The sequence below is a fragment of the Meriones unguiculatus genome, chromosome 7 (genome assembly GCF_030254825.1).
Source record: "Meriones unguiculatus strain TT.TT164.6M chromosome 7, Bangor_MerUng_6.1, whole genome shotgun sequence".
NCBI classification, from domain to species: domain Eukaryota; kingdom Metazoa; phylum Chordata; class Mammalia; order Rodentia; family Muridae; genus Meriones; species Meriones unguiculatus.
Window position 1 is genome coordinate 106,970,031 of NC_083355.1, and position 228,097 is coordinate 107,198,127.

The 228,097-nt window shown below is 39.3% G+C and overlaps 2 protein-coding genes across 2 annotated transcripts; both read right to left on the reverse strand.

The window, feature by feature from the left end:
• Positions 1-6,844: 6,844 nt before the first annotated feature.
• On the reverse strand, positions 6,845-158,355 carry LOC110566760 (cation channel sperm-associated auxiliary subunit beta-like). Its single transcript, XM_060388355.1, has 27 exons — positions 158,119-158,355; positions 129,144-129,222; positions 128,077-128,165; positions 126,198-126,338; positions 121,984-122,044; positions 116,952-117,047; positions 109,876-110,025; positions 105,233-105,328; positions 104,988-105,106; positions 104,059-104,091; positions 100,473-100,539; positions 100,002-100,048; positions 99,231-99,368; positions 97,162-97,320; positions 94,878-95,022; positions 75,580-75,734; positions 72,208-72,362; positions 63,595-63,788; positions 37,001-37,327; positions 32,297-32,436; positions 16,786-16,983; positions 14,767-14,877; positions 12,423-12,533; positions 10,703-10,838; positions 7,987-8,087; positions 7,374-7,448; positions 6,845-7,105 (listed from the first exon to the last, which is right to left on the reverse strand). Exons 1-27 carry the CDS (start codon positions 158,353-158,355, stop codon positions 6,914-6,916), a joined length of 3,552 nt encoding a protein of 1,183 aa, XP_060244338.1. The 3' UTR covers positions 6,845-6,913.
• A 2,501-nt stretch (positions 158,356-160,856) lies between these two features.
• Positions 160,857-213,732, reverse strand: Tc2n (tandem C2 domains, nuclear). Its single transcript, XM_060388057.1, has 12 exons — positions 213,608-213,732; positions 203,311-203,426; positions 200,482-200,712; positions 193,758-193,925; positions 190,656-190,747; positions 189,074-189,149; positions 188,245-188,345; positions 185,674-185,790; positions 181,518-181,709; positions 175,227-175,341; positions 171,301-171,500; positions 160,857-161,749 (listed from the first exon to the last, which is right to left on the reverse strand). The coding sequence occupies exons 2-12, from the start codon at positions 203,375-203,377 to the stop codon at positions 161,639-161,641; spliced, it is 1,470 nt and encodes a 489-aa protein (XP_060244040.1). The 5' UTR covers positions 203,378-203,426; positions 213,608-213,732; the 3' UTR covers positions 160,857-161,638.
• Between the last annotated feature and the right edge of the window lie 14,365 nt (positions 213,733-228,097).

A 228,097-nucleotide genomic window follows, 5' to 3' on the forward strand; every position in this document is an offset into this window, starting at 1 on the left:
TATCCAGGAAGCCTAAGCCCCACCTCACAGTCCCAAGATGAATGTATGGTCCTACCCAGTACCTGATTCCTTGCCTTGTAAATCACATGGTATGGACCTTCCTCTCAGCTTTCTAAACAAACAAACAAACAAAAACACTCACATAAGCCAGCAATTTCCCTTAGTATGGGGGCGTCCGCTGAAGCTTCTTTCCCCCTCCTATCATCCCCAGGACATTGGTGGCTCTCTCGCCTCTTCTTGCCTTTTAACTGAACCTCCTCTACAGGGCTTTGAAGGGAATTCTCGGCCTTCCAGGCTGTGTAACACTGTCTCTGTTGGGATGTTATATCCTCCCTACTGCTCTAAGGACCAGTCAAGCCCTCCCCACATGCCATGAGTCTCTCTCTCCTATTAAAGCTCATTCTGAGGAATAACTGTTGAGGCTCTCCTCCTCCCCAGAACCAACAGACCTGCATTTCTTGGTTATAGAAAGATTGCATCAAACTAAGAGGCTTCTTTCTTCACAGAAAACAACTGATACTACAAGACAGATGGAAAACCAGCCCAGCCAACATATTTTTCCTGTTTTCAAGAGATCTCATCCATAGCCTGTGTTTTGAAATGTAGTTTCTGTTTTAAATCACCATTAAAAAGTAGGCTTACCGCTTAAGAGACAGAGTAATATAATTTGTTTTTCTCTTGGAAGTATTGTCAGCATTTAATTTAGAGATGACCTTCATCATAGAAATGGTTAGCAAACTGGTGACACTTGTTATTTAGTGAAAGACAATGTGCAGCTATTCTGAAAATTTGATAGTTACTTTTATTAGTGTAAGTTATGAACAGGGGTAGGTTTTATTGTGACACTCTCACACACGCATATAATGGACTTTCATTAGATTCGGCCCCAGTTTCTCTCTTTATACTTCCCACGTGGGTCCTTTTCTGTTTTCCTAATAGTTCCCCTTCTGCTTTCGTGTCCCCACCAAATCTTAGATTCTACGCATGAAAGAAAACATTCAATACTTGTCCTTTTGAGCCTATTTCACTTAACATTGTGACCTCCAGCTCCATCCATCTTGTTTTTACAAACATCATGAGCTTATAGTGTGTGTGTGTGTGTGTGTGTGTGTGATATGCATGCTGGGAATCAAACTCAAGTCCTCTGCAAGAGCAGCAAGGAGATGTAAAGGTGAGCAATATCTCCAGACGTCTAATGATTTCTTTTAATATCTCTGATTTGTAATGTAATATGTGTTAATTTCTTGGAATTAAATTGCCTTTGAATTCTAGCATTACTAGATTCGTATGTTGAACTGCTGGGTTTTACTTAATATTTGAAATTATCAGACTTATTTTCAAGAGTGAAAAGTACCTGTGAAAATTTGTTGAGATAAAATTTGACCTGGAATTTACTGTGCACCCCAATAGTCTTTGAGGTCATGGTGATTCTCTGGCCTCAACTTCTCCAGTGCTAAGATTATGGGCACTTCCATACTGGCCCAAGTTTGTTCTTAAACTTTAAATAGGGCTTACAAAAAGATCTAGAGGGAAGGTTGCCACCATTTATTGCATTTATTACATTAATTAAATAAAAGAGAAAGTGGGGAATAGCCTTGAACTGATTGTTACATAAGACAACTTTCTGAAAATAGCACAAGCAGCACTGGCACTAAGATCAACAATTAATAAATGGGACCTCATGAAACTGAAAAGCTTCTACAAGGCAGAAGACACTACTTTTGATTTAACCAAATTTTCTTTTCATTCTTTTTAAAAATTGTATTTATTTATTACAATATATTCACTTTGTATCCCTGCTATAGCTCCCTCCGTCATGTCCTCCCTGTCCCGCCTCTTCTCCCTCTATGTTCTTCCCTTAGTCCCCTGATAGGGGAGGGTCTCCTCCCTTCTATCTGACCCTAGCCTATTAGGTCTCATCAAGGCTGGCTACATCATCTTCCTCTGAGGCCTGGCAAGGCTGCACCTCCTCCAGGGGGAGGTGATCAAAGAGCCAGCCACTGAGTTCATGTCAGACAGCCCCTGCACCCCTTACTACGGAACCTACTTGGAATCTGAGCAGCCTATGGGCTTCCTCTGAGCAGCGGGTCTATGTCCTCTCCATGCATGGTCCTTGGTTGGAGTATCAGTCTCTTCAGGGCTCCTGAGAGAGGGCCTGTTTGGCTCTGTTATGTAGTTCCTTGTCACCTCCAGGTCTTTCTATCTCCCTCTTTTTCCATAAGGTTTTCAGCCCTCTGCCTAAAGTTTGGCTGTGAGTCTCAGTATCTCCTTCAATACCCTGGTGGGTAGAGTCTTTCAGAGGTCCCTGTGGAAGGCTCCTGTCCTATTCTTTGTCTTCTACTTCTGATATCTAACCTGTTTGCCCTTCTGAATGAGGATTAAGCATCTTCCCTAGGGTCCTCCTTCTTGCTTAGCTTCTTTAGGTGTACAGATTTTTAGAATGTTTATCCTATATTATATGTCTAATATCCACTTATAAGTGAGTATATACCATGTGTGTCTTTCTGCTTCTGGGTTACTTCATTCAAGATGATCTTTTCTAGTTCCCACCATTTGCCTGCAAAGTTCATGATTTCCTTGTTTTTAATTGCTGAGTAGTATTCCATTGTGTAAATGTACCACAATTTCTGTATCCATTCCTCCGTTGAGAGACATCTGGGTTGTTTCCAGATTCTGAATATTATGAATAAAGCTGCTACAAACATAATTGAGCAAATGTCTTTATTAAATGGTGGGGCATATTTGGATATATGGATAGGAGTAGTTTAGCTGGATCTTGAAATAGCACTATTCCCAATTTTCTGAGAAAGCGCCAAATTGATTTCCAAAGTGTTTGTACAAAGTTACAAACCAGCAATGGAGGAGGGCTCCCCTTTCTGCACAGCCTCTCCAGCATTTGTTGTCACTTGAGTTTTTGATCTTAACTATTCTGATGGATGTGAGGTGAAATCTCAGGGTTGTTTTGATTTGCATCTTCTTGATGACTAAGGACATTGAACATTTCTTAAAGTGTTTCTCTGCCATTTGATACTCCTCTGTTGAGAATTCTCTGTTTAGCTCTCTGTCCCATTTTTTAATTGTATTACTTGGCTTGTTGATGTTTAACATCTTCAGTTCTTTATATATTTTGGATATTAGCCCTCTGTCATATGTAGGGTTGGTGAAGATCCTTTCCCAGTCTGTAGGCTGTTGTTTTGTTCTGAGGACAGTGTCCTTTGCTTTACAGAAGCTTTTCAGTTTCATGAGGTACAATTTATTGATTGTTGAGACACTTTCAACTAGGCAAAATGTTTTTATTACTATTGCTCTATAGTACAGCTTGAGATCTAGGATGGAGATATCTCCAGAATATCTTTTATTGTACAGGATTGTTTTAGCTATTCTGGTTTTTTTTGTTATTCTATATGAAATTGAGAATTGTTCTTTAAAGGTCTCTAAAGAATTGTGTTGGTATTTTCATGGGAATTGCATTGAATCTGTAGATTGCTTTTGGTAGGATAGCTATTTCACTGTTAATCCTACTGATCCATGAGCATGGGAGATCTTTCCATCTTCTGACATGACTTCTTCAGAGAAATGAAGTTTTTTCAAACAGGTCTTTCACTTGCTTGGTTAGAGTTATGTCAAGGTACTTTATGTTATTTGTGGCTATTGTGAAGGGTGCTGTTTCCCTAATTTCTTTCTCAGTCTATTTGTCTTTGGTATATAGGAGGGCTACTGATTTTCTTGAGTTGATTTTGTATCCAGCCACTTTGCTGAAGGTGTTTATCAGCTGAAGGAATTTTCTGGTAGTATTTTTGGGGTCACTCATATACACTATCATATCATCTGTTAAGAGTGGTACTTTGACTTGTTCCTTTCTGATTTGTATCCCCTTGATCTCCTTTAGCTGTCTTATTGTTCTAGCTAAGACTTCAAGAACTGTGTTGAAGAGATAAGGAGAGAGTGGGCAGCCTTGCCTTATCCTTGATTTCAGTGAGATTGATTTAAGTTTCTCTCCATTTAGTTTGATGTTGACTATAGGCTTGCTGTACATTGCTTTTTCTGTGTTTAGGTATGTGCCTTGTATCCCCGATCTCTCCAAAACTTAAAACATGAATGGGTGTTGCATTTTGTCAAATGCTTTTTCAGCATCTAAAGAGATGATCATATGATTTTTTTTCTTTCAGTTTGTTTATATGGTGGATTACATTGATGGATTTTCATATGTTGGACTGCCCCTGCATGCCTGGGATGAAGAGTACTGATGACATTAAATTTTGAGAGTGTTCAATGACAGATACCAGATGAGTTAAGGAAAACTGGTTAAGAGAAAGGTTTAAAAACAACAAAACAGATTTTAGTATGTTTATCCTTTATGATATGTCTAATATCCATGTGCACACCTAAAGAAGCTAAGCAAGGAGGAAGACCCTGGGTAAGATGATCCATCCTCATTCAGAAAGGCAAATGGGATGGATATTAGAAGAGGGAGAATTGGACAGGGAATTGGACAGGAGCCTACCAGAGAGGGCCTCTGAAAGACCTAGCAGGGTATCGAAGCAAATGCGGAAAATCATAGTCAAACTTTGGGCAGAGTGCAGGGAATCTTATGAAAGAAGGGGGAAATAGAAAGACCTGGAGGGGACAGGAGCTCCACAAGGAGAGCAACAGCTGCTCAGGGGTCTTCTCTGAGATACTCCAGCCAAGGACCATGCATGGAGATAACCTAGAACCCCTGCTCAGATGTAGCCCATGGCAGCTCAGTATCCAAGTGGGTTCCCTAGTAAGGAAAACAGGGACTGTCTCTGACATGAACTCAGTGGCTGGCTCTTTGACCATCTCCCTCCAAGGAGGGAGCAGCCTTACCAGGACACAGAGGAAGACATTGCAGCCAGTTCTAATGAGACCTGATAGGCTAGGGTCAGATGCAAGGGGAAGAGGACCTCCCCTATCAGTGGACTGAGGGAGGGGCATGGGACAAGAGGAGGAAAGGAAGGTGGAATTGAGAGAGGATGAGAGAGGGGGCTACAGCTTGGCTACAAAGTGAATAAATTGTAATTAATAAAAAATAAATTAATTAAAAACCAAAACTTTTGTTTGTTTTGTTTGTTTTGAAACAATGTCTTACTGTGCATTTCAGGCTGTTACTGAATCCACCAACTTGTGGAAACCTTGCGGAGCTTGTGAAAAAATTTGGATACAGGGCACAGACAGTAGACACAGTATTAAGTCATAGGTAGGCATGCTTCTGATTGACGTTCTGCTATATGTCTGTCTGTTGATGTGACCAGCTGCTTTATTCGCTAACCACATGGATAGGACCTAATTTCACCACTTGTGTTTCCCGTATCATGCCAGACTACTCTAGGGAACTGTGAACCTCAGGAAGTTTTTCTTCCCTTTATTTGTTTATTGTCCCGACCCACGGGACTTCAAGGGGGTTCCTAAGGAGGAGATTGGAAGGAATGGGGGAGAAGGAATGAGAGACGCAGGAGTGAAGGCCAAGTCTGTTCGTCTGATCAAAGCCTCGTTTATTAAAAATTTTTACCCAACTTATATAGGGAGAAGGCAGGAAAGAGGGGAAGGCTAATGTACTGCTGCAGGAGATAGGAAGAGTGCTTTCATGGGTTAAATATTGCACCTGCAAGATACTGTAAGGATGTTTTCTTAAGATATCTCATGGATGCTCTAAAACTAACGGAGGGATGTCCTCACAATCTATCACCCATGATTTCGGGTCCTAGGTAACTCTTCAACTAAATAGCTTTAGGTCTCCACTAAATGACCTTTGCTCACTACCTGGCTTTGGCTTCAGTAAGTAGCTTTGTCTCCACTAAATAGCTTTGGCTCACTGTTTGACTTTGTCTTCAGTAAATAGCCTTGGCTCCCGGCAGTTTATGTCAGGTATTCAGTCACAGTGATGAGAAAAAAAAAAAGTTAAGAAAAGTACTGTGGGAAGACTCAGATGATTGTGAGCTATTGTATGTGCTGACATTCAAACCAAATTGTCTGCAAGAGCAAAAGTGCTCTCAGGCACTGAGCCATCACTCCAGCCCCAAGATTGCCTGAAGATTTTCTGCCTATTAAGGGCCCATGAATCTTGGGTCTCTGAGGAATATTTTCATTCAGGATAATCTTATCTTGGTTGGAAAGAGTTATGAAACAAGAAATCGTCCCTAATCTTAAAGTTTACAGTCACTGGTGGGCTAGCCCTTTTGAGTCATCTGCTCTGTTCCTTTTCCATGCCCACATGTCCTCACTCACTCAGTAACCTCCATGCATGCCAGCTCTGACACCTGTGAAGGTGGAGCCTTCACTTTCTGGATTTGGAGGGCAGGTTCACCAAAAGCACATAAAGACATATCTTTCGGAGTCTGTATGCTGCATGTTTGAAACCAACACCTGGACCATCACTATATTCTTACAGTAGTCCATGGTGGAGACACCTTCCCCTCTTATTAGGACCAGAGACTGGTTTGGCCTTTTTTTAAGAAAGCTAAATGACAAATTTTTTTTCATTTCCCTCAAGACTGTGAAAATATATCCACTGATGAGCCTCTTCTTGCCTGACTCCCATGGTGTAATGACGCCCTCATTGTTCTGCCATTTTATCCAGGATCTGGCACTAGAAAATGGACTCTAAGAGCTAAATAATGCAGAAATCCATTCCACACAGAATAGGTTATCATTTTATATTTTCCAAAACCATCTAAAAAATACTCGTAAGTGCTTAAATAAATTTCTATGTATTAAAAATAAAAAAATGGAATGTGGAACTATTGCCCAACAGCAACTAGAATTACAATATTTTATAGCTTTGTACCAAATGAGTATTTTAAAAATGTAACTATACTGTGTGGATGCGTTTGATGGAATCAGGAATTAGAGATAATTGATGATTATTGTTTGATCAGTATGTCCAGACTTTTGCTTATGAGCCAATGCTTGAAAATGATGACATTGCAAAATGTCCTCTGCTGTGTCTCCAGAATGCTCTCAATGGGTGGATGTTGCGCAGTTGGAATAAAAATGATATGAAAATCAATCCCCCTATCACTACGGATGTTCCAACAGCAATCAGTGTATGTCCTGGAAAAGGCAATGGTACTTCATCGACATAAATCTGAAAAGAAAAAGCAAAGTGCTTGTGTAAAACACTGGACATTGTATGATCCCCACAATGAACCACACAGCAAAATTCCACCTGGAGTTCTGTGGACACTCAGCATCTTCTACCACCCACTCTCTCACTCTCTGCCATGCCCCGTCCAAGCCTTCTCCAGCACACAAATTCTGTCCGTGTTTTTATCTTTATGCATAACTTGGATTGACAAACAATGTTTCATTTTCTCATTCATCACCCCATTTTATACTTTGTGCACTTATTGTACCTGAAATTCTTCAGCTAAGTCACAAAAGCTGACTCCAGGAACTACAGACACCCTGAAGTGAAACAGCTCAGAGCCCTGTGGAACAAACACAGATGGTCATTGTGTGTGTGTGTGTGTTCTTTAAATAAAGATACCCATGGGATCCACTTCCTTAGATGTCATCTATGAGGAGTGCCAAGGCTCTTGGGTATGTACATTGCATATAAAATTAAAAGTTATTGAAACAGGAATTCGTTGTCATAGTTTTACTTTCAGAATGAAACACTCTGGCTTTCCTGAACACTAAGTTAGCCCTCATCCCTGTGAGTTTAACATATCTCTGCATTTCCACTGGTTTTCACACTTACCAGGGCTTTATGTATCCTTTATGATCCCTATCTTTTAGAAACAAATTTCCTCCTTCCCTTTAGCCAATTGCTCCTAGAAAATAGTAAATTAATGTTCCATTCAACAATCAGATTCCTTTCAAAATAAGACATCAGGGAAATAAAGAAAAAGAAACATTTTTCTGTATACTCTAAAGCTGCTCTTCCTGCCATTTATCAATCTTACTTTAGCACACATGCTTTCCTTTAACCTCTACCTGGTAAAAATGAAAATGCTGTCAACTCACCCTTATACTGAGGTTGAGACCTAAAGGATTATACACTGGAGTTTTAAGCCTTGACTCTAAGTAAGTCTTCAACTTCTTAAGGTTCTCTGGCACAGTGTGCTCTGAAACACACAAAATACATTTTAAGCTCACGTTTTCACATTTTGCCTAGAGGTTGTTACACACAGCAAGGTACAATGAAAGATTCTGTTGTGTAAGGTGACTAAGGTAACTCATGCTCTTTGTTTGGTTTGATTTGTAAGTATCAAACCCAAGAGCTGAGTTTTACTAAAAATGTTATAATATACACTTAAGCAGAAGATCTAAGAGAGAAAAGGTGATACCTAGAAAAAAATATATACCCAGATTATGGGTATAGGCATCTCAAAAAGCTGCAGAAGATAAGACAGACCCAAGTGTGGGGATGGCCTCACAGAATAATTGTTCATTTTTATTTTCAAAAAGTGTCTGGTACTTAGGTGTGATGAGAAGGTTGAGTAGTTAAGAGCACTGGTTGCTCTTGTTCAGGGTTTGATTCCCAGGAGCCATGTGGCAGCTTACAACCATCATTCTGAGCTCCAGTTCTAGGGGATCTGATTGCCTCCTTTGAACTCTGAGGGTGCCTGGTACGCAAGCAATGCACAGACATGCAGGTAAAACACCCATATTCATAAAATGTAAAGGAGTTCTGGTTCTGGGGATTGAACCCCAGTACCTTGTTCACAGTAGACAAGCACTCTACCTCCAAACTATGTCCTCAGTTTTCTTGCGGTGTGTGTGTGTGTGTGTGTGTGTGTGTGTGTATTAGATTAACTGCTCACATTGCTTCAATACCCTCCTCAAGGAGAGGATTTTTGAAAGCCTTGCATCAGCTTGAGTTCTTTCTAGCCTCTTACTCATGAGAAACCAATCCTGACATGAATGTTTTGCTGTTGCAGGGTATTTGATCCCATTGTGAAGCCCCAAATTATGAACTGTAAAAGCCTGTTTCTTGTTTTGGTGTGGTTGAGGCCCTATCATACACCTTTATTTAATCCAAGAACTCTCTGTTTTTTGTAAACAGGTGAGTATGGTGTGGTTCAGTCATCCCTAGCACACACCTTTAATCCAAGAGCTTTCTGTACACAGAATTTAATAAAGTAAACCCTAGGTCAAGAGGCAACCAGCTATCCGGGATTACAGTGTAGGAGGGACTTTGAGTTGAGAGCATTTAAGACTGCAATACAAGGAGCTTTAGCTCTTTAGCTATTGAGCTCTTTGGCTCTAGCTAAAGAGTGCTTGAGTGCTAGCTCTCTGGCTTTGATGGCTTTTAGGGCTTTGAGGTAGTAAGCTTTTGGCCTTTGGTCTCTTGGCCTCTTTCTTCTGGGCTGTCAGCTGAGCTAGTGAGCCTTTCAGTCTTTTTCCATTTGGACCTGAGCTGAGAAGGAAGGTCAGCTGGGCGCTTTCTCTGTCTCTCTGAGTTAACAGGTTTTCACCCCAGCATCTGGCTCCTGAGTCTTTATTGGTAAAATAGAAGGGTTGGGATTTTCATTTTTTAAAACAACATTTTGTATTTTTCATAGTGGTGGGCAAATGATTTTCATAAGATGAGTCAGTTCATCTACCCTCCTCACCAGACCCAGCTGCCATCTTCATGCCTTTTTTTTTTTTTTTATATAAGAAAAACTCTGGAGATAGAACCTAAGGCTCTGAGAATTCAAGAATAGCATTCTACCACTGAGTTAGAACCCCAGCCCTTGTTTATCTATATGTGTATGTATGGATGTGTATTTGTATATGTGTGTGTAGGTATGGTATGTGTATGTATGCATATATGTATGTAAGTATGTATCTGGTCTATCATTTATTACCTGACAATATCAATGCATAAATAAACACAAAAAAGGCAACTGAAAGTTATATCTTTGGGATAAAACAATTTAAGTTAGTTTCCTTTGGTATTGTAAAATATGTCTGTCTCTTTTCAGCTTCTTTTGCTATAAAATCCCTATTCTTTCTTTCTTTTCTTCTTTTGGGACAAATTCTGATGTAGCCCAGGCTGGTCCTATCTCACTCTAAAACTGTAACTGGCCTTTAACTTTGATCCTCCTGCCTCTACCTACCAAGTTCTGGGATTACAACTGTGTCCTACCACATTTAACTAAAAAGTCTTCACAAAACTTTACTTGCATAATTAGAAGCATATCCTACAGAATGTCTGGAAGCACGGAAAACATTTAGGTAACTGCTGACACAGTGAATAATGAAGACACACAACTGGCACACAGCAAAAACTCCATCATTGTTGCTACTCATCTCCAACATGACTTTTAGGCTCATCTTTGTGCGTCACTTATTTGCTAAAGGTTTGTTTTTAGTTGTGTTTGCATGTGGGTATGTGTAGCACCCTACACGCAAAGGCATAGGACACTTTGCAGCTGGAGTTGCAGACATTGTGTGAGCTGCTTGACATGAGCCCTCTGCATGAGCAGTATGCTCTTAACTCCTGAGTGAATTCCTCAGTTCTACAGTTCAAATTAAAAACAAAACCAAACTGGCCTTATACCAATGAACCCAGGTTACCGGAAGGAACATAAAAGGAGATGACAAAGGTGAAAATGCCAATGATTCAACTCCTTTTCCCCAAAACTCCTGGCTATTTCTCCTGTGAACAGGCTTTGTGATCCACTAATTTTTTAAAAAAATCAGTAATAATAAAATGGCTTGTAAGATAAGCATAGAAGACAGAAAACCATACTTAGTTCCCAGTTTTTTCTCATATTGACTTCAGTCACAGTAACCAAATATGGGGGTTCCACAGAGAATTTTTCTCCTTCATTGAAAATCTCCAAAACAACTGGGTATTGGGTGACTGGAAACTTGTAACGATGAACCTAAAATACAAATTCCATGAATAAATATAAGTCTGGAAATTCAATAGTATCATTCTTGATCAAGAATTGAATGAGATTTTGACAGAACCGTGGCTGTTCTAAGTGGAGTGCTTCCTAAAACCTCTGCCTTTCAGACACAAAAAGAGTCTATCATAACAAAATCCATGCAAATTCCAAGGCAGAAAACATGGTAATGAGATGCATAACTTTTGAAGTTAGTATACAAAGTGATAGGTCTTATAATGGAGTTTTCTTACATATGTATTTTTATACACACACACACGTATACAATATATATTATATATAATTATCAGGAATTTTCTTCCAAAAATGTTGTACTCTGGGTTTTTATTTTGTACTTCTTTGCAGGTCTCCTTCTTCTCCCCAGACACACCCCCCTTCTGTTTTTATGTCACATAAATTCTCTTCTCTATCTAACCCATTTAAGATCTCTTCCTCTGCTTGCTTGGTCTCTTTTCTTCTTTCTACTCCCCCAATTCACACTTAAATGTAGAGTCTTCACATAAGGAATAACACAGGATTTTTCTTCTAGGCCTGACTTATTTCACTTAACACAATGACCTCCAGTACCAATTATGTTCCTGTAAATGTGATCTGATGTTTTTCATGTCACAAAAACACATTGTACAACATATTGTCTATCCATGTGCTGATGGACATTTTGGATGGTTTCCTTTCTTAGTCTTGTGAGCATTGCAGTAATAAACGTGTGTAATGCATCTCTGTGGTATAGTGACAAGGTCCTTTGGGTACGTCTCCAGGAGCAGTATCTGGGGCACATGGTAGCCTGAAAATTACATTACATTACATTAATTCATTGGGAGTAGGATTGTTAACTATGTGTATGATACATGTGGATACTTCTACCCATGAAATGGAGAGGGCAGAGTAAGCATTTTTATTTTCCTTCAGAGATAAGTTTAGTTAATTCCTCTGAGTGCAGAAGAAGATCAGGGGTTTCAGTCAGCCTGGACTACATAGAAGTTTGAGCTAGTGTGGACTATATAGCAAGACCTAGTTCAACAACTCAAAATAAACGAATGATAAAATTTCCATCTTAATTATTTCATATCAACTAGATATATTTCCTACTTAACTCCCCAGAAAATTATGGTGGGAAGAACCCCGGGAAGGTAAAGCTATACATGCAACAAAAAAATTCTTATGTTAATAAAGGGAATGGTTGTAGTAACAACTTTTAACTGGGTCATATTCGGTTCTAAGTCACAACAGACATTATTTCCACATGTGAGATTATTTTTAAGATGTTTTTATATATATGGCCTTTTGCCTGCATGTTTGTCTCCAAGCCACGTCAATACAGTGCCAGTAGAAGCCAGAAGAGGGCATCAGAGCCTCTAGAACTGGGGTTCCAGAAGGTTGTGAGCTGCATGTGGCTTCTGGGAATTGAACCTGGGTCTTCAGCAAAAGCAACAAATGCCTTTATGCACTCAGCCATGCCTCCAGCCTCCACGTCTGAGTTTTCATGTTTGACTAAAGGCACATTTGCAATCACAGGAATGGGAAATCATTGCATCATCAGGTAAATATGAATCGTCTTACCTTTTCTTTGCAGTCTGAGAAAGCGACAGCATGTGAACCCTTTTGATGTTCAGTGCAGTTGCACATTTCCCGACGGGTGGCATTGGCGCACTGTTTGTATTTGCCAGTTTCCTGCAGACAGAAGCAGCAGAGGTTGCCTTGTTTTCATGATTCAGAAATTTTCCAAAGTAAGTGCTTAGGGAATACTTATTCTCTGAATAATAAAATTTCAAGAAGTTAAAGAAGAAGATTCATCCAGGTTGTTTCCAGCTTCTGGCTATTAGATTTGATATTCCTCAATCGAGAATTCTCTGTTTAGCTCTGTTCCCCAACCCAGATGCCCCTCAACTGAAGAATGGATACAGAAATTGTGGTACATCTACACAATTGAATATTACTCAGCAATGAAAAACAAGGAAATCATGAAATTTGCAGGTACATGGTGGGAACTGGAAAGGATCATCCTGAGTGAGCTATCCCAGAAGCAGAAAAACACACACGGTATATACTCACTTGTATAGACATATAATATAGGACAAACCTACTAAAACCTGTACACCTAAAGAAGCTAATCAAGAGGGAGGACTCTGGTTAAAATGCTCAATCCCCATCCCAAAAGGCAAAGAGAATGGATATCAGAAGAAGAAGAAAACAGGAAACAAGTTAGGAGTTTCCCAAAGAGGGCCTTTGAAAGGCTTTGCCATGCAGACTATCAAAGCAGATGGTCAGACTTATGGCCAACTATTGGGCAGAGTGCATGGAATCTTCTGAAATAAGATCTGGAGAGGACAGGAGCGCCACAAAGAGAGCAAAAGAATCAAAAAATTTTAGCACAGGGGTCTTTCCTGAGACTCATACTCCAACCAAGTACCATGCGGGGAGATAACCTAGAACCCCTGCTCAGATGTAGCCCATGGTATTTCAGTGTCCAAGTGGGTTCCATAGTAATGGGAACAGAGAGTGCCTCTGACATGAACTGATTGGCCTGCTCTTTGATCACCTCCCCCTGAGGGGGGAGCAGCCTTATCAGGCCATAGAGGAAGACAATGCAGCCATTCCTGATGAGCCCTGATAGACTAGGATCAGAAGGAAGGAGAGGAGGACCTCCCCTATCAGTGGACTTAGGGAAGGGCATACATGCAGAAGGGGGAAGGAAGGTGGGATTGGGAGGGGAAGAGTGAGGGGCTATGGGGGATACAAAGTGAATAAAGTGTAATTAATAAAAATTATTTTTAAAAAGTTAAGGTGCTCCTAAAAAAAAAAAAAAAAAAGAAGAAGAACAAGAAGATTCATTCAGGATAAAATCAGAGACACTAGTGGTATGGATATGCAGAAAGCGCTTGCCCAGGAGATTATGAAGGGTGTAATGTAACAATATTTCTACACAGTTCTTTCAGGTTGCACGTGGACATTTTGTTCTGAAAAAGGTACATCTTCCTTTTCCTTTCACAGTGAAGTTTCTCTGACTAGTGTGAAAGCCCATGGAGATACCCTTTGTCATGTGCAGAGCTCTATCTTTAGAGAATGTTGACAAGTGTCTGGTAACACTGGAAGTACTGAAACGTGCAAGTGTCCCATACCCCAAATCCTGCACTCAAAACCCTCCCGGGGGTAGTTGTGGCAACACATGTCAGCAAACTCACCACCTTGAGTCAAGAAGATCAGGGGTTTCAGTCAGCCTGGACTACATAGAAGTTTGAGCTAGTGTGGACTATATAGCAAGACCTTGTTCAACAACTCAAAATAAACGAATGATAAAATTTCCATCTTAATTATTTCATATCAACTAGATATATTTCCTACTTAACTCCCCAGAAAATTATGGTGGGGAGAACCCCGGGAAGGTAAAGCTATACATGCAACAAAAAAATTCTTATGTTAATAAAGGGAATGGTTGTAGTAACAAAACAGATTTTATCTTTGGAGGAAACAGAGTTGGAGAGCTCAGGGTCTTAGTGCCTCACAGTTTAGAGCAGAATTTCTTGCCCAAACCCAAGACTCAGCAAGAAGTATGTTAACCTCTAAACAGTTTGTGTGTGTGAAAACATGCATACAATATGTACTATTAGTTTGTTCAACTCTCTCTCTTTTGAGACAGTATATCTCTCTCTTTGTGTGTGTGTGTGTGTGTGTTTAGTGTGTGTGTGTGTGTGTGTGTATTTGTGTGGTGCATGTCTTGAGGTGTGGGTCTGGGCCAGAGCAAACCAGCAGGGGTCTGTTCTTTATTTCTTCTCCATCCTAGAGGTCAGACTGAGTTCAGGCTTGATGGCCAGGGCCTTTGTCAGCTGACCTAGATCATGAGCACACTGATTTCTTAAATATAACTCAAAAACTGCATTAGTTCATTTATAGACACATTCTTTACCTTTGATTTCTGAAACAGATTTCTTGGGATGGGTTTGCTAGGGTCTGCATGATAAAAGTTATCAGTCAGTGGAATAGAAATTCCCATATTAGATGGAGGCCTGTAGTTTACCTGCAGATGATTAGGTAAAGAAAGAGGGCCACGGGTTATTATTCACCATAGCATAAACATTTTGGCCTTTTCAGAAAACTGTTTCATGCAAACAATTCACTTCTAGCTCCAGGCATTACAATGAATTTCTCCTCTTCAGTACCTCTACCCCTCAGGTTCTGTAATTTCAAAGACCTTACCCTGTGATGATGTCATTTGGACTTTGTAAAGAGGTGAAAATGACTTTTAGTTCTCATAGTAGCTGCCATGAAGTTACTTCAGGGCGTGTCCAAGCATTTTAGAGAAGAGGCTCAGTGATTCAGTCAGAACACAGCCTCAAGTTTGATTATTTGTTTTCTGTCACAAAACTAGAAGTAGTACTTTAGCTAATTTTTAGCTTTGAAATGGTCACAAGAATCCCCAAATAAGACAAGACACAACAAAATAAGTGGCCGAGCAGATGGCTCAGCTGGTAGTGTCTGCCACTCAAGGGGAAACTCAATTGTGCCAGCACTAACCCCTAACCCCAATACAGAGGGCAGAGACAGGCCTATCTGGAGAGCTTGTCTGCAGATCTAGGTGAAATGGTGACCTCTAGGCTCAACGAGAGATCTTCCTCAGAAATAAGGCAGATTTAGGAAGACACCTGAGGTTAACTGCTGGCCTCCACATAAGCCCATGTGGTCAAGCTTTCCTGCACACACATACCTGCACACACACTTGCAAGTGAAAGAATCAGACTAATTTTGTAACCTATGTTTCTTTTAATTGCCTTATAACTTATATTTTCAACTTTTAGGCCCATGTCAATTAAAGCCTCTTAGTGCTTCTCCAGAGAGCCAAGGAATGTAAAAGTTCCTGACATTAGAGATAAGGAAGAGAACAAGCAGAGATCTCTACTAGGTGGAGAGAAAATCACCAGCCGGTGCCTGTAAGATAAGATAAACTTTGTTTGGAAACTGGGCTAAATGGCTCCAATCCTTCTCCTGAATAGCTCCTGACCTTTGATCCAAAGCCTGAAACCCCCACTCCTCAGAACAGACACAGGATGAGTTAATCATTCTCCCACCTTTAACTGTGGCTATATCTCATATGGCAGGAAATTCCAAACTGACTTGCAGATCAGATGTTTACGACAGGGCTGACCAGACCTAAGGGTGCCCAGAACCAACCAATTATTTCAAAAGTTAAATACCTCATCCAATCCTGACTCGCCAATATTGCAACCCCTGGAATTTCCCGTGCTTAGTCTTTTAAAAACCTAAGGCTTTTGTCTCCCAGTGCCATTCCTTGCTGACCAGCAGGAGTGACCCTATTGCACAATGGTAAAAATAAACCTCTTGCGATTTTGCATCGATGATTAGTTTCCTGGGTTCTTTTCATAACTTTTTAAAATTAGGCTCATGCTGGGCCTAACACAAGCATGCATGATGGCCATTCCCATACACACGAGAACAAAATTAGAGGACTCACAGACACTAACAAAACAAAAGCAAAAGTTATTATACTGAAATGCGATTGTTCACAGGAGAACTGGAAGGTCAAGTTCAATATTTTGAGATTTTACTGAAGGGGGGAGAAAAACCTAAACCCAAAGAGAAATGGAATCGTTTAGATATATAAGCTTGAGACAAAATCATTATAAGACAATATGGTTGCATGTATCACAAAATCCCAAGATTATACCATCATTATATTAATAACATTAATGATGATGAGGGAAGTTAGTGACAAAAATAATTATTTCAGGAAGCATTAATGGGTTTGAAACGAATCATCACCATCACATTCTTGAAATGACCCACAGTTTGAAAAAGATGAAACTGCTAGAGGTCCTCAGAGCAGAACTGCTAACAGGGAATGGCCATGCAAGGCAGCAGGAGAAGCACATGCCTTGCCCTCTTAAAGGGGGCAGAGCCAGGATCTTACCGGCAGAGTCTTGATCATATTGAAGCCCAGACTGTCCTCATGAACTCCACTGACCCAGTCTTCAGGTGGGATGTCAGCGTCAGGGACGTGGTGCATGGTCCTGAGGTAACTGCAGCTGCTCTTCATGGTTGTCACCAGTGTAGTGACATAGCAATCGGTTGATGCGTCCCACAGAACCAGTGCCAGCGAAGTGGAGCCCTGGAGACATCCCAAAGCGGAAGATTACAATCCCGGAGACATCCAAAACACACTGTTTTTAATGATCCAGAAAATCATCTATGATAACTGTGTTCGGGGTTTTTTCGTTTGGTTGTTTGTTTGGTTTGTTTTTGTTTGCTTTTTTGTTTTGTTCTTTTGTTTGTTGGTTGGTTGTTTGGTTGATTTTCAGTTTTTTGTTTTTCAAGACCCAGTTTCTCTGTGTAGCCTTGTCCTGGACTTGCTTTGTAGACCAGGCCGGCCTCAAACTCACAGAGATCTTCTTGCCTCTGCCTCCCTGAGTGTTTTGGGTTTTGAGTGAATGAGTTCATTAAGAATATAGCAAGCTGGCCAAAGAAAAAGAATAAAAATCATGAAGTTAGAGAGTCAGAGAACAACCTCAAATCATTTATTCAAAACAGTTGACACATTTTGACTGAGATAGTCTCACTTTTTCCTTATATTTGTGTGTGTGTGTGTGTGTGTGTGTGTGTGTGTGCGTGTGTGTTTGTAGGTCAGAGGACAACCTGCCTGTGTTGGTTCCTTTCTGCTACCATGACTTTCCAAGTGCTGGGATTATAAATGTGCAGTAACATACCTGGCATATGTCCTGCTTGGATGTATCCCTGGGCTTCATGCATGTCAGACAAGTGCTTCCCCAACTGAGCCACAGTGGGTTGTTCTTGAAATTAGTTACTATTGTTTCTAATATTAGTATTTTAGCGATGTTTTTAGAAAGACATGCATTTTTAGCTCCTATCTCTTAAATTTGAATGTTCATATAATCTTCTCTTTTGGGGAAGTTTTCTTTTATAATTCCATTAAAAAATTTTACTATGCCCTTTAATTTTATCTCAGTTCTTTTTCCTTCCCTGCGGATACTTGAACTTGGTCTCATGACCAAGCTCTCCAGTCACAGAGTCCTTGAAAATATTTTGCATATGAAACTGTTTTTGTTTGTTTGTTTGCTTCCCTGCTGACGTTATTTCCCAGAGATTGAAGACAATCTCTGATGCTCCTTCTTCTGCTTTGTCAAGTCTACTGATAATGCTTTCCGCTGAGTTTTTATTTGCTCTATCTAAAATTTTTATCTGCAATATTCCTACTTGTTTTTTATTTTCAAGATCTCAAATTTCTTGTTTAGTCTTGACTAAACTTTTTTTTTTGAGCGCCGGAAATAACTTCTTTATTTTATTCATCTGCTTATTTGAATCCTTCAGGTTATTGTCATTTTTTTTTTTACTTCTTTTAAAAATTTATTTATTTATTCACTTTATTTTCTGATTTCAGTCATTCCTCCTCTCCTACCAGTCCTGCTGCTCGCAGACTCCCTTTCTCCCATTCTTCCCTCTCCTTCTCTTTAGATGATGGGGAGGTCCCACATGGGTACCAAGCCACTCTGGCACATTAGTCGCTTCAGAACTAGGCACATTCTTTTCCACTGAAGCCAGACAAGGCAGCCTTTTTAGGGGAATGGAATCCAAAGAGAGGCATCAGAGTCAGAGAGGGCCCATGAGCCTGGTGTCGGGGGTCCACAGGAAGGTCAAGCTGTGCATCAGTTATATAGGTGTAAGGGGGCCTAGAAAGAGTCCATGCGTGTTCTTTGGCTGGTTGTTCAGTCTCTGGGAGCCCCCATGGGCCCAGGTTAGTTGACTCTGTAGGTCTTCTTGTGGAATCCTTGACCCCTCCAGCTCCCTCAATTGTTCCCCCAATTCTTCCATAGGACTCCATCAGCTCTGTCTAATGTTTGGCTGTGGGTCTCAGCATCTGTTTCCATCAGCTGCTGGGTGAAGCCTCTCAGAGGAGTTGTGCTAGGCTTCTGTCTTCAAGCATAGCAGAGTAACATTAATAGTGTCAGAGATTGCTTCTGTCCCGTGGGGTGGGTCTCAAGTAGAGCCAGTACTGAGAACAATTGCATTCTGGATGGGCAAAAGCAAGCAAGTGAGCTTCCTGGAGGCAGCCCACTCATTTTTGCATGGCTGACGAATGGGTATATCCCTGGCTTAGGCAAGGCCCCAAGGATTTTGCCTCAAGACCGCTTATTATTTCAATATTGCCTTTCTATACTTGTCTCATATATCTGGAATGACAGAGACCTTCATTTCTCATTGCTTCACTATGTTGGACAGGTTTTCTGTAGGTTATTTTGAAGACATACATTCATGACACAGCGGTGTTTAAACAAATTTATGATTTCATAACCACTGATGATATTTTAAAGAATTTCTGACTTGATTTAAGTAATGTTAAAAATCCTTCTGCAGTATAGCTAAAACAGCTAGGAGCTCTGCTAACCTCCATATGTCAAGCACTTGATTTAAACCAAGGGTGTAAGCAAGGTTGAAACAAATTAATAATCAAGGAGATACATTCATTCTAGGTTTAGTCCAAGGATATGGCCCAGGTGTACACCATAATAAGAAAGACCATATGAATATAGAAACAAAGAATAAATGATTAGCTGTACAAGACAGACACCTGTTTCTTAGAAAAACTTTGTCATAAAAAACTTGCTTTGAACACATAATATATGTTTGAAATCAGAAAAAGATATAACGTCTGCTTTGAACTCGTAATGAGCATATAGATAAAACTACTGCTTTAAACTTCTAATAAACAAAGTATCTAGTTAAATATTAGGATCAGTAGTCCTATTGTAAGTCCCTTTTTATCTATTTTTGAATGAGGTAATTTTTTTTTCCATATGTAGTGTACCTTTTGTATTAGATTGTATAAAAACCCAAGACAGAATTAAACAGTTGTTGAGGTTTTATCATAAAACCCCGCCTCATCCAAAAATGTGTGTGTCTATCTATTTGTAGGTCTAATTTACTGTATGTATTGTCTGTATGTATGTCTATGTGTATATGTTTACATTTATATCTGTATGTTTATATACATGTGGATGAGCGGTGTCTTTGGGAGTGCCCCTGTTTTCTCTATTGATTGTGTGCACGAGTGTGTGAGGTTTGTAAATCTCTGCCTGCTTTGTCTGCCTAATATGTACATTTTTGCATGCTTCTAAGTTCAGTAAGTTCAATAAGTGATAAGCAATCTGGAGTGTTTTATTAGCCTTCTTAATTAGGACTCTAGCTTCCAGGAAGCTGCTGTTCATTGCTAAGCCATTGAATTAAAGGGAACTAAGGTTTTTCTGTTTATAATCCCCAGTATTTATAGCAGGAAAGAGTCAGGGCTGTAGCTTCTTGGACTTGTGTGTTACAAGAGCCACCTGGCCTGACTGATGAAGACCTGCTGTCAAACAATAAAAGTTTTTAGACAGTGAGCTGCTTTGGAGTCAGAGCTACCGGAAGGCCTGGATAGCTCAATTGATAAAGTTTCAGACCCTGAACCTGAAAGCTCAGGGTTCAATTCCTTGCTACCTCACTTTTCCTCTAGAGGTTCTCGTGACCAGTGGCCCCTGGGAGTTAAGCTGTATATGGAGTTAAATTGTACATCTAGAGTTAAACTGTAGATATAGAGAGCCCCAAATAGCACAGCTACCATGCTGAAAGATAGAGACACCAGCCACCACATGGTCATCATGGCCATCGCTGTTGCTGTGCCCGCATTGGCTTACCCTGTGTGCTGGCGCTGGTCTCTAGCATGCCAGTCTTGGTTGGTCATTCCCTCAGTCATTTCATCTTTGTCCCTGCAGATCTTGTGGACAGGTCAAGTTTTGGGTCCAGGGTTTTGCGGGTGGGTTGGTGCCCTTATTCCTCCACTGGCAGTCCTACCTCGCCACAGGCTCCATAAACCCCGCCACTGGGAGTCTCAGGGACCCCATTCGACTTCCTTGGACCACCCCATCCTAGGATTCTGGAAAATTCCAGAGATGGCCACCACATCTGATTTTTGTTCTCTCTCCGTGTCTCCTCTCCCCCAATCTCCCTTCTCCTAATCTCCATTGTTGTCCCTTCCCCATCCCCTCTCCTTTATAGTTCCCTCCATCCATCCACCTCCATTTCTGACTGAGATTCAAGCATCCTCCTTTGTGCCCTCCTTTTAACTTACCTTCTTTGGGTCTGTGGGTTATAGTGTGGTCATGCTGTATTTTATGGCTAATATCCACTTATAAGTGAGTACATATCATGCATGATTTTTGGGTTTCCATTACCTCACTCAGGATGCTTTTTTCTAGTTCCATCCATTTTCCAGCAAATATCAAGATGTCCTTGTTTTTTTTTTTTTGTTGTTGTTGTTGTTGTTTTCAATGCAGTTTATTCAGGAACCTTGTACAATCATCTGACCCTGGGGAAAGCCAGCCTACAGCTTAAATAGCCTCTGGGTAGCCAACCCCAGCGTGCCATGTGGGCAATGCAGATAGGTCCACATACATGGAAGCAAGCCAGATCTTCGGCCTTAGCCAAATGTGGAATTGTTCATGACAGAGAGCACTCACCATCGGGAAAGTGGAAGGCGGAAACCAGCTCCATCTTTAAGGCACAGCATTCCGCAGCTCTCTACAGTTCCCCCTTTTTGTTTTAGACGGATGTCCTTGTTTTTAATAGCTGAGTCGTTTTCCATTGTGCAAATGTACCATAGTTTCGGTTTCTTTATTTATTCTAATATTGAGGGACATCTGGATTGTCTCTAGTTTCGGGCTATTATGAATAAAGCTGCTATGGACATAGCTCAGTAAGTGTCCTTGATGTAAGGTGGGACATCTTTTGGGTATATGCTCAGGAGTGGTATAGCTGGATTTTGAAGTAGAACTATTCCCAATTTTCTTAGAAAATGCAGATTGGTTTCCAAAGTAGTTGTACACATTGGCATTCCCACCAGCAATGAAGAAGTGTTCCACTTTCTCCACAATCTGGCCAGCATGTGCTGTCACTTGATTTTTTGGTCATAGCCATGCTGACTGGTGTAAGATGAAATCTCGGGGTTGTTTTGATTTGCATTCCCCTGATAACTAAAGGATGGTGAACATTTCTTTACGTTTTTCTCTACCACTTGGAATTCCTCTGTTCAGAATTCTCTGTTTTGCTCTGTACCTCATTTTTTAAAATTTATTTTTTATTAATTAGTTTGTTTACTTTGTATCCTGACTGTAGTCCCCTTCCTCGTCCCCTCCCTATCCCACCCTCTCTCTGTCTTCTCCATCCAGTCCCTCAGTCCACTGATAGGGGTGCTCCTCCTTCCCTTCCATCTGATCCTAGTCTATCAGGTCCCATCAGGAGTGGCTGCATTGTCTTCCCCTGTAGCCTGGTAAGGCTGCTCCCCTCTCAGGGAAGGTGACCAAAGAGCCAGCCACTGCGTTCATGTCAGAGACAGTCCCTGTTCCATTACTAGGGAATCCACTTAGACACTGAGCTGCCATGGGCTACATCTGTGCAGGGGTTCTAGGTTATCTCCATGCATTGTCCTTGGTTTGAGAATCAGTCTCAGAAAAGACCCCTGGGCCCATTTTTTTTTCTTTCATTGTAAAGCTCCTATCCCTTCCAGGTCTTTATATCTCCCCCTTCTTTCATAAGATTCCTTGTATTCTGCCCAAAGTTTGGCCATAAGTCTCAGCCTCTGCTCTGATACCCTGCAGAGTAGAGTCTTCAGAGTCCCTCTGTGGTAGGCTCCTGTCCTGTTCCCTGTTTTCTCTCTCTTCCCAAGTCCGTCCTGTTTGCCTTTCTGAATGAGGATTGAGCATCTTATCCAGGATCCTCCTTCTTGCTTACCTTCTTTAGGTGTATAGATTTTAGAATGTTTATCCTATATTGTAGGTCTAATATCTACTTATAAGTGAGTATATACCATGTGTGTCTTTCTGCTTCTGGGATACCTCACTCAGGATGATCTTTTCTACTTCCCACCATTGCCTGCAAATTTCATGATTTCCTTGTTTTTAATTGCTGAGTAGTAGTATTACATTGTTTAAATGAACCACACTTTCTGTATCCATTCCTCCACTGAGGGACATCTGGGTTATTTCCAGCTTCTGGCTATTACAAATAAAGCTGTTACAAACATGGTTGAGCAAATGTTGTTGTTATATACTTTAGCATATTTTGGATTTTTGCCTAGGAGTGGTACAGCTGGATCTTAAGGAAGCACAATTCCTAGTTGTCTGAGAAAGCACCAGATTGATTTCTAAAGTGGTTGTACAAGTTTACATTCTCACCAGCAATGGAGGAGGGTTTCCCTTTCTCCACAACCTCTCCAGCATGTGTTGTCACTTGAGTTTTTGATCTTAGCTACTCTGATGGGTGTAATGTGAAATCTCAGGGTTGTTTTGATTTGTATTTCCCTGATGACTAAGGCCGTTGAGCATTTCTTCAAGTGTTTCTCTACCATTCATTATTCCTCTATTGAGAATTCTCTGTTTAGCTCTGTTTACTCCTCTTAGGTGTGTTTGCTTCTTCTTGATCTAGAGCTTTCAGGTGTGCTGTAAATTTGCTAGTAGATTACTTGGTTTGTTGGTGTTTAACTTATTTTTTTTATTTTTTTTTAATTTTATTTTTCTCATTAGTTACATTTTGTTAATTCTGTATCCCAGCTGTATCCCTCATTCCCTCCCTCATCTCCTCCCTGCCCCTTTCCAAGTCCACTGATAGGGGAGGACCTCCTCCCCTTTCATATGACTCCCTTTTGTCAGGTATTTTCAGGACTGGCTGCAAAGTCCTCCTCTGTGGCCTAACAGTACTGCTCCCCCCTTGGGAGGTGGGGAGGTCAAAGAGCCAGTCATTGAGTTCCTGTTAAAAATAGTCCTTGTTCCCCTTACTATGGGAAACCAATTGATTACTGAGCTATCACGGGTCACATCCAAGCAGAGGTTCTAGGTTTTATCCTCTCATGGTCTTTGGTTGAGTGTCCATCTCAGAAAAGACCCTGTGCCCAGATATGTTTGGTCCTTGTGGAGCTCCTATCCTTTCCACATCAAACTCCCCGTTTTTCATATGATTCCCTGCACTCTATTGAAGGTTTGGTTATGAGTCTTAGTATCTACTTTGGAACACTGCTAGGTAAAGTCTTTCAGATGCTTTCTGTGGTAGACTCCTGTCATACGTTCAATGCATATCCCATTTGTCTTTCTAAATGAGGATTGATCATCATACCCCGTGTCCACTTTCTTGATTATCTTCTTTAGGTGTATAGATTTCATTATGTTTATATCTTTTAGGTCTATATAAGCGAGTATATTCCATGTTTGTCTTTCTCCTTCTGGGATACTTCACTCAGAATGATCTTTTCTAGATCCCACCATTTGCCTGCAAATTTCATGATTTCCTCTTTTTTAATTGCTGAGTAGTATTCCATTGTGTAAAAAAAACCACAATTTCTGTACCCATTCTTCCGTTGATGGACATTTGGGTTGTTTCCAGGTTCTGGCTATTACAAATAAAGCTGCTACAAACATGGTTGAGCAAATGTCCTTATTGTGTACTTGAGCAAATTTTGGGTATATACCTAGCAGTGGTATAGCTGGGTCTTGAGGAAGCACTATTCCTAATTGTCTGAGAAATTGCCAGATTGACTTCCAAAGTGGTTGTACCAGTTTACATTCCCACCAGCAATGGAGGAGGGTTCCCCTTTCTCCACAACCTCTCCAGCATGTGTTGTCACTTGAGTTTTTCATCTTGGCCATTCTGATGGGTGTAAGGTGAAATCTCAGGGTCATTTTGATTTGCATTTCCCTAATGGCTAATGACGCTGAGCATTTCTTTAAGTGTTTCTCTGCCATTCTATATTCCTCTACAGAGAATTCTCTGTTTAGCTCTGTTCCCCATTTTTTAATTGGATTATTGGTTTGTTGCTTTTCAGCTTCTTTAGTTCTTTATATATACTGGATATTAGCCCTCTGTCAGATAAAGGGTTGGTGAAGATTCTTTCCCAATCTGTAGGCATTTGTTTTGTTTTGATGACGGTGTCCTTTGCTTTACAGAAGCTTTTCAGTTTCATGAGGTCCCATTTATTGATTGTTGCTCTTAAAGCCTGTGCTGTTGGAGTTCTGTTCAGGAAGTTATCTCCTCTGCCAATGAGTTCTAGGCTGTTCCCCACTTTTTCTTCTAAGAGATTTAGCGTATCTGGTTTTATGTTGAGGTCTTTGATCCACTTAGACTTTAGTTTTGTGCAGGGTGATAAATGTGGATCTATTTTCATTTTTCTGCATGTAGACATCCAATTAGACCAGCACCATCTGTTGAAGATGCTATCTTTTTTCCATTGAATGGTTTTGGCTGCTTTGTCAAAAATCGAGTATTCATAGGTACATGGGTTTATTTCTGGGTCTTCTATTCAGTTCCATTGATCCTCCTTTCTATTTCTATGCCAATACCATGCAGTTTTTATTACTATTGCTCTGTAGTACAGCTTGAGATCTGGGATGGAGATACCTCCAGATGATCTGTTGTTGTACAGGGTTGTTTTGGAGATTCTGGGTTTTTTGTTTCTCCATATGAAGCTGAGAATCTTTTTTTCAAGGTCCGAAAAGAATTGAGTTGGTATTTTGATGGGAATTGCATTGAATCTGTAGATTACTTTTGGCAGGATGGCCATTTTCACAATGTTAATCCTTCCAATCCATGAGCACGGGAAATCTTTCCATCTTCTGAGATCTTCTTCAATTTTTTTCTTCAGAGACTTGAAGTTTTTCCTCAAACAGGTCTTTCACTTGTTTGGTTAATGTCACCCCAAGGTACTTTATGTTATTAGTGGCTATTGTGAAGCGTGTTGTTTCCCTAATTTCTTTCTCAGCCCTTTTGTCTTTTGTGTACAGGAGGGCTTCTAATTTTTTTGAGTTGATTTTGTACCCTGTCACTTTGCTGAAGGTGTTTATCAGCTGAAGGAGTTCTCTGGTTGAATTTTTGGGGTCGCTCATGTATACTATCATATCATCTGCGAATAGTGACACTTTGACCTCTTTCTTTCCAATTTGTATCCCCTTGATCTCCTTTAGTTGTCTTATTGCTCTGGCTAGGACTTCAAGTACTATGTTGAAGAGATATGGAGAGAGTGGGCAGCCTTGTCTTGTCCCTGATTTCAGTGGAATTGATTTAAGTTTCTCTCCATTGAGTTTGATGTTGGCTGTAGGCTTGCTGTATATTGCCTTTACTATGTTTAAGTATATGCCTTGTATCCCTGATCTCTTCAAGACTTTAAACATGAATGGGTGTTGGACTTTGTCAAATGCTTTTTCGGCGTCCAAGGAGATGATCATGTGGTTTTTCTCTTTCAGTTTGTTTATGTGGTGGATTACATTGATGGATTTCAGTATGTTGAACCACCCTTGCATGCCTGGGATGAAGCCTACTTGGTCATAGTGGATGATATCTTTGATGTGTTCTTGGATTCGGTTTGCAAGTATTTTATTGAGTATTTTTGCATCAATATTCATAAGAGAGATAGGTCTGAAGTTCTCTTTTTTGTTGGGTCTTTGTGTGGTTTGGGTATCAGGGTGACTGTCACTTCATAGAATGAGTTTGGTAGTGTTCCTTCTGTTTCTATTTTGTGGAATAGTTTGAGGAGAATTGGTATTAGCACTTCTTTGAACGTCTGGTAGAATTCTGAGCTGAAACCATTGGGCCCAGGGCTTTTTTTGGAGGGGAGACTGACTGTTAATGACTGCTTCAATTTCCTTGGGGGATATAGGGCCATTCAGTCTTTCTATCTGATCTTGACTTAATGTTGGTAGATGGAATCTATCAAGAAAATTGTCCATTTCATTTAGATTTTCAAATTTTGTGGCATATAGGCTTTTATAGTATGTCTAATGATTGTTTGGATTTCTTCAGTGTCTGTAGTTATGTTCCCCTTTTCATTTCTGATTTTGCTGATTTGGATAGATTCTCTCTGCTTTTTAGTTAGCTTGGCTAAAGGTTTGTCTATCATGTTGATTTTTTCAAAGAACCAGCTTTTTGTTTCATTGATTCTTTGAATAGTTTTATTTGTTTCTAATTGATTGATTTCAGCCCCAAGTTTGATTATTTCCAGCCTGCTGCTCCTCTTGGGTGTATATGCTTCTTTTTTTTCTAGTGTTTTCAGTTGGGCCATTAAGTTACTTGTATGTGATGTTACAAATTTCTTCTTGAAGGCACTTAGTGCTATAAATTTTCCTCTGAGCACTGCTTTCAATGTGTCCCATAAATTTGGGTATGTTGTGCCTTCATTTTCAATGAGTTCTAGGAAGTCTTTAATTTCTTTCCTTATTTCTTCCTTAACCCAGCTGTCATTGAGTAACAAGTTGTTCAGTTTCCATGTGTGTGTAGGTTTTTGGTTATTTCCATTGTTGTTGATGTCCAGCTTTAGTCCATGGTGGTTCAATAGAATACAAGGGATTATCTCAATCTTTTTATATCTGTTGAGGCTTGCTTTGTGACCAACTATATGGTCTATTTTGGAGAAGGTTCCATGAGGTGCTGAAAAGAAGGTATACTCTTTTGAGTTTGGGTGGAAAGATCTATAGATGTCTATTAGGTCCATTTGATTTAGGGACTCTGTAAGTGCTTTTATTTCCCTATTTGGTTTCTGTCTAGTTGATCTTTCCCTTGGTGAGAGTGGGGTGTTGAAGTCACCCACTATTAGGGTATGTGATCAATGTGTGGTTTAAGCTTTAATAATGTTTCATTTATGAATGTAGGTGCTCTTGTATTTGGGGCATAGATGTTTAGAATTGTGATGTCTTCTTGGTGAATTTTTCCTTTGATGAAAATGTAGTGCCCCTCTATGTCTTTTTTTATTAGTTTTGGTTGAAAATCTATTTTATTAGATATTAGGATAGCTACTCCTGTTTGTTTTTTGGGTCCATTTGCTTGAAAACTGTTTTCCAGCCTTTTGCTCTGAGGTAATGTTTATCTTTGTTGCGTAGGTGTGTTTCTTGGATGCAGCAGAATGTTGGTTCCTGTTTCTGCACCCATTCTGTTAGTCTGTGTCTTTTTATTGGAGAGTTGAGTCCATTGATGTTGATAGATAATAATGACCATTGAATGTTATTTCCTATTATTGTGAAGTTGGCGATGTTACTGTGAATCATTGCTTGTTTGCTTTTGATTTTTGTTGGAAATTATCTTTAACCTGTTTTCTTGGGTGTATTTTTTTTTTCATTGGATTGGAATTTTCCTTCTAGTATCTTCTGTAGGGCTGGGTTGCTGTTCAAATATTGTTTAAATTTAGTTTTGTCGTGGAATATTTTATTTTCTCCATCTATGTTGATTGAAAGCTTTGCTGGGTAAAGTAGTCTAGGTTGGCATCTGTGGTCCCTTAGGGCCTGCATGATATCTCCCCAGGCCCTTCTGGCTTTCATAGTTTCTGATGAGAAGTCCGGTGTGATTCTGATAGGTTTGCCTTTATATGTTACTTGGCCTTTTTCCCTTGCTGCTTTTAGTATCTTTTCTTTGTTCTGTAGATTAAGTGTTTTGACTATGATGTGGCATGAGGAGTTTCTTCTCTGGTCTAGTCTATTTGGTGTTCTGTAGGCCTCTTGTATGTTTGTGGACATCTCTTTCTTTAGGTTGGGAAAATTTTCTTCTATGATTTTCTTGAAAATATTTTCTGGACCTGGTAGCCTGGACTCCTCTTCTTCTTCAATTCCTATTATTCTTAGATTTTGCCTTTTCATGGCGTCCTTGAGTTCTTGGATGGTTTGTGTTTGGGATTTTTCTGATTTTATTTTTGCTTTGAGAGAAGTATCAATTTCTGTGAGTGTATCTTCAGCACCCGAGAGTCTCTCTTCCATCTCTTGTATTCTATTAGTGATGCTTACCTTTGTGATTCCTTCTCTTTTCTCTAAGTTCTTCAGTTCCAGGGTTTTCTCCGTTTGTGTTTTCTTTATTGATTCTAATTCTGTTTTCATGTCTTGCATGAAAACATGTCTTTCCTTGCATGTCTTTCCTTCATCTGTTTGAGTGTGGATTCAACTTCTTAAGTTCTTTATATATTCTGGATAATAGCCCTCTGTCAGATGTAGGGTTGGTGAAGATCCTTTCCCAGTCTATAGGCTGTCATTTTGTTCTGATGACAGTGTCCTTTGCTTTATAGAAGCTTTTCAGTTTCATGAGGTCCCATTTATTAATTGTTGCTCTTAGAGCCTGTGCTGTTGGTGTTCTGTTCAGGAAGTTGTTTCCTGTGCCAATAAGTTCAAGGCTCTTCCCTACTTTTTCTTCTAACAGATTTAGTGTGTCTGGTTTTATGTTGAGGTCTTTGATCCACTTGGACTTTAACTTTGTGCATGGTGATAAATATGGATTTATTTGCATTTTTCTACATATGGACATCTACTTAGGCCAGCACCATTTGTTGAAGATGACGTCTTTTGTCCATTGTATGGTTTTGGCTTCTTTGTAAAAATGAAGTTTCTATAGGTGTGTGGGTTTATTTCTGGGTCTTCTATTCAACTCTTGTTCCACCATTCTGTTTCTATGCCAGGACCATGCAGTTTTTATTACTGTTGCTCTATAGTACAGCTTGAGATCTGGGATGGAGATACCTCCAGAAGATCTTTTATTGAACAGGATTGCTTTAGCTATTCTGGGTTTTTTGTTTTTCCGTATGAAATTAAGAATTGTTCATTCAATGAATACAGAAAGTGTGGTACCTTTACACAATGGAACACTACTCAGCAATTAGAAGCAAGGAAATCATGAACTTTTCGGGCAAGTGGTAGGAACTAGAAAAGATCATCCTGAGTGAGGTAATCCAGAAGCAGGAAGACACATATGATATATACTCACTTATAAGTAGATATTAGCCAGATAATATAGGACAAACATACTAAAATCTATGGTCCTAAGAAGCTAAACAATGGGGAAGACTTAGGGAAGATGCTTAATCCTCACTCAGAAGGGAAAACAGGATAGACAATCAGAAGTAGGAGAACACAAGGACCTCTGAAAGACTACCCACCAGGGTATCAAAGCAGATACTGAGACTCATAGCCAAACTTTGGCCAGAGTGCTGGAATCCTCATGGAAGAAGAGGGAGACAGAAAGACCTGGAGTGGACAGGAACTCCACAAGGAGAACAACAGAGCCAAATTACCTGGTCCTAGGGGAACCTGTAGAGACCGATACTCCAACCAAGGACCACACCTGGAGAGGACCTAGACCCCCTGCTCAGAGGAAGCCCATAGGCTGCTCAGTTTCCAAGTAGGTTCCCTAATAAGGGGTGTATGGACTGTCTCTGACAGGAACTCAGTGGCCAGATCTTTGATCACCTCCCCGCTGGGGGGTGCAGTCCTGCCAGCCCACAGAGGAAGATGATGCAGTCAGTCCTGAAGAGACCTAATAGGCTAGGGTCAGATAGAAGGGGAGGAGCCTCCCCTATCAGGGGACTAGAGAAAGGGCATAGGGGGAGATGTAGGAGGGTGGGTGGGACTGGAAGGAGACAAGAAGGGAGGTGCAGCAGGAATACAAAGTGAATAATTTGTAATAAATAAGTAAATACATAAAAATTTGGTGGTAGAAGAACTCTCCAATTTCATTAAGAAGGGACTTAGTATTATGAAGTTTCCTCTTAGCACTGCTTTTCTTGTGTCTGATAAGTTTGGGTATGTTGTGCCTTAATTTCCATTGAATTTTGGGAAGTCTTTAATTTACTTCTTTATTTCTTCCCTGACCCTTTTGTCACTTAGCAGATAGCTGTTCTGTTTCAATGAGGTTGTAGGGTTTCTGTTGTTTCTATTTTTGAAGTCTAGCTCTATTCCATGGTGATCTGATAAGATACAGGGATTACTTTCAATTTTCTTGGATCTGTTGAGGCTTACTTTGTGACCAACTATGTGGTCAATTTTAGAGAAGGTGCTGTGAGTTGCTGAGAAGAAGGTCTCATTATTTCTCTTTTTAATTTCTGTCTTGATAATCTGGTAAAGAGTGAGGTGTTGTAGTCTTCTACTATTAACGTGTAGGATTCAGTGTGTGACTTAAGCTTTAGTAATGCTTCTTTTACAAATGTGGGTTCAATTGCATTTGGGGTACAGATGTTCAGAATTGAGATGTACTATTGGTGGATTTTTTTCTGTGTGATGAGTATGACATGTCCTTCCCTATCTCATTTGATTAGCTTTGGTTGAATGGCTAAAGCAGCTTGTTTCTTGGGTCCATTTGCTTGGAAAAAATTTGTCCAATACTTTACTCTGAGAAAATGTTTATCTTTGTTGCTGAGGTTTGTTTCCTGTATACAGCAGAATGATGGATCCTGTTTTCATATCCATTCTCCTAACTTGTGTCTTTTTATTGGAAAATTGGCTCCTTTGATGTTGACAGATATTAATGACCAATGATTGTTAGTTTCTGTTATTTTAATGGCGGTGGAAGTGATGGGGTGTATGTGTCTCTCTGTGTGTTTCTTTTCTTTTGGTTTTACTTCAGTGGAGTTATTTATTTCCTGTGTTTTCTTGGATGTAGTTAACCTCCTTGGGTTGGATTTTCCTTCTAGTTTCTTTTGTAGGCCTGGGTTTGTGCATAGATATTATTTAGAGGTAATTTTTTCGTGGACTATCTTTTCTCCATTTATGGTGATTGAAAGTTTCCTGGCCTGATATCTGTGGTCTCTTAGGGCCTGCCAGATATCTGCTCAGGACTATCTGGCTTTTAGAATCTCTGTTGAGAAGTCAGGTCAGGTATAATTCTGATAGGCCTGCTTTTATCTATTAATTGGTCTTTTCCTCTTGCAGCTTGTAAAATTCTTTGTTCTGTGTTTTGAGTATTAGGTGACTGGAGGATTTTCTTTTCTGGTTTAATCTATTTGGTGTTTTCTAAGCTTCTTGTACTCCTATAAACATAACTCTTTCTTATGTTAGGAAAATTTTCTTCTATGATTTTTTTGAAAATATTTTCTTATCCATGGATCCGGGAATCTTCACTTTTCTCTCTTCTTATTATTTTGTGGTATTTTCATAGTGTTTCTGATTTCTTGGATGTTTTGTGTCAGGGCTTTTTAGATTTAACCTTTTATTTTACTGATGTATCCATTTCTTCAGTTGTATCTTCTGCACCTAAGATTCTTTCCTTCATTTCTTGTATTCTGTTAGTGATGCTTATGTCTGTAGCCCCTGTTCTCTTCCCTAGGTGTTCCATCTCCAAGATTCTCTCAGTTTGTGTTTTCTTTATTGTTTCTATTTCCATTTGCAGGTCCTGAACTGTTTTATTCATTTTCTTCACCTGTTTGATTGTGTTTTCCTATATTTCTTTAAGGGATTTATTTGTTTCCTCTTTCAAGGCCTCATAAAAATAGCTTTAATGTCCAGTGCTTGTTAGAGCAGTGTAGCTGGGTTCTGGAGGTTGAATGTGCTTCACTTATCCTTGAGGGAAGGATTTCATTTGTCTTTCTTAGCTAATAAATCTACACTTTCTAGAGCTAATAGATTGTTTCATAATAAGGAAAAACCTCTTACTCTGTGGAAAAATTTGCTAGCTATCTGAATCTTCATGTGGTAATCATCACTGATGTCGAAATGACCATTGGCCATAACTTCCAATAATGTTGGGTTTCCAATAATCACCGTCACTGGTGGGATCTGAAGTGGTATCATACCTGTGGGATCAGTGCCAAGAGTTAACATTACCTATGGGATCAGTGCCAACGTTAACATGACATAACAAAGCTGTAAAAACAACTTAGCAATGATTGGCAATCTTAACAGTTCTTAGAAAAAATTACCTTCCCAGATATTTTCGTCAGGAGATACATATTTTTTCCCTTTAAAGTTCTCATTTCTCATCCAGTTTCTGAAATGGCTGGGAAGGTCACTTGGGTACAACTGGTTATGTTTGCTCTAGGCAGGTACTTGTAGGTACAATTACCTACAACTATGGAGCAGAGGATGCTGATGGCCTTCAAGTGACATGTAATATCCCTGCAAAGTGTTATGTGTGCTGGGAACTGATCTCAGCTCTCTGCAAGAGCCACAGGAGTGGTCACCTCTCCAGGGCACCTTCAAAGATTTGTAGAGGTTTTTACTGGCTTAGGTTAACCTCCTCCAGGGAGACATAGGGAATCAGACAAAACAGCTCGGAATCTCTGGACTCACTTGTTTTAGGGAACCTAGGGTAAACTTTGCTCACTGTGATACTACACTTTCTGATCCTGGGCATTCCTTGCTGCCACCCACACTTCTGAACAATGCATGACCTTGAACTTGAACTGAGCTCAAGAATGCTTCCCTCTTACAACAGTCCTATGTGAGGTGTGTATAAGTTTTCTCAGTGAAAAAAAAAAGGGAAAAAAAGTGCTTTCTTTTTGTGGGGAAAGATTGTTTTGAACTTTATTCCAGTGTATTCTTGCTTGCTGGAAGAAGGAAGCTCTTTCTTCACTCTGGTATCTCCTGTCATTGTTTATTGGATTTATACCCACATAGAGACAAAACCTGAAGCATTTAGCAACAGCCAGTGGATAGAAGACGAAGAAACTCTGTGCCCCTTATCTCTTAAGAGTAAGTGTTACCTATGGAGATTAAAATATTATGAACTTTGGATTTCATGCATTAATATCTTTACCTCTGTATTTATGGAGGTAAGACCTCTGCCACGTTGGCAATAACATTTGTGCATGCTCCTTTTTAGAGCCTTAAAAGGTTTGCCTTTTAAAAAGAAGCATTGATTCTTCACTTGAACTTACAGACATCTGAGGAGTGACTCAAATGGGATAAAAAGTTTGACATCTCTGTCTTGGCATCCCATAATAAGCACCTAGAAACTGCTTTTGTTAAAAAGCAATGACGTTCACTAGAGTGCACCATGAAAAAAGACAGAGCCTGGAATTCCCAACCTTAAATCTAGATCTGTCTTTGACTTTAGGCCAGACACCTGCCTCTCTTTGCATGCACATATTAATCATTCAAAAACTGTCCACAAGCAAATTAGAAATTCTATACAGAATAAAATATGCTCCATTTTCGATACACAGGTGTCTTAGGGCTTCAGAGAAACATCAGATGTTGGTTCTCCAATCCCAAAGGCTGACAGCCTGCTATGTGACTAAGCACATGCATGAAGAGAGGCGAGGTGTGGGACATGAGCAAAGCTGATGCTGGCACAGTTCTATCACAGGGCAACTTTCACAAGAGTTGGGTGGTCTGCAAGACTGAAGGCCTGCAAAACAGGGTGTGGGGCTCCTGGAATGACAAGAGAAGAGTGGGACGTGAGCTATGGTGAAGGTGAGGTGTCAGATGGGAACAACTGTACCTTCTATGATATCCAACCAGTGGGGAAGAGGACAAGGGCCTTGCACTTGGGGCTATGGAATGAATGATTACACCCAGTGAGGCACCTGCCACTTTGTCTGTGGTGGCACATGACTTTTCAAGAGACACTAACTGAGTCTCCAGGGCTCACTGTTAGGAAGCAGGAGGCCTGGAACCCCACAGTTTCTAACCTACCTCAGGCCCTTTCAAAGCTGAAGGTACAAAGTGAGAGTAACCGAGGAATTTCCCTCCCAGCCTTGCCATGTTCTGTTCAGAACCGCATTCCCAATCATTGCCCTAAACCTCAAGTTACTGGGAATAATAACGGCTGTGCACACAAGCAGGCACAATCATCTCACAGAACCTGGTTTGTCTCTTCCAGCTTTGGGAACAGTGAGAACTTCAAACCAACATATAGGGCCAGAACTGAGAATGAGCAACTAGACCAAACCTTGACTGGAACTGCTTGATTACTTGTCCTGCTCCAACTCATCCTCTTCTGAAACCTAAAGCATGTCAGTACTCTAAAGACGGACTTAGGCCTCCCTATCTGGTTTCTCTTCCCAATTCGCCACATTGACTGCAGCCCTCTCCTCTGCTTTTCTCCAGTCCTCACCTCTTTCATGGTAGACATTTTTAGCCCTTCCTTCGTAGACTAGTAGGTGGCCAAAACCCATTACACTGTTCTAGAGAAGAGACAGAGGCTTCCTTACCAAGCCCTGTCCAGCCTGCACCTCACTGACTCCTCTGCCCACAAACTCTTGGTCCTGCCTTAGTTCTTTCATTGTTGTCATGGCAAACACCCTGACATGTAGAAGGGAGTGTTTGTTTTAGCTCACAGTTCGAGACACAGTCTCTCCTGGTGGGGAAATCTAGTTGAAGCAGTTGGGCATTTCATCCACGGCCAAGACACAGACAACAGTGCATGAATGCATGCCCAACCCCCTCACAAGCATGCGCAGAGGCCTTTTCCCCAGGTGGTTCTCATTTGTCAAGCTGCCATCAGGAACCATCCTGATGGCTCAACCAAGGTCTGAGCTTGGCTTGGCTTAACGTGCCCTTCCTTCTTCAGGATACATAGTAAAACTGCTTCCTACCTACCAACCCTTGTCTCCTGAACATTGGTTATTCTTCCACTATGATGACACGTGCGTATAGATTGAAACCGTAGCTAAATCATAATGGTCAGCAGCAGCTGTCACTCTGTGCTGCTTATGTATACAATTTCCATACTATTGGCTTTACCAGCAGAGGAGTATGGCAACCTCAAGCAACAAATACTTCTTGTTGATGCTCCGTCTTCCTCAAACTGCCCTCCAAGCTGTGAGTTCTCTCACTGCTCTCCTCTAGAACCTATGTTCTCCAATGCACAGAGATTATGCTTTCCTTTTTCCTGTTCCTGTCTTGCCACACTGATGGTAGCTGTTACCCGGACTTGGTTTTTGGTAGTAGTATCTTTTTTTTTTTAATCCCATTACTTCAGAGAAATGCTTTCCCTGGAAGTTTTGGTTTTACATATTTAAAGTTCTTAAAAGTTACTATATTATGATTATTTACTAAATCATTATTGTTTTATGTATGTGGGGTGTGTGTGTGTGTGTGTGTGTGTGTGTGTGTGTGTGTGTTCAGGTGTACATGGATACTATAGTGGGCATGTGAGAGTCACAATGCCACTTTTGGGAGTCGATTCTCTTTCCACTGTGGAATCTAGAGGCCAGACTCAGGTTGTATGAACTGCATGGCAACTAACTCTATCCAACGAGCCACCTCATTAGTTCACACGTGTTCTTCATTATTATTGTATTTTTATTTATTTTAAAACTTTACTTATTTAGTAATGTGTTTGCCTACATATGAATGTGTGTGTGCACGCGTGCGTGAAATGGTGCTCTTGGGAAGGTCCACAGAGACCTGCCTGTGGATTTGGCTCTATTTCTTTCCATCTACCATGTTGATCACGCTTCTCAGGCATCAGTCTGGGTGGAAAGTGTCCTACTTGCTAAGCCATCTTTTCATCCCAGCTTCATGTGTTTTTCCAATAAGTATGTGGAAATATAAGATGTAGTATAGTATTTTCATGTAAAATCCACTTTGGCTTGAGTTAAATAGCTGAAATAGGGGCTGGAGAGATGGCTCAGTGGTTAAGGGCTCTCAGTGTTCTTGTGGAGGAACTTGGCTTGATTCCCAGCATTCACATGCTAACTTACAACATGTGCCTCTGATTTCTGGGGGATCTGAAACCCTTTCCTGTTCTCCGTGGTGCAGATACATGCAAGCAAACACTCATAGACACAATAAAAATAAACATATTTTAAAAAATACTGAAGATAAACATTGCCATGTCAAAATAATTACAAGGATTCATTTGAAGGTCAACAAAAATCTATGCTAAAATATGATTTAAGCTTTGACTGTAAATTTACCTCCATTTCCTTATTTTAGAATTATTATCATCTAGACGTTTAGGGTGATTATAAATATCAAAAATGTCTACAAAACATTTGAAATGTGTTTCTCACATCAGTATACCCCAAGGTCGTTCATAGCTCCATTCCCAGGGCACTCAACAGCCTCCTCTGACTTCTGCAAGTACTGCATGCACAGCACACAGACATATATGAAGTACAACATGCATACACATTAGTCAAAAGACATAAATTTAAAACAAAATTTCAGCAGGGGAAAAAAAACCAAAAGGATCTTTTTTCTTTCTCTTCCCCTGTCTTTCTTTTCCCTTTGTTCTTTCTTTCTTTGTCAATACAGAGCTTAGAAGACAGTCATGAACCATAACTAGGACATCCCTTTGTTAGTGGTAGAATCCTAGTAATCATGGAAGCCAAAATGAATATCAAAGGGTATGTTTTATACTCAAGAAAAGAAATAATTCCTTTTTACTTTTTCAATAAAAAAAATTACCTCTTGTATTAGGAATAACCTGATATTTAAGCTCTTCTTTGTTTCCCATATCAGTGTATTTCACAGCATTCAAGGATCTTAAATCAGTTTGAACCCAGTAATTACATGGTTTTAAATGTATGGCCCAATTCCGTCCACTCTTTGAGCCAAAGTTGTATAAGAGCCAAGAGTGTGCTGCAAACGTCAAGTCTGAATCCACGGTATCAGGCATAGTAGCTATGGCAAAAGCAGTCCACTCATCAGTAATTTCGATGACCATGAAGCTGCTGTGGCCAGGTATCACCACAGTCTTTTCTACATCTGTATCTTTAAATACATTTGGGTAATCTGGAGATAAAGAAGATTTGGTAGAAAAGAAAACATTCACAAAGTCAGTGTCACTGAAATTAACAGATAAATGCTTTATCTGAGTGCTTAAAACTATGTTCATAGCCCCACAATAGTTTTCAAACCTCTAACCCTTACATTACTTTATAGAAAGTTCGTTTAGAAGATGCCCTATATAAAGCTATACTTTAATGTTTACTTTACGGTTATGCTATGAAATTCTCAGCAGACTGGCTGGAGAGATGGCTCAGTGGTTAAGAGCATTTGCTGCTCTTTCAGAGGACCCAGGTCTGGTTCCCAAAAGCTACCTGGTGGTTCACAACCATTTGCGGCTTTAGTTTCAGGGCCCTCAACAGCCTCCTCTGACTTGTGCAGATACTGCACGCATACTACGCATACGTATGTGCAAGCGAAACATGCATACACATCAGCTACAAGACATAAATCTAAAAAAATGCCAGCCTGAAATAAGCAGAATATTCCTTCTCTTCTTTTCCCCCTCTTTCTTAACCTGTCTTTACCTTCCTACCTTTCATTTTTTTTCTTTGTTCTTTGTCTGCAATGAATACTTACCCTTCAAATTTAAAAGAAAATAATTAGATGTATTATGTGTGCAATTGTTTTTGTTGCATTATGTAAGTGCACAACATACATGTTGGTGCTGGCAGAGACAGAAGCGGGTGGCAGATCCCCTGGCACTGGAGTTACAGGTGGTTGTGAGCACCATGTGGGTGCTAGGAATCAAACCTGGGCCCTCTGTAAGAGCAATAAATGCTTTTAACTGCTGAACTACCTCTCCAGCCCCTGGATTTAAATTAAAACCACCGTATCAAGCATGCAGCACCAAAAATAAAGGGATAGGACAGTGAAATATGGTTCTGAGGCTGACCTTGTTTATGCAATAAAAAAATATGAGAGAGGGGAGTAGAGAGGGATAAAGTTTGAGATACTGATATTTAATACAATTCAAATTAAAATCCTAAAAAATGGGGGCTGGAGAGATGGCTCAGTGGTAAAGACCACTGTCTGCTCTTCCAAAGGACCTGGGTTCGATTCCCAGCACCCATATGACAGCTCACAACTATCTGTAAAGCCAATTCTAAGGGATCTGACACTCTCACATTAATGCACATTAAAAAATTAAATAATTTAAAAATTAATTTTATTAACATTCAAAATTTAGCTGTAAATGTTACATGGACAGGCAAAAGATGATAATGGTTAATATAATGTTGAAAATAAATTTATAAAATTGATACTACCATATTCAGGAATTGCTATCTAGCTGCAGTCATTCACATTGTGTGATTTTAGAGAAAGACCAAGTTTTAAGGAAATTGAACAAAAAAAAGTCTAGAAATAAACTCACAAAATACTATCCCTAATCTCTCAGAAAGAACCAAAGGAAGCTGAAGTTGAGGAGAGAAAGCAGAGTCTTTTAAACACATTGCTGGAACACTGGGACATGTGTAAGCAAAGAAGTGACTTAAGGTTTCATAAAATTTAGCCAAAATGGATCATGACTCTAGATGTGGAAGGCCACAGTTAGATCTTCTCAAACATAACTCTTGAGAGCTTTGGTTGGCAATATGGTAACAGACAGCTACACCAGCGTCTATGAGCAAGATACTAAATTTCACTGGACTTAAGTTTTTGTTTCATGACATTGTTAATTGAATGAACAGGGAAGCCATAGAATAGGACAAATACTTGCAACACACATACCTGATAATAGACTCATATATCAGACATACAAAGAATTCTTTAAAAGGTTATTAGCTTGGGCATCTATGTGTCTCTGCTGCTCTGCTGCTCTGTGTGTATGGACATACATGTGCGTATAGGTGTCCACAGAGGATAGAAGAGGCATTAGTCACGTTGGATCTTGAGCTACAGGCAGTTGTGAGACAACTGACATGGGGGCCGGGATCTGAACTTTGGTCCTCATGATTGAACAGTAAGTGCTCTTTGCTGCTGAGCCATCTCTCCAGTACCATCAAATAGATGAAGGATTCTTGAGGCTCATAAGGAACTTTGTCCTCTTCAAACCCACAGCCTAGGTCCAGTCCTGCGGCATGTAAACCTTCTTTCTTTGTGAGTCACCTTTCCTGGGTGTTTCCTTGCTTACTTGCTTCTTCCCTTTGGCATCACTTCCCACAATTTGCTGTCATGTGGTAACCTACAAGCCTACATCCAGTCTTGTGGCATCTAAATCCCCCTTATTCAGGTATTCTAGTTGCATCTTCCTCTTACCTTCCTTCCCCAATTTACCACCATCTGTAAAACCCACAAGCCTAGTTCCAGAGCATGAACCTCTTTGTTCCTGAAACACTTTTGCTGGGGAAGATTCTTCTTTCCTTTCTACCCCCACATCTCCTTCCAATACCTTTCCCCAGCTTGTAGTCATTTTCACACCCGCAGGCTTAGCTCAAGGTCTGTGGCCTTTGAATCTTCTTTCTTTGATATCCATCTTTGCTTGGTAAGGCACTTCTTTTCTCTCACATTATTCTCTCTGCCTGTTTCCATCTCTGTACCATAGGCCTACTTCCAGACCCATAGTTTGGTACGCCATATTTCCTTGTCCAATTAAGCATCTCATCTATCAGTTTTACCTGGCTTAGCTCATGTCACACATCTCCTGAACTGGCTTAATCTAAAAAAGGTCAGATTAGTACATCATATATACAATCAAAAAAGAAGCTCACTGCTAGTCAAATTGCAAATCAAAACAAAATGAGGAGCCAAGACAGCATATCTCCTATCAAAAACCAAACCCTCACAAATACAGAAAAGTTATAAAAGTTGGCAAATCATCAAGAAATAATACTCCAGTAAATGTATAAATTCACGGAGATTAAACAGCTCATTACTGAGTGGTGAACAGACCAAACAAAAAGAATCAAGAAAAAAAAAAAAAAGAAAATATTTCTAGACTTAACTAAAAATAAAAACACAAAATCTCTGCATTTGGGCTGGAGAGATGGTTCATCAGAAGAACACTGGATGTTCTTCCAGAGAACATGGGCTTGGTTCCTCACATCTACGTGGCAGTCCACAAATGTCCATGACTCCAGTACCAGGGGATTCAATGGCTTATTCTGGTCTCTGCAGACGACAGGCATGTGCATATTAGACAGTCATATATGCTGGCAAAACATCACATAAACATAAATGATGAATGAATGAATGGGTAAAATGCTCACATAGTTTTATAATATATATTACTATACATTTATTTATATGAGGGTTTGTGCCTAGCCTTACTGTAACTTGCTATGCCATATTCAGTTGATATCTCTGGGCTGCCTGCTCTTTTCTGAAAGGAAACAGAAGAGGAGTGTATTTTAGGGAGAGGGGAGTTGGGTGGTCTAGGATGATTAGAAGGTAGGGAAACAGATATTGGAACATAATATATGAAAGAAAAATAAATTTTAAAAATCAAAAAGAGCAAAAATAAATGACTTGGTGATGCAGCTCAAAGATTTTGGGTGACAGGGAGGGGGCAAGCCTAAGCCCGGCAAATGGCAAGAAATAATAATAATCAAACTAAAAATTAATGAAATAGAAATAAACAAAAAAACAATACTAAGCATTCGTGAACATAAGAGTTGGTTTTGTTTTGTTTTGGGGTTTGGTTTAACTGTCCTGGGCAGGCTTTATAGTCTAGGCTGGCCTTGAACTCACAGAGATCCACCTGCCTCTGTCTCCCCAAATGCTGGGATTACAGGTGTGAGTTACAGAACCTGGCTCAAGGGTTTTTTTTTTTTGTTGTTGTTGTTTGTTTGTTTTGTCTATTTAGAAGACAAAATTAATAGCTCTTTGGTACAACTAAACAGAAGAAAGAAATGATCCAAATTCATAGATTCATGAATGAACAAGTAAAAATTACAACCTACATAAAAGAAGTGCAGAATACAAGAAAATACTTAAAAACACAAACAACTGTATTTCATTAAGTTAGAAAATTTTTTTTATAATGAATGAATCTGAATCCATACAACTACCAAGTTAAACTAAGGAGAGACCAACAACTCAAACAAACCCAAAACAAAGAAGGAGATGGAAACAGTAATAAAAACTTCCTGACTATAGAAAGTCTGGTTCCAGAAAGAGTTACAGTGGAATTCTACCAGACTTTCAAAGAGCTACAACTAATTCTTCTTAAACTCTTTAAAAAGGTAAAAACAGAGGTCACACTCCCAAACTTGTCCTCTGAAACTAATCTTACTTTAATATCAAACAAAGGTAAAGAAAGACATAACACAAATAAACCTACAGACTCATATCCCTGAACACAGATGTGAAAATCCTCAATAAAAACTAGCAAAATGAATAGATTCACATATCAAGAAGATCAGCTACCACAATTAAGCTGACTTTATACCAAAAATAGTTGGTTTAACATATATAAATCAGTAAGTATGATAAATTATGCAAATAGACTTGTTAGCAAAAAAAAAATCACATAATCACCTCAATAGAGGCTGAAAAACCCTCTGATAAGATCCAATATACTTTCATGAGAAAAGTCCTAGAAAGAGCAGGACTAGAGAGAACATACTTTTAGCATAATAAAGACTAAATATGGCAAACACAGCCAAAATTATCCTAAATGCACAATTATCCTAAATGCACACACACACACACACACAAAAAAAAAAAAAAACCCCAGGCTGTCCACTATCTCCATTCCTTTTCAATATAGTGCTGGAAGCAGGAGGCAGAGAAATAAGTCAAGAGAAGGAAATTAAAGGGATACAAATAGGGGGAAAATACACTCTAGCCCACCAACTCCCAAAAGCACACCCAACAGCAGTGAACAGACCCCATCCTTTGTGCCCTATTTCCCACCTCACAACTCTGCCTACTCTTCTAGAGGCATGCTTGCATCATGGAGACCAGGCCACATAGGTACCAGGGACCCCAGAGGCAACATTAGCACCCCAAACCCAGAGGTCATGTAGGCCACAAAAACCCCAGTGGAGAGACCTTTCTGGACATGAAGACTTGTTGGTCACCAGGCCATTCAAGTCAGAAGACGAGGAGGAGGAGGAGGAGGAGGAGGAGGAGGAGGAGGAGGAGGAGGAGGAGGAGGAGGAGGAGGAAGAAGAAGAAGAAGAAGAAGAAGAAGAAGAAGAAGAAGAAGAAAAAGAAGAAGAAGGAAGAAGAAGAAGAAGAAGAAGAAGAAGAAGAAGAAGAAGAAGAAGAAGAAGAAAAAGAAGAAGAAGGAAGAAGAAGAAGAAGAAGAAGAAGAAGAAGAAGAAGAAGAAGAAGAAGAAGAAGAAGAAGAAGAAGAAGAAGAAGAAGACCCAAAGGGGATAAAATATCCCAAAACTCAGAAATAAACTAAAAAAATCAGCACTTGAACCTATAATACCCACAAACCCCAGATGGACAGAGGCCAGTGTAAGAACACAATCAACTAAGGGCCAGGGCAATATGACACGACCAGATCCCAGCTATCCTATGACAACACAACTGAAGCACAAGATGATGACCCTAAGTCCAATCTTATGAAGATGATAGAGGCCTCTAAAGAGGAAATGAATAAATCCCTTAAAGAAATACAGGAAAGTACAATCAAACAGGTGAAGGAAATGAATAAAATGGTTCAAGACTTGAAAATGGAAATATAGTAAACACAAAATGAGGAAATCCTGGAGACAGAAAACAAGAATGACAGATGCAAACATCACCAACAGGAGAGACCGACAAGATGAGGGCGCCAGATGAGAACACTGTGTCTGAGGAGCAGGACAACATTTTCCGTACAGCGACCAAGAGACTGAACTTTGGGCCCTAAAACAACAGTGATTGTGTTTCCCAGGTGAGAGGAAATGCCCACGTCAAGGGAATCAATTGGGTCCACTCTCAGGTCACCTAGCCAGAACTTGGAAGAGATCCCTGGTGCGCAGGCACTAGGTCACTAGACCAGAGGCACAGGCCTGCGTGCCCTGATCACCTTCCCTGAATGGTGGGCACAAAAACACCAGAGACTGGGAGTCCCAGTCACGAGAAAAACCCACAGGGAAGGAAGGAAATGAGACTGGCCACAGGTCAGTCTTTCCCTGGAAAAGGTCTCGCAGAATGGCGAGTGTGCACCGCCATTAATGAACTGGGCTCCAGCTGCGAGCTCAGAGACTTGCCGTGCACCCACCCAACTCTCCTCTGCGTCACAGACAGAACTGTGCACACCAGGGCATCAGAGACTGGGAGTCCTGGTCGGGAGAAAACCCCACAGGGAAGGAAAAAAGCAGGGATGGACCTAGGCCACCCAGTATATCCCTGGAAAAGGTCCCACAGACCAGCCCAACCCAGGGACCTGCTGTGCACCAGCTAGCCTGCTGCTCACAGGAGTTCGGTACTCACCTGCCACAGATTACTGCTCGGGTACTGGGGCACAGAGCCCCAACCTCAGACCTACAGAAGCCTGGGATCTCTGAGATCAACCCCCAGATATTGTTCCAAGCGGCAACCAGTTATCCCTAACAAAACTGACCAAGCCACAGGACACCCAGATTACAGCAGCAGCTCACTAAATTTACAGCAAGAAACCCAGAAGCAGGGCAGCTGTCTCCAGGACTTCTCTGGGTGAGAGGAGAGCCCTCTCAGCTAACAAGGACCACAGTTACCACACAGGTCTGTATGCTTGAGGTGAGCTGTGGCAACTCATGAAAAACACCGGCCATACAGTGACCATACCCAAAAAGCTGAGGAGGCTTCCTTCAGGAAAACATCTTCCTGCCAAGGGGATTCTCTCCACCACAGGATTCCAGGAACCACCAGAAATTAACTCCAAACACCTACGATAGCCCAATGGGTAGAGGCCAGCATAAAAGCTCAACCGACAAAAGACAGAGCAATATAGCATCTCCAGAACCCAGTTATCCAGGGGCAAGTAGCCCTGGACACCCCAGCATAATTGAAATTCAAGATGACCTAACATCTATGCTCATGAAGAGGATAACAGAGGAAACAAATAAAATATGTAAAGAAGTAGAGGAAGATAAAGTTAAAAGATTATGGTCATCTGTAAAGAAATAGGGGAAGATAAAAACAAACAGATTATGGCCATCCATAAAGTAATAGAAGATAAAGAAAAACAGATTATGGCCATCCGTAAAGAAATACAGGAAGTTGCAGCCAAACAGTTTGTGGCCTTTAGAGAGGAAATACTTAAACCATTGAAATAAATAAAAGAAACAGAGGATTGCTCAAACCAACAGCTGAAGGAATTGAAGGAAAAACAGGACTGTCCAAGAAATTCAAGACAACATAAAAAGACAAAACCTAAGAATAATAGGAATAGAGGAAAAAAAGAAGATTCCTTCCTCCAAGGCCCAGAAAATATTTTCAACAAAATCATTGAAGAAAATTTCCCCAACTTAAAGAAGAGGCCAATAAGAATACAAGAGGCCTACAGAACACCCAATATATTAGACCAGAAAAGAAAATCCTCCTGCCACACAATAATCAAAGCAGTAAGTATACAGAACAAAGAAAAAATAATAAAAGCTGCAAGGAAAAAAAGGCCAAGTAACATACAATGGCAAAATCATCAGAATCATACCTGATTTCTCAACAGAGACTATGAAAGCCAGAGGGGCCTGAACAGATATCATGCAGGCCCTAAGAGAACACAGATGTCAGCTCAGGCTACTATATCCAACAAAACTCTCAGTCCTCATAGACGGAGAAAACAAGATATTCAATGACAAAAGCAAATTTCAACAATACCTACACACAATCCAGCATTACAGAAGACACTAGAAGGAAAAATACAACCCAAGAAAACTAGCTACTTTCAAGAAAACACAGGAAATAAGTAAACTCACTACAGTAAAACAAAAAGCAACCAAGCACACAAACTTATGACCACAGCCAACATCAAAAATCAAAGGATCTAACAGCCACTGGTCATTAATCTCTCTCAACATCAATGGGCTCAATTCTCCAATAAAAAGACACAGACTAACAGAATGGATGGGTAAACAAGACCCAGCAATCTCTTGCAAACAAGAAACACACCTAAGTCACAAAGATAGACATTACCTGAGGGTAAAGGGCTGGAAGATGGTTTTCCAAGCAAATGGACCCAAGAAGCAAGCAGGAGTAGCCATTCTAATATCTGATAAAATAGACTTTCAACCAAAATTAATCAAAAGAGATGGGGAAGGACACTTCATACTCATCAAGGGAAAATTCCACCAGGAAGACATCATAATCCTGAACATCTATGCCCCAAATACAAGGGCACCCACATTTGTGAAAGAAACATTGATAAAACTTAAACCACATATAGATCCCCACACATTAATAGTGGGAGACTTCAACACCCCACTCTCAACAAAGGACAGGTCAACCAAACAGAAATTAAACAAAGAAACAATGTCTCTAACAGAGGTCATGAATCAAATGGGTCTAACAGACATTTTCAGAACCTTACACCCAAACACAAAAGAATTTACCTTCTTCTCAGCACCTCATGGAACCTTCTCCAAAATAGACTGCATGGTTGGTCACAAAGTGAGCCTCAACAGATACAAGAAGATTGAAATAGTCCCTTGTATCCTATCTGATCACCATGGAATAAAGCTGGACCTCAACAAGAGCAGAAATAGCAAAAAGCCTACACACACATGGAAACTGAACAACTTACTACTAAATGACAGCTGAGTCAGGGAAGAAATAAAGAAAGAAATTAAAGTCTTCCTAGAATTCAATGAAAATGAAGGCACAACATATCCAAACTTGTGGGACACAATGAAAGCAATGCTAAGAGGAAAATTCATAGCACTAAGTGCCTTCAAGAAGAAATTCGAGACAGCTCATTCAAGCAACTTAATGGCTCACCTAAAAACCCTAGGAAAAAAAGAAGCAGACACACCAAAAATGAGTAGATGGTTGGAAATATTCAAACTCAGGGCTGAAATCAATAAATTAGAAACAAATAAAACAATTCAAAGAATCAATGAAACCAAGAGCTGCTTCTTTGAGAAAATCAACAAGATAGACAAACCCTTAGCCAAGCTAACTAAAAGTCAGAGAGACACCATCCAAATCAACAAAATGAGAAATGAAAAGGAGGACATAACTACAGATGCTGAGGAAAACCAAACAATCATTAGGACTTACTTCAAAAGTCTATATGCCACAAAATTTGAAAATCTAAATGAAATGGACAATTTCTTGATTGATTTGACTTACCAAAGCTGAATCAAGGACAGATAAATCAATTAAATAGTATCCCCCAAGGAAATAGAAGCTGTCATCAAAAGATTCCCATCCAAAAAAAGCCCAGGACCAGATGGTTTCAGTGCAGAATTCTACCAGATCTTCAAAGAGCTAACTCCAATTCTCTTCAAACTATTTCACAAAATAGAAACAGAAGGAACACTACCAAACTCTTTCTATAAAGCCACAGTCACCTTGGTACCTAAACCTCACAAAGACCCAAAAAAGAAAGAGAATTTCAGGCCAATCTCCCTTATGAACATTGATGCAAAAATACTCAACAAAATACTTGCAAACCGAATACAAGAACACATCAAAGATATCATCCACTGTGACCAAGTAGGCTGCATCCCAGGTATGCAGGGGTGGTTCAATATACGGAAATCCATCACTGTGATCCACTATATAAACAAACTGAAAGAAAAAAACCACATGAAATCTCCTAAGATGCTGAAAAAGCATTTGACAAAATCCAACATTCATTTATGTTTAAAGTGTTGGAGCGATCAGGGATACAAGGCACATATCTAAACATAGTAAAGGCAATATACAGCAAGCCTATAGCCAACATCAAACTAAATGGAGAGAAACTTAAATCAGTCCCACTGAAATCAGGGACAAGACATGGCTGCTCACTCTCTCTAAATCTCTTCAACATAGTTCTCCAAGTCCTTGCTAGAGCAATAATTAATTAAAAAAATAAAAAATAAAAAAGACTAGACATGCAAAAAAACAAAAACAAAAACAAAAACAAAAACAAAAAAACAAAACAAAACAAAAAACAGCCACAAATGACATAAAGTACCTTGGTGTAACTCTAACCAAGCAAGTCAAAGACTTGTATGAAAAAAATTTCCACTCTCCAGAGAAAGAATTAGAAGAAGATATCAGAAGATGAAAAGATCTCCCATGCTAATGGCTTACAGGATTAACATAGTGAAAATGGCCATCCTGCCAAAAGCAATCTACAAGTTCAATGCAATTCCCATCAAATTACCAACACAATTCTTACAGACCTTGAAAGAAATATTCTCAACTTCATATGGAATAACAAGAAAGCCAGAATTGCTAAAACGATCTTCTACAATAAAAGATCTTCTAGAGGTATCTCCATCCCTGATCTCAAGCTTTACTATAGAGCAACAGTTATAAAAACTGCATGTACTGGCATAGAAATAGACTGGTGGATCAATGGAACCGAATAGAAGACCCTGACATAAATCCACACACTTATGGACACCTAATTTTTGACAAAGATGCCAAATCCATTCAATGGAAAAAAGATAGCAACTTCAATAAATGGTGCTGGTCTAACTGGATATCTCTACATGTAGAAAAATGCAAATAGAGCCATACTTATCACCCTGCACAAAACTAAAGTCCAAGTGGATCAAAGACCTCAACATAAAATGAGACACACTAAACCTGTTAGAAGAAAAAGTGGGAAAGACCCTAGAACTCATTGGTACAGGAGAAAACTTCCTGAACAGAACGCCAATAGCACAGGCTCTAAGTTCAACAATCAATAAATGGGACCTCATGAAACGGAAAAGCTTCTGTAAAGCAAAGGACACCATCATCAAAAGAAAACGAATGCCTACAGATTGGGAAAGAATCTTCACCAACCCTTTATCTAACAGAGGGCTAATATCCAGTATATAAAAAGAACTAAAGAAGCTGAACAGCAACAAACCAAGTAATCCAATTTAAAAGTCTGGAACAGAGCTAAACAGAGAATTTTCAATAGAGGAGTATCGAATGGCAGAGAAACACTTGAAAAAATGCTCAACGTCATTAGCCATCAGGGAAATGCAAATCAAAACGACCCTGAGATTTCACCTTACATCCATCAGAATGGCCAAGATCAAAAACTCAAGTGACAACACATGCTGGAGAGGTTGTGGAGAAAGGGGAACCCTCCTCCATTGCTGGTGGGAATGTAAACTGGTACAACCACTCTGGAAAACAATCTGGCGCTTTCTCAGACAACTAGGAATAGCGCTTCCTCAAGATCCAGCCATACCACTCCTAGGCATATATCCAAAAGGGACTCAAGTACACAACAAGGACATTTGCTCAGCCATGTTTGTAGCTTTGTAGCTGTAGCAGCTTTATTTGTATTAGCCAGAAGCTGGAAACAACCCAGATGCCCCTCAACTGAAGAATGGATACAGAAATTTTGGTACATTACACAATGGAATATTACTCAGCAATGAAAAACAAGGAAATCATAAAATTTGCAGGTAAATGGTGGGAACTGGAAAGGATCATCCTGAGTGAGCTGTCCCAGAAGCAGAAAGACACACACGGTATATACTCACTCATATAGACATAGAATAAAATCTACTAAAATCTGTACACCTGAAGAAACTAATCAAGAAGGAGGACTCTGGCTAAAATGCTCAATCCCCATCCTGAAAGGCAAAGAGGTTGGACATCAGAAGAAGAAGAAAACAGGAAACAACTTAGGAGCTTCTCACAGAGGGCCTCTGAAAGGCTCTGCCCTGCAGACTATCAAAGCAGATGCTGAGACTTATGGCCAACTGTTGGGCAGAGTGCATGGAATCTTATGAAAGATGTGAAAAATAGTAAGATCTGGAGAGGACAGGAACTCCACAAGAAGAGTAACAGAATCAAAAAATTTGAACACAGGGATCTTTCCAGAGACTCATACTCCAACCAAGTACCATGCAGGGAGATAACCTAATACCCCTGCACAGATGTAGCCCCTGGCATTTCAGTGGGTTCCATAGTAATGGGAACAGGGACTGCCTCTGACAAAATCTGATTAGCCTGCTCTTTGATCACTTCCCCCTGAGGGGGAGCAGTCTTACCCAGGCCACAGAAGATGACAATGAAGCCAGTCCTGATAGACTAGGTTCAGAAAAAAGGAGAGCGGGACCTCCCCTATCAGGGGACTTGGGGAGGGGCATGTGTGGAGAAGGGAGAGGGAAGGTGGGGATGGGAGGGGATGAGGGAGGGGCTAATGGAGGGATACAAAGTGAATAAAGTGTAATTAATAAAAGTTAAAAAAAATAAATAAAACTACAAAGAATAAAGCAGTTGTCAAAAGCAGAAAAAAAAAAAACCATCACCAACAGAACACAAGAGATGGAAGAGAATCTCAGGTATAGAAGATGTGATGGAAGAAATTGATATGCTGGTCAAAGAAAATGTTAAATCTAAAAGTTCCTCAGAAAACATCCAAGAAACCTGAGACAGAATGAAAAGACCAAATCTAAGAATAATACGAACAAAAGAAGAAGAATTTCGGTAGAATTTACTGTGACAATGGCCACTCTCAGCTGCTCCATCGTAGTATCGAATTCTCCAGTCCAATTACCTAAAATATAGCTCAACAATTGTTTAGACAGATTTGCAGCGCAGGAGAAATTCTCATGTTGTATGCTAGTGACACAAAGTCCAGCATACTTTCATTGACAGCCAGGTTGAGCGATTTGCCATAGGGTATCAATTTGCTCCTGCAAGAGGTCAATCCTCTGATTGAACACCATCAAGCTTCCTTTTAGTTGAGCATTAATTCCTTTATGTAAAACTAAGGCATGAGCTACATTGGCTAAATGATTATTCAGGGTCTGAGCCGTCTGCCCAGTATGACTCATGGCTAAGGACTAGCCACAGGATTATCAACATGGATTGCTGCAGCCATGAATCATCTGAAGGAATGGGTGGGCATGGGAGTGTTAGCAGGCCTTCTGGTGTTGGTCTCCTTGGTTTGCCTGTGGTATATATGCAAGATTAGAGTCTCACAACAGTGTGATGCAGCCATGATCATTCAGGCCTTTACAGCCATTGAAGCAGGACATTCTCCCCAAGCATGGTTGGATACCATAAAAAGCTAAAATGATACGCTCAGGATGCGAGGCTAAGCACTGCACTCAGGGTCAGCCGCTTTGGACCCAGAGAAGAGCATGTCTGATTGCATGCGGGTTGATGCCCCAGGTCCCGCCTCTGAGAAAAAGGTATCGGACGGGTCTGATGCTCTTTGGGTGGATGACACCTAAATGAACATCTGTACAAAGTCCCAATTTATTTCTAATATCAGAGATCAGACCTCTACTCTTGCCTGATGCATCTAAAACAAAAAGGGGGAACTGTAGAGAGCTGCGGAATGCTATGCCTTAAAGATGGAGCTGGTTTCCGCCTTCCACCTTCCCGATGGTGAGTGCTCTCTGTCACGAACAACTCCACATTTGGCTAAGGCCGAGGATCTGGCTTGCTTCTATGTATGTGGACCTATCTGCATTGCCCCCATGGCACGCCTGGGTTGGCTACCCAGAGGCTATTTAAGCTGTGGGCTGGCTTTCCCCGGGGTCCGAGGATTGTTCAATGTTCCTGAATAAACTGCATTGAAAAAAAAAAAAAAAAATCATTTCCTAAACTCAGCAAAAAAAAAAAAAAAAAAAAAAAAGAAGAAGAATTTCAGTTTTAAGTCCTAGAAAAATATTTTCAACTAAATTGTAAAAGCAAACTTCCCCAACCTAAAGAAAGAGATGCCTGTAAACATACAAGAGGCTTATAGAACAAGAAATTGACTGGACCAGGAAAAACTCCTCCTGTCACATAATAATCAAAACACTGAATGTACAGAAAAAAGAAATAATATTAAAAGCAACAAGGGAAAAAGACCAAGTAACATATGCACATAAAAGTGAACCTATCAGAATCACACCCAACTTCTCACCACACACTCTAGAAGCCAGAAAGGCCTGAGAAGATATATTGCAGACTCTAAGAAACCAGAGGTGTCAGCCCAGACTACTATACCCAACAAAATGTTTAATCACCATTAATGGAGAAGACAAGATTTTCTGTGACAAAGCCAAATTTAAAAAGTACCTATTGACAAACAGTCCTACAGAAGATACGAGAAGTAAAACTACAAAAGAAAGACTTTAACTACACCCAAGTAACCATGGGAAATAAATAACCCCACAATAGCAAAAATAAAAAAGGGAACCCCCTACACATACACACACACACACACACAGAGAGAGAGAGAGAGAGAGAGAGAGAGAGAGAGAGAGAGACTACCACCACTAGCATCAAAATAACTGGAATTGCAAAGGACACTGCCATCAGAACAAAACGACAGCCTACAGACTTGTAAAGGATCTTCACCAACCCTCTATCTGACAGAGGGCCAATATCCAGAATATGTAAAGAACTCAAGAGGTTAAACAGTAACAAAATCAAGTAATCCAATTTAAAAAAATGGGGAACAGAGCTAAACAGAGAATTCTCAATAGAGGAATATTGAATGGCAGAGAAACACATAAAGATATGCTCAATGTCATTAGCCATCATGGAAATGCAAATCAAAACGACCCTGAGATTTTACCTCACACCCATCAGAATAGCTAAGATAAAAAAACTCAAGTGACAACACATGCTGGAGAGGCTGTGCAGAAAGGGGAACCCTCCTCCACTGCTGGTGGGAATGTAACCTTGTACACCTGCCGGGAGCCAAGGGCAGCTAGTGGAAAGTTACAGACAGCTGCAACAAGGTCATAGGTGAGAGATTTACGTTTTCGGAACCTATGAGACATCTGTGTGTCAGGCTAGACATTTTGAGATATCTTAGCTGACATTCTTGTAGTATCTCTTTTAGTAAACATTTTTGCAGTGTTCTGCATCATCATTAATCACCCTGTTATGTTTTGTAAACTATATTGCTGACACATTTTCTCTTCCTGCCTTCTCCCTATAAAGTTGTGTGAAATTTTTCAAATAAACGAGAGCGAGATCAGACTATAGACTTGCTCTCATTCTTTGTGTCTCTTGTAGCCCCCATTCTTTTCGCCCCTCCTTAGGAACCCATTGAACTCCCACTGGATGGAACATACAACCCCATTGGAAATCAATCTGGCATTTTCTCAGAAAATTAGGAATACTGCTATCTCAAGATCCAGCTATACCACTCCTAGGCAAATATCCAAAATATGCTCAAATATACAACAGGACATTTGCTCAACCATGTTCGTAGCAGCTTTATCCATAATACCCAGAAGCTGGAAAGAACCTAGATGTCCCTCAGTGGAGGAATGGATACGGAAATTGTGGTACATTTACACAATGTAATATTTCATGCAATTAAAAACAAGGAAATCATGGTAGGAACTAGAAAAAGATTACCCTGAATGAGGTATCCCAGAAACAGAAAGACACACATGGTATATACTCACTTATAAGTGGATATTAGACATATAATATAGGATAATCATACTAAATCTGGACACCTAAAGAAGCTAAGCAAGAAGGGGGATCCTGGGTAAGATGATCAATCCTCATTCAGAAAGGCAAAGGGGATGGATATCAGAAGAGGGAGAAAACAGGGAACAGGACAGGAGCCTACCACAGAGGGACTCTGAAAGACTCTACCCAGCAAGGTATCAAAGCAGATGCTGAGACTCATAGCCAAACTTTGGGCAGAGTGCAGGGAATCTTATAAAAGAAAGGGGAGATAGAAAGACCTGGAAGGAGAGGAGCTCCACAACAGAACCACCAAGAAATCTGGGCCCAGGAGTCTTTTCTGAGACTGATACTCCAACCAAGGACCATGCACGGAGATAACCTAGAACCCCTGCACAGTTATAGCCATGGCATTTCAGTCTCCAAGTGGGTTCCCTAGTAATGGCAACAGGCACTGCCTCTGACATAAACTCAATGGCTGGCTTTTTGATCACCTCCCTCTGAGTGGGGGCCAGCCTTGCCAGGCCACAGAAGACAATGCAGCCAGCCCTGATGAGACCTAATAGGTTAAGGTCAGATGGAAGGGGAGAAGGACCTCCCCTATCAGTGGACTTGGAGAGGGTCATGGGAGAAGAGGGAGGGAAAGTGGGATTGGGAGGAGCTGAGGGAGGGGGCTACAGCTGGGATACAAAGTGTATAAATTGCAAAAAATAATATATATATATATATATATATATATGTATTCCATCAATTAGGAAAATAAAAAAATAACTGGAATTAACAATCATTGGTCATTAATGTCTTTCAATATCAAAGGACTCAATTTCCCAATAAAATGACATGACAGAGTCTAACAGAATGAATGCAAAAACAGGATCCATCATTCTGCTGCATACATGAAACACACCTCCTCAACGAAGATAGCCATTACCTCAGAGCAAAGGGTTGGAAAAAGTTTTTGTTTGTTTGTTGGTTGGTTGGTCATTTTTATTTGTTCTATTGAGAACTCTGTTTAGATCCCTAGCCCATGTTTTCATTTCTTTTTTCTTTCTTTCTTTCTTTCTTTCTTTCTTTCTTTCTTTCTTTCTTTCTTTTCTTTTCTTTTCTTGCTATTTTGGTTTTTAAATTTTTGTAACGTCTGGATACTAATGCTCTATCAGATACATAGCTAAATAAGAATCTCATTCTTGAGTATCTACTTCACTTGATTTTTTCTTAGTTGTAAGGAAGCTTTCAGCTTTACGAGGTCCAACTTGTCATTTGATGGCCTTAGTAACTAGGGAAATGGGAAGTCCGATTCAGAAAGTCTTTCTCTCTACCTTTGTATTGTAGGGTATGGACTAAGTTTTGTTTTGTTTTCTAGCAGCTTTAGTGTTTCAAACTGAGATTGGGGTACATTTGGATGTAATTTCTGGGCAAGATGATAATGCAGGACTAATTTCATTATTCTGCATGTGGACGTCCAGTTTTCCCTGAACCATTTATTGAAGATGCTTTCTTTTATCCACTATGTGTGTTTTTCCCCTTTTGCAACCATCATATGGCTATTATGGTTACAAATACTCATGCTCCCTTATAAACACTGATGCAAAAACACTCAATAAAATACTCTCAAAGTAAATCCAAGAACAACAAAATAATCATCTACCATAAACAAGCATTCTTCATACCAGAGATGCAGGGATGGTTCCACATATGAAAATCCATCAATGTAATCTAATGTATAAACAAACTGAAAGAAAAAAAAAAAACATGATCATCTCATTAAATACTGAAAAAAACCTTTGACAAAATCCAACACCCCTACCTGATAAAAGTCTTGGATGCAAGGCACAAACATAAACACAATAAAATCAATATGCAGAAAGCCATAAGCCAAAATCAAATTAAATGGAGAGAAACTTAAAGGAAGTCCACTAATATCAGGGACAAAAGAAGGCTGTCCACTCTTTTTGTATCTATTCAATATAGTACTTGAAGTTTTATCTAGAGCAGTAAGTCAAGTAAGGGACATCAAGGGGATACAAATAAGAAAGAAAAAATCAAAGTATTGCTATTTGCAGATATATGATAGTATATATAAGTGACTCCAACTCCTTCCATTGATAAACACCTTCAGCAAAGTAGCTAGATAAAAAATTAACTAAAAAAAAAAATCAGTAGTCCTCCTATATACAAACAATAAATGGGATAAGAAAGAAATCAGGGAAACAATACCTTTCACAAAACCACAAATAATATAAAATATCTTGGTGTAACTCTAAATTAATAAGCTAATGCAAGGACACCATCAAAACTACAAAACAGCGGCCTACAGAATAGGAAAATATCTTCACCAAACCCATATCTGATAGAGGGCTGATATCCAAATTATGCAAAAAACTAAAACACTAGGCATCAGCAAGCAAAAGAATCCAATTTAAAATGAAGCACAAATCTAAACATAGAATTCTCAACAGAGGAATATCTAATGGCTGAGAAGCACTTAAAGAAATTCTCACTATCCTTAGTCACAAGAGAAATACAAATCAAAACAACTCTGAGATTCTGTCTTATAACCTTCAGAATGACTATGATCAAAACCTCAAGCTACAGCTCATGATGGTGAGGATGTGAAGCAAGAGGAACACTTCTCCATTGTTGTTGGGAATGCAAACTTCTACAGTCAGTTTCAAAATCAATTGGTAGTTTCTCAGAAAATTGGAAATACCTCAAGACCTAGATATACCACTCCTGGGCATAAACCCAAAAGACACTCCACATACCATAAGGATACTTGTTTAACTGGATGGGAGAGGGAAGTCAATCTAGAAAAAAAAAAAAAAGAAACGACAAGGGACCACTGAAGTTATCTGATAAAGCTTCAAGGAATGAAGAAGTTTTATATTTTATTATTTTATATTATTTATTCTTTAATAGATTAAAATATCATTTAATATATTATATTTACCTAAAAGCATATCTATTTTATATATATATAAAGCATATGTATGTATGTATGTGTGTGTGTGTGTGTACATGCATATTTAGATGTGGTATATATGGAAGAAGCTATGCCACTTGGGTTTACAATACTCTCCACAAGAACCATACCCTAACAAAATCCCCAGTACCAGGCATGAGAAGTCTCATTTCAAATGGTTTGTCAGGGTTGTTCGAGTGAGCCCCAAAGCAATATAGACTATCAATGTAGCCTTTACTTGCCTCTACTTCATTAGTTCCACTCATTTTGTAGGTGTTTTCATATTATTAATTATTATACATATGTTGATTTTTCTGCATGAGAGACACAAAAAGGCAAATACTTATACATACACAACATTTGTTTTTGTTTTGGGAGAGTCTGGATGTTTGTTTTTGAGACAGGTGTAGTCCTGGCTGACCTGGAACTCACTACAATGGACAAGGCTGGCCTCAAACTCAGAGCTCTGATTGAGTCTATGGGCAAAGTACACGAATTAATGCTATGATCCACTATGCCCGGTATACTGTACACAGACAGAAAGAGAGACACAGACACACACAAACACTCACTGGATCTGTGTCAGCTGCCAATCCTCAGAAACACTTTCTTTTTTCTTTTTTTTTTTTTAAATTTTGCAGATATCTTGCACACTATCTGTAATTTTTAATTAGAGTTGGCTATCCAACACAGCGCACCTTTCAAGTCTGCGTCTGAGCTTGAGAAAGGTTGCTAACAACTTTATAAAGTGAATGCGTGAAAGTACACAAGAATGGATTCAAGGTTCAATTCGCGGTCATACTCATATCTGAAATTATATCAGTAACAATTCACGAAGGGCTCTGTGCCCCATTTCCCCAGTGTGCTTCGCATCCCAGCTCCCAGACCCATGCCTTTTCCCACCCCCACCTGCGTCCTCGGATACCAGCACCCATCAAGGAGCAGCAGGTGAGACCCCTCCCCCAACCCCTGGCCTGCCAAAGCCTGCCAGTAGGCTGCCAAGTCTGCCCAGGGCCCCAGCTACTGGGCTTGTGCCATTTCCAGGGACCCACACCCAACTGCAACACCAGAGATCAGCACCCAGCAAGGAGCAGCAGGAGCCATCAGGGGGCAGGAGGGGTCTGCCCAGGGCCTTATGAGCACAGCCCAGCTCCTGGCCCCCACCTCCACTTGCAATACTGGAGTCCTGTAGCCATCAGGGAGCAGCAGGGAAGGATGCCCCCCCCACACACACACACAAGGACCATCAGAGACAAGCAGCCATCAAGGACTACCAGGTACCACCTCCACCGGTAGTGCCAGAGACTGGCAGCCATCACAGCTTACCAGTTATCCCTGTATACCGGACACCTACAGCCACCCAGAAAAACCAGAGGACTGCTGACATCTGGAACCACCAACTCTGCCTACAACTCTTATGTAGTACAGCTTGAGATCAAGGATGGTCTCCAGAAGTACTTTTATTGTACAGGATTGTTTTTGCTATCCTGGGTTTTGTTTGTTTGGGGTTTTTTTTTGTTTGTTTGTTTGTTTGTTTTTCATATGAAATTGAGAATTGCTCTTTCCAGTTCTGTAAGAATTGTGCTGGAACGTCTATGGGAATTGCACTGAATCTGTAGATTGCTTTTGGTAAGATGGCCATTTTTACTATGTTAGTACTACCAATCCATGAGCATGGGAGGTCTTTCCGTCTTCTAAAGTCCTCTTAGGTTCCTTGAAGTTTTTGTCATACAGGTCTTTGATTTTCTTAGTTGGAGTTACACCAAGATACTTTATCTTATTTGTGGGTATTGTGAAGGGTGTTGTTTCCCTAACTTCTTTCTAACATCCCCCACCCCCTTTTGAGGCAATTTTGTGTTACTTTGCTGAAGATGTTTATCAGATGTAGGAGTTCTCTGGTAGAATTTCATGGATCACATGTACTATCGTATCATCTGCAAATAGTAATACTTTGACTTTTTCATTTCGAATTTGTATTCCCTTGATCTCCTTTAGTTGTCTTATTGCTCTAGCTAGAACTTCAAGTACTTTATTGAATAGGTATGAAGAGAGTGGACATCTTTGTCTTGTCCCTGATGTTTTGGAATTTCTTTAAGTTTCTCTCAATTTAATTTGATGTTGGCAATTTGCTTGCTGCATATTGACTTTATTGTGTTTAGGTATGTGCCTTGTATCCCTGATCTCTCCAAGACTCTTAACATGAGGAGTCTTGAATTTTGTCAAAGGCTTTTTCAGTATCTACGGAGATGATCATGTGGACTTTTTTTTCTTTCAGTTTGTTTATTGGTTAGATTACATTAATGGATTTTCATAGGTGGTACCATCCCTGCATCTTCGATGATGTTTTTGATATGTTCTTGGATTTGTTTGGATTTGGTTTGTGAGTACTTTTTTTTATTTTTTTCCCTTTTATTTTTAAATTTTTCATCAATTACACTTTATTCATTCTGCATCCCCCCATAAGCCCCTCCCTCCTCCCCTCCCAATCCCACCCTCCCTCCTCCCTCTGCTTGCATGCCACTCCCCAAGTCCACTAATAGGGGAGGTTCTCCTCTCCTTTCTGATCTTAGTCTGTCAGTTCATATCAAAAGTGGCTGCATTGTCCTCTACTATGGCCTGGTAAGGCTGCTCCCCCCCAGAGGGAGGTGATCAAAGAGCAGGCCAATCAGATTATGTCAGAGGCAGTCCCTCTTCACATTACTATGTAACCCAATTGGACTCTGAACTGCCCTGGGCTACATCTGTGCAGGGGTTCTAGGTTATCTCCGTGAATAGTCCTTGGTTGGAGTATGAGTCTCTGGGAAGTTCCCTGTGTTCAAATTTTCTTGTTCTGTTGCTCTCCTTGTGGAGACCCTGTCCTCTCCAGCTCTTACTATTTCCCAGTTCTTACCTAAAATTCCATTCACTCTGCCCAACGCCCATCAGGCTCAGCATCTGCTTTGATAGTCTGAAGGGCAGAGGCTTTCAGAGGCCCTCTGTGGTAGGTTCCTAGGTTGTTTCCTGTTTTCTTCTTCTTCTGATGTCCATCCTCTTTGCCTTTCCGGATGGGGATTGGACATTTTAGTTAGGGTCCTCTCTCTTGCTTAGTTTCTTTAGATGCACAGATTTTAGTGGGTTTGTCCTATGTTGTATGTCTATATGAGTGAGTATATACCATGTGTGTCTTTTTGCTTCTGGGACAACTCACTCAGGATGATCCTTTCCAGATCCCACCATTTACCTGCGAATTTCATGATTTCCTTATTTTTCATTGCTGAGTAATATTCCATTGTGTAGATGTACCACAATTTCTGCATCCATTCTTCAGTTGAGGGGCATCTGGGTTGTTTCCAGCTTCTGGCTATTACAAATAAAGCTGCTACAAACATGGTTGAGCAAATGTCCTTTTTGTGTACTTGAGCCTCTTTTGGATATATGCCCAGTAGTGGTATGGCTGGATCTTTTTTTGAGACAGAGTTTCTCTGTGTAACCTTGGCTGTCTTGGACTCACTTTGTAGACCAGGTTGGCCTCAAATTCACGGAGATCCACCAGCCTCTGCCTCCTCTAGTGCTGGGATTATGGGCATGTGCCCCCCAGGAGTTTTGGAGTATTTCATTGAATATTTTTGCATCAATGTTCATGAGGGAAATTGGTTTGAAATTCTCTTTCTTGGTTGAGTCTTTGTGTGCTTTAGGTATCCAGGTGACTGTGGCCTCCTAAAATGACTTTGGCAATGTACTTTCTGTTTCTATTTTGTGGAATAATTTGAAAAGAATTGGTATTGGCTCTTCTTTGAAATACTGGTAAAATCCTGTGCTAAAACTATCTGACCCATATTTTTTTGTGGTTGGGAGATTTTTAATGACTGCTTCTATTTCTAAGGTATCTTTAGGTATCCTTAGGGGATATAATTTTATTCATATTGTTTATCTGGTCTTGATTTGATCTTGTTAAGTGTTATCTATCAAGAAAATAATCCATTTCATTTAGATTTTCCAATTTTGTGGAGTACAGGGCTTCCCCCCCAGTGGTCTAATAATTCTTTGGATTTCCTCAGTGTTTATTGTTATGTCCCCTTTTTATTTTTTATTTTGTTGATTTGGATACTGTCTCTCTGTCTTTTAGTTAGTTGACTAAAGGTTTGTCTATCTTGTTGATTTTCTCAAAGAAGCAGCTCTTGGTTTTGTTGATTCTTTATATTGCTTTCTATGTTTCTATTTTATATATTTCAGTACTAAGTTTGATTATTTCCTGGTGGGTGTGTTTGCTTCAATGAAATCAATGAATAGAAAGAAACAACAATAAAAACAAGACAAAAATCATGAAATAAAGAGTTTGTTCTTAGAGAAAATAGATTGACAAACCATTAGTCAAATTAACTACAAGATGGAGATACATGTTCCAAATGTATAGAATATATTGTTATGGAGAAACAAAGAGGAAACTGGAATAGGAGGATTAAATAGGAGTGAGGCTGCAAGAGAAGAGTGAAAGGAGGAAGCATGGGAGGAAAAATTAACATCAAATGTCGCTTAAAAACATACGGAAATTTACTACTGTTCCCAAAATGTATTCTTAAATAAAAGGAATCTAAATAGAGTCACCAAAGAATAAGGAAGACAATGTTCCAACTAGATAGCTCATGCCACCATGTAAAACTTCCAGTGCCAGGAATGGGTTAGAACTTGTTGCATTTTTGGTTAAAGGGGCCCACGGAAAGCCTCAAGCCACACAGGCTATTTTCAAGGGTACTGATTGCTCTTCACAAACTGATGGAAAGCCCTTTGACGAAGATAACAGTTAACATGTCTCCCTGAACACAGAAAAGTCAAGTTGGTACGGAACCAGAAGCTTCATGCCTACTGATTAGTACTCAGGGTACTAGAAGGTACTCGGCAAGCATGGTACCAGAGGAGAACGACCGCTTTCTCACTGAACTTAACGCCTGCTCTATGAGCTGGAACCCGTGCCTGATACTGCTAAAGTGGGGAAGAACCTGAGACCAGATAGGAAATGGGCCTACTATTATTCTGCTAAAGGAACATAGAAATAAAACTGCTTTAAATGACACTTCAATAACCACGTGTCAATGCCTCACTCAGCCCTCATCAGAGATACTTCTTGCAATAGAGATGGTAACATAGATACTCACAGAAGGACAATGAGCAGAGAGTGAGCAACTACACACACACACACACACACACACACACGCACACGCACACGCACACGCACACGCACACATGCATAATTCACTAAAATAAAACAAATTCAGTGATGTTTTGTAGACTTTTTTTTTTAACCTTATTTTGCTTTGTTTGGGCATTTTTTTTTTTTTTTTTACTGTCATTGGTCTTTTGTTTATACATCTTGGTTTCGGGGGAGGGTTGGGAGGAGAAGAGCATTGTGTGTTTATTGTGAGTTTTAAAGAAAAAGGGAGGGAGGGAAAGAAGGAGGGAGGAAGATGTATAAATTTGGGAGAACATAGTGTGTGGAGGATCTGGAAAGAACTGGGGCAGCGAAATGGTCAAAATATATGGGTTTTTTTTTTTTTTTCAATAAAGAAGAAAAACAGAACAGGTTCTTGGTATGTTGCTGAGAATAATCTCAAGTTCATGATTGTCCTGTCTCAGAGTCCCAAGTGAGTGAACTGCTTGTTGGCATTCAGGTATGCTGTCTTCATTCTTCCTCCCTTTTCGCTTCTCTCTTTGTGTTCTGGAGAGTGTACCCAGGGCCTTGGTATGCTTGGCAGGGGCAGGCTTAGCAAGTGGATAAATAATGGGAACCTAAAGTTTAACACAGTTTCCCACCTGATGACTTGCCTTAGCTGGTTTCTCTGCTTTCCCCTGCAGCCTGTTTAGATCATCTGCCAACTCACAAAAGATGAAGCGTTCTTGTTCAAAAGGAAGTCAGATCAGGTTGTTTTCTAACCTTCTAATGGCTTCTTGGTTACTCAGAGTAAAACCTAAATCCTTCGCTAAATTAAAAAATGAATTATGTGCAGTTGTGTGTGTTTATGTGTGTCAATATAGGTGCCCTCAGAGAGCAGAGGCGTCCAATCCCCTGGGTTTGGAGCTCCAGGCTCTATTGAGTGCCTGAGGTTGGTGCTAAGAATGAACTTGGGTCCTCCACAAAAGCAATATATACTTTTAATCACTGAACCACCTATCTACCCCAAAGCTGATTAACTTCTGCTGTATATCTATCAGATAATGATTAGAAATAGAAATATTCTGTTTATCATATCTTATAGGTCTAAACATAATGAAATCTATACAACTAAAGAAGATAAACAAGAAAGAGGACATGGGGTAAGATGATCAATCCTCACTTAGAAAGACAAATGGGATGTGCATTGGACATAGGAGAAAACAAGTAACAGGACAGGAGCCTACTGCAGAGGGCCTCTGAAAGACTCTACTTAGCAGTGTATCAAAGCAGATACTAAGACTCATAACCTTCGGCAGAGTGCAGGGAATCATATGAAAGAAGGGGGAGTTAGTATGATGTGGAAAGGATAGGAGCTCCACAAGGACAAAATATATCTGGACACAGGGGTCTTTTCTGAGACTGACACTCCACCAAGGACCATGTCTGGATATAACCTAGAACCTCTCCTCGGATGTAGCCCGTGGTAGCTCAGTAACCAATTGGTTTCCTATAGTAAGGGGAACAAGGACTATTTCTGACAGGAACTCAATGGCAGGCTCTTTAACCTCCCCACCTCCCAAGGGAGGAGCAGTCTTGCTAGGCCACAGAGGAGGACTTTGCAGCCAGTCCTGAAGATACCTGATAAAACAGGGTCAGATGAAAGGGGAGGAGGTCCTCCCCAAGCAGTGAACTTGGAAAGGGGCAGGGAGGAGATGAGGGAGGGAGGGTGGGATTGGGAGGGAATGAGGAAGGGGGATACAGCTGGGATACAGAATTAATAAAATGTAACTAATAATAAAAATTTAAAATAATTTAAAAAAGAAATAGAAATATTCTTTATGACAGAAATTCAAAATCTTTTTTGTTTTGTTTTGCTATTTTTTTTTTCAAGATGGGGTTTCTCTGTGTAACGTTGGCTGTCCTGGAACTCACTCTGTAGATCAGACTGACCTCAAACTCAGAGATCTGCCTGCTTCTGCCTCCCAAGTGCTGTGAGGAAAAGTGTGTGTCACCACTGCCCAGTTCAAATTAACTTTTTATATGGAGCAAAATTGTCATTCTTTGAAAATAATTTATACAAAGTCTCACTATATATTCTTGGCTAGCATAGAACTTTGATATCTATACTAGATTTGCCTGGAACTCATAAAGATCTGCCTGCCTGTGCCTTTGCCTCCTACATGATAGGATTAAAGGTATCATGATTACTGGCCTCTTTAAAAAAAGTTTTAAAGTGTTTCATTAAAATGTATTTTTGATTGACACAAAAATCCTATTTTCTCTTTTTCTGAGCACCATTTAAGATAAACTAAGTCTCACTATAATAAATAATAAACATTACTATTGAATATATATTAATAAGTTGTAGGTATATTTTGTTATATTATAAACAATTGATCTTGCAACCTAAGTACCTATAAACTTTGGTTGGATGTCACTTGGACTAGAATTTTAGATGAAGGATAGTACTGTGGAGAACTTGCCTTGAATATACAAGGACTTAGGGTTACTCCAGCACAGCACCACACACACACACACACACACACACACACACACACACATATACATATATACACACAAACACACTTACATACACACACATACATATACATACATACACACATACACACAAATTAAAACTATTATGTTATGAAGAAACATGAAATCTTCTTAAAAAATAACTTTTAATTATTTGAAATGAGCAGAGATAGATTATATTTTTATACTTACTTCGTGGTTCAAGAGATAGTTTGACCATGTTGGGTCCAATAATTGAAATGCTAAGATTACTATCTAAACAAGGGCTGTCATTTATTACTTCCATTCCAAAAGGTTCTATTATTTCTGCGAGAACTGAAGAATAAAATCCAACATTACCACTGGTATGTCGAAATATTTCTCTGATGTAAGCATTTCCAGTTTTACTAAAAACAAACCAACAAACATAAAAAGAATGGATATTCCAGTGGCTTAAATAAGCAGGGATATTAGCGCATAATTTACAAATAAAATATACCAGTGTTAAGGTTAGTGATAGTAATATACCAGTTAACAAATGACTATTTGGCCAACAGTTGTTCAAATTTTTTTAGCTGTCAAAATAATGACATTTATAACATAATTTTTCACAATTAATCTATCTATCTATCTATCTATCTATTATCTATCTATTTATCTATCACCTTTTTGGTGCTAGAGATCAAACCTAGAACTTGATGAATGTTAGGCAAACGGTCTATCTCAGACCCGAATCACCACCTACAAAAGTTTTTAAATGTCAGTATTGAATGGAATGTGTGTGTATTCACGACTGGTGTGATTGTCAATTCAGACAAGTTTCCCAGAAAGTGATTTGACACTTCACACTTGAATGAAAAAAATGTAAAAGAGGACGTGACTGCTCTTGGGTGTGGTGGAGTAAAAGTTTAGCGTGGAGAAGGTACTAGCCAGGGGCATCTGTAAGGGTTCAGACTGACCATGGCCATAAAAGGAGGGACTGTGGAGAGACAGAAGAGGGAGAAAACAAAGAAAGTAAGGTAAGGTAGAGAGGGCTTATAATCCCAGCACCTGGGAGATGGACTCAGGCAGACCCCCAGGTGTATGTGTGCATGTACACACACACACACACACACACACACACACACACACACACAGTAGATGGCAAATGAGCACAGAAAGTGCAATACACCATACCTTATCAGGGAACTGAGAATAGAAATAACAAAACTTCAACACTAACAATGATTAATGCTGGGAAGGAGATGAAAGAAACTGTAATTTACTGCTGGTGGTAATGTAAAAGAGTATAGGGAAATTCGGCAGTTTCTTTTCATCTCAAACACATTCTTATCATATTCAATATTTCTAGACATTTACCTATGTGAATTGAAAAGATCTGTCTATACCAAAATCTGCATGTAGATACTAATAGAAATTTGTTCACTGGGAGCATCTGGAACGTCTTTCAGCTGGTGAAGGTGTAGGGGCTCAGCGTTTAAAAAGCACTCTTCTAGAGGACCTGGTTTCATTCACTCAGCCACGTGGCAGCTCATGACCATCTGTAACCCCAGTTTCAGCGGATCCAGTGCTCCCTTCTGGCCTCCACGGGTGCTGCATGCACATGTCACACAGATGTACATGTAGGCAAAATACCCATGCATAAAATAATAAAAATAATTTAAAAATGGAAGAATAGTTACATAAAATGTGGTCCAAGCAGACAGAGAGTACCATTCCTCACTAAATAGTTACCAAGCCAGTAGAAGACAATAGGTATCTGTTTTAATTTTTGAAATTAAAATAGAATTAAATCACTTCACACTTTCTGTTCCTCCCTTTGACCCTTCCCATGTCTGCACCTCCCTCATCTCACTCCCTTTCAAATTCATGACCTCATTTTCTCTAGTTGTTGTATGGAACTAACCTGCTCAGTCAATTTAGTGTTATTTATATGTACATGATTTCTGACCTAACAGCTTGGTATTAGGGAACCAATTAAGAGGCTCACGCCTGGAGAAGGCTATTTTTCCAGGTCTCATCATTCCTTAGTTGCTTCTAGTTCTTTTTCTAGTGCCGGGGCCTCACAAAATTTTCTGCTTTTGCGTTAGCATGTCTAGCGATGTAGTAATTGTTCGGGTCTTGTTTAAGCATGATAATAGGAATCTTAAAGCAGAAGTAAACCTCAAAAGGTTGCATAACTCCAACTATGTGGCATTCTAGAACAGACAAGAAAAGAAAAGAGAGAGAGAGAGAGAGAGAGAGAGAGAGAGAGAGATAGCAACAAAAGAAACAAAGAAGTTGCCAGGAGCTGGGAAGGCCAGGACTACTAGGTGAAGCACAGAGAAATTTTAGTACAACAAGACTATTATATATGTACTATGATGAGTGCCAATTTTTATTTGTTCCAACCCATAGAATGGACATGGAGTGTGAAACCTAGTGTGGACATGTTGGCACATGCCTGTTCCTTTAGCGCTTATGCGGCTGAGGCAGCAGAACTGAAGGTTTGGACCACATAGTAATTTCCTATCTCAAAGAAGCGAACGCTGCCACAAATCATGAACGCTGGGTGAAGCTGGGCCTGTATAGGCTGTCAGTTGTAGCAAGCGTACAGCTCTGGGGCTCTGTGGACAGTGGGGGAAACAAGAGCGGTGGCGGGGTAAATGAGAACTTTCTGTTCTTTCTCCTTTATTTTGTTGTAAAGCTCTAAGTTTTAAAAACCCGCAGTTCATTAATGTTAAGAAGTAAGCTCTTTGTGTCTGAAGTCACTGGCCATGGCCAGAAGCCCACTCAGTTACCAAACCTGGCCCCCAACTCCTCCCAGTTGGAGTTTCAAAGTGTCAAGAATTGCTTTTAGGTGATCAGGTACTGTGTGGTGCTAGGAGAGGAAAGAAATAAACCTTAAAAGAAGAAAGAAGAGGACTAGGCTGACAAAGGACGGGCTTACATTTAGGGGTTTGTGTTCTGGAGGTAGAGAGGACTAACTGTTGAGTGGACAGACCCAGCATAAAGATGACTGCCAGCAATGAGCAGGGCAGCCCTGGAGGCTTCCATCCAGCAGCTGCTCCGACTCTGGCTCGCTCTATCCTCTCTGTCCCACACGAGTGAAGTCGCTTTCACCCAGGTCACTCTGCTCCAGAGTGCCTTCAAATCCAAAGTGGCCTCTCGGTCCTTATTTTAGCTTCTCTCCAAGCACTGGAGTGCTTTTGGAGGTACTCTCTGTTTTGGGTTTAGATGACTCCATCCTTCTAGGTTTTTGTACCCTTGACTGCTCATGTTCAAACTTCACTCCGGGGCCCAATCTCTGTTCCTATGCCTCTTCTCTCTTTACACAATCTCCTGCAGTAGAGTCACCCATACAAATGTCAACAACTGCCACATGCTGGACAATGAGTTCATACATCCAACTGTCCACGTCATGTTGTCTTCACATGGCCTTTTAAGTACCCAGCGGACATTTGGAACTGTACATTTCTAATGTGGAATTAAAGTTATTCTGCCAAATTCCCATGTTCTTCATTTCAGAAAATGACAACGATCACTTGAACTGCAAACCAAATACCTATTGGGTTCTTTTAAAAATGGATTCATGTCCATCCCATTTGCCTGTCTGAGTGAGGACTGAGCATCTTACCCAGGGTCCTCCTTCTTGCTTAGCTTCTTTAGGAAGGACCATTCATGGAGATAACCTAGAACCCCTGCACAGATGTAGCCCATGGCAGCTCAATGTCCAAGTAGGTTCCCTAGTAATGGGAACAGGGACTGTCTCTGACATGAACTCAGTGGCCTGCTCTTTGATCAGCTCCCCCAATAGGGGTGCAGCCTTACCAGGCCACAGAAGAAAACAGTGCAGCCAGTCCTGATGAGAACTGATAAGCTAGGATCAGAGGGAAAGTGAAGAGGACCTCCCCTATCAGTGGACTTGCGGAGAGGCATAGGAGGAGTTGTGGAAGGAAGAGCGGGATACAGAGGGGATTAGGGAGAGAGCTACAGCTCAGATACAAAGTGAATAAACTGTAATTAATAAAACAATAAATAAATTAAGATGGATTTATTATGCTGCTTAGTGTGTGTAAGGTGTTGTGACTATGGCCACCTGTGTGCAAAGCACAGAAGATGACTTTGGGGAGTGGGTCCTCTCCCTCCATTGGGGGCTACAGAGATCAAATGCAGTTCAATAGGCTTGTGCAGCTAGTTCTTTTACAGGCCAAGCCATCTTGTCAGCCACCTACATGATTCTTGACGACTCGTAACTCCACCATAATCCACCTAGTCCTCCCTCCCCTCGGACGTGCCTGCTTCAGCACCATCACCTCTCTCTCTTCATAGATGGAAGGGGTCTGGCACCTTTGCTCTTATCTTCTTTCATCCTTTTCACTACAGTCAGACTGAATTTTCATCAATACGAATTGTGTCATTCGCCAACGTAACATTCTGCAATGGTTTCTGCTGACATTCCTCATGCAGCCTGTACTACTCCGTATATACGGCCTTTACGTCCTCACTGACCTTTTGTCATGCCACCTCTACCTGCTTGCACAGACTGGCCTTCCTCCTGCTTATTAAACACTGCCCACATATTTCCTGGCCACTGTGTTCTCATCTTGAGTTTCCTTCACTTGGACAGATCTTCACTTGTCACCTTGTTCTTTGTTCTCGGCACTCAATCCTCACATTCCATGTCTCAGATTTACTTTCTTCATACTATATATGAGATCTAATTGGTTTTTCCTCATTTAATTGTATGCTTGTGGGTTTTCATTCGAATGTTGCTATAATATGCCTGTCCTTTGTCCTTTAAGGTTCATGTATTAAGAATTTGGTCCTGAAAGTAATGTTATGAATTAGGGCTCTGTGATAGTTATATTACCGATGTATATTTTAGTTAGTTTTTAACACACACATACTTGTTTATGTGTGCGAGTGGTTTCTCTGCATGTACATAGGGCACTGCATGTGTGCTTGAGACTAACATCTGTTGGAAAAAGCCATTCAGTCCCTTGGAGATACTAACTGTTGCAAGCCAAAGAGAGGGTGCTGAAAAGCAAAATGGTTCCTCTGGAAAAGCAACAAGTGCTCTTAGCCTCTTAGCTATCTCTCCAGCCTCCTGTGCTAGTTAGTTTTAATGGCTAAATTGGCACAGTCTGGAGTCATCTAAAAGGAAAGCCTCCTGTCACCCTGTCTGTGGGAGATTGCCTTGTTGTTAATTGATGTAGGAGGGCTCAGCCCACTGTAGGCTGCACCATTCTTTGGGCAGATAGATTTGAGTTGTATTTTTAAAAAGCTAGTTAAACGTGAGCCAGTGATCCTTATGAGGATTTCCATGCCATAAAAATCTTATGCTAAGTAAAATTGTGTGCTTTGCTTCAGTTTATGGTCACTTTAATTCTAGACCCAGATATCAAATATTCTTAAAATGGCAGCAGTAAAAATTTTCCTCTACCCAAATATATTCACAATAATTCACTGTATAAGTGGCTTTATTTTCAGGACATAAAATGTATCAATAAATTTCCAAAAGCAAAATTTCTAAGAGCATAGAAAATCATTATCTTAAGACTTTCCTAAAAACAGTACTTATTAGGTTTTATAATCTTGTTAACAGACCATAACATATTTAAAAAGCAAAGAATATATGTTAAAAATTGTAGACAAACTTCATTTTTTAACATAGATGCTAAAGTTCTATACATTAGCAGATTAAGTCCATAAGTACGTGGTATGACAAAATGACAAAGACAGAAACATTGAATCCACAATATAACTAACAGGATTCATCAAAATTAAAGGGTAAACTCTATGGATTAGCTTAACATTTAAAAAAATTAAAACCTAAATATCCAAACCTTTGGCAACTGTGAGCTGCATGCTTCATGACATGGAACTAGTAACTCAGCTTGGGCCCTTCTGCAAGAGCTGTGTGAGCTCAGCCTCATCTACCTTTTTTCTTGTGGCATGGTCTCTCAATGAAACTAGAGATAGCTAATGGAATGGAATGATTAGCCAGTGAGCCTCTGTGAGTCAATGCTTCTGCCTTCCAGAGCTGGGTCTCAGGCATACCATTGCATGCCTTCACATGAGCGCTGGGGAGCTGACCTCAGATACTCATATTGGTGCAGCAAGTACCTTACTCTCTCAGCCATCTCTCCAGCCACCAAATCACCAAATCATATAACAGGAAAGAAGGATATATTTTAAACTCTATTCATTTGTTTTCTTTTTTTTTTCTTTACACTTTACTCACTTTGTATCCCTGCCCCCGTGCTTCCCTTCCTCCTCCCGTCCCAATCCCTCCCTTCCTCCACCCTCTGCATGCATGCCCCTCCCCAAGTCCCCTGATAGGGGAGGTCTTCTTTTCCTTCCTTCTGATCCTAGTCAATTAGGTCTCATCAGGAGTGGCTGCACTGTCTTCTTCTGTGGCCTGGAAATGCTGCTTCCCCCTCAGGGGGAGGTAATTAAAGAGCAGGCCAATCAGTTCATGTCAGAGACAGTCCCTGTTCCTATTACAATGGAACCCACTTGGATACTGAACTGCCATGGGCTACATCTGTGCAGGGGTCTTAGGTTATCTCCATGTATAGTCCTTGGTTGGAATAGCAGTCTCAGGAAAGATCCCTGTGCTCAGATTTTTTGGTTCTGTTGTTCTCCTTGTGGAGTTCCTGTCCTCTCCAGATCTTGCTGTTTCCCATTTTTTCCTAAGATTCCCTGTACTCTGCCCAAAGGTTGCCCATAAGTCTCAGCATCTACATTGACAGTCTGCAGGGCAGAGCTTTTCAGAGGTCCTCTGTATCAGGCTCCTGACTTGTTCTCTCTTTTCTCCTACTTCAAAAACACTACCAAACTCATTCTATGAAGCCACAGTCACCTTGGTACCTAAACCTCACAAAGACCCAACAAAGAAAGAGAATTTCAGGCCAATCTCCCTCATGAACATTGATGCAAAAATACTCAACAAAATACTTGCAAACCAAATCCAAGAACACATCAAAGACATCATCCATTATGACCAAGTAGGCTTCATCCCAGGCATGCAGGGGTGGTTCAATATTCATTTATTTTTTATTTATTTTACATCCTGCTTGTAACCCCATCCCTCCTTGCCTCCCAGTCCCACTTTCTCTCACCCTCCCCCATTCCTCAGAAAAGAACATCCACCCCAGCTCATCAACTCTGGTCAGGACTGATCCTGTTCTTCTCTCTTATGGCCTGGCAAGGCAGTCCAAGGCAGGCAGGGGTAAGCGACCAAAAAGCTGGCAAGAGCGTCCCTGTGGGATGCAGTCTCCACTTCCCTTACTTGAGGACTCATATGAAACCTAAGCTGCCCATTGGCTATATTTTGTAAGGGTGTCTAGGTCAAGTCCATGCATGGTCCTTGGTTGGTGCTTCAGCCTTAGCAAGCTCCTCTGGGCCCCGGTTAGTTGCCTCTGTTGGTCTTCTTGTAGAATCCCTGTCACCTCAAGGTCCTTTTCTCTTTCTGTCCACTTTTCCACAAGACTCCCTACCCATCACCCAATCTTGGCTGTGAGTCTCAGCATCTTTTTTTTAGGGATTGATGGGTAGAGCTCATCAATCAGAGGACAACTCTAACAGGCTCCTGTCTTAAAACTTAACAAAGAATCGTTCATAGTGTCAGGGGTTGGCACGCTCCTATAGGGTGGGTCTTTGGTTGGGCCAAGCATTTGTTTGGCATTCCAGTGATCTCTGCTCTATATTTATTCCTGCAGAGCTTACAGATAGGACAAATTTTGGGTTGAAGATTTTGTAGGTGGATTAGTGTTCTCCTTCCTCTACTAAGAAACTTGTCTAGTTAGAAGGTGTCCTCTTCTATCTCTATGGCCTCTCCTACTAGGAGTCTCTGCTTGAGTCCCCCTCCTATCCTCCCAAGAGCCTACCCTGATTTAGGTCCCTCTCTTGTCACAGAGATACTCCCACCCACCCTCAGTTTCTCTTTTCTTTGCAGGCTTTCTGTATCTTGCCCCTGCTCTACCCAAGTCTGATCAATGGAATACTTCTCAGCTATTAAAAACAAAGAAGTCATGAAATTTGCAAGCAAATGAAAGGAACTAGAAAAGATCACCTGGAGTGAAGTAACCCATACCCAGAAAAACACATGGTATGTACTCATTTATAAGTGGATTTTAACCATATAGCACAGGATAAACATACTACAAGGCACAGACCCAATGAAGACAAATAACAAGGAGGATCCAAAGGTAGATGCATAAATCTCACTGGAAAGGGGAAATAGACTAGACAGAAATAGTGGTCAAGGAGACAGAACAAGGTAGGAGAAGGGCCGCAGAGAAATATGAGGGTGAAGAAGAATATTTTAATGTATTAAAATCAATTGAAAAGATCATATGTTGTGGTGAAATGTTCAAAATATTTTTTTTAAATATCATGAGCAACAAAGAAGGCAGATATCTTCTACATGAAATTTATCATTAGGCCTACACAGTGTAATAGGAAAAAGGTATAATATGCTAAGAAATGTTAGGAAAGAAATGTAAATTATTTGCAGGTGATATGATTATTTACATAGAAGTAGATCTATGTCTAATGAGAAAACCTAAAACAATACATAGAAAAAGCACAAAAATTATTAAAATAATTTAGTAAATGCAAGATTGCTTAAACAAAGGGAAAAATGAAACTTTCATATCAATTACAAGAAAATAAAAATATTAACTCATACTTTGAATATGATTTGAGCCCTCCAAGACTCATGTCAAGGCTTTATTCCTCCACGTAGCAATGCTGTGGGGTAGAGGCCAGTGGAGATATGATGGCTTTTCTTGGTTGCCAGCTTGACTACATTTGTAATTAACTACAACCAATAATTACCTGTGGCTTAGCACTTTCCCAACGTGAATATTTTCGAACTTCTTTTTGTACACATTTTTAACAGATTCATTCAGAGGTACAAATGCAAAGAAAAGCATCTCATTGGCCGAGACAAACTGTGGAGCCAGTGCAGTCTCAAATCCCAAATCAGGTGGCTGAAATTGGAGAAAAGGAAATATTACATGTTGAATGTCGTATGCTTCAATTATATGGCAATTCAAATAGCAAAATTGCTTTCCATTCATATCAAAATGATACTGCTTTACTTATCGATTAGATCTTGGGATACCTTTGATTATGTATATGTGTGAAAGAGAAAACTCAGTGCTCTGCAGTGGAGGAAGTCTGGTAATTAATCCCAAGTTTGAAGCTCCTGTACCTTTGTAGGAGGCTGTAGTGGTGTGTGTAAGGAGTTTGGAGTTATCTATGGTGGCACCATCCTGAACACAGCAGATCTGGTCATGACTGGGTCCTTATTTGGAGTTTTACTGAGGAGGGGTCCAGTAAAGTGCCTCTCCTTGAGCACTGCTGCTCTGCGTCTCATGCTCTGTGCCTTGAGCCTCCTGGTTCTGGTCTGTGCCAGAATATCCGTTCCTTGAACTTACAGAATGCACAGATTGTTGCTTAGGAACCATTAGCCTAGATTTCTGACAGCTAATTCTTTAATCATGAACTGACCGATTTTGGGAACTTTTAGTGGGGGAAAATAGAGATGAATATAGCTTCAAAATGGTTGTTGGAGTGGACCCTGCTGCTTAGTTGTTTGGGAGACCAACTGTGTGCGTGTGCATGTGTGTGTATGTGTGTGTGCAAGGGTGCAAGGGTGCAAGGGTGTAAATACTGCTCAATCTGTTTGGTTTGCGGCCAAAAGTTTGAGGCCATATTCATTAACGATTGCCTCCAACAAACATTTTCTGTCAGTTTCCTACCAGTGTTTGAATTTTTGAAAGAGATAGAAATTAGGGTGGAAAAAACAAAACAAAACCCAGACCCTGAGTCAATCGCCTCAGTGAAAAACCTGATTCTAACACCTCAACTGTTACACAATCTGGGTAATTATTTACTCTCTGTGTGCCTCCCTTACCTCATAAGTAAATGGGGTCAAATAGTGATGAGTTCTCAGCCGTGCCTGACACATAGTAAGAGCTAGTGATTACTTTTTTTCTAGAGAATTCATGTATTGTGGGGAGGAAGAAAAACTGTTGTTGAGTGAGAAGGATAGAAGGACCTGGAGAGAAAAGAATCTTCACAAGAAGACTAACAGAGCCAACTAACCTGGGCCCAGGGGGTGTTGAGGAGACTGAAGCAGTAACCAAGGACCATGTACAGACCGGGCCTAGGCCTCCTACACATATGTACCCGATGGGTATCCTGGTCTTCAGGTGGGTCCCCTAGTAGAAAGAACTGGGGCTGCCTCCGACAAGGACTCTGTTGCCTGCTTTTCAATCATTCCCCCTAGCACCGCTGCCTTGCCAGACCACTGGGAAAGAGGACGCACTCAGTCCTAATGCAACTTGATGTGCTGGGATGGTTGGGAGGGGGGCTCCCCTTTTCTGAGGGATAGGAGAAGGTGGGATATAGGGAAGAAAGAGGGAGGTTGGGACTGGGAGGAGAGGAAGGAAGGGGCTACCATTGGGATGTAAAGTGAATCAATCAACCAATCAATTAATTAATTAAAATAATGCTGTTGAGTCAGAGTTCTTCAAACTTGTTCTGAGCCTAAGAATCCCTATAGTTTCCAATCTTAACCATTTCAGCTTTCACTGAAGGAACTAAGCTACTTTCTGCAAAACCATGACATTAGTGAAATCCTGACATGGCTGCTTTTGTTGGTTATGTCTAGCAGACTGCTCACATCATCTGCTTTGTGCATTTGCAGAATCCAGACCCTAGGCTCGGAGAACACCGTGGCATCTCCCCCTCATGGAACTGCTCTCTCTACTTGGAGTGCATACCTCAGACAGAGGACGTTAATGCCCCTTCGTCTCTACCTATAGTCCCGGCCTGGTGTACGGATTGATCTTTTAACTAATATGTGTGCTAGTTTACTTTCTAGTGCTGACATAAGCAGCTTGGGAGGAAAATAAGTTATTTCAGATTATAAGTTAGAAATGAAAGGAAAAAAAAATTAGGGAAAGAACTTTATGTCAGGAACTTGGAGGTAGGAAATGAAGCAGAGGCCATGTAAGAATGACTACTCACATTAATCATTAATGAAGAAAATGCCTCAATGACCTGGCTCTCAGCCAGCTGATGTAGGCAATTCCTCAAGTGACATTCCTCTTCCCAGCCATAGCTAGGTCTGTGCCAAGGTGACAACACCAAAGCAGCATAGCCTGCATACATGTGCAACATATGTGTACCTGCTGCTTTCAGGGGAAACAAACAGCAACATATGTGTACCTGCTGCTTTCAGGGGAAACAAACAAGCGCTGGATATTCCGGAGCTGTAGCTAAGGATGGTTGTGAGTCACCATGTTGGTTCTGAGCACTAAATTCTGGTGCTCTAGAAGAATAGTTCAGAGTGACCTCTCCAAGCCTGGACTGATCTATAAAAGATACGTCCTTTTTCTCCTATTTTCTTTAAGACAAATGACAGTTTGACCAAACCCCCCATTGAAACACATTTTACTCTCCGCTGCTTTGTTGATCAGTATTCATTTTCACATCTATATGCCAGCAATAAGTTCCCTCCTCTCTCAATGTACACACACAAATAACATATTATGTATTATAATTACTAAAACATGTATCTTTTATCATCTGTGAAGGACAGGAAAACTGTGCTCTCTGACAGCATTAAACAAGGAATAAACTAGTGAGCAGAACCATTTAATATAGAAGGTGAAAGGTGAGTCAAAAATAGTACTTCTTCAAGGCTAACATTGGAAGGTAGAAAATAAGCTCCACCAGGAGCTGAGTTTCTTCTAAAAGGTCTGGTTTAGACGCGTTGTTTTTCTGCTGTGAAATCTTGTATGAGGATACCCAGGGAGCACCTGTGAAGCTTAGAGAAGGTTTCGAAGGTGTTCAATGTTTCCTGGAGCAAAGTGTTTGTCCTGATGGATCTAAAGACATAACTCAGCTGTTAACAGCACACACTTGCTTTGCACACACTTTGCAATGGACCTGAGTTTGGTTCTCGGGTACTGTGCTAAGTGGCTTGTAACTACCTCTAACTCCCAGCTTCAGGGTAGACCAGCACCTCTAGCCTCCATAAACACCCGCTCTTATATGCACGTACATACATACATATAATTTTAAAACATTAAAAGGGGTTGTATTAAGGAAAACACCCTCTGTATGACCTCCACATAGAATCTGGCATCTATTCTCTAAGCAAGGAAAACAGTTTAAACACGCCATATTACTGACCTCTCCGAAAATACTGCTAGTAGTCACATAGCCTGAAAGTGGTGCAGTAGTGTCAAAGCGGTCTGTGGTCAGTTTGTGTATGTATCCCAACTGATCGTAGTATAATGTGTAAACAGTATCATTAATTTCCCCCATTTTAGTGTATCTTGCAGATCCTGTTAGGAAATAAAGAGAACGTGTTTGATACTGATGTAACATAACTAGAGGAAATTTTATATCATACCTGTAAATTTTGCTTATTGAAATTAAGAGTTGGGGTAGGGCTCGGAGACTTCTAAATTAGTAACATATATGCTACTTTGTGGTACATCCTTGAAAAGTCTGTTGTAGTTCCACTTAATTATAGAACATGTTCACCAAAGCAGACAGGCGATAGTATGTTTGATTCAATTGTCTATAAAAGTATTTGGGGCATATAATATTGTCCTCTTGATGTCTTATTACTTCAATCAGTGGGAAGTGGCCATCTTCATCTTTTCTCAGATTGTTCGAAATCTGTTCTGCCAGATATTAGAACACCAACATGTGCTTATTTTCTAGGCCCATCTACATGAAGCACATTTTCTCATTCTTTTGTCCCATCTGTACTTTAAAGTGAGATGTGTTTTTGTTTGTTTGTTTGTTTGTCTTGTTTTGTTTTGTTTTAGAGGTACAATATAACTGGTATGTGCTTTCAGATTCAGGAACTGAAACCATTAATTCTTAGAACTATTATTGAAAGATGTGTATTGATTGTCATTGTTTATATTTTAATGTCTGTTTTTTATCTCTTTTGTCTTAATTAACTATTATTCTAGCATAGTTTATTCATTCCTCTGGTCCCATGGATGGATACGTCAATATAAAATATTAACATTAAGAACAATCACAGGCACTTGATATTACCACTATAAAAAATGTTGTATGAGATAATGAATAACTGTGACCCCTTTGACTTCTTTCAACAACTATTGAAAATAAATCCCCAAATATAGTAAGGAGTATAGTCAGATTTTTTGTTTGTTTGTTTGTTTGTTAACAGAATTAAAGAGGCTACTGCTCTAGTCCCAAACCCCTCAGTCTTACGGCCAGCTCTGCAGTAGAACATCTGTTTTGGTCTCCCTTTCATCTCTCATCCCATCATACCAGCCTCCAACACCAGCATACACCAGCTGAGCAGGTCAGAGATATAGGTAAGCTAACTGAAGACCTTTACCACTCTCTCCTCTCTTCCAAATCCAATCCCCGAGTCTCATCACTAGATCAACAGCAGAATACCTGCTGCAGCATCTCTCTGCCCACCTCTGGTGGATTCCACAGATCTCCCCTCCACACTTATTGCTTTAACTCAGCCTGCAACTCTAGCAGGTCCTCCCCCCCAACTCCCCAATAGCCCACAGGCCATTCCTGCCAGGGAAGCAATAGGATGACAGTAGATCATTCTCCCCTCTTTTGTTCCTCCCTACCCATTTCCCCAGTCTCATCCACAGCACTACAGCAGACTTTCTGGGGGGTGACTACTCTTCATTGTCTACCTCTATACCAAGAAAAGCAAATAAGCAGATCCTGGTTAAACACTCTGCTCTTCTTCCTTCTATGAAATCCTAAAGACCCTAAGCATATTTCCATTCCTAAGTGTCAGCTCCCAATACTGCTGAGCACATTTCACGCAGAACCCAAAGCCTATAAAGGTGCAAGAAGCATAAGGAACATCAAATAGATTGGACCGGAAGAGAAACTGTCCTTGGAACATAAAAATCAAACCACTAAATGGACAGAACATAGAAAGAATATTAAAATCTGCAAGGGAAGAAGATCAAGCAACATATAAAGGCAGATCAGTTAGAATTACACCTGCATACTCAATGGAGACTCTAAAAGCCAGGGAAACCTGCATATATGTTCTCCAGATGCTAATAAACCACAGATGCCACCCCCATCACAAAACACACACATGCGCACGCACATACACACACACACACACACAGAGACACACACACCATGGATTACACTAGATATCAATAACAACTGAAAAAAACAGAAAGCTTACAAACTCATGGAAACTGAAAAACCTTCTACCAAATGAAAAATGGATCCAGATAAAAATATAGAAATAAAAGACTTTATAGAACTCAATGAAAATGAATACACAGACCACCTAAACACATGGGACACAATAAAAGTGGTTATAAGAGGCGGCTCACAGTACTAAGTGCCCACATTAAGACAAAACAAAGCAAAAAATGATGAGACCTCATACTAGCAACTTAACAGCACATTTGAATACTCTAGAACAAAAAGGAGAAGCTTATCCAAGAGGAGTGGATGGCCAAAAATAATCACACTAAGGGCTGAAATCAATAAAATAGAAACAAAGAGAACAGGACAAAGAACCAATGAATCAAATAGAGGTTCTTTGAGAAAATAAGATAGACAAACCCTTATACAAACTATCTAAAAAGCAGAGAGAATATCCAAATTAATAAAATCAGAAACGAAATGGGGGATATCACAATAGACACTAATAGACAGAAAACCTTAAGGACACTCTTTAAAAACCTGTACTCCACCAAACTGGAAAATCAAAAAGAAATAGATAATATTCTCAATAGGTATTATTTACCAAAGTTAAATCAAGATCAAATAAGTAATTTACACAGACCTATAACCCCTAGTGAAATAGAAGAAGTCAGCAAAAGTCTCTCACCCCCCTCCAAAAAATGCCCAAGGCCAGATGATTTTAGTGCAAAAATTCTACCAGACTTTCAAGTGAACAGAGAGGAAACATTCCTCAATTCAATTTACAAGGCCACAGTTACCCTGGTACTCAAACCACAAAAAAGACCCAACAAAGAAAGAGAATTATAGACCAATTTTTTTTATGAACATACATGCAAATACACTCAATAAAATACTTGCAAACCAAATCCCATAATACATCAAAATATCATCCACCTTATGGTATCCTTCATCCCAGAGATGCGGGGATAGTTCGACATATGGAAATCAATAAATGTAACCCACCATATAAACAAACTGAAAGACAAAAACCACACGATCATCTCATTGGATGTAGAAAACACCTTTGACAAAAATCCAATATTTGTTCATAGTAAAAGCAATAGAGAAATGAAGGATACAAGGAACATATATATACACAATACAGGCAGTTTAAAGCAAGTCGATAGCCTACTTCAACCTAAATGGAAAGAAACTCAAAACAATTCTACTAAAATCAGGAACAAGACAAAGTTGTTCACCCTCTCCATATTTATTCAATATAGTACTTGAAGTCTTAGCTTGAGCAATAAGACAAATGCAATCAAAACTACTTTGAGATTCCATTTTACACCTGTCAGAATGCCTAAGATTCTGCAGGCAAATGGATGGAACTAAAAAAAAAAAAATCATCCAAAGTGGGGTAACCTAGACTAACAAATGACAGATACCATATGCATTCCCTTATATGTGGATATTGCCCTATTAAGTAAATAATATTCAGGCTACAACCATAGAGGTTAGGTAAAGAGGAAGGTCTAGTAGGGCGTATTTCCTTTGGGAGAAGGAAATAGAATAGCTTTTACAGGCAGGGTTGCAGAAGGTGGGGACATTAACAGTAGGATCAGATTAGAAACAGGGAGGGAGATATGGTAGAGGAGGAGAGTGCCAAGAGAGACATAGAACTGAGAGGCATTTGAGGAAATATATGAAACGTTGTGCAGTGGAAATTTCCTAAAATATGAAGGTGATCCTAATGAGGTTTCCTAATAACAGTGGACATGCAGTCTTACTGAACTTCTCTTGTCACCAAACAAGGTTTCTAAGTAGTGGGACTATGCTTCATTAAATGAGTTGAAGGCCAAGGAAGTCCCATGCAAACCTCAAACAACTCTGGCTGTTGCTGTAGCAAATGGTTGCTCTCTGCAAACTAATAGTAGAACCCCATTGCCAAGGACAATACCCACACAACTCATTAAACATGGAAAAGTTGAACTGGTGTCTACACGAATCCTTTACCTCTAAACTCTTGTCTTTTTGGTGTAGGAAGGTACTCTTCAGGCTACCAAAAGAGAAATGTAAATACAAATTCAGACACTAAACCTTTGACCTACAATCTGTCCTGCCTACAAAGTATTTTAGGGCAATGGTAGCACAAAATTGTGGGAGTAGCCAACCAATGTTTGATTTGACATAAGGCTCACTCCATGAGATGGAACTGATACCCAACACTGTTTGGGAATCCAAGAACCAGAAGGTGGATAGCCAAGAGAGCCAGGGTAAAACATAACACTACTGGAGTAAAAAAAAAAAAAAAAGTATCAATAAGTGATTCCTAGTGATATTCTGCTATCCTCATAGATCAGGGCCCTATCTAGTCATCAGCACAGAAGTTTTTTCTGGTAGAAGGTGAGAACAAATGCAAAGGTGCACAGCCAGGCATTACAGAAAGAAAGAGACAGAGACAGAGACAGACAGACAGAGACAGGGACAGAGACAGAGTCTAAATGAGATGTCTCCATCAAATCCCTCCCCCAGAGCTCAAAGAACCCTGCAAAGCAGTGTAAAGAGCCAAATGGGCTGGAAGACACCAGGAAGACAGGCCCTCTGAATCAACTATGTAAGTGCATATGAACTCACAGAGACTGAAACAGCAAGCACAGGGCCTACACAGTGCACCAGGTCCTCTGTGTGTATGTTATAGCTCTCAGCTTACATTTGTGGGACTCCTGAGTGTGAGAGTAAGTGGGCCTCTGACTTTTGTGCCTTCTCTTAGGGCTCTTTTCTTCCTGTTGGGTTGCCATGTCCAACTTTGCCATGTCCAATAAATGATAGTTTTTGCTTCATATTTGCATATTTTATTTTGTCGTGTTGGGTTAGTGTCTTTTAGAAGCCTGTTCATTCCCAATGAGAGACAGAAAAAGAATGGATCCAGTGGAGATGGGAGGTAGAAAGTTACTGGGATAGTTGACTGAGGGAAAACTATATTGTATGAGAAATTTTCCTATTTTCAATAAAAGGGAAAAAAATTGCAGGTAAATGGTGGGAACCAGAAAAGATCATCCTGAGTGAGTGAGATATATCAGAAGCAGAAAGACACACAGGGTATATACTCACTCATAAGTGGATATTAAACATATAATATAGGATAAACCTACTAAAATCTGTACACCTAAGGAAGCTAATCAGGAAGGAGGACTCTGGCTAAGATGCTCAATCCCCATTCAGAAAAGCAAAGAGGATGGACATCAGAGGAGAGAGAAAACAGGGAACAGGACAGGAGACTACCACAGAAGGCCTCTGAAATTCTCTACCCTGCAGAGTTTTGAGGCAGATGCTGAGACTCATAGCCAAACTTTGGGCAGAATGCAGGGAATCTTATGAAAGAAGTGGGAGATAGTAAGGCCTGGAGAGGACAGGAGCTCCACAAGGACAGCAACAGACCCAAAAAGTCTGGGCACAGGGGTCTTTTCTGAAACAGATACTCCAGCCAAGGACCACTCATGGAGATGGCCTGAAACCCCTGCATAGAGGTAGCCTATGGCAGTACAGTGTCCAAGTGGCCTCCATAGTAATGGGGACAGGGACTGTCTCTGACAGGAACTGATTGGCCTGCTCTTTGACCACCTCCCCCTGAGGGGGGAGCAGTCTTGCCAGGCCACAGAAGAAGACAATGCAGCCACACCTGATGAGACTTGCTAGACTAGGATCAGAGGGAAGGGAAGGAGGACCTCTCTTATCAGTGGAGTGGGAGAGGGACACCGGTGGGGAAGAGGGAGGGTGGAATTGGGAGGGAATGAGGAAGGGAGGTACAGGGGGATACAAAGTGAATAAACTGTAATTAATAAAAATGAAAATAATTAAATAAAAGACAAAAAACTAATCTCATATGCTGAGCTTCTAAAATGATTTAGATTTCTATTCATTACATTTTCTTCTATATTTGCGTTGTGTCCATTACTCTGACAAGAAAATAAAGAAAAGAAGATGTCAGCTTCATTTTATCAGCTCAAAATAAGAAAAGAGGCTGCAGTGATCCCTGTAGAAGGGATAAGAATGACGCTGATTTCACCTGACGTAGATGAAGAACCCATTCATGTCACTAAAGTTTTACATAACTCAATACTATACAATGATAGCACATGACATACCAGATGGCAAGAAAGGTTACTCTGCTCAGTGGAAATTGTTGCATATTAAACATAAATGCTATGATTAACAATGACATAAAAATCTATGTATGTTTTTAAATATTATAAAATTTCATCTTTAGGGAAAAGATTATTTATTTTGTCTCATCTTTACTCTTTCCAACTTAATTTTCTACTGAACTCACAGAACATTTTTCACTTCTGCATATAAGAATGTGTTAATTGTTCTTTAATAATTTTGATAATGATATTTTTGTTCAAGTTGTAAATTTTGAATAAAGTGAATCTGATTACCATAAAAAAAGCAGAAAAGAAAATTCCTACTACTGACCAAAAAAAAAAAAAATAATTCAAAACAGAAACTTACAAGTAGAATGAATTAAGCAGAAGATAGTACATCCGATCTTGAAGATAAAGCAGAGGATCTAGACCTGTAGGTCACAACCCCTTACTGGTCAAAAGATCCACCTAAGACCATCAGAAAACACAGATATTTACATTACGATCTATAACAATAGAAAATTATAGTTATGAAATAGTAATAAAAAAACTCAAATTCAAGTGAAACCTCAACATAAAACCAGATTCACTAAATCTAATAGAAGAGAAAGTGAGGAATAACCCTGAATGCATTGGCCCAGGAGACAACTTCCCGAAGAGAACACCAACCGCTCAGGCACTGACATCAACAATTAATAAATGGGACCTCCTGAAGCTGAAAAGCTTCTGTAAGGCAAAGGACACCATCAATAGGACAAAATAGCAGCCTATAGATTGGGGAAATATCTTCTCCAACCTTGTGTCTGACAGAGGGTTAATATTCAAAATATGTAGGTGGATATTAGACATATAACATAGGATAATCATACTAAAATCTGTACATCTAAAGAAGCTAAAATGTTCAATCTTCTCATTCAGAAAGACAAATGGGATAGACATTGGAAGAGGGAGAAAACATGGAACAGGACAGGAGTCTACCACAGAGGGCCTCTGAAAGACTCTATGCAGCAGTGTATCAAAGCAGATGCTGAGACTCATAACCAAACTTTTGGCAGAGTGCAGGAAATCTTATGAAAGAAGGGGGAGATAGAAATACTTGGAGGGCACAGGAGCTCCACAAGGAGACCAACAAAATGAAAAATAAAATCTGGGCTCAGGGGTCTTTTCTGAGACTGATACTCCAACCAAGGACCATGGATGAAGATAACCTAGAACCCTTGCACAGATGTAGCCCATGGCAGCTCAGTGTCCAAGTGGGTTCCCTAGCTGGGAATAGGGGCTGTCTCTGACATGAACTCAGTGGTTAGCACTTTGATCATCTTCCCCTGAGGGGGGAACAGCCTTACCAGGACACAGAGGAAGACAAAGCAGCCAGTCCTGATGAGACCTGATAGAATAGTATCAGATGGAAGGGGAGGAGGACCTCCCTTATCAGTGGACTTGGGGAGGGACATGGGAGAAGAGGAAGGGAGGGTGGAATTGGAAGGGGATAGGGGAGAGGGCTACAGCTGGCATACAAAGTAAATAAATTGTAATAAATAGAAAAATAAATTTAAGAAATTAGACACCAACAAACCAAACAATGCAATTTTTTAAAAAGTACAGAGCTAAACAGAGAATACTCAACAGAGAACTCCTGAATGGTCAAGAAACACTTAAAGAATTTTTCAATATCCTTAGTCATCAGGGAAATTCAAATCAAAACGACCCTGAGATTCCATCTTATACTCATCAGAATGGCTCAGATCAAAAACTCAAGTGACAGTACATGCTGCAGAGGACGTGGAGAAAGGTGAACTGGGAGTGCAAACTTATACAACCACTGTGAAAATCAATCTGTCAGTTTCTCAGAAAATTGTGAATAGTGCTACCTCAAGACTCAGCTATATCACTTCTGGGCATACATCTGAAAGATGCTCCACCATACAACAAGGACATTTGCTCAACTATGTTCATAACAATTTTATTTGTAATAGCCAGAACCTGGAAGCCAACTAGATGTCCCTCAACTGAAGAATAGATAAGGAAAATATAGGACATTTACACAATGGAATACTACTTGACATTTGCAGGAAACTTGTATTGTTTATTAAGTGCAGGGATACTTTAGGTAATTGTGTTAGCAGGGAGAGTATCTTTTGTAAAAGATACTGAAAGATACAGTAATATTCTTTCTTTATGGCTAATGTATTTGTAGTAAGATGATGGAATTCTCCTTAGATTTCCTTGATTCATTAAATAATTCACTAACATACAAAAACAAAACAAAACAAAACAAATTAACTAAAAAAATTAGTAGTGCTTTTATATACGGTGAATGGGCTGAGAAAGAAATCAAGGAAACAACACCCTTCACAAATAGCCACAAATAATATAAAATATCTTGGTATAACTCTAACCAAGCAAAGACCAGTAGTATTACAAGAATTTCAATTCTTGGTGGAAATATCTCCCATGCTCATGGATCAGTAGAATTAACCTAGTAAAAACAGTCATCTTACCAAAAAGCAATCTACAGATCCACTGCAATCCCCATCAAATTCATTCTAATCAAGGGAACAATTAACCAAAAACATACTACCAACCTAAGCATAGCTGTACCAAATTCAAGTGCACCCAATTTTATACAAAGTGTACTATGGAATTAAAGACACAGATTAGCATCAATAGTAGGCGATTTCAATGCCCACTTTGTCCAACAGACAGGTCCAAATGGCTGTAAAATAAGTAGAGAAACATCAGAATTAAATGGCAGCATATATCAAATGGACTTAAAAGATAACTATATAACATTCTTCCTAAACACTAAAGAATAAACGTGTTATCAGCAGTACATGAATGCTTTTCTAAAAAGATCACATCCTAGGACACAAAACACAAAACACAGAAAGGAAGGAAGGAAGAAAGGAAGGAAGGAGGGAGGGAGGGAGGGAAGGAGAGAGAGAGAGAGAGAGAGAGAGAGAGAGAGAGAGAGAGAGAGAAGGAAGGAAAGAAGGAAAAGAAAGAAAGAAAGAAAGAAAGAAAGAAAGAAAGAAAGAAAGAAAGAAAGAGAGAGAGAGAGAGAAAGAAGGGAAGAGGGGAGAGAAATGCAAGTGTGGGGAAAAAGATCCCTTTCATTCACTGTTGATGATATTGCAAACTGGTACAGCCACTCTGGAAATCAGATTAGAGAACACTGAAAATGTTTAAATAAATCTCTCAGATGACCCAACTATATCACTTCTTGGCAGATGGCCAAAGGGTTTTTGCTGGGAGCAATTGCATGGATAAATGTCAAAGTCCAGCTTTGGCAGAGCAGGAAAAAAAAATGAGGAGATATAAGCAGAGTTAGCCTTTTACATTACTCTGCAGACTTTTCTCTACAGGGAGAAAGACTTAATTAGCTGGGGCCTGCAGCTCTTTAACTCAGAAAGCAAGGCAATGATTTGGCAGCCTGCCAGGTCTGTGAGCTTAACTCTGAATTAGCGGGAAAAAGAAAAAGAGAAAAAATAACCACACACACATACACATTCATACAATGGAAGAAGCAAGGGCTTTGACATATGTTTATTTCTATTCTGGATTTTATACGCTGTAACACAAAGGTTCTCTCTGTAAGAAAAATTATCTCAATCAAGGAAACAATCAATACAGAAAAAGAGAGTTACAATAGAGCTATTGATTGTAAGTTCTTTCATCAGAACTATATCTAACTAGACATCTTTTGCTTGTTGTAAGTTTAAAGTAGTGGTTTCATCTATATGTTCATCATAAGGTCAAAGCAGAAGTTTTATCTTTTTCTTATTTCATATGTAAATTATGTGTTCAAAGGATAGTTTTTATGTCAAGGTTTTTGTAAGGAGTAGGTGTCTGTCTTGTCTTATATAGTTAACCATTTATTATTTGTTTCTATATGTGGTCTTTCTTATCAAGGTGTACACCTGGGCCTTATTCTTGAACTAAACCTAGAATGAATGTATCTCCTTGATTATTAATTTGTTTCCAACTTGTTTTCCTTCTTGAGGTCAATTAAGTGCCTCATGAAGCTTTTTAGCTAATTTGCAGAAGAATAGAAGTTACTTAAATCAAATCAGGAATTTTTTATGTATGTTTAAAAAGAGACCTGATTTCATTTTCGCCACCCAGGCAATGCACACAGAAACACTCATCTCCATTAGCCTTGGAGGATAAACCTCTTAGCTTTGATCTATAATTTTTAAAATTTATCTATTTTTATTAATTACAGTTTATTCACTTTGTATCCGAGCTGTAGCCCCCTCCCTAGTCCCCTCCCAAAACCATCTCTCTCCCTCATTCTCCCCTCATGCCCCTCACCCATTCCACTAATAGGGGAGGTCCTCCTCCCCTTCCCTCTGAACCTAGTATATCAGTTCTCATCAGGATTGGATGCACTGTATTCTTCTGTGGCCTGGTAAGGCTAAATCCTCCTCAGGGGAGGAGATCAAAGAGCAGGCCACTAAGTTCCTGTCAGAGACATTCCCTGTTCCCATTACTAGGGAACCCACTTGGACACTGAGCTGCCATCGGCTACATCTGTGCAGGGTTTCTAGGTTATCTCCATGCATGGTCCTAGGTTGGAGTATCAGTCTCAGAAAGGACCCCTGTGCTTAGATTTTTTTTTCTCTCTCCTTGTGGAGCTCCTGTCCCCTCCAGATCTATCTCAACCTTCTTTCATAAGATTCCCTGCACTCTGCTCAAAGCTTGGCTATGAGTCTCAGTTTCTGCTTTGACACCCTGCAAGATAGAGTCTCTCAGAGACCCTCTGTGGTAGGCTCCTGTCCTGTTCCCTGTTTTCTTCCTCTTTTGATGTCCATCCCATTGTCCTTGCTGAATGAGGATTGAACATCTTAACCTAGAGTCATCCTTCTTGCTTAGCTTCTTTAGGTGTACAGATTTTAGTATGTTTAGTACATTTAGAAATGATGATCATTTCTAGTTCTCACCATTTGCCTGCAAATTTCATTATTTCCTTGTTTTTAATTGCTGAGTAGTATTCCATTGTGTAAATGTACCACAATTTCTGTATCCATTCCTCTGTTGAGGGATATATGGGTTCTTTCCAGCTTCTGGCTATTACAAATGCAGCTACTATGAACACGGTTGAGCAAATGTCCTTGTATATTTGAGCATATTTTGGATATATGCCAAGGAATGTTACAGCTGGATCTTGAGGAAGCACTATTCCTAATTGTCTGAGAAAGTGCCAGATTGATTCACAAAGTGGTTGTACAAGTTTACATTCCCACCAGCAATGGAGGAGGGCTCCCCTTTCTCCACATCCTCTCCAGCATGTGTTGTCACTTGAGTTTTTGATCTTAGCCATTCTAATGGGTATAAGGTGATATCTCAGGGTCGTTTTGATTTGCATTTCCCTGATAGCTAAGGATATTGAGCATCTCTTTAAGTGTTTCCCTACCATTTGATATCCCTCTATGGAGAATTCTCTGTTTAGCTCTGTACTCTATTTTTATACCCCATTTTTAATTGGATTACTTGATTTGTTGTTGTTTAACTTCTTGGGTTCTTTATATATTCTTGATATTAGCCCTTTGTCAGATATAGGATTGGTGAAGATCCTTTTCTAATCTGTAGGCTGTCATTTTGTCTGACAACAGTGTCCTTTGCTTTACAGAATCTTTTCAGTTTCATGTGGTTCCATTTATTGATTGTTGAACTTAGAGCTTGTGCTTTTGGTGTTCTGTTCAGGAAGTTGTCTCCTGTGCCAATGTGTTCAAGGCTCTTCCCCACTTTTTCTTCTAACAAAGGGTTAGTGTGTCTGGTTTTATGTTGAGGTCTTTGATCTACTTGGACTTTAGTTTGGTGCAGGGTGATAGGTATGGATCTATTTGCATTTTTCTACATGTAGACATCCAGTTAGACCAGCACCATTTGTTGAAGATGCTATCTTTTTTCATTGTATAGTTTTGGCATCTTTGTCAAAAATCAGGTGTCCATAAGTGTGTAGGTTCATTTCTGGGTCTTCTATTCAATTCCATTGATCCACCATTCTGTTTCTATGCCAATGCCATGCAGTTTTTATTACTGTTGCTCTATAGTACAGCTTGAGATCAGGAATGGAGTTACTTCAAGAAGATCTTTTATTGTAGAGGATTGTTTTAGCAATTCTGGGTTTCTTGTTATTCCATGAAGTTGAGAATTTTTCTTTCAAGGTCTGTAAAGCATTGTGTTGGTAATTTGATGGGAATTGTCTTGAATCTGTAGATTGCTTTTGGCAGGATGGCCATTTTCACTATGTTAATCCTGCAAGCCATGAGCATGGGACCTCTTTTCATCTGATATCTTCTATTTCTTTCTTCAGATAATGAAAGTTTTTTTCATACAAGTTTTTGATGTGCTTGGTTAGAGTCACACCAAGGCACTTTATACTATTGTGAAGGGTGTTGTTTCCCTAATTTCTTTCTCAGCCCATTTGTCTTTTATACACAGGAGGGCTACTGATTTTTTTTAGTTAATTTTATATCCAGCCACTTTGCTGAACATGTTTATCAGCTGAAGGAGTTCCCTGGTAGAATTTTTGGTGTCATTCATGTATACTATCATATCGTCTGCAAATAGTGATACTTTGACTTCTTCCTTTCTGAACTGAATCCCATTGATCTCCTTTAATTGCCTTAATGCTCTAGCAAGGACTTCCAGAACTATGTTGAAGAGATATGGAGAGAGTAGGCAGCCTTGCCTTGTCCCTGATTTCAGTGGGATGATTTAAGTTCCTCTCCATTTAGTTTGATGTTGACTATAGGCTTGCTGTATATTGCCTTTAGTATGTTTAGGTAAGTTATATCCCTGATCTCTCTGAGACTTTAAACATAAATGAATGTTGGATTTTATCAAATGCTTTTCAGAATTTAAGGAGATTATCATGTTTTTTTTTTTTCTTTCAGTTTGTTTATATGGTGGATTACATTGATGGATTTCTATGTATTGAACCACCCCTGCATACCTGGGATGAAGGCTACTTGGTCATAGTGGATGATATCTTTGATGTGTTCCTGGATTCAGTTTGCAAGTATTTTGTTGAGTATTTTTGCATCAATGTCCATAGGGTGATTGGCCTGAAATTCTCTTTCTTTGTTGGGAATTTGTGAGGTTTAGGTACCAAGGTGACTGTGGCTTCATAGAATGAGTTTGGTAATGTTCCTTCTATTTCTGTTTTGTGGAATAATTTTTGAAGAGTATTGGTGTTAGCTCTTCTTTGAAGGTCTGGTAGAATTCTGCACTGGCCCTGGCCTTTTTTTTTTTTTTTTTTTTTTGGATGGGAGATTTTGATGATAACTTCTATTTCCTTAGAGGATACAGGACTACTTAATTGATTTACCTGGTCTTGATTCAGCTTTGGTAAGTGGAATCAATCAAAAAAATTATTCATTTCGTTTACATTTTCAAATTTTGTGGCATATAGGCTTTTGAAGCAAGACCTAATGATTGTTTGGATTTCCTCAGTGTCTGTTGTTATGTCCCCTTTTAATTTCTGTAAATCAGGAATTATAAAACCAACTGTATGGAATCTTCCCAACATGGTGAGTAGCACTGCCTAGGAGTGGTACAGCTGGATCTTAAGGAAGCACAATTCCTAATTGTCTGAGAAAGCACCAGATTGATTTCCAAAGTGGTTGTACAAGTTTACATTCCCACCAGCAATGGAGGATGGTTCCCCCTTTTCCACACCCTCTCCAGCATGTGTTGTCACTTGAGTTTTTTTATCTTAGCCATTCTGATGGGTGTAAGGTGAAATCTCAAGGTAGTTTTGATTTGCATCTCCCTCATGGCTAAGGACATTGAGTATTTCTTTAAGTGTTTCTCAATGGTGGGATCTAGAAAAGATCATCCTGAGTGAGGTATCCTAGAAGCAGAAAGACACACATGGTATATACTCACTTATAAGTGGATACTAGACCTATAAGATAAGATAAATATACTAAAATCTGTACACCTAAAGAAACTAAACAAGAAGGAGGATCCAGGGTAAGATGATCAATACTCATTTAGAAAGACAAATGGGATGGACATTGGAAGTAGGAGAAAACAAGTAACAGGACAGGAGCCTACCGCAGAGGGCCTAGAACCCCTGCTCAGATGGAGCCCATGGCAGCTCACTATCCAAGTGGATCCCCTAGTAAGGGAAACAAAGACTGTCTCTGACATCAACACAGTGGCTGACTCTTTGACATCCCCACCCTCTGAGGGAGGAGCAGCCTTGAGAGACCACAGAGGAGGACATTGCATCCAGTCCTGAAGAGACCTGATAAGCTAAGGTCAACTGGAAGGGGAGGAGGACCTGCCCTATCAGTGGACTTAGTGAGGGGCAGGGAGGAGATGAGGGAGTGAGGGTGAGATTGGGAGGGAATGAGAGAGGGGGGCTACCGCTGGTATACAAAACAAATAAACTGTAATTAATATAAAAAATTAAAAATTAATAAAAAGAAGAAAACTGGGAAATAAAGAAAAGACATATTGTGTGAGGTAACTTACATATAAAGATATTTTCATATTCTTTCTCATCTGTGATTCTTAACTCCAGATCTTCAGGTGTCAGTAGACTACCTGGAATAATTACTTGCAGAACAATGAAAGTAAAAAGAGACCATTGAATAGAAAGTAGAGAGAGGAGCAATAAGGTAGAAGTGATTAAAAGGGGAAAAACAGAAGTCCTTTGTTTAGGCAGGGTGATAGAGGTCAACACAGAAGGGGAAGGAGGAGAATATAATAACAATAAGGATGTCTGAAATTTTTATAAAGAATCATATTATTATCTTTTACCAAAAAATTGTATGTGAAAATATGTAAATTTTTATTTTTATTAATTACAGTTTATTCACTTTGTATCGCCCCTGTACCTCCCTCCCTCCCTCCTCTCTTCCCAATCCTACCCTCCCTCTTCCCCACCGGTGTCCCTCTCCCACTCCACTGATAAGAGAAGTCCTCCTCCCCGTCTCTCTGATCCTAGTCTAGCAAGTCTCATCAGGTGTGGCTGCATTGTCTTGTTTTGTGGCCTGGTAAGGCTGCTCCCTCAGGGGGAAGTGATCAAAGAGCAGGCCAATCAGTTCCTGTCAGAGACAGTCCCAGTCCCCATTACTAAGGAATCCACTTGGACACTGTACTGCCATGGGCTACCTCTATGCAGGGGTTTCAGGCCATCTCCATGAGTGATCCTTGGCTGGAGTATCTGTTTCAGAAAAGACCCCTGTGCCCAGACTTTTTGGGTCTGTTGCTGTCCTTGTGGAGCTCCTGTCCTCTCCAGGCCTTACTATCTCCCACTTCTTTCATAAGATTCCCTGCATTCTGCCTAAAGTTTGGCTATGAGTCTCAGCATCTGCCTCAAAACTCTGCAGGGTAGAGAATTTCAGAAGCCTTCTGTGGTAGTCTCCTATCCTGTTCCCTGTTTTCTCTCTCCTCTGATGTCCATCCTCTTTGCCTTTCTGAATGGGGATTGAGCATCTTAGCCAGAATCCTTCTTCCTGATTAGCTTCCTTAGGTGTACAGATTTTAGTATGTTTATCCTATATTATGTCTAAAATCCACTTATGAGTGAGTATATACCCTGTGTGTCTTTCTTAGATACCTCACTCAGGATGATCTTTTCTGGTTCCCACCATTTACCTGCAAATTTCATGATTTCCTTGGTTTTTATCGCTGAGTAATATTTCATTGTGTAGATATACCACAATTTCTGTATCCATTCCTCATATGAGGGGCATCTGGGATCTTTCCAGCTTCTGGCTATTACAAATAAAGCTGCTACAATCACGGTTGAGCAGGTGTCCTTGTTGTATACTTGAACATCTTTTGGATATATGCCTAGGAGTGGTATAGCTGGATCTTGAGGAATTAATTTTTAATGAAATTTTCTCACCTGGGCTGATAGTGCTCCAAGAGCCATAGACCATCTTAAAAAAAAAAAAAAAAAAAAAAAAAACCCTGAATACTATGAAGGAGAAACTCACTTTCAAGTTGTTGGTCTGTGTAAGTCCAAAAATTTTCCAAACATAGGCTATTGCTGTTGCCCTTGTGTAGAGGAATTTTAATCCAGCAATATGGCTGCTCTGGCAAGGAATCCCATCCAAAGACCTTCTAGGTCTGTGTGATCCAGCTGGCATGCAGACACTCCACACACCTTTAATACCTCTGACTGGAATACAGACATGCCCTCAGTATACACCTTTTATCCCAAACAATGGCATCTAATTGAGGGGCAGACAAAGGGATGAATCATAGAAAGATTTGACAGAATGAGTCAGAGATAAGATATGCCCAATTCTCAAAGAACAGCATAGGAAAGAGAAGTTACTTAAGAGAACAATTTAGGAAAGAGAAGCAACTTAAGAGAGCAGTGTAGAAGGGAGAGAGAGAGAGAGAGAGAGAGAGAAGGGAGTTTTACTGGGATAATTCTACAGATACATCTTGCAGGTGAAGACAAAAATGAGCCAAAGAATGAGAAGGAGCCAGAAGATTAGAACCGGTTGGCAGAGTTAGTTTGAATCCAAGCAGAGCAATTCAGACAGAAGTCCAAAGAAGCCAGTTTAAATCAGTAAGCTCAGAGAGGAGTTTGGGCCAGAACAGCTGAGTTGAACAGCCAGCCAGAGTTTAGAAGGAGCTAGAAAGGGTGAGTTTATTCAGCAGTAAGCCTCTGAGATGACAATTACATCTGGTGAATAAAAGTTACGTTTACACCATTGGTTGCCTCCCAGAGGTTGATGGCAAGTCCTGTTGCTGAGGTCACCAAGCACTTTGAGCAGAGGATCCATGTTGTATCTGACTTGAAAGCCCCCTTCCTTGAGAAGTGGCTTTTATGGTACCAGAAGGTATCATGCAAACTTCCAAGGGAGGAAATCAGCCTGTTAATTAATTCTACACAGCTGACAAACCTATGAACTACAACAATTACCAACATGACACAATAACCCTCATGGTGTGATAGTGGCATGCACATCTTGGCGATAACCAACAGCTCTTTTACTCATCTTCTCAAAAAGAGGAAAATAACTGCTGTAAGAAACCTAGCTACATACTCTGGATTTCTGAGGCCATTGGATCTTGGATGAAATTTTATAACCACGATTTGACTAAATCAGCATAATTCCTAACTGCATACTAAATATTTATCCTTATACCCAAATGTAAATATACCTTCTACCCCTCATCAAAGAAATTTCTCTGTCAATGGAAAACCATTACAGAAAAGCACAGCTTTTAATCAAAAGGCAGAGAACAAGTGATCATGTGTTGTCCAGCTGCAACTCTTGCACCTAAGGCTCAGATAACATTGTGGAATAGTGGGGGGTGGGGGAGAAGAGTGCAAGAACCAGAACAGGAATCAGGATATCTTCACTGTAGATCCACTAGAAATGTCAGGGAAACTGTACCTATGAAGTCTCACCAGTTTGACTTTCGAAGCAAGACTTGAACAACGGACCAACAGACCTGATAACATGAGAGGGAGAAATGTCACAGGCCCCAACCCTAGAAAAAGAACTACAAGCAAGTAATGAATTCTGAGAGCAGGAAAAATAGTCTCCCCCAGGGAAGAGTAGCCTGATAGGTTTGTCAATATCAAGTGGTCAGCACTAAAATAGTATTACAAACAGCTAACATTATATTATATATTGTTACATTGTATGTACATATAAAGAGTTTAAGTTAGCCTGGGCATAACTCTATTTTGAAATAAAGATACATCTTGACTGGGAGCTGAATTCAGGTACCAAGAAATATCACAGAATATACACTTGGAAGAAAACAAAGTTAACTCTCCTAGCAACAGCCTCCAGGAAATATCACAGAATAAATACTTCATGGAAAATAGAAACAATCTCCCTGGCAATAATCAATGAGAATTGGTTGGCAATTGGCTGGGAAAATTCTCCCCAATGTTTCATATATAGTTTAGAAGAATAGCAATTGTGATTATATGCCTTAGGAAATTGTGATTTTGTGCCTCAGAGGAGGTCACCTCGCCCCTCTAACTTTTACGTCAATGCATGAACCCCCATGCTTGCTGTCATGGAAACATGTGCTCCCCTGCTTGCTGTCATGGAAACCCCCTGCTTGCAATCTTTCCTTTTAAAAACCCTGCTCACTCAGGGCTTGAGGTCCCACTTCTTTACTGCTGTGTCAGTGAGACTTGGGTCCCGAGTTCGATCCCTCTCATAATTAACCTCTCTTGCTATTGCATTGAGTCCTCTCCTGGTGGTCTCTGAGGGTCCTATGATCCTGGCATTACATATATACACATATATATTATATACACTGAGCAGATTGCATGTCTGAGTGTGCATACTTCAAAACAATTAATGAAAGAAAGCCATGAATTTGAGAGAAAGATGAAATACATACTTGGGAGGGGCTGGAGGAAAGAAAGGGAAGGGGAAATCATATAATCATATTTAATGAAAAATGATTAACAAAATGGAAAAAATCAATACAAGAAGATTTCAAAAACATAATTATAGAATGACAAAATGGAAATTCAGGTCACAGCAATATAGAAATACGAGAAACATGCCCTTCATGACTCAGGTGCTGAGTCTGGTTGGCAGCATTCAAGCATACTGAAAAGGAGCAGGCAATTGTAGGTTAGGCCAGTCGCTACTAGCTTTTCTTTCATTGTGCAACAAACTGACAGTCTTGGGATCAAAGACTGTGTGAAGATGGAGACCAAAGTATCATTCTTATCGAGTCACCTCTTAAGTTTCTGTGACCTGAGCTGTATCTACTTTACCAGCAAACTCAAAGCAAAACCACCTTTTGTCACTGTGGTTGTATTAAATGATATGCTGTCTATATTTGCATCTCCATGGTGGCATCTTGGTTTGGGAATTACTTGGGATAATTATTTGGGATAAGGAAAAAGCACTGAGTACATAGCATGCTAATCCAGGATTCCTTTTTTTATGGCTGTTCATATAATTTGTCTCTGGAGATCCAACAAATCCTTTATCCACTATGTTTGAGGTTTTATTTTATGTTAATTTATTTTTTATTAATTACAAATTATTCATTTTATACCCCAGCTGTAGCCCTCTCCCTCATCTCCTCTCAACCTCACACTTTATTATTAATCGATTAATAGAACATGTTTTCAAACAGCTTACATTTCTGATCAACATGTAGAATGAACTAACAACCCCAAATTAAAAAAAAATATTTCCTTACCTGCCTTTGTCCTGTAAATCATTTTATTTTGTGTAATAAAAGAAATATCAGAAGTATAAAAACTATGAACAGTCTTCCTTACAAAGTTACTTAGAAAATCACACAGTAATTCAAAAGTATTGCCACCATCCACTGAAAGCCATACCTAAAGGAATAAAAAGATATCTCAGAACTGCCTCTAATACTCAAAATTGCCCATTAGCCTGATCTTCCTATGAGTACTATTTTCTTTGTATCTCTCTGTCCATCATGAACTCAGGCCCACACTGACTACTTTCCCACTCACCCACTTGATTTACCTTCCCAATGTTTTGTCTTGCCAGAAGTAATCAGGTCAACTAAGTGGCTGGGAGTGATAATTTATTGCATTCTCTCTCTCTATCTCTCTATCTCTCTCTCTCTCTCTCTCTCTCTCTCTTATTGCATTCTCTCTCTATGTCTCTCTCTCTCTCTCTCTCTCTCTCTCTGTGTGTGTGTGTGTGTGTGTGTGTGTGTGTGTATGATGCATGTGAGTACATGGGTGCATATATGGGGAGACTACAGAATGACATTGGGTGAGTTTCTATTGTGTTCTCTACCTTATTGATTCAGTTTTGCATTGAACAAGAAGTTGTTTTGGCCACACTGGCTGGTCAGTGAGCTCCCTGGATCTGCCTGTCTCTGCTCCCTAATTCAGGGTTACAGAGATGCACAGTCATGCTCAGCTTTTTACACTAGCTTTGGGGATCTGAACTCAGGTTCTCGTGCTTTCAGAGTAAGTGATTTCACCAGCTGAGCCACTTACCCAGCCCTACATAGCGCATTCTTGGTTTGTATTTTCCTGATACTTAGGGGCTGACTGTCTCTTCACATGTTTTTCTGTTTCTAGAGTTCAGTGATGTGCCTCTTTGTGTCATTTCTCTTTGTGCCCTATTAGTTTTTCATTTTGAAAGTGTTTTGTATGAATTCTTTCATTACTGTTATTTTTAATTCTTCCCTCCACTGTCAAGCTTATATCCTTGTATTCCTTAACTATTGTGGAGTCTGCATTGTGTCTTTCTCTCCAAGCTGGGAACATAGGTACAATTCTATAATACTAGCAGTTAGGAGGCTGGCCAGGTAATTTCAGTCCTAGATTGGGCTACAGTCAGGTCCAGGAGAGCCTGGCCAAAACAAACCAAACAAACAAAAACCCTGGAGAACTACAATCCCATATCTCAGCATCTTTTAGTCCCAACCTGAGTATCCTGAGGTTATGAAGTTAGCTCTTGTTTTACAGATTTACCTGACTCCGACATAGGAATTATTCTCACTTGTAGCCATTTTTTGTGCTGCCAACACTCTTAAAATCACATCAGTATTAGCAATTTGTTTCCACAAAAGTTATTTTTATTGTTTTGTCTCTTAATTCCTCAGCCCACCATGAGGATTGACACTCTCATTTTTAGACTAGTTCCTCATAAGCAAAAGATGGTCTGAGATAGTTATCAAGTGAACAGAAATTCGAAGATTAAACTGCCAACCTCAATAGAAATCTTATTTTGATGTTAATGACTGAGGAGCTTATGTCTTTGAAGTAAAACTGTAGCCTGTCATGTGATCTCAGAATCTCACAGAGAAACTCTGCTCTCTCTCTCTCTCTCTCTCTCTCTCTCTCTCTCTCTTTCTCTCTCAACTAAATTGCAGCCATTAAAATTTTGATTTTCAGGGGTGAAGTCTCACTGCGACAGCAAGCTGGGCACTTTCACTGGAAGTCAGCACAGTGCTCTCTTGGCACTGAATGTCTTCATGTTCCGTATTTCGTGCTCCTTACTTTTAACTTGGCTGATGACCACAGTGGTTTGCCAAGCTTCACAAAGGTTACTGATAACATAACTGTGTGACTGGAGGCCAGGAATAGAGAACACGAACAGAAAGAGCTCAGAGCCAGAAGAGGATGCTTCGACAAATTCAGACAAAGAAGGCAATGTCTAATGCCAGAAACACCAGCTAAAACATACTTGTCGTGGATTAATGGCAAAATCTAAGTCCTTCAACATTGTAATGAAATGGATTATACCTACAACATTCAGGACCACGGGGCCCCTTGCCTCATTTCCATCAGCCGGTGAACAAATGGAAAGGTTTAAATTGGCTACAGACCATTAAACTGACAACACACATTGATAAACATTTACTGTCTTCCTTCTACTTCTACCCCCTAGATCATCAGAATAAGCCTGGTCTTTATGTATATAATCACCCAGTCTACAAAACTTGGACTACTTACTCTTACTCCAGAAAAAGAAATTTTATAGCCACTTACCTGATCACCATAAACATACAGAAAGTGGCTTCGGGGATGAAACACCATTCCAACTGCATGAGAGAATGAGGCAGGAAATTTAAAATTTGGAAATTTTGGTCGAGGGCTTGGTTTCTCCTCCTTGAGCATTGATACAGAGACAGCAACATGCCGAGATCTCTAGATAAAGCAAAGGAAATCGTAAGATTTATGCTATTATTCTTGGTCCATATTGTGATTTCTAGCCTTTTTAATTATTTAAGTTTTAATTAAGACAGGGGCATACCCATCCTCACAGCAAGGAATTAAAAGATGAGAAGTCACTGATAGCTCTACTCCACTACCCTACCTGTCCACTTTATAGATGCTGAGATGTAGCATAGGAAACTAAGGGCTTTGTTCAGAGTTGTACAATAAATGGTATTAAGAGGTTTAGCATTATTGCTAAAATAGCTACATAGATTTCAGTGTCTGTACTCATGTCTTTCATGCTAAATATGGGTGACTGACAAAATCCAAATTCTATTGGCTCATAGTCTTGATCCTATGACCTCCCCAGAAATGCCATCTTGATATAAAGATAATGTTGAGGTGAGGGAGGGAAAGGATGTCTTAGTTCCCCCCTTATTTGACTAAAAGCAGCAAATTCTAGGAAATGAGACTGCCAACCATTTCATTTCATAGAAGACCTAGACTCAGAAAGAAAAAAAAAAAAGACAGCAAATAAGATCTATTTTTCTATCATAAATAATTTTCCAGGACAGTTTTATGGCTCAGATAGAAAGAGGTCCCTGCATGGACCAACTTCTCCTTGCCTCTTGTCCTCCTGATCAAAAAAGTAATTTTTTTTCTGGTAAAATATCAGTTTAAAATATGTGCAGCCTAGGCAGGCATGGTGGCACATGCTTTTAATTCCAGCACTCAGGGTCAGAGACAGGTATATCACTCAAGGATACGCAGTGTTACATAGTGAGACCCTGCCTTAAAAAAAAAAAAAAAGTTCAGCTGAAAAGCAGCTTATTTTGAAGTTACGTGGGCTCTTTGTAGGGTGTGTGTGTGTGTGTGTGTGTGTTCCACTTAAGGCTGAATGTTGCAAATCCACTTAGAGAACTTCTAATTTTCTAATTGTTATGATTTTGGAACAAAACCTGCTTTCCCCAGTCCCTACCTGCTGCCTGCATGGCTGGCAACTCTCTACTGACAACCCTCTACCCTAAATTTTTGAGGGCAGAGGCTTCCCTTACTCCTGACTTTGTAATCTGACTTTGTAATTTGTTGCTATAATTCTTCTCTCTCTCTTAACCCCTTGCATGACAACCAAGAGCTGCTTCCAATGAACCTAAATTTATATACTTTAACTTACCTTATAAAAAGCAGCCCAAATTCCTCATTTTTTAATTATAGAAAATGGGAGGAATGTTCAGATTTTGGAACAAAACCTGCTTCTGGGTTGCCTAGCAACTTATGATGTCATCATGTGTGGCCAGCCACACCTGGAAGGTGTGGTTACCATGCCCGTTAAAGGAACAACCGGACACATGGTCGCTGTCTTGCTCTCTCTTGGTCCTCTTTTCTCTTGCTCTCTTGGTTCCTTTCTCTATCGGGGTGCCACCCCCCTCTTTCTCCCTATCATGTCCTCCTCTCCCTTCCCTCCCTCTCTCCATATCCACCTAATAAACCTCTTGCATAGAAGATCTGTTGCGAGCCTCATCATATATTAATTGGTCCCAACACTAATGACTCTGAGAACAATTCTAATTAATAGCCAAAATTCAGGAAGTATGCAACAGAAAATGTACAACTGTGGCAATGGGTCCCCCCTCTGTTCATTTAGGAACTTCAGATTTATAGGTGAAATATTCAGCTGATAATTCCCCAGAGAATGAGTAAAGAACAATAAGTAAACAACTAGCAACATGACTTTCCTTTTCATCAACTTTAATGACAAATAAATAAATGTTCAGTACCAAACTAGTCTATGCGTCATACATAACTTTGTCAGTTTCTGTGCCAGAGACAAAGACAAACTGGAAATTATCAATTTGCAGTGCTTGGTGATAAAGCAAACCCCTGTGAGCTAGACAATTTACCTGATGACGGAGGAGATAAATTCCAGTTTTACTTTCTTGGTCAATGAGAAATGTTACCACAGTTGAACTTTCATAAGTAGAATCTAAGCAAGGCAACCATTCAAGAAATGGTTCTTTACTATAAAAACAAGAACTGGACTGGAAAATAGAAAGGAAGTGTTAATTCTGGTTCTGAAATATAAGTCCCAACTAGTTACTGTAGGAAAATAAGATAATGAACCTTTATGTTGTTCTGACATGCCATAAAAAAAAATCAATCTCTCTCTCTCTCCTCACCTCTCTTGCTTTCTTTCTCTTATGCACCCATGCACACATACACACTACCACACACTTGCACATGCACAAGCACACACACCAACATACAGAGGCTTTTTAGAACAGCTTCTTACTATGTGACCTAGGCTGGCCGAGAACTATGTAGCACATGTTCTTCTGCCTCCACCTACTGATTGCTGGAATTACATGTGTGTGCCACAACACCTGGCTCAGAAACCACAGTTTTAATTCTTTAGTATCTATTTTTTTTATTCTGGGTGGATTGGGTTTTTAGAAAACATTGCAAAGAAACTCTTCTCTGGTAAGGAGTATTTGGCTAGACACACTGGTCTAGCTTTACCAAAAGCAGGCACCTGCTGTTAAGTCTACACGGAGACACCGCTGCAAGTGGTTAAGATTTATCTGTGTGTTTAAGTACCACATTGCAGATTTACAACAATTCTTGAAATCATGTGTAATAAAATCTCCTACCTTTGAAATTTTTCTACATCATACCTCACTGAGGGTTCTGTTTCTGTTGAAAGTGATAGTAATATAATCAACTGTAAAATAGAAGAGTACAGGAATTATGAACAACATCTACACTTACCAACTTAGGAAGTGTTAGTGTTAATAAAGCTGCCTACATAAAAAGCAATGCCAGTTTTGTACCATCTATTAAAGTATCCTGGATACGGTTCTCTTGCATTTCTGTGGGAGTGTCACTCCCCTATATATTTAGAAAAGGTCTCTCAGTATGTAGCCCAGGAATCCCTAAGCCTGCAGTGTTTCCATTTCTGCCTCCTGAGGGTTAAAAGAATGACAAGTATACACCACTGCTGAGCCTGGCTTTCTCATTTATAGGCCATTAATTCATAGAAAGTAGTTATCGTCGCATTTTAATCAATTTTGTATTTAATGCATTCTATTTAATCTGTATATGTAATCTACACTGATAAAAGTCAGTCATTGGGCCTTAAAATGTACCTTCAAAACGTTCTGTGTTCGCGAAACATCTTTCAGTATACCACAGTTTTCCTTTGATATAGTCAACCTGTATAAATACACAAATGAAAATGTCAACTGGGTCGTATGTGAAGCTAGATTTTAAACACATAAACATTACTTTAAAGATTCTAAAGTTTTGATCATCTGTAAATGCCTTTTTTTTTACTGTGAAACTAATGAAGAGAGAAAACTGCACACACCACGAGGGGGTGCATACTGGAATTCACATTGTGAACAGTCTCCAAGAAAGCATGATAATGTTCTTGGCTATGAAGTATCTTTCTAAAGTGCCAGAAGCCTTTTCAGCTTTCACCACAGTTAGAGCATACATTAATTTTTTTTAATTCACATTTGTTGCATCAGGGCATTAGGAAACTGCACAGGAGCCTAATAATGTCAGGTGGCAGCGATATAAAGGCATTGCAAATTGGTCATAAGACAGAAGTGGTCAACAAGCAAAACTATTTTTGTTGAATATTAACCATAATAAGATGAGAAAGTTTGTTAGGGAAGATTGCAATTTTCCAGTTGGTTTTGAGACAAGGAAATTCTTATATTTCTATATGTGAGCCACTGAGATAATTATCATAACTTATTCATGAAAACCTTTAAAATTTGGTTTAAGTTCCTCAAATTGATTTTGGTGATGTTTACACAGCTCCAGAAGTACACAAAATATCATAGGGCTGAACATGTTAAAAAGGTGGAGTTTCTATCATGTGAATTTTACCTCACTATAACTGCTAAGCAAACAAAAAGGCCGTTTAAGAGTGAACATTCTGCTATTTTTGGAATTATGTAATATCATCATTCAAATTAAACTGTTAAAACTATTGAGTTCTCATAAAAGCCCTCAAGTTTGCAGAATACCATAATTATCATTATTAATCTGGGCAATTATAATATAGAACTTACTGAGCATTGAACTCTTCCTCTTCCTTTAGATTATTCCTGCATTTTTTTTCTATATGAATCTAAACTGGAACAGCCCAGTGATTATCCTATTTGCATTTTTCTACATGTGTACATTTAGACCAGCACCATTTGTTGAAGATGCTATCTTTTTTCCATTGTATGGTTTTGGCTTCTTTGTAAAAAATCAACATTCATAGATGTGTGGATTTATTTATTTATGTCTTCAGTTTGATTCCACTGACCCACCATTCTGTTTCTATGCCAGTACCATGCAGTTTTTATTACTGTTGCTCTGTAGTACAGCTTGAGACCAGGGATGGAGATAACTCCAGAATCTTTTTTATTGTACAGGTTTGTTTTAGCCATTCTGTTTTTTGTTTGTTTGTTTGTTTGTTTTTCCATATGAAGTTAAGAATTGTTCTTTCAAGGTCTGTAAATACTACTACTACTACTACTAATAATAATAATAATACACTTTTCAAATGAAGAAAATTGTGTTGGTATTTTAGTGGGAATTGTGTTGAATCTGTAGATTGCTTTTGGTAAGATGGACATTTTTACTACATTAATACTACCAATGAGCATGGGAAATCTATCCATCTTCTGATATCTTCTTCAATTTCTTTCTTCAGAGACTTGAAGTTTTGTTGTTGTTGTTGTTGTTGTTTTTTCATATAAGTCTTTTACTTGCTTGGTTATATTGTTCGTAGGTTATATTGTGAAGGGTGTTGTTTCTCTAATTTTTTTTTTCTCAGCTCATTTATCACTTGTATACAGGAGGGCTACTGATTTTTTTTTTTAGTCAGTTTTGTATCCAGCCACTTTGCTGAAGGTGTTTATCAGTCCTTGTTCAAAAGAGCAAACACAATAGACATCAAAAGCAGGAGAAGACAGGGAACAGGACAGGAGCCAACCACAGATGGCCTCTGAAAGACTCTACTGACAGAGGTATTGAAGCAGAGGCTGAGACTTATAGCCAAACTCTGGGCAGAGTGCAGGAAATTTTATGAAAGAAGGGGGAGATAGAAAGGCCTGGAGGCAACAGAAACTCCACAAGGAGAGCAACAGAACAAACAAACAAACAAACAAACAAAAAAAGCCAACCAAACAAACAAAAAACAAAACCAAACCCTGAGCCCTGGAGGTTCTGAAGAGAATGATACCCCAACCAAGGAAAAGGACCTAAAACCCTGGCTTACATGTAGCCCATAGATTCAGTCTCCAAGTGGGAGCACTAGTAAGGGGTCAGGGGCTGTCTCTGACATGAACTCAGTGGCAGGCTCTCTGATTACTTCCCCCTGGGGGGTGCAGCCTCTCTTATAGGGTTTCACTGGTATCCCAGACTAGCTCGGAGATATTTTGAAGGGGAGACTCAACAGTGCTTTCCAGAATGCATCAGGTCATGGCGATGCTCAAATGAGACAAGACATAGTTCTCACTACTCCTTTAAGTGGCTGTTTTCTCGCATTTGAATCTCACCATGGAAATCCTTCCTTTCCTGGAGGTGTCCTTCAGTTTGTCACCTCAGGCTCAGGGAAAACTCAGCTCTCCCTTCTAGAAGGCTTTTCTCTGGTCCTTCAAAGCCATCCTCCCATTGATGAAAAAAAAAATCACTTGATACTTCCTGGAGCTCTGAGGTGAGGGCAAGCTCTCTTTGCAGGATCCTCTGCTTGCCTTTCCTCTGCTGTCCTGTCTTCCCATGAGTCATGTTCTCATTATTTTGGTTCATATTTTACTTAATCAGAATATCTTGAGTCTGGGGAAATAATGTCCATGCTCTATTGCTTCCGCAGAACAAGTGTTTCCATACAGTGAATACGCTGATGTGGCTGGGTGTTGAGCCCAGAGTCTCAACTTGCAAGGCAAAGACTATCGTTGAGCTGTCTCTCCGGTGTGCTAACATTTTTGATCTGCATTTGGCTGAGTCTGAGCGTGTGACTATGAGGTAATAGATAACTATTTCCATTTGCTCTTTCCATTGCTTGTTTTCTCTACTGGTTTCCCAGTCCTCTCTCTGTCTCACTTTTCCTCCCACCATTACTTTGATATTAAAATTACTTCTATTGGGTTCCTGGGAAATTAGTGTAGATTCATCCAGGCAGTGACAGGACAGCATGGAAGGGGACATGCCAGGGCCTAAGAATAAACATTTACAATTTTCCTTACAGTTTCAGAACTAGCAACACATGCTTATGTGCTGTTCAGAATGTGTTGAATGTCGAATGTGACAGAGTGATTCTGTAAGAGAGAAGGAAACAAAGTAATAGAGGAAAAAGTGGCCTGAAATGACAGAAATAGAGCTGTGGGCAGCTCGCATGGCAGTTTATGTCCAACACGGAGGTGCCCCTTTTTCTGCATAGGTACAGAACAACCCTAGGGCAGGAAAATTGGGAAATAACATCTGCCAGATTCCAGCCCTCACCCTTTCCAACTGGGCTTCCTTGTGCAGAGCATGGCCTGAGCAATTTCCATAAGCCAAGAGAGAACACAGCAGCAGGAAAGTGTGACCACTGAAATGAGGAGGCCCTGATCGTTATGGAAATAACTTTTTACTTTAAACTGAGAATAATCTAAATTGTGAATTATTGCTTTGCAAGTCACCAAGTAAATATGTAATTTTAAAACCAATATTAGAAAATAAAACACATACCCTTTCAAATCCACAAAACTCAGCTCTTGAAAGCTGGAAGATGAAGAAGAAAAAAAGAAAGTTAAAATATTATTTGCTTTTCAGAAGGTGTAATAAACCTTGTGTTTTAAGTCGTACAACAAAAACTCTCTTAGTTTTCTAGCTGACAATTGCCAAACATTAGTGTAGTTTCTCCTTCAGTCTCCTGATGGAACCTTGTTGTATGCATATAGCTCCATCTAAATGTAAATATCTCTTCATCCCAGCATTATGCTATCTTTCATATTCTTTCTATGTCTTTCTGCCTGAGGAAACTTTCTAGTCTCTGTAGCTAGGCCTGGATTAGCAGTTCCAACTTTACTTTTCCTTGCTTCTTGGTAGAATAATTTTCAGTTGCCTTATTATAGAAATTTACAACAGCATTGAATCCGGTTATATGAAGAATTTTGGGGGTCTGCTTTATTTTAAATCAGCTTGTAATTTTATATATGTATGGGAACAACATGACATTATATATACTTACAGAGTATGTAAATATCAGGATAGTTGACATGTCCATCAACTTAGGCATCTATCATTTCTTTGACAACATTTATTTTCTATTACTTTTAATATGACACTTAGCTATATAAATTACCTTATATCATTTTGGAAACATATTAATACATATAAACATATAAATACACAAATATATGGATAGATTATATCTTTCCCATTGCATATAATTAAATTTTACTATAGATTGTACAGCAATAAATGTAGTACCAATTTCAACTCATATTTCAAATGTTATGAAGCAAAGGAAAAAGTTGCTGTATCATACATCACATTTTTAAATTTTTACAATTTTAGCTCTAAAACATACTATTCATAACTCAATTGAAAAATATTTCTTTTATATCACAGACAATATTAAGAGTTATCAATAGATTACACAGAAACTTTTATACCTGTATGTGTGAAGTGATTGGATAACGAAGATCAGGACTTATAAAAAGACCCAACGAGGTAAGGATGACTAAAAAATGATTTGTTAAAACCATATCTATCACTGTAAGTCCTTTGTGTTCTAAAGGAAGAAATCAAATCACACCATAGATTAGAAACTGTGGGCTCTTTAGTAAAGACATTTTAGAAATACTGAATGAGCTCTGATATAAATGAATGCTGAAGATGAAGACACCCAAAAAATTACCATCTTTAAGTTCTTCATAGATGATCTTTGTCATGTCATGCCATATGATGCCATCAACTTTCCAAAATCCAGAAATGGTTTTGCCTATGTAAACACCTACCATGAAAGAAAAGGAAATTAGAGATAGGCAACTTTGCAGAGCTCAATTCTGGAAACACAAACTTGCTGTATCTTCCAACCCAGGCCCCTCCATGCTGTGTTAGTCAAGGTTCTCTAGAAATGACAGAACGAATATCATCTCTCTATATATATATCTATCAGTCTGTCTGCTTATTTATCTATCTGTCTACCTATCATCTATCTATTTGAAATATACATTTAGTAATCACTCATCTAAATTTCCAAATGTAAACAAACACATATGTGTATAGGTTTTATACATATATATGTATATATATATGTATATATATATATACATATATATGTATAAAAGCACACACATATATGAGAAAGATTAATTAGAATGGAATACAGGATATATATATATATATGAGATTTATAAAAGTGGCTTCCAGGCTGTAGTCCAGCTAGTCTAACAATGGCTGTCTACCAACAAAGTCCGAGAACCTAGTAGTTGTTCACTCCACTAACCGGTTGAGTCAGCAATGTACACCAGAATCCTGAAGAAGTAGGGTCTAATGTCAGTGAAGGAATGAACTTGCCAATGACAGCAAAGACAAGCACGCAAAGAAAAAAGTTTCCTTTGTCCATATCTTTATAAAGGCTTTCCCCAGATTAAAGGTGGTTCTCCCTCCTCAAAGGATCTGGACTATAGGTGGGTCTAGCTACTTCTAATGACTTAATTTTAAAGAAATACCCATCTACTTGGGGTTTAGTTAATTGCATACTTAGTCAAGCTGACAATCAAGAATAGCCATCAAAGCACTTTGTCTTCTCTCCTCACTTTGAATCTCACTCTTACTTCCCAAGGCATGGAGGATAAAGGAGGTTTGGGTTATACCATAATACTTTATGAACCACCTCATTGACTCCAGAATATTTATCTATGGGTATACTACTTTCTTAGGATAAACCCTCTCACGGCATTTTTTATCCTAAAAATATAATTTAAGATATAATTTAGTAAGTATTCTGTTAATGGTGGAGAGGACCAGAATGTGTTATTATGGACTATGCAACTCTGGCTTAATGATTATTTTGAAGTAAAAGCAACAGAATCGAGAGATGCAGACTCATCTTCCTGAAGAATACTCCAGACACCAGAGAAAGACAGACCCAGTCTGAAGTACAGACTCCAGGAACAAACAGCAAAGGTTACAGATAAGCAGATGGCCAGAGGTCAGCATAAGAACACATCCAACAAAAATTAAGACATTATGGCTTCACCAGCAGTCCCCAAAATCAATGGATATTACAATTCATTGGAAATACAGAAAAATGATTTTAAAGCTATGCTTATCCAGTTATTAGAGGCACATAAAGAGGAAATGAACAAATCTCTCAAAGAAATAGTCACACAAATGGAGGCAAATAAAGATGAAATGAACAAAGTTCTCAAAGAAATACAGGCAAATATAGCCAAACAAATAGAGGCACAAGTAGAGACACAATTAGGGCATATAGAGAGGAAACAAACAAAAAATTAGAGGCCATCATGGAAAGTCCGGAATCCACATTCAAACAGATGAAGAAAATGGTGCAAGGCAGGAAAACAGAATTAGAATCAATAAAGAACACACAAATAGAGAAAACCCTAGAGCTGGAGAATTTAGAGAAAAGATCAGGAACCACAAAGGAAAGGATCACCAATAGAATACAAGAGATGAAAGAGATAGAATCTCAGGTGCTGAAGATACACTTGCAGAAACTGATAAGGATTAGAACTTTATCTCAGATATAAACAAAGTGCAAGATAGGTCGAGTGTATAGGGTCATAAGGACAAATAGGAAAATTAAAGCTGTGAGTGGCTAATATAGCCATGAATTTATGAGGACAACAATAGAAAACACAGATTGCTCCCAATCTCAGAAACAAAGTATAAAATAAAGAATGCTTCTCAGCGTAATACTAAAAGATATAAAGAACAGTCTCAGACTGTCCAGGTTGTCCATAAGCAGGATACAACATCAGAGAGACATTGGATAATAGAAAAAAATGAAAAACAAAACTGTTGAATTAAATCAGCCTGTAGATATTAAAAATGTAGTGACCTCAAAATGGAAACTAGGATATGTGTTATGTCAGGGAAGAAGTTTTGCCTTTTTTCCACAGGAGGAAAAATAGGAGCTTTGGATACAATAAAAATTAATAAAGATTAATGTTGGGAACCACTGTTCTACCAGCTGCTTTGATATTTAAATCTCAGCTGAAAGACTGCTTTTACCAGGCCTTCACTGGAGTCAAGGAAGAATTTCCAAGTCTATCTCCTTTTGTTTGAGACAGCAGGTGGGATACCTTGTCAAAATCACACCTCTTACTTCACCTCCTTGTGAATTTAACTCATTGTGCTGAGCTGCTTTTACTCTGGCTTAAAAGCAGTCTGAAATAAAGCAAGGCATCTAGTCTCTACTAGAGCCTCTCCTGTGTGTTGTGTCTAAGTTTATTAATTTTAATCCTCACTTCCAACTCAAGAACCGTTCAACTCTGCCGGCAGGTTCCCACAGATTCGATTCAAGCAGAACAGAAGGGGGTCTCAGATCTCAGAAAGGGCTAGAATGCTTTAGGGAGAGGCCCATGTGATTGGCTGGGGTGTGGAAGGGCTTTTCCATGGAGTGTTACAAGTTAGCTCTTTTAGAATGAGATTGCTGGTAATAGTGGAAACTCAGGTGTTCCAAAGCCTGTAGCAATACCGAAGTGTTACAGCTCTTTGTTAAGCGGCTATGCTAAGTACAGTAAAGGATATAGGCAAGCCCATATACTTGGTTGGCTTGTAGCTAAAACACAGGCCTGGTAAGGCGCCGGCCCAGAGGGTCAGAAGTCGGGTTCAGTGAGGAAAGGGCCTGACAGGCCTTCCAGGTACAGCAGGGGCCTTTGATGTTCGTGCTGCTTCTGGGAGTTCATCTGCAGATTTCGGGGTGGGAGTGGAGAAGCCCTCCCACCCCAAAATAAATGACAAGTCTCAGACAACCATGGTGGAAAGCTGATGGTATCAGGCAACACTCATGACCCAGTGCACAGCACACACCCAGCCAGCACATTTATTTGAAATCAGGGATTTATAAACCCTGGACAGTAGGAGGGGTTTCTAGGGTAAACATGTTTTATTCAACTGGGTCAGGGGTGCCAGGAATGCTTGATTTACATGTAGTGGTACAATGCCTCATTTTACCTACAGCAGCAGAGTCCTATCACAAGAAGAAGAACACAGTACTTAATTATCCTATGGGTGGGGGAATCTCCAAGTACAACTGAAGGTCACTGCTGAAAACTAAGATCTCTGTAGATGGGTGAGGCATTTCCAGGAATTCCCAGATGCTTGCTGGACTGGTTTTCTTATCAGGAAACTGTCCAGCCTATCATCTTCCCTGAGGGCTATGTGATACTTCTTACAAGATCTGCAGTTACCCAGATCAAATGGAGGGAAAACCCCACTAAGAAAAGGGAGACCCCTGTATTAAACCAAGTTTGAGGCTATCTGAAAATGTCAGACTTCAACCTTAAAAGTGAGGTTCTCCATCCCCGAGACTGTGAACTGTAATAACCTGTTTCTAATTGTGGTTCAGCTCAATCTTTGGTCCTAGAGCTTTCTAGAACCAAAGCTTTCTTGTGGTATGGCTCAGCCCTAGAACATACCTTTAATGCAAGAACTTTCTGTAAACAGAAATAAAGTTAACCCTACGACAAGAGGTGGAGCAAGTAACCAGCTGACAGTGATTAAACAGAAAGGAAAGACTTTGAGTTGAAGGGAATTTAGCACAGTGTAGAGAAGGAGAGAATCTTTCCTTCTGGGATATCAGCTCAGTAGGACCCAGAGCTTTTCCCTTCTTGGTCATAAACAGAGTAGGACTTTTTTGTTCTAGAACTCTAGATTAGTTAAAAGAGCTTTTCTCCACTCTGGAGTGTCAGCTGAGCGGAAAGGTCAGCTGGGTATTTCCTCAGCTCTGTGAACTAGTGGGCTTCCAACCCTGTACTGGGCTCCTGACCAGTGGAACTGAATGACTGGAATTTTGGGTTTTGTTTTTTGTTTGTTTAGATTGTTGCTTGTAGGTTTCTAGGTTTGGTTGGTTGGTTGGTTTGTTGTTGGTTGGTTTTTGAGACAGGGTTTCTCTGTGTAGCCTTGACTGTCCTGGACTCAATTTGTAGACCAGGCTGGCCTCAAACTCACAGAGATCTGACTGACTCTGCTTCCCCGAGTGCTGGGATTACAAGTGTGTACCACCACAATGAAGTGAAAAATTTTTAACACTGACCTTAAATTCAATTACTCTACCTCACACTACCAAGTAGCTGGGATAAAAGAATATGCCATCATGCCCAGATTTAAATCAATACTCACATGACAAAATGGCACAACAGAGGAATATCTCTCCTAACATATCACACTGGCAAGCAAAAGAGGGGGAGTGATGAATGATAAATTTTACTCTTTGTATGCATGTACTCTGTAAACTCCACTTAAAACCACCCTTAACCACTATAAAGCACTGGTTATTTCTAACATTCAACCAAACTGTAAACTTACCATTAGATGTTGCATCCAAAATAAGGCCAAGTAATGCCACATCATTGGCACAGGGGCACTTTGTCACTATGATATCTATCACATGTGGATATAATTGTTTGACCTGTGTTTTATTCATGGTAGGTCCAAGACTCCACTGAAGAATAGGCTCTGTAGAAGACAAATTTAGGCATGTAAATCATGGCATTGCTCTAGAAACTGGAATACCACTCCTTTCTTTTAAGGTTTAAGAAAAACTATATAAAGGAAATATTTGATTGTCCAAAGGGGGTAGGAAATATAGTAGAAGTTGGGGAGATGGTTCAGCAGTTACGAAGCTGACTGCTCTTTCAGAGGACCTGGGTTTGATTCCCAGCACGCACAGAGCCACTCAATATTGTCTGAAGCTCCAGTTCTAGCAGATCCAATGCTCTCCTGTGGCCTCCCAGGACACCAGGCACACACCTGATGCACAGACATGTATACAAGCTAAACACCAATAAACATGAAAATATTATACATGGGTATAATAAGACCTCATGCTTCATCAGTTAAAAATGAGTCAGTTTTATTATGCAAAAAAGAAAGAATAAAAATCTCATGATAATACTCTGGCAAGATCACACTGCTGAGGAACATTTAGGTTGGGAGACATTGCTTTAGCCATATAGGGCACACACATGGTCACATGGTCTGTGTTTTGAATTACAACAGCTGGAACACAGAATAAGAATATTTGTAATTTAGGGAACTGCTTCTGCTTCAAAAGCATACATTTCCTTTTGCTCCTTTTTGCAATCCCAACCAAACAGCAGAAGATAAGTGAAAAGGAGAAAACACCCAGAGTATAAGCAGAGAAAAGTATGTTATCATCAGTGAACAAGAGACTAAGGTCTCTAGGGAATTGGTAGACGTTGGGAGTGGATTAACAAAAAAAAAACAAAAAAAAAAAAGCAATTCAGTGTGAGACATTTTCACCTATCAAAGGTACATATCAGCACACATAGTCAGGGTCTTCCCTGTAGAAAAGTGTGTGCTCCAAGAGCTGGTGTTTTGTTTTGTTTTGTTTTGTTCTGTTCTGTTTTGTTTTGTTTTGTTTTAACTCCCCTGCTTGCTTTCATTTTGCTAAGCTCTCACTCATAAGTCTCTGCTTTTCACCATGTCTGTTCTTCCCTCCCTGAGAAGCATTACATGCAATGCTAGAATGGGTGGGGCTCTCCCTGGAATTTCAGCCTTGAGTGTCCCTGAAGCTGAAGAATCAAACTGTACCGAGTCACCAAGCGGGCATAGGTAATGGTCCTCTTTGCAAGACTTAATCAGGCAAATGCTGCAATTTTAACTCTAAGAAATTCTACCTGGGAAGCGTTGATATGGAGAGAGGTCCCCTTTTCAGGTGGAGGTCGAGGAGAGGAAAAGCAGAAGGAGGAAGATGGGGGAAGGAACTAGGAGGAGAGAGGCAGGGTACACCCTTGGAAAGTAAAATAAATAAACCTAAATAAAATACAAATTAAAAAAAAGAAATCATACACAGATATAAAAAAGGATGAAGCTACAGTCAAACTCTCATACAAAAAAACAGAATGTTATTCCTCATGGGGAAAAACAAACAAACAAATAAATAAATAACATCAAACCTTTCTTTCTTAAAATGTTCACAAGAAAAACATTTTTTCTTTTGGAAAAAAAAATTAAAAATAATGTACCAAACCCGCACATAAGTAATTCAAAGCAACTTGACAGAATACTGCTGTGTGATTTAAAAAAAAAAAAAACAGTCAAAGAACTTCTAACAACACAGACACCTAACAATCCCTCCTTAGTTGTTCATATTCTACAATGCAGTCCTATCGCCTCCAACTTTCAGAAAATGAACTGCATATCCAAATACCCTAGGGAGCGTCCCTCTTCCCCCTAATTGTGTAATGCAAAAACAGCAGTTTGATTTCTATCTGTCTGGGTATTATGCAGTCTAGATAGAGCCCGGAAGGGAAAGAAATAGTGTCAGCCTCAGTAACGGAGCAGCACCAAGTTGCTTAGGAGTTCTGAGCTTGGGGTGAGGAACTGACTTCATGGGACATAAAGTGTTTGCAAGCCATTCACATCTGACCTTAAAGAACAAGGAGGTTTGATTTAGCACCTCTGACCTTCCACTTCTGTCTGTTCTCCCAAAAGTTTTAAATATATACCTAAAGGATTTTCCCCATAACCTACTTAACTTTATCTTTTGCCTATATATATATATGTTTCAGTGTCCTGCCAGACACAGATGTTTCCTATAGTCACAACAGTGTCAAAGCAGCTACAAGGGTTCCAGTCTGACCTCACAGACTTCCAACAAGTTGGACCTGCACTTTCCCTCCCAGCCATGGATGTTCTTGCAAACCCTGGACAGCATCAAAGCAGCCTGTTCTTCCTGGACTTGTCCAGCATTTCAGGCCTTTGACCTTCCTACAGCGCCCCCAGTGTCAGCAGGAAGTAGCCAGAAGAGAATCTAGGCCCCTTATTCACTTAATAACAAAAGGCTGGAATGGTGTGCTTCAGGCCCAGGGCAAGCAGCTCCAGGTTCTCTCAGCGTTCCTCAGTCCCCACCTGCTGCCTTACATGGCTGGCAACTCTACTGATAACCCTCTACCCTGAATTTCCCAGGGCAGAGGCTTCCCTTCCCTTCCTCCTCTTTACCAAGTAATCTGGCCATTTTATTGCTATTGTTTCTTCTCTTTCTTAACCCCTTCCATGACAACCAAGAACTGCTTCCAGTTCCTATACTTTAACTTATGTACATGAGAAGCAGCCTCAGTTCCTCATTTCTTAATTATAGACAAAGGGAGGAATGTTAGGATTTTGGACCCAAACCTGCTTCTGGGTTGCCTAGCAACTTATGATGTGTCACTGGGCAGGTGGCCACACCTGGAAGGTGTGGTTACCTTGCCCCTTAAAGGGACTAGCCAGCCATGTGGTCCCTCTCTTGGTCCTTTCTCTCTTGGTCCCTCTTGCTCATGGCCTCTTGGCCTTCTCCCCTTTCTCTATGAGGGCACCCCCTCTCTCTTTTCCCTTCTCTCTCTTTCCCCTTCTCTCTCTTTCCCTCCATCATGTCCTGTTCTCCCTGCTCTCCCTTCTCTCTCTCTCCATATCCACCTAATAAACCACTTTCATATAGAAGGTCTGTTGTATGCCTAATCGTCTGTATTTAATTTGTCCCATAACATTGCAGTAACAAAAACAAAAAACTAGGGAGTGATTAAGTTTGACTGCTCTAAAGTAAAAGAGAACAATGTAACCAGTGTGAAGGCCACAGTTGACCTGTGATTAAAGCAGTTTCTGTGCAGGATGGCAGACTTTACTGCATGTCATAGGGTCTGTTACAGTCTGTAGTAGATAGGAAACAGTGCAGATAGGATTGTTAAGCCTCTCTCGTGAGCTCAGTGGTGAATAAAAGCTTAGAGCCACACCCTCACTTTTCTCTTTGGCTTTCTCCTTGGCTCTCACTTCCTGTGCTGCCCCTCAGATCTCTAACCTCCAGCAACTGGCACTGCTCTACTTGATTGCTCCATGAGAAGTGGAGTATTCACCCTAGGCATTCCTGCTCCCCTCAGCCCTGGCCACCAGGGATCCCAGCTGCTCTGCTGACAAAGTGTGCGCTTTGCGCTGCTACTGCTCAGCATCTGCACTGCGTGCGCCTCAGCCCGAGGATGACAGACCCTCTCGACTGTACCGATGCTGCAGTGCCAGTCATGGCCTTTATTGCTGCCATCCTTCCTTCCCAAGAGTCAGGTCTCTGGCTGACAAGCACCTACCACTGGGCTTCTTCTAAAGCACAAGTCAGAATGTATCCCCCTCCTGCTCAGGGTACTCAGTTGATGCGGTTTTCCTATAGCCAGTAAAAAGCCCACAATTTTCTCCACAATCCCTGCCAACCTTTACACACTCAGGACACACCAACCATGCCGTCATTGTCCGTGCTTCAGCAAGAAAGAGTCCTCTCAGCTCAAACAGACCAGTCCTGTTTCTGCAAACTGTCATCGTGCTTCTGTACTGTCTCAACAACGGTGAGCATGAAATGTTAACTCAGTATATCTCAATATGTGAGATTTCAGAGTTTCTAACATTTGAAGTGATTCTTAGATTGCTATTTTAATGCTATAAAGTAGCCAAGTATCAGAATCCTAAAGCCGGTACTGAAATTATCATTGAATTTGTCTATTCCTAAAGTTTAGAGAGCATGAAAGAAGTAAACAAGGTACAATATTTTGTCAGTTTACTTTTAGATATTTTTTCCCTTTTTTAAGGTCTGCATAAGCAAATCCAGGACTGAAAACATGCTAGGTAAGCCTTCAACCACTGAACTACACATGCTCATACATATATATGAGTATATATATATTTTTTCTTTTTTTGAGCTTTTTTCTTTTTATTATTGTCATTTATTACAATTTATTCAATTTGTATCCCAGATGTGGCCCCCCTTCCTCATCTTCTCCCAATCCCACCCTCCTCCCTTGTCTCCCCCAATGTACCTCTCCTAGTCCACTGAAAGGAGAGGTCCTCCTTCCTTTCCATCTGACCCTAGCTTACCAGGTCTCATCAGGACTGGTTGCATTGTCTTCCTCTGTGGCCTGGCAAGGCTTCATCCCCCAGGGGTAGGAGATCAGAGAGCCTGCCACTAAGTTTATGTCAGAGACAACCCCTGCTCCTCTTACTAGGGCACCCACATGGAGACTGAGTCTATGCATTACATCTGAGCAGAGATTTTAGGTCCTCTTCATGCACAGTCCTTGGTTGGGGTATCAGTCTCTGCAGGTCCCCAGAACCCAGATTTTTTGGCTCCGTTGGTCTCCTTTTGGAGCTCCTGTTAGCCTCCAGGCTTTCTATCTCCCCCTTCTTTCATAAAATTCCATGTGTTCTGCCCAAAATTTGGCTGTGAGTTCCAGCCTCTGCTTCGATACCTCGATCTAGTCTTTCAGAGGCCCTCCTGTTCTGTTGGCATATATTTTAATTTTTGTTAAGCAAATAAAAATAATCACATGGGGGCTCGAAGTTGATGCTGGATATTTTCTTTAATGGCTCCCCAATTCCTTATTGGGGCAAGATCTCTTACCAAACCTGGAGCTCAGGTCCTGGCTGTTCTAGCTAGCTAGCTTGCCCTTCGACTCCTTCAATACCCTCCATCTTTGCCTCCCAAGTTTAATTAATTAAGGGAAATTACCACATCTGCTCAGATTTCATGGGATTCTTGTGAATCTGAACTCCAGTCCTCAAACTTTTGTAGCAAGTGCTTTATAGACTGAACACTCTCCCAGATTCTTCCCCACTATACTTTGCATCTTGATTATTTCACTCAGCGTCTCCATCCAGTTCTCTGGTGTGTGTTTATTTCCTCACTTTAATGGCATCTACCTGTATGCTTTTGTTCCTCTCCTTATTTATAGACTCTGATGTTGTTTCCAGCTCATTCTTATCACAAACAATACTGCATTAAAAACGGCGAACAGGTCTCAGGCATAGTCATGACTCTCCTTCATCTAGAATCACTCTCAGTTCTCACTGGATCTCATAACAATGGTGGAAAATAGTTGCCAGGCTTATCTATAGAGACAGATTTCCATTTGTGTATAACATATAACGTTGGCTAGTGATAATTTGTTACTTTTTATAAGGCTACCCAAGCATTTCTTCCATAAAACGCAATTTTTATTTATTTTTAATCTGCATTCTACATACAATTATATTGGACTGGTATTAACAACAGGAAAAAAAGAAGGTAATTTTATAAAAGAGATAGAATTTGAGGAATTAATACTATCAGGGCCAGGCACAGTGACTAATCCCAGTAGTTTAGGGCAGAGGCAGGTGGATTCCTGTGAGTTGGAGACAAGACATCTCTACATGGCACATTCCAGGACAGCCAGAGATATACAGTGAGATCACATTTCAGAAAAATATTAAGTAATTAATTTCTTGCCCACCAATGGAAAAACAGAGCTTAAGCATTCACAACTAGTCATGAGCTTAAAGCAGCTAACTTTCTCAAAAGATTTATTATTCATTTATTTTATGTGTACTGGTATTCTGCCTGCATATATGTCTGCATGAGGGCATCAGGTCCCCTGGATCTAGGGTTACAGACAGCTCTGAGCTGCCATGTGGGTGCTGGGAATTGAACCTGGGTCCTCTGGAAGAACAGCCAGTGATCTTAACCACTGAGCTATCTCTCCAGCCCCTAAAACCGATAATCTTTGTTAATAGAAATCATTTGTTACACTGGTGGTGATGGCACCTGACACTTGGGAGGCTGAGGCAAGAGAGTTGTAAATTCATGTCAGGCTGAGCTCCATAATCTTGAGAAAATAAAGCAAGAAAAGCTCAACTATTCTGACTAAAACTGAATGATATGTTTTGCTGTTGGTCCTCATTTAAAAAGCAAAACAAAACAAAAAAACACCACAATGTGCAGGTGATATAGCTCAGTGCTAAAGCACTTGCTGGAAATGCTTAGGTCTTACAGGCCTAGGTTTAACCCTAAGTACTGCAAAACAAAACAAAACAAAACAAAACAAACCACCTAAAGGCACAAATGTATTTTTAAAAAATACTATGATGCAATGAACAGTACCTAAGATTCAGATCAAAGATGTGTGTGTATGTATGTACATATGTGTGTGTATGTATGTGTATGTACGTATGTATGTATGTGTGTGTATGTGTGTGTATATGTATCCAGGCTCAGTTCCCAGCAACTACATGGTGTCTCACAGCTATCTCTCACTCCAGCTCCAGGGGTTCCAATACCTTCTTCTGCAGTCTGTGAGCTCTCTACATGGTACACGTTCATAATGTGTACACAACATACTCACACACATAAAATAAAAAATACTAAAAATCAGATGTCACTAGCACAGTTAAAAGGTTATTCAAAGGGGATTCATCCCAGATATATGTGTGTATAAACATATATAAAAATTAGAACATATATTCAAATATAGCTTATTTATGTCTATTTATATATGCATTATTTCCTTGCTTGCACCGTGAGGCTGTGATCCTGGCCATCTGGGACAAAGAGCATGTGATTCCAATCTACGTTATAAACTGATATTTACCTCGGACAAGATCCAGTAGGGTACCTTCAGTATCATAAATGTTTAATCCTTCATGCATTGTAATCTTTATTATCCATTGTTCTACCGCTGCGATGTCTAAAATTAAAGGTAAATAACTTTTTATCTGTCATATTGGTGAAACTGGAAGCTATACTAACATTTCCAACAATGATGCCTTCACTTTTACAATCATTTTGACTACATCTATGTGTCAGATTTCATATATTTTTCTGCAAACATTTTTTTCTGATAAAATAATGGGAAATAATTATAAAATGGTTTTACTACCACAGCAATGTATCTTAATGCTAATGAGTTTAGATCATAATTTCCCTCTTACAACTATAGTAAGGAAAAAGAAAATCACAAACCTTTTGTGAGGCAAAATAATATTCTTTTAAAGTGCCTGTCAAAGAAAAGCACAGGACCTGTGGGGGTGACAATTCTGAGTTTGACCAGAGGCAAGGAAGAATTAACAGGGTTTCTCATGAAACTAGTCCCCATAAATGAGGCAGAAGGAATACTTCTAAACACCTCACACAAGCCAGTTTTACCCTGACACCAAACCATGAAACAGAAATCTCCAGCCAGCATTCCTGATGACCCTTAAGACAAAATATCCTCAGACAGAGACTAGCATAGTGGGAGCTGAAGAGATTGCTCAGTGGTCAAGAGCATCAGCTGCTCTTCTAGGGAAGATCCAGGTTCCCTTCCCAGCAGCAACATGGCCAGCACAGCCATCTGTAACTTCAGGGGTTCAAACATGCTGTGAGATCTGTACACACATAGTGTACATGCATATTTGTAGAAAAACGATGTACACAACTACAATAAAAATAAATAAATATTTTAAAACACTAGAAAAAATAAATCACGAGCACTGGAAAAAAATTATTCACCATGGGATTCATCCCAGAGGTCCAAACATAGTCCAGTAACAAGAGAGCAAAGAACACAGTTTAAAATGGGCAGTTCTGAAGAGAAGACAGCTGGTATACAAAGCACTAACATGAGTTACTACTCATCAGAGACATGTGATTCAAAAGCACGGCACACTATTCTTTTTATCCCTGTCATAGTGGCCATCATCAAAAAGACAAAAGATAATTAGTGATGGTAAGGATGGTGGGAGCCAGTAACCCTTAACACTGTTACAGGGATGTAAATGCAGCCATCATGGAAAACAGTTTGGAGACTTCTCAAAATAATAAAAATAATCCAGCAATCCTACTACTAGGTACGTAGTCAAAGGACACGAAATCAGTGCGTCAAGGAAATGTCTTTCTGCTTCCACCTTATTTTTGTAGTAGTAGTCACAATAATCAGAAGGCTCTTAATAAAAAATGTTCATTTTAATTGGAATAAATACTGAAAATGTAGTATCTATCCACACTCATATGTATAAATACTGTGGAATCTTGTTATTTGTGGCAACATGGATGAGTCTGGAGAATGTTATATTATGTGAAATAACCCAGACATAGAATGACAAATACTGGCATCATCTCATTTTCATGTAGAATGTAAAGGAGGTGATTTCATAGGGCAGAATAGAATGGTGGATCCCAGAGTCTTCAGTACTAAGGCACTGGGAAGAGATGGGAGGATATTAGTCATAAACACATAATTACACTTAGATAGGAGAACTAAGTGTAGGAAGATAGGAAGAATTCACAGCTAAGAATATTTGGGCAGCCCAAATATTCTTGAAGGTCTTGAAGGACTGAAAAACTGACACAAAATTAGGGTAGGTAGGAAAGAGGTGAGTTTGGGAAGAGTCGAGAGTATGAATATGATTAAAGCATGTTGTGTTTGATTCTCAAAGATTCTCAAAAAATAATAAAGAAATAAAACAGATCACAGACTGGGGAAATATTTTCAGCCATGTTAGAAAAAGATTTGTATCCAAAAATATGTAAGATTCTCATAATAACATTAGATGGATACTTTACTGAGGGGCAAATAAACACAAAAAGATGTTCAGCTGACCAGATGGCCCAGCAATTAATAGCATTTGTAGCTCTTGAAGAAGACCTAAGTTTAACATGGTGGTTAAAAACCTTCCGTAGCTCCAGTTAGTCAAACTATCCCAGTGTCCCACATGGGACAGTTTTATTGGATGACAGACTGTTCTAGATCTCAAATCTAGTAGTCTCTTAATTGTACAGATCTGTAAGAACTCCAAACTGGTCACTATGTAAGAGCAGAGTTATTAAATGTAAATGATCCCTTATTTCAAAATAAAAATAAAGTTGTTGTATAAACCAAGGGATGGTTATTTAGTCTTCAAAAAGTGTAAATAGGTCACACTGGAAATTATCATACCAAATACATTCAGCCAGTCTCAGAAGGATGGGTGCTACATTTTTCTGTCATCGTGGGCCCAAGATTTCTATAGAGAGACATAAAATCCTGTGTATCTGGAGGGCATGAAAGTAGAAGTAAGACTGCCTAAGGGAAAGGTGGGAGGAAGGGAAGCAAAAAGGGGGGCGTAGCTGTGTGTGGATAATATGCTCCAAATTATTATCTGCTTTCATCGAGGTGGCCTTAATAAGTAACACAGTAGAACAGAATTAAAAAGTAAAAATTGTTATATGCAGTTCAAATTCCAAACTCCTTTACTCCACTCTGTAGCATCGCTCAATCTCCGTATGACTTTCCTGGGACTCAGTTAACACATGGGGAAATGAATGACAGGGTATATAGAGTGCATTTCCTACAGTGAGGAATAAATGAGTTAATACAGAAAGGGATTTAGAACAATGTAAAGACATGAGAATCCCACCTGCCTGTTGTAATCATGATGACTCTTTACTAAGGTTTTACATATACAAATACCAGTCAGCTTAAGAAGATCCCACTTTTGGCTTTTATGCTTTATGGTAATGCAAATGTCATGTGCATTTCGTAGAAATACTTCGAATTCTGAATTTATTTCCTTTCCATAGTTATGATGGGTAAGATGAGCTCTTGTGAGGAAGGACAGTGAGCTATTAGCTACACAACAACAGAGACAATTGTGCTCCCAAGCTACGGATACACAAGAGAAGAAGTCATTGCCAATGTTGTGCCTAGAGTAACAATACAATTCAATCTGTCTAACAATGAAGAAAGAATTTAGAGGTCTAAATTATAAATATAAGCTCCCTTTGAAAACAATCACAAAAATAGGCTGTTTCTAAAAATAATCTCTGAGTGTGTGTGCACAGATATTTGTATGTAAGTGCATGTATGTATGTATGTATGTATGTGCTTTTTTATTGGTATATGAGATCATTTAATTATGACAAAGCCATAATTAGTGTAAAAAAAGCCAAAGTAGTGTAACAAACAGTGACTCATATATATCAGTATACCTATCATTTCTATTTAACAGCAAAATCATTTAAGTACATGAAGATTAAGAAGGTGAATGTCCCCAGCCTCTTCAAAAGAAAACAATTTCATCTCTTCATAACGCATTCTTAACCAGAAATGAAAACAAATCCTGCAGGATCAGATATGTCCATGTGTTCTTGTGTTCTCTGCATGTGTTCATTCTGATTTCAAGCCAAAGCGTAATCTGTCTTGTGTTCTGAAGCCTTACAGTAAGCATTGCCCATGATATGGGGTGGATCACTGCTGTGTATGCACTTTTCTTAGAGTGTGGGGGAAGTCAGAGGACAGTCGTGGGCATCAGTCCTTGACTTCCACATTGCTTGAAACAGGATATACGCCTGATATTGCCTAGGCCATGGAAGTGTCTGGGGAGTCTCCTGTCTCTGCTCACATCTCCATAGAGACACTGGGGTTACAGGTCATGCTACAAAGCTGAGCTTTACATGGCTCCTGGGGATCTGAACTCTGCTCCTCATGTCTGTTAGGAAGTGCTTTCCTCATGGAGTCGTCTTTCAGTGAGACGAATAAAGGGTAAAGATACTGACACAACCTCTGTCACTTCTCACAGCTCTACAGCTTCTGCTGTGCAGGGTCTTTATCTCTGGAATTTCCTTGGCTATCACTTCTGCTCTCTCTTCACCTTTCTCCACCTTCTTTTAGCAGGGCACATTATTACCCATAGCCACAGAAGTTCTTCTGCACAAGTACCTGTCCCACTTTCCCAGGGCTCCTCTGCCTGCATATTTTATGGCACACAAAATACATTGCATATCATAGCCTGTAACATTTTCAGATCAATTCCATTTCATGAAATTGTATCAATGCTCAATTTCCCCAGTACTACAACATGCAATTTCTAGAAAAGGAGTTTGCTTCAAATAAAGGATGACACATTTCTTAGGTTAGAAATTATTGCTGTGATGAAACACTGTAACTAAAAATTAAGTTGGGGAAAAAGTTGTTTAGCTTGCTCTTCCATATCACTCAATGTCCATTATCTAAGGAACTCAGGACAGGAACACAAACAGGGCGGGAACCTGGAAGCCTGAGCAGATCTAAAAAGCGTGGGAGGGTGTTTACTGGCTTGTTCAGCCAGCTTTCTTGCAGAACCCAGGACCACCAACCAGCCCAGCAGTGGCCCCACCATGAGAAGGGCCCTCCCACATCAATCACTAGTTAAGAAATTGTATTTCATGCTGGCCTACAGCTCATCTTATGGTGGAGGCATTTTCTCAATTGAGGCTCCTTCCTCTCAGATTACTTTAGTTTTTGTCAAACTATCCAGAACAGTATAAATATTGTACATGTTAGCACAGTCAACTTGTAAGATTGCCAGATTAAATGCTTAGTTGCATTTGAATTTCAGATAAGCCACAATTAGTTACTAGTATGTCCACACAACTATATTGGACATTAATATGATGTTGTATGGCACATGCCACCAAACTGCAACATTCTCTCCAAATGGAAACATTTCCTCTAGGGGGTAAGACTCGGCTCATCAGTTTCAGTAGGTAAAGGAAAGGTGCAAGGCCAGAAGAGGAACATGGAAGATGCTTGCGTACCTCCACCCAGGGACTGACCATGAAGGCAATGCTGCTAAATTTGGCAATACAGACCCATGATTACAAGAATTACCTCAGATCCCTCTTACCTGTGTTTACTGTGATGTTTTCTCTAGGAATATCAATTAACCAGAAAGCCCGATTGCTGAGCTTGAAAAAACAACAAATCAGAATACATTATTTTACAATGTTAATAACAACACTTATTTTTGCATATCCTCTCCAATCTTTTTAAAAATAAAATTAGTTAAAAACATACAATTACATACACAAATGTGTATGCATAGATAAAGGGTTTTCACTAGCAAATCACTGTTAAGGATTTCCCCAGGTTACACTCACATATGTTACAGGGTATTCGATCCCATTGTGATATTTGAGCCCAAAAGTGTGAACTGTAAAACCCTGCTTCTTGTTTGGTGTGGCTGAGCCCTATCACACACCTTTAATCCAGGAACTTTCTTTATTGTAAAAAGGTGATTATCGTGTGGTTCAGCCAGCCCTAGCACATATCTTTAATCCAAGAGCTTTCTATACACATGACTCAATAAAGTTAACTCTAGGTCATGAGGCAGAGCAAGGAACCAGCTGATAAGGATATTAAAGGCTAAGAGGGATTTTGAGTTGAGGGTTATTTAAGACAGCCTGGAGAAGTAGGAGGAGCTTTTAGCTCTCTACTGCTTGAGCTTTAGCTCTCTGGATTTTGGAGCTTTTTAAACTTTGAGCTAGCAAGCCTTTGGTCTTGGGTTTTTTAGCCTGTCCTTTTCCTCCTGGGCTGTCAGCTGAGCAAGTGAGCCTTTTGGGCTTTTTTCATTGGGTCATGAAATGAGAAGATAGGTCAGCTAAGTGCTTTCTCTGCCTCTCTGAGTTAACAAGTTTTCACCCCAGCATCTGGCTCCTGAGTATTTATTGGCAAAATTATGATTTTCATTCTTTTCTAACAACATACATATGAATTAAATGACATATATTCAAGTGTATTTTGCATCGTTATTTGTAATAGCAGATTGATGGCAACGATATTAAGATATATAACTATATAGACATATGTTAGAACAGCCCAAGTAGCTGCAGACTTAAACATGTGGTGTGAAGAAGAAACTACACGAACAGTCTAAGCTTCTGGAACTAAAAGAGTCCATTGAGAATACTGTCTCCAAATTGACTCTAGATGATGAAGACCCAGCGAGTCCAGTTAATGTGTCAGATGAAGGAAGATGCTGAGAAGTCCAGACAGTGGAAGCAACAAAAAGACAAGGAAGTAATCTAGTTAAAAGAGCAAGACTGTAGAAGGAGGTATGGGCTGCTTAAACTTGAAACAGTCCATAGTGCTCAGGTGTAACACTGAAGAGGCAGCAGCTGCCAACAAGAGCCTCAAGGCTGCCTTTCAAAAGCAATGGGAAGCAGCAGATAAATGGAAAGAGACTCGGAGCCATGGAATAGAAGGCACATAAGTGCAAGTGAAAAACTGGCTAGAAATGAAATTGAAGTTATGGTCAGTACTGAAGTCAGACGTGATCTGAATGACCTTCTTGAAGAGTGAAAGATCCTAGCCCAGGATATGGCTTAACTTAAAGAGAACAGGGAACCTGGGGAAAACCCACCTCCTAAACGCCAGATAAATCTTTTTTTTAAAGAAACACAGCATTACTGAAATAAAGAGCAATTTTGTTGAATGTCGGCCTTTTGTCTTCAGACTCCCACTCAGGACCACTATTCTCCAGAATGGAAGCCACCTACTGATGACCCAGAGACCCTTCAGGAAGCCATCTTCAGGTCAATACATCTCTTTTGGGGAGATCACTCAATGATGTCTGCTCATGGAGATGAGGTTGAGGCCTTCATCTCCTGAGATTTTCTCAGCTTAAAGGAGAAGCCTGTTCCAGATGGAGACTGGGCTCAACTCCTACACCCCCTCCTCAGGAATAGTGCTGAGATTGTTCCTGTGCTGGCTCTGTCCGAATTTTAAATGTTTTAACAGGATCCCCAAAATTGTTTTTACTTTTAAATGTTGAATAAATGGACTTTAGCTATTCTAAAAATGATTACTCTTACGTATTACAGTATGCAAAAATGGGTAACAAAGACGGGAGAGATGGTGGAGGAGAGAGAAGGAGGGCAGAGCTAGCACGGGTTGTTGTGAACAAACAGCACAGGCCTGGGAGGAGCCTGCCCTGAGGGTCAGTGATGGAGGAAAGCAGCCCAGATGAGAAACATGTGCAAGTACTTCAAGAGTGTTGGATGGGAAGTAACTCATTTAGAAATTGTTGGCATGGGATATGGAACCAGGAGGTAAGAGATAGCTTAGTTTCTGCCCAGCCCCAAAATTTAAGGCACATTAAATAAAAAAATCTAACAGACAAAAGTGTCTTTTATTGATATGGTAGTGGGTTAAATAACAACTGCCATAATAATGATATGTGATTTATAGTAAATATTAACAACCAGGTTTTTTTTTTTACAACATAATTTGTTCAAAGAGCAAAAAAATAACCAAGAATAGCACTAAACCTATACAACCTTGGATCAGGCTATGATTTTTTCATGTGACACAAAAAACACAGGAAACAAAACTTTCAAAAATCCTCAAAAACAAACAAACAAACAACATGCATGCCTTGGAGCATGTGAAAACACAAACCATGGAGTAGAAGAAAATATTTTCAAATCATATTTTTATATGTAACCTGTTTCTAGAACATATTAATAACATTTACAATTTACCAATAAAAACATAAGAAACCATATTAATAGTGGGCAAAGAGTCAGAATAGTGAGTTCCCTAAGAAAATATTCCAGTGACCAATAAGCACTAGAGGTGATAGGAAGCATTAGAGAAATGCAAATCAAAACCATGATGAGAGAGCATTTAATACATATTAGGAGGTTATAATAAGCATAGGCGAGGATGAGACAAATTGTAACTCAAATAGTCCAAGATAGAAAAAGAGTACCATCTTTTAAGAGTAAGGATTAGTTCCTCACCATATAAGCCAACGATTCCATTGGCTAGGTACCCCAAAGAAATAAAAACCTATTTCCACGAAATAGAACCATACATACAACAGCATCAGTTAAAAGAGCCACAGATAGAAATAAGTCCAATGTTCATCATCTGATGGATAAAAAAGTGCAATGTCTACAGTAGACAATTACTCACCCAGACAAAGAACAAAGCATTGACATTTTCCTTGCTATATAAGAAGCTAAGAAGCTTGAGTACATTATGAAAACAGAAACAAGTAGCTGCCATTATTTTTATTGTATTTTACTTATATGTGGTATATAGGATGAGAAAATCTGTGGGGAGAGAGAGATTGGAGGGGAGGGGAGCGAAGAAAGGAAGGAGGAGAAAAAAAAATAGAATAGTGGTTGGCTAAGTCTCGAGAATTGAAGGAGAGGGGCTGGAGAGCTGGCTCAGAGGAAAAGAGCACTACCTGCCTTTCCGCAGGTCCTGAGTTCAATTCCCAGCAACCACATGGTGGCTCACAACCATCTGTAATGATAGCTTGTGCTGTCTTCTGGCGTACAGGTGTGCATGCAGATAAAACATCATATATATATATATATATATATATATATATATATATAATAAATCTTTAAAAAAAAGAATTGAAGAAGAATGGTAGAGACTGTTTTATGTTGTCTTTCAAGGAGATGAATGTTCAAGAATTATATACTTGTGAGCTTGTACAACTTTGAATCTATTAAAAACCACTGTACTTAATAATTTCAGTGGTGAAATTGAATGCTATGTGAACTTATCTTAATAAATTTGTTTAAAATGAAGGTGAAATACTTTGTAGGTGATCAACTCTAGAGAGTTCACTACCAGTAGAATGCCACTGTAAAGTGCTAGAAGACATTGATGCTGAAGAGAAATGATGTCAGATCTACAGAAAGCAATAGAAATAGTTCATTGATTAAAGTACAATTCTTCTAAATGACTTATTTTTAGATAGGGTACAGAGATAGTACTTTGCTCTCTATTACAGGCTGCCCTTGAACTTACAGCAATCCTCATGTCTCTACCTCTTGAATGTTGGAATTATAGGAATGTGCCATCATGCCTGGTTAATTTGTTTTATCATCATCACCAAGATCATTTTCTTTTATTAATGTGTTATAATTACTTAAAAATATGCCTTTATATATTAACCACTTACGATATCATAATCTATTACTGGATTGAAAACATTTGTAAAGATATAACTAAATTTTCCAACTTGTAAAAAGACATACAATAAGAAATAGTATGCCTTGTCTCAATCACATACCATAGAATAAAATAAAACATAATTACCAGAGATAATTTAAAGTGGAAGTCACCATGATATGTACTGTTCATGACTATCATGTTGGGAGCAACACCTCCTGTTGTAAAAATACTCAGAATTGCCCTTGAAAGAACCTGGTTTTCACTTTGGAAGAAACAGTGGACTCTCTTTAAGAAAGAAAGAAATATAACAAGTAAAGAGACTTTGATATAGAGAAACATATTACATTAATTTATTAGTGAGGAGAAATTTGAAAAGAAACTGCTGATAAAGATTGCTGCCTTTAGTGACTCCAATCTCCAGTGAGGAAAACTTAATTTTACAATCATGTCCTCGGAATTCAGTAACTTGTGTGTGTCTCTGTATGTGTGTGTGCATGTGTGTGTGATGTGCGTGTGTGTGTGTGTGTGTGTCTGTGTATACCTACACATCATGCAAGTGAAGGTCAGAGGACAAGTTGAGGCCGTCCGTTCTCTCTACCATGTGGAGTCTAGAAATCAAGCTCAGGTCATCAGGCTTGATGGCAACAACTTTACTCCCCAGGTATTTTGCCAGTCTGGTCTGGGAAGTCTTATTTTAAGAAAGTCATCAGAGCACAAAATTTCCCTCAGGAAAGGTCATGTGTAAAAATTAACTTTCATAATGGATACAGAATACTTTGTACATGCAAACACTTTAAAAATGTAAGTGATGATTTAAAACAATGCCATGCTGACATGTACTGCACTCTAAGCGTGTAAAAATGGGCTAGAATACTAATCTTAAAACTAAAAATGGAAACTAGAAATGGCTCAGTGGATAAGAGCATTGTTGCTCGTCCAGAAAGCTTTTCTTTAATTCCTAGTATCCACACTGTGGCTAATAACTCTGTAACTCCAACAGATTCAATGTCCTTTTCCAGCCTACATGGGCAGCAAGCATGCACATACATGCATGGTTCGGTGGAGTACACATATGTAGATGTGCACAAAATATCCATACACATAAAATAAATAAATCTGCAAGCAACTTTTATATAAATACTAAAACCAAAGGGTTAAGCAGATTGTGTCAGGGCATACAGCCATAAAGAGCAGGCCCAAGATTAGATGCCAGCTTTGTATGTTTAACTTCCCTTTCCTATAGTACAAAATCACAAACAAAAAGGGTACTGGGTTTTTAAGAGTTATAATTCAAAACTTAAATTAAGTACATATTTGATATATCAAACAGGAATTAGTGTCCAAGTTAAAGGCGACTTAGGGATAAATTATGTGCATTTTTGTAATATTATTCTGTTTTTATTGTATTTGAAATCAATTTTTTTAGATAATCTGTTTTTAATTAACATATGTTTCTGCTAGCAATTGATACATGGATTTCATGTGTGTTGAACCCAAGGGTAGGCAAGCACTCTATCACTGAGCGACCTTAGCTACCTTTACTATCTTAATAGTCTGTTTTGCTTTATTTTGTCTTGTTTATTTATTTGATTGTTTAAAAATCTTCCATCACTTGAATGGAAAGGTCACATCACCCTTTACACAAAATGACAACTGCAACGTGATCTTTTTAATACAAGGAAAATATTTCTTAAGGTCATGTGAGGTATGTTTCTCTGACAGGATACTTCTGTCAAACTTCAAAAGAACAAATTGGTTCCATATCAGATGAAGATTGTTGCAGCTGGTCTAGAAAAGAGAGGTAGGAATCACTTATTAAAAATGGTCACAAGCATGGGTACTCAGGAAGCTCAATAGTAAATGAAATATACTACCCTATACAAGTACAGAAACAATTCCATAGAATCTCACCTTCCTGTCTGTGCAGTAGAAAGTGCTTGAGAGAGCAGAGTGTCATTACTTTTATACATGGCCTTAAAAGGACACAAATGACATTACTAAACATTCAGTTAGTGAACTTTACCAAATTGTCAGAGGAAAGGAACAACTTCATCATTTGAATGTCTGTGGAGGCGCCTTCATTGAAACAAATAAGGTGGTTCTTCTTCTTACCTAAACAAGGAAAAACAAACCAAGATAGACTTACAGGAAAAGTACCACATTTATCAAACTTATAAAACGCTTTTTACAGAGTAAGAATTATGAATTTAAGGCTGGGTAGTGGGGTGCACATCTGTAATTCTAGCTCTCAAAAAGGTGGGGGCAGGCAGATCAATAGTCAGAAGCCATCCTGGACTACACGAGATCCTGTCTAAATTACTTTCCCATCTTCCACAAAAACAGAATTGTAATTTTTTCTTCATAATTTATTCATTTTATATCCTGATTTAAGACCCCTCCCCCCCAACTCCCCCAGTCCCACCCTCCCTCTCTCTTCCCCTCATCCTCTTTCCCTAGTCCACTGAGCAGAATTGTAATTTTGAATTCACTGTGTTCAGAGAAAGGCCAAATCTTTATGTCTTCTTAAAAATATGCTGCCAGGGCCCAGAAACAACTTGATTGGCTAAGGCATTAAGCTTGATTTTTACTTTGCTTATTTAAATGTTTAAAAATCTCCCATCACTTGAACAGAAAAGCCATATCACCCCTTACACAAAATGACAACTGCAACAAGGTCCTTGTCATACAAAGAAAACTTTATTTCTGAAGGTCATGTGAGGTGTGTTTCCCTGACAGTCTAAAGGATTAAAGTCCAGTGCAGAGCATGCTGGGCCATGATTTCAAGTGTGCAGAGGGTGACAAAAACCCGTCTGTGGCTCCCCAGTTCCTTACTCTCGTTATGAGCATAAGATGGAGAGTGAAGAAAGTTTTGGTGGTTTTGAGACCAGATTTCCTAAGTTTGTCCTGACTTGTCTTGAACTTGCTGTGTAGTCCAGGATGTCCTTGAAATAACTGCTATCTTCCTGTTTTCACCATATCAAGTACTAGAATTATAGATTTATGCCATCACACCAGGATAGAGAGGGACTTTTCACTCTCATAGAGAGCTGCTGGCAGGAAGAAGTTGGAAGGAAGACCCCTTCATCTTACCTTGGAGGGAAGAGGTTGTAAATGTTACAACAGAAAATGTAACATTGAAGTCTGTAGTTTGGAACACAGGCTTGGACTTCTGCTTAGCAAAAGAACAGTGTTGATTTGGCAGACAGGATAAGGCATGGCATTGTAAGAAAATTATATTAGGGGCCCTGCATAGCCACAGTTTGCTAGGGCAAATATGGATATATGAATGCTTCCTTTAGGCTGCTAGCAAGAACACACTAGCTTAAGGTCACCTAGTGTCCTGATATCAGAATTATTTTGGAATTACAGATGGACCTCAACAGAAAATATTTCAAGGCGTGGCTGAATATGTTTAGGAGCCAATGAAAGAATACATGACTATTGGGGCTATGCAAATGCTTTTCCCAGTTTGGAAAGACTGTAGGTAAGCCATAGCTAGAAGTACAGTAGATTGGAGGGGTATGAAGGATACAGGTCAAGCATCTTGGGATCAATGGTAAGTGTGCATCTGCCTGATCTAGAAGGTACAGTTGTGTGATGACAGTTGTGTCATCTCAGGATCTGTTTGATAAGGCCAGGGACATATTAAAGCTTCTCCTTGCCTATCTACAGTGAATAGTCATAAAGGTTTGAAGGTTAAAGCCAGAGGGTGAAACAGACTTGAAACATTAAACAGAGGAAGAAAGGCACAATACAGGCTTCTTGCAATATGGCCCAAACAAAAGAAAAGAATTTATTAAAGAACAGAGTTGTGTTTGGACTGTTCCACAGGGATAGAGAATGTAGTTACAACTATTAAAACTCAAACCCATGCTTACATTGCTTAGAAATGTATTGGATTATTAAAAAATAAATAAAACATTCATGGGAAGGGTCAACATTTTTGACTAAAATTAGAGGAAATTTTAGGATTGGATTTTAATAAGAATTACGAATAAATTTACTTTATACTACATTTTGTTTGCACAACACAATTGTTTATATGTTGTTCTCGCATTTGTCTGTGTAAAAATATAAATGTAAGTATAATAAGTTCAACTTCAGGTGTGTCGGAGAGTTATGTAAGCCGTTGTCAAAGCACTTTCAGGTCACACATTTATCTCCTTTCTCCATCCTTCAAAGGGTTCCCAAACTTTTTTTTTTACTAACTTATTTTCTTGTTCATTTTTACATCCTAATAGCAACCCACTTCCTCCTCTCCTCCCAGTCCCACCCTCCAACCACTTCTCTCCTACTCCCTTTACCCCCTTACCCCAGCTGGGGGTGGGGCAGCTTACAGCTCACCTCTGTGGGATGTGTCCCCAAGCAGGCAAGAGAAAGCCAGGGCAGAATCTAACCTGGCTGTTTCTGGGGACCTGCAGGCCTGAATGATACTAGAGCCTACAGGCCTCTACCAGAGAAAAAGTTAGGGAGCTGGGTTGGGGGTGGGCGGAGAGCAGCTCACCTCTGCTGGCTGTGTCCCCAGCATGCAAGAAAAAAACTCCTCAAACTTATTTTCGAGCTATAATTTAATTCTAAAGTCCAAATTCTCTGTCTGCTTAAAAAAAAATGACAAAAAATTCACTGGTGGTACTTAATGAATAAATGCAGAAGAGAAGGACAACAGCAAAACAAAATGAAAAGAAAACAAAGCGGAAAAAAAAAACCTAGTTGTTTTGAATGTACTTTAAGCCTCCCATATGGTTGCATACCATGTTATGACATTCCCACAATGGCCATCCGTGCCATCGTAACCACTATAAGAAGAAGCAAGCAAGACTTAAGACACTGTGCTCACAGGTCACATACCTGACAATATATTTGACAGTAAGTCAGACTGGAGGAAGGTCTATTTTTCATCTATTCTACCACACAACCAACCAGACCTTCCTTTCAATCTCTTGCATTAAATATATACCCAAGCCCATTTAAAATGCTCACACATTTTGACTGCTGTACTTTGCTCAGGTTTTAACTCATATTGATATTCTTCAAATAAAACTTATCTGCTATTGGTCTCAATCAAATTAACAGATAGCCAGTGACTGTTGAATCATTTTTTGAGTTTCATGTCTCATCAACAAGCTCTTTTGATGTTGGGTTACAATAGATGAATCAGGGTAAGTCACAAATGATGCTGTGGCCAAAGACAAAAGCAAATTCCAACTCTGTGCTTTTGCCTCAAGGATCCTCTGTCTAAAAACTCTTGCAGCATAGAGTTTCCTAGATTTTAACACTAGAATGGTAATAATATTTAAGTGCCTCTAGGAAAGATGGGACCAGACAGGTGACATCTTTAACATTTTTTTAGACATCAAAAGAGTAATTACTGGAGGAGTCCAAGAAGGCAGCGACCAGCGCGCACCTTGTCTGAGGGGCACAGGATCCAAAACTCCGAAATCGGTGAGTGGAGAGGCAGCTGAAGCCAGGACACTGGCATTGAGGCTTCCTGAGTGAGAGGGGACAACCATGAGCTGGGACAGTTTGGATCCAGGTCACCCGTGGACATCTCCTGGACATCTCTGGGGACTGAGAGTGTTGAATATTCGACCCCCTGCACTTCATCTTGCCCCAAGCATGGGCCTCCCTGCTCAGCGGAGGCCACAGTGGTTGCCATGAGCAGGAGCCTCTGTGCTGGGTGACCACAGAGGCGGTTACCCCAAGTATGGGTCTCCCTGCCCGGAGGCCAAAGAGTGGACACCACTGAGATGACAGAGCTTCCACACTCTCATTTGCCCCTACAGGCCAAATCTGAGAGTAGAGAACATGGGGAGCCCCTGTGCTTTCTGATTTGACCTGCAAGTGAGTGAGTGCACCTTCAAGGGAGTATATGCAGAGCCCCAGATCCAGCGTCCCTCTAAGCTAAAAGCTAGACATCAGATTGCTCCCACCCACACCCCCACTGTGGGCAACATTCCACTGTGGGATCCTTGAGACAGCATATCCCTGCTGTATCCAAGTACAGATATCCCTGCTTGGCGGCCAAACAGTGGACACCACTGAACTGATGGATCACCTACACTTTCATTTGCCCCTGCAGGTCCAAATCTGAAAGTAGCGCAAGACTTAAGACACTGTGCTCACGGGTCACATACACATTAGCTCGCACTCGGCACAGAGAGCAGAGAGCAGAGTGCGAGCTAATGAGTGTGATTTCGTGGGAGTGCGCACAGAGCCCCAGATCCAGGGTTCTTCTAAGCTAAAAGCCAGACACCAGATCCCTCCCACCCATACCCCCACTGTGGGCAATATAGGGATCCTTAAGACAGCATTCTCAACATTGAAGCTCCTGTTCTGTGGGTCTACCAGTGGAGTCCAGGCAAACTATTCCTGGAACCCAGACAGAGCTGAATAATGGGAAGCCAGCACAACAGGCCTGTAGGCCACTGAGGTATTGAGAGTACCTATCCATGTGCATTGCGCCCACGAACAGATCCAGCACCCCCTCCCGCACTCATGTGCCACCCTTCCAAGAATTCTTCCACCCTGGCCTTCAAGGCACACTTCCGTACCCACTCCCGTGCTTGCAGGCATCCGCCTGCGACCTTCCTCCCTTAGCTACAGCTGAAACACCAACATCCATTCCCGAACCAGTGAACCTCTCTCATTTTCCTGAAGAATACTCCAGACACCAGAGACAGACCCAGTCTGAAGTACAGGCTCAAGGAACAAACAGCAAAGGTTACAGATAAGCAGATGAATAGAGGTTGGCTTAAGAATACATCAAACCACTGAGCCATCTCAAATAGGGGGTCTGGAGAGATGGCTCACAGGTTAAGAGCATTGGATGTCCTTCCAGAGGTCCTGAGTTCAAATCCCAGCAACCACATGGTGGCTCACAACCATCTATACCCTCTACTGCCCTCTTCTGGCGTGCAGACGTACATGCACATAGAGCATTCAAAATAAAATCTTTAAAAAAAAAAAAAAGAACACATCAAACAAAAATCAGGACATAATGGCTTAACAAGCAACCCCCAAAATCAATGGATATTTTAATTCATTGGAAACAAAGAAAAATTATCTCAAATTTATGCTTATCCAGTTATTAGAGGCACATAAAAAGGAAACAAACAAAGCTCTCAAAGAAATATAGGCAAATACAGACAAACAAATAGAGACACAAGTAGAGGCACAAGTAGTGGCATACAGAGAGGAAACGAACAAAAAAATAGAGGGTATCAAGGAAAGACGGGAATCCACATTCAAACAGATAAAGGAAATGGTGTAAGACATGAAAAAAGAATTAGAATCAATAAAGAAAATACAAATAAAGAAAACCCTGGAACTGGAGAACTTAGAGAAAAGATCAGGAACCACAATGATAAGTATCACCAACCGAATTCAAGAGATGGAAGAGAGAATCTCAGGCACTGAAGATACAATTGCAGAATTGATACTTCTCTCAAAGAAAAAGTAAAATCAGAAAAGTTCCAAACACAAAACATCCAAGAAATCAAGGACACCATGAAAAGATAAAATCTAAGAATAATAGGAATAAATGAAAAAGAAGATTCCAGGCTCTAAGGTCCAGAAAATATTTTCAAGAAAACCATAGAAGAAAACTTTCCCAACTTAAAGAGATGTTCATAAGTATACAAGAAGATTACAGAACACCAATTAGACTAGACCAAAAGAACCTCCTCATGTCACATCATAGTCAAAACACTAAATCTACAGAACAAATAAAAAATATTAAAAGCAGCAAGGGAAAAAAAAAGCCAAGTAACATATAAAGGTAGACCTATCAGAATCACACCAGACTTCTCATCTGAAACTGAAAGCCAGAAGGGCCTGAGCAAATGTCATACAGATTTTAAGGGACCACAAATGCCAACACAGACTACTATACCCAGCAAAGCTTTCAATCAACATAGAGAGAGAAAATGAAATATTCCATGACAAAACTAAATTTAAACAATATCTACACAGCAACCCAGACCTACAGAAGATACTAGAAGGAAACTCTAATCCAGTGAAATCAACTACACCCAAGAAAACACAGGATATAGATAACTTCACAACAAAAATTTAAAAGAAAAGAAGCAATGAAACACAGTAACAGCACCAACTCCACAATAAAAGGAGTTAACATTCATTGGTCACTATTCTCTATCAACATCAACAAACTCAACTCTCCAATAAAAAGACACAGACTAACAGACTGGTTGTGGAAATAAGATCCAACATTCTGCTGCATCCAAGAATCACACCTCTGTAAAAAAGATAAACACTACCTTAGAGTAAAGGGCTGGAAAAACGTTTTCCAGGCAAACAGACCCATAAAACAATTTGGGGTAGCTATCCTAAGATCTAAAAAGCAGACTTTCAACCAAAATTAGTCAAAAAAAGATGAGGAGGGGCACTTCATTCTCATCAAAGGAAAAATCCACCAAGAGGACATCACAGTCCTGAACAGCTATGCCCTAAATACAAGAGCACCTGCATTTGCAAATGAAACATTATTAACACTTAAATCACGCATCGATGCCAATACTTTAATTGTGGGACACTTCAACATTCCACTCTCACCAAGGGACAGATCATCTAGACAGAAGCTAAATAGGGAAAAAACGGCACTTACAGATGTCTTAAATCAAATGGACCTAATAGATGTCTACAGAACTTTGCACCCAAACTCAAAAGAGTATACCTTCTTTTCAGTACCTCATGGAACCTTCCTGAAAATTGACCAAAATCAGGCATAAAGCAAGCCTTAATAGATACAAGAAGATTGAAATAATCCTTTGTCTCCTATCAGACCACTGTGGCCTAAAAGTTGACCACAACAACAACAGAAATAACAAAAAGCCTACATAAGCATGGAAACTAAACTACTATCTACTGAATAACAGCTTGGTCAGGGAAAAAAATAAAAAAAAGAAATTAGAGACTTCCTGAAATTCAATGAAAATGAAGGCACAACTTACCCAAACTGATGGGACACAATGAAAGTGGTGCTAAGAGGAAAAGTTCATAGCACTAAGTGCCTTCAAGAAGAAATTTGAAACATTTCATACAAGCAATTTAATGGCTCACCTGAAAGCCCTGGGGGGTAGGGAGGAAGCAGATACACCTAAGAGGAATAGACAGCTGGAAATATTCAAGCACAGGGCAGAAATCAATAAATTAGAAATAAAACAATTCAAAGAATCAACGAAACCAAAAGCTGGTTCTTTGAGAAAATCAACAAGATAGACAAGCCCTTAGTCAAACTAACTAAAAGGCAGAGAGAAACTGTCCAAATCAGCAAAATCAGAAATGAAAAGGGGGACATAACAACACACACTGAGGAAATCCAAACAATCATTAGGTTTTACTACAAAAGCCAAACGCCACAAAATTTGAAAATATAAATAAAATGGACAATTTTCTTAATAGACTCCATTTGCCAAAATTAAATCAAGATCAGGTAGAAAGACTGAATAGTCCTATATCCCCTAAGGAAATAAAAGCAGTCATCAAAAGTCTCCCTTCCAAAAAAAGCCCAGGGACAGATGGTTTCAGCACAGAATTCTACCAGATCTTCAGAGAAAAGCTAATTCCAATTCTCTTCAAATGACTGAACAAAATAGAAACAGACGGAACATTACCAAATTTATTCTATGAAGCCACAGTCACCTTGATACCTAAACCACACAAAGACCCAACAAAAAAAGAGAACTTCAGACTTATCTCTCTTATGAACATTAATGCAAAAAATACTGAGTAAAATACTTGCAAACTGAATCCAAGAACATATAAAATATATCATCCACCATGACTAAGAAGACTACATCCCAGGCATGCAGGGGTAATTCAATATATGGAAATCCAGCAATGTAATCCACCATATAAACAAACTGAAAGAAAAACAATACACATGATCATCTCCTTAGATGCTGAAAAGCATGTTACAAAATCCAATACCCATTCATGTTTAAAGTCTTGGAGAGATCAGGGATACAAGGCACATACCTAAACACAATAAAGACAATATACAACAAGCCTATAGCCAACATCAAACTAAATGGAGAGAAACTTAAATCAATCCCACTGAAATCAGGGACAAGTCAAGCCTGCCCGCTCTCTACTTATTTCTTCAACATAGTACTTGAAGCCCTAGTTAGAGCAATAAGATGACTAAAGGAGATCAAGAGGATTCAAATCAGAAAGGAAGAAGTCAAAGTATCACTATTTGCAGATGTTATGATAGTATACATGAGCAATCCCAAAATCTCAACCAGAAAACTCCTTCAGCTGATAAACACCTTCAGCAAAGTGGCTGGAGACAAAAATAACTCAAAAAATCAGAAGCCCTCCTATATACCCAAGACAAAAGGGGAACAACAAAGAAATTAGGGGAACAACACCCTTCACAATAGCCACTCATAACAAAGTACCTTGGTGTGAGTCTAATCAAGCAAGTGAAAGACCTGTTTGAAAAAAAAAAAAAAAAACAACTTCAAGTCTCTGAAGAAAGAAATTGAAGAAGATATCAGAAAATGGAAAGATCTCCCATGCTCATGGATTGGAAGGATTAACACAGTGAAAATGGCCATCCTGCAAAAAGCAATCTACAGATTCAATGCAATTCCCATGAAAATACCAACTAATTCTTTACAGACCTTGAAAGAATAATTCTCAACTTCATAATAGAAAAACAAAAAAACCCGAGAATTTCCAAAATGATCCTGTACAACAACAGATCTTCTGGAGGTGTCTCCATTCCTGATTTCAAGCTGTACTACAGAGCAATAGTAATAAAAATGTGCATGATATTGGCATAGAAACAGAATGGCGGATCAATGGGATCTAATAGAAGACCCAGAAATAAACCCACACACCTATGGATACTTGATTTTTTACAAAGAAGCCAAAACCATTCAATGGAAAAAAGACAGCATTTTCAACAAATGGTGCTGGTCCAACTGGATGTCTACATGCAGAAAAAATGCAAACAGATCCATATTTATCACCCTGCACAAAACTAAAGTCTAAATGGATCAAAGACCTCAACATAAAACCAGACACACTAAATTAGTTAGAAGAAAAAGTAGAGAAAAGGCTAGAACTCATTGGCACAGGAGACAACTTCCTGAACAGAACACCAACAGCACAGGCTCTAAGAGCAACAATCAATAAATGGGACCTCATGAAACTGAAAAGCTTTTGTAAGGCAAAAGACACTGTTGTCAGAACAAAATGACAGCCTACAGACTGGGAAAGCATTTTTACCCACCCTCTATCTGACAAAGGGCTGATATCCAGAATACATAAAGAACTAAAGAAATTAAAAAGCAACAAATCAAGCAATCAAGTTTAAAAAAATGGGGTACAGAGCTAAGCAGAGAATTCTCAGTAGAGGAATATAGAATGGCAGAGAAACACTTAAAAGAAATGCTCAATGTCCTTAGCCATCAGGAAAATGCAAATCAAAATGACCCTGAGATTTCACCTTACACCCATCAGAATGGCAACCTTTGAGAAGAGTGCAGGGAATCTTATGAAAGAAGTGGGAAACAGAAAGATCTGGAAAGGAGAGGAACTCCACAAGGAGAGCAACAATACCAAAAAAATCTGAGCATAGGAGTCTTTCCTGAGACTGCTATTCCAACCAAGGACTATGCATGGAGATAACCTAAGACCCCTGCACAGATGTAGCCCATGGCAGTTCAGTATCCAAGTGGATTCCATTGTAATAGGAACAGGGACTGTCTCTGACATGAACTGATTGGCCTGCTATTTAATTAGCTCCCCCTGAGGGGGAAGCAGCATTTCCAGGCCACAGAAGAAGACAGTGCAGCCACTCCTGATGAGACCTAATTGACTAGGAAGAGAAGGAAGGAAAAGAAGTCTTCCCCTATCAGTGGACTTGGAGAGGGGCATGCATGCAGAGGGTGGAGAAAGGGAGGGATTGGGATGGGAGGAGGGAAAGAACCACAGGGGGATACAAAGTGAATAACGTGTAATTAAGTGTAATAAAGTGTAATAAAGAAAAAAAAACAAGGAATGATGTATGCTGGAGAGGTTGTGGAGAAAGGGGAACCCTCTTCTATTGCTGGTGGGAATGTAACTTTGTACAACCACTCTGGAAATCAATCTGGCACTTTCTCAGAAAATTAGGAAAAGTGCTTCCTCAAGATCCAGCTATACCACTCCTAGGTATATATCCAAAATATGCTCAAGTACACAACAAGGACAGTTGTTCAACCATGTTTGTAGCAGCTTTATTTGTAATATCCAGAACCTGGAAACAACATAGACGTCCCTCAATGGAGGAATGGATACAAAAATTGTGGTACATTTATACAATGGAATACTACTGAGCAATTAAAAACAAGGAAATCATGAAATTTTTGCAGGCAAATGGTGAGAAAAGATGATCTAGAAAAGATCATCCTGAGTGAGGTATCCTAGAAGCAGAAAGACACACATAGTATATACTCACTTATAAGTGGATACTAGACCTATAACATAGGATAAACATACTAAAATCTGTATACCTAAAGAAGCTAAACAAGAAGGAGGACCCAGGGTAAGATGATCAATCCTCACTTAGAAAGACAAATGGGATGGACTTTGGAAGTAGGAGAAAACAAATAGGACAGGAGCCTACCATAAGCGCCTCTGAAAGACTCTACCTAGTAGTGTATCAAAGCAAATGCTGAGACTCATAACCAAACCTTGGGCAGAGTTCAGGAAATCATATGAATGAAGGAGGAGTTAGTAAGACCTAACAGGACAGGAGCTCCACAAGGAGCAAATACATCTGGGAACAAGGGTCTTTTCTGAGACTGATTCTCCAACCAAGTCCTATGCATAGGTATAACCTAGAATACCTGCTCAGACATAGCCCATGGCAGCTCAGTATGCAAGTGGGTTCCCTAGTAAGGGGAAAAGGGACTGTCTCTGACATAAACTCAGTGGCAGGCTCTTTGACCTCCCCTCCCCCCAACCAAGGGAGGAGCAGCCTTGCTAGACCACAAAGGAGAACATTGCAGTCAGTCCTGAAGAGACCTGACAAGCTAGGGTCAGATGGAAGTGGAGGAGGACCTCCCCTATCAGTAGACTTAGAGAGGGGCAGGGAGGAGATAAGGGAGTGAGGGTGAGATTGGGAGGGAATAAGGGAGGGGGCTACAGCTGGGATACAAAGTAAATAAACTGCAATTAATATAAAAAATTTAATTAAAAATAAACAAGGAAATCTTGAAACGTTTAGGCAAATGGTAGGAACTAGAAAAGATCATCCTGAGTGAGGTAACCCAGAAGCAGAAAGACACATAGTATCTACTCACTTACAAGTGGATACTAAGCATATAATATAGGATAAACTTACTAAAATCTGTACACCTAAAGAATCTAAGCAAGAAGGAGAACCCTCGGTAAAATGATTAATCCTCATTCAGAAAGGCAAACGGGATAGATAACAGAAGAGGGAGAAAGGGAACAGGATGGGAGCCTACCACAGAGGGTCTCTCAGAGACTCTGCCCTGCAAGGTATTGAAACAGATGCTGAGACTCATAACCAAACTTTGGGCAGAGGGCAGGGAATCTTATGAAAGAAGGGGACTGGAGCATTTCAGGAAGAGCCACAAAACCAAAAATTCTGGGCACAGGGGTCTTTTCTGAGAATAATACTCCAAACAAGGACCATTCATAGAGATAACCCAGAACTCCTGCACAGATATAGCCCATGGCAGCTCAATGTCCAATTGGTTTCCTAGTAAGGGGAACACAGACTGTCTCTGACATGAACTCAGTGGCTGGCTCCTAGATTACCTACCCCTTAAGGGGGAGCAGCCTTACCAGGCCACAGAGGAAGACAATGCAGCCTGTCCTGATGAGACCTGATAGGCTAGGGTCAGATTGAAGGGGAGGCGGACCTTTCCTATCAGTGGACTGGGGAAAGGGCAAGGGAGAAGACTGAGTAAGGCTGGGATTGGGAGGGGACTAGTGATGGGGCTACAGCCTGGATACAAAATGAATAAATTGTAATTAATATAAAAATAAATTAATTTGGAGGCGGGGCAAGATGGCGGCGCCGGGAGGACTCTCATTCTGAGCAGCAGCAGCAGGATCAGCACAGTGCCCAGCAATCAGAACTCGCAGCCTCAAAACATAGTCATTGTGTTTCCCAGGTGAGAGGATACCCCACAGTGGGTGATTCAATCAGCTCTTAACTCACCTGGCTAAACCGCGGGAGAGATCCCAGTTCCGCCAGATGCTTGGCTGCCAGCCGCCAGCCCCAACCCCAGCCCAGAGCCACAAGCCAGAGTCTTTTCCCCTGGAAAAGACTCAAAAAGACTCGGGTTCCACGGGCACCCCAGGAGCCAGCCCGGAGCCAGAGCCGGGGACCCAGGCTCCGGCACAGAGCCCTGCCTGCCTACGTGCCTGATTCGCCGCCTGAGATAGAACTGTGGGCATCAGGGCACCAGCGAATGAGTTTCACTGTCCGGGTGCAAACACACAGGGAGGGAAACGGCTGGTCTGATCTCAGAGCACTCAGCCGACACCCCCACTCCGAAAAGGTCTCAGGAAAATTACCCAGTTTAGGTAGACACCCGGGCTCCCAAAGGCCGGAAAGGCAGACACAGGCAGTTTCTGCGCGCCAGACAGCTGGCGGAGACTGAGCCGCCATCACTCAGCTGTGCTCCAGACACAGGCAGTTTCTGCGGCCAGCCAGCTGGTGGAGACTGAGCAGTGCGCACCAGGGCAAAAGAATAGAGACTGGGAGTCCCTGTCTCCAAAGAATCCACAGGGAAGGAAGGAAAATGTACTGACTTAAATCACCCAATCCTTCCCTGGAAAAAGTCTAGCAGACCGGTGGGGCCGAGCCGCCATCACTCAGCTGTGCTCCAGACACAGGCACAAACAGTTGCTGCACACCAGATGTCCAACTAGGTCACAGCAGCTGATCATTAAATTTACAGCAAGAAACCCAGAAACAGGGCAGCTGTCCTCAGGACTTCCCTGGGTGAAAGGAGAACCCTCTAGACTAACAAAGACCACAGTTAACTCTCAGGTCTCTATCCCTGAGGTGAGCAGCAGCAACTCCTGAAAAAACACCAGCCATCCAGGGACTATACCCAAAAAGCTGAGAAGACATCCTTCAGGAAAAACCAGCTTTCTGCAAAGGGGATTCTCTCCACCACAGGATCCCCAGGAACCACCAGAAAATAACCCCAAACACCTAAGATAGCACAATGTGTAGAGGCTAGCGTAAAAGCTCAAGCAACAAAAGACAGAGCAATATGGCATCTCCAGAACCCAGTTACCCAGGGGCAAGTAGCCCTGGACACCCCAGCATAACTGAAATCCAAGAAGATGACCTAACAACTATGCTCATGAAGATGATAACAGAGGAAACAAATAAGATACATAAAGACATAGAGGAAGATAAACTCAAACAGAATATTGCCATCCATAAAGAAATAGAGGAAGCTGCAGCCAAACAGTTATGGCCTTTAGAAAGGAAATGCTTAAAGCACTGAAAGAAATAAAAGAAACAGAGTTGAAGGAACTAAAAGAAAAACAGGAAAATACAATCAGACAGGTGAAGGAAGTAAACAAAACAACTCAAGACCTGAAGATAGAATTGGAAAAATTAAAGAAAACACAAATGGAGGAAATAATGGAGAGGAAGAATCTAGGAAAGAAAACAGGAACTACAGAGGTAAGCATAACCAACAGACTACAAGAGATGGAAGAAAGAATCTCAGGTGTAGAAGATACAATGGAAGAAATTGATGTATCTGTCAAAGAAAATGTTAAATCCAAAAAATTCCTGACACAGACCGTCCAAGAAATCCAAGACAATATGAAAAGACAAAACCTAAGAATAATAGGTATAGAGGAAAAAGAAGACTCCCTTCTCCAAGGCCCAGAAAATATTTTCAACAAAATCATTGAAGAAATTTTCCCGAAGTTAAAGGAGAGGCCAATTAGAATACATGAGGCCTACAGAATACCCAACAAATTTGACCAGAAAAGAAAATCCTCCCACCACATAATAATCAAAACAGTAAGTATACAGAACAAAGAAAAAATACTAAAAGCTTCAAGGGAAAAAGGCCAAGTAACATATAATGGCAAACCCATTATATGGCACACCTGACTTTTCAACAGAGACTATGAAAGCCAGAAGGGCCTGGACGGATATCATGCAGACCCTAAGAGAACACAGATGTTGGCCCAGGCTACTATACCCCACAAAATTATCAGTCCTCATAGACGGAGAAAACAAGATATTCAATGACAAAAACAAATTTCAACAATATCTACATTACAGAAGACACTGGAAGGGAAAATACAACCCCCAAAAATTAGCTTCTTTCAGGAAAACACAGGAAATAATTAACCTTACTACAGTAAAACAAAAAGCAGCCAAGCACACAACCTGATGACCACAGCCAACATCAAAATCAAGGGATCTAACAGCCACTGGTCATTAATCTCTCTCAAGATCAATGGACTCAACTCTCCAATAAAAAGACACAGATTAACAGAATGGATACGTCAACAAAACCCAGCAATCTCTTGCAAACAAGAAACACACCTAAGACACAAAGATAGACATTACCTGAGGGTAAAGGGTTGGAAGACAACTTTCCAAGCAAACGGACCCAAGAAGCAAGCAGGAGTAGCCATTCTAATATCTGATAAAATAGACTGTCAACCAAAATTAATAAAAAGAGATGGGGAAGGACACTTCATACTCATCAAAGGAAAATTCCACCAGGAAGACATCATAATCCTGAACATCTATGCCCCAAATACAAGAGCACCCACATTTGTTAAAGAAACATTGATAAAATTTAAAGCACATATAGATCCCCACACATTAATAGTGGGAGACTTCAACACCCCACTCTCAACAAAGGACAGGTCAACAAAACAGAAATTAAACAAAGAAACATTGTCTCTGACAGAGGTCATGAATCAAATGGACCTAATAGACATCTACAGAACCTTACATCCAAACACAAAAGAATTTACCTTCTTCTTAGCACTTCATGGAACCTTCTCCAAAATAGACCATATAGTTGGTCACAAAGCAAGCCTCAACAGATACAAGAAGATTGAAATAATCCCTTGTATCTTGTCTGATCACCATGGAATAAAGCTGGACCTCAACAAGAACAGAAATAGCAAAAAGCCTACACACACATGGAAACTGAACAACTTGTTACTAAATGACAGCTGGGTCAGGGAAGAAATAAAGAAATTAAAGTCTTTCTAGAAATCAATGAAAATGAAGACACAACATACCCAAACTTGTGGGACATAATGAAAGCAGTGCTAAGAGGAAAGTTCATAGCACTAAGTGCCTTCAAGAAAAAATTCGAGACAGCTCATTCAAGCAACTTAATGGCTCACTTAAAAACCCTAGAAAAAGAAGAAGCAGACACACCAAGAAGGAGTAGACGGCTGAAAATAATCAAACTCAGGGCTGAAATCAATCAATTGAAAACAAATAAAACAATTCAAAGAATCAATGAAACCAAGAGCTGCTTCTTTGAGAAAATCAACAAGATGGACAAACCCTTAGCCAAGCTAACTAAAAGGCAGAGAGACACCACCCAAATCAACAAAATCAGAAATGAAAAGGGGGACATGACTACAGACAGTGAGGAAATCCAAACAATCATTAGGACTTACTTCAAAAGTCTATATGCCACAAAATTTGAAAATCTAAAAGAAATGGACAATTTTCTTGATCGATTTGACTTACCAAAGCTGAATCAGGACCAGGTAAATCAACTAAATAGTCCTATATCCCCCAAAGAAATAGAAGCGGTCATCAAAATTCTCCCATCCAAAAAAAAAAAAAAGCCCAGGACCAGATGGCTTCAGCACAGAATTCTACCAGACCTTCAAAGAAGAGCTAACACGAATTCTCTTCAAACTTTTCCACAAAATAGAAACAGAAGGAACATTACCAAACTCATTCTATGAAGCCACAGTCACCTTGGTACCTAAACCTCACAAAGACTCAACAAAGAAAGAGAATTTCAGGCCAATCTCCTTTATGAACATTGATGCAAAAATACTTAACAAAATACTTGCAAACCGAATTCAAGAACACATCAAAGATATTATCCACTATGACCAAGTAGGCTTCATCCCAGGTATGCAGGGGTGGTTCAATGTACGGAAATCCATCAATGTGCTCCACCATATTAACAAACTGAAAAAAAAAAAAAACACATGATAATCTCCCTAGATGCTGAAAAAGCATTTGACAAAATCCAACATCCATTCATGTTTAAAGTATTGGAGAGATCAGGGATACAAGGCACATATCTAAACATAGTAAAGGCGATATACAGCAAGCCTATAGCCAACATCAAACTGAATGGAGAGAAACTTAAAGCAATCCCACTGAAATCAGGGACAAGACAAGGCTGCCCACTCTCTCCATATCTCTTCAAAATAGTGCTGGAAGTCCTTGCTAGAGCAATAAGACAGTTGAAGGAGATCAAGGGGATTCAAATTGGAAAGGAAGAAGTCAAATTGTCACTATTTGCAGATGATAAGATAGTATACATGAGTGACCCCAAAAACTCTACCAGGGAACTCCTACAGCTGATAAACACCTTCAGCAAAGTGACCGGATACAAAATTAACTCAAAAAAATCAGTAGCACTCCTGTATACAAAAGACAAAAGGGCTGAGAAAGAAATTAGGGAAACAACACCCTTCACAATAGCCACAAATGACATAAAGTACCTTGGTGTAACCCTAACCAAGCAAGTCAAAGACTTGTATGAAAAAAAATTCAAGTCTCTGAAGAAAGAATTAGAAAAAGATATGAGAAGATGGAAAGATCTCCCATGCTCATGGCTTGGCAGGATTAACATAGTAAAAATGGCCATCCTACCAAAAGCAATCTACAGATTTAATGCAATTCCCATCAAATTGCCAACACAATTCTTTGCAGACCTGGAAAGAAAAATTCCCAACTTCGTATGGAATAACAAGAAACCCAGAATTGCTAAAACAATCCTCTACAATAAAAGATCTTCTGGAGGTATCTCCATCCCTGATCTCAAGCTGTACTACAGAGCAACAGTTATAAAAACTGCATGGTACTGGCATAAAAACAGAATGGTGGATCAATGGAACCTAACAGAAGACCCAGAAATAAATCCACACACTTATGGACACCTGATCTTTGACAAAGGTGCCAAAACCATACAATGGAAAAAAGATAGCATCTTCAACAAATGGTGCTGGTCTAACTGGATGTCTATATGTAGAAAAATGAAAATAGATCACCCTGCACAAAACTGAAGTCCAAGTGGATCAAAGACCTCAACATAAAACCATACACATTAAATCGGCTAGAAAAAAAAGTAGGGAATACCCTAGAACTCATTGGTACAGGACAGAACTTCCTGAACAGAACACCAACAGCACAGGCTCTGAGAGCAACAATCAATAAATGGGACCTCCTGAAACTGAAAAGCTTCTGTAAAGCAAAGGATACTGTCATCAAAACAAAGCAACTGCCTACAGATTGGGAAAGAATCTTCACCAACCCTTTATCTGACAGAGGACTCATATCCAGTATATATAAAGAACTAAAGAAGCTGAAAAGCAGCAAACCAAGTAATCCACTTAAAAAATGGGGAACAGAGCTAAACAGAGAACTCTCTGTAGAGGAATATCGAATGGCAGAGAAGCATTTAAAGAAATGCTCAACCTCATTAGCCATTAGGAAAATGCAAATCAAAACAACCCTGAGATTTCACCTCACACCCATCAGAATGGCCAAGATGAAAAACTCAAGTGACAACACATGCTGGAGAGGTTGTGGAGAAAGGGGAACACTCCTCCACTGCTGGCGGGAATGTAAACTTGTAAACCACTCTGGAAATCAATCTGGTGCTTTCTCAGACAACTAGGAATAGCGCTTCCTCAAGATCCAGCCATACCACTCCTAGGCATATATCCAAAAGAGGCTCAAGTACATTTGCTCAACCATGTTTGTAGCTGCTTTATTTGTAATAGCCAGAAGCTGTAAACAGCCCAGATGCCCCTCAACTGAAGAATGGATGCAGAAATTGTGGTACATATATACAATGGAGTATTACTCAGCAATGAAAAATAAGGAAATCATGAAATTTCCAGGTAAGTGGTGGGACCTGGAAAGGATCATCCTGAGTGAGTTGTCCCAGAAGCAAAAAGACACACACGGTATATACTCACTCATATAAACATACAACATAAGATAAACCCACTAAAATCGGTACATCTAAACAAACTAAGCAAAAGAGAGGACCCTAACTAAAACGCTCAATCCCCATCCTGAAAGGCAAAGAGGATGGATATCAGAAGAAGAAAACAGGAAACAACCTAGGAACCTGCTACAGAGGGCCTCTGAAAGCCAGAAGAAGAAACCAGGAAACAACCTAGGAACCTGCCACAGAGGGCATCTGAAAGCCTCTGCCCTGCAGACTATCAAAACAGATGCTGAGCCTGATGGCCAACTGGCAGGCAGAGTGAATGGAATTTTATGTAAGAAGTGGGAAATAGCAAGAGCTGGAGAGGACAGGAACTCCACAAGGAGAGCAACAGAACAAGAAAATTTGAACACAGGGAACTTCCCAAAGACTCATACTCCAACAAAGGACTATTCATGGAGATAACCTAGAACCCCTGCACAGATGTAGTCCATGGCAGTTTAATGTCCAAGTGGCTTACATAGTGATGAGAAGAGGGACTGCCTCTGACATAAACTGATTGGCCTGCTCTTTGATCTCCTCCCCCTGAGGGGGGAGCAGCCTTACCAGGTCACAGAAGAAGACAATGCAGCCATTCCTGATGTGATCTGATAGACTAAGATCAGAAGGAAGGAGAGGAGGACCTCCCCTATCAGTGGACGTGGGGAGGAGCATGCATGCAGAAAGGGGAGGTAGGGTGGGATTGGGAGGGTAGGAGGGAGGGGCTTATGGGGGGATACAAAATGAATAAAGTGTAATTAATAATAATAATAATAATAATAAGGAAAAAAGTAAATTAATTTTAAAAACAAGAGCTGAAAAAAATAGAGTAATTACTGAGGGACTGTGTGTTCCAAATAGAACACTCTGGGACAAACCTGCAGAACCAGTGTCCTTTATTAAATGTATTCCTTGTTCTGCTCACAGTTCCACATGCATAGCAATGAACATATAACCAGAGGAACCAAACTCCTTCCATCTCATGCCACAAATTCAGTTCATACATTGCTGTTGGAAGAGATCAGAACATGCTACCCTAAACACAGGCCACTTTGGCATAGGGATTATTTAAACCTAAAAGAAACTGTACTTTTCCATTCACCAGCAAAATAATTATTGAGTGTGCTCAAACATACTAAAACAGTGTTCATCTTCCATCATTTCCTTCTTATATATTTCCTAACAGACTATTCCTCTGTTCATCATACTCAGTCTCTCTTTTCTTCTTGTGTCCCCCTCTCCTCTACTTGTTACTTTTGTTGATGTGGTACATTAGCCTATTGGTTTAACCACTTCTTTAGGACCTCACTTCTTTCTACAAAGACCTAGATGCCGCATCAAATGAAATTTGCATGCTGTTTTTCCTGTTGGTCGGTCTTTTGTTAGATCACAAACATCAGCCACAGAATTTGACAGGATAAAGTGTTTCTTACTCTATGCTGACATATTGATCCAAACGATAGCTGTGCTATGTCACTATCCCACCTAGCTTATTAAATTTAAATAAGTAAGAATTAATTTACTTTATACTGCATGTTGTTTGTACAACATGATTATTCCAGTGTTATTCTCAAATTTGTCCATTACCATACAAGTGCAAATAGCCTCCCAATGATTATAGCTAGATATTATCATTTTTTGCCTCATATACAGGCACCTCTCAGATATGCACCAGCTCTCAGTCTTTGAGATTAGGTTGTCAGACTGAACTATGCCCTGCTTTCCTCATACAGTCTGCAATTTACTTCCTTCAAATATTGTTTATCATGCATCCTTTTGCTACCTTTGAAGAATACTCCTTCCTATACAGTCATATACAAAGTTTACCCATTTAAAGACTTAGACAGACTGTTCTATTTTATATAAAGCCTGCCTTAACAACCTGCTTTTCCAAAGCCAGATATAACCACTCTTTTCTCTGACACCTCCCATTCTGTTAATCTCCTATGTTGGATTATATCCACATATATCTCAGAAATTCCCTTCTACAATATTGGAACTAGAAACTGGAACAATTCACATCTCAACAAATTCTATAATACATCTGTGAATAGAAGTTCTGAATTCTATCTATCCATTTATTAAACATCACTGAATTCTAATATGCATTCTAAGATGCAGGAGGATCTTAAAAATATGAACAATATGAATGTAAATTTTTCATTAAAATTTTTCCATTCTTAATGATTTCTGAACTAATTCCATCTGTATATTTCTTTCAGGGAAATATCCTTCTAATTTGATAGCCTCATAATTCATACATCGAGGAAAGGATTTTATATTTGTTCAAATAATAAAATATTTGCCATGTATACTCTGCTTTTAATGGTAAACATTATATAACTTGGAAGTGATATTTAAAAAAACTATTCATATAAAACTTGGTAAGAATTGCCTCACAATGTCCTTACTTGGCATGTGGGCCAGAGTAAACAGATAATACATGAGAAAAATGGAAAAATAATGTCAAGAGAAAAATTAAATGTAAAGCATTTGAATTGTAGATGGAGAAAGGATATAAATAAGAACTCCTGGAAAGAAAACAATCTGGTACTTACGTGTATTATATGTTTCTCCAGTTGAAAATTCAAACACATTCAAAAGTAAAATCATAACATAAATAAGTGGAGCTTCCATCTGTTGGAATAAATAGAAAGTATTTCCATTCAGTTACTTAAAAACCACTACACAGAGGTTAAGAAAACATCTCTTCAAGTCAAAAAAATATTTTCACTTATGTGACAAAAGCAGATGACAGAGCTGGAGATCTAGAGCCTTCCTAGTAAGCACACAGCCTTGGGTTTGACTCCAGCACCCAAAACACAACTGGCCAACCAGCAAAACCCTGAAACAGATACACAACACTTTACTATGTTCTAAATCTGCTATTGAGGATTTGAAATATGTAAACCTATAGTCATTGTGAGAGACAGAGGCGGTGGGCCTCAGGATTTTCTTCAATATAGATTAACTATGGGAGAAGTGAGATTTATGATCCTGGATCAAATATATGATGCAGAACCTGGATCAATAAACACTCCAAGGATAATAGAGTAATAATCTTTTTTTTTTCCTTACTATTTTAACAATACTTTTAGAGAGGTAGTCTACATGGTCTCAAGCATCCTTGGATGTTCTTGCTGTCTGTAACAAGAATGCAAGTCTCTGGTGCTCTCTATACAGGTGTTGTTGCTGTTTTTTCCAGAGTTGTGCTTGAAGTGAACAGATGTGAGGGAGTTGCAACAGTAGGCCAGTTTCTATGGTGACTCTCCTAGTGCTAGTATTCTTCCTCTATGATGAATCTCATTACCTGTGTTTCTATCTATTATAGGCTGAGTCTGTTGTAACAAAATTCACATATTAAAGTCCTAAACCTTAAAATGTGATCCTATTTGGAAAGAGGGTCTTTTAAAAAGTGATTAAGAATAAGGTCAGTGAAAGATGCTCTGACTGACAATGTCTAGTGTCTTTAAAGGTTGAGTAAACTTGGGCATAGAGTTACACAAAGAAAAGATGAAGCAAAGACAGGGACAAGTTAATCATCTACAAATTAATGAGAGATCAGAACAGATCATTCTCTTGTGGTTCTTTTTTTTTTTTCTCTCTCTCTCTCTGACCTCCAAAATTGTGGGGGAAAAAATCTGTTACTTAATCTACCAAGAGCATGGCACTTTGTTTTTGGGCCTTAGAAAATGCTATTGGACTTTGAAAGTGAAGGAACTGAAAAGAGTTTCATGCTGATGCTTTGTCCCTCAAAAGAGAAATGGGTACAGAAAGTAGTATACAATGGAATACTACTCAGCAATTAAAAACAGGGAAATCATGAAATTTGCAGGCAAATGGTGGGAACTAGAAAACATCATCCTAAGTGATGTATCCAGAAGCAGAGACACATAGATAAATACTCACTTATAAGTGATTATTAGCCACATAATATAGGATAAACATACTAAAATCTCTAGTCCCAAAGAAGCAAAACAACAAGGAGGACCCTAGGGAAGATGCTTAATCCTCATTCAGATGGGCAAACAGGATAGAGGTCAGAAGTAGGAGAAGATAAGGAACAGGACAGGAGCCTTCCATAGAGAACCTCTGAAAGACTACCCACCAGGGTAGCAAAGGAGACTCATAGCCAAATTTGGCCATTTGGCAAACAGGATAGAGGTCAGAAGTAGGAGAAGACAAGGAACAGGACAGGAGCCTTCCATAGAGAACCTCTGAAAGACTACCCACCAGGGTATCGAAGGAGACTCATAGCCAAACTTTGGCCAGAGTTCCAGAAACATTATGGAAGAAGAGGGATATGGAAGACCTGGAGGGGACAGGAACTCCACAAGGAGAACAACAGAGCCAAATTACCTGGGCCCAGGGGACAGAGACCAATACTCCAACCAAGAAGCATGCATGGAGAGGACCTAAACCCCCTGTTCAAAGGAAGCCCATAGGCTGCTCAGGTCCCAAGTGGGTTCCCTAGTAAGGTGTACAGGGGCTATCTCTGACATGAACTCAGTGGCCAGATCTTTGATCACCTCCCCGCTGGGGGGGTGCAGCCTTGCTAGGCCACAGAGGAAGATGATGCAGTCAGTCCTGAAGAGACCTGATAAGGTAGGGTCAGATAGAAGGGGAGGAGGTCCTTCCCTATTAGGGAACTAGAGAAAGGGCATAGGAGGAGAAGAGGGGGAAGGGGTGGGACTGAGAAGAGATGAGGGAAGGGGCTGCAGTTGGGATACAAAGTGAATAAATTTTAATAAATAAATATATGAATAAAATTTAAATTAAAAAAAAAGCCAGAAAGGCCTGAGCAGATGGTCTGCCGATTCTAGGAGACCTCAGATACCAGCCCAGACTACTATATCCAGCAAAACTCTCAATCACCATAGATGAAGAAAATATTTCATGACAAAGCCAAATTTTAAAAACATCTTTTCACAAATCCAGCTCTACAAAGGATTCCAACACAAGGACATTAACTACATTAACTACAACCAAGAAAACACAGGCAATAATTTCACACCAGCAAAAATAAAAGAAGAGAAATACACACACACACACACACACACACACACACACACTCATTTCCAACATCAAAATTACAGAAATTAACAATCGGTGGTCATTAATATCTCTCAACACAATGGACTCAATTTCCCAATAAAAAGACACAGGCTATCAGAATGGATGTGAAAACAGGATCCATCATTCTTCTGTATGAAATAAACATACCTCAGCAACAAAGATAGCCATTACCTCAGGGTAAAGGGGTAGAAAAATGTTTTCCAAGCAAATGGACCCAAGAAGCAAGCTTGAGTAGCTATTCTAATATCTAACAAAGTAAACTTTTGGATCAAAATTAATCAAAAGAGATGGGGAAAGACACTTTATACTTATCAAAGAAAAAAATCCACCAAGATGTCAACCCTGAATATCTATGCCAAATGCCAGGGCACCCACATTTGTAAAAGAAATGTTACTAAAGCTTAAATAACAGATCAAACCACACACATTAATAGTTGTCACAAGGCAAGAGGGAACAGCTGGTATGTTAAAGTATATCAGCATGGTACTGTGCTGTTTTTGTATAAGAATAATTTGAACAATAAATTGAGATATGGTCATTGTTTAGCTTAGAAAAACATGCTCTTGTCAAAAATCTTGTATTATTTACCTAAACATTTAAATTAAATGACATTACATTATTAGAACCTATCAGCTTTTCTCAATAACTTAAGAAATACATTATACACTAGGTCTCCATTTGGGTTGGAGACCTAGTGTATGTCATTATTATTATTGTTATCCACAATATTGCTCTAATTCCTATTTTAAGTAGGCATAAAACAACTTTATTGGGTTAGGCTAGGGCTTATCTTTGACGGAAGAACCAAGAACTTACTGGAATAACTTTAAACATTGATGCAAGAAAGGGCTGAGAGAGTTAACTCCAGGTAGACACAGCAGAATTGATCTCGGGCTCCCTATGGTTTTGTCACTAACTGCACACCCTTATATGAGGATTCAGACTTTTTACTTATTCTTTTAGTTTAGTGACGGATGCGCTTCAGGGTTCATGCTGGTTTGAGTGATTTGACCCTTATAGTCTCAAACATTTGAATACTTGGTCCTCAGTTGATGGCACCGTTTAGGAGGTTCAGAAGGTGTCACCTTGTTGAAGGAAGTATGCCACTCAAGGCAGGCTTTGAGTGTTCAATCTCTCTGTTTTATGCTTGAAGTGCAAGAATTGAGCCCTCAACTTCCTGCTCTTGACCCAAGCCATTGCTCTGCCATTACATATTCAACACCCCCTAGAACCAGAAGCCCAAATACACCCTTCTTTAAGTTGCTTTGGTAATGGCATTTTATCACACTAGTAGAGAAATAACTAATAAAAGCATGTTTCAAGTTCATTACTACCTAGCAGCAGATGAACTTGGAACCAAGGTCCTTGGACTCAACACATTTTGTCAACACATGAAAATGCCACAAAATAAAATTTTAATTAGATCAGAAACACGTTTCTATTTAACCTATCACTAAACTTGGTGACACCTTTATCTCATTTTTCCTTCATTACAGCAATTTCCCCTAAGTTGATATGCCCTTTTTTCAACAGTCATTTCCTATCTAGAGAGGCTGTCTACATATCAGCTGGAGTGAAACCTGGACAACTGAAAATTTTCCATAAGTTGTTTCTCTAAATTCACTTTTATTCAGTAAAATTAGTATCACAGCTGCTCTACCCTGACTTACTACATCTGACAGCTTCTGTAGAGAAAAGTACTTGATTACTTCTACATCTTCCTTGTTCAGGCATATAAATCTCAATTTGTTATATTCAGATGGTTCATCTTATCAGGCCATTACACCATCTCTTTCACTAGTCAGATTCAAACTTGGAAGCTACATAGTGGAAAAATGGCAATGTCTTTCACTCTTTTTCAACTTATTTAACAGTTAAACTGACAACAGTTAAACAACTCTCATTACTCATGCCTTTAATTATTGTGGGTTTAATTATTGTGGCTATGACAGGCCACACATTTAGAATTTCCCTTTTTTCTGTCACCAAATACTGAATTGTACCAAAGAAGGAGCCCACCCTCTCTCCATCTTTTTAATTTGTAACTATTCCTTTGTCATAGAAAAGTGATTACATTAAACTATTATAGCAGGAAGCTTATTTTAATATTCATTATTACAATTAACCCTTAGTCCTTCCTGATTGCCTTTTCATTTTATATTTTATCCATTTTTTTTCCCTGTGCAGAGTCTGCAAGTAGATTGAAGATCCAGTATCAACTGAATTTACCCCACTGTCTAAGACAATATATTTCAGGTGTTTTTCTTCGGTGACAACGTTGTGAATTTAACCAATGAAGAAGCCTACCTCCTCCAAATCTGATTCATTTGTAGCTATAACATTGTCACAGAAAAGTGATTACATCAAAACAATATTATAGCAGGGATCTTATTTTAATATTACTGTAATTACCTTTAATTGTACTATCCCACGTTGCCTTTTCTTTTGTTTTTGTTTTGTTTTGTTTTGTTTTTAAATTGGGTGTTGTTGTCTTAAATTTAGCCTTGTTTCTTCTATGTAGATTGATGACCCAAGTGTCAAGGGACGAGTTTTCACAGTTGGCTGTCTTAGCAGTCCCCCTTAACTTTGGTAACAGCCAATCAGCTGCTACTAAATACAGAACCCTGATAAGCAAAATCTAAAGGATAGGCAGTTGGAATTTCCAAGTAACTGCCTCCATCAAGAGGATCAGAGATTTTTCCTTTGAAAACATATGAGAAGTAGTTTTCCAAACCTATAACTCTTTACATAAAATCTATTTTGGGGTGTTCAGATGCTTGTTGAGTACCTAAGGGAAAACATAACAGCCAAAGGGTCATTCTGTCTCTATACCTTCAAGTTTAAGGCAACTGTCAGAACCTCATATCTGTCTTGAAAGAAAAATAGGACTTAAAAGAAATACTTGAAAAGAATAAATGACAAATGAACTTACTGGAAGATAAACAAGTAAACACACAAGGTATAAAGAGTGGGAAGAGCTGTGTGCGCAAAGAATTTGCCAAGTTTCTCCCATATTCATTGTTGTGTGGATGCTCTTTTAAGGTGCGCAGACTCACTAAGGGTACCCAGAATGAAGCTGAATGACTTCCTCAGTACCAAGCAGTCATAAATGGGCATAAAGATGACATATAATGTTGCAGTGGTGCCTTTTAATCCCATTTTCTACCCATGCTTTACTTTAAAAGAGCCTTCACAGGGCCATTTAAAACCTGTTTTGTATACATACTACAGAAGTGTTCTGATCTCAGTTTAATGTGTTCCTGTGTAAGAAATAACTCTTTTCTTCTTTCCTGGTGACCTTGAATGAAAGAAGCCAGTCCTCAACCTGAAAGAACAGAACACAACAAAGCATCTCTACTAGAAATAACTCAGTTCCCAGATACTGGGGAATCCTTTTTGTTGGGGGTTGTTTTGGGCATGAGAAGGTGGTTAAGATTTTGCAAGGAAGCAAATTACAAGTTTCAGATACTTCTGGCAATGCAATGATAAGCTATTTCCCCACACAGTACCAGGACAGAAACGTCTAAGCAAGGCTGAAGGAGTGTACTGATAGTCCTAATCTGACTGGGCAGTGGTGATACCTAATTTTAATCCCAGTTTTGAGAGGCAGAGGCAGACAGATCTCTAATTTCACAGCCAGCCTGGTCTACAATGTAAGTTCCAGGAAAGCCAGGGCTGTACAGAGAAACCATGTCTCATAAAAAAATTAAAAATTATGAAGCTGTTAACACTGGTCTTCTTCCACCCTTTACATTTTGTTCATTTCCCTGTCTTGGGTGCTCTGACATGTTTCCCACTTCTAAAGACAAAGAATCTTTCAAGCAGACACTGATGAATATAGCACTTTGATATGGATGACTATTCTGAGCAGCTCATTAGTGAATCATTATCTGTATTGGTACAATAAAAGATGACATTCTTCCTCCTGATAAACATATCAGATTCTGGGCATCCAGCCAAAGGGGCTAACAGAAAGAAGAATGACTTTAGAGTTTTTTTTTTTTCAATACTTCTGTCCTTACTAAAATTGTTCACTGAAAAAATGTAAACAAGTACAGAGAAATTATTTCCACACAAATCAGCAATCAGGTACAATGGCTAATAACAAACATATTGCTATTTTTAATCTACTTACACACACATAGATGTATATATATTACATGAAGGGGCCTTCTCTATGCAGTTCAACCTTACCAGTTACTCTCACCATTTTATCACCTAACATGGTTTTTCAAACCTGAATAATTCATAATAAATGGTTGCATTCAATTTACTCAAATACAAAACATTCTTTTGTTATAAGCTTTCATATATGAATAATGTGAAAATGAATGATCCTAAACAAAAATTCTGTACCTGTATTTAAAAGCATGTTTGTTGCAGTAAGTAACAGAGCATGCTTATAAAACTTATACTCAGGAGAAAGGTGGAAAGATCTTAAGTTCAAATCCAATAGGAGCTGTATAAATGACATCTTGCTCAAATAAAATGGGCTGTGGGTATAGTTTAATGGTAGATTATTTGCATAAGAACCTGGGCTCAATCTACAGCAACATGAACACACAGACACAAATAACATACATACATGCACACACACACACAAACATACACATACACACTCAAATACACACACATATATATGCACACTCATACACACATGCACACAAACTCACACATACACAAACACACATATATACACAGATATACATATATTAGGATATGAACATGCTTAAGACTCATGATAATGAGAAATTTTTATAAATCCAACACTCAAAATTATATATTACCTATAATACTTAATATTTTAATTTATTTACTATATAAAAAGTACTATCTTGCCACGTGTTGTGGGAAATGCCTGTGATCCCAAGGAGGCAGAGACAGGAGAATAATGAGTTAAGTACAAAGTGGGCCACACAGTGAAACCTCGTCTCAACAACAAAACCAGAACCAAAAAGTATCTCATTGTTTCACTTCTCAAAATGATGTAAACACATTAAAATGTGGTGTTGCCAACTAAAATAATATACAATACATGAGTGCTTGTGAAGTTAAGTCACTTGAGCTAACCATGCTCCCCACAAAAACCATAGACTAATGTAAAGGAATTTCAATCCAGCAACATGGCTGCTCTGTCAAGGAATCAATCCAAAGGCCTTCTAGGTCTTTATGATCCAGAATGCAGACACATCCTGAATTACTGTATGGTATGGCTGGAATATAGACATACTCTTAGTACACACCTTTAATTCCAAACAATGAAGGTAAGGTTAAGTTTGTGGAAGGAAGCAGCCAAGTTTGAAAATGATGTCTAATTGAGGGGTAGACAAAAGTGAGAAATCAGAGAAAGATTTGACAGAATGAGTCAGAAAGAGGATATGCCTAACTCCTAACTCACACAAGAACAAGGAACAGCACAGGAAAGACAGGTAAGTTAAGAGGCAAGATAGACACAGAGATAGAGAGACACAGAAACAGAGAGAGGGAGACAGACACACAGAGAGAGAGGCTGTGTGTGTGTGTGTGTGTGTGTGTGTGTGTGTGTGGCATTTTTACAAAGACAGGCTACAGACAGGTAAAGATAGAACAAGCCAAAGACTGGGAAGAAGTTGGAGGATTAGAAAATATTGCCAAAGTTAGTATGAGACCAAGCAGAGAAATTCAGGCCATCTCCTTCACCTGGGCCCAGGGGGGGCTGCAGAGACCAACTCCAATGAAGGACCATGAATGGAGAGGACCTTGACCCCCTGTTCAGAGGAAGCCCATAGGCTGCTCAGTCTCCAAGTGGGTTCCCTAGTAAGAGGTACATTGTCTGTGACATGAACTCAGTGGCCTGCTCTTTGATCACTTCCCCCTGTGGGACATAGCCTTGTCAGGCCACAGAGGAAGATGATGCAGCCAGCCTTGATGAGACCTGATAAGCAGGGTCAGATAAAAGGAGAGGAGATCATCCCTTATCAGGGGACTAGGGAAAGGGCATAGGGGGAGATGAGGGAAGGTGGGTGGGACTGGGAGGAGATCAGGGAGGGGGCTGCAGTGTGGATACAAAGTGAATAAATTGTAATAAACAAACAAACAAGCAAATAAGTAAATAAATAAATTTATTTTAAAAAAAGGAAATTCAGGCCATTACTATTATAGTAAAAAAGTCTGAATTTATTCCAAATTATAAAATTTTTATACATGTACAAATATTTGAACATATAAACAAGTAAAATTTTGGCTGAAAAACAGTTTCCAAGTGGCTGATGAGTTTAGTAATATCAAAGAAAAAAAAAGAAATTTGAAAAATTACATTTAAATAGAACTTTGGGTTAGTTTATTTTTAGACCATAATTACATATGTTCAAAAATCCCAGTGGTTTCTTCTCAACAGTCTGGTAAGAGTTGCAATTAATATACTTGGGTCATTTTTATGATTCCTGCTTTAAAAATCATGTAAAACGAAGTGAATGCCAAATAACAATGCTATATTTTGACATGGGCTGTAACTTTCTATGTTATGTGAGAATTCATAAATCCGTTGTTGACTAATCTCCTTCCTGTTGCAAAAAGCAGCTATAGTCTGGCTCAAGTTATTCCTTCCAGTGCCCCAGAATATGAAAGAGAAACTAACAAATTTCTTATGGGATCAAGATAGTGTTTTATAATAACGTATGGATGGAGGAGAAGCCTATGGCGATTGCGAAGGCCTTAATGCCGGGCACATCCAGTGAACACCTTCAGGTGGTCACGCACTTACTGGAAAAATAGAGCAGGCGCCAATATCATGAAGATAAAGGCCATGGCGAGTGCGCCAGGCCAGCCTGCTGAGAATGAGACCGGTGAGGTCAATTTTAGAGCACCTTTCACATGTGTTACTGAAAGATTCATGTATTTCACCTACCAGGTCTGCCAAACCAACAGCTCCATCAAAATTCCTGACCTCCAAACTGCACCTGAAATTGCCACTGGAGTTGAGATGGCTTTGAACTTTCATGATTGTTAAATAGACTAAATCATAATAATTTATTTAGTATTTAATATCTATAATTTGGTCAGTATTTTTTCATATATAGTATGTTGTGTGTATGAAATTGAGCAAATTAATTGCCGAACATATAACTTCTGTTCTTCTGCATAGCATTCAAAGTTACTATTTGAATTGAAATATGTTTATTATACCAAGAAATTAAGGATATTTGACCAAGCTTAGAAGTAAACAATTCCAATTCATTTAAAAAAGAAAAGAAAGAAAAAGAACGTTAGGGAGGAAGAGAAAAAGAACAACCACTGTTAAGAGAATAGCATTGTGCAAAACTAAATCAATCCAAATAATGATGCTATATTTTGACATGGGCTAAAACTTTTTGTGTTATCTGATAGTTTATAAATACATTTTATAAATGATTGAGTTTATAAATGACTAATCTCCCTCCTATTATGAAGTTTCCTTTGTTTCAATCTGGCTTCCCAGCACCATTTTGTTTTTTTTTCTTGTTACAAGTGAGTAAAGGTCAAGAAAAGCCTAAGCAAATACAGAGAGATGATTTTTGCATGGTGCTTTAGTTTTTTTTTATTGTTGGCTCCTAACTGTCTTTCTCTCCAAGAGTGCCTATTAACACAAGAGTGTTTGCATCTACATTTGCACATAAACTTTTCAAGGACATAATAAACACACATGTTTACACTGAGTACATCTTCAACTGAAAAATGCTTAAATAAACATGATTAAAATATTAGAAGCTTCACCTCTTAATATTTTATACGTGAGGGTTCTTTTAAATGAAGTTTTCTTTGTATTGATTTATCTAAGATATCTAGGAGTGTGATAAACCAAGAAAGACTATCTTTTCCTCAATTTTTATATTAAATATTTGCTTTAAAATTAATAATTAGATCATTAAAACTGAATTAAATATATGACATGTGTAAAATTTAGAATTAAAATTAGTAGAACACAGAAAAGTTTTAATTTTAACAGAAAATTAAAATCTAGTTAAAAAAAGAACAAAGCCTGTGATGTGTTGATAAAGGCTGATCAATTCTGACAAGCGTCTTACTGGGTGTAGGATGTTGATAGTGCAGAAACTACGCCTGTGCTGAGAGTAGAAGGTTACAAGTAGAAAATGTCTGTGCCCACTTTAAAAAGTTAAATCTAGGCTCCTGTTCTGTTCCCTGTTTTCTCCCACTTCCGATGTCCATCAATTTACCTTTCTGAATGAGGACTGATCATCTCAGGGGGCCTTGGAAAGACCCTACATCAAAGCAGATGCTGAGACTCAGCCAAACTTTGGGCAGAGTATAGGGAATCTTAGGAAAGAAGGGGGAGATGAAAGACCTGGAAGGATCTAGAGCTCCACAAGGAGGACAACAGAACCAAATAATCTGGGCCCAAGGGTCTTTTCTGAGACTGATAGTCCAATCAAGAACCATGCATGGAGATAACCTAGAACCCCTGCACAGATGTAGCCCATGGCAGCTCAGTGTCCAAGTGGGTGTCCTAGTAAGAGGAACAGGGGCTGTCTCTGACATGAACTCAGTGGCTGGCTCTTTGACCACCTACCCCTTAGGGGGGCGCAGCCTCACCAGGCCACAGAGGAAGACAATGCAGCCAGTTCTGATGAGGCCTGATAGGCTAGAGTCAGATGGAAAGGGAGAAGGACCTCCCCTATCAGTGGACTGCCGGAGGAACATGGAGGAGAAGGAGGAGGAAGGGTAAGAGTGGAAGGGGCTACAGCTGGGTACAAAGTGAATAAAGTGTAATTAATAAAAAAAAATAATTTTTTTAAAAGAAAAAAGTAAAATCTATTAAACAAACAAATTAAACTAAAAGAAAGTAAAAATCTCAATGTTCAAAAGACTATCACTAACACAAAAAATGGTTTCTCCTAAAAGAGCATATAAAAATTGACCAGTACTTCATATTTTACAAGTCTGAAAATATTACTTCAAAATTCACAGTGGCAAAGAAATCTGATCAATACCACTGGTACCATAAAAATCTAGAAAATACCTATGTAACAGTTCTATTTAGATTCTAATGAGATATCTAGACTATGAAGAATTACAAAGGTTATTCCTACATTATAATAAGGTATATAATAAAGCCTAAAATATACTATTTATAAGATTAGAAAGTGTTCTTGCTTCTTCCTAATTTTTTTTGTTTTGTTTTAGCCACAACTCTTGTGGTGATCCAAGAAGAAATAATCTCCAGATGCTAAGTTCTAATATGTACCTGAAATAAACCTGAAGTAGAAAAATATTTGTATTTTATACATTGCTACATAGTATAGTTATTAAAACGGGGAAAATACTTTAACATTGTAGATTAGAGAGCAAATACCTTACATCAAAAACTGAAAGAACTAGTGATCATAAAATACTGAATTTACTATTTAAGCTCATTTAATTTTGCTAAATTAAGTTGGCCCAAAAGTAAAATATTTTCTTTTAACTCAAAAGAAAATAAAGAAAAAATAAGGAAAACAAAAGGTATATATTTTAGCTTTCAATTAAACTTTATTGATTTTTAAAAGATATTTGCTTATTTATGTGTATTTATTTGTTTACTTATTTGTGTGTGTGTGTGTGTGTTTGCCAAAGTATGGATGTGGATGTCAGTAAAAAACTGAAGGAAATGGGTTTTCCCCTTCCATCTTGTTGAGTTCCAGGGATAAAACTCAGATGATCACGAATAGTGACAAGCTCATTTACTCCCCGAGCCATCTTGCTAGTTCCAAGCTTTATTATTCCTGGAAAAATGTTAATAATTCTCTAATTCTTCTAGAGATAAACAGCTTATAAAGTGATCATGCAATGACTTATGAAAAAATTTTAAGTACAGGGTACCAATTCTTCTCAAATACAGAAAAAAAGTCAATGGAACTGACCTATTCATTTGTGCTGTAAAAAATTCATATAAAGATATAAATTGTGTAAAGATCTAATCAATCATGCCTAGCACTGTAAAAGTACTACAGTTTTATAAATGTCTAATAGTAATACTAAGAGGGATTGCTGTGCTAGGTTTTTGATATCTTAAAAACAAAAGCAGAACCAATATTGAAATATTTACCTAGGATTGATATTTTCATAGATTTTTATAATATATTTAATTGGCCTAATAATACTACCCTTTTATTTTATCATCTATTTTGGCACCATTTTAAAACATTTCATTCACTTTGTGTATCTGATAGAACTCATTAGTTTTAGAAATTATGTTTCTTCTATTAAAATGTCAAGCTGTTTCGTCACTAAATTAATGCCTGATGTCTTCAAGATGGATTTAACTTGTGCCACTTGGTAACAACCTTTTCAGGATTTGAAATTGTCTCTTTCCATTGGTTCACTGCTTCAATATTATTGCTGTCTTCACTTATCCAGAGCTGTAAAGAAACAGTACAATCATTTCAACTTGACATCTTAGTAGTTATGTTTAAGCCATGTCTCTTACTGTCATGGATAATATACCTTTTAACTTTTAACAAACATATTGTTAAACATTTGGATAACACTTTTAAATATCATTAATTTTTTTTAAAGTTGCTTGATGATTTGACCCTTAAATGTTAAAATATTTAACCTGCTGAATCATTCTGTATTATGTGATCCAATTCAATTACATAGTAATGTGAAGAGGGACTGCCTCTGACATAATCTGATTGGCCTGCTCTTTGATCACCTCCCCCTGGGGGGGAGCAGCCTTACCAGGCCATAGTAGAGGACAATGCAGCCACTTTTGATATGAACTGATAGACTAAGATCAGAAAGGAGAGGAGAACCTCCCCTATCAGTGGACTTGGGGAGTGGCATGCAAGCAGACGGAGGAGGGAGGGTGGGATTGGGAGGGGAGGAGGGAGGGACTAATGGAGGGATGCAGAATGAATAAAGTGTAATTGATGAAAAATTTAAAAAAAAAGGGAAACAAATAATTCAAGAACCTTAAATGACTTTCAAAAGTGGAGGAAAACATGGAGTTAGTCAATTGGCATGGAGCACGTCTCACTCCTGGGGGCAATGGTCTCCTGAACCAACTCAGACCTCGGACACCACCACTGCTAGTTCTAGAACTGATGCAGGATGTTCCAACGAGGGGGTTAAGGCTTCTCATAATATTTCCTATAAGCCCACACCTGTTTGTTTATATCCCCCATTTTTATTCATTATTAGCCAGATAGAGCCAAGTAATTGTGGTAATGATACTTGCTTTTTTGCCCAATGCTGGAATGCTAGTGAATTTAGGTATGCCCTGGTTACTCGCATGCCTCGCTGGGTGCCTGTGCCCATTGATGCCCCTCACGCTATGACTCTCTTCAGACAGAAAAGGGATCTTGGAACTACAGCCACCATTGTTACTGCCATCTCATTGGCGGCTGTTGGAGCTACCACCGGGGCATTAGCCATGAGTCATACTGGGCAGACTGCTCAGACCCTGAATAATCATTTAGCTAATGTAGCTCATGCCTTAGTTGTACAAAAAGGAATTAATGCTCAACTAAAAGGAAGCTTGATGGTGTTCAATCAGAGGATTGACCTCGTGCAGGAGCAAATTGATACCCTATGGCAAATCGCTCAACTTGACTGTCAATAAAAATATACTGGACTTTGAGTCACTAGCATATAACATGAGAATTTTTCCTGTGCTGCAAATCTGTCTAAACAATTGTCGAGCTATATTTTAGGTAATTGGACTGGAGAATTCGATACTATGATGGAGCAGCTGAGAGTGGCCATTGTCACAGTAAATTCTACCAGAGTGGACGCAGGACTAGCCACAGGATTATCATCATGGATTGCTGCAGCCATGAATCATCTGAAGGAATGGGTGGGCATGGGAGCATTAGCAGGCCTTCTGGTGTTGGTCTCCTTGGTTTGCCTGTGGTATATATGCAAGATTAGAATCTCACAACAGTGTAATGCAGCCATGACCATTCAGGCCTTTACAGCCATTGAAGCAGGACAGTCTCCCCAAGCATGGTTGGCTACCATAAAAAGCTAAAATGTTACGCTCAGGATGCGAGGCTAAGCACTGCACTCAGGGTCAGCTGCTTTGGACCCAGAGAAGAGCATGTCTGATTGCATGCGGGTTGATGCCCCAGGTCCCGCCTCTGAGAAAAAGGTATCAGACGGGTCTGATGCTCTTTGGGTGGATGACACCTAAATGAACATCGGTACAAAGTCCCAATTTATTTCTAATATCAGAGATCAGACCTCTACTCTTGCCTGATGCGTCTAAAACAAAAAGGGGGAACTGTAGAGAGCTGCAAAATGCCGCGCCTTAAAGATGGAGCTGGTTTCCGCCTTCCACCTTCCCCATGGTGAGTGCTCTCTGTCACGAACAATTCCACATTTGGCTAAGGCTGAGGATCTGGCTTGCTTCCATGTATGTGGACCTATCTGCATTGCCCACGTGGCACGCTGGGGTTGGCTACCCAGAGGCTATTTAAGCTGTGGGCTGGCTTTCCCCAGGGTCAGATGATTGTTCAAGGTTCCTAAATAAACTGCATTGAAAAAAAAAAAGAATTAAAAATGAAAAAAAAAAGAATTAAAAATGAGAGCAGAGAGCCTCACCCCATCCTCTGTGCATCCTATTCCCAGTTCAGCACCCAGATCTCTGGATGCCCTCGAAGGCTTCCTGGGGAAGACAGGTGAGACCTCTACACAACAGCCCCCTGCTTGCACCAGGCCTCTTGGCAAACACAGCAGTGGTGAGCTACACCCAGCTTCCTACATGCTCCATCTACTGGACCTCATATCTACGTGCACTCCCTGAAGCTAGCAGACCTCAGAGACCACAATCCAACATCAGAGACAACCAGATGACTAAAGGCCATCACTTACACACAAATAACAAGAGCCTGGTCAATTTGGTAACCACAGAACCCAACTATCATACTAAACAAGCCCAGGACATCTTAACACAGCTGAGCAACAAGAAACTGACCTTAAATCTTGTCTCATCAATATTATAGAGGCCTTTAAAAAAGAAATCAATAAATCCCTTAAAGAAATACAGGAAAATACACACAGGTGAAAGAAATAAAACTGTCCAAGACCGGAAAATGGAATTAGAGGCAATAAAGAAAACACAATCTGAATGAATCCTGGAAACTGACCATCTAGGGAAGAGAACAGGAATAACAGACACAAACATCAACAGAATCCAAGTGATGGAAGAGAGAATCTCAGGCAAAGAAGATACCTAAAAGATCATAGATGTCAGCCCAGACTACTATACTCAGCAAAACTCTCAATCACCATAGATGGAGAAAATAAGATATTCTAAGACAAAACAAAATTTAAACAGTATCTATCCACAAATGAAACCCTACAGAAAATACTAGAAGGAAAACTCTATCCCAATGAGGATAACTACATCCAAAAAAAAAAAAAAAATAGGAAATACGTAATTCCACACCAGCAAAAACAAAAGAAAGGAAGCGTGCGCGCGCACGCGCACACACACACACACACACACAACACTAACAACACCAACATCAAAATATCAGGAATTAATAATCTCTGACCATTACTACCTCAAAATATCTCAGCATCAGTGGTCTCAATTAACCAATAAAAAGACGCAAGCTAAAATGGTTGTGAAAACAGGATCCATAATTCTGTTTCATAAAACAAACATCTCAGCAACAAAGATAAACATTACCTCAGAGTAAAGGGCTGGAAAAAGGTTTTCCAAGCAAACAGAAACAAGAAGCAAGCTGGAGTAGCTATTCTAATATTTAATAAAACAGATTTTCTACCAAAATTAATCAAGAGATGAAGGGGACTTCATATGCATCAAAGAAAAAATCCACCAAGACGACGTCTCAATTCTGAACATATATGCCCCAAAGCAAGGGTACCCACATTCATAAAAACAACATTATTAAAGCTTAAATCACACATCAAACCCCTGCCTCACCAAAGGACAGATCATCAAGACCAAAACTAAACAGAGAAATAACGAAACTAAGTTATGTTATGAGTCACCTGGACTTAACAGATATCTACGGAACATTCCATTCAAACAAAACAGCATATACCTTCTTCTCAGCACCCCATGGAACCTTTTTCTAAAACTGACCACATACTCAGTGACAAAGTATGCCTCAACAAGAAAATTGAAATAACTCCTGTATCTTATCAGACCACCTTGAATTAAAGTGGGACTTCAACAAAAAACAGAAACGAAAGAAGGCCTACAAAATCATGGAAACTGAACAACTCTCTACTCGATGACCAGTGGATCAGGGAAAAAAAATAAAGAAATTAAAGACTTTCTAGAATTCAATGAAAATGAAGACACAACATACCCAAACTTATGGTACAAAATAAAAGCAGTGCTAAGAGGAAAGCACTAAGTGCCTTCATAAAGAAATTGAAGAAATCTCATATTAGTACACCTGAAAGCTCTAGAACAAAAAGAAGCAAACACACCCAAGAGTAGACAAAAGGAAATAATCAAACTCTGGGCTGAAATCAATAAACTAGAAACAAAGAGGACAATTTAAAAAAATCAACAAAACCAACAGTTGGTTCTTTGAGAAAATCAACAAGATAAAACAAAAACAACAAACAAACAAAAAACTGTTAACCAAATAAAAAGGCAGAGGGAGAGTACTCAAATTAACAAAATCAGAAATGAAAAGGGGGACATAACAACAGACACTGAGGAAACCCAAAAAATCATTAGATCTTACTTCAAAAACCTGTATGACACAAAATAAGAAAACCTAAATGAAATAGATGATTTTCTTGATAGATACCGCTTACCAAAGTTAAATCAAGATCAGGTAAACAATTTAAATGAACCTATAACCCCTAAGGACATGGAAGTAGTCATTAAAAAACTCCCAACCCAAAACAGCCCAGGGCCAAGTGGTTTCAGCACAGAATTTTACCAGACTTTGAAAGAAGAGCTAGTATATCAATATTCGTGAAACTATTATATTTGTGAAACAAAAAAACAGCAACAGAAGAAACATTGTCAAACTCATTCTATTAGGTCACAGTTACCCTGTTACCTAGGCCACACAGAGATTCAACAAAGAAAGAGAACTTCAGACATAAGGAATTGTTCTTCCTTATGAACATTGATGCAAAAATACTCAATAAAATTTGTGCAAAAGGAATCCAGGGACACATCAAAAATATCATCCACTATGATCAAGTAGGCTTCATCCCAGGGATACAGGGATGGTCCAACATATGAAATCCCATCAATAATCCACCATATAAACAAACTGAAAGAAAAAAAAAACCATATGATCATCTCATTAGATGCTGAAAAAGCATTTGACAAAATTCCAACAACCCTTCATGTTTAAAGTCTTAGGGAGATTACGGAATTCAAGGTGCATACCTAAACACAATAAAGGTAATATACAGCAAGCCAATAGCCAACATCAAGTTAAATGAAAAGAAACTTAAAACAATCCCACTAAAATCAGAGAAAAGACAAGGCTGCCTACTCTTTCCAAGTCTCTTCAGTACACTGCTTGAATTTCTAGCTAGAGCAATAAGACAAGTAAAGGAGATCAAGGGGATACAAATAGGAAAAGAAGAAGTCAAAGCATAGCTATTTGCAGATGATATGCTAGTATACATAAGTGACCCCCAAATTTCTACCAGAGAATTTCTACAGCTGATAAAACATCTGCAGCAAGGTGTCTGGATACAAAACTGACTCAAAAAAAGTATACAAGTGATAAACATGCTGAGAAAGAAATTAGAGAAACAACACCCTTCACAATAGCCACAAATAATATAAAATATATTGGCGTAATTCTAACCAAGCAAGTGAAAAACCTACATGGCAAGAACTTTAAGTCTTTGAAAAAAGGAACCAAAGAACATTTTAGAAGATGGAATGATTTCCCATGCTCATGGATTGGTAGGATTAGCCTAGTCAAAATGACCATCTTACCAGAAGCCATCTACAGATTCAATGCATTTTACCACCAAAATTCCAACACAATTCAACCTCATATGGAAAAGTAAAGACCCAGGAAAGCAAAAAGAATTCTGTACAATGAAAAAAAGAAAGAAACTTTTGAAGGTGTCTCCATCCCTGACTTCAATCTGAACTACAGAGGAATAATAACAAAAACTGCATGGTATTGGCGTAGAGACAGGTTGATCAATGAAATCAAATGGAAGACCCAGAAATAAATCCACACTCCTACAGCATTTGATTTTTGACAAAGAAGCCAAAAACATACAATGGAAGAAAAAAGAGCAGCTAAACAACAAGGAAGACCCTAGGGAAGATGCTTAATCCTCATTCAGAAGGGCAAACAGGATAGACATCAGAAGTAGGAAAACACAAGGAACAGGACAGGAGCCTTCCACAGAGGACCTCTGAAAGATTCTACCTACCAACATTATGGAAGAAGAGGGATATAGAAAGACCTGGAGGGGACAGGAACTGCACAAGGAGAACAACAGAGCCAAAATACCTGGGCCCAGGGCATCCTGCAGAGACCAATACTCTAACTAAGCTTAGACCATACATGGAGAGGAAAACCTAGACCCCCTGTTCAAAGGAAGCCCATAGGTAGCTCAGTTTCCAAGTACCCTAGTAAGGCATACAGGGGCTGTCTCTGACATGAACTCAGTGGCAGGCTCTCTGATCACCAACCCCTTGGAGGATGCAGCCTTGCCAGGCCACAGAGGAAGATGATGCAGCCAGCCTTGAGGAGATTTAGAGATAAGCTAGGGTCAGATAGAAGAGGAGAAGGTTCTCCTCCTATCAGGGGACTAGGGAGAAGAGGGAGGGAGGGTAAGACTGGGAGGAGATGAGGGAGAGGGCTGCATGAGGAGATACAAAGTGAATAAATTGTAATAAATAAATATATAAATAAAATTAAATTTTAAAAATGTTCAACGTCCTTAGTCATAAGAAAAATGCAAATCAGAACAACTCTGAGAGTCCATCTTATACCCCTCAGAATGCCTAAGATCAAAAACTCAGACGAGGTTGTGGAGAAAGGGGAACATTCCTTCATTGCTGGTGGGAATGCAACCTTGAACAATCACTCTGGAAATCAAGCCAGCGCTTTCTCAGAACATTGGGAATAGTTCTACCTCAAGACCCAGCCATACCACTCCTGAGTATATACTCAAAAGATATTCCACCACACCACAAGGACATTTGCTCAACTATGTACATAGCAGCTTTATTCGTAATAGCTAGAACCTGGAAACAACCTAGATGCTCCTCAACTGAAGAATGGATAAAGAAAATGTGATATATTTACACAATGGAATACTATTCAGCTATTAAAAACAAGGAAACCATGAAAATGGCAGGCAAATGGATAGAACAAAAAATGATCATCCTGAGTGAGGTATCACAGACCCAGAAAGACACACATGATATATACTCACTTATAAGTGGCTATTAACCATCTAATACAGGATAACCATACTACAGTCCATAGAGCCACAGAAACTAAGTAACAAGGAGGGCCCAAAGGAGGCTGCTTGAATCTCACTCAGAAGGGGAAACAGAATATACACCAGAATAGAATAAAATAGAATAGACAGCAGAAGTGGATGAAGAGAGGGAAAATGGTAGGAGTGATGGGGATCTGCTGTGGGAAGAGTGGGGGTAGGAGATGAGAGGGCAGGGAAAGAGAAAGGATCAGGGGAGGGCATCTCTGAGACAAGCTAAAGACCTGTAACAGGGTAGGTTCCTGGGAGGAGATGAGGACGACTCTAGCTAAGACTCTGGGGGTTTGGAGGGAGGACATGGAGACTGAAGAGGCCACCTTCTAGCCAGGCAGGACTCCAAGTGGGAGTCCCATAAAACCTTTGACCCCAAATTTGCTCTGCCTACAAGAAGTGCAGGGACAAAGAGGGAACAGAGACTGAGGGAATGACCCACCCCACAATAGAGGGCCAACCCCTGACAGTATTAATGGAACTCTGCTATGCTTACAGACAGAAGCCTAGCATAACTATCATCTGAGAAAGATGCTTCATCCAGCAGTGCATCGAAATAGATTCTGAGACTCACAGCCAAACACAAGGCAGAACTCAGTTGTAATAAATTAAAAAAATATAATGTGAAAAAAAAAGTGGTGGGAGGAAGGACAGAAGGACCCAAAGGGGATAAGAACTCCACAAGAAGACCAACAGAGACAACTAACCCAGGCTCAAAAGGGCTTACAGAGAATGAAGCACCAACTAAAAAGCATGCATAGCCTGGACCTAGGTTCCCTACACATATGCAACCAATGGGTACCTTGGTCTTCATGTGGGTTCCTTAATAAGTGGAGCCCAGGGCCGTTTCTAACATGCCTGCTTTTGAATCACTAGCGGAGCTGCTTTGCCTAGCCTCAGTGGAAGAGGATGTGTTCCAATTCTGATGTGACTTGATGTGCTGGGGGAGGGTTGATGGGTGGGGCTCCCCTTCTCTGAGAAGGGAAGGGAAGAAAAAGGAACAGGATGGAAGAGTGTGACCAGGAGGAGAGGACAGAGGGGGCTGTGTTCTGGATGTAAAGTGAATAAATAAATAAACTTTAAAAAAAAAGAATTGAAAATGAAGTATTATTTTAAGAATCACTTTGTATGTATTCTTTCTTGTTCAAATAATCTAGGAGTTCAACTACAATTGATCCTTATTATTAAAAAAAATTTTTTTTCCAAGATTTCTAAACTGAGGCAAACAATGTTGTTGTTTTTTTTACCTGAAAAGAAATGTGCATTTAATTTATGTACCTTTTACATTAAGTGAAACTATAATCTTAACTGAAATCTAAAAAGTAGTCATTCTTAATCCATAATGTGTATATAACATGGATACAAGGTAAATTTGTCAATTTAAAACACTTGAATTTCTGTCTTGGCTATCACACTTACAAATGCTGCAACTTTGGAATCAACTTACCTGAGTTCCAGTTTCTAATTCTTCTAAGAGACTGGAGTAAGTCACTAGTTTTCAATTCTTTTTCTATCTTGGCCTAAAAAAAACTTTGCTCCAAACAACATCTCAAACTGACTCCAACACATAACACAGATAACATTACAGTATTTGGGGGATAGACTGGGAGAACTTGAATCCACGTATACCTGATACCTGAGGCACCAGAGAAGGTCTCCAAACTTATTATCATGGAAATCATCTCTCAAATTAAATTCACATGAATTCTTTAATTCAAACTCCTCTCCAAATAAGAATACAGAAAGCTGAAACACTTTTTAAGTTAGCAATCTAATTATATAAAATGAAAGAGTTGATATAAATCTTCGAAAATTCATATACACAATCTGAAAATCTCGCATAGACTGCGCATAGTAGTTTTTGTCAAGTGAAAGCTCTTACATCAATTAAAGACTTCAAGATTTAAATGTGGCACAAACAGTTCTAATTAAGATAAAAAGATAACAAATAGCTGCCACAAATAAAAGGAAAGAAAATATGAAAAGAAAGATTATATAGGTTTAAATGTTATGTAGCCCTATACAAATTACTCAGAATTTTATTTAATTCAGATAGTAAAATAGGCTATCCAAACAATATCACAAACACTATTAAAAATTAACATGTTCTAGAAATTAAAATCTACTCTAAATTAGTAAAATCTGTAAAAGGCCCCTTTTAAATACAAAATTAAAGATGAACCAGGATAAAATAAATGTTATACTCAAAGTCTTAAGTTTGATTTACAAACTTCTACTGAATTTTATATTTTAAAGTTGAAAAGTTCAGAAGGCTTAAGAAATAAGCCTGACTGCTCAGAAATGTTACCTATTATATTAAAGCATAACATAAGACAAAATTTGATTCTGAGGCAACACTGAATTTTAATTTAGAATGTTGAAGAATCTTCCTATAGTCATTCTTAATTTTATCTTCTTTTCTAATTAACTTCATAGTAACACACAGAGACTTACCAGAAAGAATTAAAAAAAAAAAAAAACACCTACTAACCTGGCCTATAAAATGTTTTCTTCTTACAGAGCTTCGACTATAAAGTTTAATGAGGAAAACAATTTCTTTTTCAGTCTGTGTAAGTGGAAAAATCATAGTTTCTCCCCATTTTACTCTTCCACTGGAAGCCTTCAGCAAGCGCGTCTTCTTCTTATAAACAAGCTCTCCTGAGCTAAACATCCCCACCTTCACAAAAAAACCTAGGATACAAGAAACTGTAGTCTATAAAATTTATGTGAAATACTGCATAAAGATTTTTATCTATACACTGGTTATTATCAAAATATAATCAACTTAAAAGGTCTTCTGGGTTATTGTTATTGGGACGTCTGGGTCTTGGGTTATTGCAAAGGAAAACACATTGAAAAGAACTACACCAAGAAACATGTCAGTTCTCCAGATAGCTAGTGGTATCTATTTCACAGTTTCATAGGTAAATTTCTTTCCTTGTGATGTCATAGGTATATGTGCACTAGAATAAAACAAGTAAATATTTTTAAGTAAATTTGAGGTCTAGCATTTCCAATGATAATGAAATAGTTTATATGATTTATAACCAAAGATAACAGTTATGAACTTTAGTAAAAATACAAAAATAAAAGTAAAGATACCCCCCAAAACCAACTCTTCTGGCTCTTAATATTGAACCGTTCAGTCTTTAGAGCTGTGAGAAAATAAATTATTATTATTTTTTTATTAATTACACTTTATTCACTTTGTATCCCCCCATAAGCCCTTCCCTTCTCCCTTCCTTTCTCCCCTCCTGATCCCATCCTCCCTCCCCCTTCTTCACACATGCCCCTCCCCAAGTCCACTGATGGGGCGGTTCTCCTCTCCTTCCTTTTGATCTTGGTCTATCAGATCTCATCAGAAGTGGCTGCATTGTCATCTTCTGTGGCCTGGTAAGGCTGCTCCCCCCTCAGGGGGAGGTGATCAAAGAGCAGGCCAATCAGATTATGTCAGAGGCAGTCCCTCTTCCCATTACTATGTAACTCACTTGGACACTAAATTGCCATGGGCTACATCTGTGCAGGAGTTCTAGGTTAGCCATTAGGGAAATCCAAATCAAAACGACCCTGAGATTTCACCTCACACCCATCAGAATGGCCAAAATCAAAAACTCAAGTGACAACACCTGCTGGAGAGGTTGTGGAGAAAGGGGAACCCTCCTCCACCACTGGTGGGAATGTAAACTTGTACAACCACTCTGGAAATCAATCTGGCGCTTTCTCAGACAACTAGGAATAGCGCTTCCCCAAGATCCAGCCATACCACTCCTAAGCATATATCCAAAAGGAGCTCAAGTACACAATAAGGACATTTGCTCAACCATGTTTGTAGCAGCTTTATTTGTAATAGCCAGAAGCTAGAAACAGTCCAGATGCCCCACAACTGAAGAATGAATGCAGAAATTGTGGTACATCTACACAATGGAATATTATTCAGCAATGAAAAATAAGGAACTTATGAAATTTTCAGGTAAATGGTGGGACCTGGAAAGGATCATCCTGAGTGAGCTGTCCCAGAAATTTCTATTTTTTAAACCAAAAGAGAGAAGGGGGTACTGAAGAAGTTGGCAGCAAAATATCAACTTAAGAACTGCACTGGATAAAATTATGGATAATGTATCTTTTCACCTAAGCATATTTTCAGTGTGGTACACAATGACTATAGCTCAAGCAGCAACTGCTGTCAGGCTATTGTGAGGAGTCAGTTAATAAAACTGGGGCAAAAGGCAGAAAGAAAGGCAAGAGGAAACTGTCAGAAAGGGGGAAGCCCAGGATGAGAAATAAGATATGACTATCAGATTATAAAATGCTCATCTTTAGTAGCCCTAAGTGGTAGTTTTGCGTAAATGAAGCCATCTATTTATATATTACATCTGTATAAACATCCACTATTTTTTTTCTGTTTCATAGAATTAACTAGATATAATCTTGATGACTTATTTTTCTGACTTGGATTTTATTTACTTATTTTTATTTTAGAATTCTCCACCTCTCTACAAAATTGCTACTAATTTAGTTGCTTTTATGGGCTATTCATTGTTTTAATATCAAGAGTACACTAATATAAAACCATTTTCCCATGCTTCAGAAAAGCTTATGTTAAATAGAAATTGCATGTTCTTCAGTGGTTTGGTAGAATCTGCCAGTAAGGTTATCTTGGCCTTAGTGCTATAAAGCAGTAAAATGTTATCTCTCTTAGTTAGAATTTCCATTGCTGTATATAAAACACCATGACCAAAGCTACTTGGGGAGGAAATGCTTATTCCAGCTTACAACTCCAAGAAAACACTTCATCACTGAGGGAAGTCAAGGCAGAAAACTGAAAGCAGGAACCTGGAAGCAGAAAATGAAGCAGAGGCCATGGAGGAGTGCTGCTTACAGGCATGCCCCAACAGCATGCTTAGCCTGCTTTCTTTCTTTCTTTCTTTCTTTTTTCTTTATTAATTACACTTTATTCACTTTGTATCCCCCCTGTGGTTCCCTCCCTCCTTCTGTCCCAATCCCCCCCCTTCTTCTCCCCTCTGCATGCATGCCCCTCCCCAAGTCCACTGATAGGGGAGGACTTCTTTTCCTTCCTTCTGATCCTAGTCAATTAGGTCTCATCAGGAGTTTAGCCTGCTTTCCTACACACTCCAGGACAGTGGTTCTCAACCTATGGGTCACACCCCCTTTAGTAAACCTCTGTCTACAAAAATATTTGCATTAAAATTCACAGCAATGGCAAACTTCTAAAGTAGCAACAAAATAATCTATGGTTGGAGGTCACCACAACATGAGGAACTATATTCCAGGGTCACAGCATTAGGAAGGCTGAGAACCAAGGCTCTGGGGATGACACCTACCACATTGAGCTGGGTTCTCCCTCCATATCAACTATAGCCAAATCTTATGGAGGCATTTTTATCAATTGAAAGTTTCTCTTATGTCAAATAAAAAAAAACACAAAGATATTATCTTATGAGTGTATATAAGTTACTGTATACATGTAGGTATGGAAATACATACATGTGTAACGGCCAGAGGTAAACGTTGGATACCCTCCTCCTCAGTCATTCTCATCTTTTGAGACAAGATATCTCACTGAATATGGCACTCACTGATTGACTAGACAAGCTGACCAGCAAACTCCTCTCCATCCCCTCAAGATTACAAGCATGCACAACCATACCCAGATTTTTATATGGGTCTGAGAGATCAAAATTCAGGTACTAATGTTTGTTTGTATAGAAGGTACTTTAACAACTGAGCCATCTTCCCAGCTCTGATTAGTGCTTCAAGGAGTTTTTTATGGCTATTATTCTTTTCAGATTCTTCCTCTTCTTTATCAAAATTTTAAGGAAATAATTTGTTTTCTATATATGTGCAAATGAGTTATATGGTTGCTACATGAAATTGTCTTACATATTACTAAATTCATGACTTAGAAATTTCTTCTGAGCTTAAAATTATATAATCTTCACTGCTCAGAATACCAATCATGTTTTTTTACTACTTCCAACCTCCTACAAATGTTCCTAACAGTCCTTTAATTTTTTAAAGAAATAAAGCTTTTAGTTTTATTGTTTTTTGTTAACCTGCATTTATCAACTTCAGCTTTCCTATTTCTGTTAGTTTTCTAACTTCTTAAATTGAATGTTTAGTTTTATATGATTTTAGTCTCTTTTTTTGTTGTTGTTGTTGTTCAAGTTCTTTTGGTTGCCCAAATAATTCCCTCCCGCTCTTAGCCCTTGTAGTAGGGTTGATCTCAAACCTCTGGCTCTTGGGGTGGCCAGATGAGGTAAGCATGGCCCACCAACATATCACAGTCCCTAGATGTACATCCACAGAAGAACGCAGACCTTAATGCCCTGATATTTTGTTCTTACCCTACTAGAACCTCTTCACATTGGGTGTACTTTGAACCACTGATATACTTACTCAAAGTTAGAGGTGTTGAAGAACTTGGAAGGTATTGTGCCTCAAGAATTTGCAGCTGAATCCTGCTATTCACTGCTTGAAAACAAGCCCCCAGTTCAAGTTCTGCTTGGCAAACCTATATTTATATAAAAATAATTTAGTAGTTCATAATAGAATTTAGAGATATTTCAAAAGTTCTAACAAAAAAAGCTAGAGTAAAAATTTTTCAAAGTATTATTTTCTACTGACACTAAAATCCACAAGTTATGAGAGGCTTTGAGGGTAAATACCATGGATTTCAAAAACTTATTCATGTGCACAGAATCTGAAAATATAAGATGTATCTACATACTGAACTTTAAAACTACTGATACCAAAAGATAACTTGACTAACACCTGAAACACAAACTAAGTTTCTAAACATTATTGAAAAAAAATACTTAACCAAAAGAAATATGCTTCAAAAAGAATTTTAAAATATTCCAATCAAATTCTTTTAAGAACATATAAAGATTTTATTCATTTATTTACTTACTTACTTATTTATTATTTATTATTGGTTTTTTGCTTTTTGAGACTGGGTTTCTCTGTGTATCCCTGACTATCCTGGAACTCATTCTGTAGACCATGTGCTGGCCTCAGACTCAGAGATAATGCCTGCCTCTACCTCCCAAATACTGGACTAAAGGCATGTACCACAACTGCTGACTGAAAAAGAATTTTTAAGTAACAGAGGATATTTTTTTCTAGCTTTAGATATCAGCATATTTGCTTCCAAAGTCAGAAGGCAGGATTGCTACACTAAACACATCTGTGGACTAAATCAGAAGTAAGGATTGCTTCAACATCTGTTGGCTCGGAGTTGCACTGCTGTTCTGAACAAAATAAGCCAAAAAAAATCAGAAAAAAGCTATCAAAGCAGTAAAGTTATAAATAATAAGGAAAAGGTCAAGAAAATCCCAAGGCAAACAGTAAAACACAGAATACTTAAGGGAAGAAAATAAAATGTACTCCATAATATTTATTGCTGACCAACAGCAAAAACAAACAAGACTACTGATGGAGGTATTGAAACAGAGGCTGAGAGACTCAGCCAAACTTTGGGCAGAGAGCAAGCAATCTTATGAAAGAAGGGAGAGATAGAAAGACCTGGAGGGGACCAAAAGAACCAAAAAAAAAACCAAAACAAACAAACAAACAAACAAAAAAACAACTGCGCCCTGGGGTCCCTGCAGAGACTGATACCCCAACCAAGGACAATGCATGGAGAGGACCCAAAATCTCCAGCCCAGATGTAGCCCATAGACTCTCCAATTGGGTTCCCTAATAAGGGGCTTTCTCTGGTATGAACTCAGTGACAGGCTCTCTGATCACCTCCCCCTGGGTGGGAAGAGGGTGAAGCCTTGCCAGGCCACAGAGGAAGACAATGCAACCAGTCCTGATAAGACCTGATAGGCTAGGGTCAAACAGAAGGGAAGAAAAAACCTCACCTGTCAGTGGACTAGGGGAAAGGCATAGAGGCAGAAGAGGGAGAGAAGGTGGGATTTGGAGGAGATAAGGGAGGGAGACACAGCCAGAATACAAATTGAATAAATTGTAATAAGCGATAATAATTTAAAAATTACACAAACAAAACAAAGCAAACTAGTGATTTGGGTAGAATCTTTCAGAGGTTCCCTGTGGAAGGCTCCTGTCCTGTTCCTTGTCTTCTCCTACTTCTGATGTCTATCCTGTTTGCCCTTCTGAATGAGGTTTCAGCCTCTTCCCCAGGGTCCTCCTTCTTGTTTAGCTTCTTTAGGTATACAGATTTTAGTATGTTTATCATATATCATGTCTAATATCCACTTATAAGTGAGTATATACCATATGTCTCTTCCTGCTTCTGGGTTACCTCACTCGGGATGATCTTTTCTAGTTCCTATCATTTGTCTGCACATTTCATGATTTTCTGGTTTTTAATTGCTGAGTAGTATTCCATTGTGTAAATGTACCACACTTTATGTAACCATTCCTCCACTGAAGGACATCTAGGCTGTTTCCAGATTCTGGCTCTTACAAATAAAGCTGATAAGAACATAGTTGAGAAAATGTCCTTATTGAATGGTGGGGCACCTTTTGGGTATATGCCTAAGAGTGGTATAGCTGGACCTTGAGGTAGCACTATTTCTAATTTTCTGAGAAAGTGCCAGATTGATTTCCAAAGTAGCTGTACAAGGTTACATTCCCACCACCAACAGAAGAGGGTTCCCCTTTCTCCACAACCTCTCCAGCATACATCATTCCTTGAGTTTTTGACCTTAGCCATTCTGATGGTTGTGCAGTGGAATCTCATGGTCATATTGAATTGCATTTTCCAAATGTCTAAGGATGTTGAGCATTTCTTTAAGTGTTTCTCTGCCATTTGATAGTCCTCTGTTGAGAATTCTCTGTTTAGCTCTGTGCCTCATTTTTTAATTGGATTACTTGGTTTGTTGGTGTTTAACTTCTTCAGTTCCTTATATATTCTGGATATTAGCCCTCTGTCAGATGTAGGATTGGTAAAGACTCATAGCCAAACTTTGGGCAGAGTGCCAGAAACCTTATGGAAGATGAGGGAGATTAAAAAAAAAAAAAAAGAAAAGAAAAGAAAAAAAAAAAACCTGGAGGGGTCAGGTACTCCACAACAAAGCCAAAAAATCTGGGCCCAGGGGTTCCTGCAGAGACCAATACTCCAACTAAGGACTATGCATGGAGAGGACCTAGACTGCTCAGTTTCCTGGTGGGTTCCCTAGTAAGGGGGTCAGGCACTGTCTCTGACATGAACTCAGTGACAGGCTCTTTGATCACCTTCCCCTGGGGAGTGCAGCCTTACATGTAAAAGAATATTAGAGAAAACATGATCTGGTATGTTTGAGAATATTTTTGTGTGGGGGAAAGTAATAAATACTGGCAGAACTCAAAGAGCTGTCTCTGAAAACAAGTCCCACTCTCCAACTGCTGTCTCCATACACTCAGGCAAGTTTCACTCTTTCCAAGGGTATCATGAGCACATGCTCATAAGCATGACATGAACATTTTGAACTTTAGCAACAAGTGAACCATAAAGGTAAATCTCTGGAAAGTTAACTTATTTCTTTAGATAAACCGTCTCTCATCCACAATATTGAGCACAGAAATCTAAGATCTCAAATAAATACTTAATATGACTAATGATTGACATCAAGAAGTTTATTTTAAAAAATACAAAATAAACCCTTCCAGATTGAGAAAGATTGAAATGACTCCATGTATTTTTTATGCCTACAATGTAATAAAATTTAGAATTAACACCAAACAAATCTCTAATAACTATATAAATTCATGGAGATTATGCAAATCATTACTAAATTATGAATGCTTCAAAGAAAAAAAAACAAGAAAGAAAAAATTGCCTGGGACTAAACGAAAATGAAAACAGTACATTTAAAGTAGTTCTATAGGGAAATTTACAGCTCTAACTGCCTGTATTTTAAAAAAAGAGCAAGCAAAAATTAATGGCTTAATGATGCAACTTGAAAATTTGGAAAAACAAGAACAAATCAAACCCAAATTCAGTAGATGTCAAGAAATAATAAAATAATCAAAGCAAAAATTAACAAAATAGAAAAAAACAATACAAGATATGATGACTCTAAGGGCTAATTCTTTCAGAAAATGAACAAAATTGACAGACTATTGGTCCAACTAACCAAAAGAAAGATTATCCAAATTAACAGGTCAGAAATGAGCAGAGAACTGTAACAGCAGAAAATAAAGAAATTCAGAATATTATAAAGGAATACATTTAAAAAAATTTATCCATTAAGATGGAAAAATCTAAAAGAAATATGGATGAATTTGATTCATCCAAACCAGCAAAATTAAACCAAGAAGAGATCAACAGCCTAAACAAACCTATAATGAAGGAGAAGATTCAAAGAGTAACAACAGTCTTCCAACAACAACAACAAAAAAAAGAAAAAAAAAATCACGGTCCCAGATAGATTCATAGCAGAGTTATACAAGACTCACAAAAAAAGGTCTACAGCCAATTTTTCTTATATTTTTCACAGAAATAGAAACAGGAGTACTTCCAAATTCATTCTATGAAACCAGTAAAACACAACAACAAAAGAAAATAAGAGACCAATATCATTGATGAACATAGATTCAAAAATCCTCAATAAAAGACCTGCAAACTAAATATAGTCATGCCTCTAAAAGGTTATCTACTATAACCAAGTTGGCTTTATCCCAGAGATGCAGGGATGGTTTCAACATACACAAGTCAATAAATATAATAAATCACAAAATAAAGACAAAAAGCACATGATCTTAACATAAAAAAAAACCTTTGACAAAAACCCCACATGTCTGCATAAGTTAAAAATTTCTAGAGAAACTGGAACTGTCGAGAACATACATCAACATAATAAAGGCTATATGTAACAAAACCACAGCCAATATTATCATCAATGAAGAAAAGCTTGAACACTTCCATTGAAATCAGGAATGAGAAAGGACCATCATCCACTATCCCCACTCCATTTCAATATAGTGCTCAAAGCACTAGCTAGAGCAATCAGGTTAGAAAAGGAAATTAGAAGTACACAAGTAGGAAAACAAGTCAAATCATCCCTATTTCAGGTAATATGATTATTATAAAAAATAGATCGCCAAAATTCTACAACAAAACTTCTAAAAATGATTAACAATTTCAACAAAATAACAGATACAGAACCAACCTGCAAAACTCAGTAGCCTTTCTATACACCAACAACAGACAGACTGAGAAAGCAATCACAAACACGTTCCTTTTCATAACAGCCTCAAAGGAAATATAATATCCTGGACTAACCTAACCAAGGAGATGAGGGACAGCCTCTACAATGAAAACTTTAAATATCTTGAGGAGATTGAGAAAGACACTAAAAACTGGAAAGACATCCCGTGCTTATAAACTGGTAGAATTAATATTTTACCAAAAGCTATTTATTTACAGTTTCAATGCACTCTAAATCAAAACCCTCATCTCATTCTTCACAGAAATATAAAAAGTTATCCTAAAACTCATTTGGAATGACAAAGACCTAGAACAGCTGAAGCAATACTGAGTAAAAAGAACAATGCAGAACAGACTATCATTCAGGATGTCCTGATTAGTTTTATATCAAGTAGACACAAACTAAAGTAATTTTGGAAGAAGTCTCATTGAGAAAATGTCTACAAGGATTTGAAAGTCTATGGTGCATTTTCAGTACAAAAATAAACCTGCGCTCTGTACCTGCTGACTCTCCCCAGAACACAATTCCCAGGCAAAGGACTGTACTTGATTCCTCCCAATATATTCATGTACTCTGAACAAAGTTCAGAGCTCATTCTGTGCAATGGAAGTGATCTTGTGCTGAGATCTGGCAGCTAGGTCTGGCCTGCCACTTACAAAGCAAAATTGATGACACCTCACTGACACTGAGCTCCTTCCCCAGTGGGTAGGAGGGGAAGGCCACCATCCTAACAGATGACAACCACACCCTAATGGGCTCAACTGTGGCACTGCAGGTGTCCGCACCAGAGGTTGAGGCATATCTTAACCTCCATAACCCACAGTGTAGGAAAAGCACCATTCAAACTCTACATTCAAATGGGTGTGGTCAGGGGACAGGGGAAAGATAAGCAGATGGCTACCTGGTTGATAGAAGCAAATATCAGGTCTCAAAAATCAACCAAGTGCTTTTTGTAGCAATAACAGGAAAAAACAATTAACTTTAAAAACTTTTATTCTTTTGTCCAAAGAGATGGCCTAGTCTGAGGGGGGTTGTTGCTAAGCCTGACAACCAGAGTCTGATCTCCAAAACCTCTTTAGTGAGGAGAATCAATGCCCACCTGTTGCCCTCTGACCTCCATACACATGCTATCACATAATCCTCCTTCATGAAATAAATAAATATGAAATTTTTTGATGTAATAGTAAAAATGTATTAAAATAAGGACAAATTTCTATTGTTTGGCATGGGTGGGGTGTAGTAGGTCAGCAGGAGCATATGTGTTCAGCATGTGTAAGGTCCTGCCATGCCCAGTATGGGACCAAATGCCAATTTGTGAACAGACATGTAGCTTACCTATCATTAAAACCATTTTCTTAATTCTACTTTATAGTAATTTCAGACTCTATATGGATTTTATGATTCATTCTTATTTTTCCTGAGTCCTCAGCTACTAAAACCTCTTAAAATTCATTATTTGAAATAAAAGTTATTCAATAAACCATTTTACATTTGTGAACTATATTCAGAATTGGATAGTATTAGCACTTACAGAAAGTTTTGAAGGTGGTATTATTTCCAACGAGTAATCCATTTCCTGTGTACTGAGAGTTCTGAGTGATAGAGAACATTCTCCAATGGTTTTCTTCCTGGGAGTCTGGGTTTGAATCTTAAATACAAGCCTCACAGCTTGTAGGTTTTGTAGTTTAATAGCAAATACAAAAGTTTCCATAAATTCAATAACCTTTAAAAAAAACAAGAAAATATTAAATATAATCTAAAAAAGATTCATATGCCATCATTAAAAAAAGTTTTCATACCCAAGAAGATATGAATATATTTTACAAGTATATTTTCATTAAAAAATGAAAATAAATAGATGTATCTTATTTTACTATCTTACTTAGCTTCACAAATCATCCTTGTAATTAGGAATTAAGATTAATATTAACAACCTCACCATAATACAGCTTTGCCTTTTTGAAAATTACACTGTTTTCCCATCCTTGATTTTCTCATACATCTCTCTTGATATTCGTCATAATCCAAAAGTTAGAAACAGTGGCTCAAGAATTTCATACACAAATTTTCTAAGCATCCAGAATCTAAGCTGTTCACATAAATATATTTAAATTCTCTTTAAAAGAAACTGAACATTACATTGTTCTTTGCTATATATTTTCTTCTTTATATCTTTAGTGTAGCTTTCTGAAAAGTCAAGATACCTAGCTGTCACAGTCCAGCTTTGACATGGACAGGAGAAAGACTGAGGAGATGTATACAGAGCTGAATAAATTACTCTTCAGACTATTTTTCTGAGGATTTATGAGTTACATTAGCAAAACCTTCTAGCTCTTTAACACAGGGATGAGCAGCAGACCACCTGCATGGGCTCATTAACTCTTTATGAGCCAGCAAGAGAAAGAAGGAAAATCATGTGCTCCCACACACTCCATAGTATCAGTTCATTCATACATACAAGCAAACAATCAGACATGCAGACATGTACACATTTATACATACATTCAAGACGGCCTCCATCATACATGCACATCATGCATATGCAAAGATATTTACACATTTGTACATATATACTAAACAGACATACAGACAATCAGACATTCATACCTATACACATACACAGACAATCAGACAGACAGATACGGTGGATGGCAGATGGAGAAAAACTCCAACCAACCAACAACAACTTTATTTCTGTCCTGGGTTTTATACCCTTTAAAACAAATTTTTCTAAGAAAAATTACATCATTCAAGAATAGATATAATCAGGACACAAAAAGGGAGTTACAATAGGACTACTGATTTTAAGTTCTTTCATTATAACTATAACTAGATACTTTTTCTCATAATAAGTTTAAAGAAGTGGGTTTATCTATGTGCTCATTATGAGTTCAAAGCAGGCGTTTTATCTTTTTGTTATTTCATATGTTCATTATGTATTCAAAGAATAGTTTTTTATGTCAAGGGTTTTATAAGAAACAGGGGTCTGTCTTGTCTTGTATAGCTAACCATTTATTCTTTGTTTCTATATGCGGTCCTTCTTATCAAGGTCTTATCCTTGGACTAAAACTAGGATGAGTGTATTTCCTCGATTATTAATTTGTTTCCATCTTGTTTTTCTTCTTGGTGTAACTGACATGGAGGCTCACAGAGCTCCTAACAGTTTTTGCTATATTGGAGGAGGGTTTTTAAATTACTTGAATCAATTCAGGAATCATTATCAGGAATTATCAAAATCGCTGTGGGAAATCTTCCCAACATGGAGAATAGCACCTACGGGGGAATATTATGCTATTGGCAGCAAGGGTCTATTCATGCTCAACTGCCTGATGCCAGGCATACGAGACAAGCATAGGAAGGCAATATAGCAGCAATAGATAGTCTTTGAGGCAAAATCCCTGGGGCCTTGCCTAAACCAGGGATATACCCATTTTCCAGCCATGCCAAAATGAGCGGGCTGCCTCCAGGAAGCTCACTTGCTTGCTTTTGCCCATCCAGAATGCAATTGCTTCCAGCACCTAGCCAGCTAACAATATGCTGGATATTGTCTCCAAACTTTGACTCATATTATAATAATTTATATCTGATCAGACAGAATTATGTTCCTGTTGACCTCCCAACCACTGAGTTGCTTCTTTTAAATTACCAAGCTAAAGAATTATACTAATAAAATATTACACATAAACTAGTTAACAGTCTTACACAGTAAAAATGTGCTGGCATATTTCTTATTTTCCATTATAGGGATCTACCAAACCACTTGATTTGTGAAAATAAAAGATTATTGAAAGTATTCTTCCTAAGTTAACTTACTTTTATTTCAAAAGCATAAAGTAAAACTGCTTAATTCAGAAAGTGTTCATCCTTGAGTATATCATTTCTCTAAAGACATTTAGGGTTTTTTTTTTTCAATTTTTTTATTATGTACAAAATTACCAACATTTTACAGACTTTTTTCTTTTTTTTTTTTTTTTTTTTTTTTTGCTCTTAGACATTTTTTTTTTATTTTTTTTTTTATTATCAGTTACATTTTATTAACTCTGTATCCCAGCCGTGTCCCGATCCCTCATTCCCTCCCAGTCCCTCCCTCCCTCCCTCCCTCATCTCCACCGTGCTCCTTTCCAAGTCCACTGATGGGGGGGACCTCCTCCCCATTCATCTGATCCTGTTTTATCAGGTATCTTCAGGACTGGCTGCAAAGCCCTCCTCTGTGGCCTAACAGGACTGTTCCTCCCTTGTGGGGTGGGGAGGTCAAAGAGCCAGTCATTGAGTTCCTGTTAGAAATAGTCCCTGTTCACAGACTTTTTTCATTTTAGATTATTTTCATGGAACAGATTTCAGGTAAAATAGCTTTGTTACTAACTGTAAATACTTTAAGGTTTTTAATAATGTTGACAAAATAATTTTCCAAAAAGCGTATATGTTTTAGAGCCATGGTTCTCAACCTTCCTAATGCTGTGACCGTTTAATACCTCACGTTGCAGTGATTGCAACCACAGAATTTCATTTCTGCTTCATAACTAATGTTGTTACTGTTGTGAACTGTAATGTAAATATCTGATGTACAAGATATCTGATATGCAACCCCAGTGGGGTCATGAACCACAGGTTGAGAACCACTGTCTTAGAGTAATCGAGAAATATCTCTAGTTGGGCATGGTGGCACACTACTTTAATTCCAGCACTCCGGGAGCCAGAGACAGGCAGATCTCTGGGAGTTAGAGGCCAGCCTAGTCTACAAACTGAGTCCAGGACAGCCAAGCTACACAGAGAAACCCTGTCTTGAAAAAAACAACAAATAAAAAGTTACTCTGTGGAATTGGTTGGGCTCAGAGGAACTGAGAGGATTTGGAGAAGGAGAAAAGCATTATTAGAAAATATTATATGAAAAATTTTCAATTAAAAAATTTCCAAATCATAGTAAGTAAAAAATACCAAGATGTATTTTATGATTAATAAATAAAATGAATTTTCTTCAGTTCTTAGACACTTGAACTCTATTATTTTAAGATGACATGTTCTTTTAAAAGATACCTTTTCAGGGCTAGATAGACGGCTTAGATGGTAAGAGTGCACACTGTTTTGTAGTGGACCTGAGCTCAAGTCTCAGCATCCACAGCAGGTGGCTTATAACCACTTTTTAATCCAGATCCAAGAGATGCCATCTTCTGGCCTCGATGTGCACTGCACTTATGTGCACAAACCAACACACACACACTTAAATACAGAGAATTTTAAATATTTTTAAAAATACTATTTGCATATAAAACCTTTTTAACCATATCAAAAGATAAAAATGGGTGTGTATTTAAATTAATGTGAAAACAATCTATAAAACAAAACAAGATAATAAACCTTCTAGTTAGAATAATTGGAAGATTTTGAGAAAGAGATTAACTGCAACTTTGCAATTGCTTTTCAAAGCCAGCAAGTGTTGACAGCAAGGAATGTAAAGACGTTTCTTACTTATAGTTAATCTTCTATATATTCTAGTAATTAAGATTTTGTCCTAATATCAGACAATGAAATCACAAATACTGTTAGAATTTAAAAGTATCTTTTAAAAGCAAGGGTATATCATTTTAGCTTCTCCAAAACAAAACACTTTCTTATTCTCACATTATACATAAATAAAAATGACAAATATGAGAAAATGAAAATAGATTCAAACACAAAAAGCCACTTACATTGGACCCTTCTTTAGCTGAAGATTTGAAATGTACTGGTTTGGACAATGTTAAAATTCCTTTTATAGAAATTGTGGGACTCTCTCCATAACTAGAGGGCCAAGTCACATCTCTGCACTTAAAAGAAACATGAATACACAATTTAAGTTTTTACAACGGACTCTGACAAGATGAATATCTGATATATTTATTGAGTTAATAACTTTTTTGAGACAAGGTCTCTCTACATAGCTACTGTTGTTTGGGGATTCACAATGTAGACCAGGATGGCCTCAAAGACCCACCTGCCTCTGCCTCCAGAGTACTGTGATTAAAGGTATGTGCCGCCCTGCCCTACTGAGTTAATAATTTTTAAACAAATTTTAGAATGCTAAGATTTCATATTTTACCCACACTAATATTTTGACATTATTCTAGAATCCTATCAGTTTCCTTCATGCCATTTTCATATATATTTTGTCTTAGTTGATCACTCTTCCTCTGCTACTCTCCTTGACATGCCTTATCCTCTTCTAGCTTTCAAGTAACATATATTCCATTATCACCCCTAACTCCCTTCCTTAAAACTCTTTCCCACATCAATGAAAAAAAGAAGCCATTAAATCCATCCCCCTTGAATAGCCTTGAACGCATTGTTACAGGAGACAACTTCCTGTACCAATAGCACATGCACTAAGAGCAACAATTAAAAAATGGGACCTCCTAAAACTAAAAAATCTTCTTTAAGGCAAAGGACACCATCAATAGGACAAAACAGTAGCCTACAGATTGAGAAAAGATCTTCACCATCCCAACATCTGATAGAGAGTTAATATCCAAAATATGTAAAGAACTCAAAAATTAGACACCAACAAACCAGATAACCCAATTAAAAAATGGGGTACAGAACTAAACTGAGAATTCTCAACAAAGGAATCTCTAATGGCTGGAAAGCACTCATCCTTTGTCATCAGGGAAATGCAAATCAGAATGACCCTGAAATTCCATTGTACACCCATCAGAATGGCTAAGATCAAAAACTCCAGTGACAGTACATGCTGGTGAGGATGTGGAGCAAGGGGAAGACTCCTCCACTACTGGTGGGAGTGCAAACTTGCACAACCATTTTGGAAATCAATCTGGAGCTTTCTCAGAACACTGGGAATAGCTCTACCTCAAGACCCAGCTATATCATTCCTGGGCATATACACAAAATATTCTTCATCAAACCACAAGGATATTTGCTCTACTATGTTCATAGAAGCTTTATTTGTAATCGCTAGAAACTAGAAACAACCCAGATGTCCCTCAACTAAAGAGGGATAAAGAAAATGTGGGAAATATATCAGGGCACAGGGGCCCTCTATGAGACTGTTTCTCCAACCAAGTACCATGTATGGATACAACCTATAACTCCTGCTCAGATGTAGCCCATGGCAGCTCAGTATCTAAGTGTGTTCCCTAGTAAGGGGAACAGGAACTATTTCTGACATGAACTCAATGACTGGCTCCTTTACCTCCTCCAACACCCCGAGGCTAGGAACAGCCTTGCTAGGCCACAGAGGAGGACATTGATAGATACCTGATAAGCTAGGGTCAAATGGAAGGGAAGGAAGACCTCCCCTAGCAGTGGACTTGGAAAGGGACAGGGAATAAATGAGGGAGGAAGGGTGGGATTGGGAGGGAATGAGGGAGGGGGCCATGGCTGGGATACAAAGTAAATAACCTGTGATTATGCTATATTATATGTCTAATATCTACTTATAAGTGAGTTTATACCATGTGTGTCTCTCTGCTCCTGGGTTCCCTCACTCAGGATGAACTTTTCTAGTTCTCACCATTTGTCTGCACATTTTGTGATTTCCTTGTTTTTAATTCTGAGTAGCATTCCATTGTGCAAATGTACCACACTTTCTGGATCCATTCCTCTGTTGAGGGACATCTAAGTTGTTCTGGATTCTGGCTATTACAAATACAGCTGCTATGAACATGGTTGAGCAAATGTTCTTGTTGTATACTTGAACATATTTTGAATACATGCCTAGGAGTAGTATAGCCGGACCTTGAGGTAGCACTATTCCTGATTTTCTGAGAAAGCGCCAGATTGATTTCCAAAGTGGTTGTACAAGTTTACATACCTACCGGCAATGGAGGAGTGTTCCCCTTTCTCCACATCCTCTCCAGCATGTGCAGAGAATTCTCAATAGAGGAATACTGAATGGCAGAGAAACACTTAAAGAAATGCTCAATGTCCTTAGTCATCAGGGAATTGCAACTCAAAACGACCCTGAGATTTCACCTTTCACCCACCAGAATGGCTAAGATCAAAAACTCAAGTGGCAATACTGGACATTCTTTAAGAATTGATTACCTTTTTGTATCTCTTATATCAAGAGCTGTCTGTTCAGTTCTTAGCTCATTTACTGTTTGGCAGTTTGGGGTTTCTGGTATTTATGTTTTCGGTTCTTTACATATTCTAGATATTAACTCCTTGTCTAAAGTATAACTGGCAAAGATTCTTCCCCATTTTGTAGGCTGTCTATTAACTCTGTTGATAGTTCCCTTTGCTGTTCAGAAACCGCACTAATTTACCTGTAAAACTGTGATCCAGATCTGCTCTGCTGAAGAATTATAAAACAACTTCACATTCAATCTCCCCAAGTCTCTTTCATCTCCTGATAGCGTAATTGTATCTGAATTATAAAGGACAAAGAATTAAAACTACATGCAATCTTTTTAATACAATTAATCTTTGAAATAAACCAATTTTAAAGCACAAACAAAATAAGCGTGTTTTGGACTTTTGAGATAGCATCTTACTCTGTAGCCCTGGCTTTCCTGTAACTCACTCTGTAGTGGCTGGTCTTGAAATCACAGAGATCCACCTGCCTTGCCTTCCAAGTGCTGGGATTAAAGACATATGCCACCATGCCAGGCAAAAATACATTGAATATATATATATATATATATATATTGAATATATATATACATATGTTGAATATATATATTCAATGTAATTTGATAAAATCACATTTTTGTGTTTTTTAGTAAAGTCCTAAACATAAGATACAATAAAAATGCACAAAGTTTAGGAATTTAACAAAATTGCAGAGTGGGAAATTAAGTTAAAACTCTTCAAAAACCACTTATAAGGTCTATGTGCTTCTGAACATTCATTAATTCATATCCTTCAAATAAAAAGTACAAGCTATGTAACAGTTTATTTAAAAAATATTCATTCCTGCTTGAACACTGAGCCATGGGTTATGTGATCTGAGTTAGTTATAATACTGTTAACAGAAATGCACTATTATACAATGAATAGAATATGTTTTTTCTTTATCCAATTATAACACTGTCAAGATATCACTAAGTAGAAATAATCTGCTTAACAGTATAAACAGGATACTGTATTCCTTACCCAGGCTTCTGTTACTACCCTGAGAATTCTTCCTTGAAGAAGAACTACTAGGCACACTGGAGAGTGAGTCATGTCTCTGCAACAACAACAACCACAACAAAATGCTTCAGTCAGAAACTACATATCAAACTTTAAAAACTTTCATTCCCCAATAAACCCTGAATCAAACTCCATCATAATCACTAGCAGTGTTACTGGTCAGAATTTCCCACTTTTGTAGGAGAGGGAAGAAACTCTCTAACACATATTGAGAAATACCTCAGTAGGTAACATTGGAAAGCCTTTAGTATTTTTGTTTTGTTATTAATTTTCATATTGCCTACATTGCTGAATATGTCCAGTAACCTATCAAAGCATAAAACAGTATTATCAAAACATAATCCATCTAGACCAGGAACATCCGAATCATGCAAACTTCATTACAAATAAAAATTTTAAACTCCCCCTCTCCATCCTGCAGAGACTGATGCACCAACCAAGAACCATGCATAGAGAGGACCTAGACCCCCTGCACAGATGTATCTGATTGGCAGCTCAGTCTCCACGAAGGTTCCTGAGTAAGGGGTACATGGGCTGCCTCTGTCATGAACTTGACTGCCTGCTCTTTGATCACTTCCCCCTGGTGATGCGGCCTTCCCAGGCCACAGAGGAAGAGGATCCAGGCAGTCCTGACGAAACTTGATAAGCTAGGCTCAGATGGAAGGGAGGAGAACTCCTACTTTCAGTGGACTAGAAGAAAGGGATAGAAAGGAAGAGAGAGGGAGTGTGGGACTGGAAAGAGATGAGGGAGGGGGCTTCAATCAGGATATATAATGAATAAATTGTGAAAAAAAAATAAATTTTAAAAAATTCAAAGCCTACCATGGGACTACTGAATCAAAACTTCTAGGGGTGAATGAAGCCTTGACAGTTTGTATTTAACAAAGTCATCAAGCAACTCAGATATGTGTTCAATAACTACTATTATAAAGCATTAAGTATTTTTAAATAAATGATAATATTTTTAAGACTGAGAATATATACACATTTATAAAATATATCTTCCATACTAACAAAAAAGATAAAGACGTACATGGATATATATAAAATGATGCTCAGGGTGCTTTTACTTTCACTCACAAGAAGACAGATGACTTGACTTTAAACTTTTCTCATCTCTATCACTATTTCTCTTTTTTACATTTTTGTGTATTTAAACTGTCAAAGGATACTATATTAGTCATATTGAAAAATTAAAGTCTTACACCTCAATAGAAACACTAATTCTTAGTAACTGCCTGGTTATGTTCAATAAGCAAAGTTAAATAAGTACTTTTAACTATTTGATTACAGATACCAATTGGTTCAAGATGCTTCATTGCATATCAATTAAGAGATATAAAACTATGTAAAATGAAAGAAATTTAATGCCTTTTATTAATCACTGAAACTTTCCCAAAATAATATAGGAAAGGCCAAGTTTTTATTCTTCAGATGTTGTAAAACACATAGCCACAGACATACATGTGATTCCTAATGCAATTCACATAGTTCTGGTTTTTTTGTTTAAAAAAGTTCACATATGATTAAGTTATTATTATACCTGAATGAATCGCTGAGGTGATGTTGTAAGATCAAGCATAGATTTGCTTAACCCAGGTGAACCAGGAAGTTTACTGGTCCTTAAATCACAAACTACAAAGAGATGAGAGAAAAGGTGGATTTTTTAGTAATAAAAATGAAACAGTAACATTCCACATAATTGTCATAAACTAAATCTATAGGAATTCATCATGTATATCATATATATGCAAATTTACATAAAAAGAAATTCTGCTCAATTGATTATCTTTTTTAGGTGTATAGATTTCATTATGTTTATCATATCTTATAGGTCTATATAAGTGAGTATATCCCATGTTTGTCTTTCTCCTTCTGGGATATTTCACTCAGAATGATCTTTTCTAGATCCCACCATTTGCCTGCAAATTTCATGATTTCCTCCTTTTTGATTGCTGAGTAGTATTCCATTGTATAAAAATACCACAATTTCTGTACCCATTCCACCGTTGATGGACATCTGGGTTGACATGGGGTAAGATGATCAATCCTCGTTTAGAAAGACAGATGGGATGTGCATTGAACGTATGACAGGAGTCTACTGAGCGCATCTGAAAGACTCTAACTAGCAGTGTTTTCAAAGCAAAGACTCATGACCAAACCTTTGGCAGAGTACAGGGAATCATAAGAAAGAAGGGGAGTTAGTCTGATGGGGAAAGGATAGGAGCTCCACAAGGACCAAATATATCTGGGCACAGGGTCTTTTATGAGACTGACATTCAACCAAGGACCATGTATGGATATAACCTAGAACCTCCACTCAGATGTAGCCTGTGGTAGCTCAGTAACCAATTGGTTTCCCAAAGTGAGGGGAACAGGGACTATTTCTAACAGGAACTCGATGACTGGCTCTTTGGTCTCCCCACCCCCGAAGGAAGGAGCAGTCCTGTTAGGCCACAGAGGAGGGCTTTGCAGCCAGTCCTGAAGATACCTGATAAAACAGGATCAGATGAATGGGGAGGAGGTCCCCCCCATCAGTGGACTTGGAAAGGGGCACGGTGGAGATGAGGGAGGGAGGGAGGGAGGGACTGGGAGGGAATGAGGGATCGGGACACGGCTGGGATACAGAGTTAATAAAATGTAACTGATAAAAAAAAATAAAATAAAATAAAAAGAAATTCTGATAAAATCTTAAAAAGTTCAATTATTTTAAACTTTAAGGCAGAAGTCTATAGCACTCAAATAATATATTTTCATATCCACATCAAATATTAAGCATGGTTTTGCTTATATTCCCCAATCCTTCATCCAGAAAAAAATAATTTAATAGGATGTAAGTACTCCTTGATAAATGTAATTCGACTACTATTTAATGAGCACATATAACATGATAACATTTCAGTCTTGAATCCCATGTGCTCTTGTATTTCTAGTTCTTTTCCCAAATTGTAAGATCTTTTTGCTCAGATGTGGCTGATTAGTAACTCAGTCTCTGAGTGAGGGGAGCAGGGACTGCCTCTATTATGAACTCAGTTGACTGCTCTCTGATCACTCGCCCCTGATGATGAGGCCTTGCCAGGCCATGGAGGAAAAGAATCCAAACAGTCTTGAAGAGATTTAACAAGCTAAGGGCAGGTAGCAATAGTGGAGAACTCCCTCTTTCAGTGGATTAGGGGAAGGGAAGAGAGGGAGATGGAGGGAGGGTGGGACTGGAAGAGTTGAGGGAGGGTGCTTCAATGAGGATATATAATGAATAAATTGTGAAAAAAAATAATAATTAAATTAAAAAAAAGAAATTCTTTACACTAAGTGTGTATTCTAGCACAGTGTTACAACAGGCCTTTACAAAAATTTTTTTTTAATTTTTCAGTGATGTTGATTCATGCATGCATATAGACCCATGAAACCTAAAAACCTGAGAATTTTATGTATCTGAGATAATATCAAACTAAAAAATTCTAGTTAGTTCCAATTTTTTGTATGTACCTCCAATCGTGAATTCTTAAATTCAGCTAGATGATTAGAACACGAAAAGAAAATATTGGATCTGCCTGGGCCACATGGGCCACAGACAGCAAATCCAGCAGAGGTGAGCTGTATGCAAGCACTAAGCCTCATTGCCCACCATCCTAAGGAGGCCTGTGGGCACCCCACCACACACACACACACACACCAGCAGCAGCATTCAGCTGCCCTCTCCACCTACTCCTGACCTGCCAGGCCCACCTGAAACACAAACAGCAGACCCAGCAGGTAAGCTGTACACAGGCTCTGACTCCCATTGTCTGCCATCCTGAGGAAGCCTGTAGGTCCCCTACCTCCAAGCAAAGTTCACCTTAGAGCTCTCTCAGCTTACTTCAGAACTGCCTGACCATCAGAGACAACCAGATGGCTAGAGGCCAGTGTTAGAACACAAGCAACAAAACCCAGGGCCATATGACACCACTGGAAATCAACTATTCTACCTCAGTAAGCCCTGGAGATACTATTACACCTGAAGAGCAAGAAAACAATATAAAATCCGAGGTTATAAAAATGACAGATCACCTCCCCCTGATCCACCTCCTCCCATATCTGTGAACTTGGGGAGGGGCATGAGAGGAGATGAGGGAGAAAGGGTAGGATTGGGAGGGGACAAGACAGGGGGCTACAACTGGGATACAAAGTGAATAAATTGTAATTGACAGCAACAGATCCAAAAAGTCTGGGCACAGGGGTCTTTTCTGAAACAGATACTCCAGCCAAGGACCACTCATGGAGATGGCCTGGAACCCCTGCATAGAGGTAGCCTATGGTAGTTAAGTATCCAAGTGGCCTCCATAGTAATGGGGACAGGGACTGTCTCTGACAGGAACTGATTGGCCTGCTCTTTGATCACCTGCCCCTGAGGGGGGAGCAGCTTTGCCAAGCCACAGAAGAAGACAATGTAGCCACTCCTGATGAGACCTGATAGACTAGGATCAGAGGGAAGAAGAGGAGGACCTCCCTTATCAGTGGCGTGGGAGAGGGACACGGGTGGGGAAGAGGGAGGGTGGGGTTGGGAGCGGAGAAGGGAGGGAGGCACAGGGGGGATACAAAGTGAATAAACTGTAATTAATAAAAATAAAATAATATAAAAAAAGAAAATACACAAATGTCTTCTTACCAGATCCATATAATTTTTTTGTTTCAAAATGAAGTGGAAAACGTCTACTTAAATCAGGTGAAAAGTGTTGATACATATAACACGGGTTATATACATCATAGCTGGATCCACTGTAGGATGAACTGCAAAGTTCTGCTTTTTGATCTCCAAAAGATGCTCTGGCAGATCCTGAAAGTAATTGTTTCTATAAGCCAATAGCTGATACAGTGAAGGAACAGGTTAAAAATACTTTGTCTCAAATGATATAAAAACATATGCCTCAACCATTACACATTTATAGAATTCTAACTGAATGGTACATTTAAAGAATAAGCCAGGAATCCTGCTCTTAAGACAGCCTGGCAAACTTTTAGCATTTTTTATAGCCCTATTGACAATTCTAAAATTCATGACCTGAATTTCCTCTTATGTTTTTACTTACATGTATAACATCTTTTAAATAATATAATTTTAGATACATTTTAAGCCATTTAAAAATTGACCACATACAGGCTGGAGAGATGACTCAGAGGTTAAGAGAAATGGCTGTTCTTCCAAAGGTCCTGACTTCAATTCCCAGCAACCACATGGTGGCTCATAACCATCTGTTAATGAGAGCTGGTGTCTTCTTCTGGCATGTGGACATGCCAGAATACTGTATAAATAATAAATACTGCATAAATAATACAGAATACTATATAAATAATAAATAAATCATTTCTTAAAAATTGACCATGTACAATAAGATTCACTAAGCAGATATTTTATTTGAAAGGACTCAAATAAAAAAGCACTTTTTAACCACAGTTCAATTAAGTTGGAAAATAACAACAAAATAAACTAAAATATTTACAGAAATAAGTAAGAACCACCAGAAAGATGCCATCCAGGAACTAATGAGAGAAGATACAGAGTCCTACAACTAAACAGTAGGTGGAGCTTGGAGATCCCTGCAGAGAAATAGGGAGGACCAATCAAAGGAACCAGAGGGGTCAGGAACACCACAGGAACACAACACACAGAATCAACTGACTGAATCATCACCGGGGCTCACATAGATCAGGGAGCCTGTGGAGATCTGACCAAAGTCTTCGCATATATAGTATGGCTGAGTAGCTTGGTGTTCTGGGATTCCTAACAGTGGGAGCAGGGGCCATCTCTGACTCTTTTGCCTGTTTGTGGGCTCCTGTTCCACCTACTGGGTTGCCCCACCCAGCCTTGGTGTATTGTATATGCCTGGTCTTATTGTAGCTTGTTGTGCTGTGTTTGGTTCATGTCCATTGGAGGTCTGCTCTTTTCTGAGGACAGATTTGGGGTGGATCTGGGGGAGAGGGGAAGTGGGAGAGAGAAACTGGGAAGGGGGGAAGGAAACTGTAGTCAGAATGTAATATATGAGAGAATAAAAATAAAAATACTAAGAACCAAGAGTATATCTTAATATAACCTTAAGAAGAAAATCAAGGACTGGAGGGATGATAAGCAAGCTATAATCTGTATAAACCACAGAGGTTAGGTAGACAGTAAGGGACTAGGCAGGAGGGATACATCTCTTAGGACAGGAAAATAAAATAGTTATGGATAGATGAGGGGGGCTGGAATGGGAGGATCAAATAAGGAGAGAAGAGGGGATAAGGGAGGGAAAACAGGAAAGGAATACAGCTATATCTAAAGGCCATTTGAGAGAGCATATAGAAACCTAAACCAGTAAAAGCTTACTAAAACGTATACATATATAAAGGTGATCTAAATGAAATTGCCAAATAATGGGGGAGGCAGAACCCCAGCTGGACATTTCTTGTCACCAAATGAGGCTTCTAGTAACAGGAATGGGTTACATCTAATCAAGTTGTTGGCCATGGAACCCCTAAGCAACCCAGGCCATTGCCAAGGCTATTGGTTGCTCTCCACAAACTGATGGTAAGGACCTATTGCTGAAGACAACACCTACACAACTCATTGAACATGGCAAAATCAAGCTGGTACCTATATAGAACCTTTACTCCTGGAAACTAGTATTCACGGTAACTGGAAAGTACTCTGCATGCTACCAAAGGAGAAAGATAAACACAACCCAGTTACAAACCCTGCAAACTACAATGATGACCAGTTTTGTAGCAAGATATGCTGGCGCAATAGTGGTACAAAGCCCGTGGCAGTAATCAACCAATGTGATGTGATATAAGGACCACTCCATGAGATGGAACCCATCTCTGACACTGCGTGTATGGTCAAGAACCTAGGACTAGATAGGTCAGGGACCTAGGTGACAACACAACATTACTTCTCTGTTAAGGAACATAGCAATAAAATGACTCCTAATAACATTCTGCTATGTTCATAAATCAGTGCCTTGCTGAAAGCTTCTTCTTGCATCAGGTGGAAAAAATAAATACCTAAACCTACAGCCAGATAATGTGCAGAGAATGAGAGATTTTTTGAACACTCAGCCCTGAATGGGATGTCTCTATCAAATCCCTCCTCTCAGAGTTTAGGGAACTCTGCAGAAGAGTCAAAAAGAGTTTAAAAACCAGAGGAAATGGAGGACACCAAGAAAACAAGGCCTTCTAAACAGAGCATGATCAATGCACGTATGAACAAAGATGGTGACATCAAGCACGGGACCTCTGCAGGTTTGCACCAGAGTCCTCATCCCTAACCCAAAAGCTATCTCCAATTGATAACCACTTGCAAATGAAGAATTAGTTTTCTCCAAGAGAATCTCACTGAAAGAAAAATACTCTTTTTTTTTTTTTTAGTATTTATTTATTTATTTATTTATTTATTCACTTTGAATCCCAACATACTCTTAAGAGTAGGACCCATGTCCAACATCAGATAGCCAACACAAATGAACCCGATGATAACTTTAGAGGTTCTTTCTCTCATAATGTTATGTCAGGGCATTTTATTTAGTTTACCTTAGAGGTCCTTTGAATACATATACTGGCTTCCAGTTTTATGTTTTCATGGGATTCCTGTGTTTGCAAACATATGTGCCTCTGTGTCTATATGTATTTGTGGTACTTTTCCTTTGGCTCTTTTTCTTCTGTTTGTTTTATCTTATTCTGATTTGTTTGTTTTTGTTTTATCTTATTTTACTTTCTTTTCTTATTATTCATTAGATGCCTGTTTGTTTTGTAAGGAGAGACAAAAAGGATATAAAAACAAAAGCAGGGAAGAACTGAGAGGAATTTGGGGAGAGGGGAAGATGTAATTAAAAATATAGTCTATGAAAAAAAATTTCAATAAAATAAAAATAAAACAAATAAAAGGACAGAAAATGGGGAGACAAACATTTAAAAACGTGCATAAGTATTAAAAAAACAAAAATTATGATAATAGCAATTGTGATACTGACTACCCTCAGAAAATAAGAAGTAAGCTTCCTAGTAGTTCTCTATTTTCCTTACTTGGCTGGTGTCTGCATATGTGCTGCTTTACTTTTTAATACATCACTGAACTTTACATTTCTCTTTGTGCATTTTTCTCCATATGTAAGGTATCTTACTATTTGAAAAGGCTAAGGCACTTTAAATTTTTCTTTCAGGTTTAATAATCATACAGCATAAGCTAAGGTTTTCCAAAGGTTTAAGTTATGATGCTAAGGCAGTAAAGTCCTTCCCTTACAAGCACGAGGATCTGAGTTTATTTCTCAGAGCCCATCAAAGATGCTGGGCATAGATATGCATGTTATAAACCCAGTGCTAGGAGAGCATAATGGCCATCCTATCTAGCCTAATTGGTAAGCTTTATGGACAGATCCTCTCTCGATGGAGGTAGGTGATGTTTCTGAAAGTGTCATACAGGTTGTCTTCAGATCTCTGTGCATGCATGCAGCCATATACATGAATATATTTTTTCAGTTCAAGGGCTGAGGAAATAGCTTAGTCAGGAAGTGCCTGCCTTCCATACAGGAGGGCCTGAATCTAGATCTTCAGCACATAAAAGCCAAGTATGCTGACACTTGTCTATAACCCTATCTCTGAAAGGACAGAATCAGGAAGATTCTCAGAGCCCGCTGGCCAGCCAATGCAGCCAAGTGGTGTGCTCTGGGCTCAGGGAAAGACAAAGTCTCAAAAATAGAATGGAGTGCAATAGCAGAAGACAAGCAGTGTCAACCTCTGACCTCCACAAGTATGTGCACATGTATGCACACATATACACAAATACACATTCACACACATATTATACACACAAACACACAAAAAAATCATTTAAAATGTTTCAATTGTCATCTTTGATTCTCTGTCCTATTTAAAATTGTACCTACAGCATAAACTGGTATTTTCTGAATTAAGTTAAATGATAAAATAAATGATTTACACTGAGTTCAGAAAAGAAAAATAAGATATGAAATATGAGATGATACTTTACCTTCACTCTGGTTCAGTTAACATTGCATAAAGCAATTACAGTACAGAGCAGGGAGATTCTGAAGAGTTGTCATCTCTGAGCACTATTATTTATATTCTTTATAAACTAACACTTAAATCATTTAGCACATAAACAAAATGTTACTTTAAGTCTTAGTTTATGACAAGAAAAGTTATTAATGACTCTAAGAGCATTATTTACTCTTTTATTATTGTATAATATATTTTTAAATTATATATAAATTAAGTTATATAATATGTAAATAAAGTACATTTATTTGTTATAAGTAACATGAAAATTTGTTTATATAACTGTCATATTTAAATATATTATTATAATATGTAAAGTTATTTTTATTATTACTGAAGATCTTCAATACCAACAAAGACGGCCCCTTACTTTTATAAGCTATTCCTAAAAATGTAAGATACTGAAATTCTCATTTCAGGGAACAGGACAGGAACATTCCATAGAGGGCCTCTGAAAGACTCTACCCATGAGCATATTGAAGCAGATGCTGAGATTCATAGCCAAACTTTGGGCAGAGTGCAGGAAATCTTATGGAAGAAAAAGATAGAAAGATCTGGAGAGGATAGAAGTGCCACAAGGAGACCAACAGCTCAGTCTTACAGAGACTGATGAATCAACCAAGAACCATGAATGGAAAGAAGCTAGACCTCCTGTTCAGATGTAGCCCATGGGCAGCTGTCTCCATGTAGGTTTCCTAGTAAGGGGAGCAGGTGCTGTCTCTGACATGGACTCGGTGGCTGCCTCTTTTAATCACCTCCCCCTGGCAAGGTGGCTTTACTAAGCCACAGAGAAAGAGGATCCAGACAGTCCTGATGAGACCTGATAAGCTAGGGTCAGATAGTAGGAGAGAAGGACCTCAGTGGACTAGGGGAGAGGCATAGGTAGGGAGGGGGCTATAGCCAGGATACAAAATGAATAAATTATAATAAATAATAATAAAGAAAAAAGTTTTAAAACAGTCCCATATATCCATAAAACAATTATCAAAAGTTCAAAATGTATATAATCAGAATTCCAAAAGAAAAAGGAAAAGACAAAACAACAAAAAAGAATATGTGGACAAGTAATATATATCTTGACATGGGTTTGAACTATACTATTATATGTATTTGTCAATATTAAACAAACAACAGATTTCAAACTCAACAAATACACAAAAAATTCAAAAGCAGTTTTAGAAAGTACACTGTTCATAAGATTTGTGTTAAAATACAATTGTAAATAGATCAGTAAACCTCAGTAAATGTGTAAGTATTTAGATACCTGTAAGTATTTAGAAGGAATATATTGATGGCTTCAATTTATTCTTAAATGTTTTACCTATTCACTGCCAAAAAAAGAGGGTTAATGTTGAATAGAAGGATGGAGTCATATAAATAATGATTAAAAAACAAAAGCACGGTAAAATGTTAATGGGACAATTTAAGTGTTAGCCATGAAAGTATTACTGTTAAATTCCTTCAGCTCCTTTATATGCTTGAAAATTTTTCTAATAAAAACTTTGAGGGGAAAAAGCTATTGTGACTGGCAGCATTTTAATGAACTAAGACAGTTTTTTAAATAATAGCTATGTGTTGTTTCATTTTACTTTACTAATTAACCTCCACAATGTGAGCCAAATTTCAGGCAATGAATCTACCTTATTCATGTACTTACTCAGTTTGAAAAGTATAGCCTGAGAATGAAGGAAGGGAGTAAAGGAGAAGAGCAGAGAGGAGAAGGCAGAAAAACAAGACAAGCGAGAAGAAAGAAACAGAAAGACTGTATGACTGTTTCCTATGTCTTACTGTACCAAATTGTAGAAAATAGTAGATAAATTATTTCTGTTTCAGTGCTTACTGATTAAATTCTTTTACTTTTTTCTTTCCAGGTGAATAAAAGATAACATGACTATTTTAAAAGTCAAACTGAAGGAGCTGGAGGTACAGCTCAATAGGTAAAAGCACTTGCTGCTCTTCCAGGGCCTCAAGCTCAGTTCCCAGCACCCATACCGAGCAGCATACAACCACTTGTAGCTCTGGCTCCAGGAGAGCTCGTACTCTCTTCAAAAATATGTAGTATGCACAGACAAACATATACACATATAAACAAAAACATGTCATTTTAAAGTCAAACTATATATAAATGTGCCATGCTATACTGTGATCAGCTTCTACAACAGGACATTTCAAAAACACTATTTATTAAGCTGTTCTACATAAAGAACTTATAAAACTCAAAATATAAATATTTGCATAAATTTTATGTGAAAGCTAAGTTTAAAAGAAAAAAGCAAAATAACCCCATTAATAGGTTTTAGTAGTCCATGTTGACTTTTAAACCTCGATAGTTTGTTGTTTACCTTCCAGTTCATCCAGATGTGAAGGAGTTCCTTGTGTCCTGGGCTGAATATAAGATAATTTAAACCTGGGCACCACAAATGGTACTTCTTTACCATCACATGGTAATTTGGAAAGCAAATAATCCTCACCACAGCCAACTTGGGGCTTAACTGAAACAGAAGTCAATGGAGGTACACAGATGGTATTCTGGCTATTTGAGATGGATGGTTTAAAGTCTCTTTCCACAGAAACTGTGTTCACAAGAAGAAAAATCAGAAAGAAATCACAATTATGAATATAGATTATCTGTAATACTTTAAACCCAGAATGGCTGGTACTTTTCAAATCATTTTATTTCTTATTTTTATTATATTTTATTGTTTTACTTTGAGACAAGGTCTTACTATGTACACTCAGATGGCCTGGAATTTGCTTTGTAGACTACACTTGCCTAGAATTCACAGAGATCTCCTAGCTTCTGTTGCTTGCTTCTGAATCTTGAATGCTAGGGCTAACAGGATTGCCACCATGTCTGGCCTTTTAAAATAATTGTAGAAAAACATCCTCAGACAAACTATTATTGAGCTCTAGCAAGCACTCTGGAATCTACATTAATCTTGGCCAACGAAGATTTAGCCAATTAATATGTTATTGCCAAAGCACATTATCCTATTAGAATGTGAAAAGCAGTTCTTAAGAGTCATTTCTACAAGAGCTCATAGATGGAATGCAAGTTTATTTCACAGTTAAATTAATAATGTCCTCTAGTAAAAATCTAGTCATTTAAAAACTATAAACAAAGCAACCCTTGTCACTATGGGTAAACCTGAGTCTCAAATATGTAAGTCAATTCTAAAAAGAAGCCAAAAGTCTTCAAGTCTACAAAACTCTCCACCAAATCACTAAATAAAATTCACACTGACTATTAATATACTGATATTAGCAATATCCCTACCTGAGCTTCTATAGACCATTTTATCTATTTTCTAAAATAGTATATACATAACCTAAGAGAGGGTGGAAAAGGACAGTTCATCTTTATATATGGTTAATATATGCAGAACGAATTAAAGTACCATTACTATAGTACAGGAATTTATGGAATGTTTTAATGTAAAAAAGAAACTTTTTGCTATAGACTGAATAGTGGTTTAAGTATATCCCAGTGTGTTGACATTTAACCCCTACTGTAAGGATATTAACCCATAATCATCATTGTAAGGAAAGTAAAACCCTCTATGGAAACTTAAACAAACTCATGCTTAGATGTGGGGTCTTTGGGATTAGTTTACTTTGGGTGGGTAGAAAATCCATGGTTGAATGCTGGTGGGTTTGTAGGAGATAAATTATATGTGTTCATTCCCTATTTTTCTATTAAGTGATGCTCTGCACTACCTTGCCAGAAACAACAACAACAAAACACCTTTGATCTTCAGGACTGTGAGTCAAAATAAACCTCTTCTCCAGTCTGTAATAAGCAGAGGTTCTGTGTTACTGGCATCATAAAATGGACTAATAAAATTTCATATCCAAATATATACTAAGAAGCTCTATCCTACAAGAAATTTAAAATAAGAGCCAGATAAAAATAAAGTTCTAATCTTAACACTGAAGAAATAAGTAACTATATAATATAACAGAAAATAACTAATCTAGGAATTCTTCATAAATGTGGGTCTTGATAAAAGTTACGTTTCTTTTTATCATTATTATTTTATATTAATTATATTCACTTTGTATCCCAGCTGTAGCCCTTTCCCTCATTCCCTTCCAGTCCTACCCTCCCACCCTCATCTCCTCCCATGCCCCTCTCCAAGTCCACTGATAGGGGAGGTCCTCCTGCCTTTCCATCTGACCCTAGCCTATCAGGTCTCATCAGGACTGGTTGCACTGTCCTCCTCTGTGGCCTGGTAAGGATGCTCCCTCATCAGGAGGAGGTGATCAAAGAGCCAGCCACTAAGTTCATGTCAGAGACTGCCCCTGTTCCCCTTACTAGAAAACCCACTTGGAGACTGAGCTGCCATGGTATACATCTGTGCAGGGGTTCTAGGTTATCTCCATGCATAGTCCTTGGTTAGAATATCAGTCTCAGAAAAGACCCCTGTGCCCAGATTTCTTGGCTCTATTGCTCTCCGCTCTCCTTGTGGAGTGCCTGTTCTTCAGTGATTATCTTAGGGTTTCTACTGCTGTGACAAAACACCATGACCAAATAAAATAAACTTAGAGAGGAAAGGGTTTATTTCAGTTTACGAAGTACAGTCCACCATGCAGGGAACTCAGGGCAGGAACTTGAGGTGGGGAACTAAAGCAGAAGCCATTGAGAAGTTCTGCTAACTGGTTTGCTGACCCTTATTTCTCTTATAGCACCAAGGACCACCATACCACCCATATTGAGCTACCACAGTGAGCAAACACAGTGATAATTTATTCACAAGATATTTTAATGTACTGTACATAAAGTGGAAGCTGTCTTTATTTGCATCAAAACATTTGTCAGTTTATTGTTTCCCAAGCACACTTCTTACCTCGACTATATCATTTCATTCACCTGTCTATGTCCAACTCTTAGATTTTCATACTCCTTCTTCCTACTGGCTTTCTAAATCCTATTCAGGCTCCCATGGCAAAGGCTACCTTCTTTATAGTGGCGTCCAGGGTTGTCTCATGATTTGAATTACTCAATCTCTCCACTATACTTCAGAGTCCCTGAGAGTTCGAGAATGACAATCTTGTATGCCTTCCCTTTTAGACTTCCCATCAAAGTCAGAAAACAGTCTTAATTTATTAAGATATTATAAAATGCCACAAAGAAGGCATTAAGTGTTTATCAAAATAAAAATAATACTTACACTTGTGGTTTTCTGTTTCACCATAGAAACATCCTCTACAGCAACTCTTTAAAAATTCTGCTGCCATTACATTCAATTTCTAATAATTAGAAAACTTCAGTTTTAATGTCAACCTACTGGTAAAAGAGAATGCATAAAATCATCATGGTTAGTGCTACTGGTTATCACTAAACAAATCACACTATATCTTTCTGATCTATATTAAGGGCTCTAAAGAAAAGTATTTAAAAGATACATTTTTATACTTCTATATGATTTTATACAACACAGGGTCTTCATGATTTATCAGAAAAGCAGACTTAATTAAATCAACAATTTCAATGTTACAATTTGAAAAAGAAAATCTCCCTTTTCAAAATTCTCTTACATCTGATACATCTAGGTTTATGTCCAAGCAAAACTTGAAAGCAAATATGGCTGTCATAAAAGGTATGGCAGAAAAATTTCACTTCCTCTACATCAATCATTTTGATATCCAAAATCCTTTGTAATTGGAGCTTGATAAGCAAATCTATAAATTTCATAAATTTAATTTTGTACATTATCTTAATCCTAGAATTAAACTAACAGGAAAAATATACAATATAATCTTAAATATTGTATCATTCACATAAACACACCCAGAGATAGGAAGGAGAGCAAGCACACAAATAAGATATATTGCAATGGATTATTTATTAAATTGATCAGGAACTTTTGGTCCAATTTTCTACCCTGAATCAATGTGTTTGTTCCAAAGAACTCTCTTCATTTACACCTTACTTAAATTCTATACATTTATGTGGAAAATTTAAACATACACAAGAGAACCTACAATAACAAAATCACCCATATTAAACAATTTTCAACTTATGGTGAATCTTATTTCATCTCTACCTCTCACTTGCCCTATACTTTTGGCTTACTTTAAGATAAATGTCAAAAATATAATTTAATCTAAAATACTTCTTAAATAGTAATGATTAAAAGATATGACAGAAGTCCTTGGTAATTAATTTTTGAGAGGCTCTCACTGGCTGAAGTATTAAAACATCTGAAATAAATTATAAATGTAACATTTCTAAACGGTACTTTTTTAAAATAATAGCATTATCACATACAAAAATTTAACATCAACATGACAAAAAGTAATATACTTCGTATCTAGTTCACCTATGGTTTCTATTTCATAAGAGCTGTTTAGTTGAATTCAAGATAAAATTAAATTCTTGTACCTTTTGCTATTACAAATAGTACCGCTAGTTCTGTGTACATATATTACTCAGCTCTTTCTCAGTATATATCTGTAAGATATAGGACTACTGGTTAAAAAGTACATATGTAATTCTGCTTTTAGTGCTAAAATTTCTGAATTGCGGTCATTTCATATTCACAACAAAAGTATATAAAATCACATTTGTTGCTAACAAAATGTTCAAATGCTGCACTTTTGTTGGTGTGAGGGGAAAGCAATGATTGCCCTTTGATGTTTTAAATTTTTAACTGTTATTTTTTAATATTATTACAAATTATGTTGGGAAGGGCTGGAGAGATGGTGCTTAGTGGTTTAGAACACTGGCTGCACCTGAGGCCATGTTGATGTTTTTGACCTGTGCTGCCGCCAAGGGCTGTCTATGATGGTGTCCATGGACAGTGCTGCAGCAGAGAACCATGTTGATGTCCATGGTCTGTACTGCCGTTGTACCATGACAATGTCTGTGGCATGTATTATTGCCAGAGATCATGTGGAAGTCCATGATCCAAGCTCCTTTGGCAGCAGAGCGCAAGGAAGCCACTTTTGCCATGGTATCAATGACTGCAGATTCACAGCTGGGGAAAAAGAGGCATAGAAATCCTATATGATATAGAAATCCTACCGCTCCACCACCCCCACAAAACTAACAGCCTAGACATAAGGTCATAGAACTCTGAATAAATTGTCATAAGGATGCTGAAGAGTAGCTCTCCACAATTGATGGCTTCTGGCGGGAGTGCAGGTGGGGAAGGACTTGGTTTTCTTTAAGGCACTGTGAGTTTGACCATGCTCCAGTGAGAATATGAACAACACAAATTGAACTTTCTTCTTCTCCTTCTCTTTTTCTTTCTTCTCCTCCTTTTCCTCCTCATTCTTTTTTGGAGAGGTTTGGAGGGTGAACCTGGGAGAACTGAGAAGTGAGTATGATCGGGGTTCATGTTGTGAAATTCCCAAATAACCGATAAAAATATTATGAAAAGGAGGGGAAAAAAACTCGCTGGCTCTTTCAGAAGACTAGCATTTAATTCCCAAAACTCACATGGCAGATAACAACAGTCTGTAACTCTGACGCCCTCTTCTGCCTCTGCTGGCACCACACTCACAAGGTATACATACATACATGCAGGCAAACACCAACACATAAAATGAAAATAAATCTTTAAAATATGCTTGGTATCATTTTACAATAAGCCAAAATTGTAGCTATTTACATTATCTGTGTTTATAAGTTGCCATTTATCTTTTAGAAGTTGTTTGTGTATTTCAGAGATTGACTCATGTCCATCATATAAATGGAAAACATTCTTTTAACCTGTCATTTGCTTCCTGATTTGATTACTATGTTCTCCATTATAAAAAAAGCTTGCATAGGCTTAGGATGTGGCTCAGTGGCAGAGAACTTACCTGGCATGTACAAAGTCCTACATTTGACCCTCAGTGCAAAACGCCAAATATGAATATATATGTATATATATCACATACATATATACAAATTATCTGTTGTCTAAAATGCTTGATATCAGAGTGTTTCAGATTTTGAAGTTTCCAAGATTTACACATATATAATGAGATATCTAGAGAAGAAACCAGATCTAAGTATGAAATTTATTTTTTATATACATCTTACATATCCAAAAGTAATTTTGTACAGAAAACAAAGTTTTATCATGTTTATAGCATTATATTACCACTGAGATTTTAGATCCTGGAGCAGTTTGGATATATAAACATATTTACATATACATACCTACAAATATAATTATATCTATGTTTCATTTTTACAGGTAGACTAAGTCATAGCAAAATTTCTCCATCTCCATGGGTCATAAGTAATTTGCCCATATTTTCTTCAAATTATTTTAATTAGTATGTCAATTTTTTGTGTGGAATCCTGGTATGAAAAATGTGTCCAAACCTATTTTTTCCAAGTTGATTATTCCAGTACCACAAGCACCGCATATTCAAAATTCCATGTGCTCACTTCAGCAGCACACACATTAAAATCAGAGTGTAGAAGTTTTGGTGTCTTTTAAAACTCAGTTATATCAACGTGTTTTCGTTTTAATCCCAGGTGTGGGATATGGGGCTGCTTTAGACTGTCCACTGCAGCAAACTATTTGCCTTGTGCAGGCTGAGAGGGGCATGATCTTTGCCAGCTGTGGATAGTTTAATTCTGAGGACTCTGAGAGTGTATAAATGCCGAGTGCAGAGGGGAGGGGGCAGGGTGAGAAAGAAGAAAGCAGCTGCTGCTTCCGCGCTGCTACTCCTGGTTGCTGCTGTTGTGGTTACAGGAAGAGAAGTTAGAAATCTCTTGAAATGAAGATTGGACTTGCCCCAAGGAACCCAACGACCCTAACCAGCAAGAAGTAGCTAAAGAAACTTATGACTCCTCTCCCCACTAACTTTCTTTCTCTCCTACCTGTGTTGGAGTGTTGGAAGGAATAAGAGTTGGAAGGGAGGTAGAAGCAAAGAAACCCAAATAAAATACATAAAAACACATGCCTACACTAGAGTGATACGGAGATCATCAGGATGGCCCTTATGTAGAAACAATATGTAAACTGGTGAAGCATTCCATATTTTTACCTTCATACTGGGAACTCACACATACATGCACACAATTGCGAAATAATAAATAGAAATACAAATTTACTTTCTCTACTGCCATTACAATGTTCCCTTTAAAATACTAAATTTCCATGTGTAAATTAGGTATGCTTCTATATTTTCTATTCTCTTCCATTGGCCAATGTATTCCTGTATCAATACCATGTGATTTTAGTTTTGCAGGATTACAATGCATAGCAAGACTAGCTATATTACTGCTCTTCACTTTCAGCTTTTACTTAGCTATTCATGCTTATCTGATCTTACCAATTACCTTTGCAGTATGGTCTAGCTCTAAGAAAAAAAAATATGATGACATTTTCATTGAAAACATAGTAAACTCCTATTTTATAATATTTGACATCTTTAAAAATGTCAAGCAATTTGTAATTACTTACTTGATTATTTTAAATTCATGTTTTGACAACTAACCAAATCCAAACAGACAAAGAATTTAGTATTTCTCCAAGGTAACAAGTATGTAATATGAAAACATGAAATGTAAATATGAAAAAAGAATCAACTTCAATGACTACAAGGAAAATACAATAAAATATCACTTTACAAACAGTAATTGAAAATACACATAAAATATATGAAGAAAAACTGGACCCATCACACATTGCTGCTAAGAATGTAAGATGGTGTAGATGCTTTGTTTTTAAAAAAAAATACCATGGTATTCCTCAAAAACTTCACTAAAAGTTACCATATGACCCATAAATTCCATTTCTGGTCTACTATACCTATGAAAATGAAAACCATACTTTCATGCAAAAAACTTGACCAAAAAGGTTCACAGGGACCTTACTCAGAAGAGTAAAGAAATAGAAACAATCAACCATCCACCAGTGAAAAGATAAAATTTATCTTTTATTTTATATCTATAGACATATATTTGCCTATGCAGTGGGTCTTATTCAACAACAACAAAAAAAATGAAGTACAAGTTCATATCATATCATGCCATATCATGGATAAACCCTGTAAATAATATGCTAAAAGAAGTAAGACATGAAGATCACACTATGCGATTGATTCTATTCATAGGCAAATACAGAGAACACAAGATAAAACAAGTGGTTGTCAGAAAGCTGCAGGAGAGAAAATAGTAACTTACTATTATATACTTGGCTACAAATTTCCTTTTAGGGAAGAGGTTCTCAACCTGTGAGTCACTTTGGGGATCACATATCATATCCTGTATATCAGATATTTACATTATGACTCATAACAGTAGCAAATTTTCAGTTATCAAGTAGCAACAAAATAATTCTTGGTTGGGGGTCACCACAACATGTGGAACTGTAGCAAAGGGACTCAGGTTGCGAACCATTATTTTAGGGGAACCACAAGATTGTTCCTGAATGATATACTTTAACAGGGTGAATTTAATTTAAAAGATATCTCTTTTTTAAGTTTACCAAAGATAACCGCTGCCCCACACCCCTACACCCCACCCACCCTCCGTCGGTTTATTTGGTCACAACTTGTCAAAGACAGGCTTTTCTCTTCTTTCTATTTTAGTTAGCCTTATGGCAACCTTCTTTGCTGTGTCTCATTTTGTTTCTTGAAAGAAAGAGTAATTTTTCACTCCTTTCTCAACAAATCAGCCTTTGGGATCTTAGAAGTACGGGCAGAAGCTCTCAGCTTATCTTCAAGGTGCTCTGGATGAATTCCAAGTGTTCTCAGCACTACAAATACCTCAAGTATTTCATAGCCATCAAGTTCCCCTAGTTAAGAAACTACCCTTCAAGCAAAGAGAATTTAAGAGCTCCTTTGTCTCGGTTCTCCAGCATCCTTTTAGTTTTTGACATGTTAATTTCTATTCTTAGGATACAGCATCCTTAGTTTCTTTCTGTATAAAATTTGCTCCAAATTACAACTTACTATGTTTCCAAAATAAAGTCCCATATTTACTTTTTGACTTAAAATTAGCTCTGGTGATATATGACAAGATTTACAACGATGTGGTTTACATTAGAGCACCTTCAGGGTTTTTGTTTGTCACCTAAGGTGATTACAGTACTTGTTCAAAAATAAAGCAGTACATTATAAAAAGTAAGAAGTTTACTTCTGAAAGAGAAATGGAAAAATAAAATAACTCAAGAAGTACAATTTTACCAGAAAAATGGACTACTGTCAAGATTCTTTCTACAACTAAAGCAAGATTATAAAGTAAGCAGATATAAACAGTTCAAAGAAACAATAATTTTAAAAACACATTCACAAATACACAGAGACATGCCAGGGATCACTAAGATGAAAATTACAGCATTCAATCAATACCCATATGGGAAAAAAGAAACAAAGCTGTACCCCCCACTTCACATACACACAAGAAAATGATTACACATAGGTTAAGGCTATAAATATAAGAGGATTTTTCCCTTCTTGTGGTACTGAGGATGAAACCCATGGTTTTGCACTTGCTTAGCAAGCACTCTACCACTAAGCAATAACCCTAGCTCTGGTTTTTTGAGGCAAGGTCTTGCTACTCGGTAGTTTAGGCTGACCTTTAAGTAGTTATGTAGCCTTGCTGGCTTCCTGCTTTGGGCTCCTAAGTATGGTAGTATTTTTCAAAATTAGCTTATTTATGGTGTGTGTGCATGAGGGCACACAAATGGCATTCTGCACTTCCAGAAGTCAAAGAACAACTTCTGGAGAGTTGGTTCTCTCCTTCCATCTTGTTTTGAGGAAGTAGCTCTCTTATTTCAGGCACTATTCTCTACTCCAGACTAGCTGGCCCATGAGTTACGGGCAGATTTTCATGTCTTTGCCTTTTATCTCACCACAGAAGTACTGGGAATATAAGCACATCAGCTTTCTACTTGTGCACCTTGTGTTCCAAGGATCAAAACTCAGATCATAAGATTTGCAAAGCAAGCATTTCACTCCCCAAACCATCTCCTTGGCCCTAATATCAGGTTTTAATAGACTATTTTCTTGTAGTTTTAGATGTTACAGAAAAATTGAGAGACAAACCTTGGAAAGGCAACATTTTACAGGTTCCAGCAGAAAACAAACGACTATATTTTTATAAGATGAAGGGAAAGATTAAACATTAAACAATACACCAAAAGTAGAAACCAAAAAAGAAAAAGACACAGCCAGCTATATTAAAATATAAGGTATGTTCTTCAAAAGCCACTACAAACTAAAAAGACAAGGTGTTTACTGAAAAAAAAATGCATGCATAACAGATAAAGGATCCATTTTAAAACAAAAGAACTTCTAGAAGAAGATAAAGAAAGAATATAAACAGACACTACATAAGAACTACATGAGGCTCAACATTATCAATAATTAAAGAAATGTAAAGTAAACCTCCCAAAGGGATTCTTTTTTTTTCTCACTAGATCATTAAAAGGAAATTTTCAGACAATTACAAATGTACAAATTTTTTACATGGTAATAAGAATAACGAGAACACTTACTTGTGATAGTGTAACTGATACAAGCACCACATAAAATAACTCAGTATTACCCAGCAAAAATAAAGACCCACAGTTCTACTCTAAGATTTTTAAAAGCAGGAAAATTCATATACATGGATATAAAGAATCATAGACTATAGGGCTATCACAAAACAGCTTTTAATGGCAAGAAATAAATAAATAAGGATGGCAATGTGCCCTAAACATCTATCAACAGGATTATGGGTAAACAGTGGAAAAGTCATATAATAGGATGATATACAGCATTAAAAAGCAAATGATCTATACATATGAATATGGAAGAATATCATAAATTTAAAGTGTTGAAGTCATAGAGCAGGATGTGGTCGTGAGCACCTATAATCCCTTCACTTGGAAGGCTGAGACGGGAGAATGGCAAGTTAGAGGCCAATCTGAGCAACACGATAACACTCTGTGTAAAAAATAAGTCACAGAAATCATACAGTATAATTTACTTTATATTGCACTTCAAAACAGACAAAACTAAACAATAAAAATTTTAGAAACACGTGTTCATGTAATAAAATTATAAAGAAAATCAAGAACAGTAAAAAATAAAATGCAAAGGACATCTTTAAATATGTCTCATTTTTTTAGTATATGAGTATTTGTATTCTTTAAATGCATAGAATACATTTAAAGATGTGTTTATAGATGTTTTTAATGTCATTTTGCATATATCAAATAATTTCTGTTATTAACAATAGTATAAAATATGAATAATTTATATTATTCATTTTATTTTATACTATAAAATAAAAGGTGATAATTCACAATCTTATCACCTTGATATAACTATAGTATTTAAAAAAAAATCATATCCAAATGTCATTTCTTCCTCTTTTTATTTACTTTCTTACTTTATCTATGTACGAAACTGTCCCAAAATAAATAGCACCTTTTTAAAATTTACAGTTAAATAAGTGATATATGAATATTTGGGGGTATTATCACAATCCAGTAAATTAATACATCCAACATTCCCAAAAGTTACACAATGCTCCCTTTTAATCCATCAGACTTACTTTCTTTCACTGTAACAATTTAATGTGTTTTTTGTCCTGTTAGTTTACATTTTCTAGAATTCTGTTGGCTAACTGCATACAGTTTATGCATGTTTCACCTTATTATCTACTGCCAGAGGGTTTCAAAATGATTACACCAAATTAAGTTCCCACCACCACAGGTGTCAGAGTTTCCTGTTCAATACTAGATAGTCAGACTTTCCCTTTGAACCAGCCTTTCCATACTCCTAAATAATATATTCATTAAAGTACTGAAGTTTAAAACAGAGCAACCACAAAACTTCCAATGGAGATCAAAGTGAGCCCATTATACAGAAATTTTAATCCAAGAGCATTTTCTTTAAATGCATAGTAAACCCAAGGCTTTAACTAATGTATGCAGGATTGTAATTTAATAAAAACAGCCAATTTCCACATAAGATATCCAGGAGAATCGTTAGAACATACTTGAAGAAGTCAAATGACTTCAAAGCAAGTTTGGAATAACAAAGTGCTGGACTTCAAGTGAAATACAGTCTGACACAGCTACTGGTTCTCAGCTTCACCATTTGAGAGGTGACAATGAATTTTAACAGAACACTATTCTATAGTCTTTATAGTCTTTCCAATTTCACAAGAACCTCCCCTCTCATAAGCACCGCTGCCACCATTCCTAATTTTTCTCAAAATATGCGTTCTACACTATTTTTACTTCTTTATCCTCTATTTACAACTCAAATCCATTCAAATTTGGCTTCTGCCCTACTGTTTTAGTTGGATTATGTTTGCTGAAGGCAAAGAGCCTCTCCATTAGTTACCCAAGTCAATAGGCACTTTATTTCCTGATCCATTTGACTCATGCCACTTGAAGACTTCGTTAAAACTCTCCTCTCCTTAGGAGTTCTTAAATTTCACTATCTCCTAGAATTTCTCATTTTTTTTCCTCAAAGCTCCTCAGTCTCCTTGGTTGTCCGTACCCATCACTGAAGTATTCATAATGCCCATGGTCTTCCTTTCTTCTGATTCTGTACTTACTTGAATGATCTTCTATACCCTTACATGATTTTTGAGTCTGGCTTTGGAAAAACCTAATACCAATAAATCTTGCTGCCGACTAGACAACTCTGCCAGATGCCCTAAAAGGATATTCAATCCGTTTTTCTCTCAACCTGAGTTAATATCTTCATCAATAAGTTCTATTCATGAATAGTTATAATTCAAATGAAGTAAAAATTCAAGATCTATTTAGATTTTCGTGAATGATGAGAAAACTGTTTCTCATCTAATTATTGGGACAAAAATGTTCATTAGCAACCCCTAAACTCACGTAAAAAAAAAAAAATTACAAAGGAGACGATAAAAAAAACATCTCCTCGAATCTCAGAGCCAAACAGTATCAACATTTCCTTCTAGAAATGGTTTTAACCAAGTTGAATATTAAGCAGGTAGGAGGAAGGGGGGGGCGTTGTAAATTCTGTTACAGTAAAAAAGGAAAAACTCAACACAACTGACTGCCTACCTTCCGTGAGGATCAAAGTATTTTTAATTACAAAAGCAAAACCTTGACGCGCTTCCTTTAAAGGAGTCTAAAGAAATCTGGCTTGGCATCTGTCGCGCAGCTTAACTCTTCTACCTACCTGTGTTGAAGGAAAATCAGGGTGGAGAAAAAGGAGGTGGAAATCCTCCCGCGGTGTGAAGGGAAGAGACAACCCGGGAAATGACATCCTCACAGCCTCGGGCCTCCCCTCGGCTGCTGAGAGCCGAACGCCCTGGGGCTCGCGGACGGGGGGCAGGCGTGGCTCAGGCCTCGCGGGGTCCCCCGCGCCCCGCTGCGGCCTGCGCCCCGCAGACGTCCAGAGGAGGCTCGGGATCGGCGGGCGGCGCACCCGACCCCCGCGACCCCCGACGGAAAGCTGCAGCGACGGAGCTCGGCCGGGCGCTCCGCAGGGACGCGCCCCGCCGCACCCCACAACCCCGCCCGGACGGAAGCGCACCTGAGCCCACGACAGCTCCCCGCCGACGTGTCGCGCGCCGCCTCGCGCCTTCAGCCACGGCTCTCCTGGCGCCGGCGCCCTCGCCGCACCCAGCGCGGAGGAGCCGGCCACCTGTAACTGACGGGGTGCTCCGACCTCGCCGGGGCTCACCTCCGCCCCGCCCCTCACGCCACGCCCCTCACGCCACGCCCCTCACGCCACGCCCCTCACGCCACGCCCCTCGCGCCCCCTCAGCCCAGGGCAGCTCCCTCAGGTGCCCCTTGAGACCTACCCTATTTCCAAGACAGCCCCGCCCCTCCCCAGGGAAACCCCGCCCCTGCTCTTCATTTACCGCTCGCGCCACGCCCCTCACGCCACGCCCCTCGCGCCCCCTCAGCCCAGGGCAGCTCCCTCAGGTGCCCCTTGAGACCTACCCTATTTCCAAGACAGCCCCGCCCCTCCCCAGGGAAACCCCGCCCCTGCTCTTCATTTACCGCTCGCTCCCGACCCCAGCTTCCCCGCCTCCCAATCTGGCCCCGCCCCCTGGAGAACCACACCCTCTTCATGCACACGCCCCTATCGCCTCAGCATTTCCTCCTCCCAGCATCGCCCCGCCCCTCGTCACGTCTGTCCCGCCCCTCAGGGTGGGAATTTCAGCACCCGCACCTTAAACAGTGGTGGAGCTCCTGTTTGTCTTGGCTTCCCAGCACCAGGCCTAACGCCTTCAACTGCTTACTCCTGAAAGATCTAACCCAGCCAGGCAGAGCCTCAAGTGTGCTGAGGGAGAAAAAGGAAAAAGGAAAAGTAAAGAGGGTATTGGCCTGATGAGCTCTGAATTAGGCCTCCCCTCCCAAAATATCAGTTCTTATTAGAGGTGTTTCCGTACCCTTTTGCTCAAAGCGGAGAAGTTGTGGTTTTATGACCTTCAATATTTTAAAGAGTTTAATTATAAGCTGAAAAGATGTCTCAGTGGCTCTCTTACAGAGGACCAGGCTTTGATTCCCAGCACCCAGGTTGCGGCTCACAACCGTCTGTAACTCCAGTTCCAGGATCCAGCTCCCTCTTCTGGCCTCTGTGGACAGACACACATGCAGGTGACTCCCATGCATGTAAAATAATAAAATAGACTTTTAAGTCTTACTCTATAAAATCTTTCAGTTTCAGTTCAAGGCACCGTCGTTGCCCTGTATCTTCTTCTGCCCTGCTAATATTCCCTGGAAGGGAAGATTAACTAATTGTCAGCTACGACACCATGTATCTCCCGATTTTATGGAGGAATCCCCTTTAACTTTGACAAAGAGTTGATTGGAATGCTGGGACAATTATCACACAAATTTACAGATTACCAAAATGTAAAGATTATATTTGTCCCTTTCAAAGTGAGTCGAGGAGAGGCTGGTTGTCCCAAGAATAGTACAGTTGAAGCGACAATATAATTGCTCCCCTTGAGAGTCACAGTACATATTAGCACCTTACTAACCTAAGAAACATGTTTTATCTTACTAATCTTACATTTCCAAAGTCATTCACAGAACTCTCTTCCTGAGAAACGTCTATTGCCATCCTTGGCCTTAATGCTTTACCCCACACACTTCAATGAACACTCTAGAGAGAGTACGAGAGCATTCACCTTCAAAAATGTACCGTCAATGTGCAGTCCTGCGCTATTTACACAAAGCTTTCAAGGGTCATCTTATATAGCCATCTTATTGGTCACCGCGATGTAGCTGAAAGTATTTTCATTTTACAGAGAAAATTACAGGTCAACCAGTTACTGGTTGTGTTTGTGTATGTATTTTAATCCTTAAAAAGAGTTACATCCTTGGATAGAAACTTTTAGATCCATGTGACAGTTGCAAAATTTTAAGGACAAGAGTAAAAGTTTATCTGGTTTTTTTTTTATACTCCCCGAAACACTTGATTTAATTCAAGATACAGACTTGTCACTCACACAGACTGAGCGTGATCGTGCATGAATGCTCAACAGGTAGCAACTGAACTGGGCTGAAGACTTGATGCCCCAACTGAACAAATTTAACATCTTCAATGATGCAAAAATTGCCCCTGAAATGGTTTATGTTTTCTCCCATAGTCCACCTGAAAACACATTCTTAGAAGCATCTATTCTGTGGATATGTAGAATTCTTGCAAAATCATGAATCACTTCCCTTGTTTCGTTTCATCCTTTTCCACTCACAAAGGTAAGATTGTATGGAGACGGAGGTTCTCAAACTTCCGTGCAGTCTCTTGTGTTTAAACTCTTCCCATAAAAGGGTTGATTATTATAACTTTGGGCGGGCATTTTGTTTACTCTTTAGTTATTACTGATCTTTTATTACTTGAGGGAAGCCTTCCAGGGGGGAGGGGAACAGATTTAGACAGAGATGGCACAGCTTTTGTTTGGATTTTATTATGTATCAATTATTTTATTCAATAGAGGCAAATCACATCAGCCCCCTTCCCAATCTCTATGCATTCTTTTTTTCATCTAACGCAGTTGATGAATGCCTTATTATTCAATCCAGGCCCATCCTTGCACCCTCATCCCTTACCATCTACTGCCATACATTTGACCTCCTAGAGGTCCCTAAATTGTCAAATTTGCATGTACCCTTCCGTTTACCTCTCTCTTATGGAAATCACCTAATAGACCCGTGATCATTACACTCATGTATCACTAGCCTGGCCAATGTGACCCTGGACTGAATCATGTCCTTTTTCAACAGTCCCACAACAGTTCCATCATTCCCCTGTCAAGGCACCCACAAAATATTAGTGATCACTGACTTCTTTTCTCTCTTCCCACTAAACTCATTCAAAGTGAACTACAAGTTGGCAGAAATTATGAATTACAACTCCACCTTCTGTGCAACATACCATAGCACTTGTCACATAGAATGCACAACTTCACAAATACAAATTATCATATAACTATAACAGGTATGATAGACAAACATCTGCTTCACCAAAAAAACTATTTATTCCCATTTACTTCTATGAGAGTAAATACAAGAGCTGAAGTCTACAGATTCACCCAATTGTTTACTTGTTCAGTGAACATTTTTAAGTGCTTACAGGATAACAGGTGTATCCTGGACAATTCAACATCATTGCAATTGCTTGCCAAATGTCAAGTCCCCTTCCTGGACACAAAACTAAACTATTCTGCCCATTCTCCTTGTATCTAGGTAACACCATGTGGCTAGTTCAATGGAATTTCAGCCAAAGTAATTTTCATTCTAGATCAAGGCAACTAAAACCACTCTCCTTCCCACTCCTTGACAACCTTGCAACATTACTGAGCATGCTGACACTAACAGTGCAATTGATGAGATAGGAGAGGGTTAAATCCTAAGACAGACTTCATGAAACTAAGATCTTCCCACCACCGACGAAACTTTAATTTGGCTATTATGTGAATGAAAACTAAACCTAGCAGTATCAAATCACTAATGTGTCTTTACTTGTCTTTACTATTCTGTGGGTTCTTCTTTTTCCCACCCTTTCTCCCCCTCACTTCACCCCATCACTAGATAGGAGAGAAAGAAGAATAGAGGGGAAAGAGAGACAGACAGAGAGATCCTTAAATCTAATTTCTTGTTTCTTCTTTGAGCACAACTACTAACAAACCACAGCCAATCACCCTAAATGACAAACACCCCCCCATTGTGGCCTTAGCATTTATAGACCCTCTGAAAAGTTCCTAGAATTCCAAACATCATACAATTGCAGAAACTATCTGCAGCCAGAGCATAAGGCAAATCATAGTCAGCTGCTATGGACAGTCCTAAGCAGCCCCATCTCCCCACACTTGGAATTAAAACAAAAGCACACTCTTACAGTAGTTTTGTGTTTTCTTTTTAAAGAAACCAAAATTACAGAATTCTTTGTACAAATATGTGCAGATTTTTTCTAGTAGCTAGCATTACTCTGATTCTCAATGTCAGGAATGATGATATATAGACTACCATAGAAAATCAGATTTCTGTCCTGCTCTAGACATTGTAGCAGAAACATGAATTATGGAAATGTATCCAAAAAAGTATTAATTTTTGTCTCAAGTACATAAAGAAAAGCCTTTGGGGATACAAGAGCTTTGCTGTTCTTTCTCAGATGGTCACCGATCACAACGCTGACATCTCCATCCCAAAGCAAGCAGTATATCACCATCTCTCTGAGACTTTCTCATGCATGTTGAAAGATTTCCCTGGGTGGGCTTCAGGGGCTCAAGTGTTATGGGAAGTCAAGTATATCCTCAGGAATAAAAGAAGATAAAAATTAGGAAGGAAGCTTTGAAGGGCTTTAAATATCTTATTAAATACTTTGCATATTAATTGGCAGGACACGTAATTGAATAAATGAGGGACTGTTGCTAGGAGCTGAGTTTCTTTTTCAATTTCTCCTGTTATCTCTCCTGCATCCCTGGATCACAATGAACTAGCATAACCTTGGGGAGATGAGTGACTACCAGTGTTCTGACCGTGACGGAGTCTCTTCTATCCGTGTCCCTCCCAATAAAACCTAGCAGACTTCTCCAGCACCACATCCTTTCCCCAAAACCCACAAACCAATGAAACTTTATAGCACTATAAGCGGGGAGTGTCGTGGAAGGCCTAATTTTAAAAAATAGTCAGTATGTAGGTGAGATGCAATCGTGCTGACAGAATCAAGGTCGTGACCCTGAATAAAAGAGGGCTTCCTGCCTGTATCATGATCACCTCATGGGCATGAGCAGATGGTTAAATAGGGTGTGAAAACATGGAGCAGGCCACATGAAACTTCCCAGGATTCCAGAGCAAAGGCTCTAGGCCTCCTGAGTACAGAAAAGAAAACTGTAAACCCCTACTTCAAGTAAACTCTGGGTAAATTACAAGAAATGACTCAACCAGAATTCTCTTCTCTAGAATCCATATGGACTGGCCAAAAATAAACCTACATCCCCCAAGACTTTTATCTTTGATCTTGTGGTTGTGAGATAGATTGGCCAAAATAAAGCTAGGTGTGGTAGCATATGCCTTTAATTCAAGCACTCAGAAGGCAGAGGCAGCTGGGTCTCTCTGTCAGTTCAGGGCCTACATAGCAATTTCCATGACAGCTACATAGAGAGACCCTGAAAAAAAAAAAAGAGTCAAAACTGGGAATTTGGTGAAGCTTTGGATGGTTCAAAGTGACAGATAGCTTCTAATCTCTGACAACCACCATGTCTAGATGGTAAAAGACATCTACAAAGAGGCTTGCAGGGTCTACCTTGTTCTTAATTCCAATGTTCAGCTCTTCTTTCTGACTTGTTGTGCTTTTGACCACCAGAGGGCCAGGGTCAGTCTGAAGAGTTTGACGGAAGCCCCCTGAGAAGTGACAGCTACCTATTACAGTTTATTCACTTTGTATAAGGGGCTGTGGTCCCCTGCCTCGTCTCCTCCCAATCCCAGCCCTCCCTCTTCTCCCCCATGCCCCTCCCCTAGTCCACTGATAGGGGAGGACCTCCTCCCCTTCTATCTACCCTAGCCTGTCAGGTCTCATCAAGATTGGCTGCATTGTCTTCCTCTGTGGCCTGGTAAGGCTGCTGCCTGCAGGGGAGGGGGATCAAAGAGCCAGCCACTGAATCCATGTCAGAGACAGACCCTGTTCCCCTTACTAGGCAACCCACTTGGAGACTGAGTCTATGGGCTACTTCTGAGGAGGGGTTTTAGGTCCTCTCCAACCATGGTCCTTGGTTGGGGTATTAGTTGCTGCAGGGGCCCCAGGGCCTAGTGTTTTGTTACTGTTGCTTTGGTTTGGTTTGGTTTGGTTTTGGGTTTGGGTTTGGTTCTGTTGGTCTCCTTTTGGAGCTCCTGTCCCCTGCAGGTCTTTCTATCTCCCTTTTCTTTCATAAAATTCCATGCATTCTGCCCTAAGTTTGGCTATAACAATTTTTTAAAAAGATTTGCAACAAAAAAAGATCACTTTAACCAATTAAAAATAAATGCTTAAAGTTTGGCTATAAAAAAAAAAAAGTGACAGCTACCCACAGACTTCCTGTAGCTCCCTTTGAAGATCCTGTTCCAGCAGTTAGATGTCTCTGACCTTCTTGAATCATTGCAAGTTCTGATTTATCACATTTACCCATACCAGAGCATCAGAAAGACTTCTAGTAACTTTCTTCCAGTATTTCAATCCTACTTTCTAACATGGCCAGTTCCTCCCAAAATTCTGTAAGATATCATTCATGGGGCTGGAGAAATGGGTTAGGGAGTGAAAGCATTTGTCATTGTTCTCGATATTATAAGTTTGATTTCCAGGCCCTACATGGTAGAAAGAGAAAACCAACTCTGAAAGGTGTTCTCTGGAGCTCAAACACATGCATGCACACACACACACAAAACAAATAACACACTAATATGATTTTTAAAAGATCTTATTCAAACATCCGTACATCTGTAATACTCCAGTGCCCTCCTGATGAACCTTCTGAGGCACTGTATACGTGTTCTGCCCAACTTTAAAATGATATGGCTTCTTCCACCTTTCCTTACCACTATTAACTTCAAACTACTGGGGATACATAGAAACCATAGAAATTTGGGTAAAAAAAAAAAACACCAGTGCTCTTAACTGGTAACCTTTATGTCTCTCCAGTCCCCTTGCCTCTCCTTTTAAAGCCTCGTCATGTTGAGGATTCTAGGAAACTTCGGAGGTAGAAAATGCACACTTTGTGGCTCCCGTTTCTCTTTCCAAATGCCCACGTAAATTTATACAAGGAACCCAGGGAGTGAGGTAGTCTGCAGGGAAGCAGAAACATCTATTTCTATTGTGACAGGACAGGGGCAGCCACTACACTCATCATGAGAATCCTGACTTTACACATAGCTGGCTACTAAGACAAAAAGTCATCAATACTATGCGGTCACACGTGTCCATGCACGCATGTGTGCTGGTTGTATAGATGTGTATGTTTATGAGTGGAGACCACAGATGACCTTGGGTATCATTCATCAAGGGCTACCCACCCTGGTTTTTGAGATGGGTTCTCTCTCAGGCCTGGAACTCACTAATTAGGTTTGGCTGGCTGGTCAGTGAGCCCCAGATATCTACCTGTCTCTGCTTCTCCAGTGCTGGGATTACAATACCACAATACACACCATTGTGCTTGGTTTTTGAGTGTGTGTGCCCACATATGTGTGTGTACACATGGCACACCACAGGTTAAACTCAGGTCTTCGTGTTTAGGCAGTAAATACCTTGGTTATTAAAATATCTCCCCTACTCTACACTTTATTTCTAATATCTGTTAAATTGACAAGTTATTTTTAAAATTTAATGATTTTAAAAAATATTTGCTAAGATGGGTGTGGTGGTGCACACCTTTGATCTCAGCACTTGTGCGGCAGAGACAGGAGGATCTCTGTGAGTTCCCGGGCTACTGAGAATTTACATACTGAGACTCTGTCTCACGATATGAATCAATTTTTCTAAATTTTTTGAAATGCAGTTCCCTAACTGAGTCACTTTCCAACCATGCGAGACAGCCTTGGCTTCCAGGTATTATTTGCTCAGTGAGTTGAACACAGCCATGAGATAGCCACAAAGATCGCCCGGCAGATACAAATGAACAATCTCCGAACAACAGGCGTTCCCATTTTCAACTTAGAAGGGAAATCTGTTTCAGCCAGTTTTGCCACAACAAAGATTACTAGGGGAGAATAGAATATCACGTGCATGAGGGGGTTTCGTTGTTGCTAATTATTTGAAACAAAAGGTCGCCTCCTTTCTTACCTGTAGAGATAAGAGGTGTGCTTTAGCCTTTGCCTGACCAGTAAACCATGCCAAAGAAACTTGCCTGGCTCGTTTGAGAAGTACTAACATCTATAATAAGAGAAAGATAAACACTGAAGCTAAAGGAGAGTGAGCTGAAGCTTGTGGCAAAGGAGAGCATGAGCTTTTTTTTAAAAAAAAAATACTTACCTTCATTTGGTTACGCTGAGAAGTCATTGGAGAATTTGGAATAGAAACATTAACATAAAGTGATCTGACATTTATGCAGGTCATTTCAGCCACTTGGTGATGACAAACAGCAAGGGGCAGAGCGCAGAAACAGAAGCAGACAGATCACGTACCTAAGCAACCCTCATCAGGCAGAGAGAGGAAGCTGCTAAGGATGTCAGTGGAAGTGGAGAAAAAGACAGGAATGAGGAATAAATGGTGTAGCATGGCCAAACAGTTTCATGATTGCTCTCAGTTCCCAGTGGCAAGCCTTCTGAACCCAACTCTAGACACTGGACTAGATCATGATTTTTTTTTAACACTTCTGTACATGCTAAATGAATTGAGGTGGAACTGTATCAAAACTAGAACTCTTACATTTCCTGCTAGTGTACTCTCTGCTTTAGCTGTTTTGAAAATTGCACACATATACACACACACACACACACACACATACACGCACACACACACACACACACACACACACACACACACACAAATCTGCAGTGAGAACATTGGTTGGTGTGCTGTAGTTGCCCAGAATTCAGCCTGACCCTGCAACACTCCTGCTTATTAAAAGTCATTTCTATGGGCTCACATATTTTGGTTTAATAAGCACAAGAGGCCATGAACTCTAATATCTCAAGCAAATGTGTTAGACATCTGGGATCTGGCAAAAGTTTCTCCTGTGGGATGCATTGTTTGTGCAAACTTTTATTGAATTAAAAAAAAATGAAGACAGAGTTTCAAAATACTCATGTAACCTACTAAGACTATTTTTCTGAAGCCAGAGTCAAGATAGAGAGTTCTCCAAACTGATTAAAAACCTTGATTTTTAAAATAAGGCTAGAAATCTACCTAAACGCAGTATGATTTCAAAACAGAGTCAAGCTTTCTTACTCAGAGGTCTGGTTCAAACCAGGAGAGGGCTGGCCTATACCACACAGCTATTCCAGGCTAAAGCCAGAAGCTCTCCTTTGAGAAAACCATGGCTTTTGCAGGAAGGGACCATCCCAGGGTTAAGGTCAGCTCTGCCGTGGAAATGTTGGGCAACTTAATTTACCACTGGGCTTCGTTTTTCTTAAGTCTTATTTTAAAAATTGGAAAGAAAAATATTCCCCCTTGGGTTGTAGAAATAACAAGGATTGGGAAAATAGAACGACAGATATGGTCAAATTTAAATAGAAACCTCTATACAGGTAGACACAGATGAGATCAAATACAGATGAGACCAAGCAGGAAGTAGAACATAAAAGACGTTCATTCAACAATGGGGGGATAAAAACAAGCTAACTGAAAAAGGTTTTAAAGAAGAAAGCCCAGGGTGGTCTTCCAGAGTGCTCATCCCAGGCAAGCCCAACCTCTTAAATCCCTTTAGGACAGCAGTTCTCAACCTTCCTAATGCTGCCACCCTTAAACACAGTGTCTCATGCTGTGGTGACCCCACCACCAAAGAATCATTTTGTTGCTACTTTATAATTATAATTTTGCCACTCTTATGAATCATAATGTAACTATCTGTGAAAGACTCATTTGATCCCCCGCCCTGAGTTGCTACCCACAAGTTTAGAATCACTGCTTTAGTATCTTCCAGCGCAGCACAGACACAGGAAACAGTCCAGTGGCCAGCTTGACTGACAGCCTCTTTGCTCCTGACTTCCGCTCTGTGTAACTTGAACCCTGTGTAACATTGCCTTGGCATAGCCGAAGAGCAGGAAGTTGAGAACGGTTATACCTTCCTCAAAGGGAGAGACTATATGAACAGCTTCTAAAGCCCTTGTCTCCCTTCCAAGAAGGGGCTGCTACTCTTTGCCAGAGACCTTGGTGTAGCCTAGCATCTTAGGGGGGCTTTGACTTAAACAGTAGCCTGGGAGCTTGAGTTCTTCAAAGCAGAGTCAGATGAACCTGAAGCCTGAGGACCTCAGAGGAAGGGGGAATGAAAGAGTGAGTTGGATATGGAAGAGGAAGGACTGGTGTTGGGAGAGGAAGCCAGTTGAAAACAGGAGTGGAAAGCGGAAATGCTGTTGCCTTCTGTCCCACCCTCCACTCTCAGCTCCTCAGGGAAGTTGGACACACACCCAGATGAGCATGGTGTGTGTTTGTTTCCTGGGGTTGTCATGACAGTGTCACAAACCAGGCAGCTTAAAACAACAAGAATTTAATCTCTTATGGTTCTGAGGGCTAAAAGTCACCCAGTCAAGTTGCTTGTGAGGCAACATTCCGCTGAAGTCTTGGGAATGGAATGAGGGCTCCTTGCCTCTTTCTTGTTTCTGGTGACCCCCTGATGTTCTTGGCATATAGTTGTCACTCAGCTCTGCCCAGCCTTCCTGCTGCCCTTTTGTCTGAATCCCTCTGCATGTCCTCTTCTAGCGAGGACATCAGGACTGGGTTAAAGGTTCATCCTATCCCATTAGGAATTCATCTTCATTTGATGAAACATGTAGGTAAATGCCCCATTTCCATTAGGGTCGTAGCCCCAAGTTCCAAGCAGACATGAGCTGTGGGGGGACATTCTTCATGCTGTCTTTGTAGAAATCAAGCAGGAAGTATCATGTCACATCAGGGTCCCCTGGGAAGGGTCTCTAGTAGGTGATGGGCTCAAGAAACAAAGAATTTTGGAGTCAAAAAGGACTATGGAAATGATAGTCTCCCTACCTCTCCAATTTGGGCTCTGGTACTGTCTCCATTGCCACAGGGCACATGACAAAGAGATCACATCAGCATTCTCTAGATCTCATAGGGGTCAGGGGTCCACAGATGACTCCTGAGTTACAAGTAAAAGAAACATGGAAGGCAAACAGAGAGGTGAAGGAGAGGTGAAAGGTAGGAGGTGAGACAAAAACAGCACACCATCTCTTTAGGCCACAGTTAAGCGCCCGGCACAGCCCTGGTTCAGGTGCTCAATAAAAGTCTGGGAAAGAAAGAAGAGGAGAGGAGTCAAGGGGGTGGGGAAAGGCTGGACATGGAGCATAACCAACTATTGCTCCAACTGCCCCCAGAGCTACACTTCGGCTGTGGCCATAGTCCTAACGAACTTCAGCACTCAGAGTGTCCACTGAGGTGCTCTGAGAATCACTAACCTGTAGCTGAAGAAGCAGCCATTACTTCCCAACCAAAGCTTCTGAAAGCCTCTGGTTCTTGTATGAGCTGCCTGAGCCCTTGAGCTGAATTGCCACACACTTCCAGCCACTCTGTGGTTCACCTCTGATGCCCACTTACCTCCCTGAATCCTCATGATCTTAGTGATTGGGCAAATGACTTTAGACTGGAGACACGCTGCAAACGAGGGCAGACAGTAGACCGAAAGGAATAGCAAGAGGTTTGCCATTAATGTGTCACCCTGTTGTGTCACTTTTGCTGGAGAGACATGAAAAAGACATCTGTTTGCCACAAATAGATACTGATGACAGAGGAAAGAAATGGCTGCACCCATCTAGCTCTGGAAACTAATCTGTTTCGTGAGGTTACTCACAGGAACATGGCTGACTTCAAGGCTGTAGCACCAAAAAAAAAAAAAAACCCATCTCAGCCTAGGTGACAAAACATGAAGGCAGAACCCTTGAAGCCCCCTGCCTGGAGATTCCTCTCCTCAGCAACTGTTTACTGTTCTGCCCAGTTTACGAACCCCAAAAGACCAGGAATAAACAGACACCGCTGTAAATACATGAGGTTCTTTTTATTTTAAATTACAAGCTGCAGCTTGGGCCTACACAGCCCCACCACCAAAGCGGTGGGAGCTGAGCGCCCTGCGCCCAGGTTAGTTGGGTGATATATAGATTCTGGTCCATCCCAGCATGCCCAAGGCCGGGGCGATTCCTGCCTGGCAAGCACCTATTGGTCAAAATGCTACATTTTGAATCGATTGGCTATAGGAAGCTTCCCAGACCATTAATGACCAGGTGTTCCTCCCTAGGGGGATGGTCCAGTTTCCTAGCAACTGTATCTCTAGTGGGTGGAGAAAGAATGCAGTGAGGTGGCTCTTCCCCTCAGGGCATTACTAGACTTCTTTAAGGTACCTACTTGAGGTCTTAATAATAGCTGCTGATTTCTCTTTTGGTCTCTCATTTACTACATTTATAGCCTTAGGGAGGGGGTCTTGTGAATCTTGTCATTTTCTGGCCTCCCCGCTTCCTCCAAATGAGATCCAGAATGATGAGAAGAGAGAAAGCCGGCTGAGCACAGGCATTCACTTCTGTCACCGGCCTGCAGATGCAATGGGACTGGCTGCTATGACTTCCCTTCCAAGACAGGCTGTACCCTCAAAGTACAAGCTAAAATACAACCTTCCTTCTTTCATTTGCTTCTGGCAGGTGTTTTGTCACAGCTGAAAGACAAGTAGCTAGTGCACTGGGTAACCAGCCTTGGACAAACTGCTGATGGGTGAAGTTGAGACTCCAATCTAGGTCTACTCAACTCTAGTCCTGGCGTCTCACCAGTGTATCCCTACCATGAGGCTGATGACCTTGGCGAGCACAGCTCTTCCAAAGACCGTGTTGGTGGTTAGACATCATGTCTGCGCTCTGTAGCCCCAAGTACGAAACAAACAAAAGGGACATGTGTGCTTTTGAAATAAGAGTGATTGCTGGGCATGGTGATTCATAATCCCTGTGCTTGGGGGGCTGAAGCCATAGTTCCAGGCTGGTCTAGGCTATACAATGATACTGTCAGAAGAAGGAGAAGAAGAAGAAAAAGAAGAAGGAGGAGGAGGAGGAGAAGAAGAAGAAGGGAAGGAAGAAGAAAGGAAGAATGAATGGATGAATGGTGGCTACTAGAAAGAAGTGTTGGAGCAGGATCTTTCTTTTCCTTGGTGTATGTGGTGCATACAAGTGAGCATATGGGTGTGCAGGCCTGGGTGTATGCGTGCACAAGCCAGAGTAAATCATGGAATGTCCTCCTTTATCATACTGCCTCGAAACAAGGTCTCTCACTGAACTGGAAACTCACCATTTCGGCTTGTTTATCTGGCTCGTGAGTTATGGATAGCCACCTGTCGCTGCTACCTATCTCCCTTCTCTTCATTCTGGGCCTCATTTGGGGTTCCAGGTGCACACATGGTCATGCCTGACTTTTTATGTGGATGTCGGGGATGGGACTCAAGGGTCTGTGCTTGCAGAGAACTCATGCGTGACATTGAGCCATCTCTCTGGCACCCATGGCAAGTATTTTTAAATAGGCTGGTATCAGGAATAGAGGGGAAGCTGAATATTTGCTAAGATGTTAGGTGGACACAAGGCTCAGGTCTGACATTTCTGAAAACACAGAAGAATGATTTGAGGCTCAGTGAGGCCAAAGGACTTGCTTTGGGTCACAGAGAGGAAAGAACTAAGAAAATGTTTTTTAAAAGGTGGGCAGAAGGGTGGGGTGGAACCAAGCTAATGACCTGAGTTCAGTCCCAAGAATCACTATAGTGGACTAGAACTAGCTCCAGAAAACCGTGCTTCGATACTACATGCACGTCACAGATCATGCTAGTGTACATGCACACCCACATATGTAACATGGAACATATGCTGGAATTATAGGTGCTTATTCACCACCCAGCGGGCATGAGGGAGGCAGGCTCAGGTCTTCTGCAAGAGCAGTACAAGCCAAGATAATGTCTCCACGTACTTAAATGGATGCTGCATGTTTCCAGGAGGACATGGCTGGGAAGACATTTATTTCCTAAATTGCTAGCAAGTGATGTTGCAGGAAGCTAGGGGGTAGCATGGTTAGCACAATTTTCAGTTCTCATATTTGGCTGCTAATCATTTTTGCTCATTTCAGAATTCTTTCTTTGTGAGGAGGATGTAGTAACAAAAATCCCTAGGGCTAGGAGCCTCGTCGCTCACTCTGGAAGCCATTGCCTGCCCACCTGTGAGAAAATGAAGAAACTCTGCTTTCCTAAGTGTGTGGCTCTGTAGATCAAAGAACCGTCCTGGTGAACTCCGAGGATCTACGTCCCTCCCTCCCCTCCCACACACTCTCCATTCATGTTCTAAACAAACACTAAAGAGTCCAAACCAGCCCAAAGTGGAAGGAAACATTCTGGCTGCCATGAGAGGGTCCAGATGTCCAAGCATTAGGAGCCTCAGCTGCTCATCTGCACCCAGCCCTTCTCTCAAGGGCTGCTGCCACTCATGTCTCCAGCACAGCTGCCCTCCAGTGCACAGTGCTGAATCTTTAACACCTCTATCTGGCTCGTGTGGAATGCCTTTATTTATTTTTGTCCAACTGTACTGTTAAGTTTCATGCATTCTACTCTGTGTAAATTGTGCCTCAACAAGAAGGAAGGAAGGAAGAAAGAAAGGGAGGAAGGAAGGAAGGAAGGAAGGAAGGAAGGAAGGAAGACCAAAACAAAACAAAAAAAGTGATGGTCTGAGGGCTGGTTCCATGTGTTTGGGACAAAAAAAAAGGTTGGAGCAAGAAGAGGTGAAGTTACATAAATCACTTTCTAGTTTGTCACCTGCACTAATCGTGGCTCTCACTGGGTAGGACCTAGCCTCTGGCCTTCTCTGACTTAAGGATGGAGACTAGGCATTGTGGGAACAGAAAGAAAAGGGGGAAGAGAGA

Coding starts and splice junctions, on each gene's coding strand:
- LOC110566760 (XM_060388355.1), bottom strand. CDS start 158,355: ATGAAAGTTCAAAGCCATCTCAACTCCAGTGGCAATTTCAGGTGCAGT. Junction 129,223..158,118: donor GCGCCTGCTCTATTTTTCCA/GTAAGTGCGTGA, acceptor TTTGCTAAGCAG/AAGTCCAAGCCTGTGTTCCA. Junction 63,789..72,207: donor GGGAAAGTGCTAAGCCACAG/GTAATTATTGGT, acceptor GTTTGTTTTTAG/TAAAACTGGAAATGCTTACA.
- Tc2n (XM_060388057.1), bottom strand. CDS start 203,377: ATGGCAGCAGAATTTTTAAAGAGTTGCTGTAGAGGATGTTTCTATGGT. Junction 181,710..185,673: donor CAGCTAAAGAAGGGTCCAAT/GTAAGTGGCTTT, acceptor TTTTTTTTAAAG/GTTATTGAATTTATGGAAAC. Junction 161,750..171,300: donor GAAAACATTTTATAGGCCAG/GTTAGTAGGTGT, acceptor GTTTCTTTACAG/CTCTGGATAAGTGAAGACAG.